General features: G+C 43.2%; 6 protein-coding genes and 1 long non-coding RNA gene across 12 annotated transcripts; 2 read left to right on the top strand and 5 right to left on the bottom strand.

Annotated features, from left to right (window-relative positions):
* Window positions 1–74,047: 74,047 nt before the first annotated feature.
* Window positions 74,048–94,473, bottom strand: FAS (Fas cell surface death receptor). Of its 2 annotated transcripts, XM_081861967.1 has the most exons (9): window positions 94,323–94,473; window positions 92,119–92,293; window positions 91,284–91,424; window positions 90,196–90,307; window positions 88,653–88,717; window positions 88,159–88,242; window positions 87,143–87,198; window positions 80,765–80,801; window positions 74,048–75,155 (listed from the first exon to the last, which is right to left on the bottom strand). In XM_081861967.1, the coding sequence occupies exons 1-9, from the start codon at window positions 94,380–94,382 to the stop codon at window positions 74,872–74,874; spliced, it is 1,014 nt and encodes a 337-aa protein (XP_081718093.1). In that variant the 5' UTR covers window positions 94,383–94,473; the 3' UTR covers window positions 74,048–74,871. The 2 variants fall into 2 exon arrangements, with proteins under 2 accessions (XP_081718093.1, XP_081718094.1); XM_081861968.1 differs by lacking the exon at window positions 88,159–88,242.
* Window positions 80,810–86,320, bottom strand: LOC309341993. Its single transcript, XR_014156642.1, has 3 exons — window positions 86,144–86,320; window positions 85,440–85,814; window positions 80,810–81,573 (listed from the first exon to the last, which is right to left on the bottom strand). It is a non-coding gene; the product is annotated as an uncharacterized lncRNA (long non-coding RNA).
* Window positions 94,474–100,725: 6,252 nt separating the features above from the next.
* On the top strand, window positions 100,726–117,043 carry ACTA2 (actin alpha 2, smooth muscle). The gene is made up of 9 exons (XM_081861936.1): window positions 100,726–100,877; window positions 108,374–108,544; window positions 110,444–110,572; window positions 112,070–112,180; window positions 112,843–112,927; window positions 113,020–113,181; window positions 113,692–113,883; window positions 115,782–115,963; window positions 116,696–117,043. Exons 2-9 carry the CDS (start codon window positions 108,416–108,418, stop codon window positions 116,837–116,839), a joined length of 1,134 nt encoding a protein of 377 aa, XP_081718062.1. The 5' UTR covers window positions 100,726–100,877; window positions 108,374–108,415; the 3' UTR covers window positions 116,840–117,043.
* Window positions 117,044–117,165: 122 nt separating this feature from the next.
* On the bottom strand, window positions 117,166–143,336 carry STAMBPL1 (STAM binding protein like 1). 2 transcript variants are annotated; one of them, XM_081861888.1, is made up of 11 exons: window positions 143,080–143,336; window positions 131,334–131,414; window positions 129,721–129,938; window positions 126,925–127,000; window positions 126,336–126,431; window positions 124,816–125,149; window positions 123,934–124,058; window positions 122,545–122,682; window positions 120,254–120,366; window positions 118,558–118,657; window positions 117,166–117,490 (listed from the first exon to the last, which is right to left on the bottom strand). In XM_081861888.1, exons 1-11 carry the CDS (start codon window positions 143,080–143,082, stop codon window positions 117,434–117,436), a joined length of 1,341 nt encoding a protein of 446 aa, XP_081718014.1. In that variant the 5' UTR covers window positions 143,083–143,336; the 3' UTR covers window positions 117,166–117,433. The 2 variants fall into 2 exon arrangements, with proteins under 2 accessions (XP_081718014.1, XP_081718015.1); XM_081861889.1 differs by having other exon boundaries at window positions 131,346–131,414.
* A 10,707-nt stretch (window positions 143,337–154,043) lies between these two features.
* Window positions 154,044–169,353, top strand: ANKRD22 (ankyrin repeat domain 22). Of its 2 annotated transcripts, none has more exons than XM_081862001.1 (6): window positions 154,044–154,263; window positions 162,476–162,667; window positions 164,289–164,396; window positions 166,433–166,510; window positions 167,228–167,326; window positions 168,921–169,353. In XM_081862001.1, the coding sequence occupies exons 1-6, from the start codon at window positions 154,243–154,245 to the stop codon at window positions 168,996–168,998; spliced, it is 576 nt and encodes a 191-aa protein (XP_081718127.1). In that variant the 5' UTR covers window positions 154,044–154,242; the 3' UTR covers window positions 168,999–169,353. The 2 variants fall into 2 exon arrangements, with proteins under 2 accessions (XP_081718127.1, XP_081718126.1); XM_081862000.1 differs by having other exon boundaries at window positions 154,048–154,263; window positions 162,476–162,671; window positions 164,293–164,396.
* A 964-nt stretch (window positions 169,354–170,317) lies between these two features.
* LOC309341925 (lysosomal acid lipase/cholesteryl ester hydrolase-like) lies at window positions 170,318–192,047 on the bottom strand. Of its 3 annotated transcripts, none has more exons than XM_081861900.1 (10): window positions 191,782–192,047; window positions 190,615–190,836; window positions 185,474–185,591; window positions 179,399–179,597; window positions 179,134–179,243; window positions 177,801–177,937; window positions 176,013–176,153; window positions 174,473–174,544; window positions 171,833–171,904; window positions 170,318–170,860 (listed from the first exon to the last, which is right to left on the bottom strand). In XM_081861900.1, the coding sequence occupies exons 2-10, from the start codon at window positions 190,825–190,827 to the stop codon at window positions 170,627–170,629; spliced, it is 1,296 nt and encodes a 431-aa protein (XP_081718026.1). In that variant the 5' UTR covers window positions 190,828–190,836; window positions 191,782–192,047; the 3' UTR covers window positions 170,318–170,626. The 3 variants fall into 3 exon arrangements, with proteins under 3 accessions (XP_081718026.1, XP_081718027.1, XP_081718028.1); XM_081861901.1 differs by having other exon boundaries at window positions 190,615–190,756; window positions 191,782–192,046; XM_081861902.1 differs by having other exon boundaries at window positions 190,615–190,741; window positions 191,782–192,045.
* Window positions 192,048–206,800: 14,753 nt separating this feature from the next.
* Window positions 206,801–279,665, bottom strand: LOC309342765 (uncharacterized protein). The gene is made up of 33 exons (XM_081863592.1): window positions 279,539–279,665; window positions 278,033–278,150; window positions 276,934–277,132; window positions 274,608–274,717; window positions 273,117–273,256; window positions 271,929–272,078; window positions 267,949–268,020; window positions 266,583–266,648; window positions 264,802–265,031; window positions 252,279–252,315; window positions 251,078–251,185; window positions 244,610–244,727; window positions 243,893–244,091; window positions 242,278–242,387; window positions 240,701–240,840; window positions 237,622–237,768; window positions 234,768–234,839; window positions 234,273–234,338; window positions 233,275–233,504; window positions 231,857–232,013; window positions 230,342–230,419; window positions 229,155–229,346; window positions 226,711–226,813; window positions 223,615–223,681; window positions 222,221–222,329; window positions 219,615–219,732; window positions 218,377–218,578; window positions 216,208–216,317; window positions 213,626–213,765; window positions 211,918–212,064; window positions 210,398–210,469; window positions 209,537–209,602; window positions 206,801–207,976 (listed from the first exon to the last, which is right to left on the bottom strand). The coding sequence occupies exons 1-33, from the start codon at window positions 279,641–279,643 to the stop codon at window positions 207,743–207,745; spliced, it is 4,212 nt and encodes a 1,403-aa protein (XP_081719718.1). The 5' UTR covers window positions 279,644–279,665; the 3' UTR covers window positions 206,801–207,742.
* Between the last annotated feature and the right edge of the window lie 8,693 nt (window positions 279,666–288,358).

The raw sequence follows: 288,358 nt of genomic DNA, 5'->3' as shown, positions 1-288,358 counted from the left end.
CAGTGACATCAGGCACAGATGGTGGGTGACAACACTTCCTCCAGGTAACAATGGTGATTACATTCGACTTGAGGGAACTCAGCAGGGAAGGGGGAAATATCTCAGCTGCTGCTTTTCTCTGCAAGATTCTTTTAATAGTATGGATGTCCATAAAGGAGGAAATGCAACAAGACAAAGAAGATGAGATGCTAGCTTTTGTGCGTGCATCAGTCACAAGTGTCTGATTTTGTAGGTCCATTATAGGAGCATGCCTGAGTGTACAGGTGGGTCTCAGTTTAGAGAAGTGGAGGCTGGTCCATTTGGGGAAATGAGCCTGGATAGCTCAGTTGGTTAGACCATGGTGCTGATAACACCAAGGTTGCAGGTTTGATCCCTGTATGGACCAGCTGCATATTCCTGCATTGCAGGGGGTTGGACTAGATGATCCTCAGGGTCCCTTCCAACTCTACAGTGCTATGCTATGCTATGCTATGCTATGCGGGCACTGCCCCACCAACCTCAGTCAGCCCTGCCTGCCTGCCTGCCTGCATACAGACAGCCCAGGACTTGACAACACCTGTCAACTTCCCCTTCGTCCTTAGTCTCAGTGTTGCCCATGTAGAATTCAGCAGCGAGGAGGAGGATGGCGGCAAAACTAGAATTAGTTGTCTCTGCTTGCTATTGGCTCTGGTTCTACCTCCTGTTTTCTGCCCTACCAGTCACAATGGGCATCAGCCACTAGTTCAGAATATCTAAATGCATCTATCTAAAGGCACAAGCAGAACTGTGAATGAGCCCTAACTCCCATCCCTGGCTACCTCTAAGGGCTCATCTAGATTTCCTTTTGTGCTGCACATGTCTGAGTGTTTCTTTCCTGGCACTCACAGAAAATCCAATTGTCATTTGCTCCAATTCAGCAGCAAAGCATAGGGTTTCTCGGGGAAAGCTCTGGGACAAACAACAACAACAATCACTGCCCAGAAGCGGAGTTTTGAAGCCCAGACCTGTGCCTAGAAACATGGCAAAAAAAGGAAGTCTGGGTGAGCCCTAAATCTTATAGGAAGGTTGAATAAAGTGCAAAAGCAAATGCTCTTGTGATCTACGACTCTCAAAATTTTCTGAAGCCTTTAATTATGAACTCCAGTTATCGCTTGATCTTTGCACCCTAAAGGTTTCTTCTAATAGTGCCTGCTGCTTGTGTTCACTTCCTCTTGCCATATAAGGGCTGCAAGAATATTGTAATGTGATCCTGAGGCAGAAAGGTGCAGCTGGCGGGGAGACAAGTCTCTCTAAGCAAAAATGTGGGAGTTTCTACAGAACCAACCAGCAACAAAAGAAAACTTCCTGTGCCGGCATTCATCTTTGAGGAAATTGGCACCCTTTCATATGACCTTTCAAAGACTCAGGAAGGAAGAAGAAAAAATACTGAACGCCTAGTTGTATCAAACTAGGACTTGGGAGTTCAATTTCCCACTCTACCATGAAGCTCACTAGGTGACCTTGAGCCACTCTCTATCTCACAGCCTAACCAACCAAAGACAGTTGTTGTGAGGATAAAATGGAGAGCAGGGGGAACCAAGTGTGGCACCTTGAGGTCCTTGGAGGAAAGGGAATGAGCCTCCATCAAGGTAATACATTTTAAAACATAATCATACTACTTTAAACAGGCATGCCTTCCCCCAAAGAACCCTGGGAACTGAAGTTTGTTGACATTGATTGCCAAACCACTCTGCTAATTGTAGATGTGTGAGGGGACTAGAGCTCTCCTAGCATCTCTTAGCACTCTTAACAAACTACACTTCCCATGATTCTTCGGGGGAAGTCATGATTGTTCAAAGTGCTCAGAAACTGTGTTAAATGTATAGTGCAGATGTGGCCTGAATTTACATAAAGGGGTCTTTAAGACATATCTTAAATGAGAGAGTGGCCAATGATGATTTCTTAGTTGAACATTGAACCAGAAGATGAGGAAGAAGAAGAAGAAGAAGAAGAAGAAGAAGAAGAAGAAGAAGAAGAAGAAGAAGAAGAATTTATACCCTGCCCATCTGGCTGGGTTTCCCCAGCCACTCTGGGCGGCTCCCAACAGAATATTAAAAACACGATAAAAGATCAAACATTAAAAACTTCCCTAAACAGAGTTGCCTTCAGATGTCTTCTAAAAGTCAAATGGTTGTTTCTTTCCTTGACATCTGATGCTATGGTGTTGCACAGGGCGGGCGCCACTACCAAGAAGACACTCTGCCTAGTTCCCTGTAACCTCGCAGTGAGGGAACTGCCAGAAAGCCCTTGGCACTGGACCTCAGTGTCCAGGCTGAACAATGTGGGTGGAGACGCTCCTTCAGGTATACTGGGCCGAGGCTGTTTAGGGCTTTAAAGGTCAGCACCAACACTTTGAATTGTGCTCGGCTCGAAAACGTACTGGGAGCCAATGTTGCTCTTTCAGGACCTGTGTCATATGGTCTCAGTGGCCACTCCCAGTCACAAATCTGGATTAATTGTAGTTTCCGGGTCACCTTCAAAGACAGCCCCACGTAGAGTGCATTGCAGTAGTCCAAGTGGGAGATAACTAGAATATGCACCACTCTGGAAATACATAAATATATAAAATCCTGAAAAGTAAATGGTCTATTGAGGTGGTATTCTCACACAGTTCATTCTGTTCCTGGATGACTGCTGAAACACACAGGGCTCATCCAGACTTCTTTTTGTGCCTCCTTTCTAGGCAGAGGGCTGGGATTTAAAGCTTCATGTCTGAGCCTTGATTGATTGATTGATTGATTGATTGTCCTGGCACTTTCTCCAGGAGTACCCACATTTAACTGCTATATCAGAGCAAACAGCAGCCAGGTTTTCTGCTGATTGCCATTTGCTCCAATTCAGTGGTAAAACATGGGTTTCCCCTGGAAAAGTGCTATGCCCAACACACACACACACACACACACACACACACACACACAACTCAAGACACAGAGCTTTAAACCTCAGTCCTGTGCCTGGGGGACACAGTGCAATAGGAAGTCTGGATGAGCCTATAGGCAATTTGTGATCATTTCTCAAAACAAGTGTCTTTGTATCTTAACTCTTCCTCAATTTGTCCTGATATAACAATGTCACTCATCGTTTGTACAAGAGCAAAGAGTGAAGTTATGAAGTGCAGCGGATCCGGGTGCCATAAAATGTGCTCAAAGAAATGTGTTCAGCAAACCCGAGGGCTCAAACTTGAAGTCAAGGTGTTGACAGAGATGGGTGTTGCTTTCATTTAGGACATTTGGATGCAGCAGGAAATAGGAGTGGCTGTGAAGTAATTGACTGTACCTTCCAAACAAGGAGTGATGTAACTCTGGGTGGCTCAGCCTCACTCCCACCTCTGAAGCTATGTGGACCCTTGGGCATGAGAGCATTCAGGTCATCGCCCTAGGCTGTTCATATCATAGTGGGACATGGATCACTCTTGGCGAATGCATAAGCACACGAAGCAACAGGATGTGCAAGCATCCTGGGGACATGGAGCTGAAACAGCCACAACCTAAGAGGAAAAGGGTTTGATGAGCTGTAGAGCTTTGCATTTAGCAGGACCAAAGTACAAGACCAGATTTGAACATAATGCCATCATGAGAAAAAATGCTTTCCTCTTGGGTTGAAACAGTAGAGGCATTTTAGCTGAGGAATTCACGTTTATAAGATATGTTCTTCAGAGCAGGTTGTTATACGGTTTTAATGATGATGGCTCTTTACCCATTGCTGAGTTTCTTGCATTTCTTAGGAATGAGTCTTGGTTAGGTGGACAACCACTGTGACTGAATTTGCACGCTTATTTTTTTATCTGCTGCGCTTTCCTCAGTTTGCCTATGGCATATTTACTTATTCACCATGTTTGTGGCTGACATCCCAAACCTCAGTCCTTTCTGAGGCTGTGCCAAATAGGCTGTTTATTTTGTATACTGACTAATGCAACGAATGAACCACATGTGTGGCTGGTGGCAAAAACCAAGCTACAAGGAGCTGGGGGTTTCCCACCCAAAATTTTCTGGCATCTTCTTCCTCTGCAAGGCATCTGGACTCAATAAAAAGCTCTGAGGGGGCTTCAATTTAGGGCTCTGTCTGGCCATAGGCAGCTGCTTTATTCTCTTCAAAGTTCAGAGAAATTCTATAGGAGTACAGTATTGCTACACTGAGCACGCAACTTATTACGTAACTAATTCCCCTGTCTTTGCTCCTCATAATTTGTAGCTGCTGGTGAGCATTGGGAAACTTGGTGAGCAAGATTTTTGTGGTTTATTCTGCTTAACAATACAGCAAAGAGAAGAAGTTCAACACTGACACCAGCTTAACGTTTGGGAACTACAGATAACCAGCTTCTAAGTTAGCCAGCAACCAGGCATATTTCCTGCTCATTTTACCTACTTGTAGTGAGGGAGAAATGTGCAGTATCTCTAGACAGTTTGGCTTTGTACTTTAATACAGTGTGTGTGTGTGTGTGGATTTGACTGAAGCATGGGTGTGGAAGAGGTGCTTAATCCTTTCTCTGTAGATCATTTTTCTGATCAACATTTGCTCGCTGTCCTTGTTTTCCTGCTTATAAGGAGAAAAATACTGGGGCCCGTCTACATTTTCTCCAGTGAGGACAAAAAGAGCTGGGCGGGAGCAGTTCTAATCAGAAAACTATCTTGGGAAAGCCTTAAAAACCTGTTATGTACTGAGTTGAATAGGATCCAAACTGCAGCAGTCTGATTGGTCCTAGAACAATAGGCTCCAAAAGGCAGCAGTCTGATTGGTCCTAGAACAATAGGATTCAGAATGCAGCAGTCTGATTGGTCCTAGAACAATGCAGCAGTATGATTGGTTAGCAGGAACCACCCAATCATGCTCCAGATAGAAGTGAATCCACAACCTGATTGGCCTACAGTAGAATCCTGGAATTAGCCAATCATGTGCAGCCCATTGTGTAAATAATGTATATAAAGCAGATACTTTGAGGGGACATTCTCTCATTCCTCCTCACCACTATGAGCTGAATAAAGAGCATGAAATCACTTTGCGACTCTGAGTATATTTCACTGGCGACGAGGATGGGATCCCGCTGAGCTGACTGCCACACACAGCACCGCAGCACCGCCACCTGCCGCACCGCTGCCTCGCACCGTGTATCCAGGCTTCAGCTCCGGGACACAAGGAACTCAGAATGGCAACTGACAGCAGCTTCTCGCCATTCAACCCAGCATCTGGAGACTGGGAAGCGTACGCCTCCCGTTTCACCTTCCTCCTAGAAGCCAAAGGGGTCACCGATGAAGAAGACGCCAAGAAGAGGGCAATATTCTTCAGCGTCTGCGGAGAGGAGACATTTGAAATCGCCCGGGCTCTCCTTGCGCCTGAAGACGTCGCTACTGTTCCATACAAAACAATAATGGAACAGCTGAAGGGGCACTTTTCGCCACAGCCCTCAGTGGTGGCTCGTCGAAATGCCTTCTACGCAAAGCGGCAAGCCCCTGGGGAAACCATAACTGGGTTTGTGACCTCTCTCCGCCAAGCTGCCCGGTTCTGCAACTTCTCAGAGCTGGAGAACATGCTTCGTGACCGCCTCGTCGGTGGCCTGAAGGATGAGAAGCTACAACGACGCCTCTACGCTAAGAAGAACCTAACGTTCCAGGTCGCTCTGGAGGAGGCCCTGGCAACGGAAGCTGCTGAGAGGTCGACGCAAGAGGCACGGCTGAGCCAGCCGTCCCAACCGAGGGTCCACCACGAAGACCTCACCAACGACTCGGGATCCGACAGGGAGGAGGTGCACCGAGTACAGCAGCGCACTCAAGCAGCCCACATACCACAGCTGCCTCGACGAGAAGGAGGGAACTGCGCAAGCTGTGGAGAAAGTCACGAGAGGAGGACCTGCCGTTTCCGCAACGCAGAGTGCAGGCAGTGCAGAAAATTGGGAGACATCGCCCGGGTGTGTCGGGCTCGGCCCACCCGAAGCCAGGCATCAGATGACCAATCCAAGAGCCCCAGGTCCCGGGGCCCAACGCACCAAGGCAACTCGACGGAGCTCTCAGACTTCCAGGTATACCAGTTGCCCCACCCCAACGTAGAGAAAATTTATGTAGAGGTACAGATAGAGGGGGCCCCATGCCGCATGGAGCTTGACACGGGTTCAACTCTATCCATAATCTCGGCAAGGACCTTAAGGAAACTGTGTCCTACTGGGGGTCCCAAACTCAGGCCGGCCCCATTCACCCTCCGGGACTTCCAGAAACGTAAGGTCCCCACAATGGGGGTGGGGACCTTCAGGGTGCAATACCGAGGGCGGACGCGGCAACTGGACTTGCTTGTGGTCAAGGGCCCCTACATTAGCTTACTGGGGTTGGCATGGTTTGGACCACTGGGACTAGCCATCACCGGGGTGAACCACATGAGCTTACAAGTGGATGTGGACGCCATATGCAAGGAGTTTCCGGGGGTTTTCGATGGGAAATTGGGACAGTATACGGGCCCCCCCATTGCTCTACAGCTTGACCCCGCAGTACGACCAGTCAGGCTCAAGGCCCGCCGGGTCCCATTCGCCCTGAAACCCCGTATAGACGAGGAATTGGACCGACTCGTGGAGCAAGGAGTGCTGGAGCCGGTGCCTAATGCCCCCTGGGAAACCCCAATCGTCACACCCGTCAAGCCTAATGGTTCGGTCCGCATCTGCGCAGACTACAAATGTACCATAAACAAGGCCCTCATGGCCCATGCATACCCAGTGCCAGTGGTCAGCCATGTCCTTGCCACCCTGGCTGGGTCGAAAATTTTTGGCAAGCTGGACTTGGCCCAAGCATATCAACAGCTGCCAGTAGATGAGGCCACAGCAGAGGCACAGACGATTGTGACGCACAGAGGAGCGTTCAGGGTAAAGCGGCTGCAATTCGGGGTCAGCGTGGCACCAGGCATATTCCAGAATCTAATGGACTCTCTCCTTAAAGGGATTCCTGGTGTCACCCCCTTCTTCGATGATGTGTTGATTGCCGGGCCCACACCAGAGGAGTTTGAGGACCGCCTCCGCACTGTTCTGCACCGTTTCCAGATGGCGGGTCTCAAGGTGAAGCGGGAAAAATGTCTACTAGGAGTGCCTCAAGTGGACTTTCTGGGATTTATGGTGGATGCAGAAGGGGTTCACCCGACTGGGGACAAGGTACGGGCCATTTGTGATGCCCCAGCGCCCAAGAACAAGACTGAACTTCAGGCCTTCTTGGGATTATTGAACTTTTACCATTCCTTCCTTCCCCACAAGGCGGCGGTAGCGGAGCCCCTACACAGACTCCTGGACAAGCGGGCCCCTTGGGTGTGGGGCCAGCGCCAGGAGGCCGCATTCCAGGCAGTCAAGGACTTGCTTGTCTCAAACTCGGTCTTGGCACACTTCGACGAGAGGCTGCCGGTGGTGCTAGCATGCGACGCCTCACCCTATGGCATCGGCGCTGTCCTGGGACACCAACTCCCGGATGGAAGAGAGGTACCGGTAGCATACTTTTCCCAGACACTCAACGAAACCGAGCGGAACTACTCGCAAATCGACAAGGAGGGTCTGGCAATCGTGAAGGGAGTAAAAAAATTCCATGATTTCTTGTACGGGCGGCCCTTCACCGTGGTGACTGACCACAAGCCGTTGCTTGGCTTGTTTGCCCCCGAAAAGCAGACCCCCCAAGTGCTGTCTCCTCGCGTCCTCAGGTGGTCAATTTTCCTTGCCAGCTACCAGTATGCACTGATTCACCGCCCTGGAAAGGCGATGGGCCATGCAGACGCCCTCAGCAGGCTACCACTACCGGAAACAGGCCCCGATCCAGCACCTGCACAAGAGGTTATGAGCCTGGAGCTGCTTCCTGACCGCCCCATTCAGGCACAAGAAGTTGCACACCATTCCAAGAAAGATAGGGTCATCTCCCGGGTCCTGGACTGGGTGTGGAGGGGATGGCCCAGCCGCAGCCCCGGGCCAGAATTCGCCGGCTACACAACCCGCAAACATGAACTGTCAGCCCACAAGGGGTGCCTGTTATGGGGAAGCAGGGTCGTTGTTCCCCAGCCCCTCCGCAAAAGGGTCCTCACAGCCCTACACGAGACACACCCAGGGGTAGTAAGAATGAAGGCCCTTGCCAGGAGTTATGTGTGGTGGCCGGGGATCGACGGAGAGATAGAGGCCTGGGTCAAACACTGCCAGGCCTGCCAGGAATCCCGCCCAGATCCCCCAAGGGCCCCAGTCCAGTCCTGGGAGTCCGCCCGAGCACCATGGTCACGCCTGCATGTGGACTTCGCTGGCCCCTTTCAGGGGAAAACATTCTTCATAGTGGTGGACTCCTACACCAAATGGCTGGAAGTCACACTGGTACCGTCCACTTCTACGTCCGCAGCCATCCGGGTACTACGCAGGCTGTTTGCAACCCACGGGCTCCCTGACACTCTCGTCTCAGACAACGGGACTGCATTTACATCAGGAGAATTTCAAACCTTCACAGTGCAGAACGCCATCCGCCACATCCGTTCGGCGCCATTCCACCCTGCCACCAATGGCCAAGCAGAACGCATGGTGCGGACCACCAAGGACACCCTTCGCCGCATGACGCAAGGGGATTGGGAGTACCGCCTTGCCACATTCCTTCTAGCACAGCACAGCACCCCCAGCTCAACGACTGGCCGGAGCCCCGCTGAACTACTAATGGGTCGGCGCCTTGCAATCAGATTGGACCGCCTTCACCCCGATAGAGCTCAGGATGAGGTAGTGGTGGGGGAAGGCAGGAACCCCCGGACCTTCGAGGCCCAGGACCCAGTGTACGCAAAGAATTTTGGGGCAGGCCCTGCATGGGTACCTGCCACAGTCACCAGGGTCACGGGCCCCGTGTCGTACGAGGTGCTAACAGATGGGGGGCAATGCTGGCGCCGCCACTGCGACCAGATACGGCGACGATTCCCGGGAGAAAACCAGGAGGAGGAGGACAGGTCAGAGGAGTCCCAAGGGAACAGTGGGGCAGTGAGGCCCATAGAGCAGCAGGGGCAAGCAGGAGAGGCAGAATCAGTAAATACAGAGAGGACCCGCGAGGCCGAAAGGACACCGGAACCAGAACCACGACTGAGCGAGCCGGTTGCGCCAGACCAAACAGCCCCATCCTTGGAACACGAGCCAGAACCTGAACCCCGGACCAGGGAACACCCCAGGCCGCAACGCACACGTAGGCCACCGGCGTACCTTGAGGACTATGAATGCGACCTTCCGGGCAGGACTGGAACTTAGAGGGGAGGGGTGTTATGTACTGAGTTGAATAGGATCCAAACTGCAGCAGTCTGATTGGTCCTAGAACAATAGGCTCCAAAAGGCAGCAGTCTGATTGGTCCTAGAACAATAGGATTCAGAATGCAGCAGTCTGATTGGTCCTAGAACAATGCAGCAGTATGATTGGTTAGCAGGAACCACCCAATCATGCTCCAGATAGAAGTGAATCCACAACCTGATTGGCCTACAGTAGAATCCTGGAATTAGCCAATCATGTGCAGCCCATTGTGTAAATAATGTATATAAAGCAGATACTTTGAGGGGACATTCTCTCATTCCTCCTCACCACTATGAGCTGAATAAAGAGCATGAAATCACTTTGCGACTCTGAGTATATTTCAAAACCCTTCCCCTTGGATCTGCTCAGATCAGATTCAAAGCCTTGCTTGAAACAAAAGTTTAAAATGTGAGGAGACAGCGCACAATCTTCATGCTTCGCTTTGCCTTTAGCATCAATAATTTTGCTGAATACTTTTAATCGGGGTGAGTTCAGTAAACTGTTTCCACATTTAACCACACACACTGACCTACTGGCTTCAATCCATCATTTGACTCACCAAATTATTCCATACCACAACTCTCCCTTGCCAAAAGTTACCTGGTTCAGCCCTGCCCTTTGGTTTGCCCATATTGTTACAGTTGCTATAAGGGCAGAGGGAAATGTTCAAGTGCCTAGTACTGCAGAAAGTCTGACTCTTTTACAACCACTTGGCAGTTCACCTTGATGGCTATGTTCTACCTCTCTAGCTGGAGGCAATAAGCTTCTGAAATCTAGTTACTGGAAAACCATATGAAGACAGAGCACTGTTGCTCTAAGGTCCTGCTTGCAGGCTTCACATAGACATCTCGTTGGCTACTATGACGGCCCAGTGCCAGACTAGATGGGTCACTGGCCTGATCCAGCAGGGTTAATCTTACATTCTTATTCCAGAATCCATTGCTCCCATAGCAAACAATTCAGAAGGAGGAGGGGGCCTTTGTTAGTATAGCTGAATGCACCAAGGCAACCCCAAAATCCAGAGGCCTGAACAATCAGTATTCCAGATTCTGGATACAGATAGGTAGCCGTGTTGGTCTGCCATAGTCAAAACAAAATAAAAAAATTCCTTCCAGTAGCACCTTAAAGACCAACTAAGTTTCTCCAGATTCTGGAGAAACTTTTGAGTGCATAGAACTATGTGAGTAAGGAGTTTGTGTGTGAGGGTGTAATGTCAGGGAGAGCACCGCTCTGCTCCTTTCAACTCACCAGCTGACAATACCTGAGCAGGGCTTCTGTGGTGCCTTATCACCTTAAAACCAGCCCACTGCTGACATTAATCTTAATTTATTTCTGAGATAACAGAACTACATTGATAGTCAAAGGAAATCTGGGTAAGATTGTCAATTTTTGTTTTTTCTGTTTCTCAGTTTTCCATCTTAAATTCAGGTCTCCACATCAATTTACATTGTTTTTTTAAAGAAAAGTCATTCTGAAGGTTTATCAGCAATTTAGTGCAAATTTCGAATACATACTTCTTAAATGCTGTTTGACCCAATATACCCATTTGTGCAAAAGAATTTTAATAAATAAAAATAAAATAGTAATAATAATTTCCCCTAATATAACACATGTTTTTATGCTGTTTTTCACTGATATGTGCACTTTCATGCACTCATAACCCTAGTATATACATCTTTGTACACGTTACTTGGTTGCATTGCAAAATTCCCATAAGTGCGGATTTTGAAGGATGGCTGTACTTTGGTTTGTGTATTGTTTTGGGAAGTGCAAATTTGGTAGGTTTTCCTTTAAATAAGAGAATAATTTAATTTCTCCCCTATCCCTTGTTATGTGCAATATTATTTTAAAACCCAGGAATTGCCCAGGAAATTATAAGCACATTATTTTGGGGCACTTTATAAAACCAAATAAAGATTCCAGGCAATAATGCGCCTGAACATAGAGTCATGTAATCGTCTGGCCCTGGTTTACTTTAGCAATGTTTCATTGTAATATACTTCATTTGATTTTGGGGTGTTTTATGGCCTTGGGAGCTTTCAAAGTATAGACTCAGAATGTCTCTACTTATAAGTGAATCATGTTTTCATTGGAACATACATGATAAGTGAATTGTGTTTTCATTGGAATATGTATAAAAGTTTTTCCAACATTAATTCTGGGAAAAACAATGGATGTAACTAGTGAATTTTTCATTGCTTTTGACTAACACTTTGCTTGTTCGGTCCTGTTACCCCTGGCAATTGAATGCTTCCAGAGAAATGTGGGTTTCAGTATGTAGATTGATTGTGAAAGGTCACAGTTCTTTCCATAGAAATAACAGCAATGAAGTTACTGGCGTAAATATCTACTACTTGTATATAATTAGCAGCAATTCAAACTGACCAGCATTCATTCTTCCCTGATAAAAAACTTCATCATACTCCAGCATCCCTTACTTGCAGAATGTTAGTCTGGAAGGCAGATGCTAGAAGTAGTTCACAACTTGATAAAGTATAGAAAAAGGAGACATTTGAGCCGGGCAGAAACGGCTTCTGCAAATTCTCCATCCTATTTGGGGAGGTGTCAAAACTGACACAGGGCATTTCATTAAATATTCCTCAGCTGTGTAGGATTTTTAAAGTAATCTGTGTTTGTATGTGGTGAGGTAAATTAAGATATTTCCCAGAAAATTCATCATACTGGATGAAACTATATTGTTAACTTATATTAATGGTGAAAAATGTTGCAGATGACTGGAAGAAAGAGGGACCACACCAGGGTTCTGGGAGAAATTATGTAAAATCAGTTTGCATTTACAACTGAACCTAATAAATTGGCCCTTTGTGAAACAATAAATGGACAAAATTTTGAAATTTGAAATTCTAAGAATTTTGCAGTACACTTATGCAGCCAAGTAATGTGTATATAAATGCATGGGTCAGGGGAAATGTATGCATAAAAATGCATATTTTAGTGAAAACTGCTTTGTAAAAATGAGCACTTTTGCGAAAACTGCATACAAGCATGTGTATATGAGGAGAAATGCACACTGAAATGCTAACAAAGTTACTTGAGGACTTTTTTCTTTGTAAAAAATAATCGCAAACAGATGTGGAAAGTGGAGAACTGAACATAAGGGTGGGGAAAGTAGAGAAACCAAAATGGACAAATTTCTACATCGCTAGCCCAGGTCCTTTTCTTTCTTTCTTTCAGCTATATTATAAACAGATCTATGCTTAGCTCCACTTTATTCATCAGCTCTAAAGCTGTCTTGGGATGGGGAGAAGGGCTGAAGTCTTTAGTCACACTATGAAAGGGATGCCACCGGATTCTCACTCAGAGATCCCTTTTGAAGCACATCTGCCAAGTGAAGAGAAGGGAATGATTTTGAAGAATGGTTTGCTAGACAGGTATTTTGCCTTTGTTAACAATAAAGATTTTTGTGACATCTTCCCACCAGCTCTTTCCCAAATATGGGACAGAATCAGGGTCCCAGCAGCAGTAAACCAAGAATACACTCAGTTAACAAATAATCTTTGTACAGCAAGCACCACAATTATGTAGACCTGGTTATTTGTTTGTTAATTAATTAAAGGCATTTCTAAACCATTTAGTATTTTTTTAAAAAACCTCAAAATAGCATTCAAACACAAAACAGTAAAATAGCATGATAAAATCCAGAACAGGAGCAATTGTGTTGTGTTCAAAAGTTATGTTTTCTATGTATTATTGGTTATAAAATAACCTTTTGGGATTGTTGCTGCAGTTCATTTTAGAAATTGGGTTCCATACCTAACCGTATATAGAAGAAAGAGATGCAGTAGACTGCTACCTAACGGTCAAGAAAGAGCAACAACAGTAATTTCTTAGTATCCTACCATCAAAATTGCCATCTCAAGGTTTTAGGAGATGGATGACTATAGGATTGCAATAGTCTACCTTTAAAATAAAAATAAAAATGCTAGCAGTATTTGAGATGCTAGAATGTGTTTTTGCACTTACAAGGTTGCCCATGCTGCTTGCTTCTCCTTGATCCCCATAGCTTGGAGCCTGCATCGTTGTTCAGTGTATCCAGGTAGAACCGGAAATGGGTGACAACTAATGATCCTAAAATGGGGATGGAGACTGAATGGCCCTCCAGAGGTTACTGAACTCCAGCTCCCAGGAGCTTCAGCCAGTATGAACAATTGCCAAGGATGATGGGAGCTGTAACTGAGCAACAGCTGGAAAGCCACAGACTTCCCATCCCTGTCCTAAAATATGGCCCTAGAAACCAGACAATATTTGAATAGGAAGCCACATGCTTCTGAATACCAGTAGCTGGAAATGGCAGGAGAGGATTGTGCTGTTGTGCTTAGGTCCTGCTTGTAGGGTTGCGATACACATCTGGTTTGTCACTGTGAGAATAGATGCTGGACTATATGGGCCATTGGCATGATGCAGTAGGACTGTTCCTATATTATTATGTACTTATATCTGTGTAGAATACATTAATACTAGGAAAACTAGAGAGGGTGACATAAATGTTCCATTGATTGTGAAAGAAAACTGCAGTGCTGTCTAACTTCTCCCTTTCATTTTTCTTAATTTTTTCCATCACCACAGACCCTCAAGACAGCTTACAATTTTTTTAAAAAATCTACTGCGAAATTTCATTGAACCACAACTGTCAGAGCTGCCTCTAGGTCCCAGCTCACAGAGGACCAACGCCAGGCTGATGTTATGTACAAAAGTCTTTATTGAAGTTTAATTTCCATTTCAAAGCCAGAGCGTGCAGCCCTACGTCTAAACTCTAGATCGGCGAAGTCCCGTCTGAGTCTCCGCCCCTTCCACACCAGTTTAAGATCCTAGCCCTGCTCCACCTCCTGCGCTGCTCTCTTCTCCTCTGGGTCCTCCTGCCCTCTGGGGCATTGCTCTTTCTGGACTCTTCCGACGCTGAGTCGCTTAGCTCCTCCCCCTGCCTCCGGCGTGCTTTAGGACCCGGTTCCCAATCCTCACTCTCTGCTGTCCCGCGCTCCTGTACATTTGAACTTGCTTCTCGCGCCAACCCAGTGACCTTTCTCCTAACCGTTACACTACTTCTATCACTGCTTCCCTCTTCCGTGACACTGGCCGGATCTGACCTCCCTTCCGTTGTCCGACTCTCCGAGGAAGGCGTGGTAGGCTCTGCCTCGTCTCCTCTCCCTGGTGGGGAAAGCACTGGCCCCGATGCCTGGGACTCTTCCCCCCCACTCTGCTCTGGTGGGGAAGCTGGTCCTGATTTCCAACTACTGCTCTGGGAGTCCCTGCTGCCCCCTTGCTCCTGGGGCGTTCCCCTTGGGACCCCCCTGCCCCTGGCCACTGGCGCTCCCCTCTGTGAATCTTCCGATTCGCTGGAGAGGCTCATGGAATCCCTCGGACCACTGTCCCCTCCTACGCTCCCTTCGGATTCCTCCCCCTCGCTCTCCATCTCCCATCTTCCCTGTGCCTCAGCTCCTGAGCCCCTGACAACAACTAAAACAACTCAACGCACCCCCAGAGAGTTGTGATCATCGCACTATTTCCTTCTATATATCCTGTTTGCTAACCTTACAATAGTTCCCTCTACTGTATAGCTTAAAATATAGCAACAAGCCTAGATCTGAAATGTCTGCATCCATTTATCATCTTTGTGGTTGGCTGTCATCACGGCTTATTTACCCACAGCATTGCAAAACTTTGATTGCTAGCCATGATCCTTACAAGAAAATGGTCTTTAATGGGTTGACAGCATTACGATGTATATTGCACAATTTGATGTGGTTTTGTGAGTGGAGCCAACTGGAAAGCCTTCACTTCTTGGCCCCATGTCACTTGTCCAAACAATTTTTGGCATTTTTTCTCTACGTTCATGTTGTGCTTTTAAAAATCTTGATTATTTGGGTCTAATATTTCAGGCAAGCCTTCTTTAGTTGAATGACTATGTGGCTTTCCATTGTGAGAGTGTCCCATGGTGAGCCTAGGATTCACATGCTCCTTTTCCAGCTTCGAGAAAACTGCAGTTTCTGTTTACAACTTTGGTTTGTTGGACTACCAAAACTAGGATATGAAACCATGGTTTGAGACTACTGGTACTCGTTCTGAACTTCCTCTCCCCATGCACAAAGGAGGAAGGGAATAGAGTTACAGTGGGAAATAATTCTCCTAGCACATTTGAGCTAAATTGCCGCCAGCCAGTTGTGTTCTAGAAGGGCTAATTCCCTGAACCTGAAGAAGTACTTTGCAGGTGTGTATTCATGTACATGTCCCAAGCCAGTGTGGTAACAGAGTGAGAAGCTTGGTTGTTCTTTGGGGAAGGGCCATAGCTCAGTGGTAGATCACCAGTTTTGCATGCAGACATTTTCAAGTTCAATTCCTGGCATCTCCTGGTAGGGCTGGGAAAGATTCCCTCTACCCTGGAGAGACTTTGTGAGTCAGTGTAGACAATATTGAACTAGATGGAGCAAGGATCTGATTCAGTGAAGAAGAAGAAGAAGAAGAAGAAGAAGAAGAAGAAGAAGAAGAAGAAGAAGAGTAGTAGTTTGGATTTGATATCGCGCTTTATCACTATCTGAAGGAGTCTCAAAGCAGCTAACATTCTCCTTTCCCTTCCTCCCCCACAACAAACACCCTGTGAGGTGAGTGGGGCTGAGAGATTTCAAAGAAGTGTGACTGGCCCAAGGTCACCCAGCAGCTGCAAGTGGAGGAGTGTGGTGTAGTGGTTAAGAGTCTACCGCTCTTAACCACTACACCACACTGTAAAATAGCTTCCTATGTTTCCTTTATGACTGAACTTAGTCAATGTGTATTTCACTTTTAAATTCATTTGTTTTTATTTTAGTGATTTGTATACTTCTTAATCACAGTCATCTCTAAGTGTTGCACATGAGACTCGACACAATGAAACTTGAAATGAATTAAGACAATAAAATCAGAATTCAGCTGAAAGCCTGTTGGAATAAGAATAATAAGAATACATTTGAAGCAAATGCCGGATGTTCAGCAGGGAAGGTGCTTTGAAGTAAATCAATTGGCAGAACCAAAATGCCTGGCAATTCATGACTCAGGAGTAGAAATATATTTTGTTTGTTTCTCAGCCTGAGTCGGCTCATGATATTTGTCGCACTGAGCCTTGTTCCAGCATTCTCTTTGATAGGAATGGGGAAACTGGGGCTCTCCAGAAATTATTTTTAACTCCCAGCCAGCATGGTCAGTGGTCAGGAATGATGGATGTTGAAGTCCAACAACATATGGAGAACCATAGGTTCTCTGTCCCTGCTCACTGACATCACAAGGGATCTGGTTCCAGTATCTTCTCTGACATTACTGAGGATTCCTAGAGTGCCCACCTCATCTTTGGTTCCTATAAAAACTTTCCCAAAGCAACTGGTTGGGCGGCTTATGCAGTTTAGTTAATTTTGGTCTCAGATTACTATTTGCCCTGTCTTTTGGTTTCCTGAGTACCCATTACTTCTGATAATGATAAAAAGTAATTATTTAGGCTGAAAGTATTGCATAAACAATACCTTGAAGTCAGAACTTATTTCTCTGCGGCATTTTCTTGGTATAGCAAGCAACATTTCAGCTGATGTCAGATTACGAATCTAGTTGGAGTTACAGATAGGTAGCCGTGTTGGTCTGCCATAGTCAAAACAAAACAAATTCCTTCCAGTAGCACCTTAAAGACCAACTAAGTCAGTTCTTGGTATGAGCTTTCGTGTGCATGCACACTTCTTCAGATACACAGAAGAAAGACCAACTAAGTCAGTTCTTAAAGACCAACTAAGTCAGTTCTTGGTATGAGCTTTCGTGTGCATGCACACTTCTTCAGATACACAGAAGAAGTGTATCTGAAGAAGTGTGCATGCACACGAAAGCTCATACCAAGAACTGACTTAGTTGGTCTTTAAGGTGCTACTGGAAGGAATTTGTTTTGTTTTGAATCTAGTTGGCTCTCTCTTTCTCGGTTCAGCTCATTACGAATGTTTTCCATTATATTCATAAAATAAGCTCTTCACTTCTGAGCTGCTAAGCCAAATCAAGTTAATTATTTCCAGTGGTTTACTTTTGTCTCTCAACATCCCACACCTCCTGAATTTTGTTTCCTACTCTCACCATTTGAGCCTTCCTTTATGAATCATTGTCGTGTGATACCTGTGGAATAAAACACCTTCGTCAGCAAGAGCTGGTGTCTACTGTATTTGAGCGCATGGGATCATACAATGAAAAGACCTGCTCAAACAGATATTTTAAATGTATTGGTCCACAATGTATTAGATGCATGGACATAGCAGACAGAATTTCCTGTTCCAGAACAGGAACAGAACAGTGGGAATTGGAACAGTGTCTGAAGCAGCCCTCAACAATCTTGTGCCCTTCAGCCCCAGGGGATTGTGGGGGTTGTAGCCCAAAACATCTGCAGGACACTTGAATTGAATATGAGTGCTAGGATTTATAGCTCCATCAGGGGTAAACTTTGGTCACCAGAATTATTTGGCCGGGGGAATTGCTTTATGCAGCCCCAGTTGCCTTCACTGATTTACCTTAAATCACAGGGTGTCAAGGCTCAGCCAAGGCTTCAGGAAAGATACTCCTCCCTGGTTGCAGCAAGAGCAGAGAAAACAAGTAGAGTCCTTTTTAATGAGTTTTATTCAATCCTAATAGTGAGAGACAAAAGAACACAACAAGCCTTAGCATGGCTTTGCACTAAACAGGGCTCCTCCTCCCTCCTCCCTAGCAACAGCATCTTGCCTTACGGTGGCCACTTGTGATCAAATGTCTTTGAGTCCTTTGTCCCTGGACTCTTAACGAACACCACGCTTTGGGAGAAGGGGGATCAGTGACAACATGTCATCTGGCTGCCCTGCCACAGTCCCCCCTAACCCCGTCCCTTCTTCTAACACTTCCCAACTTTTCTGTTCGTCTCTCTCTGAGCTGTGATTTTCCTCAAACCCCTCAAAGCCTTGCTGTAAATCAAGGCTGTCTCCCTCTTCTCCTGCAGCGTCATGAGAAGGGTGTATGTGACCACCATTCCTCCTCCTCTATCTCACCCTCTAGAGTCCCATCCCTGACATAGGGTTGTAGCAAGGACATTTTGAGTTAATAACATATTGTAACACAAGCTATTTCTTTGGGATCAGATGAGTAACACACAAACAAACAAAATCCACCTTCCTGACATACACACTTTATTCCATGAGCGTCCTCCCCACTTCATAGCCTCATTCTGAAAGCTGTCTGGAAACGAAATCAACTCCAGAAAATGATGACTGATGCTGAGTTTGCATGCTGATTTAATGGTTGCATGGGTGAACGTTAGTTGTTTGTCTTCAACTGAAGATGAAAAGTCCCAGCAGAGTAAAGATGGGCTGAGAGACACTGCTGCCCTCGGCACAACCTCGTCAGGGTTGTGACAAGGTCATTCAATGTACTGACAGCAATTGGAATCCTGGTATGTTTTCATCTCAGCATGTAATAGCTAAGCATTTTTAAAACCATATATATACAAAACACCAGTTATCAAGTCACTCAGGGCTCGTCCACAGTTATCTTTCACCCAGCCCTTTCTAGGCACAGGTCACACTTTCAACCTCTATTGTGTGAAAGCTTCTGGTTTCTTAACAAAAGTTATTTTAAGCATTTTTTTTCAGTAGCTTCTTACTAGGAATTACAGGTACCGATATTCCAAAGGAGCACAAAAGACTCTTTATGTATGGAACAACAGCTGCTCGGATGCTATTAGCCCAGAGCTGGAAAGAAGACAAAATCTGCACCAGAGAAGAATGGCAAATCAAGCTGATGGACTATGCTGAGAGGGCAAAGCTGACGGGAAAACTCAGAAACCAAGAGGAGAAAAAAATTATAAAAGAATGGGAAAAATTTAAAAGTTACCCAGGAGACCACTGCAAGCAGATGGAAACAAGAACAGGATTTTGACTCACTTGTGGTGGAAAAAATACTATGGGCAATATGGTTTAATATAAAAATTGGAATATGGATGAATATGCAGCTGTAGAAGCTTAAAATAAGACTCCAAGAAAGGAATGGGGGGGGGGGGGAGTCTCAAGATTCAAGGAATCTCTTTTTATAGATATGTTTTTTACTAGTTTGTGTTTATTTGTATTTTGCATTTGTAAAACCAATAAAAATTATTTTAAAAATAAAATAAAACAAACCTCTATTGTTTTTAATTTTTTGCCCTGTTTCTTTCACCAGCTTCAGTGATAAACAGCAGGTTTTTGTGTCGGGGCAGAGCAGAAAAAAAAAGATCACATACATATTTTTTAAAATGCTGACCTGTGCCTAGAAACATGGCACAAAAGGAAGTATGGAAGAGCCGTTAGTGAGGCCAATACAGCTTCTCATTGCAGTTATGCTCCATACCCATAGCTATGGGAGTCAATGGGACACCAGCCCCTCTCAGAATATACATCTCTCCTGACATTTATTTTTTTTTTAATGTTGAGATTAGCCCCTTCACTAAGGTAAATTATTCAAGCAGTATTCCGTCCATTTGTCCTGCAAAGGACATGGAAGGGAATTGGCAAGATGGCTCTGGTTCCTGAATCAGTTAACCCCTACCGACCCGAACACATGCTTTTATGTGCTGTTCAGGGAGCTGCTCTTGCGTGCTGCTGTCCTCCACAGTGGAGCCACTTCTGGTTAGCAGGCCTGGTATAAATATTCCATACAAACAAACAAACAAACAAACAAACAAACAAACAAACAGTGGCCTGGTGGAAGCCATGAATAATTTCCATATGAACCTCCTCCAAATTAAAGGTTTATGAACCAATCTGGGTTTCCTCTTCCAATCTGCGTGGAAGAAACTGGGTCTTTTAGCCATGGCGGCAGAGGTTTTGTTGTTTATCCTCTTCCCTTGTGACATTCTGGAGGAAAGATAAAACCTGCTGCATTTTGGGGAGCTAATTCCTTTGGGTTGTTTCTCATTTGCTTTGATCATTAGGATTATTTTGTCACAATTTTATTGATTTTTTTTAAGAACAGTTTTTAATGTGTACACTCCTTTGGATATTTATGGCAGCCCCTAAATCTTGGCAAATAAACTCTCTAAAGGACTTAGGGCATTAATGTGAAAGAATAGCAATAAGTTGGAAAGTGGTGTGTTGAACTATATGGTTGGGGTTGGCATCTGCCAACTTTTGAGTGCCCTTGGAGCCATTGGCCTCTGCTTACTCAGCCTGTGGAGGAGTAGACAGCAGATGGGAAGCATTGCAATTGCCACCAGGAAATGCATGCTCTTCTCGGGAAGCAAGCTGTTGCTGTCTTCCATGGAAATTTACACACATTCTTTGCATGTGAGGTGTAGTAGGCCTAAAATAAGTCATTACGTGATATCATTATGTGGTTGATGACCGTCACACAAACAACCTTTGGGCTGTTAACTCTGGTTTTAAGAATGCATCCCAAGGAGCTCCTTTAGACTAAACCAGACTGTCTAGCTCAGCATAGTCTACCCTGACTTGATGAAACTTCACAGTTTCTCTTCAGGTTTTTCTGATGGGGTCTCTCCCTGTCTTACCTGGAGATTCCTGGCATTCAGCCTGTGACCTTCTGCTTGCAAAGCAGGTGTCCTGTCACTAAAGCACCTCATTAAAATCCCACTTCCCCAAACTGGAAGTTTGGAGATTCCCCCCCCCATTTTTTTCCCAATTGCAGAGTTTTTCCGTGTGAAACCATACACTACTGTATCCTCCAGTGTTTCATAAAAATAGGGAAACACTTGTATTGCCCCCATTTCTAACTAAAGCCTCCATTCCTTTCTGCAAAGTGCTATTTTTTGTGATGGCACAAAGTATTGACACCTCCTATTTTTTTGCTGACACACGGCTTTTTTATCAAGAGTACCGGCACCTCCTTTTTTTTACCAAAAAGATAAAGCACTGCTTATACAATATTTAACTACTATGTGTGGTATCCTTTTGTTCCCCAATATCCCACCCTCTGCCAGAAGCTAAGAGCAGGGCTGGTCCAAGACATTTTGCCAGGACAAAATGGCACCCCACCCTCATTCCACATACAAAGGTTGTCTGGACTGATATTTAAGCTTGACTCCAACACGGGTGGTTGAACAGAGCTTGACTCCAACAGCTTGACTCCAACACTGGTGGTTGAACAGATCAGCGTTGAACAGATCAGGTAGTTGAACAGATCAGAGGACAGCAGCATAGCTTACAGGGCTCGGGGCAGTCTGCAAGGCACGCACAGTGTTGTACTCTACCTGAAGAAAAGAGCTTTGGGCAGTGGCTTCAGGAGGAATGACTGGCTGCTGCCACAGCTGCAGGATTTCGAGAGGACATTTGCACAAAGTCCTACCTAAACTGGCACTAAAGTCTACTGGGAAGATAACTTTGCCAATATGAGAAGTAAAGCAGTGCCAATGCTTCTCCAAGCCAATGCTTTTCTCATATGTATTTTATTTCTATTGTTCAGTAAACAAGTCCCAGGGCCAAAACATAAAGTCATTTTTATAGTGATTTTTCTGACAGCAAATCCAGTATTTTAGTGCCGCAAGGACTTTCTGAACAATGTATTTTTAAAAAGTTTGCGACAGCTTACTGATTGCAACCTGGGTGGTGTCCAGGTTCCCACTCATGGCCGTGGCCAGATCAGACAAGAACAGGATTTATGTGCAAACAGCCCAATGACATAAAGACTTTTATTGCAGATAAGCGGTTTATTGAGGAAGTTTACATGTTAGGACAAACCCTACTGATGTTGCATACATGAAATAATGGCGGAAAAGGGAAGAATTTATGATGTGGAATAATTCAAAGTAGCTGAATAAAAAAGGGAGGACTATAAAGAGGTGACCATTCATGTGGAGCATGTGACCATCATGATCCAAGCAACCTTTTCTTTTATAACATGGGTGGGGAACCTTTATCAGAGGAGCATGTTTCCTTCTGGGCAAGCTTCCAGGGGACACATTGGTATAAGTGGGAAGAATAACAAATGTCAACTAGACCTTTCTACAGTAGGCTAGTTTTACCACCCTCTATCCTTAATCCAGGCAAGGGTCATGGTCAGAGTTCAAGGACAAAAACACTCAATGGAGGAACAAAGGAGGGCTGGTGAGCAATGTGGCCTAGGAAGGAGAAGGGTGGCTGAAGAGGAGGTGTAATCTGGGGCAAATCCTAAGGGCTAGACAAGGGCATAGAGGGCTGTGTTTGGCCTCCACACCTGAGGTTTCCAACCTCTGTTCTATAAGTGGCCTTAAGTCACTAAAAAAACTTTCATATCCTTGGTCTTCTGAACAAATTCATGGGTTGAATAAAGAAAGCAGGATATTTTGGCTGGAAGATGCTATGGCAAACCCCATGCTGGTGAGCTCTGTGGAGCTTGTCAGCTTTAGAAAGGCTAAGCAAATCAATCTCTTAAGAGTATTCTTTATGAAATTGAATATCAATACACATATCAAGGCTTTGAGATTAGACCACTGAAGAAGCCCGGAAAACTACCTTGGGAGTGTGCTACCTGCAAGCCCCAGTAGAAGGGCCCCATCAGGGGTGAACAGCAGCCTTACTTGGACTGCCAGGGTGAAACAGGTGCAAAACGCCAGCACCCTGTCTACAACTTCATTAACATCCATCTACAACTTCACTAGCATCTCTCAGTATTGTGAACAACATCAAACTTACCATTTGTTGGTATCTTTATGAACTTACCTAAAAATATAAAGAAAACAAGAGACTGAGTTAAGCATTTGAAAAATCCATCAAAACCAGACATTATAAGTTCATCTTAAGTTGGGTTGTTCCTAAGTCTCTGTGGCTTTACACAAGGTTTTGTATTTTTCTCAAAAGATTGATAAAGAATGTATAATTATTTTTGTAATTATTGTATGTATATTAGTCACCAATGTGTTGCATGAGTCGTACCATTTCTATCAGCAGCACAGGTTGCATTTTTCTAGCATTGGAAAGGCCATCTGGCAGTCTGCTGGCCAGGGGTGGAGCAAGGTGGGGGCGGATCGCCCTGGGTGTCATCACTGAGGGGGGTGACATTTGGCTCGCCGCCTGCCTGCGACTCCCACCTACCCCAAGTCATCTTGGGAAGGGTGGGAGCTGCAGCGCTTTGCTGACGGCTTTCCCCCCTTCTGCCTTCGTTTTGACAGCCCCACATTCCCAGGCTGCTGGAGGAGGCAGGCAGGCAGGCAGGCAGGCAGGGAGAGGATGGGAAGGAGGCAGGAGAGCAAACAAACAAGCGGAGGGTGGAGTGAAGGAGAGAAACAGAAGCTTCCTCAACTCAGGACCCAAACCCTGTAACCCCCCAAAAGCTCAATAACTTTGGTCAATCCTTCCCTTTAAAAAGCTGAACAACTCCTGGCAATGACAATGGTTGGATCACAGCCAGTATGTGAGTAGTTCGCAGTCTCTTGGGAGTCCAACTAGATTTCAATGTGTGTGTGGGGGGGGGGTTACAATAAATTTTCTGCACCAGGTACCACCTGACCTTGCTACACCACTGCTGCTGGTACTCGATTGTTGGATTTAGCAAGTTGAAACTGAGATGAGCAGATAATGGGAGAGGTGCCCCTTCAAATACTTTGCCCCTGAGATGTTTAGTACTTTATAAAGTGAGCACCTAACACCAGATCTGGTATTGCCAATAGCAGCTTCTTAAGGATTGCTGACATACAATCCCAACTTGCAGCACCAATCAGTAACCTGGCAGTCACATTCTGCTCCAGCTGCAGCTTCCAAACAGTTTTCAAGGTCAGCCCCAGATAGAGTGCATTGCGGTAGTCTAGATGTAGCTACCACGGCATGCACTACTGTAGCTAAGTTAGAGAGGGCCACGCCTGGCAAGCTCCTTGCCAGTGGGGTTACCTGAATCTCAGGTGACAATGATGGCCCTAGAAAGCTATGAACATTTTCCTTCAGGAGGAATGCAACTCCATCCAGAGCAGGCCATCTACTGGCCTCCTGGACCTGGAAATGGCCCACTATCAGTGACTCTGTCTAATTAAGATTCAGGTTATTGGCTCCCACCCATTGCTGCTTCCAGACAGCAGAGCAGCCTCTCCTGATTTTGGTGGAAAGGAGATATAGAGTTGGGTGTCAAAATGAAGAAAACAAAACAGAAGCTGAAAAATTGGGAAGAAACAAGCCACCACTCATTTTTCTGTTCCCTGCCCAGGCCCTTACATCTTTAAACCAGTATAAATGCTAAGCAGATGAACAGAAGTCTTCAGTGCAACTGTCTGGAATCTGTGCTGCAAATAGGAATTAAACCACTGTGATATGGTGCCTCTAGTTCCAGAACTTCTGAGCTGATCAAAAAGAGCCAACAGGTCACATTCCCCCCCCCCCCATATCTCCCCAGAAAAAGAAGAGAGCAACAGCATTGTCATGAGGGCACTATCTCCCCCACTGCTGAGTAGGACATTGTTGAACTGATTTTGATGGCCTTGTCCCAAAGTTTGGTGGTAGCAAGCGGATGACTTCTCCATTTCTTCACCCAGCAAGTGTGAACATGCACAGAAGTATGTTATATTGCAAAACTCGGGGGGGGGGGGAGCTCTTTCCTCATCTAGGAACTTCCCCTGTATCCTCAGCTTACCTCACACATTGGGAACAACAGGCTTTAATTAATTGCTTGCTATTGTTGGTTAAAAGCTTTCAAGCACCTCTCAGAATTTAAAAAGTCAATCATTACAGCTTAGACAGATTTTTGTCCTGGAGTTTTTCTGCTTCTGAAATGACTCACAGTTATCATCAGCCCTCAACACGGTCGCTGTCTATATTGCCTGTCTTTGATTAGATCCAAACTTTAAACCTATTTGTGGTTGCGCCAGCTTGTTAAAACCATTTGGCTCCATTCTTGTGAAGCAGCCTGAATAATACTCTTTGGAGGCAGCGAGATATTAGCCAAAAGTAATTTTAAGGGCAAAAGAGAGGGAATGTACAAGCAGAATTCCAGCGGGAAATGAGTGGTAGGCTCAACAGAGACTTACTGGAAGAAACAGACTGGCAGTCCCTGTGGGAAAACAGCTGAAAACTGGCTGATTCCCAGTGAACTTTGTTTTCTCCATAAATGGACAGATACCAAGAAACAAAAAAACTCTCACTTATCATATTCTTTTTTCCATGTTCAGTCCTTATTGGACTCCCCCACCCCCGGTTGCATCTCCCCATTATGTTGGTGTGGGTGGTTGCATACCCTCCAATATTTATCCAATGAAAATAGGGATGTCCTATTCAATCATCATCATCATCATCATCATCATCATCATCATCATCATCATCATCTTATATTAAAAACATAATAAAACATTATGAAACTTCCCTGTACAGGGCTGCCTTCAGATGTCTTCTAAAGGTTGTAAAGTTACTTATCTCCTTGGTTTGGGGGCCGCATAACTCCATACCCTCCAACATTTGAAATAGGGACATTCTAAGGAAAAGTGGGACATTCTGGGATCAAATAAGAAACCAGGATGACCTCTGTAAATACAGGACTGTCCATGGAAAATAAGGACACTTGGAGGGTCTGTGCGTGTTTTGTTGTTGTTGTTTGGTACTCCCAGCCACCTTCTTTTTTTTAATTAAAATTTATATATAAATATAAATATACAAATATTGCTATAATACAATAATAAGGGGTTAAGAGTAGTAAGGAAAAGAGGGGATGAAACAAAAAGGAATAGTAACATTGTGATAGAAAATTAAATTAATGTGGCAGAGGTATTTCATCTGGTCATTCCACAACTGAATACACAGGGTCCATCATTCAATAATTTGGTATTTAGGATACATGACATTCCCATTATATATTAGCTTTATCAGCAGGGCCACCTGCCATGTTTTCTTCAGCCATTCTGCAGCAAAGGTTCTCCCTTCAACACAACTTTTGAAAGGTACAGGAGTTCCATCCTCTCCTGTATCAGGTCACCTCAAGTCAAAGAGGGGGAACCTGAGGCCCTTCAGAAGTAGTAGGACTCTTAACTATAAATTGTCAAGCATAAGGTGAGTGACAGGTGCCCTTCCCAAGGCCTAGGTGCAGCAAATTTACTCAAGAAACCTTGGACTGCTTGCAGTTAGAAAAGTGACAGGAAAATGCACTGTGTGAAATGAACAAATAATTAATGGGTAGGTGTATAAAGACCCCAGAAACAAATCAGGATGAATGCAGGATATATGCTTATTGTTATATAGTCACCCCTGCAAACAAATCAGAATGAAGGCTCAGTAAAGACCAGATGCAGTCTAATCTTTGCATAATATTTGTGTAACAAATCAGGATGAATGCTCAATAAACAGGATGTTGAGAGGAGCACTTCTGAGATCAGAGTGTAAGATTTGGCTTGAAAATCTTATTTTTAATCTTCTAGAGATGGCAATATCCTAAAGTGGTATAACTGATTGCAAAGATATTAACTACCAAGTTGTCATATAGAAGTCTCCCAAAAACCTATTTTGAGCCAAAGCTCTTTGTCAGGGACAATGTAGTGATAAAAAGTCCATTTTTTTATTTTTTTTATTGAAAAATATTTAAATTAGGAAGTAAGAAAAATTACCTGTTTGTTTATTTAGTCATTAAGAAGCAGTAAAATGTAGGCATCATTAGTATATCTCAGTGGGAATGATCCAGCCCAGTCTGAGCACTTTTGTTTTCATGGGTCTGAATGTCAGTTACACATGTGAGTTACATAACTGACCTCCTGAAATCACCTCCATGTGTGTAGTGTGTCTGTACATGACTGCAGTGCTGAGAGAGAACATGGAGATAACACTGACCATTCGTGCAAATAAGTTTCACTTTTAGAGCAAGAAATGGATGCATCTAACAGCTCTCCTCTTGATTGTGCAGGCAAAAACTACAGGCATAAACTGGTCCAAAGTTATGATATAAAGACGGCCCACGGTAGAGTAGAATGAACTAGATGCAGAGCATGTTAGAATTCCTGTTCCATGATTTCAGTCATGGGATTGTTGTCTACCACATGACGGTATATGTTTTGACTTCACAGAGTGGGAAGTGACGGAGACAGGATGTTTGTGTTACTGTGTTCCGTGACGTGGGACTATTGTCCTTTGTTCTTTTTTCTCTTTGCTGTCTCATGCTAGAGAGAGAGGGAGCCATGTTGCAGTGCTCCATGTGTGTTTATATGTAAATAAAGTAGATTAGCCAAAATGCTGAGTTGCTGAAGTCTGTTATGCATGATGTGCAAACTGTGCGGATCCCTAAGTGTTCCGGTGTCTGTTGGCATTGGTCACTGTGATATTTGGACTGAAGAAGCTCCTGAGCAATCAACCAAGAGGGAGAAAACATGCTAGTCGGGCATGTGTCTCTGCCAGGGTCCTACTCGAGTGTAGGCTGAACTCCTGACAGAGCACCTCCTCCTCATTTGTAAAAGGGGATCATTGGAACCTCTTACCCTCAAGCCCTTGGCCAGCAAATGTGCACTCTGTCAGCCAGCCAGGCATTAGGGGCTGTGAAGGAACCTTCCAACTACCACCCAAACTTCTGCTGGTCACTTATACTTGGAATAGGACAACCACTTCTGCATTAGGCAGAAAGAGGAAATGTATCACACACGGGGGGGGGGGGCACTGGTTTGCATTACATTTCCACATACTAATTTATTTGTAGAGTTGCAAATTTAGAAATGATTACTATAATTTCACTGCTGAGACAGCCCTCTCTAAAGCAGGGCACATGACCCAACTGCATGCACAGAAGGGGTGATCAGGTTTATATATTCAGTTCTCTTGGATGAACAGCTGCATCCCAGTGCCTTTCAGTTCATATAAACAGAATGTCTTGGATAAAAAACAAACAGGAAATTACTTGTGCATGTTATAACACACATGACATTGGATTGTTCCTCTTCTCCAGCCCATCTGCCTCATGTTGTTAGAAGCAAATTACATAGCCCACTTCCATTTCCTTTTAAAAGAGGAAAGAACATCGAGGGTTTTTCATAAAGCCAAGGCTAAATGGTGCTATTTAGTCAATGCCTGTTTTTATTCAGGCAGCCCGTCTCTTTTATTCTGGATTCCCGTGGTTGCTGATTTTGTTACTCTTGAATGGAGATAGAGACAGCCACTGACGTCTTGAAGGATGAAGCACAATTCTAAATCGTCAGCGCAGTTCACTGGGCACAACAACACGAGTGGGTGGTGCTTGGTAGAATTTAATTGTGCTAGATGGTGTTGTCCTGTTCCTTTGAGTTAACAATTACTCACCCACTGTAAGTTCCAGGAATGTAAGTGCTATTGTGTTCTTTCATATTTTTTGTGTGTGCAAGTATCTTAAAATTTGCTCATTCCCCTCTCCCTTTCAAATATATTACAGGTGTATTTAGTTCATCAGACCCAAATTAGCCACATTCATTTTTATCCTGTAAGGTAAAAAATGCATTTTGAAAGAAAACAGACATGCTTTTAGCTGAGATGAAATATTGCCCAGTTCCTTAGGATACCATAAACAATACCTGTGTTATACTGTCAAATATGACTGCCTGTTCTTGAAAAATTATACATTTAGTACTCTGTCACACAGACTACTTAAAACAATGAGCTTCTTTTTAAAGTATTTTAGCTGCAGTGAATACATTAATATTGCCCAAAGAGCCCTGCAAGTAGCTTCACTGTCTATTTTAAAAGCCAATTCATTTTTTATATGTGTCTGCATGTGCACTTGTGAGGGAATTTAGAATACTATTATATTTATAAATGTGGTGGAATCATCCACCAGACCCCATACGAAACCTTTTGCCCCTTCGAGCAAAATTAAATATGTACCTATAGCAAGTTCCACTCCTTGTATAAAACCACAAACTTGCAGTACTGCTGCAGTGGCTGGGCTATTATAGTTGAAAATGAGGCGGTTTGCTCAGAAATAACTTTTTCGGCTGCTGAGGTTTTAATATCTCAAAATAGACACAGCAACAACGACTTAAGATGTAATGGTTTAAACTACGTGCGAAGAAAAACCCAGGGTTTGTTGTAAGACTCACTCTTTCCTCTGGTTAAACCAAGGCTGATTTAATCTGTGCCCCATTTTACAGTGTTTGTTATGCAGACAGCCTCTCTGCTAAAAACCTGGACTCAGGAATCCTGTTTACAAATATGTCCCAACTAGAGGGACAGTGAGCAGCTCTTTGGGAGAGAGGTGTGAATTTTGCTCTATTCCCTCCTGACAACTGCTTCTGTTCATGTATAAGTATATAGTTATGAGTTTGGGGAGTGGGGTGGGCTATATGCTGAGACCCTTCTAATTCCTGAATAGAGCAAGTGTTAAAATCTAATCAAGGATTCAAATTGTTGAAATAGTTTCTTGAAGTATAGGCCATTAAGGAAACAAAGGAAGTTTGGCTATGGGAGAACCAAGACCCTCTTGCGGTGTTGATGCGGTCAACCCCTCCATTATAGGCTCAAGTTGTATAGATGTGTAAATAAACCATATACCCTAAAGACACTGCAGTCTCTGCTATCCATTCAGAAGGGAACATGAATCCTGGGTAAGCGTCCTGAACTCCTGGAATCTTGCACCGCTTGGAGATTGGGGTGGCATGCAACAAAATTTGCATATGTTGGCTGTTTTTCTCTATTTGCACACTCTGGTCAACAACATGGTGCCCACTTGGGAGCCAGTGTGGTGTAGTGGTTAAGAGTGGTAGTCTCCTAATCTGGGGAACCGGGTTCGCGTCTCCGCTCCTCCACATGCAGCTGCTGGGTGACCTTGGGCCAGTCACACTTCTCTGAAGTCTCTCAGCCCCACTCACCTCACAGAGTGTTTGTTGTGGGGGAGGAAGGGAAAGGAGAATGTTAGCCGCTTTGAGACTCCTTAAAGGGAGTGAAAGGCGGGATATCAAATCCAAACTCTTCTTCTTCTTCTTCTTCTACTTGTCCACAAGGAAATCCTTTTCCATTGGTTAAAGGCTGGAACTCCCCCACCCCCCACAAGGACTTACTGGTTTCCCAAACTTCCCCTTCTATAAAACCCTGTGCTAAGTGCACAATATAGCAATTTCCTGGGAATGTTGCCTGCAGTTTTTGAATTTAGGACTGCTCTTCTTCACATAGATTCTGAGAGTATAAAATCCCACTAGTGTGATTACCAAGTATATGGAAAGATTATAGAAACCATTTTATTTTTATGTTATTCTTATTATGTCTGTCTTGAACGCCTCTCCCTTCAGCTGCACAGAACATCCCAATAGATTTAATTTAATGCATGCAATTCAATGTGTTTTATTTGGGTTAAATCTAGATTTTGAGAAAAAAAATTTGATGACTGTAAAACATTATTTGGGCATTTGTCTTCTTAGCAAATTATTTTTCATGATTTATTGTATGATTCCATCCCCCATATATGGATGTATTTTTATATGTATATTAATTTTGTAATCTCTCTCTCTCTCACACACACACACACACACATTCATATGTGTGTGTGCATGTGCGTGTGCAAGAAAATTATTGCTGAATTTGGATTTATGTTATAACTGGTAAGTAGCTGTGTAGAAAGCTCCCATTTCTCACTTAGTTTCTCACTTTCACTATGGGAATGAGCATTAAAGAGGAACACAAGCTCAGGCTGAAGACTCAGAGGGAACTGAAAAAAGGGGCTGTCTTGCCCCTAAAGACACCTCTTCTCATCTAAGCTAGCTCCATTCTTCACAGTGAACAGGAAAATATAGGGCTGGTTACAGCCTGTGAAAAAAGTAATACACCGCATTATCAAATAAAAGTCATTCCATTTAGATACTTGAGGTTCAACTGGAAATTAAGGACTTTCATGCAGTCCATCAACAGTGTCATGAATTCAAGCTTCATCATTATTTATAACCCACCCTTTCTCTGAGGAGCTGAAGGCAACGTTTGTGATTTTACCCTCACAACAGCCCTGAGAGGTAGGTTAAGCTGAGATTGGTCCAAGGTAAGCCGGTGAGCTCTATAGCCAAAGTGGAGTTTGGTACTTGGATCTCGCTAGTTCTAACCCAATATTCAAACCACTTCACCAAATTCTATAAGTAGAACATGCAGCAGCAGGAGCTGGGTGGAAACAACACTGAAAGTAAAGTGATGTGTTCCACTGAAATGCCATGGCCTGTTTGCGTACCATAGAAACATGGCTCTGCATTTTGGGCGCCTGTTTCATCACCCCAAATTGGCACCTTTTTATGGTGAAAAAATGAATGGCTAGGCATTTGTTACAGTTCTATTGTATACACAGTCTTTCAGCTTTTTTTTAAAAAAAGGCAGCTCAGTTACAAACTCACTGCAATCTATTTGAAACAGAAATAAAACAAATGTAAGGATGGGCGGTGAGGGCCAGGTTAAGGACAATAGCTAGTTGGCAACAGCCCATTTAATCATACTGGAAAAATGTCATTTTAGGAGCCAAGTTTTAGCTATATTCAAGTAGACAAGCAGGGAGGCTAACTCTCTTTGGGGAGTACATTCCAGTGTAGTCATTGTAGTGGAAGAAGACCTGTTATCAGTGCTGGATTTATGTATAGGCTAAGAAGGCTGAAGCCTAGGGCCTCTAAATCTAGGGGGCCTCGCCAGCCTGCCCACTCTCCAGCAGGCAACCTCCCCTCTCCCAAAATTGCAAACCCAAGACTTCATGCAAGGACAGGACAACTCAGGCCCAGCAACTATGAGACTCAGGGCTAGCTAGTGGGACCCAATTTGAAGCAGTGGGGCACAATTTGATTTATTGATTTTTGTAGGGCCCCAGTTCACAGCCAAAGTCTGCAAAATCTTATAGATATAAATAAAATCCATCTAGATTTCCCTGGTGCGGGGGCCCCCATGGGGTCCAATTTGGCCAAATTTCTCCAATTGCTTTAAGGTCAGCCCTGATTAGACTGTGCAGGGGTTGGACTGAAAACCCTGCACCTTCTAGGTCCCTGGTGTCACTATTCAGAGTACAGACTCAAGGACTTGCTATGGAAATAAAAGGCGGGACACTTATTGGAAAACAGTTTTGTCACCTCTTCCCCCCCCCCCCTCAAACCCCAGGATGATGAGCCCAGCCACCTTTTATTCACAGTCACATAAGCACTACACTACAGCATGGCCATAAACCTGTACGTTCAACCGCTGAAATACACACCCAATATGTAGCAATGGAGATTTATGTTACTGCTTTATGAATGAACACTGTGTTTTATTAATGAACTCTGTATTTTTGGAAGTACCTAAGAGCCTAAGAGACATGGAATGCTCTCTATTGGAGTTTCCAGGTCCAATATAAAGACCATAAGAAGGGAAAGCAGGGACCTTCAAGTTTCCAACAGCTGTTAAGCAAGCAAGCAAGCAAGCAAGCAAGCAAGCAAGCAAGCAAGCACACAGGTCACCTTTGTCACAAGATGCCTATGTCCTGGCCAGGCCAGCACCCAATCTTGTTTTGGTACAATCTTGTTTGTTCTCAGTAACCAAAATTATATTATCAACATATACAAGCAGAAAAGTTGTTTTCTTTCATTTGCAAGGAATCATACAAAACAAAGTGGCACTACTAAAGAAAAGTTCCAGGGTCGCAACAGAAAGCAAACTAAAAATGCTTTTGCAGTTCATCAGAACTATCCAGCAATATCAAGTTATAGGAAAACTGGTGCTATCAACAGTAACTCTTCTAGCTGGTTAATTGATTTGGCAACTTCCATGCACATGGCGTCTGATGCTAATCCCCCCCCTCCCGAAAAGAGTTAAATGCAGTTGCAAATGGAAACAATATATCTGTGAAAGGAAGAGGAGCAGGTTTGCTCAGGTGTGTTGCAGGTAGAAATACTGTTTGTAATGAAGTGAGAGTAGTTTACTTGCTTGAATTAACAAATAAGAAAGTTTTGAGAATTTAAATTCTAGGTTAAAAATGATTACTTAATTGAGAAGCGGATTGTAACAAAAGACTGGGGCCTAATTTGAATAGTAGAGTGCCTGGTATCTGGTGGGCAATCTCATCCTTTATTTCCACATTGCGGCTGCAGACCAAATAACTCATCAGGCTATGAGCCATGAGATTCAGGTGTGGGTCAGATACCTTGTCAATACCAGTAGGTATATAACAGGAAGACCCGGCCTGCGGCCTGCCCCAAAATGTTTACAAAGTTCAGCTATTGCAAAAGTTTTTCAGTGTTAATTTTATGCATTTTTTAAAATCACCATGGTATTTAACAATAACATCTTAGGTCCTTTAGAGGAGAAATTGTGAATTGCAGAATTTTAAATACCCATCGTCATCCTTGGCTTCACTCAGTTTTGTTTATAACACTTCCATTTTCTTCTAGTCCTGAGGGTGAGGGGGTAGGGAGGGGCCTCACAAATGGAGGAGCCCAGGGCCTCTCTAGGGCCCTGCCTGTTATATATCAACAGTCACCTAATGAAAGACAGCAAGGGGGTCATCAATGGCGTTTCAATGGGATAGAGGTCCAGATGAAATTCTCTTGAGCTCAGGCTCAAAGAACTTCCCAGGCTCATAAAGCTGGCCCAAATGAGAGGTGAACTTTTACAGCCCTTGGAATTTATTCCCTGCCTAAATCAAATACTGAGCTACAGAATAATTCCAGGCTTCCTTCCCCTCAGCCCATCCATGCCCTCTAAACCCCCTGCTGCTGTGGGACCACCAGCAGCAATGCATGGAGAGAGGAGGTCATGTGTATTGTCCTCCTCCACTTTCATTTTTCTGGTGCACTGATTAACAGCACACTGGGGTGCAAAGCCCTGAGGCCTCTGAGAGATGTAGTTCTCCTAAGACCGACTGTAATTGCTAGCCCTTGGCATCCTAGAGGATCATCACCATCCTGCTCCTTCCAAACACCTCCCTCTTCCTTCATCTATCAAGTAGTGGTCAGGAACAGCAGCACATAGAGAGGAGAGGTATGTTCCCCTGCTTCCTCTTTGTCTTTGTGGGACATTGCAGTGTATTTCTTACAAGGGTTATTGTAATTGTCAGTCCTCCCCACCTTTTAATACAATAGCCCTTAAGGAAACTACATTTCTCATGACCCTCTCAGCTTTGTGTCCTGGATCACAGCTAATCTGTGCCCTAGAGAGATGAATTGTGGGAGAAAGAATCAGAAAACCTGGCAGCGTGAAACAACAGCATTGCTACTCACTGAAAAGTGATGGATAAGAAGTGGAGCTGGGAAGTTATCTGAAGCCACTTTTCCACTCAGTTGCCTTGCAGTCTTCTATGCTCCCCTTAACTTTCTTCTCACCCGCTTTTCATATTGTGCTTCATATTGTGTGCACACATAGGGAGAAAAGCAAAATTGCATATATAAAGTGGAGAAACTTGCGCAACACTGCTGACCAACCCCCCCCCCCCACAAACTGATGTAGAAATGTGGAGAATGAACATGTGATTGGAAAAAACGAGAAACCATAATTGTCACATTCACCTATTTCTAGTCATGGCATTAATTGGCAACAGGCCACCATATCTATTGGATATCCTTTCCCAAAATGCTTGCAAATTTGCATGACATACATTTTTCTACACTCCCTTTGACCCCTACTCCTACTTTTAAAGGGAAAGGAGAAATAATGAGATATGCAGTTGTTGCCAGTGGAAAGTCAGCCCCATTACCCTACAAAGGGTGTTGGTTCCCAACTCTGACAATGGTTCAGAAATAAGTTGTGGTATGGTTCCACCAGCTACCAAGGGGATCCCAAAGGGTCTGATAAGATTCTGCAATCTGGTGTGTTCTACTCTGCAGTGACCGACTTTTAAATGCTAGAAATCTTTTGAAGATGCTATTAGTCATAGCCACCTCTGTAGCTATGAAGCTCCATAACCATGAAGCAAAGGATCACATGACTCAGATCCCTGACATTTCATGCATTAGAAACAATGTTGTTTGATTGTGCACTTTTATTGCTTAATCATAAACTCTTCACAAGTCTGCACTAAGTACACTTGATGCAATTTCTTGGAAATACCCTAAATGTTTCTGTGAAATCTAAAGTAGGTGTTTGTAAAAAAAAAAAAATCTCAGACAATTAGACGGACGAACTCAATTCCTTAGAAAAGCAGGGGTCTTTTTTAATCATCCAAGGCAAACAAGGAAATAGTAAATCAATAAATCATGAAATGGTTGGTGGAACTGGTGGTGACAAAGTACAATTTGTCAAGAAGCATATGCAACAGAGAGAACATTATGTGCTCCTCCTACCACCATCTTCTCTCTCAGAGTTTGTAGGATGAACTTTCAGCTGATAAATCGGCCAGTCACTGAGCTCAGTGTTTTGTCAAGCCAGCCTTGGTGGATTACCAACACAAGTATGAAAATCTGATTGATAATACTAGCCATTCTTTTCCCAACTTGCTGCTTCCACAGAAGCTGTGATGGATGTAGCCCTAAGTGCAAGAGAGATGTAGATAAATAGCCAGGCATTGGTCATAGCCAACATCGCAGCTGTTGCAACCTTGCGAGGGAGCCGTGTGTGAAACAACACACAGAACTGCTTTGCCTGGGGGAGCTGTTCTTGGTGAGACTCCAAAGAAAGCCTATTGCGATATGCTGCACACTTCCCTAAGCAATGAGAAGTCCCAAAGGCAGGGTTTTGAAGGAGGGATTGCTGGAGAAACTACTGGTGTTTTTGAAAGATTTGCTTTAGTTATAATATGCAGACAGGCAGCCTGTAAACTCCTCTTGGGCAGAAGATCCCTTACCCTGGGGGTGGGAAACCCTTTTCAAGCCAAGGGTCGACTCCCAGGGGTCACAGATCAGTGCTGTGCAAGCAAAAGAGGGCAGAGCAATGTTACCTATGTACCTATGTTACCTATGTACCTATGTACAAGAGGTTCGTTTCTATGCGCACTTGTACATCCCTCCCTCCAGGGCAGAAGAGGCATTAGCAGAGTTCAGGGACACATTCCAGTCAGGAAAAACACCCAAGGAAGGTGCAAAAAGCAGGACCTGTAGAAGTTATTTTTGGGAAGGTGGTGTGATTTTGGAGAGTCCCAAGGGTCAGAATGAGAGGCTTGGGAGTTGTTTGGAGTGATGAATTGGGACCACTGGGCTTAACATTCCCATCCATCTATTACTCCATGCCAGTTTCCAGAAAGAGGCACAAGATTCCTTAAGATGCTTTGAGCTCTGTCGTTTTTACAGGTCCTGCAATTTCTCATTTTCCCAATCTTGAATTCAATTCTTCACATCTCGTGGCAATTTGTGATTGATTTATTTAGAAGAATCCACATGGAAATTCGCCATCATTTTAGTAGGAATCTCTCATAATATACATTTTTTCTATGCAGTTTTGACAGATATGCACACTTTTCCCCAAGCTATTTTCCATTATAGAATGCTTTTAGTGTGTTATACCAAAGCATTCTTTATATGCATTGCTTGGCTGGAGAACTGCGCTGCAAAATTCAGAGAAATGTGAATTTCAAAGAATGGTTGTGTTTCAGTTTGTGGATTCAGCCACATTATTAAAAATGAGACGTTATAATTGAATTGTAACACTGTGGCATCAGATGGCGCTGTAGAGCTGAAATCGGAACTCTATGAAATTTTCCATTGTGAGGTTTAAAATGCTCCCCCCCCCCCGAGCATTTTCAGAGCATTTTTAATAGCAATGTAGATGCAGCCTGTGTATTGTTTCGGAGGGTGCAAATTAGGCAAGTTCTTTAAAAGTGAGCTGAATCAAATTTCTTCTCCACCCCTACTTCACAGGCATGCATGCCTTCATCAGTGGAAGGAAGATCATATTTTCAAAGTTCTGGTGGCTGACACTCAGGAGAAATTGTCACCTATTAGCTCCCACTCTCCAACCATTCTGAGCAAGTAACATGCAATCTGCCTGACAAAAGGAACAGCTGGTCAGAGGCCATAACACTATTCCTAAAGGCCCTTTAGTGCCTTTTCAGAAGGTGGGTGGGGGTTTCTCTCACTCTCCCACATTTCAGACCACACACCTATATCTTCAAGCCAACTCTGTGGTTCTCATGCTGAGCAACTTAATAGTATAAGCTATTAAATAGGTTTATGTCCTTGGTGTGCATGCCAAGGACCACACATGGTGACTGTTTGACCTGTGTTACTGAGATCATTGATGCATTTAGTGGAAGTGCAACCATACATTTGAGTTTAATCTTGTATATATCCAAAAGGGGATATATGGATATATTTCCTGGGACACTTCCTCCACCCCCCTGCAACCCCTATCCTTCAGCCCTGAAATCTGAAATTGCACCCTTCTGATTCGTACCTTCAAACAGGAGGGAATGACTAAAGTAGAATCAATGGTCTTCAACCTTTTCAGGCCTGAGGGCCATGTATGTAGCTGAGTAGGAGAGCAAGTGACTTGCATGCAGAAGATCCCTGAATGAATCTCCAGCATCTCCTGGTGGGCCAGGGAAAGACCTGCTGTCTGATACCCTGGAGAGCCACTGCTCATTGGTGTAGAAAATGGACTCAGTATAAAGCAGATTCACATGTTCCTAAGGGGGAATAGTTGTGTGGACCACCTGGATCGTCTCTGAATTTCATGGCCCTAGTAAAACTTGAAAATTAACCATACCAGCTGTAACATTTTCATAGCCCCCATGAATCCCTCAGCGATCCCATTAGTTTCCAAGAGTGGATCACTCTAATACAGCAGATGGTTAACCACTTATCCTGGTCCTGATCTGGTATCACAATTAAATCTTCCAGACCCCTCCAAGACTCCATCAGTTTTGGTGTCAGCAGCAATCATCAACAACGACAACAAAACCCCACAACACAAAGAGACACACAGCACTGTGGTGGGTGATCTCTACCTAATGAAGCCAAATATCATGAAACACCCCACTTCAGATCACAATCCTCCTGCCTGGTTTAGGAAACCCAGTTCTAAAAGTCTTTTGTCACATGTTTTGGGATGGTTACAAGCCCCAAGGGTTGTGATGGTGACCATGAAACCCTGAGCAGCCCTAACAAGAATTTTGAAGCCTTATGGTTGGGGATGGGCAGATTTGTCCATTTTGGTTTCCCAACCTTTAGTTCAGTTCTCCACGTCTGTTTCATGTTTGTGTATATATACTTAAAAACTGATGAAGATTCATCAGCATTTTAGCTCACATTTCTTCCAATACATACTTTTCTGTGTGCAGTTTTGCCTCGGTTTGGTTTTGACACTAGAAAGAAACTGAAAAGCTGACCCTAGAGAAACAGAAACTAGAAATAACCAACTTCTTCATTTGGTTCCTGTATAGACATGCCGAAGACATACTCTTTAGTTCCCAAGTTTTGAGAATCCGTCTCTAACCCAATTTCACATCCAGTATTAGTCATACTCTTTTGATCTGCCTTGCTGGAAATTTCATTTTGCTTTCATGGGACAGAGCACAGTGCACCTAAGAGGATTATTTCATATTGCAGCGAGAGAGCGTATGAAGGTATTAGGTGAAATCCCTGATCTTCAATTTGAGCTGAGTAGGGATGCCTGAGTCATTTGTTCCTGGAAAATTATGAGGTGAACTCAAATAATTCACATGTCCCACACTTGTGAAGATAGCAATGTAATTGTATGTCCTGCACAAGGTGACTAACTCCCAGGAGCAGAACTAAGGTAGAATGAGAACCAAAGATGCGTTAAAATAGGCCACAGCGTTAGTGATTACAGCAAGAATGTGGGGTTACCTAGGCATAAGACATAGACAGGTTAGGTTACACCTGAGCCTGTCTGCTGAGGCCACGTCCTGGGAGTTGCCAGCACAATGGTCTCCACTGTGTCACAGGCCAAGCATCTAGATTCCAGTGGGCAACTAGGGCTGAGTGATGTAAGGCCTGTGCAGCCTCCAAGATTCTATAATGGGGTCCCCCTTTGTTAATGATCCAGCCCAATACCTTATCTCACCAAAGCTGTGGCAGGAATAGCAAAATACTTATCAGTACAAACTGGAGCACTGCTGCAGTCACCATAGTCTCTAGGTAAGCCCACTAGAGACCACCAGTAGAGGGGACCCGTTGGAAGGCATGTTGGCCTTTCAATAGGTAGTGTGTCCTGGGGAAAAAATGCACTGATTGCTTTCTTCTTAAGTAGTGCAGTGCAAAGCAGCAGCACGTGGTGAGGTCCAGTGCTCTTTTTTTCTTCCAGGCTGTCCTCCCCCCTGCCTTTTATCTTTTGATGTCCAGTGCATGGCTTGTCTCTAAAACATCAGGTATTCTGACTACATGGGCTGTGTGCATGTACGGAAAGGGCACTTTCATTCATTATGGTCCCCAGGTTGCTGGTGGTGGTCCAGGAGGGAGAGCAGCTGTTTCCTGGCTGTATCCCATCCTCGAGGTGGCAGGTAGGGAGAGAAGGATGAATGGAGGAGCAGCAAGAGAGTGACCAGGCACCCCTCTAAACACGGAGACAGGGCAGCAAAGAAGAAGGAGAAGGTATTGTTGTTATAGTGGAGCTTAGAGTGAGTAGATGCTACAGCCAGGTCTAGCCTTTCTTGTCTCTTGCATATACAGGCCAGTTAGGAGCATCTTACATGTGTTGAAAAACAAACAAAACCAAATTATATTGGCAATGTGAGTGAGGCAAAGAAATCATGTTATTTACTCCATGATGAGGGAGGAGTCTGGAAGAGAAGGCTAGGAAGCCTAAAAATGGGTACAGTGGTACCTTGGGTTACAAACGCTTCAGGTTACAAACGCTTCAGGTTACAGACTCCGCTAACCTGGAAGTAGTACCTCGGGTTAAGAACTTTACCGCAGGATGAGAACAGAAATCATGCGGTGGCGGCACAGCGGCAGCGGGGGGCCCCATTAGCTAAAGTAGTACCTCAGGTTAAGAATGGTTACAACAAGCTTTTGCTCTGGCACAAAAAAATTGCAAGCACTTCTATCTCCCCACCCCACCCCAAAACACACACACAAAAGAGAAGAGAAGAGAAGAGAAGAGAAGAGAAAAGAAAAGAAAAGAAAAGAAAAGAAAAGAAAAGAAAAGAAAAGAAAAGAAAAGAAAAGAAAAGAAAAGAGAGAACAAGGGAGAAATTACAGGATTTGGAAGTAGGTTCTCCTTAACTTTGGCAAAATGCAGCAGCTTCTGCATTCTAGGAGAGGCAGGGAGAGAGTTATGCTGAGACTGGCATGAACTGTTGTATCTTTCCTTTTTTTAAAATGTGGATGTGGATGAAGCATGTGATGCTTTGTTTTTAAAGAAAAGGCTTATGGCTACAATCCAAAGAGCTTCACAGCAGTTCCCAGAACTCTGGGCCTAAGGGGCTATACTTCAGTTATAAACTCTGTTTCTTTTGGAAAGGGCAGAGCACAGTAGGGTTATGTTACTTTTGTCAAAATCCCTTCATTAACAATATATCCGTGTTTCAGGTTTTATAAGGGTGCTGTAGCAAGCACAAATTCAGCGCCGTTTCTGAAGCAGCTGTGTTTGGGGCAGTTGTGTCATCTGGGTAGGATACTGGGAGAGAAGTCATGGCCCCACTCAACAGAAAGAAAAGGAGGGCTGTCCTTGTCTCTCTTTGGTCCACCCCCTTCATTTCTCTGTTCTGGGAAACATGGGAGCTGGCTGCAGCAGGAGAGGGAGACTCTCTGGAATCTTCAGCAGCTGCCCTCCGCTCTGCCTCTTGACCCCACTCTGCTTCTGCCTCTGATTCTGGACTGCTCTCTGCCACAGCCTCTTCTTGCTCACTAAACCCTGTTGCCTCCTCAGTTTCCAACACCTCCTCCCCCAGTATTTCCCCTCTGACCACTCATTGTCATCCCACCACCAGTCTCCAGACTACGAGCCTTCTTCCCTTGGAGATTCCCCAGATAGTGCCTCCCACCACTCCTCTGTACCCAGCCAGTCCATGACAATTGCCAAGTACCAAGAGGGAGAACAGCAAGGCTGCGGGGAGCTCTGTGCAGTGCAGGTGCAGCAGTGGTGTTCCTCCTGTTGCCGTATCTACGCTGTGCCAAAATTGCTTGCCACTTTGCCCCTCTCCTTGATTACTGGCAGCACATCAGCCACACTACTGTATCAACTGCTACTGCTTTGATAGTTCTGATGATCTGTCACACTCTGCTGTGCCCAAGAGCAATTTCCCACATCTTGCACAAAAAGGAAATCATGCCATGCCTATTGGCATATTGTACAGTCTTGCATGAAATGTCCTGTTCAAGGGATAGCCAATGTAGAGCCCTCCAGATATTGTTGACTACAACTACCATCATTGCCAGGCACCCAAATACCTGAAGGGCACCATGTTGCCTACCCCTGCTTTATTTGGATAGAGCTATAAATGATAGGCTAGTTTGATTCATGAAAGCCCATCATGGCCACAGCATGCAGAAGCAAGCAAGGAAATGACTTGGTGTCTGTTTCAGTTCCTTCCCCTCATCACATCTACCCAGGCTTTCTTTAGAAATGTGATCAGATGGCTAAAAACAATAAAAAGCAGAAACTAAATGAAGGTTCTGCTTCAGTCAGTAATTTCAGCTGCCGTTGAAGAAGTTGGCAATTTTCAATGGCATTACTGTCAGTACGAAGGGAAGAGTTAGAAATGTGCTGCCCCAGTATTTTAATTTTTAAAACTGCTCATTTTAATACAGCTTTTTACTCAGGATTCTGGGCACAGTTTTTACAGAGGAAAAAGATCCATTTAATGGCCACCAGGTGTGAACATCTGATGCAAGATTGTGTCAAGGTCACTCTGCAGAAATTCACTGAGTAGTGGCAAGTTTTTCCAACATGTACACCCTCTAGTGCTAGGGAAACATGCATCTAGGCCCTCTCTGAAGGAAAATCTACCCCTTTTTTATCCATGCCCTTTTGTATCTAAACTGGTCTCTGATCTGGGTCTAATGGAAGCCAGTGTGGCACAATGGTTAGAGAGCAGGGTCTGAATCCCCAGTCAGCCCTGAAGCTCACTGAGTGACCTTGGACCAGTCACCATCTCTTAGCCCAACCTACCTCATGTTGTGAGGATGAAATGAGGAGGAGAACCATGTACACCATCTTGAGAGCCTTGGCAGATAAAGGTGGTATAATAATAATAATAATAATAATAATAATAATAATAATAATAGGAGCATGAATTGCAGCACCCACGTTTGCTGGTGGGGGGCCTGTGACTCTAATGGTTGATATTAGGGTGAGGCAAATTAGCTTTGTTTCGTTCTATACTGAAATTCTTGAAGGTGTCTTTACACTGATAGCCTTTCTTAACTGTCTTTTCTTGGTAAAGGGTTTCTGTGCTTGCAATAGAACCTCCTTAATAAAGTGCTCGATTGTTTTCACCCAAGCTCTGGTGAGTAGGTAAGTGCCCCTTCTTTCTGCTGTTTTAACCTTTATTAGTTGTAGAAGTAGTTTGTGATTTGATATTGCATTGATTTTTAAACTGTGTCACTTCTGAGCACCTTAAAGTATGATTCAGATATTGCATATAAATAGACAGATCAATCTGGTAGGGTTTGTACAGGTGGATTGCGGCAAAGCAAAATAATATGAATGACCAAGCAGAATGTAGTCAGCACTCAGGATGGGGAAATCCCCAGCTGATTTCACAGGGACAGAAAGCACTCTGTGTCTCTGTGGTGCCATGGGAAATCCCAGCGGCGTGAAAATTCCCTTCCTCTGATTGTTATGCAGAGTCAAAAGCCATGTCTAAAAAGGTGGATTGTGAAATGAAACTGTACAAACAGCTTTGAGTGGCAAGTTTGGGGGTTTGTTTTTAGCCCACTGAAAATCAAGAGTGAGTGGTTAATAATAACACTGAGAGAATATCCTGCACCTTTGCCAAGCTAACACTTGCTGAAATCCTTTCTTTTACACAACTGTTAAAGTTGCAGGAGCCCCCACCCTTTTTTTCACCTGACCGCTCCATATGTATTGCAATATTAATATGCCCATCAACTGTCCCAGAGAAAAGGAACATACCATTTTTTTCTTGTGGTGGGAGGTGGCCAAATTTTGGGCCACACTCTTGCCCTGAAAAAAGCCCTATATTACACCGCACCCCTAATCAAACATTTTTGGGCACCATGCTGGAAAAAGTGGTGGGGGTTTTGGAGGGGGACACGCTCTTGCGTGAGTTATGTGACTCACACTAGAGTGCAGCCCTGGAAGTTGGTGTCCCAGTTTGGAGTCACTTTGTATTGGAGGAGATGCACTAAGGTTATAATCACAAGACTGCAAAATTATTGTAAAGGTGAAATAGGGAGAGAGAGTACAGAAATGAGAAAAGGAAAGCTAGTGCTGTGTCAAAATCTATCCTCCACTTTCTAGAATCCACATCCCCACCTTTCTCTACAAAAGAAAAGAAAAGAAGAAGTTTCCATTTTTTCTGCCTCATTCTTTGGTGCTTTAGAAATTGGTGCAGCCAAGACATTTTGGTCTACAATTTTCCTGCTGGCTGGGGCTGATACGAGTTATAGTCCAAAAAATCTGGTGGGCCTTATGTAGGTGAGGGCTGAGTTAGAGCAAGGAGGGGAAATGTTATTCTGAGTTGCAGAACAACTTATCCCAGGATGAGTGTAAGAAAGCATTAAAAACACACAACAAAGCAGCTCAACTTCAGTCAAAAGTTGAAAAGCATCAATCCCCATAGATTTCCCTGGGCAGGTCTGTGATGCTTTTAAGAGTTGCGTGTGAAGCATCAAAACAGCATGTGAAACTTCTGCTCCCACCACTGTATCTCCATGCTGGAAAGACTCTTGCCTTGCACGCCAGCACAGCAGTTAAAAGTCTGCAGAGAAAGTCTATTTAAAAGACTTGGCAAATTGACCTTCTTGGTATGCTCTCCCTGGTTAGCCCAAATCCAGGAACAATGTAAAAATCATATCCTGCTTCTGCAAGATACTTTAGAATTCTCCCTCCACCCAGCAATACACACACAGGTTCAGTGAATGTGTGAAAAGTGAAGGGGGAATGTAGTCACTGGAGTCTGTGCAATGCACAAAGGAGCCTCTGCATCCTTACAGCAGAACACATATAGGCTTCCCACCTGCTCAAGAACACTGACTTGAGTCTTTTGGAAAGCCACTGATGAATCACTGGCTATTTTCCACCTGAGGCAAAAAAGCAACGAGGGAACAAGGGGGGAAAGTCAAGCCACTCTGCCTCATCTCAACAAGACAATGTGATCATTGGCCTACAGTTCCCATCCCTCCCAGACTGCTAGCCACACTTGCTGGAGCTTGTGGAAGCTGGAGCCCAGTAACAGGAATGACTTATCAGAGGACAGAGCACATGATCTGCATGTAAAAATCCCCACTTCAGTCCCTGGCATCAGCCAGATTCCTCCTTCATGTCTGTGGGGAAAAACCCTGGAGAGCTGCCACTAGCCACAGTAGAACAGGCTGTCTTGGATAAGGCGACCTTATACTTAGAAGTCCCACTTCTACCGAATGCATTGAAAGAAGGCATATAATGATAGATGCTCTCTCTGCTTCCCCTTTTGTACTTCTCAGTGCAACATTTTTTACAAATGAGCAGAATAGTTAGCTAGTTCACCCTCAGATCTCCCTCAGTTTGTTCTGCTATTTATGTCCTGAAAAGCTTGCTTCAGTCACTTAACAACTGTTGTGTTTGTGGTTCTTTCCCCCCTTCCTTGCAATCATGGGTTACTAATCTCTGTTATCAGGTCTGTATGGTAGGGGTGGGGACCTGTGGCTTGCAGGTGGTGGACTCCAACTCCCACAAGCCCCTGTCAGCATGGCCAGAAGTGAGGGAGGATGAGAGCCACAGTCCACCAACATCTGGAAGATAACAGTTTCCCCATTCATGCTCTAGATCAGTGTTTCCCAACCTTGGGCCTCCAGCTGTTTTTGGACTACAGCTCCCATCATCCCTTGCTAGCAAGACCAATGGTCAGGGATGATGGGAATTGTAGTCCAACAGCAGCTGGAGACCCAAGGTTGGGAAACACTGCTCTAGATGATATGATATATGATTAAGCATTAAGTCATAATACTTATGTGATAAGATACATGTAGTAGTAATCAATCATCATCATCATCATCATCATCTAATGAATGAACATTTCACCCTTTTGATTCAGCCACTTATTTACCTTTGAACTTGATTATCACTTTTAGGTGATAATCAAGGGCAAAAGTCTCCATATGAGCCCATGGAAGCCACTGTCAATCAACAGGCTAGATGGACCATGGTCTGATACAGCCTCCCCCCACCTGTTGTTTAATAAAATCTTTAGCTTTCACCCCATTTGTGTGTCCATTGTATTTGGAATCCAAAATGGCAGTGCATGGGCCCGCTGGCATTGCAGAGGTTCTGCAGCTGCCCCAGACTTGGAGCAAGAGCACTGATTCTCCCTTGATTGTCATCTGAAAGAGTTTCATGTCTGTCTCTAGTCTATTTTTGGACTCTCCTAGATTTGGATCCAAATCTGTCTGTGGAGATACTCTTGCATAATAGTTCAGCTTGGAGGTGAAAGGGAGTACATTGTTTGCTCAACCAGAACAGAGTAAGCACATTGATTACTGAAGTTCAGGCAGGGTCTGATTATGGCGCGCGCTCTCTCTCTCTCTCTCTCTCTCTCTTGTTCATTATCTGCTATTTTATTTTTATTTATTAAAAGATTTTCACAAAACTCACTGAAGTGGTGTACAACAATTTAAAAAAATATAACCACACAATATACAATACAGTGGTACCTCGGGTTAAGTACTTAATTCGTTCTGGAGGTCCGTTCTTAACCTGAAACCGTTCTTAACCTGAAGCACCACTTTAGCTAATAGGGCCTCCTGCTGCTGCCACACCGCCGGAGCACAATTTCTGTTCTCATCCTGAAGCAAAGTTCTTAACCCAAGGTACTATTTCTGGGCTAGCAGAGTCTGTAACCTGAAGCGTCTGTAACCTGAAGCGTCTGTAACCCAAGGTACCACTGTTGCAATATACACATCACACAGTAGGCCAAGAATAAACCACAAAGAATAAGTGAGATGATGATGATCAAGGGCCTGCAAGTGCTCTGGTAGACAAGAATGATTTTAATTGTTGGCAGAGACACATCACTATTGAATGTTCTACAGCAGGGGTGGCCAACTTCCAAGAGACTGCAATCTACTCACACAATTAAAAACTGGCAATGATCTACCCATATTTTGGGGGGGGGGATTTCAGGTCAAATTTGTTGAGCATTTTTAGGGAGGGAAATCCTGTTGCGGGGGGCGGGGATCAGGATGAAGGGATAGATAAAAAAGTAACTCACCAAGAGATCGCTAATGAAACAGTCAGCCTCGCAGCAAAAGCTCTGTGTTCCGGTATAGCGATCTAGATAGCGGGGCCAGAAGGAGAAGCCAGCAATTGTCCTCAATCTACCAAAACCTCCCAGGGATTGACCAGTAAGTAGATCACGATCGACCTGTTGGACATCCCTGTTCTACAGTGACTAACAGGATCAGCTGGAAAGTCTCTTCCAAGCGACGGGTTTACTTAAGGCTTAAGGCACAAAGTTACTAGATAGTCTTAGGCAAGACGCTGTCCTCAGGTGTCACTTTTGTTCCCATTCTTCTACCACGATGTGCAAGTTCTCCTCACTGACTCAGCTGATGCAGGTAACAGTTCAGTAGTGGGGAAAGGGGGGGAGGTTCAGTCCTGCTACAGCTGCAGTGGCCCATGGAGAAAGCGAGGACTGATGACATCCACGGAAAGCTCTTTGCATTTCCATTATGTGTGCTGACAAAGAGAGTACCATTCTGACCACACGGTATGGAAATCAAGCCATTTGCTAATCCACTGCTACATCATTCCTGATAGGCAGCCATTCAGTCTTGGTCCTGAAACCTCTACAAAAAAGAGTCTGTCTTCTACTGTTCAGTTTAGCAAGTGTTGCTTTATGGGCATATAACCATGTAAGGCATGAGCACCCTGTCTTCTATGTAATGAGAAGAACACTAGGACACATCTGGCACCCAATAAGAAATTCGAGCAAGGCAGAGATTGGTAGAATTGGTAGAATACGCCCCATCAGTTTGTCTAACACTCTTTTAAAGCCATCCAAGTTGGTGGCTGTCACTACATTGAGTGGGAGTGAATTCTGTGGCTTAACTGTGTGCTGTGTAAATAAGTACTTTTTTTGGTCTGTCTTGAATCTTCCAACGTGTGTGCGTGATCGTCTATATTATATTTATTTGCCAGACACGAACATTCTCCAGGCAGCTTACTGTTATAATGAAATAATGCAATGATTAATCAGTAGATTGAAAGAATTAAAAAATAGATATATGAGATCTTTGGAAGTCTTAAAAGGCCTGGGAAAATAAGACAGGTCTGTTCCTGGCATTGATAATACCCCAGAGAAAGAGCCAGGATATAACTCGATCCATGTGCTCCTAAAGGAATGCATTTCTTGGCCATTCTTACTCTACAAATCTACATTGTTTTAACAATCTCCTGCCACCCAGCCTCTTCAATGACCCTGGGAACTATAGTTCCAAATTATGGTTCCTGGGATTATTGGTGGGGCCAGAGAGTCATGATGGTGAGAAGCAACATACGTTTGTGGTGTAGATAAACACTGTGGGTGGCATTCCACAGTTAATTCTGCTCGGATTGGAAAATAATGGTTGTGGCTAATTTAGATCCACTCTTAATTTAGTTGGACACAAGCCAATGTATTCACCCATCAAGGCAGGGTGCTGAGTATCTTTAAAGCTGTGTTTATGGAAGACAATCTTCCTCAGCTACGAGTGATCACCAGAGAGAAGAGAGAGACCCTGAACATACACGGCTGCATTGTCCTTCAGCCGGTGAGTTGAGTTGCAGACATGGGCTACATTCTGAGCTAAGTAAGCACCAGTAGGAACACTGCAACATTATTTTGAAAAAAAGAAAGCACTTCACATGGCACACAAACGATGGAATTTGCTACCACAAAAGGTAATGTTGTCCGCCAGCTTGGAAAGGATTAAAAGAGGATTTGACAAATTCATGGGGAATAAGGCTATCGGTATCCAGAAGGGCTATTTTCCACCTCCAAGATCAGAGACAGGGTTCTTCTCAAACTGTCGCTGTTCTGTGGGAGGCCAATTAAGCTCTGTGTGATTGAAGTGGATTAAAGTGCTCTGTCGGCCAAAGGGCAGCTAATTCACTTCAAACGAAGAGATGGACTTTTTGCCGTTAGGGAAGTGCCAGGGAAATGCATCAAAGAGTATGGGATGAACAAATGACTAATGGGAAGACATATGAGCACAAATAAACAGAGCAAGATGAATGTGGGATGAAAACGTAACAACTTAAGAAAAATACCCAAAGAAATACAAGATATAACATCTGTGTAGGCTTTGTGCTAGCAACTCGGGATGATTGCTCAACAAGTAGGCCATCTCAAGGAGCTCCCAGTAGCCCATGGAATACCAGTTGTTGGGGAATATGAACAGGAGAGAGTGCTATTGCACTCACATCCTCCATGTGGGCTTCTCATAAGCATCTGGTAGCATATTGTGTTCTTATGGAAAAGAAACACAGAGAGGGGCACACAGAGTCCAAAGCAAAAGGAAGATCAGGTTCCTGTACCTTTAATGGTTGTAGCAGAAAAAAGAATTTCATTGATGGTGGATTTTCTCAGCTATGCATAGCTAGCTACATCTACTAAAAGTGTACGTGTTTCGTAGTTATTTTGTAGGTATGCAGCAACCCTCTCTTCCCTTCTATCTGGGTAGGGCACTCTAGAGCAGTGTTTCCCAACCTTGGGCCTCCAGCTGTTTTTGAACTACAATTCCCATCATCCCTGACCACTGGTCTTGCTAGCTAGGGATGATGGGAGTTGTAGGCCAAAAACATCTGGAGGCCCAAGGTTGGGAAACACTGCTCTAGAGAAGTCTTTTTAAAAGAAATAAGTCAAGGGTTTGTCCCAAGTTGTAGTTAATCTTGGATCCTCAGTAGGAAAAGGTTAACATCTACTGCATTAGAACTTGGCATTTAACAACAGTCTCTCCTCCTCTCTTTCTCCTGCTGGGAAATCAGAATTCCATGCTTCCTATTTCCTGATTTGAAATCCAGGCCTGCAGATAGGACTCTTTTGAGTGGGCGGTTTAAACATGATTGCTCATATGCCAATTCCTGTTCTTGTGCTGCAATCCGAGGGAAAGTCCTCTGACATTGTGTCTTGATGGTGAATGGAAGCTAGAATGGGGTGTGGTGTGGAAGCCCAAAGTGGGTGGGAATAGAAGAAAGTACAATAGCATTACTCTGACCTGAAACTTGTGGCATGTTTGATCATGAAATAGAAAACAAACTGTATAACAGGAAAGTGTGTGCATACGTGCATGTGATGTGCTCCTTCTCTCTAATATCTGGGGACAGAAGAAAATCACTAGGCCTTTCACAGCTAGTGAAGAAAGAAGGCCATGTTTGAGCAACAAACACCTACCTGTCTCTAGACCAAAGATTCTAGGCATGTGAGAATTTTTGCACCCGTAAAAGAATTACACCAGTCTGCCCTTTGCAAGTTCTTGTGCGCAAATATGCTGGAATCGAAGGTTGCTTAATAATAGAACTAACATGGACACCATATCTGTAATTCCTACTGTGGGCAGCATATTTTATGGGAGAATGCGTTGGATGGTTGTCAATAATAATAATAATAATAATAATAATAATAATAATAATAATAAATTACAGCCCTTGTACTTTGTACAGTTTGTAGCTCTTTTACTCTGAGTCTATACTGTTTCTTGCTTTAGAACTGGTGCCCCAACCAGGTGCAATTTACCATATGGCCCTTTCCTCTGTAGCAGTAGCATGGATAGTAGCAGAATGTGACCCTTTCCTTCCTCTTCTTTCTCCTTTTGTCTAAGACAGGGGTTGCTAACATTGTGCTTGCGAGCAAAATGGTGTCCATGAGGTCTTCCCCTGGCACAAATAGAGCTTCTGAGCCCCTCATTTAGTTATGAAGTAGTGAGGGTGGTTATCGATTTTCTCCCTTGGAAAATACAAAAGGGTCAAAGGAAGAAGTTGGAAGAGTGATGCTCTTTTCCACTTCCTCTTTCTGCTTGACATGTTTTTCAAGACTCAGCTTAATCCTATTGGACCCAATTTTTACCCAGATTCCTTGGGAAAGTGAGATGGCTGTACTTTGGCTAGCATAGATCATAAACTCTGTTCCCATGAAAGAATTAAAGTAAGCTTTGCTCTTCACTGCCATTTAACCATCAAGTACTAAGGGCAAAATCTGCGCAAAACAGTTCTTGCTTTTTTTGAAAGCATGGTTAAACAAGGGACTTTAACTATGAAGACCAAGAAGCCACAGGACAATGATTTGGAATGTTCAACCTATATAGAAAAGAGCCACATATGAGCTTTCTGTCAGCTCTCTCTCTCTCTCTCATTACTCTTTGGCCAACAAGGTGCTGTTTGTGCTAATCAGCAGCTTTGGGGGATAAATAATAGCTGAGGGGGGGAGTTAGCTGGAAGCTGGTGGGGTGCCTTGAGCCATATCAATATCACATTGTGAATTGGTAGCTGCTTTCAAAATAAAGGTGGCCCATTTAAGAACTTTTAAAAACAACTTGTATAGTGTGCATTTGGATAGTAAATGGAAGAAAAAGGGTCTAATCTTTGGGAAGTGAGCTGAGAATACACGCTCAAGCATTTGTAATTATACAATGATTTCCAGTGCATTCTGTCAGGCTACACAGATGTTTGTTTGTTTTTTTAAAAAAATAAATTTTATTAAAGATTTTCATGAACCACAAAAGAACATGCAATCTCTCTCTCTCTCTTTATGTTCAGGTTGTGTTTATAAGTAAAAAAAAAATCACTCAGTCTAAACTATTATTTGGAGAGTATCTACAGGATCACATTGTCAATCTCTACTGGCAAATGCATTTATGTTGCAACCCCACACATGCTTAGCTGGTAGAAAGTCTCACTGAACTCAGTATGATTAATCATGAGAAGACATGTGTCAAATGCTGTTGCTTCAGATACTATTGGGGGTGTGTGTTCTTTTTAAACTAACTACATGCACATGTCATTCTTTTACCTTCTGTCCTTTGTTAGCCTAAATATGTGGTTGGGCAAGATGAGAACAGTGTCAAAGGAGTAAGTTGGCCTTCCAGTAACTATTTTAAATACATGGGCATGCTCCAGATAGGTTTTCTGTTAAAATAAAAAGGACTCAAATCAAGCAGGCAACTGGGTGCTTAAATCCTATCTTTTGCAATGTGATTTAAACATGCCTCCTTAAGAAGACAGAGTGTTCTGCAAAATGCTAAATTCTACCACGATGACTTATAAGCAAATAACTTTATTTTTTATGTAGTGGCATGCGTAGGCCCTATGAGCATTTCAAAAAAAGTTGATCTCATGTTACTTTTGCTTTGTGATTGGTTTCCATTTCCCATTTGCCTCTCCTTGTTGTTGCTCTGTTCAGATGTTTTTTATTATTTCACTCTCTACTCAGCCTCATCTCTAGATTGTATGGGGGTGGGGAAGGAAAAATGTTTAAAAGCACAAGAGAATACATGCAGAATGGAACACAACGTGATTAAATGTGACAAACATACAAACAGCATTACAGTTACTTCACACCACCCCAGTTAACACCCATCTCCAAACGGCAGCCCAAATAATGCTGTTTTGCTGAGCTTTCTGAAAGTTCTGCATCTCAGGTTTGGAATCTGGAAAATCTCAAGGGGAAGAGTGTCTCAAAGCTGGGAGGATAACTTTTCCAGTTGTTTGAAATGATGGGCAGTGCAGCCAAGACGATTAACTTGGTTCAGCTTAAATGTAATAATAGAATATAGGGGAGACATGTGGCCCTCCAGATGTTGTTGAACTGCAACTCCCATCAGCCTCAGCCAGTCTGGCCAGTGGTCAAGGATGGTTAGAGCTGTAGTACAACAACATCTGGATGGCCATGTGTCAGTGTTGGATATAGGAGCCAGCTGTCTGTCATCTAGCCTGTATGCCAGCTGTCTGTCATCTATCCCTCCCTTCTGAACTGTATTTAAGCCAGGTTCCATGGAGTGAGGCCAGAGCAGCATCAGAAACCTTATTATCGGTTAACTCTTATTTTGCTATGGAGTTAAAGACTAGGTTGTTTTGTAATATTGAATTTGTTTGATGTTTGTAAAATTCTTTTTGTCACATAGCATGTTCTCTGTTTGGGTATATTTTGGATTTCTAGTGCTGTGGCATTTTGATGTTTTGAATGATTGCTATAGGATGCTTTGGGCAGAGCTCATGGTGGGGAAAGTGGCTTGTAAGTGAAGCAATCCATCAATTTCCCAACCTTGCGAGTTACATAGGCTCCAAGCCATTCAAGGAAGGTTTTTTTTAATATACTATATCCCACACCAATTACAGCTTCAATACAACCAAAAGAGTCTTTAAGAGAGAGTATTATTGTAGTCCAGCCTCAATATTGCAAAAGCATTAATGAATGCCCCCAGGACTTGATCATATAGAAGGCATCCTCACCTGGGAATGCGAGTGCCACTCTAGCTTATATTTCTTCTTTTTAAAATTTTCACTTATTGATTGTGATAACTGAATGCCAAGACTTGTACATATTTCAGATAAAGCATTCCTGGATTGAAGATAGATGGGTGTGTGCAAGTGTCAGTAGAAACTGGCCCACTGTATAAAGGCGAAGTTCATATTAGTTCCTTTGCTCACTTTTGCCTCTGTTTCCATCTACCATGCACATGTGGGCTGCAGCCCTTGCACTCTCTACCCTTGGAGCTACGAAGGGCAGTCCTTGGCCACTGCTACTTTAAAAAAAAATAGGTGTTAGGAATTCCATTCCACCCTTTGCTGCAGATATGTGGATTGTTACATATCAGGCTGCTGCCGCTTTGCCAGTGAGTCTTGGGGAGGACCGCTCCCCCTGCAAGCCCATTCTCCACCTTGGACCTGGGGGCGGGCCCCATACTCCACCTCAGCCTATAAGGCTCCAAGGAGGCCTCGGTACATTGCTGCTGCCGTTCTGCCGTGAGTTTGTGGGGAGGACCGCTCCCCCTGCAAGGCCATTCTCCACCGGGCCTAGGGGGTGGGGCCCACACTCACCACCGCCACAACTTTAAGGACACTGGTGCTGCTGCAGCAAATGTTTAAAATGTTTTTATATATTTTAAAGTGTTTTAAAAGTGTTTTTACTTTTTACTTTGTTGTACCACCATAAACGGTGGTTTTTATCCATGTATTTTTATTTTGTTTTGTTTTATTTTGGGTTGGGGTGGGATGGTTGGTGAGGGGGGTGGGGATTGGTTTTGTTTTGGTGTAATTGTTTTTTGTTTGTTTGCTTTTATATTTTGTAAATGGAGGCGAGTATGAGGCTTGGGATTCCTACTGTGGAGGGGCGAGGGAGTTATGGTGGTGGGGGCAGATGTCATAGGTGAAGGGGATCGAGATACAGATATGCTCATACCCCTTCCAATCTGTGCCCCATCCTGAGAGACGAGGGTAGGGTGAGCAAGGATTACTCACCTCCGTCACTGGTGTTGTGCAATGCCAGGTCTATAGGCAACAAAACCGCCACCCTGCGAGATTTCTTCATCTCGCAGGGGGTCGACCTGGCTTGTGTGACGGAGACCTGGGTGCGCGAAGGGGATACTGTTACCTTACAAGAGATGGCGCCCCTGGGTTTCTCCGTCCTCCACCAGTCGCGGACTGTGGGCCGGGGGGAGGGGTGGCATTATGAATCCGGGGAGATTGTTCTTTCAGGGCTCTACCATCGCCATTGATCCCCGGCATTGAATGTGTTGGCCTAGTGTGGGGCTCCGAGGTGAGCTTGGCTGTCTGGCTGGTGTACCGGCCACCTAGCGCACCAGCAGCCACCCTGTCAGGCCTGCTGGAGGCAGTGGCTGGCTGGGCCTTGGAGTTCCCTAACCTATTGGTATTGGGGGACTTCAATATCCATGCTGATGCCACTCCCTCCTCACAGGCTCTGGACCTGGTGTCTTCCATGGCGACACTAGGGCTCTCCCAGTTTGTTTCGGGCCCCACACATCAGGCAGGCCACACGCTGGATTTGATCTTTGGCGTCGGTATAGATGTGATCATATTTCCTTCGATGAAGGTGCCATGGTCTGATCACTATGCTCTGAAAGCCAGGATTGACGTTCCACCCCCACCCTGCTTAAGTGGCGAGCCGATTTGGGCTCGCTCACAGAGGCTGATGGACCCTGATAGATTTCGTCAAGCCTTGCGGGACCTTTCTCCCCCTGGCGACTCATTGACTGAGCTTGTTGAGGGCTGGAATACCCAGCTCCTGGCAGCCATCAATGAGATTGCACCTAAGCGACCCCGCAGAAACCGGGCTCCCTGGTTTACCGAGGAGCTCCGGAAAATGAAGCAGGACCTCAGACGGCTAGAGTGAGTATGGCAGGGTGCCCGTGATGGAGCTTCAAGAACATCTTATAGGGTTTTTATGAAAACCTACGAGATGGCAGTGAAGGCCGCTAAGAAGTCCTACTTCTCGGCCTCCATTGCATCCGCTAGCTCTCGCCCGGCGCAATTATTTAGTATAATTTGGTCTTTAACGTCCCTCGAAGGACAGCCAAATTTAAATAACAATTTGACACACAGCTGTGAGGCATTTGCGAGCTTTTTTGTGGAGAAGGTCCTGTTGCTCCGCCATGACCTCCCTGCCAATTTGGATACAATAAAGGAACTGGAGGCCCCTCGACTGCCCTCGGGTCCAGTATTGGACCACTTTGACCAGATATCCCCAGCCGATGTGGACAGACTCCTCCGAGCTGGAAAGCCCACCACTTGTCCTCTCGACCCGTGCCCGTCCTGGCTGATTAGAGCGTGTCCAGACGAGGTGCGGGCCCCCCTGGGGGATATCATCAATTTATCCCTTGGCACCGGGACATTCCCAGGGGAACTGAAGGAGGCAGTGGTGCGCCCGCTTTTAAAGAAAACATCATTAGATCCCTTAGATCTATCCAATTACCGCCCGGTTTTGAATCTTCCATTACTGGGTAAGGTGATTGAGAGAGCGGTTGCTGAACAGCTTGGTAGGTTTCTGGATGAAACATCGGCTCTGGATCCATTCCAGTCTGGCTTCCGCGCTGGTCATGGGACCGAGACGGCTCTGGTCGCCCTAACAGATGATCTCCGCAGGCAGCTGGATCGAGGTGGGTCGGGGCTGCTGATTCTTCTAGACCTGTCAGCAGCCTTCGACATGGTCGATCACAAACTCCTGGACCACCGCCTTGCCGATGTGGGGATCCAGGGCACAGTCCTTCAATGGCTGCGCTCATTTCTCTCTGGTCAGGGACAGAGGGTGGCGCTTGGGGGGGGGAATTGCCATCCTGCCACTCCTTGGTGTGTGGAGTGCCCCAGGGTGCGATACTCTCCCCGATGCTTTTTAACATCTTTATGCGCCCCCTCGCCCAGCTTGTCTGGAGTTTTGGGCTGGGCTGCCATCAGTATGCTGATGACACCCAACTCTATCTGTTGATGGATGGCCATCCTGACTCGGCCCCAGACACACTGATCAGATGCTTGGAAGCTGTGGCTGGATGGTTATGTGGGAGCCGGTTGAAGTTAAATCCTTCAAAGACAGAGGTCCTCTGGCTGGGACGGGATGATATGGGATTGAGGGGGCAACTCCCATCTCTTGCGGGGGTACAGTTAGTGCCAGCACCGTCCGTTAAGAGTTTGGGTGTAATCTTCGATACCTCCCTCTCCATGGAGGCGCAGATTGCAGCTATAACAAAGGCGGCATATTTTCATCTCTGCCAAGCTAAGCAGTTGGCTCCTTACCTCTTTCGCCCTGACCTAGCCACTGTGATCCACGCGACGGTCACCTCCAAACTGGATTATTGTAACTCGCTCTACATGGGGCTGCCCTTGAGACTGACCCAGAAACTCTAGCGGGTGCAGAATGCTGCAGTGAGACTTCCTACGGGGTCTTCACTGCGAGATCACATTCATCTGGTGCTATACCAGCTGCACTGGCTCCCGGTGGAGTACAGGACCAGGTTTAAGGTGCTGGTTTTAACTTTCAAAGCCCTATACAGCCTAGGACCCTCGTACCTACAGGACTGCCTCTTCTGGTATGCCCTACAGAGGAACTTATGGTCTTCAAATAAAAACATCTTGAAGGTCCCAGGCCACAGAGAGGTTAGGCTGGCCAGGGCTTTTTCGGCTGCGGCTCCAACCTGGTGGAACGCTCTGTCACAAGAGACAAGGGCCCTGCAGGACTTGACATCTTTCTGCAGGGCCTGCAAGACAGAGCTGTTCCACCAGGCCTTTGGTCAGGGTGCAGCCTGACTCCCTCCTTGGCAATCTTTACGAAACTTTAGTTTATGGTTGCCATCAATTTTGATTTTAATTAATTTTTATAATGTTTTTATAATGTTGCACTGTTTTAGTGTTGTTAGCCGCCCTGAGCCCGGCTTCGGCTGGGGAGGGCGGGATATAAATAAAATTTATTATTATTATTATTAGTTATTAGTTATTATTATTAGTTACAACACAGATTGCTGGCATGAGCGGAACTTCCGCTCTGTATTGTTTTTGTTTTCTGTGTCTCTCTGAGACAAACGGCAAGGAGAGAAGCCATGTTTTCTTTGTCCTGATATATGTATAATAAATGCGTAGCTTAGTATCGTGTCCATGCCTCAAGCCTCATCTGTTGTGCAGTTTACACTGCTGAGTAATGTGTGCTCAAGCCTGCTCTGCTGCTTGAGTCACAGATGCACATCGGAGGAGAAGAGGTCGATGGATCTCCACAGCGGCAAGGCTGAGAGGGGAGATGCTCCAGCTGGGGCCGAGCCAGCTGGCTTTTCGTCCCCCGATTCCGATACCAGGTATAGACCAAAGCTGTCGTCTAAAGAGACTAGGAGATCAACTTCTATTCTATCCAGAGCAGATGGAGGCAAAGGCAGTTTGCAGGCTCTTTATACTTAGGGGAAGTTGGAGTAAAAAGAGCACCAGAACAAACTGTTTTTACTCCAACTTCCCCTAAGTAAAAAGAGCCTGCAAACTGCCTTTGCCTCCATCTGCTCTGGATAGAATAGCAATTGATTCACCCATAACCTGTGAGTGTCCTGCTGTAGCCAAACATGCCTTTCTTCTAATGCAAGTGACAGTCTGTGCTTTAAAAAAAATAGAATCTAATTGATTCAAGATTTTCAGCCTGAAACCATTCCTTCCAATGACCTTATTGTTTTCCTCTAACCACCACCTACTCTAGTGACTGGTCTTTATAGATTTGTTACTTAATATGCACCCACTGCTTCCAAGCAATCAGAGGTTCATTGTGTACATATCCCCTGCTTCCCAGATTTCTCCTCCTGACTACTAGTACATGACTTTATTGCTAGATCTTTTCCCTCCATCTGCTAACAATTTGAGAAAATGCAGTAAGAGACAATCATGTAATATTTTTTTTGTCCAAGAAAGACAATATTGTGCAAGTGCAGCTTGTTTGTTGGTCTCAACCAAGTCTCTGTTTGTAAACAGTTCCTAAATGAAGCATTGTTTGTTAGCTGGAGAAAAACAATAGTCATCATTGTTTAAAGAGATTTGATGGTGGCATAATGGAGAGTACCAATAATGTTCACTTACTTTTCTTTTGCCTCACTGTCATTTTTGCTTATATACTTTTCTAGGGCAGGGAAAGGAATTTGAGTTGCTCCGAAGAACTGCATTATGTGTTTGATTGCAGCTGATAGATGTAGAACAAGAATTAGTGTGCCCATACATTGCATAAGCAACAATGGCTCTCTTGACTATGTTTCTCCCAGCAGGAACACGAATGCTCAGTAAACAATGTGTGAAATCTGACAAAAACAGTAACAGGAGCAGAAATGTTCCCTTATTCCAGAAGAGAAATCAACCCAGCAAATACAATTGGTATTTGCTGCTGCTGTTGCTCCCAATCTGTAAAGGATATGTAATTGGTTACTCCCCCTATCCCACAGTTGCATTGTGTTTCCTTTGTAATTAAATGAATGGGGTGGAGTAACAATGCAAATTACATAAATGCAGGGCTTTTTTCAGCCAGAACTCAGTTCTGGCACCTCTTTTTCTAGAAAAATAGCACTGCATAAATGTCACAATTTCACCATAGCAGGCAGCAAGATGATTAATATATATTTTTGGCTGAAGATGAACTACAACAGAATGGAAACAGTGCTGCATGCAACAAATACAAGGTTGATCAGAAAACAATGCCTTTTTATACCCCTTGTTATATCCACATTCTCACATGCTGGATATGATTGCTAGATTGACAGCTGGCACTGGGTGGATTGACCATTTTATGTTTGTGTTTTGTTCTGGTTATCTCCTCCCATTTGTACCTAATTGGACCCTGAGATGAAGTTCAGTGGGTGGCGACTAGGGAAGCGACCTTTTTAGTGGTAGCACCTTGGTTGTGGAATCTCTCCCAAAGAAGCTTATTTTGCACCTACTCTGGAGTCATTTTGATGTGAGGCAAAGAGCCTTTGCTTTTTCCAGGCCTTTTGAAGGTCTTGCTGATAATATTTAAAATTCTGTTTAAATCTGCTTGTTTTGTTTTGTTTTAACATTATTTATATTTTAACATTTTAGTGATGCTGTGAGCTGCCCAAAGAACAATGTTATCAGGTGCCAGTCATCAAATGCAAAGAAGCCAAGTAATGCATGTGCAAAATAGGCCCAAGCGGTCGCCGAGACCATATAACACCGGTCTTGAAAGACCTACATTGGCTCCCAGTACGTTTCCGAGCACAATTCAAAGTGTTGGTGCTGACCTTTAAAGCCCTAAACGGCCTCGGTCCAGTATACCTGAAGGAGCGTCTCCACCCCCATCATTCTGCCCGGATGCTGAGGTCCAGCGCCGAGGGCCTTCTGGCGGTTCCCTCATTGCGAGAAGCAAAGCTACAGGGAACCAGGCAGAGGGCCTTCTCGGTAGTGGCGCCCGCCCTGTGGAACGCCCTTCCAGCAGATGTCAAAGCGATTAACAACTACCTGACATTCAGAAGACATCTTAAGGCAGCCCTGTTCAGGGAAGTTTTTAACGTGTGATATTTTACTGTATTTTTGGTTTCTATGGAAGCCGCCCAGAGTGGCTGGGGAGGCCCAGCCAGATGGGTGGGGTATAAATAATAAATTATTATTATTATTATTATTATTATTATTATTATTATTATTATTGCCTAAATAAATACTGGCCCATTCCAGTGTCTCGGAATCATAGAGTTGGGGTTTTGTAGGCTCTGTAGTATAACTTCCTTCTCAATGCAGGAAATCCAGAGCTAGAGCATCTTCAACGGATGACATAACGGTCTCTCCTTGAAGAACTCCAGTGAGGAGTCCACCACCCATCTAAGTTATTGGTTCCATGGTCAAACCATGAAGAAATGTCTCCTAATCTTCAACCACATTTTACCATCCTTAAACCTCTGATCCTGCTCTCTGGGACATGGTCTTCCTATGACTTGTTCTCTTTTACGTGACCGTTCCTCAAGTATCTGCACAGTGCTATCTTGCCCCCACAAATTGCTTTTTCTCCAGGCTAAAGATACTCAGTTCTTTCAGCCTTTCATTTTTTCCCATGCTGCTATCTTCTGAACCCACTCCAGTCTGTCTTCATCTTCTTTAAAGCCAGGAACATGGAATGAACACACAACCCCAGGTGAGGTCAAACTATGTCAGAATGAAGTAGAGCTATTATTTCTAGGAAATGATGCTACTATTGATACAACCTAAAATCACACGAGCCTTTGAGCTTAGTCTTGGCTTTCTTTTTCTTCCGCACTCTTTTGTGTAAACACAATCTTCCTTCTCCGGCTTCATGTTATGTCTGTAGCTTAAGTCGTCATTTGTATAAACACATGCCTCTCTTCTTATTGCTTGCTTGTTTGTTCTTTTCTCGGTAAGTAGTCAGGAATGTGTTGTAGCAGGAAATCCACGCCATCCAGGTCCTCGTTATTCCTTGCACTTCTCTATTATCCTGAAGTTGTGCTCCTTGCAAAGAAGTAACTGAAGCTGTGCCAGGCAGAAAAACCCCCAAAACATTATCTTCCGGCCAATCTCTAGATAGGCCACACAATGGGTGTCTGACTTCCCCTCTATGGTAAAAAGGATGTGTTGATGTCTGAAAATGTTTAGAAAACTGTGTTTAGCTTACCAGGAAGCTATTGGCTGACATTCAGTGTCATTTGGGAAGCTGGAAGAACAAAAAGGCAACAAGTGTTTCTGACATCTCCAGGAGATCAGTAAGTCATTTCCGTCAGCTACTCCACTGAGTCCAGGCTTTCCTTAAAATCAACCATCTACTGACTTACAAAGAGCAGTGGGTCCCCCCCCCCACTTTACATTCCTACTTGAGTACATCCATGTGGAGACATGTGGAGTAACCAAAGACCAGAGCACAGACAGTTAAAGCATCAACATGTGAATAATTAGCAAACATAACATCCAGAATAAGTGGCTATTCTGATGCCCCCAAAACTGGCTGTCCTTTTACTCTCCATCCAATCACATCCCCTCATTTTCTCTTTAGCATCTCTCTCCTTAACTACCTCCAGCTGTCAATCCCAACAGAGACACTCTCTTATCTGTCACTCACTCTACCTCTACCCAGCATTTCATCACATTCCTGTCCTCACTCCTCCATTATGGTACACCAGGGACAGAAACCTTTTTCAGCTCAGGGGCATGCGGACCTTCTGAGAGCCGCATGGCTGTCATTGACCTGGTCAGAGGCAAAAGTGAAGTTTTGTCAGTGTGATTTTGCACATAAAGCTACATTCTAGCCAGCCATACCCACTATACATCTCTCCATCTCGGGCAGCAAAAGGCATAATCACAAAAGGCATTGCCAAAAGAATACATTCCAGCCAGACAAGAGTACAGGGCTGGGTCAGTGACATTTGTCTCCTGGCAGAGCCAGGCCTAATATTCTGACACAATGACTTGCTTCCAAAAAAAGTTTCCTAACTGGCAGGTCTTAAGAGCTCTGTCTTCCCACACTTCTGAAAGCAACTTCCCATGTCACTCCACACACAAATCATTTCCAAATTGTAAGGCAACATCAGGAGGACCATCTGATGAGTGGTGGTGAAATAAGCCAGGGTGCATATGGAAGTTCTTGACATATGTGGAAAGGGCCCTTTGGGTTCCAGCTAAAGTTTGGCACTCAGGGCTTTCATAAAATACTTGAATAATACTTAATAAATTGAATCTGGAAGCAAGAGTTTTCTGTTTTAAGCAGAAGCAGAAGCAACATCTTACAAAAGAGTTATTGGGGAGAGGGGAAGAATTCTTAGTGATGTGCACTATATATTTTGTATGTTGTAAATGCAATAAGATCCTGTATCAGTTTTGATCTGTCCATCTGTTACAAATAAAAGAATATATGGTCAAAATGATTCCAAAGTAGGTGCAAAATGAGCTTCTTTAAGAGAGATTCCACAACCAGGCTGCCACAATTAAGAGGTCCCTTCCCTAGCTGCCACCCACTGAATCCCTGGCAGGTGGCCATCCAACCTCTGCCTAAAATCATCCAAGGAAGGAGAGTCCACCACCTTCCAAAGTAGTCCATTCCACTATTGAACAGCTCTTACCATCAGAAAGTTCTACCTAACGTTTAGTCAGAATCTCCTTTCGTGCAATTTGAGTCCACTGGTTTTTAAGTACTTCAGTTTATTGATTTTTTTTTCTTTGTGAAGCAGCCACATCTGCTGGCATAAAACAGGACCAACCCTACCATAGCAGAGGGAGGGAGGAATGTGGGGGAGGTCAACATCCCTCCCATTCCTCTAGAGAATTTTAAGCTAGCCTGCCTTGTGCTCCCAAAGCTGGGCTTCTGCTCCCAGATGCAGGGGAGGGTGCTGCTGACAGCACTAGTGCTGAATAAGAGGAATTATACTGTCAGACCAACTGGATTCTATACTCAAAATGGGTGGGGGCTCCAGGAAGCAGCATGTCTTGGCACGGCCCTGGACTAACATGATAGAAAAAAAATAAAAAAATTCCTTCCAGTAGCACCTTAAAGACCAACTGAGTTAGTTCTAGGTATGAGCTTTCGTGTGCATGCACACTTCTTCAGATACACTGAAACAGAAGTCACCGGACCTTTCTATATAGTGAGAAGGTGGGGAGGGGTATTACTCAGAAGGGTGGTGGGAATGGGTGATTGGCAGATAGCTGCGATGAGCCTGTTGACGACTCTTATCGACTGCAATAGGTCTAACAGGAAAAAGCAAGGGGTGAGAAGGTGAAAAATGGCTTTGTCATGTATAATGAGATAAGAATCCAATGTCTTTGTTCAAACCAGGTCTCTCCATAGTTTTAAGTTTGGTGATAAGTTGCAATTCAGCAGCTTCTCTTTCCAGTCTATTTCTGAAATTCCTTTGTAATAGAACAGCTACTTTGAGATCTTGTATAGAATGTCCTGGGAGATTGAAGTGTTCTCCTACTGGTTGAAGTTAGACAACAGATCAACAGATGAAGTTAGACAACAGATCAACAGAGCCAGACTGATACCCAGAGAGAACTTGCTGCAAGACAGACCCAAAAAAGAAAATAACAGAACACCTCTAGTCATCACATACAGCTCCCAAGTTAAAACAGTACAACGCATCATCAGAGATCTACAACCTCTCCTGGACAATGACAGTTCTCTTTCTCAAGCTCTGGGAGGAAGACCTTTCATTGCCTACAGACAGCCACCCAGTCTTAAACAACTCCTAACCCACAATAATACTACAACCAGACCTAACACGGACACTGGCACCAGAGCCTGCAATAAACCCAGATGCCAACTTTGCTGCCACATACACCCGGACAACACCATTACTGGCCCCAACAACATCACACATACCATCTCGGGACTATTTAATTGCTCATCGTCTAACATTGTGTATGCCATAAAATGCCAACAGTGTCCTTCAGCTCTCTATATTGGACAAACAGGCCAGACCTTACGCCAAAGAATAAACGGACATAAATCCGACATCAGGAACCACAAGACAGAAAAACCAGTAGGAGAACACTTCAATCTCCCAGGACATTCTATACAAGATCTCAAAGTAGCTGTTCTATTACAAAGGAATTTCAGAAATAGACTGGAAAGAGAAGCTGCTGAATTGCAACTTATCACCAAACTTAAAACTATGGAGAGACCTGGTTTGAACAAAGACATTGGATTCTTATCTCATTATACATGACAAAGCCATTTTTCACCTTCTCACCCCTTGCTTTTTCCTGTTAGACCTATTGCAGTCGTTAAGAGTCGTCAACAGGCTCATCGCAGCTATCTGCCAATCACCCATTCCCACCACCCTTCTGAGTAATACCCCTCCCCACCTTCTCACTATATAGAAAGGTCCGGTGACTTCTGTTTCAGTGTATCTGAAGAAGTGTGCATGCACACGAAAGCTCATACCTAGAACTAACTCAGTTGGTCTTTAAGGTGCTACTGGAAGGAATTTTTTTATTTTGTTTTGACCATGGCAGACCAACACGGCTACCTATCTGTAACATGATAGAAAACGTTCCCACGCATATGGATGAAAACCATGATTGTGTGGAAAGGCTTGAGTTTTCCCTGCCTCTGTGTTCCACCATTCAGCAACTTTGTCAGTCTGGTTGCCATATGGTGATGTCTAGTCTACTTGCCTTGGAATGGTTCACTGTCTGATGTTGCAGTGCAGAGCTGCACATCTGATAGATGAAAGCCAGAGTTTTTAGGGTGGTATGCTGTGATTTTGGACCAAATCAAAGCTATCCAGTAGGCTTGCCCTTCGGAACAGCTGCTGAAATGTAAAGGCAAAATATTGTTTTGGACCAAATCTGGTGCCTTCCTGATGCTGTTGGGGGCTTCAGTTCCCACCACCCCTGCTCATGGGCTGTGGTAGCTTAAGGGAGTCAAACAACATCTCTGCAGAGCATCAAGCTGGCTATTCTTGTGCACATTTACCAAATGGGCATACCAAGCACATTTAACATTGTGGCCCTGTTTCCTGTGCATCACTGCCTTCGGAGAAGTCAGCTGGTGAAGACACAGCCTAACTGGAAAAGTTTCCTGTTTCTCCATTTCAGAAACATGCTGACTATTTAAGAAGGCAAAGTGCATCCCTCGTGTGTGCCAGAAATCTCTTCAACTGTTTACTCTTTGAATAAAAAGAGAAGCTACTTCATGAGGTTTTTTATTATCTTAGATTAGAGAAAACCAGTAAACTATACAATAGTTGTTGAATCCCTCTTCCTGGCTTCCTTTCATTTCCCCAAAATGACATTAACGCGGGAAACTATTATTCATTCTCTTCTTTAATAAGTGCTCAAGGTTTGCATATAGTTTTTCCACTGTACACATGGGTTCATGCAAAGCTGCAACACCTTTAACATCCCATCAAACACGGTAGGCTATGTGATGGTTATTAGAACCATCACATACGTATTTACAATAGCATCATTAAGTCTACTCCACCTCCACTGCTGTCCCTCCCCTTTGCAATAGTATTTTCAAGACCAGAAAACATTGGGCCCCAAACTTCTTGGTGCACCATTTGTGTGTGTGTGTGTGTGTGTGTGTGTGTGTGTGTGTGTGTGTGTGTATTAAAAAATCACCAATCCCTTGATGCTTTATAAAATGATCATACATATCCCAAATGAGATAGAATATTTTTAACTTTGAGGATGCATTTTCCTAGAATATCACTTTGTTCTGTGCTTACTGTACACAGTCATGCCATTTCCTTTTGTGAATTTACAACAGGTCCATGGCATTCCAAAGCTGTGTCCACAGCCAGGCTGTTTCTTGACCTCTGACCAAATGTTCCACCTCTGTTTCAATTAAAAGAATACATGCAGTGCAAAACAGTTATTATTCCACCCCCCAACAGTTCCGTCTTGAGACTGATGTAGAAAAAGCCAGCAAATTTACCGGCAAAGGACAATAGGTGTTGGGTCCAGTAAAACAGTAGTATGAAGCTGCAACCCTTTTTAATAGAAGTTTGCATCAGAAAATTGATTGGAATAACTTATTGCATAGGCACTGTTAACATATTCAAGACAGAGATGGGATGTATTGTTATCATTATTATTACTGCATTCTTATAATTTTATTTAGCGACCTACCCTTTGGCCAACCTAGCAGTTCGAAAGCACGTCAAAGTGCAAGTAGATACCTTCCTCTGGCGGGAAGGTAAACGCTGTTTCCGTGCGCTGCTCTGGTTCGCCAGAAGCGGCTTAGTCATGCTGGCCACATGACCCGGAAGCTGTACACCGGCTTCCTCGGCCAGTAAAGCGAGATGAGCGCCGCAACCCCAGAGTCGTCCGTGACTGGACCTAATGGTCAGGGGCCCCTTTACCTTTACCCTTTGGCTAGCATAGCTTCCGTAGCAGTTTCATAATAAAAGCAAAAATCAGCAAAAATAAAATGAATATCAGGTGGCATTTCAATAAAGCAGGGCACGCACAGAATATAAAAAGCTTGGACAAATTTATTTTTATTGTTGTTTTTTCCACAGAGGAAGGTCTTTGTTCCAAGACTGGTTCTACCATGTAATAAATCAGTTTCAGTTTCAGGCAAGTTGTTCTCTCTCACTTAAGCATCTATAGTATGGAGATAATAGTTACCTACTGTATTTACTAAATCTTTGCTCATTTATTTATGTATTTCATAACCCACACTTTCACGCACACAAATGTCAAGGCGGTGTATAACATGTAAAAATAAAATTGACACAAAATATCAATGAAAACACCATTAAAGGAAATCAATAAATTTTGAGAACATTCATACTGCAAAGGCTTATCCAAAAAAAATATAATTTTCAAATATGTCTAAAATAAGGGAGGGATGGTTTCTACTGAACCTCTACTGGGAGGCAGCAGGACTTCCACACTAAAAGCTCACTTAAGGCTTTGTAAATCAACACAACTTACACAAGATGAATGACAAATAAAACAGTCCCACCCTGACAAATGGGCACCAGAGAGTGTTGCTGTAATGGTGACACTGGTGGAGACAGATATTGAGTTCTGCTCAGCAGCTCTGCTACAGACTGACAAGCATGACATTTCCATGCACTCTGGTTTCCATCACGGTGTTCTATTGCACCAGAAGCAGTTTAGTCGTTCTGGCCACATGACTCGGAAAGCTGTCTGTGGACAAACGCCGACTCCCTCGCCCTGAAAGCGGGATGAATGCCGCAACCCCATAGTCACCTTTGACTGGACTTAACCTTCCAGGAGTCCTTTACCTTGACATATCTTGTGAACCTGTAGGTGATGGGGAATGGACAAAGAGCACCAAAATTTGGAGCTGGGCCTGCCTTTAAGCTTCCTTAAGGGACCACTGCCTATTCTGCCTGCAATTCTATAGCTGCTTACCTGGGAGTAAGCCCCATTGAACTCAGTGAGACTTACTTCTGAGCAGACATGCAGAGGATTGTACACATTTGGATGCTCTATAGAAATGTGAAGGATTAATCAATGGGATTTTTCTCTGAGCACCACATACAAACATGTATCAGCCAACTGCTGGGACACCAGCTCCCCTTGCACTGTCCTCTCCCTGAATTGTTTCCAGTGCAAATGTAGTTTTAAGAACTGGCGCCAGAGTTTGCTTGGTTTGTTTCTACACACACCCGGGCCCATCTTGCAATTAGGACAGTAAATCCGCTGGAGGGACTGTTTTATTTGTCATTCATCTTGTGTAAGCTGTTCTGCGGGTGTGGTCAGCTGAAGATAAAGCTAATGCTTAAAAATAAATAAATATGTAAGAGAGTCTAGAACAGTGGTTTTTAAAGTGTGTTCCAAGTAACACTCTGCTTCTTGGAATTGTATGAAGAGAAGGGATGGAGGAGTTTGGTTTTGGTTTGTGTCACTTAAACAAGCTTTTAGTCATCAGTCCAGTCTGTCCCATTTCTGCACTAATATGCAGGGTTTCTTTTTTGGGGGGAGGGGGAACCCTCTCCATCTACATATACATATTTGAATATGTATTTATATGTGTGTTTTCTATCAAAATATGTATCTCCGTCCACATTTTACATTTTTAAACTGCTGAGAACTACACTCTGACATTCAAAACACTGCAAGATCTGTTGGATAACTAAGTTCTTATCAGGATGTTAGTCTGAGAGGTGGAAATTCACATATGAAGTCACAAAAACTGAATGCCTCAGGCATTGCTAATCAGGAGTTCCTATCTGAAGAGCCAGATTGTATATGTCACTTCCTCATGCAGGGATCTGGGGTGGGGCAACCCAGAGTTACTGGGTTGTTATTATTATTATTATTCTGTGGCCTAGAGGTAGACTGCATATACTGCATTTTCACAATTCACATACAGTGGTACCTCGGGTTACATACGCTTCAGGTTACATATGATTCAGGTTACAGACTCCGCTAACTCAGAAATATTACCTCAGGTTAAGAACTTTGCTTCAGGATGAGAACAGAAATCGTGCTCCGGCGGCGTGGCAGCAGCAGGAGGCCTCATTAGCTAAAGTGGTGTTTCAGGTTAAGAACAGTTTCAGGTTAAGAACGGACCTTTGGAACAAATTAAGTACTTAACCTGAGGTACCACTGTACTGCATTTTCCACAACTACATTGTGCTCAAAGCAGTCCAGAGAATAGACAATTTAAGCGCAATGGCCATTAACAAATAAAAATGTGCTACAGTGTATCATTGGTATTTCAACAGATACCTCAGATGTGACGACTAGACGTGATCCAGGTGGTGTGGATGCCTGCACAGTTACAAACTGTTTACCTGTTCAGCATCATACTTAAACTAGGCTGGTGGGTATAGCCAGTATCCTTCGCAATACATATGCAAATACATTATCTAGGAGATGGACACATGTAGAAAGGGTTTCCTAAGGCTGCAGTCCTAAAACTTATCAAACATCTGGCATGGGGGGAGGAACATACTTGTGAGTCCCTTCCTTTGGGAACATCAGTCTTAGGCTGGTGCGATTTAGAAATTGCAAATTAGGGAGGTTCACCTTGGAACGTGAAATGAATCCATTTCTTCCTCATTCCTAGGGGGAATCAAATATTCCCCAATTAATTGCACTCTGCTGGCTTCAGAGATGTATTCATCTTTTCTTCAGGATTTCTTCAAGGAGGAAAGGTTTTGAGGAGGGCGGTGATGGAGCAACTTCAGGTGTTCCTGGATTACACTAATTATCTAGGAAGAAGGCGGCTGTGAGTAGGTGGAGCCTGTGTCCAGAATATAGGCTGGTAGCCTGTTATTCAAGGGGTTTCACTCCCTCTAAAAGAACAGTTATATAGCTTGGGGAAACTGTGGGATAGCCTTTTTATTAGAGGTCCACATGACCTCGGTGGTTAGGGATGCCTATCACCAGCATTGTCTTTTATGCCTACTATGTCCCTATTGGGATTGGGATCACTTGACCACTGTACTCCATGCACTGGTAACATTGAGAATGGATTACTGTAACGTTCTCTATGTGGGACTACACTTGGACCTGGGCCAGAAGCTCCAGCTGTTGCAGAATGCAGTGCCTAGACCACTGAGGGGTGGGGAAAGATGGTGGACATCTCTGCTAAAATATCTACATTGGTGCCCATATGCCACCAGGCCAGGATCAAGATTCTCGTGATGATATACAAAGCCCTGAATAACTTGGTTTCCATGATACCTTAAGAACTGCCTGAGCAGTTGTTAGTTGTCTCCCATGTTACAAGAGGGGGCCCCACTGGCCTCCCCTAGAAGTTGGGCATTTTATGCCAATGTCGCATGTCTTGGAATCATAGAATTATAGAGTTGGAAGGGACCACCAGGGTCATCTAGTCCAGCTCTCTGCAAGGCAGTGGGAATATTCTGACCAACATGGGGCACAAACCCACAACCCTGAGATGACGAGTCTCGTGCTCTACCTACTGAGCTACTTGGGCTGGCCTTGACTTTCAAGCATCTGTTGAAGCCCTTTTCATGTGGACTGATGTCTGCAGCTGTTTAAATTGCAGGCACTTTAATGATTACTGTATAGTTTGCGTTTTATGTTTTACTGTTGTACACTGTGCCAATACAGTGGTACCTCAGGTTAAGAACTTTGCCCCAGGATGAGAACAGAAATCGGGTGACGGCGGCATGGTGGCAGAGGGAGGCCCCATTAGCTAAAGTGGTACTTCAGGTTAAGAACAGTTTCAGGTTAAGAATGGACCTCCAGAATGAATCAAGCTTGTAACCAGAGGTACCACTGCACTTTTATACAAAATAACTAACTAAATTTGTGTACTTTCTCTTTTTTCAAGTGAAGAAGAAGAAGAAGAAGAAAAGCAATCCTGTGCTTCAACAAGCAGGTGAGATTTGAAATGTCTCAAGGTAAACAGACTCAAGTGGAGTAGAGGGCTTACTATACAATCTGAACAAGTACAATGAAGAGGCCATTTCTGTCACATGTTTTGAGTCACGTAGCTCATAGGAGCAGCATGCAAGAAAGTCAGACCTTTGGGCTAAAACATAAATACATTGGTGGCAATTACAAGTATTATTTATGAACCCCAAAGCCACTTCCCCAAGTGCAACTGAGATGTTGTGCTTGCTCACTGCTCTCCTACCAGCAATTAAAATTGAGGCTAGCAAACCATGCTTATCCGCTTCATGCAATCTGTGGTTGATGAGAAACAGTTTATTCCAGTTTATGCAGAACCTCTGGCACCAAATGATTTCCGTTTGTGGCTACTCGTAACCACCACTCAGTCCCATGGCTGCCGGTGAAGCTTTCGCCCTCCTGCTTTGGAAAACAGATTCCTTGGTACAATGCAATGACAAACAAACTTCTAAATAAAAAGGTAAAGGTAAAGGACCCCTGACAGTTAAGTCCAGTTGCAGACGACTCTGGGGTTGCAGCGCTCATGTTGCTTTCAGGAGGGAGCCGGTGTTTGTCTGCAGACAGTTTTTCTGGGTCATGTAGCCAGCATGACTAAGCCGCTTCTGGTGAAACCAGAGCAGTGCACAGAAACGCTGTTTACCTTCCCGCCAGAGCAGTACCTATTTATCTACTTGTACTTTGGGGCGTGCTTTTGAACTGCTAGGTTGGCAGGAGCAGGGACTGAGCAACGGGAGCTCACCCCGTTGCGGGGATTCGAACCACCAACCTTCTGATCCACAAGGTCAAGAGGCTCAGTGGTTTAGACCACAGCGCCACCCATGTCCCAAACTTCTAAATAGCATGGATCAATTGGTTTCCAGTAATACAAAGAAGAGAAAAGTCTGCATTGCTGCTTCTACAAAAGTTCTAATTTCAATTTTGGATCAACCTGTCATATTTTAAAATATATGCTCCCTCCATTCTTGATAATATGATCTTGGAGTTTACTATAATCAACAGGTGTGCAGCAGCAGAGTTTAAGTAGAGCTGTTCTTGCATTTAAAAATCTGCCGGCTGCAATGCTATGGCCACTTGGGAGTAAGTTCGTTTTAATTCTGAGTAGGCATGGTTGGGGTTGAAAAAGTCAAGTAATCGGCTCTCACCAATGGAGGCAAAAGCAGTGAAAAAGCTTAATATGGAGTCTATATGGCCGAAATATTGGGAAATTTTAGAACAGGAGGGTAATAATTTAAAACTGCAGAGTTTTGAGAAATTAAAGGATAAAGTGCGAGATTGGCTCCATTATTACCAAATACTGGAGGTTTACAAGATGGATAAGAAAATTGGCTTCCAGGTGGAGAAATCCAAATTGGAAACAGAACTGCTAGAATTCAATACTAAGAATTTGTCAAAAATGTATAACTTGCTACTGAAATGGAACACGCAGGATGAAATAGTTAAATCAGCTATGATTAAGTGGGCGCAAGATATTGGTCATAACATTATGTTTGCTGACTGGGAAAGGTTGTGGACCACTGGTATGAAATTTACGGCGTGTAACGCCTTGAGAGAAAGTGGAAGAAGATTGGAAGAAATTTAAGGACTATCTTAATAAATACTATAAGATTAATGAATGCTAGATTGATATGGGTTTAAAAACAATGTGGTTTTCAGAGATGTGGAGTAAGAAAAGGAATGGAATTAGTATAAAAACTTTTGGGAAATAAGGGAATGGATTTGCTGATTGGATAATGAAATTAGAATACAAAACGGGGAGGTATGAGGAAGTCGGGGAAATTAGGTTGAGAAAATAAGGTTTGAAATTATACTTGTTGTCCTTTGTTTGTGTTTGTTCTTATTGTTGTTGTTTGTATTTGTATGTTTTTATTGGAAATGTTAATAAATATCATTAAAAAAGAAAAAAGAAAAAGTCAAGTAATCACATGGGCATAGCTTGCAGTCATTCTCACCTGTGTGGGAGAGATTGGGGGGGAGCCTTTAAAAAGTAATAATGCTTGCCACCTGCAGCTTTTATAAATATTTGTATTAAAAGCAGTTCTTTTAAAACTGCTTGACAATTAATTGGGGCACTTTTATGGTCCACCGGTAGATTTCAGAGAGATTAACCTAACCAATAAATTAGTTAAAGCTGCAAGTTTCAGTGTAACTGAAACTTGAGCAACATAACTTGCACAGATCATTTTATAGCTATATATATTTTAATAATGCTAAAATAATTGTGGCAGGCTGTGTGAAAGGCAGTAATTTCCAAAAATGAATTTGGCAGTTTTGTTTGTTTTTAGCAATCCAATTCATTCATTTCCCTCCTGGGCGGGGGGAAACGGCTGCCAGCACCATGGCAGGCCTTGCAGACTGACTCATTCTTTGTAATAGTGGTTGTTTGGCTCCACGCTCTGGAAGATCTTAGGGCAGTCAGCATAGAGGACTTCCAACACCAATAGTTCTGTAACTGGCAGACAAGAATTGGGTGCTGGAAGGATTTTGGGGTTCAATCTCATTTTTAAAAAAAGTAAAAAGAAATGTTAAAAAATTGGAACTCAGTTTTCTTTACTGGGGAAAAAAAAAAAGACTTCCTGAATTTATTTCTTATTAGAATGCTGCCATCTGGTGGATGCTTCCACAAAGGGAAAACACATTCAGTTGATTGATTATGTTAAGGATGTTTGACTTTCTCCCCATCATACAAGTATCACATAACAGCTCAGGAAACCTCTTTTCCTGCTGAGGACTGCATTAACTTGGAGAACAGGAGTACAGTGGTACCTTGGATCTGTTCTTAACCTGAAACTGTTCTTAACCTGAGGTACCACTTTAGCTAATGGGGCCTCCCGCTGCCGCTGCACAATTTCTGTTCTCATCCTGAAGCAAAATTCTTAACCCGAAGTACTATTTCTGGGTTAGTGGACTCTGTAACCTGAAGAAACTGTAACCTGAAGCATCTGTAACCCAAGGTACCACTGTACTCTCAGAGACCACAGATTGGCAGTCAGTGAAGCCAGTATGGAAAAAGAGTTCAGATTTAAGGCATGTGGAATAACAGACTGCCCTGATGGGGTCTGCTTAGACGTAAGCCCGGCTGGTTTCAATGAGAATACTCTCAAAAGCCATGGAAGGACCTGTCAATGTGTGATTTTCTCCTAATAAACACATGCATTGCTGTTATTTGTGCAAATGTTTTAATTTCTCTTCCTTCCTCCTTCTGGTGTTTTTTACTTTTGGGGGGAGAATTGGAATGACTTTTGCCTCTTGAATTATGGAGAAAAGGTTGAAACCACTGTTACAGCCCTCATTTAATATATAGGCCACGCCTACACATTTCTCTTGGGAGAGAATGACTCATTCCTGAGGTGCTTTTCTTAAAATAAAAATAAAAAAGAGGAAGAGAAGAAAGGTTTGAATAGCCACAGCTGCTGGGGAAATTCCATTCTATCTAAAGTTCGCCACCAGACGGAAATGCAAGGTCTGTGCACCTTTTAGGAAGGAAAGGGTATAATCTACATCAGCTTCATGTCTCCTTTGTGAGCAGGAGAGCTTGGTCTGGCTCCTGAAATATTTGAGTCATTTTCTCCTCCTCCCCCCATTTCTTTTTTTCTGCTTGACCCAACACATCCAGTCTTAGAGCCTGTAGTTTGGGAGTTAGAGACCCCCCATCCGCAGGGCCCTTTCTAGAAAGCAATGGCAGGGAACTTCTGTTTGGCCCCATAGTAGGGATGGGGGAGAAATTCAATTCAGTTAGCATTTGTGCTTTCTGAAACATGCAGTCCTCACTCAAAACTCATGCTTCTCCAAATTTTGCATTGTAGTTCTCCAGCCATAGAATGGGTACAAAAATGAATAAAGGTAAAGGTAAAGGGACCCCTGACCATTAGGTCCAGTCATGGCCAACTCTGGGGTTGCAGCGCTCATCTCGCTTTACTGGCCGAGGGGGCCAGCGTACAGCTTCCGGGTCATGTGGCCAGCATGACTAAGCCACTTCTGGTGAACCAGAGCAGCTCACGGAAACGCCGTTTACCTTCCTGCTGGAGCGGTACCTATTTATCTACTTGGACTTTGACGTGCTTTCGAACTGCTAGGTTGGCAGGAGCAGGGACTGAGCAACGGGAGCTCACCCCGTCACGGGGATTCGAACCGCCGACCTTCTGATCAGCAAGTCCTAGGCTCTGTGGTTTAACCCACAGTGCCACCCGCGCCCCACATACACTAGGGTAAAACGTACTATTTGCACTGTTAGGGGGAGAAATGTATATATGTAGATCTCTCGCTTGCTCTCCTCTTAATGGGGCAAAATATACTTGGGGGGTTGCAATTTCCATTTTGGAAGTAAAGCAGTAAAGCGACAGTGTTCTTGCATCATGTCCTAATACAGACCACACACACACAGCTTTTATTTGCAAACATGTAAAAATGGGTGAGTTGCATTCAAACATCTCTGTTGCCAGGCCTAATTGGCCTTTGGAGGATGTTCAGAATGGGTATATAGAAATTTGTATGTGGGTTTCAGATGAAGGTGCTGGAAGAAATCATAATATTCTTTGAATGGTAAGAAATTTCACAGGCAATTTATATAGGGATTTTTCATGAGGAGAGAATACTGGAGAATAGTGATACCTTCTTAAATAAACTGTTTATTTACATATTTACAGGCTGAACCAATTTTATAGGTTGCAACAGCATTCTCGAGTGTCTTACAAGGAGAAATAAAACCACGTGAAATTCAATAACAATAAAAACAAATAAGTATCAACGCAGTCACAGAAAGCAAAAGTAGCTTAAAGCTAAAACAGATTAAAAGGCCTAGAAAATAATATTAAGGTTTTTGACTAGCACTAAATTCACTCCAAGGCAGGTACCAACCAGCCAAGCCACTCTGGGCAGGGCATTACACAGCCAGGGTGCCACCACTGAAAAGACCCACTCTCTTGCAGTGATAAACAAACACATAAACAGTGCTGGTCTGCAAGCAGTATTGTTTCAGCACTTTAGAAAGAGAGCTGTGCTAAATATTCCTGAATTTTGAATTTGGGGTTGACAAATCAATTTTCTTTTTCTGCCAGCAAAAGAAGAAAGATTTCATGATTATTTGCTTTGTTTTCCTGAATTAGTGTGATCCCATTCATTGAAGAATTAACTCAATCTTTTTTTAATCCCTGCCTCCTTTTCTCTGCTATACAAATCTCATGCTCCTCTTCAAACGAGGCTCCTTTATTTCATTTGAACTTCTAAAGAATTTAAATATCATGGAAGCACTCATACCCTCCTTCCCTTTAGATCCTCATGCACCCCTCATTGAGAAACACTGGATTAAGAGAACAGAATGAAGTCATACACTTTGTAGCCAATCTGCTATTTGATGACACCAACGAAAGCATGAGGTGAGCAGAAGATCAACTGAATGTATATAAACCAGTGATCAGGAAGGAGTCTGATTGCTATTTTCTTGCACCATTTATTTTTTGTTCAATCTTATCAGCAGTGGCACGAAAGCGAAGGTCTCTCAGTGTGGTGATCAAAGTCTTATAAGCATCTTTCATCCCATGTTCTTGGTACCAACATTCCAACAGCTTTATTTTCTGCTCAGCACCATCGTTTGGATTATCCTTCATGATCACATCTATGCGATTGGACGTCACATTCAGTCTCCGAACAAAAGTCATGACTTCCGAGTGCCGCATCTCCTCTGCAATAACAGGAATGTGAGGGAGCAGATCAATATCTAGAAAGGGAAAATGGGGGAAATGTTACACACCATCCAAATCTCCAAGCAGAGAGAGAATCGAGGGGTTCCAGGTGCTTCCCAGGGTTGGCTTCCCTGGAATGAAGGTCAGGTGTCTTTAGGATATATGGTTTTATTTATGCATATATACAACCTTGTCATAATATGGAGGGGCTCACAGCATTATTGACCCCAAAGGTCTTCCTTCTTCATTCATCACAGATTTGGATCCAGCACAGAGCAAGCATGTTCCAGCTCCCAGCCTGCTTCTAGCTTAGCTCACACCCAACTGTCCCCCTATCTCTCTCCTACATAGCAGCTAGGTGAGGAGGGTGGAAAAAAGGCTTGTGCATTAGTCAGGAGGGCACCACAACATTTTTTGTTCTTGCAACCTAGCTCATTCTTTTGGGTTGCTGTTGAAAAGATTTAATTGGCCAGAGAAGCTCATTGTCTTGCAAAGAACCTTGTCCAATGAGTTCAGCAACAGATTTTGGCCTTCACTGTGTGTGGGGACCTGAGAATTAGAAGGTACTCGGGTAACACTCAGACTGACCCCCTAAACCCACAACAACATATTATCTGCATAAACAAGTAACTTGCAGCTTATGCACATTTAACTTGCACTCATTCATCTTTAAGTGTTTACCCAAAAAATTGTGTTTGTTTGTTTGCTTTTTTTGAAAAAAAAAGTAGGGAGAAAGGGGGCAGGTTCTGGGGGAAAAGACTTTGTCAATCCCACCTGCCATTGAACCTAATGTGTTTTGACTATACTTGATTTTGGCTTTACATGCTATCCCCAGAATGTAACCCCCACATAAATTGAGAGTTGCCTGTTTAATATTTTCCCCAATTTTACTGTCATTTACATATATGACGCCTATGTAAAGCCATAAATATGTCATTCCAAGGAGGTACTGTCTTCTCATGTGACTGCTCCACCTCCATTTTTACACAGCTTGGTAGTGAGTTAAAGTTAAAGGGACCCCTGAATGTTAGGTCCAGTCATGGACGACTCTGGAGTTGCGGCGCTCATCTCGCTTTATTGGCCGAGGGAGCCGGCGTACAGCTTCCAGGTCATGTGGCCAGCATGACTAAGCCGCTTCTGGCGAACCAGAGCAGCACACGGAAATGCTGTTTACCTTCCTGCCAGAGTGGTATCTATTTATCTACTTGCACTTTAGACGTGCTTTCGAACTGCTAGGTTAGCAGGAGCAGGGACCGAGCAACGGGAGCTCATCCCATCGCGGGGATTCGAACCTTCTCAGCGGCAAGCCCTGGGCTCTGTGGTTAAGACCACAGTGCCACCCATGTCGTATAGTGAGTTACACTTGCTTAAAAGTGTCCCTATAACAAGAATGCTTTCTCCAAGGCGATACATTTTTTCCCTCTTGCGGAAGTGTGTGCTTTCAAAGCAAACATCTACCTTTCTAAAACCTGGGTTGATTCAGCAATGCTATTCATCCCCTCCCCCCCAAAGAAAGAAAGAAAGAAAGAAAGAAAGAAAGAAGGGGGAGGGAGATGGTTACATATGTCTACCATACGACATCTAGCTCACTTATTAAAATTTTACATGACTTTTATTATTAATTTAATCAAAGTGAGATGAGAGAAAAGCTGACAAGGGTCCTATAGAAAATTTCATAGAAGCTCCCTAGACAGCTTTACAAATGAAAAAGAAAGCAATCAAGTGACCAAAAAATAGCAAGACATGTAAACCTGTCTCACTAGAATCCATATCTAAATATGTAATACTAAATCCTGGCCGACAGTGAGTGGGCTTCATAGAGAAGGGAAGCCAGTGCTGCATCAACAGCCCTGGCACTTGTGCTGATCGGTTGGAAAAATGTTGTTGGCTACCCCAGTTCCCAGATTGGGCCACTTCCTATCATGTGATGGCAACAGAGTCCAGACAGGGTCCATTGCTGGCCCTATTGCACTCCACCCATCAGGCTTCAGCGAATCCGATCTCTCCCCCTTCTACAGACTGCCAGTAATAGATAGATAATAAGTTCTTACCAATGTCTTTGATTCATTGTTCACAAAGAGAAGCTTAGAAATGTTGCCTCTTGGGGTAATGGCATTGCTCCAAATAATCTCCTCCCCCCTTCCCTTCTTAATCGTCAACAGCACCACACCCTTTATGGTGGCTGCTTAAGGCCATTTGCCTCTTAGCTTTCTTTTTTAAAAAAATGATATTTATTACTTTTAAAGCTTACATGAAAGGAAAAGAAGAAAGAAAAGACAAAAGAGAAAAACAAAAGAAAAAAACAATACCATACAAAATATAAACAATACAAAACACAACCTAACTAAACACATTAAACTAAACAAAACCCTACCCCTAACCCTACCCCTAAACAAAACAAAAACAAAAACAATTTAAAAACATACATCACACCTTTCCCATGCTCTATTTTTCATTCCCTTGTTTCATCGACCTCCTTTCACCTCCCTTTTTGTATTCCACTTCTATTAATTGTTTCAGCAAATCCTTTCCATCTTTCTCTATTTTCTGTCATACTATAAATATCTTAACATATTTTTAACCTTATTTTCCATTAAAACTAAAATACTTGTATATGCTTAACTCATAACATTTCTACTAAGGCCATAAAATTTCATTCCAACATTTTTCTATCACTCATTAATTTTACAGTATTTCTATAAATAAACTTTAAATTTCCCAATCTTTTCCCACCATCTCTTCTCCCTGGTCTCGGATTCTGCCAGTCCTTTCTGTCAATTCCATATAGTCCATCAACCTGGAGATCTTATGTCCAAGGTTCTTAACTCTTTTCCAAGTCCCTTCTGCAGATCTTCTTCATATTCTTTAATGCTAAAGAGCAGGTCTCGGGGAGACTCCAACCTAACAATGCTTTTATTCCTTCTCGACAGGTCAGCCAAATTTCCATAATTAAAGTTAAGATCCATAAAGTTTTTCAGGACATGTTTCAAGCTTCCTCCAAATCCAAAGGCCCCCAGAACTTCAATCTCCTCCTGACCCAAGTCCATATCCCAAAAGTCCGTTAATCCCTGCATAGAGGGATCTTTCCAACTTTCCTTCTCCAATCCAAGCCGGGCTCCGATCCTCAAAATCTGACTTTTTCTAGATTCAATCATAAAAGGCCTCAATTTATAGTCCTCAATTTGCTTCTGTGAGGCTGAGGATCCCACTTGTGTTACTTTAGGTTTGACAACAACAGCTTTCTACTTCTCCTCCACAGTTTGTCCTGCCAAAGTAGATTCCTGTACCAAGTCCTGAATAATTTCTGTGTTGGTGCTCACTTTTTGTCTCAAATTAATTGCTTTTTGTCCCAAGTTGTCAATTTTAGTAGTCATATCTCCATCTTTTTATGAAGCTGTTCCAGTGAATAGCTTATCTTACATAATGCAGTCACTATGGCTTCTCCTGTCAACATTTTTAAATGGTCCAAGATCAATCCCTGGTTCTCACAATTTCTTATCTTGCAGCTGGAGATTCCCCAGTTAGACTCCTGTAACAGTTTCAAAGCTCCCTCTAGAGGAAAACAGTCTCCACTTGTATCAATCCTTTCAAGCACAACTCAAGCAATAAAGATAGTTTCAATTTTCAGTTACTTTTCCTCCTTTTTAAACGCAGAAGAGGACAATGGAAACAGTATCTTTCTCTTATTTAGCTAGCTGTCAAATACGTTCTGTTCACAGTCAATGAACTCTCCCAAAACATCACTCTTTCTGGCAGCCCATTTCCAGGTTCAGAGCAGTGGTAATTTGATTTTTCACTCTCTCCTGCAGGCTCGCTAGGTCCAAAATTTCCCCCCTCTTCTCCTGCTTCCAAGGGGGGTTTGATAATTTTAACCAATGGAAATTTAATCCTTTGCCAAAGGCTTTCCGAGACTTTAGCTTGTAACGTCTTTGCTTCAATCTATTTACAAAAGAGGAAGGCGGACTTCCTGTTTAGAGCCTTCCCATTTTGGTGCCAAATTAAGGTATTTAAAGATCCAATTTTCCATTCTACTCACGGGTTGTTGTTTAAAGTCCAATTGTTCACAGGAAAAAGTCAGTGGTCTCCGGCAACAGCAATGTGGCTTCACTCCGTGAAAGAAGCAGTCAATTCGAAGCACCGCGCCACTCACCCCACATCACTCCGGATCCCCAAAACAGGGTTTCCCCGTGAGTAGGGGAGGCGCAAGAGGTGCCAGTTGAATCCCAAGTTCACAAGCTTCTCCCGCCTGTGATTTCAGTGGATCTCTGCCTTCGCTGTGGCGGTCAGACCCTGCTTTCCACGGAGCAAGTTCCTCCCGATTGGAGGAGCTCTGCCATTGCCGGAGGCGCCAACCCAGAAGTCCCATTTGCCTCTTAGCTTTCTTCTCTCCCACTTTCACTGCTCGCTGGGTTCTGGGAGAAGGTGGGTCTGGAATGCTTTCTAATGATAACGTGTCAGCCAGCTGCTCTGGCTCTGCTCCTCCCCTCCTCATTATTTCTCATCTTTGTCCCTCTTCTATCTCTGAGCGTGACCTTCTGCAAACCACTGTTGTAAATCAATACTGTCTTCCTCTTCTCTGGAAGGTTCTCTCAGAAGGAGAGGGAGGCGGTCTCCAGCATTCCTCCTCAGTCCAGTCCCTGACAACCACTGAACTGTCCAATTCCAAAAAGAATGGTCTTATCCATATAGTGGAAGACCATTAGAGAGCCCCTGCTTTCCTCTTCTCTCTGGAGTTCCATAAATGATGACTACCAATAAGGTCCTCTACCTAGTCCTGACAATGTAGATGAAACACATAGGAGGCCTTATTGCAGGTTTGCCTGTAAGGGGTCCTTCAGATAAACTTGTCCCAAATGATAAAGAGTTTAAAGATCACCGCAGCACTTTGAATTAGGTCCAGAAACAATTGGAAACCAGTGCAGTTCCTAACATGCTCCTAAGAAGGCAGCTCCAGTTTATAATTTAGCTGCCACATTCGGAACCAGCTGAAGTTTCCAGACTCTGCTAAAAGTAGAGCATACTGCAAAAGTCTGTGCTGTAACTAAGATGATACCATGGCCAAATCTGTGCTATACAGGCAGTGGCAGAGCAAGCCGATCGGGCACCTGGGGCTGCGTGTGCCCTGCACCCAGGGGCGAGGCCAGCCACCCACAAGACAGGATGAGCCAGGCCAGAGCACTCCGTGAGGCCTCCGGAATCTGCCTGCCTCTTCCCACATAGTCGCCCTACAGCTGGGAGGAAGGCAGCGGGCGGACCGTTTGGGACAGACAGAGCCAGCGGATGCCCAAGCTGCTGTGTCACTCCCTGGAGAGATGCTTGGCTCGGGCATGCTGCAGGCCCCGCGGTGAGTGCCACCCGGCGTTTTGTCACACCCCCTCAGTGGTGACACCCGGGGCATCCTGCCCGCACAGCACCCCCTTCCTCCACCCCTGTATACAGGCCAACATGCCTATGCCCTTTTAAAATGTGGTGGGGTTTTTTTGGGGGGGGTTATTGGGTTGTTTTTATTTTGATTATGTATTTTGTGCTTTTATATTTTGATTTTATTCTGTGAACCACTCTGAGACCTCCGGGTATAGGGCAGTATATAAATTCAATAAACAACAACAACAACAATGAAATCATCATATATATATTTCCATACCTGGATAACGGAGAGGCTCCATTTCCTCTAAGTGCAGCTTACAACATATATTAAAAAAAAAAACATCGAACATTAAAAACTGTTACAGCTAAAAATTGGCCGCTGTTTCTTTAATGCTAAAAGAACTAAGTCAGCATGTGTCAGCGGCCTACAATGACTCATGCAACCTTTCACCAAATTGTACTTGTGTATATAGAGTGGTCAATGTTAGTGTGGTGTTGGGTTGGTTGGATGGTAGAAAGCTGGTTGTGTTTGATGTGTGTAAAGCTGTCGATCGTGGTTGGAGGAGACTTTTTAAGAATAAAAACAGCATTCTGCAAAGTGCTCTTTCTTAAGGACTCTTTGTGCCAACTAAGGTCTGAACACTAGGCAAAAGAGTAAAAAGGAGGTCAGAATTTTTTATTTTTTCAAACACTGTCAAAAACAAAATATCCTATACAAGCAACAAACCAATAAATCAATAGAAACCACTAACTACAACAACAATAAACAGTGCTACTGGAAAGAATTCCCCCCAACCCAAATTAATGTAATTAATTTGGGTCGGGGGGAACTAAACATTTAACCAACACCAACCTGACAAAAACGAAACAGAGCAACCAAAATTAGAACTGTTTAAAACATTTTAAAACATTTTAGCCAGTTGTCCCAACCCAAGAATTGTTCCAGCAATGTCCCAGTGGCCTCCCAGGGGCCTCTTTTAGCTCTTCAAGGTGAGTCTGGGCCCCACCCCCTAGTCCAGGTGCAAGACCCCTTACAGCAGGGGCACAAGACCAAGCACCTTGTGTCTTATTGATACATCAGGAGGACTCCCCTGAGTGCCTGAGGGCCCTGCTCTTGCCACTTACCACCTGGCCCAGGGCGGGGCCTGAAGCCTCACAAGGACTGCTTGGTGCTTGCTGCCCCTGCCCAGGAGGACTCCCCTGAGTGAGTGCCTGAGGGCCCTGTTCCTTCCTGCCACTTACCACCTGGCCCAGGGTGGGGCCTGGAGCCTCACAAGGACTGCTTGGTGCTTGCTGCCTGCTGCCCAGGAAGACTCCCCTGAGTGAGTGCCTGAGGGCCCTGCTCCTTCCTGCCACTTACCATCTGGCCTGGGGTGGGGGCTGAAGCCTCACAAGGACTGCTTGGTGCTTGGTGCCGCTGCCCAGGAGGACTCCCCTGAGTGAGTGCCTGAGGGCCCTGCTCTTGCCACTTACCACCTGGCCCAGGGCGGGGCCTGACAGGTCTCACTAGGACAATTGCTGTTACTGCCAGAGGAGCACAGAGTGTTTTTAAAATGTTTTTTTAAAAAAATTCTTTTGGATTTTTTGTATGTGGGGGGTGGGGGTGGGATGGATGTTTGGTTGGGCTTGGGGAATTTTTTTTATTATTTTGATGTTTTTGTAATTTTTACATTTTTTTGTTTGTATTGTTTTATTGGTTTTGTTTGTTTATTTAAGGTGTTATTTTGTTCTTAGGAGGAGGGGTGAGGGCTGCCGGGGAGTGGGCCCCAGCCCACAAAATGGCTGGGGCATGTTCCACAGGGGGGGGGGATGCACTGGGACAACCGATCTCAGTGATCACGGGTAGGAGGAGGAGTTACGCTAAGACTAGACCATGTCATTACAGAGGAGGCAGGTTTAGTTGTTGTCTGAGGACTATTCCTGCCTCCGGGTCTGGTCCTGACCGGATGGATACTAGAATCACCAAGGGATACCCACATGACCTGAAGGTGCTGCTGTGCAATGCCAGGTCAATGATTCATAAGACCACTGCCATCCATGACTTGATCATGGAAGGAGGACTTGACCTGGCATGTGTAACAGAGACTTGGTTGGATGAAGCAGATGGGCCTGTCCTTGCCGCTGCTTGCCCACCAGGTTTCTCTTACGCACAGCAACCCAGGTCATGTGGGCGGGGAGGGGGGGCTGCAGTGATTTTTAGGAAGTCATTAGTTTGCACCAGGCGTCCTATTGGGAAGACCCAGTTTTCCGAGTGCATGTTCTGGAAGTTGGGCAATAGGGGCAGTACAGGATTCCTTTTGGTGTACCGACCTCCCCGCTGCACCAAGGATTCCCTGCCCGAACTGCTTCAGGTCGTGGCGGATGTTCTCCTGGAGACACCTAGCTTGGTCGTCCTAGGGGATTTTAACATCCATGCCGACACGGCCTTACAAGGGGCCGCTCGGGACTTCGTGGAAAGCATGGCCTCCATGGGGCTGTCCCTGAATAAGTCTGGCCCAACCCATAGCTGCGGACATGCCTTGGACCTAGTGCTTACCTCTATGGATGTTGGTGATCTGACACTAAGTAAAAAGCGAAACGAAAGAAGTGCCATGGTCAGATCACTTCCTGGTGCAACTGGACTTCTCTGCGACCCATCCCCTCTGCAGGGAGGTGGGACCAATTTGTGTGGTCCGCCCCTGCCACTTAATGGATCCAAATGGTTTCCAAAGAGTGGTAGGGGATGCTTTATCCCATGTTGATGGCCTTTCAGCTGATTTCCTGGTGGCCCGCTGGAATGTGGAGCTAACCAGGGCTATTGACTGTTTGGCTCCGAAGCGCCCTCTCCGATTGCATGGAGCCCGGACAGCCCCGTGGTTTTCCACGGATCTGAGGGCAATGAAACAATCGTTGAGACGGCTAGAGCGCCGGTGGCAGAAAACTCATTCCGAGCTCAACATCGAGCCTACCAAGTGGCGATAGCGATGGCGAAGAAGAATTTCTTCACCGCCTCTATTGCATCTGCAGAAAACAGCAGCAGGAGACTTTTTCAGGTGGTTCACAATTTAGCGGAACCACCTGCAACATCAGGGCCCAGTATGGGCCACATGTTCTCCTGCAATGATTTTGCAAAGTTTTTTGCAGATAAAATCGCTCAGATTCGGGAAGAAGTAGACTCCACCGTGGGAACAGGGCCAGGGCGGGAGAGTGCTAGAGTTCTGTCTAGTCAAGTTGTGTGGGATCAATTCCAATTTGTTACCTCCGAGGATGTGGACAGGCTGCTTGGACGAGTGAAACCAACCACCTGTCTCCTGGATCCTTGCCCATCCTGGCTTATAAAAGCTAGCTGGGAAGGACAGGGCGATGGGCTTCGTAGGGTGGTGAATGCTTCCCTCCGTGAGGGAGCCTTCCCAGACCCGCTGAAAGAGGCGGTTATTAAACCGCTTCTTAAAAAACCATCTTTAGATGCGGCCACAATGGCCAACTATCGCCCAGTCTCAAATCTTCCATTCTTGGGCAAAGTGATTGAGCGAGCGGTGGCTAAACAACTCCAGGCACGCCTGGAAGAAGTAGACCATTTGGGTCCCTTCCAGTCGGGATTCAGGCCTCATCATGGGACTGAAACTGCCTTGGTCGCACTGGTTGATGATCTCCGGCGAGCTAGGGACAAAGGTGAGAGTTGTTTCCTAGTTCTGCTGGATCTCTCAGCGGCGTTTGATACCATCGGCCATAACATCCTTCTGGACCGTCTTGAGGGGCTGGGAGCTGGGGGCACTGTCATACAGTGGTTCCGCTCCTTCCTCCTGGGCCGTGTTCAGAAAGTGGGGGGGATGAGTGTTCAGACCCCTGGGCTCTCACTTGTGGGGTGCCTCAGGGTTCTGTCCTCTCCCCCATGCTTTTCAACATTTACATGCAGCCGCTGGGAGAGATCATCAGGAGGTTTGGGCTGGGTGTTCATCAGTATGTGGATGATACCCAGCTCTACCTCTCTTTTAAATCAGAACCAGTGAAGGCAGTGAAGGTCCTGTGTGAGTGTCTGGAGGCAGTTGGAGGCAGTTGGAGGCAGTCTGGAGGCAGTGTGAGTGTCTGGAGGCAGTTGGATGGCGGCTAACAGATTGAGGTTGAATCCTGACAAGACAGAAGTACTGTTTTGGGGGGACAGTAGGCGGGCAGGTGTGGAGGATTCCCTGGTCCTGAATGGGGTAACTGTGCCCCTGAAGGACCAGGTGCGCAGCCTGGGAGTCATTTTGGACTCACAGCCGTCCATGGAGGCACAGGTCAAATCTGTGTCTAGGGCAGCTGTTTACCAGCTCCATCTGGTACGTAGGCTGAGACCCTATCTGCCTGCGGACTGTCTCCCCAGAGTGGTGCATGCTCTGGTTATCTCCCGCTTGGACTACTGCAATGCACTCTACGTGGGGCTACCTTTGAAGGTGACTCGGAAACTACAACTAATCCAGAATGCGGCAGCTAGACTGGTGACTGGGGGCGGCCGCCGAGCTACATTGGCTCCCAGTACGTTTCCGAGCACAATTCAAAGTGTTGGTGCTGACCTTTAAAGCCCTAAACGGCCTCGGTCCAGTATACCTGAAGGAGCGTCTCCACCCCCATCATTCTGCCCGGACGCTGAGGTCCAGCGCCGAGGGCCTTCTGGCGGTTCCCTCATTGCGAGAAGCAAAGCTACAGGGAACCAGGCAGAGGGCCTTCTCGGTAGTGGCGCCCGCCCTGTGGAATGCCCTTCCAGCAGATGTCAAAGCGATTAACAACTACCTGACATTCAGAAGACATCTTAAGGCAGCCCTGTTCAGGGAAGTTTTTAACGTGTGATTTTACTGTATTTTTTGTTTCTATGGAAGCCGCCCAGAGTGGCTGGGGAGGCCCAGCCAGATGGGCGGGGTATAAATAATAAATAATTATTATTATTATTATTATTATTATTATTATTATTATTATTATTATCATCATCATCTAACACAGGAATAGCCAATGTAGTGCCCTCCTTTCAGCCCCAGCAAACACGACAAAATGGTCAGGGATGATGGGAATTGTAGTCCAGGAACATCTGGGGAACACCACATTGGCAAGCCCTCATCTAACTAACACAAGGTTACTCATGGCATTTAAATACCGTTGACTTCAATGTGATCTAAAGAAGCGTTTAAATACATCTATGGCCAAATGATGCACAGAGGTCCATCAAATTGTTCCATCTTCTGATTAGATTAATAGTCAGTTTGTGATGAGGTTTGCAAAAAGGCACACATGCTTATTGAGCCCAATAACAAGGATTATTATAGGACAAACTGTACCTGCCGTATTATGTAATATAGGTAAAGGTAAAGGTACCCCTGACTACAGTGGTGCCTCGCAAGACGAAATTAATCCGTTCCGTGAGGCTCTTCGTATAGCGGTTTTTTCGTCTTGCGAAGCAAGCCCATTGACAGCTTAGCGGATTAGCGCTATTAGCGGTTTAGCGGCTTTTAGCGGATCAGCTGATAAGCGGCTTAGCGGCTTAGGAAAAGGGGAAAAAAGGGGGGAAACCCGTAGGAACTCGCAAGACATTTCGTCTTGCGAAGCAAGCCTATAGGGAAATTTGTTTTGCGAAGCGCCTCCAAAATGGAAAACCCTTTCGTTTAGCGGGTTTTCCGTCTTGCGAGGCGTTCGTGTTGCGGGGCACCACTGTATTAGGTCCAGTCATGGACGACTCTGGGGTTGTGCACTCATCTCACTCTATAGGCCGAGGTAGCCAGCACTTGTCCGCAGACAGCTTCCGGGACAAGTGGCCAGCATGACTAAGCTGCTTCTGGCGAACCGGAGCAGCTCACGGAAACGCCATTTACCTTCCCGCCGGAGCGGTACCTATTTATCTACTTGCACTTTGACGTGCTTTCGAACTGCTAGGTTGACAGGAGCTGGGACTGAGCAATGGGAGCTAACCGCTGACCTTCTGATCAGCAAGCTCTAGGCTCTGTGGTTTAGACCACAGCGCCCCCTGCGTCCCTAGATTATGTAATATATGGTTGTGTTAATATCTTCCTTTATATTGACGTCAGCAGCTTTCAGACTCTCTCCATTTCAGTGCTTGTATGAACTTTACTATCATTATTTAGATCTGAACTATGCCTTCAGGTTGGGTAAAAGTGGGGGGAGCGATAATAATAATAATAATAATAATAATAATAATAATAATAATAATAATAATTTTATTTAAATGCCATCCAACTGACTGGGTCACCCCACCCACTCTGTGTGGCTTCCAATAAATTAAAACACAGTAAGACACAGTTCAGTTCATTATTTTTTTGTTTTCAATATGCAACTCAATGTACATTTTATTTTATTTTTTGCAACTAACTATAAAACTCAATTAAAATAAGAATGTGAAAAAGACATACACATATCTAGATCAAAGGACTTTGTTATGTGGCCAGCTGTAATGTGCTTTGAATTTACTATATAACCAGGGTTCTGACTTTGGTCTAGGCCGGTCTGGCTATTTCATCATTGCCAGCACAAAGATAAGCAAAACTATTTTTCATCTAAGGAAAAACATTGTCCCCTGTTTTCTTTCTTACAATATTCCTTGGGTTATGTTTATATATTTATTTCATAAAATTTATATACCATTTTATTGTAAATGTCATGCACTGTATTCAAAATAAGAAAGGATACTCACCATTCCATTTGGCTCCTCTTTGTTATTGTACTCTGCGGTTTTCTTCTTTTTACGCACTGCAGCCACACAGAAAAGAACTATGGTTTGTTTGTTTTACTACATTCATAAAACAACAGGAGTAGCAATAGGAAGGGACATAGAATTCTACATCACTGGCTAGAAGTACCCATCAGGGCTGTGAACCAGATTTGACCAAAGTCCATATCCCAAATTGTATCGGGCTTATTTGGGTGGATCAAGGTTTGGGCTGGATTGTGATGAGACAGTGCCAGATTGTCTCGAGTTGGGTTGGCCCACCTGCAGTGATCTGAGATGGTCAAAAGGTAGGGGGAGTGATGGATTACAGGGGGAAAGAAGGTGAGATAGGCAACCCCTGAAAACAACAGCATGAGGCTGTCTGCAAAAGGGCTTTCAAACAGCCCTGCACTGCGCTGTTCCCAATAGCCTGCTTCCATCAGGTGAACAGGTCCGTGCAGCCAAATTGAGCAGTACTGAACCCCCTGCTCACCAGATGAGTGGGTGGTTGGATCCTGATTGCTGCAGAGGTCTGTAGTTATGGGGGGACAGGGTGGGAGGTGAGGTGACACAGAACCTCCTTCTTGCACCCCCTCCTGACTGTATGTTTAATCAGGGGTTTAAAACCTCAATTAAACAAGTTGTTTAGAAACCCATTTCCTGAAGTACAAAGACTACATTTCCTGCTAGCCCCATCCACTCTTGGATTAAAGCTGGGGACAAAAAAACAGATTGAGGGAATACCAGCTCAGAATTAAACCATGTAAAATTTAATGGTGCTTACTCCCAGGTAAGAGGGGTTAGGCTTGCTACCTTAGTTCTGTAGAAGTACGTTCACATGAACCTTGAGACAATCTCTCAAACTTTTCTTAAACGTGGCTGGGCATGAAAAGACCCATGTCTATGTTACATAAGCCTTAAGTACAACCCTCAAGCATGCATTGCAGGTTGCGGAATATTTTAGAACATAAATAAGGTAGTTTAAAGGTGCATCAACTTACCATACCATATTACCCCAATGACAATCACCACCACAACGACTATGCTGACTACAACGGGTGCAACTGTTTTATCTTGTGCAATCACTGTTAAGTAGAACATTGCAAAGTTTCATACACAATATGCAGATACTTTTCACCAATAAGCATTTTAGACTTATATGGCTCACATGGCAGGTCTCTGCTTCATGAGGCTCAGCTTTGACACAAAGCCATTTTATGGGTAGAATGAACAAATGAAATCCAGCCCACCACGCTCAGTACAAAATGCAAACATCCCCTTAAATATAGTCAGATTGAAAACAACTGACAGCCCATTCACACAACTGTTTGTTTCACTCTGTGGTTGCTGAGTTTTTGAGTCAATCCATGCCAACTTTCACTTCCCACCCACCCCAAGGCTCAGTGGTGAGTGCTCTGAAAGCCAACACTTCTCTTGTAATCATTCCCTTGTTTAAGGTATATTTCAGAGCTAAGTCAAAAATCCCAACAGTTACCTGCTCTGTCACATCTGGTGTTATTGGTTTGGGTGCAACTTTCTAGAATTTTACCACCTCTACACCTGTGAATAAATTATTTGAAAACAATGGAAAGATTAGGTCATCTGTCAAGGGAACAGAGCAAAATAGTCAATTTCCTCAAGTTATTGCTTTTTGAGTTTCTGATTATGATATAGGAATTTTGAAGTTCCTTTTGGAGGAATGTATCCTCCAATGACATTGTCAAGCTGGACCCCCCAGAAGCTGCAATCTAGATCTTTTGACTTTCTAGCTCAGAGTCTCTGAAGTCAATGGCCAGAGCTGGAAGTTAGAGCCTTATGTGAAACAAATAGAAGGCACTGTTCCACAGGCTAGGCCAAGGATATGGAATCAGTAGCTGTCCAGCTGTTGTCGGGACTCCAACTCCCATCAGCCCCTGCCAGCATAGACAATAGCCAGGAACGATGGGAGTTGAAGTCCAACATCTGGAAAGCCACTGTTTCCCCATCCTTGGATTATGCAAAAGCAAAAGAGTGGGCTCTTGGTATTTATATACCATGCCTGGAGTGCCCAATACTTATTGCTGATGATGCACACCCTTATTCCATTCTGCTCCAGAAAACGACTTTGAAGCATAAGCACGTGCACTCCTCAGTAGCTTTCTAGGCTAGGTTCAGGTCCCTGTTTAGGTGAAACTTAGAGTCCATTATGGAGAAGCTGGAAAGTGTGGTCATGGTTGTACATCATCCCTCACCATTGGCCAAACTGGTGGGGAATGGTGGGAGATGTACTTAGGTTTCAATTTCATTGTTCTGCATGGGACAATGACAATAAAGATATCGTATATCGTACTTCAGATTATGCTCCACTCCAAAACACACCCAGAGAATGGTTGGAAATACATGGAAGAAGAGCAAAGATGCCACCTAGTGTTTGAAAATTATTGTGCATTCTCTTCCTTCTGGATTTACTTATTTTATGGTAGTCCATAATGAGTAGCCTGTGATTTGGACAAAGTTTCAAATCAGACCATCGAGGGTTGCATTCCTATGAATACAGAGCAGGGGTGCAAAATCTGTGGCTCCCTAGAGGTTGATGGTTGTGCATTCTTCAAATTCGGGGATCTGTATCTTTTATGGGGAAGTGCATACAAAAATGCAGATTTTATGGGGGAAATGCATAAAAACAACTATTTTGCAAGGGGAAATATGATGTGCAAAAGGTGTGTTTCAAGAGCAGTGCCTAGAAAATCATACAAAAATGCATATTTAAGGAGCAGAGTGTTGTAAACTGTACAAAATGTGCACTGCGTGGAATATCTCATACAAAACTCTGTTCAATTTAAAGGATTCATGCATCCCTAGTCAACCCTATCTCATCAAAGCAATAGGTGTTTAGAACTTTGGGGTGGATACTGTATATTTCCGAGACCACATATATTGGGAGCAGGTTCAGAGGTTCAAATGCAAGATCTACAATTCAAAAATGCTTTAGATCCTGTCTCCGGTCCCTGTTTTTCATTCAAATTGCCCTTTAGTCAGTAACTGTGCAGGAGACTTACTCATCACATGGATAACAGTGGCGGCATGGTTCAGAAGAATTGCAGAAGTAGCCAGACCTACATCTACATTTTATGTTCTGGTGGATGGTACAATTCTTTTCAACTTCAAAACCTAAAATAAATAGAAACATTTTGTTAAATTATATATATATATAGGAACTGGTTCTTTTTTATAGTGGGCAGGTTTTGAGGACTCAGATGAATTGGACTGGAATCTGAAGAGAAACAAAGCTGATTCCTGAAGGACTGTCACAAAAAAGAGGTCCATTGGGATTGTTGTGTTAGGTTTCCTGGTTATAATGCTAGTACTTCTTCCCCAGTTTCTAATGTTCTGTTTACACTGCATTACCTAGTGTGTTATGCCACCAAGGTGTGCTAAATTTCATTCACACCAGTGGACTTTATCAGACTTGCTGCTACCCTCCCATCTTTCATGTGCATGCGTGCTTCTGTTCCTCCATGGAAATGGCAGGGAATAGCTGCATGCTGGCCTACGGCCCAATGATTTTCTGGAAAACATTAGGAGACACTTCTTAATGGTAAGGACAAGTCAACAAAGCAACCAAGTACTGGTGGTCTTCAAGCAGAGGCTGGACAGCCATCTGTTAGGGGCTGCTGTAGCCTTGTATTCCCTGCAAAGAAACAGATGATTGGCAAGGCCCCTTCAGCTCTGTGATTCTAAGTGTTCTTGAAGTTCAATGAAAAGCCAAAGGCTTGATCATATATTTAAGAGTCTTCAGTTGATGAAAATCAGGATATAACTTCTATATTGCACCCATTGTGTTCTATTTTGTTCCATGTGTCTACATGTCTTCACCACAGCAGCACATAATGTTTGCTGTTTTAATAAATAAGAGTCCTCTTCTGTTATTTGGTTCCCATCCCCTAGAGGCCAGTGTGTGCAATGGCTGCCACCACCACCCTACCCAGCATGCAATCTGATGCATATACGGAGGAACATTTGTAGGGAGACAAGAAGCCTTTTCTCTGTGTTGCACATGCTAGGCTTTCTGCAAAGACATGCACTTAAAACATTTCTCTCTAATGCGATACACATCACAACCAATAGTTCTAGACTGCGAACATACCATGCTGCGTGTCACAGTGACCACATCGCAGACATTTGGAGAGATAATTGTAGTTATCCATATACTCTTCCCCATCTATGCATTTTTCACAAGAAGTTGTAGGATTGTCCTTTGTGCAACCTTTCCGTTTAGCAAAGGAACCTATTAAAAAAAAGAAAAAAGCAGTTTAAACATTAAGATGGTGTGATTCACTTGAATGTCTCAGATTTCCTGAATCACTTTGTCTTGTTCAGCACCACCTAAGTGCCAAATCATTGCAGGAACAATGCTAACCAGATAGTGATTAGGTTAAATAGGTATCCATTTCCAAACTATTTAATAATGTGACTTAAGTGGAGCTTGACAGAGTAATATTCAAACGCTTTCCTTTTAAGTAACCTTATGAGAATGACACATGAAATGTGATGGTGATGGCAACAGAGGCCAGAGTTAGCACACTTATCTCGGCTGTAATAATAATAATAATAATAATAATAATAATAATAATAATAGTTTTATACCCCACCCATCTGGCTGGGTTTCCCTAGCCACTCCCTCATGGGGGACTAGAATGCCTGCACAGGGCTTCAATGTGTTTCCCCATCTGTATTCTGCTCTAACTGGATGAGAGAGAGAGAAGGAGCATCAGTCTGGTTGCCTTGGCAATGAGAACCTAATTCATTTCCCTCTAACATTTACTGCCTTGTAATCAGGTTCATGCAAAAACAAAGTATAAAGCTGCCTGGGGAGGCTGAGTGTTCCATAGGGGTGAGCATGTTCCTAAAATGCACCCGTGTTTCAGCTCTCCACTATTGAAAATGGAAATGCTTCTCAGTTATCTTACAATCATACCTACCGGGCTTACAACTATCACAGCAAAAATCTTGAAACTGATATTGTGTATCATTCCGACACCCGATAACATTCCGCTTAAAAATACTTTTCACTGGCCCAGGTTTCTTATGTGCTCTGGGCGCCATAGACATAGAAACATTCTCATGCAATGGTCCAGGAGTAATAAAATCAAATGCCTATATGACGGAGAGAGAGAGAATATATAAATATTGCATTTCAATGCATTATGGCGTTTTCCGAAAAGACAGTAGTTCTCTTTGGATTCTGATAGGCAATAAAGACAGCCAAATTGCTCCTTGTCAAGTTTTATTCATATGAAAATAAAGAACAAAGCAAGTAAAGGCATATATACTCTGATGACAGAAGGCTGCACAGAAGGGATTGGAAGTTCTGAGTTTGTGGGGGGAGGCTTCCTTGTGGGTAATTTTGAGAATCACTCTTGGCTACTGGTGTGACCCCAAAGAAGATGTAAGCACCCCAAGTGCATAGCTTAAGTTTTCCTTTCTGTGAGGAAAAATAGAAGAAGAAGTTGTTGGGATGTTGCAGGCCCTTCCCCATCTGGAAACCAGAGTACACTCTGCTGTGGCTCCTTTGGTGTTTTAAAGGGCATGCTGTGTCTTAAATTTTATTTTATATCATAGTAACCTGTCTGGTATCATATTGAGTGTCCTTGCTTTGCACATTGATGTTGCCATTTCATTAAAAATCTATCTCCCATCAGCCCCAGGCAACATGACCAATGACCAAGGGAGTTCTCCCCTCCTGAGCAGAGTAGTGAAGGAAGCAAAGGAATCCTGCACCTTTTACAATCATCCCTGATTATGCAGTTAAGAAGCCAGGAATTTCCATTCCAGCCTGTCCTTGTCACAATCAGTGCAGCTTCTGTGCCACTGCAGTTTAAATTCTGCCAGATACAGTGTTAGAAATTGAGTGCACCTGACATGCTTCCATATCTCCCCCAAAACAAGATTTCCTGTTTCTGTTATCTTTTGAGCTTATCTGTTGCAAAACTACTACATAATGCTTACTACAATAATAAGAAACTGATAATAATATGCTGCATTGTACTAAGGTGAGTGAAACAACAGAATTTCTGATCTTCATCATGTTCAGGGCAAATTCACATGATAAAGTCCAGCTGAGACTACCCTCCTTCAAATTGCTAAAGATGAGAAATTTGCATCTTTAAACGGTTCCTCAAGTGAAATGTGTCCACGTGTCTAGAAAGTTGACAGGAAGATCTAGAATCTTGTCCCTAATGCGCTAGTTGTTGGGGGGTTTTTTTGTTTGTTTGTTTTTTAAAGACAGGGACTTTTTCTACAGAACAGAGCACACAAAAATACCATATCTAGCATGAGGTGGTGGTCCACAGGATGGAAAATTCTGTTATATTATTCTATTACATGAATACAATAACACTTAATGACTCATAGGTACTTTCTTACTGACTTGAGCTCAACGGTATATGTCCAGACTTGACAGTTACCACGTATCATCTCCCTCTTTCCTTCAAGTTTTTCTTGGGACTTCCCTATGATTAATTTGTAAAGTAAAATAACTCAGTCAACCATAGATATTAAAGTGCACTGTGCTAAGAGTGAGAGATTTGTTGCTTCTCTGAAATATATTTGTGAATAATACATTCAGGAAGAAAGCTGAAGTCCTGACCGGTTGACAACAATGACTAACTTCCTATTGACACAACTCAGCATTGTGTTATAATGAACGAAGTATGCAAAGATTTTAAGTTACCTAACCCAGTCGTTTGAGGGAAGGAAAAAACCACCTTTTTGTGCTGGTGATAGTTGCATAGCCAGATAAGAAAAGGAATTTACTGTGCAGGCTGCGTCCAATAGTTTATGAATTAATGCTTTTAATTTGTGGTTTTTTTAAAAAAGGCTTTAATAATCTTTATTGAGGTACAAGCTTCTCAAAGTACATTCTTTTCCCCTACACAAGAAAGAAACAAACTGTTTCTGGGTCAGCTAACCACACTGTTCAAAACACTAAACTAACCATTTGGGATACCGTTTCAAACCCTGCCACTCTCTGACTACCGTTTCTCATGCAGCCTTCCTTCAGAACTGTTGGCAAAAACTCTCAAAACAACAGACTGACAGAATGCTTCTGAATAAGAATGTTGTGGCTAGTAACAGGTATTTCAATGATTACAGGCAGGTGATATGTGGGAAAAAAATTACTTACCAGACATAGGGTTAAGAGGCAGAGAACAAGTTTCTTGGCCATGTTGTTTCGCTGGCGCATGTAAAAAGAAAATGAAAGGAGAGTACTTCTGAGAAACTCCCTCCCCTTTATAGTCAGCAATGTAAACACGGCTTGAAGGGCCAGTGACACACTCTGCTTTGGAGAGCTTGTGCTATTTCACGATAAGGAAACAACCTTCTGTGAACAGCTCAAGTCAAACGGACTTTGTCATGTCATTCTTGCAGTGAGCCAAAGGAATCTTTAAAGCATTTGCTGTTACTTGTGTCTTTGCCACTAGGTGTCCTGACACCTCAACTGTCAAACAAGTGACGATTATGGTAGAAAGAACAAGGCTTTTTGAAAGCTCCTTTGTTCTGGGCGTGCGGTTTCACTGTGCGCAAGGTGCACAAAATAGTGTCTCCAGCTTGCAAATGCGTACAAAGGCCCTCAAAGGTTTCCTGTTTAGGAATAAGAATTTGTACAGCTCCAGATGCAGCACACACTTCAGAATGCAAAATATTGTTATGAGTTTGGGGGAGTGGTCAGTCTGGATGATTCCTTATACCCTTCCAAACCTGTGATCCTATGCGTGTTTGGGGTGGCTTCAAATTATTGGAATAGCCAGGCCAGCCTTCTGATGAGGTGAGAACCAAGGTGATGAGCCATTAAGGGGGCTTAAGAGGCTTGGTGAAAGACGTCAAATGGGTGGGGGGCTCTCCCTCAACAGATAAATCCAGAAAGTTGAGTTTGTAGTGATGTGACTTAGAAGTAAAGCCACAAGCTAGAAAGCAACATTTGAGAGGATGTTTAGTGACTGTTTGATTCTAAGGTTGTGGCTATGGGAGAAACAAGAACTGAGAAGTTTTTGGGGTGTTAATGCTGTGTACCCCTCCATCACAGGCTCAGGTTGTATACATGTGTAAATAAACCATATTGTGATGTGGGGGAAACTGTGAAGTCGGTCATCGCTTCTCTCGTGATTTCTGCCACCCCAGTTGCTCTGTGCTATAAAATAACAGTTGTAACAACATGTTAAAGGTAAGTAAAAATGTATCAGCTTTAGCCCCCTAAGTCAGGCATCCCCAAACTCGGCCCTCCAGATGTTTTGGGACTACAACTCCTATCATCCCTAGCTAACAGGACCAGTGGTCAGGGATGATGGGAATTGTAGTCCCAAAACATCTGGAGGGCCGAGTTTGGGGGTGCCTGCCCTAGGTAGTAGCAGTTGCCAGAACATTACCCAGTTCACCTCTATATAGTTCCATCCTTATTTCAGATATTGTGATACATCGGAGTACAGTGGTACCTCAGGTTACATACACTTCAAGTTACATATGCTTCAGGTTACAGACTCTGCTAACCCAGAAATATTACCTCGGGTTAAGAACTTTGCTTCAGGATGAGAACAGAAATTGTGCTCCGGCGGCGCGGCAGCAGCAGGAGGCCCCATTAGCTAAAGTGGTGCTTCAGGTTAAGAACAGTTTCAGGTTAAGAACAGACCTCTGGAACGAATTAAGTACTTAACCTGAGGTACCACTGTATTGCAATGTTTAGCTGGTGATATATCACAACACTGAAAACCAGACGTTGCTCAGCCCTAGACACCACCCAAAGTCTGTAAGGTAAGCTGGGCTTCAGCTCCAATCTCTTCCTGTAATCTGAAGCCACTCAGTTTGAGTACCCAAGCAGCCAGTGCAGTTGAGAAACCACAAAAACCATTTTGCCCTTAAATGGTTCCTTTGGGAGGTAAGTAGTAGGTGATTAGGTCGAAAGACTCCTGCTCATGATGACACTGCAGCAGCTGGAGAGAAACTAAATGGAATATGTGTTTCACATATTATTATGTATCTTGTTTTAGCCATAAAACCATATGTTGAAAATTGTCATTGCATTGTTCACAGTAGAACCAGCATTTCCCCTCAAATAGCCCAAGCATTCCCTTAGACTGGAAAAACAACAACAATTTGGCTTGATGCCTTAGTGTGCTCACAGCCAATCACTGCAACGTTAGCCTTAAATGTAAATGCCTTTCCATCTCAGAGTCTTTATTTTAGCCACAAGGCTCTCATGAATGTTCAGCTTTACAGAAAGAATCCCCTCCTGGTTTTCCCTAGTGTGAGCTTTGTATTACACCGTTGTCAGTTCTGAGGTAATTTTCTATCAGAAATGTAATGTTTTATATGTTGTTTATTTACTTATTTGAAACATCATCATCATCATCATCATCATTAATTTCCCCACCCTTCATCCTTAAACTCCAGGGTAGATTACAAGAATTAAAGCACAATAGTTCAAAACAGTTTTTTTTAAAAAAAATTACAATCACAGAAATAAGGTGGATCTTGAAGATATACAGCTCAAATGTCGAAAGCAGGGTAAAGAGGTATTTTTTTAAAATGAGAGCTATTTAAGAAGATGCCAGACGCACTGTTGTGGAGAGGGAGTTCCACAACTTAGGGGCTGCCCCAGAGAATGCTGTGTCCTTGGCCACCATCATGCTGAGCTTCTGAGGGCTGTGGAACAACCAGCAGGGCTCCCTATGCCGATCTTGGCATCTGAGGGGCGTCTGTAAGGAAGGAGTGGGATTTATCGGGTATTATCAGGAGTCTCAGTCATTTAGGGCTTTAAACACTAGTGTTAGCTTTGAATTGGACCCTGGGAGAAACTGGCAACCAGTGCAGCTGCTTTGAAACAGGGTTTATGTGAGATCTGAAAGACATACATAATTAGAAAACACAAACAGTTTTCATCTGTTCTTAGTCTATTGTTATTTTAGCATTCTGAAAATTTTAAATTAGTCTTGTTAATTTTTCCTAGTGATAATGTTATTGTTTTATCTTTTTTTGTAAACCACTTTGAGGTGTTCTTTCTTTCTTTCTATCAGTCAGGAGGTGTTAATTTTTCCTAGTGATAATTTTATTGTTTTATCTTTTTTTGTAAACCACTTTGAGGTGTTTTTTTCTTTCTTTCTTTCAATCAATCAGGAGGTATAAAGTTTATGAAATAAATAGATAAGATAAAGTAGAGGGATATAATAAGAGGACATTTAGGAACATAGGACCCTGCCTTGTACGGAGTCAGACTACTGGCCTATCTAGCTCATTGTTGTCTACAGTGATGGGCAGTGACCCTTTAGGGTGTCAGGCAGAGGGGCTCTCCCCACCCTACTTGGAGATTTAACATGGGGCTTCCTGCACGCAAAGCAGATGACCGACTTCTGAGCTAGCTCAGGCCAGTGTGATCGTCCCTTGCTGGTTCTTGCTTTTTATCCTATGTGACACGAGGGGAATATTCATCCTAGACATCTGACTGATCTAGATTGCCAAATGGCTCACATCCCATCATTTAGAAGGCATCATAATACACTGGTATGTATCCTTTACCACTTTCATGAACTTGGCAAACCACAGTTTTTAGAAGATGGCAGCTGGGAGTAATAAAATGGCGGCCAGTGTCACTATCTATAGCCGGCAGATGTGTGCAGTTATTGTCTGAGAGTAGTATTTCAAAATCCAACTGCTGTTCTCCACATGACTGAACTACGTAGGTGCTGAGTTTTGAAATCATGCTCTTGTTTTTCTAATTCATCACAGGATGTGCAGTTGGGAGGGGAGAAGAAATGCACAAAGTTCTAAAAAAAAAAAAAAAGCAGATACTGCTAGCAAGTTGTGGTGACTGAGAAGCTAGTATTGCTTCTCGTGTACAATATTACAGCCTAACAATAACAGCAAAGGAACATTTCCTTTTTCTGCTTTTTCAACCCTCCATTAATCCTTGGGGTAGTTTGCATCATTTGTTAAAGCACAACATCAAAAACACCAAAACAAAACAAAAAAAGCCTAACGGCACAGTCCTATGTATGTCTACTCAGCAAGACTTATTGAATTCAATGGGACTTGCTCCCAAGTAAGTGTGCATAGGACTGCAGCCTAAATCTCCAAAAATGAGCCAGGCCTTCTGTATTATCTCTTATGAGATATTAATAGATTCAGGTAGGTAGTCTTCATTTCTTCTTCAGGTATCTGAAGAAGTGTGCATGCACACAAAAGCTTATACCGAGAACTAACTTGGACTCTAAGGTGCTACTGGACAATTTTTAATTTATTTATTTCATCTGCGTCAGACCAACACGACTACCTACTGGACAATTTTTTTGATTTTGAGATATTAATAAATAACTATACCAAGCCCTTCAAAAAATACACCCAAGAGCTAGGATTGCTCATGACTTCAGTGGCAGTTTGATCAGCAGATGCTAGCTGGTGATAAATGTCAGAAGAAATTTCATCTTCTGATTTCTGTAGACTGCAAGATAAGGAGGCAGTGAGGTCTGTGGAGCCCTAGGTTGGCACTGGCAGAGTTGGCACCGCTGATGTCCGAGAGCTTCCCCCAACCCCACTACTGCCTTGCTCTGCCCCATCAAGAGGAGCACAGCGTTGCCACCACTGGGAAAATGCCACTGTTGGCATGGTTTGTGCTCTCTTTGTAGCACCTAATAGGGAAAAACAACTGAAAAGTATCCCCTCCCAGTTGCTATAAAGGAAGAGCATTTACTGTATGTGAAATGCAGACGCTCCAAGTGTCCCTATTTTCCAGGGATGTCCCTGATTTAGAGAAGCAGTCCCAGTTTCTAATTTGATCCCAGAATGTTTCCTTAGGACGTCCCTATTTTTATTGGAGAAATGTTGGAGGGTATGGAGTTATCCAGCTCTTAAGCTGTCTGAAGGAAATCCTGTATAGGGAAGTTTTTTTTAATGTTTAATGTATTATTATGTTTTTTATATATGTTGGAGGCTGCTCAGAGTGCTGGGGCAACCCAATAAGATGTGTGGAGTAGAAATAGTGAAATTATCATTATGGAATGGGACGTCCCTATTTTCATCAGAGAAATGTTGGAGGCTACGGGAGTGAGGAAGTCTGAGACAAACTTCTGTTTGTCTCTCTCCCTCCCTCCCCGCACCTTCCTCTGGATGTGTATCTAGTCTGCAGTGTAGCTTGGGCTTCCTTCCTTTTTGTCAGAGAGTCTACGTTTCCGTTTATACTCCTTGCATTTGTGCTTTGCAGACACGCTAAACTATACGACAATTGCAATAAATCAAGCTGTTAGGAGAGTCTCTTCCTCCCTCCCTCTCCCTCCCAAACTGTTCTGTGTCTCTTCTAGCCGTGTTTTAATAAGAACCTTGGTGACTTATGGTGTGGCAGCTGCATTTGGAAATCCTGTCAGCTAGCAAAATGACACGACACTTTCTAAATCAGAAGGGAGACAAATACATTTTTAACAGGACCACCCAATTTCAGCACAAAAATGATCCTTGCATGCACACAGCTGGCTTCCTTGCCTTATAAAGCTAAAGCATGTGCGTATTTTCCTTTGGAGGAGTGCAGCTGTTTTTGCTTCATAAAGCTGTGCGCCATTTTTTTTTTTAAAAAAAGTTTTATTTACTACAGAAGCCTATTATTTTAGCCATGTAAAGTGCTGCAGTATGATGATGATGATGAATGATATAATAACACTGCACACTGGGCTGTGTGGGGTGTTGGGGGATGGGTATCAACTCTGATGGGGAACACATTTTGCTCCTTCTGGGATAGATTGCTCACCTTTGGTTCCCCACCCTTTACTCAGTTTTCACCTGAGGCTAAAAGAAGATGTCAGCAGGTGACATCTAGTATAGAAATACAACTCTGGGGGAAGCTTCACCAGTTCATATTCAGTCTGGAAGTAATTTTATGACATTGTGGTGGAAGAGGGCACGCATTTGCATTTGATGAAGCATTTAAAGAAATTGGAGTGGGGGTATTTCCTTGGCTTTGTGCATGTTTATTTCTCTCTACACGGTTTGTGGACACTGAGTACTTTCCCATCCTCACCTTACCTTCTATCTTTGCAACAACCCTGTGAGGTAGGAGAGATTGAGTAATTAATATGCGTGCAGCTAAGCAGCATTTGGTAGCTGCAGTTCGTGTAACGTTAGACATGCAGACCCTGAAATGCTGAAATATATTCTTTTTGGGGTGCAGTCCTATACACTCAGCTTCTTCAAGCTGAGAATTTCTTGATCCAAATCCCATGACAAAAGGGAACTCGGCAGGGCGTTTTCCTGTCCAGGCTAGAGGCAGCTCTCCTCACGCCCTGTTTGTCAGCTGCCTGCTTTCTAACAAGGACGCTGTGGGGTGCATGACTCAAACATGCACTCCTTGCCAGAAGCTGCCTGTCACTTGTGTGCTACCCCAGTAGTCTTTCAGCGGCTATCCTGAAATTTAGCTGTGTTTATATTACCGTGCTGCTGAAACCTCCCTCCTGCTTTGCGAACAGCAGAAAGGAATGCAGACTGGAGGAGACCAAGGGCCCTGCGAGGCCACCCAGATCAGAGAGTTTTGTGCAGAAGCCCCTATATGGCTCTGTTTGACAGAGAGATGGAGATGGAGCTCTGCTCTGCTCCTTGTTTGGGAAGCTGGTGGGAGGGGAACAGGCCAAGGAGCTATATAAGCCGAAAAGGTTCACTTTGCCAGTGCACCACCCCAGAACAGCTCTCCCCAGTCAAGCGCTGACAGGTAAGAGGCAGGGAACCAAAGAAGTGATTTCAGGATTTGCCTGATGAGTTTAGATAAAGAGAGAAAAGGGGGGGGGGAGAGAGAGAGAGAGACTCTTTTTTGCTGTTTCAATCCAGTATATTGGTGGTGCCTAGGAGAGCTCATCACACAATAAATGAGTAAATGTGCAATAATCCATGCCCACTGAGCTTAATTGGTGTTTGCTATTTTACTTCAGTGGGATGTTCCATGTACCCTTAGGTTGTGCTCCTGCTGTCTGATGCACTGCACATTTACTTGGAAGTAAGTCAGTCTGAACTTAGTGGAGTTTAATCCTAAGTAACTGTGCTGCAATTCTAAGGAAACATTCTTGGATGTGGGACTTATTTCTGAGTAAACAAGCACTGGATTGTGCTGTTTGTCCTGATCCAGTTAAGTGTTTATTTTTATGAGAGGATTTAAGCACATGCTTTACTTTTCCAGTGTTATTGGTGGGGCTTAAAGATACTATAATTTTGTCTCGATTGTGCCATTGCCTTATTCTCTGACCCTCACTTTTGCATTTCCACTTCTAAGATGAAGCTGGTATGATGTTTATAAGCAATGTCATTTGTAGCCAAGCCCCTGTAAGCCTTTCTGCCAGAGTATTTATTTCTCCTGCTGCATTGCTCTTTAAGCACCATCCTTGCTGGGAAAGGGTCTCTCTCTCTCTCTCAGTTATGATTCATATTTGTTCCTAGCGTGTTCTTGCTCTTTGGAAGCTGTGTGGATATTAGATCACAATCTGCACACTGTGAACCTGAAAAGGATTTCCCACTTCAGGCTTTTGACAGGTTCTTTTCACACCCTCACTGGGATTCTCAAGCTTGGAACGAACTGGTGGATTGAGACCTAATTGAGTATGTGTGTGTGTGTGCATTTTCACATGGAACCCCTTCGGGGGTTTTTGCCAAATGGAAATCATATGCATTCACTTCTAGTCATGGCCTTAAGTTTGGAGCAAGAGGAGATATGTAGCAGAAACTTGTGTTTTGCTTATGTCGTGGTGTAAAGTGCCATGTATATACATTGATAGTGCTGCATAAATAAAATTACTATTACTACTTCACGTGCTGCTATTACTCCTAAGCAGTGCCTTTAGTGAGTCATAACTTCACTCTGTCCCTTGTTCTGTGTAAGTGTTGATGTTAACTAACAAGGGTAAATTAAATTATAGAGTGCATATTCTACAAAAAAAGCATAATCTAGATGGCTAGATGCAAAAGAGGACATGGTTCTGCAAGTTGCATAGAAGTGGGATACTCAACAGGTGTGGCTTGTCATGCAATAAACAACTGCTGAAATCCTATCTTCTTTCTGTTCATTGTCCCATTTTGCATCTTATTCTCCTAATAATAGCTGCAGGCTAGGTTCTCATGGATGCCCTGTACCCAGTTGGGGCTTGTGGGTAGTCCAATGCTCATATGTAGACCTGTGCCAGTGGAGGGTACATGCACTAGAATCCCTCCAGTCACACTGGCTCTGAGCATGGTCCTCTCCATCACCTTTTAGCATAAATGCAAAGGAAACCCCCTTACCTACCCACTCCCACAGAAGGAGCAAATAGATGCATATTAAGCTCAGCTCCACTATATCACCATGCCTCCAAACTGGAGTGGACAGCATTTGTTGACATACCACAATATTTACTGTAGCATTTCCTTAGTATACAGTTGCCATTCTTCTCATGTATATAATGTACTTGCTGAACTCTGCCTATGATAATATATTTGGACATTTAACTATTAGAACACACACACACACACACACACACCACTCACTCACTGACTGGGGGAAGCCCATTTTTTGCTTTTCCTGCATGGGTTTTTTGTCAGTGTCTGACACCCCCACGCCTGAGCTTTGCCTGCATTGAGGCTGCAGGTCATCAGGGCAGGACAGCTGCTTGTGCCCTTTCCACCTGCAGTCCAGTGCTTGTATGTGAGGAGAGGGAGGGGGAGAGAAGAGCGCAAGGCCCAGGGCCTTCTCCATCGTGACACCATCCCTGCAGAAATCCCTTCCAAAAGAGCTTCATATGGCCCACTCCTTCCATGGTTTTCTAGAGGGCAACTCTTCTCTTTATAGCCCAGCCTAGCACCTGCAAAGGACAGCAATAGTAAATCTTTACTCAGAGTTGTGTTGTTTAAATTCTCCTTGTGTTGATTTCTGTCATTTCAGCTTATAAATACTGTAGATATTCACTTGCACAGCTTTGACATATTGTGAGTCTGTTTGTTTGGAAAGTGGGGAAAAATAGAAGGATACTCTTCCTTCTCCTAATATCTAAATAAGCCACAATATGCAGACAGTATATTTCAATGAGATTTGCCTTTCCTGTAGCACACCTGGTATGCTGGGATGCCTTTTAGCTCTGTCCAGAAGCAAGAAATAGCAGACAATTGCACATCTTAGGACAGCTTTGCCCAAAGTGCTACTGCCCTCCAGATGTTGTTGGAATACAAATCCCATCGCCCCACTTAGCATCACCAACGGTCAGGGATGATGGGAGTTGTAGTCCAACAGCAGCTGGATAGCACCAGGTTGGGGAAGGCAACCTCAGGCTGGTCATGTTTTTGCTGGCAGGCAGTCCCTTTGAACTCAGCAGGGCTTACTTCTCAATAGACATCCATAGGATTAAACTATTAAAAGACAATCCTATGTATAAACCCCATTAGATGTACTGGGGTTTAATTTCTTAGTAAACATGCATAGGATTGCTCATGAGAGATGCACACAATCAGTTTGTTGCAGGTTTCTGGGTTACATTAGCAGCTGCAGTTATCACCTTAGCACTCTGGAGCATCCCAGGGGCTTTAGAGCACTGCTTGCTTCTCTGTCACTAGAAGACACATGTTAAAATCTGCTTGAATTTATCCTAGTTACTAAATATGGTTTTCATTTAGAGTTCACCCTGCTCGGGCAGAAATGCAGCATTCCGCCTTCCCCCCTCCCTCTTAGGATTTTTGGCTCAGTTGGCTTGAGTTTGAGCAAACCACCCTTGACCTCTCCAGCTCTGTTCCAAAAACAGACATTTGAAAGACTTTGTTTCCTAATTAGGAAATCGTTTGTTCCAAACAGGCTAGCTAGAGACACTCAAGTTAGGTAAGGTTTCCTCTGTGCTTTGGAGTAAAATGGTCAAGTATATACAGCCACTAGCTCCCCAAAATATGTGCTATTATACATTTCTTTTCAGTAAAACTAAATATAAAAAGTCTTCTTCTACTTGTTGTTTTAAATTTAATGTTTAATTTCCACCCCTCCCTGAGCATTTCAGATGAACTATATTATACCCTCATCCACTTTTTATGTGAAGTAACCTGGACTGATGAGACAAAGAGTGATTTGACACATCACGTTCTTTGAGGTGGACCTTTAAAAATGCAAAATGTAAATGTGACAGATATAGATTTGCAAATGTGGGTTTATTACCACCCAGGGAAGAGCTGAGGTTAGTAGGAGCTCTTTGCTGAGCTCACTCAATTTGGGACAACCCCAGGTTTCCCCTGTGTGATGTGTATAGAAGTGGACTCTTTCTGTATTTGTATTTTGGTATAAACATTTCCTTAAAGATCTCTTATCCCAGGTTGAGAAGACATTTGAATTCGGTTCCCTCTCACACCCAAAGCAAAGGCTCACTGGCTCACAAAGCATTTCCTTTGAACACTGCCTCACAGTTCCCATTCCTGAGTCCCAGGGTGTGTTCTGAGGGCACCATCTTGTATGTTTGGGACTGGATGGGAGGCCACCTGAGAATCCCAAATGCTTCACCTTGAGTCCACATTGGAAGAAAATGAACTAAATATTAGTGACAGCAGATACCAATGGAAAGGCACAGGAAATGCCATTCTTTTTTCTTAGAGGCATTTAGAGCCTATGTTCTTTGTATTCATGCTAGACATCTCATTTTTACCTTCACCAGTTTGAGCTTTCATGTTGCTGCTCTCATGATGAGAACATCAAGTGCTTCTAGTTTCTTAATTAAGCCTGCAGTGCTTGATCTTATCTGCCTTGATAAAATCCAGCACCGCAGGCCTTAATTAAGAATGATGGGATAAAAATGTAAGTAAGAATTATATTGTCTCTATTACGATAAGAAACATTAGTTTTTAAGAAAAGTAAGCTCAGATTCTTAGGAGGGTGAATTCTGTACCTAACAGCCACATTCTGTGGCTTTATCTTCACTCCCACTGCATGATGGGGGAGTGGGGGGGGGGGAAATAGTAAAGGTAAAGGACTCCTGGATGGTTAAATCCAGTCAAAGGCGACTATGGGGTTGTGGCGTTCATCTTGCTTCAAGCCGAGGGACCTGGCGTTTGTTCACAGACAGACTAAACCACTTCTGGCTCAGTGGGCAGGGGTGTAAGAAGTGGGGGGCGGAAGGGGCGGGTCGCCCTGGGTGCCACTCTGGGGGGGGGGAGGTGACAAGATGGCCCCTGCCTCCCCCCAGCTGTAGAGTGGCTGAGGGTGCACGCAGTCAGTATGGGCGCCACTCAAACAGCATCCGTACGAGCTGCTGCTCTCATGCACCGTCCATACGGGCATCCGTATGGACTGCCTCTCGCACAGTGACTGTATGGGCTGCCACATGTGTGCAGTCCATACGGGATGCCGCACATGCGCACTCTGTACAGACATCATGCATGCATCACCAGACGTTGCCCTGCCCCTCGGCACCCCACCCAGGGTACTGGAGAGGGTTCCTCCACCACTGAAAACAGGAGACCGTGACAGAAGCTAGACTGCACAGAAATGCTATTTACAGGGGGGGGGGGACCACAAGTCTATAGATTAGTTATATATGCTGTGTTTCTCCACACTCAGACAGGTACCGAACACCTTTCTGGGTGTTGGCAAAAGAACTAACATTTAAGTGCACCCATGAATACCTGAAACTGGTTTAAGTTCTGTGTATTTAAATGGATGCACCCAAACCTCCTTTCAGCCTTTGTTGATCCAAAGACCAAACAGAGGACAATAGCTGATAATCTGATATTAGACCCTTACATACACTGTAAATCACCATTTTGGCTCAGTCTACAGCTCAGAACTGAAGGCTGTCCTTCTCTATTGCAAGTTTGGATTAATTAAAGGATTACTGACTCTCGAGTCCTGCTATTATCTTTCAAGGACTTACAAGCTAAATACAAATTGCCTAACAACCTGTTAATGTTATAATCCATTTAAATACCTGTATTTACATCGTTGAGCCTGCAATTTAATAGAGAGTGAGGCTCCCGATCAGGATTCTATATGCCTAGCATGGAAACAAAATGGAGCAACAAATGTATGCTTAGATCAGTATGTGGGGAGGGAGCTCTTAATATAATAGTGTCCATGATATTGGACTCAGGCCAGTATAGCAATAAGTATTATGGTAAATTCATTAGTCAAACAAGAATGGATGCCTTTTTCGGACTATTTAGAGAAATACTATAGTATGATGAGCTCATGAGCAGGATTTGAGCTATGAGCAACAGAAGTAATTAGATTATAATATTGTGGTTATGATTTGATAGATAGAAGATAGGGTGCAGCAGAAGGAAAGAAGCAGCAACTCCATGGGGAAAAAGAGGTGGGAACAGTGGCGTAGCGTGGGGGGTGCAGGGGGGGCCGGCCGCACCGGGCGCAACATCTGGGGTTAGGGCAAATCCACGGGTTAGGGGGCGCAAATCCACGGGTTAGGGGGCGCAAATTACTTGCCTTGCCCCGGGTGCTGACAACCCACGCTACGCCACTGGGTGGGAAGTCAACAAAAATAACAGAAAAGTCAAAATTGTGTTTTGACTGTATATGTTAAAAATGTTTAAACTTAATAAAATATAATTGGAAAAATATTCATTGGTCAAACTAAACATTACACTTAACCACATTGCTAGGTGTTGGTATGGGAAGTGAGGTGTAATGTTGTCACATGTGTTGTTTGCTCTAAACCAGGGATGGGAAACCTGTGGCCCTCCAGATATTCTTGGGACTCCAACTCCTATCATCCCTGACCATTGCCCATGCTGATGGGAGCTGGAGTCCAACCACAGGTTCCCTGCCCCTGCTGTAAATGAGTTTTTGTGTGTGTGTGTGTGTGTGGCATTTCCTCCCTGCCACCCCAGAAGCTGCACAATGTGTGTGTGTAAACATTGGTAGTACTGAAAAATAGGTTTTGCCATCTGCTTCGGTAGTGTATGCCCTTAAGTAATATGGCTGCTCTGCTTGCATGGCCTAATGACTCCCTCCCTTTGTGCCAGTACTTTCACATTCAACTGTAAGAAAAGAAAGGGCTAGATTGTATCTGCAGGACAGTCTACATAAGTATCGTGAAATTTATGAGGTGGAATGCAAAAACAGCAACACATTCCAAAAGACAAGCATAGACCAAATAAGAACTCCAAAATCATCAGGTGAATATAACATTTGGAAGTGATCCATATCTATTCTGAAGCCTCTGCCTGTTGGGAATGTGGAGAGTTGAAGGCTAGACTACTACACATGTACTTGGGCTGGTTTACAAGAAGATTTCAATGACCATTGTATACTGTGTTGTGTTTGCAATTTTTCTTGTTCCCTTGGTTATGTTCTATCTGGACCCTAAATAAGGCGCGCAGTTTGGCCTGGAATTGCCACCTTGGTTGCTAATGAACCATTTAAAAAGCAAGCTCTTGATTAGGTAGTAAAACCTGGATGGGAAAAAACAACAACAGAGGACTTTGCATTCCAGAAGCATGTGGTACTTATATGAAGGAATGTTTTACATTAATTTAGTGGCACATAGGCTAAGTTTTTGTGCAGGATTTTGGTGACAGTTATATTGCTCTAAAACCAGCCATTGTGACTGAATATCTTTTTTGACTGCACCCCATTGGTGCACAACTTCTCTGACATCCTCCTCCTCTTCCTTCTTCCTTTATTTATTCTCTTTTCGCTCCTTATTTGCTTTCTAGCAATCCTGAGTTCACTCAGAAGTGACCAAGGAATGGATTTTGAGGGTTCTTAAGCCTCAAACAAGAGAAAAATGTTCCCGCTGTTCTCCAGCTCAGGTCAAAATCCATGTCCCCATATCCCTACCGAGCCTCTTTGTCTCCAAAAGCGCCTTTCCTTTCTCACTGTCAAGGATGGAGATGGTAGCAGAGAGGATTAGAGTATCTCCCTCCTTCTCACCCCTTTGTCATCCAGAAGCATTGCAGGGTAGAAGAGTGTTGGCCATTGGGGCTACTTTCAAGGCAATTACAGTACAATGGCCATGGCCCTTCGGAAGCCCACAAGTCCCAAAGGCCACCACTTTTTAAGTCATGAATTGCTGCTCTGCTACATGTCAGGACAACTGAGAGAGGTGACAGGGATTCCCTTTTTGCTACTGTTACTAAGTCTCTTCTAATTGGAGCCAGACTCCGTTAACTCTCAAAGCTAGCTTTCCCCTGCCCCCAACCACCACCACCGCTCCTGGGAATGTTTTCTTTTATTACATTGAGACTTCTCTGTTCTCTTTATAGGTCTGTACTTGTGTGGAAGGTCTGAGAAAGTTGCTCTAGAAGATGTGTGAGGAAGAGGACAGCACCGCACTGGTTTGTGACAATGGCTCAGGACTGTGTAAGGCTGGCTTTGCTGGGGATGATGCTCCGAGAGCAGTTTTTCCATCCATCGTGGGACGTCCCAGGCACCAGGTGAATAACTGGTTCAGCTACTGAAACACTGCTTGGTACAGAAGCCACAGGATTCATTAGCAATAATAACATGGACCTCGAAAGGAAAAGTTTTGTTTCCCCCACACACTCCCTTTACAATGCCACAGTCCTTATACAATTTCTTTTAGATCAGTCCTGTTGATGTCAATAGAGTTTTGCCATGTAGCATGTTGTGGTCCAATTTAAAATGCAGTTTAAACTCTTGAACAGCCATATTGGAAGAGAGTAAACTTTCACCAGAGGCTGACAACCCTATTTCCTCAGCCAGTTTCTATAATTTGGAAAAAGAATAATTACATTCTTTCAACATGTGCATTCAACAGTGCTTTTTGGTTTTGGTTTTGTGTTTGCTGAGGTAGAATGGAAGAACCTTGATCAACAAGTAGAATTGACTAATAAAATTGACTAATTAGTTGACTAATTTAGAACATCTTGTAGGTTGGTAGACTAACCATAGATTGCTATAGAGATGAGTTTTAAGAAAGTTGGGGTGGGGACAAATATCAAGTAATCATAGCAAATCAAATATCACTAGTCAGATACCTCTTACTAAGGGCCCCTCAGGATGTCATTTTTATTGCACATTCATGATGATTTGTGCTCATGATTTTATCAGGGCAATAATATACAGTCCTGCTTTTAATACTGTTTATAGCTTTACATGCTTTGGGGTAGCCACACTTCTTCCTTTTTAGTCAGTGCATATCCCACAACTTCCTGCTGAAATCTAGTAACTTTTTTATAACACAAATGTTCTGGTTTCTTTTGTTTCACAGCAATAATGTGATAGCACTGGGGAAGCATCACAGAACAAGCTAAACAGAATACATCCATCAGTAATGCACTTTAAATAGCCATGTCATTAAACTTCAGATTCACAGCCTAAAATGATCCTGAAACTGTTGAGATATCCATAAGCTATAGACCTGAGTTGGGAGGCCCTTGTGTGTCCAGTCTCTGCATGTCAGATAAATGGAACTGTGGCTTGTATCAAATAATCATTGTGACCCAACAAGAATGGAAAATGCACGTATTCAAGTCCATCAAGATAGCTATTGTAACACACTTCTAAAAAATGACTCTTTTTCTTCCCCTGTCAAAGCTGCAATACTATTTATCTGGAAGCAAATCCAACTGAAATACCTGAGGCTTACTTCCAAGTAAACATGGTTGAGGATCAGGCTGTAAATGTGAGCCATGGAAGTGGAGCACTTGAGAAGAGTGTGCTGTCCAATATTTGCCACTAGATGGCTGTTCACTCATATTTATAGCATGTACCAGGAGTAAAGATGGCCATCAACTTGGATGACTTCAAAAGAAGATTAGACCAATTCATGGAGGATAAGGCTACCAGTAGCTGCTAGCCACAATGCCTATGTTCTGCCTCTACTGTCAGAGGTGGTATGTCCCTGAATACTGGTTGCTGAAAATCACAAGAGGGAAGAGTGCTGTTAAGCTTGGGTCCTGCTTATAGGCTTCCCATAGATATCTTGTTCGCCACAGTGAGAACAAGATGCAGAACTAGAGTGCAGAAGGTCCAGTCTCTGGATGCAAGGGTTTGAGGAAGCACTATTATTGGGTCAGATCCCTGCCCAAGACTCTGGCAAGCTGCACTCCATCTGTGTAGGTGATGCCGAGCCAAAGGGACCAATGATCTGAGTCAAAATAAAACAGCTTTCCTATGTTTCTATTCCATTGGCCACTTCTTCTTCCTATTACGTTTGTTATAGTTATGCTCGGTGGGGAAACAATGAAGGCTGTTTCCTCAACCTTTTATTTAAAAGTAAGATAGAAGGTATGGGTCATCTTGTTTGCTTTGTTTCATTGCTTTCTTATGAGCCTGTTGTCATCGTCACCTTTTCTCCCTCTCTTACTTAGGGTGTGATGGTAGGGATGGGCCAGAAAGATAGCTATGTAGGAGACGAAGCCCAAAGCAAGAGGGGGATCCTGACCTTGAAATATCCAATAGAGCATGGAATCATCACAAACTGGGATGATATGGAGAAGGTATTTAAACCACAAATTAAAATAGAATATAATGTAAAATGAATGATAAGCAGAAGCAGGGATTTTTGCTGTCTTTTTTTCAGAGGGGGGGTGGAAGGTTGTGTTTTGCCTGTGTCTTTTTAGTGAGAACAATCTGCATATCTTCTGTTATTGGGATTTTAATTTTTCCCCCAATAAGGTCATGGTGTTTGGTGTTCCAGTAAGGACTTCCCAAGAATGCATATTTGCTGCTATGATTTGGAACTACATAAAGACTAATTAAGAAATCACAGAAAGAAAATGCAATTAACAAGTTCTGGAAAGTGGTGGCTAGGGCTTCCTTTATCTGGAGTGGGCGTGGGTGCTTCTCCACCACTGCTGGTAATGTATACATCTTCTGCCCGTGGAGGTTATCCTTACTCACATTGTGCTTATTGGGAGCTGTTTCTCCTCATTGCTCTCAGTCATTGCAGCTGCAATGAATATTGCATTCACATAGGTGACACCACCCCCTCTCATAGTTCTGAATCAGACATTGCTAGTTTGGGACAGAATTATGCAGTCCACTTAGCCACATGGGCAGAAGATATAGATCAAGAGTGGGCAGAGGAGTAGATTGGGATTTGCAATGGTTTGAAAATTGTGACAATTAAAGTGTTTTCCCCACCTCCTGTATTAGGCTGCTGAAAGCTTGGGGGGGGGGCAGGATTATTTGTGTGAGAACAGATTTGTGTGCAAGCTCCAGTTTTGTTACCGAAAGCATGTGCCTGTGGCATTTGTACAGAGCCCCCAGTCGTTTCATGGACTATTGACCTGTACACCACTGCTTTATTCTTCTGCTGCCACCAACCAGGTTTCTTCTGGTGAAATACTGAGTCTCAGTCAGGTTGTAAGGTCAACATGAAGATTAAAGTTTATTGAAGAACAAACAAGTTTTAAATATGTTCAGAACAGTTTCTCAAATGCGCGCCCTTAACTAGATGTGGCACTATCTCACACTGTCACACTCTTCTCTCTCAGTTCTATCCCTGTCTCTCACTCTGTCACAACCGCTATATTCATCTTTTACTCGCTCTGTCTGACTCTGACTCTCCTATCTTCCAATGGTAAAGCCCCTGGGCTGAGCCTCAAAAACAGGTAGGCTCCACCTCTGAGCTTTCTCATTGGTCAATCTACATTAACCATTCCCATCCCCCTGTACAAACATAATCACAAGGAATGGGCAAATGCCACAGTGCTCAGGAACACTGTGCTATGTCTGCCTTCTTGAGCCACGAGGGTCCAGTAAATTATCCAAGCCTAAAATCTGCCTACCCTTGATGTAGAAGAGGTTACCTGGGCTGACATGGGTGAAACTATGGAGATATAGCACTTGCAGTCTAAAACATTCAGTTCTAATGTCTCATAAGTGTTCTGTAGCTACTGGAGCTTCAGAAATATTGTCAAGGTGGGTTGGTGGCCTGTGGCTGTTTATTATAATATTATAATAAAAATTCACTTTGCTTTTTATTAATACAGATTTGGCACCACTCTTTCTACAATGAGCTGCGCGTTGCCCCCGAAGAACATCCAACTCTGCTTACAGAGGCACCTTTGAACCCCAAAGCTAACCGAGAGAAAATGACACAGGTAAACAGCCTCTTCTTATCATTAAGGTCCTTGAATTACTATATATTTATGTATTTCTCCATTAAAGTTCTATACGGTGTAGATGCCAGCTGTATTTTTGATTGTTGATGTAGGTTATACACTGGTTTTGCTGGTTCTTTCTTCTGAGTTTGTAGGTGACCTTTATCTGTATTGGACTCTGTACTTCAGGACAATAAAAGGATTAACTCTTACTTTTCATTGAATGGTTGGGATTTCAGTTCATGTTGTTAATATTTCATGGCACCACATATATATTGGTGTGAAACCCATTTCAACTACCCTGGTTTCCTGAGAATTGTAATTTTCTGAGGAATGGAAGTGACTATTAATCCCGCTTAGGTTTGTAAACATCCCCTAGCTGCATAGTACTGATTTTTATTTCCTTAGAAAAGATGTCATGTTATACATTAACCCTCTCTAAATTAACGGAAACTTCTGCTGTTAGTCATGAGTTGTATTGATCCAGTTAGTGGAACCTGCTGTAGTTGCAGGTTCTGGATGCATTGATTAGGATTGTGGAAATCATTTAAATTATGTGCTGTTGGTAATTAATCGTTACGACCCTATTGCACAGAGTAACAAAGACGATAGCACAAACCCGATACTTTCATTTTGTTTTTTTGTGTTTAATTACTTTTCAGATTATGTTTGAGACTTTCAACGTCCCAGCTATGTATGTTGCTATTCAGGCAGTTTTGTCCCTCTATGCTTCTGGGCGTACAACAGGTAAGAAAGTGATGGGAGTTTTTGGATTTGTGAAAAGGAAGAAGAGTACATAGATATCAGGATAAATTCTGCCCGTTTTGTGTTGTATCTAGGGATTGTGCTTGATTCTGGGGATGGTGTCACCCACAATGTGCCAATCTATGAAGGCTATGCACTGCCTCATGCCATCATGCGCCTGGACTTAGCCGGCCGTGACCTTACCGACTACCTCATGAAAATCCTGACAGAACGTGGCTACTCATTCGTTACTACTGGTAAGAGAAATACTTAGGATTGAGATTCGCTGAACATACTTTTAGGAGCTTTACAGACACGTGGTTGCTTTCAGTAATGGTGAACAAGTTTTTCTATTAACACATCTTGCCTAGCACTGTCTCCTGACCCCCTGGATGTGATGTGGAGACAGATGGGAGGCGGGTGAAAGCCCTATTCTGCTAGTGCTGGCTCCCGCTAGTTCAATCTGGCCCAAAATGTTTTGCAAATTCGTAACATTTGGGGGCTTCCTGCTGGGATGTGTATTTATTTATTTTGAATGCAGAACATTGCAATTTTAAAAGCAAAGCAAGAGTCCTGTTTCATTATCATGAATAATACTGAACTAAAGATAAGCAATGCAGTTCCTTTCTTTGATTGCCACAATTCTTTGGCGATCACTCGTAGCCGAGTAAGATCAATCAATCATTCTTTGATTGCTGAAATAGTGTGATTTACACAGTACGGTTTGTAATTTAAACACAAATCTTTGCTTTGAATCCCATCTGCAGCTGAACGTGAAATTGTCCGTGACATCAAGGAGAAGCTTTGCTATGTTGCCCTGGACTTTGAAAATGAGATGGCCACGGCTGCTTCTTCATCATCCTTGGAAAAAAGCTATGAGCTGCCTGATGGTCAGGTGATCACAATAGGGAACGAACGTTTCCGCTGCCCAGAGACACTCTTCCAGCCCTCTTTCATTGGTAAGATAACTTACACTGTTTATTGGCCAATTATATTATTATACACCTGCAAGAAATTCAGTCACCTCGCTCTAAATGGCTACACCTACTTGGTTAATAAAAATGGAGAACAAGTGGTCCTCAGGATGTCATTAGACTACAACTCCCATCATCCCTGGTAATGATAATGGATGCTGAGCTGATGAAAGTTGGAGTCCAACTTCCTCTCGGGGGCTATAGGTTTCCATAACTGCTTCTATGCCAACACAACCAATCATCCTTGAACACCCATCCCTCAGTTCACTTCACTTTCTGATTTGCTTTATATGCTAGAGGTGATGTGGGGCATTTCACCCATGGTGTGGTAAAAACCTGGACATGTTTTGTCAGGAGCTGGCTCCCTGACAAGTGTACAAAAATAGCATAAACTAAGGCTTAAGACAGCGAAGTGAACTTGCTGCCTTAGGGTAAATGAATGTTATTGTTGGCAGCTGTAACATTTGGGAAGAGTTGTTTGAGAATTAAATTTGGATATAGTAGCAGCATTCCTTGCCAGGGAGATGGTCCAAGCAGTTACATACCTGTGAATTCTAGATTCAGGTAGGTAGCCGTGTTGGTCTGTCACAGTAGAAATAAATTAAAAAATTGTCCAGTAGCAGCTTAAGAAACCAACTAAGTTTGTTCTGGATACTGTATAAGCTTTCGTGTGCATACACACTTCTTGAGATGCACTGAAACAGAAGTCACCCGACCCTTATATATAGTGGGAGGGTGGGATGGGGTTTTTTCCAGAAGGGTAGTAGGGGATGGGTGACTGACTCAATGGTAAAGCTGTTGACGACTGTTAATAACTGCAATTAGTCCTAAAGGAAAAGGCAAGGGATAGTATGCAGATGACCAAAAATAGCTTTAGCGTGTGTAATGAGACAAGAATCCAATATCTCTATTCAGACCAGGTCTCTGAATGTCAATTCATATATCTATGAATTGGCATGTTTTGAAAAGCCCAACTCTAGCTGGATATGTAAATGTTGAATAACTGTATTAGGAATTCTTAGCCTGCACTGAAAATTGTAAAGGTGCCTCTATTCTTCTTTCAGCTCTGTCATTCCCTTTATAAGAAACATTTTAAGAAACCAATTATTGCACTTCAAATAACTTTTGCCTGACTTCAACCTGCCACAAGATATTGGGTTTTTTTTTCTAGTTAAGTGTTCACACAGTTAATTGACTTCTGTATGGTAGGCTTTGAGTAACAATTTCTCTCAGCCTTGAATTAGTTTAAGGCTACAGTGGTACCTTGGTTTTCAAACGTAATCTGTTCTGGAAGATCGTTCAACTTCTGAAACGTTCGAAAACTGAAAGCGGAAGCCTCAATTCAATAGGGAAACTCAAAATGGAAGCTGTGTAGTATGTTTGGCTTCCAAAAATTATTCGAAAATCGAAGCAGTTACTTCCGGGTTTTCAGCGTTAAGGTTCCAAAACGTTCGTCAATGGAGACATTCAAGAACCGAGGTTCTACTGTATTTCATTAAGGTTCATTCTAACATCTTGTCCACACCTTCACAGGTTGGTGGCTACTGGGTTCAGTCTTCTCAGTTGTGGCACCCACAATTCTACTATCCTAAGGCATGGTTAGAATTTTAGGATCCATCTGCCACTTAACATATATGGCACCAATTTAAAACTATTTCATTCTCCGAGACCTTGACAGCGGGTGCATTTTGAATTTATGATTTTGTTGTTGCATGTATTTAAGTTTATCAATTGTTTCTGGTTCTGTTTTCTTTCTGATTTCCATTTTCCTAATTATTATAATGGATGTATTTTAACACTTGACTATAATCCACACTTGGAGCTCCAAAGTTGGAAAGCCAAGGCAAATATATTTTAAATAAATAATTTCTCAACCATCACAGGCATGGAATCTGCTGGCATTCATGAAACCACCTATAACAGCATCATGAAGTGTGACATTGATATCAGAAAAGACCTCTATGCAAACAATGTACTATCTGGTGGAACCACTATGTACCCTGGCATTGCAGACCGAATGCAAAAGGAGATCACTGCCCTGGCACCCAGCACTATGAAAATCAAGGTACTGCATTATTTGATTATTATCTAATTTATAGTGGCAAAGTAGGCCAGAATATTTTAAGGTGACTAGCTAGCTGAACATAGTTTAATGTAACCAAGATAAGCCAGAAAGGGATATGTAAAGCCCTTAATAAAATCTTGATGCAGAAAAGATTAAAGCTAACTAAACAACTTATCCCACTCCCAAGCCAATATAGGGAAAGAAAGGAACTAAAGAAAGTAGAAGACCAAGCAGAGGGGATTCCCAGCAGCACAGTGATTCTAGGGCAAGTTTACACCATTAAAAAAAAATTCTTGCAAGAAAACGTAATTAGATTATTTCCTGATGATACCATGGTTAAGCTCCTGTAAGTACTCTGGTGATCTTCCCCAAGGTTTTGCAGGAAATCACCCACTCAATTTAAACTGCCTTTAAAAACAGGGCAAAATATAAATCTGATCACGTAAGAGTGCTTTGGCAAGAATACTGAATTGCCCCAGGTGAACGAAACCCAGTGTTTACTTTTCTCCTGTCAAAAACAATTGCATAAGCACTCATTTAGATAGGAAGACTTTAGAAGCAGTTCTTACCTGCTTGTATCAGATACACAAGTATGGACAGATAAAACTCTTTTGTTTACCCATTATTGCCATAGGAATGGCTTGCATCACTCCACTGAATTAAATTTCTTCATGCAGTTCATTTTATCATTGCATACAGCATTTTAGCTACATCCATTTCTCTTTTGTACAGATTATTGCTCCCCCTGAACGCAAGTACTCCGTTTGGATTGGTGGTTCTATCCTTGCCTCTCTTTCCACCTTCCAGCAAATGTGGATCAGCAAACAAGAATATGATGAAGCTGGTCCATCTATTGTTCACCGCAAATGCTTTTAAACTGCTTCTCTCTTTCCTATTTTTTTTTCTCTCTCTCCTTTCCTCTCTCCCCGAGCACATTACTGTGAATATATTCAGGAATAGCAATGTTTTTATAACTCCATTCCACTTATCTTAATAACAATGGCTCTAGCTATGTTTCCAATTAGATTCTGTGTATTTTGGGGGGTGGGGGTGGGGATAGAATAAATTGTAAACATGCTACCAGTTGGGTGCTTGCAATTTTTCTTAATAAAAACACCTCCAGTTGTTCTTACTCAGCTGAAAAACTGCAGTTCACAAAAGTCATGGAATCCAAGACAGAAAATTCAGATGCGCTGCAAATGTTCCATCACTGTCACTGTTTCAAGTCCACTTTATTTTCATAGTATTTCAGCATAATAACATATCCTGATTGAATGCCACCATGAACTCTATCATGACAGAACAACAAAATAACCTCAAAATGGGAAAGGGCAATAAATATCAAATTATTAAATCTAAAATGTACAAATATAAAATGTCAGTAACTTTTGGAAAACACTGTAGGAAAATCTGGCAGCCATGTTCTCCTTTGGGCAGCTGTTTTTGAGGTGGTTTGTTTTCCCATCCACATCACCTCAGGTCCAATACAGTTATTTTTACATCTTTCCCAACGACATGTTTACATATCTGCAAAAGAAGTCGCCAAAATCAATCACGGATATACGTCAGTGAGGAATCTGCTGCAAGAGGCAAATTGCCTCTGAAGTCAATCAAGAACATGCTGTTTAAGAGACAGCAGATCATGAAAGTGTTTCTGTTTGAAAATATGGTACTTCTCCTGGAGGTTAGTGCTGGTTCAGAGGAAAAGAACCATGGTGCCCATAAAGCAGCATTCTCCCTCCTCATCCTTGCCTTGCCATCTCTTGTAACTCACACATCAAATTGGAGGCAGTAGTTCCCCAGTCTCAGGCTGCCTACATTCCATACATTTAAAGCACATGACTTCCCCCAAAGCATTCTGGGAACTGTAGTTTAACCTTCACAACGCACAATGCCTAGCACCCTTAAATAACTACAGTTTCCAGGATGCTTTTTTGTGGGGGGAGAGGGGACATTTTATATGCTTTGAATGCTGTGCATACAGCCTAAATCACATCTTGGTCAATGTAAGACCAGCCACAATTTTTTCCTGCAGCCTTATGAAAGTGGATGTTTGGTGTCTGTGATGTTGGAAAATTAGTGCTTTAATTGTGACCAAAAAGCAGGAACAATGGGGTGAAATGGAAGAGAGTACACTTTAACTTAGTTAAATTTAAAATTAGTGTCTTTTAGTTCAGAGCAGCTGGGCTGCATATATAAACCTATGCAGTTTACGCTTCTTCCTCACCAGGCAAAAATAAACATTTCCAGTGAAGGGGAAGGAGAATTCACATTTCCTCTCTCCCACTTTCTAGATGAGTTCTGCGTACTCCAGAAACAAACAAAGAGAACACCCAGAATGACAGAGCACAACTCTCTTTTGAGGAAAGGTTACAGAACTGGGGGCTTGTTAAATTGGAAAAAGAGTTACAGGGGCATGATAAGAGAGAGTGGATGGGGAGAAGCTTCTCTCCCTCTTGGAGATTCAAGGAAGACGAAAAGGAAGTGCTTCCTCACACAATTATGGAATTCACTCCTGCAAGACATTGTGCTGGACAAACAAACACACAGACAGACAGACATACTCAGCCAAACTGTTGAGAAGTAATGCTTACATTAAATAGTCTAGGATCCTTGGTATGGGGATGAAAGCCCTTCTTTTTACAAGCAGAAACTTCCAACATGCCAGCATTAGTAAGTCTGAAGACTCCCGTGCTAGAAAGCAAAGAAAGTATTATGTCCAAGGAAGCAAACAGAACAGAGCAAAAAATAAAATAAAAATGTACGTCTCAATAATGTGTGAAAAATCAGATGCATGAGGGAGTTTGCCAGAGGAGCATTTCAATTTCCTGAGGACTAAGACACGGACAGCTCAATTCTATGCAGCACCAGTAGCAGAAGAGGTACGTATATACAGCAACTGTAACAGCTTCCTATGAAAGAAAAGTTGCTTAAGATTAATCCAGCTCTGCCCAACTGTATTTATAAATGATGCACCAGAAGGAGAACGGGTTCCTTCACCAGAGAAGAGGATACTTCCTCTCTCCTAGTGATGAAATGGGTCATTTCTGTAGCACATTTGCATCACATATGTAGGATTGTAACTGCTGCCTCACGTATTGGACACACATGATGCAAATGATGCCACACTGCATCCAGTGTGACATCATGAGCAGAGTAATATCCAAAAAGTAGATCCTGCTGTGGAAAATTCTGAACTTGCCTAAACCAGACTAAAATAATTGCAGTTGATTAAGCATTTAATTTTTAATTTAATCCATAAAGGTTGACTGCACCTGCACATTACATGTTAAAAAGACTCAGATTTAATCTCCAACCAGAAGGATATCAAGTAACAAAGCTGGCAGAGATGCTTGCTTTGGAACCTATCCCTGGAGAAGCCACTGCCAACCACACGAGATCACACTGGGCTACATGGTCCAATGCCGTATTTTGTATGTTCAAGTTTTATGCTCAACACTTGAAATAAAGTTCATCTCCTTATTTCCCTTTTTCCATTCCCCACGACAGTAAAGCAAAATTGCACCAAAAAATAAATATGCCTACAAATTAACATTCCCACCAAATAAACTGAGTTAAAAAAACAAATGCCTATAGCACAAAATTACCCAACGCAGTAACTTGCCTCCAGTGAGGAGTGGATGAGGATATGCATGCATGTGGACCTCTATGGACTTGAGTATAAGCAGACCCGAATATAAACCGAGGCACCTAATTTTACCACAAAAAACTGGGAAAACTTATTGACTCGAGTATAAGCCTAGGGTGGGAAATGCCGACAGCGGCAAAGGCGGCGGAGGAGGAAGGAGCAGCCCCAAAGGGCTGCTTTCAGGCTGCTTGTTCCTCTTCCTCTGCCAGTAACAGCCTTTGCCGCTCGCAAGGGAAAGCACAGGAGCCACGCTTGGCAGAGCGGCGGTGGCACTAGCAGCGGCAGCAAACAGTAAGTGGGACCCAAGTATAAGCTGAGGGGGGGCTTTTTCAGCATTAAAAATGTGCTGAAAAAGTCAGCTTATACACGAGTATATACAGTAATCAAAATCTTTAAAAGAAAACAGGGACCCTGAAATTAAATTGCCACTTAAAATTGCCAATATGAATTAACAATAAGAATTAAGTCTAATTTACAGTCCAAGTTACAATACAGTTCCAGTCCAACCCTGTACTTCAAACCTGTACTTCAATCCTTCACTTTGTCTGTAGTTCTGTAGTTTGCTGATTACAGAGACATCTTTCTGAACATTGCTGATGGATGGAGTCAGAGAGAGAGAGAGAGAGAGAGAAATAACTTACTCGTTATGTTTTGGTGAACAAACAATTGCAATAGCCTCTGGTAGCATTAGCTGATAAGAACAATGTGTATGAAGATCAACACTGGATAAGAATGCCGTCTGTGTTGGATGTGTCTACAAAGAAAGAAAGGAAAATGTCTACTTAGTGGATGGATTATTATTATTTTTTTAACAGATCAAGGTCAAATACAATCAAGGAGAAATCATAGTTAGTCTGAAGGCTTGTTGTATGATTTTCTAGCAACCGTTTATGTTATTTCCTTCACCCAAACAGACAGCATGACAATTCTCATCAGCAAAGAGGGTGCTTCAAAGTCATAGCAAAGGTACCTGTTGTAAGTTACTCACTGCACCATAGGTGGGCTGGTAAGGAAAGGGAAATTACTGAAAGGAACAGAAAACTAAAGCCTTTGACCATGAAACTATATCAAAGAAATAGGGGCAGAAAATGACAAACTACTACATGGAAAATTTAATTAAATTGGCAGGTATAGGTATATAATTTGCATTGTTTTGGTCAGACATACAAACGATTGATGTACAGGAGGCGGGGATGTAATCTGTCTTTCTTGTTTGTAGCTGAAAAAACAGTGCACAGTGCTAATTGCCTGACTCCTGTGACAATCACAAAACAGCCTCCCCAGAGGAATTTCCCCCTTGACTGACTGAAGTTTAAACTTCACCCCCAAAATGGGATGGGAAGTCCCCAAGCAAATGTTTTCTTGCAAGGCACTTGGGGGATGTGGGAGGCAATGCCTGGCACGTACTGAAGTGATTATTTAATTGCTTTGGCACATGTCCAACTGGCAAGCTCACCTGAGCCACTGTTCAGGACATTTCTTTGGCTTTGAGGTTGAACGTGGCATGAGCTGAACATATTTCAGCAGTCACCGTTCGATTTCTGCATGTGCTCTGTTCTGTATGGATCCCTTCAGGCAGCACACAGCACTCAAATATAGGCCTAACATTTGCCAGGAACACTAAGGGCAGGTATGAACACTGATAGCATGATAAAAAAAACCCCCCAAAATGCTGAGCAACAGGTCTGGGAGCATGTGCGCCCACCTCTACTCAAAGGAAAGTGAGACATATGGAATGGGAATGCACATTGAAAGTATATGCCAGTTAGTCGTATTTACCAGGGCCAATTGGGGGCGGGGGTACATTTGCAAAATAACACCAGCATTTTAATCAGGAACGCTGTGTTGGGGGAAAAGTTGTCTTCTCTCCCTACAGTCCTGGTCACTGTTTCCCTGTGACTGCTATTTAAATTTTGAAAAGATCAGTGTCTATACCTACCTAGAGTTGTATATATTCTTGCAATGCCTTTTTTTTTTTTTTTTTTTGTATGGCTGCAGCATTTAATGACTTATTTGTTAATTTGCCTATTTGTTAATTTGCCTATTTAACAACAGTTGCATACCACTTATTTATAATAAAACATCTAAACGGTTTCAAGGTACATCAGTAAATCAGTTTAAAATAATGACAATTAACAGTAAGAAAGATTAAAACACATAACCATCTCTGTGTCTGGATAGAGTTGCCTAAGCAAAAATATTTTAAACAAATGTTTTAATTAATTGAATTAAAGCTCAAAACGTGTCCTGGTTAATGGTATCCTAATTAAACTGGTAGAATATATATTTTTAATGTATCATTATCATTATTAGTAGCAGTAGAAGCAGTAGTACTTATAATGTCTCCTAAAGGATGCATCTGCCTCTTTCTGTCACACAAGAATTTTTTTGTTAAAAAAATGGGATGACAATATGCCCTGCTATCATAAGCACTTCTGTGTAGGCATAACAAATCTGAAGATCTAGTCAACAAAAGTAGACAGACCTGTTGAAAGATTTGCAGTGCCCTAAGGGGCTACAGAACACTTGGTACATGTGGGTAGCAGGAAGGTTAAGGAGGAATAGTCTAGGGATAGTGCTTTCATTTTGAAAACAAACTGAATGCACTACCTTTCACTTTCCATTACGACAAGCATAAAACAATAACGAATGTGAAAAACAAATGTCAGTGCATGTGCCATGTTACAGGCAGTAGCAGACAAGATGGGTCTCCACTGAAATCCATGGAAAAATTAAACCAGAGTAAAATGGAAATAAACCAATGCAACTAAAATGAAGATAAAGCAAAAAGGACGTCGGCTTAAAAACAAATCCAATCCCCCCCCCCCATTGCACACCCTTAGAATAGTTTACCAAAAATATTGTTTCTGTAAGGAATGTCTTCTGCCTATTTCTTCACTGAGATCCACAGCATATTTATGTATATACGTACATGGATCCAGCCCAGAGTGAGGAGATCGTGTTGGTCTTGAACACTGAACAACTCTTCCACATTCTCCATGTCGCAATAATCTGGCCCCGCAGACTGTTTTGGCACTATCACATGAGTAATAGTGAATTCGTTATGGGTCTGTAAAATAAAAGCGTGGCAAGATAGCTTTGGGAACAAGCACCGAACGTCGACCCCCAGAACCATCACCATTACCAACCGGATCAGTTTTTAGTGCTCTTATCATAGTTGCTGTGCTGATTTACACCAAGCGATACTCAGGTTCATCACAGTAACAGACAAAGCAGCAATGACGGAGGTCAACATTGATATTAAAATATTATATACCTGGACAAGCATTTAAAGGGAAGATTGAAAGTTGCCATATTAACTGAGTCAAAGGTTTAGTCCATCTAGCTCGGCATTTTCTACACTGACTGGAAGCATAGCTGTCAACGTTTCCCTTTTTAAAAGGGAAATTCCCTTATTCCGAATAGGATTCCTCGCAAGAAAAGGGAAAAGTTTACAGCTATGACTGGAAGTGACTCCAAGGATACAGATAGCACTTTTCCACAACCCTTACCTGCAAATGCCTGGTACTGAACATGGAACCTTCTGCATTAAAAGCACTGAGCTACAGCCAGTGTGCGCCATGCTTATGTAAAGATACGGCAGGAAATGCTACCTTTTCTTAGTATGTAATCTTATTCACACTCACTTGCGAATGGAATTTACTTCTCAGTAAACATAGATAGGGTTGGGTTTCACAATGCAGTATTTTTTTTTAATCTTCTTACTAGCCAGAATATATATTATTTTAATATCTGTGTATGTTTTCCCCTGTGTGCCAGGTTGAGTACTTTCTATATCTGCCGTATTTCAGATACCATTTCGCAGTTAACTATTGGTGTAAAGTGAACATTAGGCAACAGTGTGCATTATTTATCTAGGAAGCAAAATCCAAGCAATAATAGCTAAGTGATATTTGCTATAATTTCTCTCCACTCATACATACACACAAAATCTGATATACAGAATCTGATATGCCACAGCATTAGCTCCCACTATATTTAATATTGGTTTTCCTGCAAAAAATTCTCATTTGTGTTTCATGAAAACCATTACAAAAAATCCTTTCGTGGAGGTCTAACTTCACAGCAGAATGATTTAATAGCATTACATGCTTCCCATTGCCTAAGATCAATGATTTATGCTCCTCCCCCAAAAGGCAAACAGCAGACCACAGTTCAGTAAGAATTTCTGAGAAGTAAAGTCAATTATGTAGCACACTTACACTCCACATCTGCTTTTGCTCTGATATCAGTTCATTACAGGAAAATACAGTACTATCAAAAGTGCCTTCCCCATACAAATGTGAAGGTTCAACTGTACCAGTTTTCCACAGAGAATTCCACATGTCTCTATTCCTCTTACTGTATTTGCCTCTGCTAGCAGCAGAAATTTGTGGCAAAGATCCTTGGGCAGAACCACACTTCGCAGCCCTTCAGCTACATTGTCTAAAAAGAGAGAGAGAGTTAGAGTGTCATTTATGCAGGGATAAAGGTAAGGTAAGGGATGCGGGTGGCACTGTGGTCTAAACCACTGAGCCTCTTGGGCTTCCTGATCGGAAGGTCGGTGGTTCGAATCCCCACGATGGGGTGAGCTCCTGTTGCTCAGTCCCAGCTCCTGCCAACCTAGCAGTTTCTGTCACGGTGTTCCATTGCACCAGAAGCAGTTTAGTCATGCTGGCCACATGACCTGGAAAGCTGTCTATGGACAAACATCCCTCGGCATGAAAGTGAGATTAGTGCTGCAACCCCATAGTCGTCTTTGACTGGACTTAACCGTCCAGGGGTCCTTTACCTTTTTACATTTATGCAGAAGTCTACAGTATTAAAATGCTCTTATACAATACAATTTAAAAAGCGCTTGACTGACTTGAATACATGTACAAATTCGGAGGCTATTTTTTTAATAATTTATTTTGCATTTATTCATTTATTTTGGAAATTTATACACTACCTAGCTACAGTCAGAATTCAGAGTAGATATAAAGACACTGCAAGTGACTGTCCCATTTCTAGCAGTGATTTTCTTCTGCGCCTGTTTTTGTTGCCCTCTACTTATGGCAAATGGCTTATGCAACAAAGAGAGGCTGTATTCCGATTTATATTGGATGCCACCTGTTGTGAACCTTAGCCACACAGTTGGCTATAGAGTCTAACAGTGCAATAACACAGGAAGAAGACAAGAACAACAAAATTGCTCTCTTACTCTGAACAGCACTTAGAGTAGCAGCTGGCTTTAAGGCCCGACTTATGGGAGGAGACTGTCCATCACTCTTGTTTGCAATTGTTGTGGGGAAAGAATTATTCAGATGTGTTGCAGTGCATGACGATAACGTGCTCCCATCAGTCTGCTCAGATGTAATTGAATTATCCTTAGTTTTCTCATCACGGGCTCTTTCTTGCTTCTTCAGTTGATCTTCAAAGAACTGAAACTGTTCTGTTTCCAGCTGCTGTTGACGAATCTGTGCAATCCGCTTCTTCTCTGCTTCTATCAGTTTCTGTTGCTCTAGCTTCTTGAGTAATTCAGCTTTGCATTTGCCCTGAAAAATATATTACATGAAAAAATCCAATGTACCGCCCACAGTGGTTCAAACCACATTAGACATGGCAGATCCAATTGTTTAAATACTTGTCCCATTCACATATAAAGTGGAGTACAGTGGTACCTCGGGTTACATACGCTGTAGCTTACATATGCTTCAGGCTGCAGACTCCGCTAACCCAGAAATAGTACCTTAGGTTAATAACTTTGCTTCAGGATGAGAACAGAAACTGTGCTCCGGCGGCGTGATGGCAGCAAGAGGCCCCATTAGCTAAAGTGATGCTTCAGGTTAAGAACAGTTTCAGGTTAAGAACGGACCTCCGGAACGAATTAAGTACTTAATTAAGTACTTAATTAAGTACTTAACCCGAGGTACCACTGTACTATTTAAAGGCCAGGAGTGTATGGGGATGGGGAGAATGCTGAACAAACCTTCAGCCTGTAGCTTACTTCTGGTACTGGACCTTAAGAAACAGACTTCTGGGTAAACTGTCCAATACCCTGCTCCTGACTGCATAGCTCTCTGACCCTTTCAGTTGCACCACCCACACTTGTTTTGCAAGTGAAAATGAGAACTTTTCATTTAATAGGTCTGCCACCATCATGCATATTTTGGGCCTCGGAAAGGATCCTTTCCTCTATGATCACAAGCATAGGAAGTGAATAATGGCAAAAATAAATAATGTCAAGGAACTGACACACGTTTATAGCTGGCTATGATTATTGGCCAAACATTTTGGCAAGGAATAGTACAGTGCAGAATATGGATGCATTGCCTGTGGGCCGTACAGTTCTTGGCACCCATGTTGTTTGGGCATGGCTGCCTACTTGTGTGTGTCTGTGTTGCCAGGGGATGGAGGAAAGGTTTGCATCAATCCGGTGGAACACTTCCATGGATCAAGAGGTAACAAATGACTTTGATTTCTCAATAGATAGCTGATATGTTAGTGTTCAGTTTCACTTTTTGTTCATTTTTAACATTATTATTATTATCATCAATAGTAACAGTGTTACTTACCACCACTACCACAAAATGTTTAAAAGCTAAATAAATTATGTCATTCACCTATAGGGTTCCTTACTAAAGGTTTATATATTTGCCAGCTTTGTTATACAGAATATTGATGATGGGGTACACATATAATTAAAAACACATACAATATAAATGTTCTGGTGGAATTTACCTTGTCTTGCATATATTCCCGATATTCTGCATTATATTTCTTTAACAACTCCTTCTTCAATTCATCAGTTCTTGGAAAGGCTATGTCCTTCAGTTTCTTTGTTAGAGAGAATTAAAATAAAGAAATAAATAAGTGCATGCATGCATATAAATACTTGCCTTCCTCCCATTCCAGATCACCATCTTGATCTCATAACCAATTTGTCTATTGGTATAAAATTAAAATTAAATACAAAAAATTTAAGGCTCAGAGCTATGAACCAGCCTCTATTGACATGGCTGTTCAGTGGCCTTAACTGCCTTTATGTTTGCTACTGATAGATTTCAAAGGTCATGATGGCACTGCTGCCTTGGTAAAATGGCTAACATAATTTAATCACGAGAAAATGTATCAAGTCTGGTCTCCATAGGAGAACATGGCTTCCAAACCCAGAGTTCATACTGTAGCCCTCAGCACCGATGGAAACATCAGCTTTTAGAGCCCAAATGCCTTAGTAGAGCTGGTGGTGCTGTTGTTATTGGTTCATGAAAAGAAAAAGAAGTCCTCTGAAATGCCCGATATTTTTATTTTTTTAAAAAAGCAACTCTACCTTCATGATATCCTGTTTTTCTGGAACTGCACATTGCTGGTAGTCTCGATGACAGGGCAGCTTTTCTACAAACAAACTAGAAAACGAGACACACACATTTTCCACCTTGCATGTCTGAGAAATATCCACAACACCATTGTTTTCCTGCAGAGACAAAAGCTGGCTGCATAAATCGTATGAGGCTGGACCTAGTGTTCCTTTTTTGATTCACAGCAGCTTTCTATACCTTTGGATTTTAAATTACAACACTGCAGTTCTACAGTCGGTTCTCAGTGCACAATTGGTTTACTATTTATTATGCTGTAGTGCCACTCATTCTCACGCAGCTCTTTCAGAAAAATAATGCTTTTCAATTGCAGTCAATGCTATGCTTAGAACTATAGATAATGAATAAAACAAAGCACTAGAACTATCCTTTGGTGTACCTACTTTCTTTGTTTGTTGTAACTGACAATGCAATTTTTCAATCCTTCTCTTCCCTCCATTTCAATTCTTCTTGCCTCTTTCCTCGGGAGTACTAGCCCAGCACTATTTCAATACTTCAACTGAAAACAACTTCTCAAAACTTAGGCAGGTGTCCCAGTCTGAATAGTTGTGAACATTTAGACTGAAGGACTGAGGCTGGGACCTTCTGAGTGAAAAGCTTATGACCCACTACTGAGCTTCAATATTCTCCCATTTAACTTCTCACATGGCTTTCCCCAGAACACATAGCTGCTGTAAGACTTCTGTTTCCTTTTCTCAGATGTGAGTGTGGGGGTGGGTGAATGAGAAGGCAGCATGGAAAGCAGCTTGTCTGCATCCATAATGCAGCCTATTGTGTTAAAGTATGTCTGGGAACAAAGCTGGGCTTGGGGAAGGGAAAAAGACTCTGCCAAGAGAGTGCCAGAAGCAGGCACAGGTGCACAAAAGGAATTCAAAAATGGCACAGCGAGCTTCCACTCACTCACTCGCAGGTTAGGGGATGGAATAGTGACTCAGCAACAGAAGCAGGTCTGACAGCCTAGTTTATTGACTCTATAGGAAACACTGGCAGGGCTCCCTATCCCCATTTACTGGCAAAATACTGCAGTTTCAAGTTGATGGAGGTTGCTTGCTAGAATGAAATTAGTCGTTGGCATGGCGATAGTGGCCATTGAAATTACTGGCTGCTTATTAAGGTATGCATTGGTTATTTGTACTGAAGATGCATGACAAGAGTTAAATAAAAAGCTGCTCTGTGTGTGTGTGTGTGTGTGTGTGTGTGTGTGTGTGTGTGTTTGTGGAGGGGGGGAACACAGCTGTATTCAAAATGCAACATGAAAGATTAAATCACCCAGTAGAAATCCCTCATCTCAGTTTGAGCCCTAGCTTTGTGATGATGCAACAGCAGCCACATAGTTCATATGTACCTCATGTCTGCACTTTCCCTGAGTTTTTACAACCATCAGTTCTAGCAAAATACTAGCTGAAGGCAGGAGTCAACTCCAGCAATGCATGGCGCAGCCAAAGCTCACACATTCTGATGAGTGGTGGCCTACTGTCCTGCCTGATGAGCCTGTCTCATCTCAATTAAAGGAAAGTCTGTCAGACTCTTCTGCATTTGAAAAGGTCTGGAAGGTTGCAGACTGATTCCTTTAATTTTGACTGTGAAACTGGGATGTATGTCAAACATGAGGCAACCCATGAAAACAGCATCCTGTGTCTTGTTTCTTCCCTATCCCCTTTCTCAAATGCCAGATAGCCAACACTGTGCCCTCCAGATGTTCTCAGGCTATAAGTTCCAACATCCCAGCCTGCATGTGATATTCCATGCATAATATTATATCATGTCTCTCTGTATCCATGCAGATCATTGTCAAGGAAGCTTACAGAGTAATGAAATTCTTCTGTATGTTGAATATTCTTTATCATTATGGACAGGAGAAGGGACACAAAGCTGATGTTTAAGATGGTGGCCTCAAGTTTGCTGTAACATCTAACTCCTGATTTTTGAGTGCTCCATCTTTAAACATTAAAAAAAGGAAAACTCTCTGTCCCATAAATTAACACAATGGTAGAGGCATCAGGTAAGGATGAAAGGATGTCTATTTCCAGTTCATGTAACTTTTGCATCGAGTCTATTCAGTCCAATTTCTGCGTGATTCTGCAATTTCGTTTTTTTAAAAATCATAAGAAAATGTGCATTTTCTGTACACATTTTACTGTAAAATACAATTTCAATAGGTTTTTTTTTTTACCTAAAATACACATTTTAGCCTAAAAGAGGCAGTTGAATACACATCTGAGCTAACAGCTATATCAAAAAATGGAGGGAAGTGTGAAAACGTAAAAATAACTGTGTTCTGATCTGCATATTAATCCAAGAAGTGTGAATCAGGTTGGATCACTTAAAAACATGGAGTGAACAAAAACTGTGAAAATCCCTAGCACCAGGTGAGGGTTGTGTTGTTTATCACTACTAATGTTAACATACATTTTCTACCAGGCTCTTTGGCACTAGTGCAGTTGCATTGCATGCAGCGTTCACCTCACAACTGACACGCTAGCTGGGAGAAAGATGTATTTTCCAGGTATAAAAGTAATTACTGTTCACATGCTTGGAAAACACAGAATTTTGGAAGCAGAAGTTAGGAAAGCCTTCTGGGTGCCCTGTAACAAATGAGGGCATATTTGATGAGCTCTAAAGTCATTGCCTAACAAGACCCCTTTTTCAGACACATTTGGAATCATTTGCTTAGCATTCCACTGGCTTAAAATTGCCGTTTCTAAAAATTAAGATCAGGTTGATATCCATAACTTCAGACCAATCCTTACGTTATAAACTTATTATAGAGAACAAAGGCATTTTCAAGATTTCCTTCTTCCAGATATACAGATGCCATGCGCTCCATCTCCACTCCAGATCTGAAGTAGCGCCGTGGAGTAATGTCTTCATTTATTGTGATGTTACAACCAAGTTTGCTTAAGGCACGTACACGCTCCTCTGGGCTCAGTGAAACATCTGTGTGGTCAGGTATAGCTGCTAGCCTTTTCTGTTAAAACAGACAGCACAAATTGCATTTCACTTTGGTTACTGAACTTATCCAAGGAACTCGAGCTGAAATCTTGAGCCACAATTAGCAGTTGCAACCTATGGTTTCAGCATGGTTCGATTTTGCTCCATCAGAGCTGTTGCAAAATAGTAGAGGGGAAATCCTATTAAACCAACCCCCAGCTACTCCATGCACATGCACACAACCACATTTTCAAAACCAAATCATTTTGCTTAATGATGCAAGAGATGTGCACTTTATGCCCATTATGATATATTTTTCACAGCTGCTGTTGTTCTGAAATGTTGTCTTTCACATTTGCATATACGCAAGTCAGAATCATAAAGCTTTCAGTCACCACTTTTTAAACCAACCGGAGCCACTCTGTTCGGCCTCTTTCATAAACAGAATGCAGGTGGCGCTGTGGTGTAAACCACTGAGCCTTGGTCAGCGGTCCCAGCTCCTGCCAACCTAGCAGTTCGAAAGCACACAGTGCAAGTAGATAAACAGGTACCACTCTGGCAGGAAGATAAACAGCGTTTCCATGCGCTGCTCTGGTCTGCCAGAAACGGCTTAGTCATGCTGGTCACATGACCCGGAAGCTGTATGCCGGCTCCCTCGGCCAATAAAGCGAGATGAGCGCCGCAACCCCAGAGTCATTCGTGACTGGACTTAATTGTCAGAGGTCCCTTTACCTTTAGCCACTCTGTTCAGCCTCTTTCATAAACAGGAATGTAATATGGGAAGTTTGAGACATGATTCAGGCTTAAGCAAAGGCATAGTGAGAAAGGAAGACTGCTGAAGAAAACAGCAGTCCTGCATCTCTGCCTCGTCCTCGCAATTTAAGCACATGGCATCAGGCCACCATGCTGAGAGTTTCCCTGTGTCCCCAAGTGGCAACCACTTAAATGTAGCAAAGATATTCTCTCACTGTGACAGTGTCTCACCATACATTATGTATTAGTAGACATTATGGAGGAGGGGGAAAAGAGGAGAGGATGGTCCTATTTTTAGCAGCAGCCCCACATCTTCTGTCATGTCTACCGCAAGCCTTAAAAGTTGTGATTTTTAATTATGTCTGGGCCTAGCAAGGCTTTAAAGGAGTGGTTTAGGATAACTTATCAACAATGATATGATTATCAGAGGAGTTCAGTAAAAGTAAAAAGTTATGGACCAGATGGAGGGTAAGAAGTAGCATTCATAAACTTTTTTTATTTTATGCCAACTCAATACATTTTTGAAAGATGGACAACATGTTCCAAGGTGTATTTTGAGCTTGAGTGGGATGCTTGCTTCACAAAAAAACAGGCTCAAGCCAATAGCCACACCATTCAAGCAGACATGTCTGATAAGCAGCTTTCCATGCATCATGAAGCATCAGCCCTTAGCACTTACCAATGAACTTACAGTGAATGGTTGTTCCATGTTACTTTGTGCTTGCAATCCAAGCTTACTGTTCCTCTCCAGTCCTTCCATCTAGCCACAAAAATAGAATGGGAAAAGATACAGTGCTCAACAGCAGTCTCATCCAACATCTCACGCCAATGACAAAGTTCCAAGGAAATATACTGACGATGCTGTAACCAACCAGCATTTGTCTCTTGAAATATGAATCATGAATCATGAATCCATAGATTGGTACTTAAAGCACCATGGCTTTGCTGACCTGTATTTCAAAGGTAGCCATATCTTCTGGATATATACCTACCAACTGCCCTGGAAAAATTGGGACATCACATTGTTTCATGTGAGATCATGGTGGCCATTTTGAGTGCCGCACTCTCACACTGCGCTATTGCCCTCTAAAAAGTGCTTGGGGGGGTGTCGTGATCTCAAGCTTTCCCTGCTTTGGGGGCACATCAGGGGACTAGGATAGTTTTAAATCCAAGCCATTTCCTGGTCCTCCCCTAGCACAGCCCCAAGCCCTCCCAGGGGTCATAAGATTGCACCCTAAACAAAGAAAACAACTATACTTTCATGGTAGGCTCCTTCCTAGCAATATATCATATGTGACAATGCACTACAGCAAGAGCCAAGTTCTCTGTTTTACTGCACAAAGTAAATATGTAAAGTGTAAGAAAGCATTTGTTCCTTCACTACTTTTTTCCAGGCAAGACATACACTGTTAGTTATCATGCATTGGTAGACAGTCTTTAATACACCATACCTTAGGTCTGTTGATATATCCCTTTCACCATATAAATAACAGTAGGACTAACTACTTTTGGGGGAGCAATTCGCAGCTCTACTGAAATATACCTGTACCTGATTCACATAACCTTAACTCAGCAGAAAAGCCCTTGAGATCTCTCTTCATATAAACCAAGGTCATTATCTCAGAATGTCAAGCATGGAAATGTCAAGCATGTTGGAGCTTGATTCTGCAAAAAAAAAGCCCTGTGAGCTCAGCAACAACACCCCCCCAGCCGCATAAACCCTTTGAAGACAAAGAAACAAAACACAGGGTTTGAAAAAGGAACAACGTGATTAGTAACATCAACAGGCAAGTTTGCAAGCCTCATTGGTTCTTCCACCTGCACCCTGGTAGATTTAGAGAAGTGACAAAACCAGACATCGGAAATGCTATCTATAGATACCTTAGCCAGTAAAAATAAGCATATGCAAAATGCTAACTCAGATTTACTAGGACTGTGAGCTACATGCTGATATTGTTCCATATTCTTTAAGAGGTGAAAAGTTCCAGGAAAATCACCTCCCAGGTTTTGCTTTCCTTTGGGGAAGAGATTTTTATAATGTTTGGCTTATGTACAAATATGCAAGCAGAGCATACATGAAAGCAGTGGTTGTCCTAAGAGGCAATATCTACTATGCCACACCAGATCCCTGGAAAGGCACTGGCACTTCAAAATGCTTCCAGCCTTTCATTCACAGCTTCTCTCTTTGTATCCTGCCCTGTTCCAAAAGTGGTTTCTTTTTCTCTCTTCACATGCACACACAGCAGCACATACCCCTCTTGCATCAGTTGTCTTCCCCCTTAGCAGGGCTGGTGTAATGCTCCCAGCTCTGCTAACTCTTAGTCAAAACACTCAGCATTCTCTAACTACTTCCTAACAATTAGCTCCCATTAATGAAAAATCTATCAACCGTTCTGGACCATTAAGCAGTAATTTCACCTTGCAGCCATAAACAGCATTATCACTTGATTATCCCAAGATGAAAGTAAGGTTTATTCCAACTTTAGCAATTCATATGCACTTCAATAATCTTCCCAAAATTTTGGAGGGTGGGCTTGAAAATTATTTTGCTTTGTTGTATGCAGTGGTGCTTACTGGTTGTTATCAGCACAGTGCTATCAAGCTGCTGTACTATCATGTTTTGGAATTCTTGTGATGCAATCTCAGTGCCATGCTCTTCACTCTGAGGAGCCACAGAAATCGTGGCACATGAACCTATATTCTTATTTTCCAAAATAGCATCTGACAGGATCAGGCTAAGGTGGAACTGTAGACCGTGTAAAAATAGCTCTGCAAAGTTTCTGAAAAATCTTTTTAATAAGCATTCATCTTCTATCATCTTTTAATAGAACTGGAGTATCTAACTCCAGCACTCAGCCCCCTTCATTTCAACAAAACTTGCTCTGACTGCCTAACTGGCTTTGGCAAACTGAGTTGAAGGATAGGCTATTTATAGGTTGTTCAACAATACTTTCAGTAGAATGTATTTACATCATCTCTCTCTCCTAAACAGAAGACATCTGTGTCTATAAATCGACACATTATTTTCAAAACCAAATAACAATTCAAGTCATTCTGCTATCACAACGCTGACATTATCCAATTATCTCACCGTGTGCCATCTTCCTCCAAAATAATAAAAACACTGTCCAAATAATCTGATAGCAGAGAAAAAGCTGAGTTGGTAAAGAGTGCCCCCAAAGATCTCTCATAATTATTTCATCACCTATTCTGAAAACCGAAGTTCTCTCAGAGCCTACAGAGCCTGCAGGAGGCTGACTATATTGCTGACTGTTTCAGAGCACTTGATAAAACATCACCACATCAAATGCAATGGATTTAGTGATAGTCCACTGATAAACGGGAACTTGTGACTTATGTGAAATTGCTTGTGTGTGTTGCTCCCTATTGAACTGTAAACCTGTACTGTTCAGAGCTGGCAGTGCAGCATCTAGGTAGTAGGAGAAGCTAGGATGGGGTGGCTAACTGTCCCTTTGGCATTCTAATCCAGGTCCTCTAAGAAAACGTTTCTGATCCCCCCCCCCCCATACTCTACTGATTTTGGCGACTGTGGCAAAAAAAATGGGGGTGGATGGAGGCCACCTCATCATCAGACTGCATGGATCAGCTGAGGAGGGAGGCAGTGTGCCTTTGGATGTGCATACAAGTGTGTGGAGCAGCAATACCTGTTCCAGAGGATTGGTCAAGAGTGAATGTGGCCCTTGACTGAAAAAAATAAAAATGGTTAGCCACCCTTGAGCTAGGTCATGTGGTTAATAGGAAGGTAAGAGCGTGGAATGCATTTAGAAGGAATTACAGGGTAAGTTGTAACTTAGCATTTGCAGGGCTCAGAAATAGAGCCTTTATTCTCTGTCATTGTTACAAAACAATCTCATAGTATACAATAAAAAGGTAGGCATTATTTTCATGCATGAAGTAACTGATTGAAGTTAACTGACTGCTCAACAGGCACTGTTTGATCAGTCAATTGTCCCCCACGCCTGTCCTAAGCAGAATACACAAATTAGCTTTGGCATTCTGGTTTGGGAGAGTTCCCTTGGCAGTGGACAAATTTACTGTCCCAGCATATTATTTTTCTCAGCTGTCTTTATTGAAGCTGATTGTCCCCTGCACTCTTGGCCCTGTTTCTATTACCTTCTCCAGTTTTATTCTGCTTTGCACCATTGCAAATTTTGCCTGCAACAGCTGTCATTACTCAGAGTGGCCATTTTATCTTCCTAGTCCGTCTGATTTATGCATAGAGGAAGCCCAGACATCCCAAGCACCACAAATCTGACGAGCCTTGCTTACTTATAGAATTGCCACTTGGGTCAATTGACTGATCAAATATTGTCAACTAACTATCCATTATTAGATGCAGTCAACTGGGAAACACTGGCCTGCGAGCGCTCCAATTGGAGAACAGCCTTTACCAAAGGTGTCATGGGTTTTGAAGATGCTTGAACTCAGGACAAAAGGGAGAAAAGTGCTAAGAGGAAGGCACGCTTGGCAAACCCTCACCATGATCAACTCCTGCCCAGAAACCTACTGTATGTCCCCACTGTGGAAAGACCTGTGGATCCAGAAATGGCCTCCACAGTCACATAGAGACTCACTTTTAAAACCGTGTTTATAGAAGACAATCTTACTCGGCTGCAAGTGATCACCAAAGAAGCAAAAGATGCAGTCAAATATGATCAAAGATTCCATGAAGTCAGGGATGCCACCACACAGGTGTCAGCTTAATGCCATAATGAAATTAAAGAGGTTATAGAAATTGCAGGAATGGAGATTCTTCCTCCTGGCCCTGCAGCAATTAGGGGCAAACTTGAAGGAAAGGAAAGTTTTTTCCAGCTGGCCACGTAGAGTAATTGTGGGTGGTTTTCCACCTTTTTGAGTCCACAGTTCCCTTGACCAACTACATTCTTTTTGTGGCACCCCTGTGGAGCTCAAGAGCCCAGTTATGTCTGCCCTTGCCTGCAGAGCTGGCAGCCTCTCACCCTTTTTCGAACACCCTACCTTGTGGAGTGTTCCCTCAGCATCCTCTCCCTCTTCCTTCTCCCCTCTCCTTGGGAGTCCTCCAGGCAGCAGCTGCTGCCCCAAGGAGAGGTGACTCCTCACACTGCCCCACAGGGGCCTGGGAAGCACCCCCTAACCAGCCCCAGAGGCACCATTTGCCTGGGGAGCTTGTAGGCAGGGATGCTGCAACAAACAGCTGTGCAAGCCTTTGGGAGGTAAAGATGTGTGAAGGCATTAGAGGAAGGAAGGGAAGGAAAAAGGAACAAAGACCAGTGTTGCCCCTGGCATCCCTGACCATCACTCAAGGCACCCCAGGGTGCCATGGAAGATTGGTTGAAAACCACTGGTGTATCTGAACAGGAAAGCAGTCAGTTATCAGTGGCAAAGACCACTGCCAAAGAATACCTATTATTCTATCTTGCTTGCTGCAGGAATGAGAATTACCTCTGTGATATCTGTTGTTAATTTATTTTATTTTAAATAAATAAAGGCTGGCCCTGATGCTCCAGGATAAAAGTAAAAGAAGAACTATTTGCAGAATAGTTAGCATTTATAGCAGAGCTTTCCAAACCGTGTGTCGCAACACATTAATGTGCCGCATGAACACTCCCTATGCTCCTCCCAGAGCTGGAAAGGGGTTAGTTTAACCTAGGCATAGGCAAACTTGGCCCTCCAGATGTTTTAGGACTACAACTCCCATCATCCCTGACCACTGGGACTGTTAGCTAGGGATGATGGGAGTTGTAGTCCCAAAACATCTAGAGGGCCGAGTTTGCCTATGCCTGGTTTAACCTCTGGTTTGCTAGTAAAACTGAACTACTGTGTCGCGAAATGATGCACATCTAAAAAGTGTGTCACCAACATGAAATGTTTGGAAAGCTCTGGTTTATAGAAACCCTACCTAGCACTGTTTAAATTTATAGCAAGTTGTCTAATGACTCCAGGCATGATTTGAGGGCACATGAGACAGCTGCCTTGGTTGTGCTACGCAGGTCTGTGCCTGGTCAGTGTCTACCTGGGAAGCCCATGTATGCTGCCTTGAGTTCCATCACAGAGAAAAAGAGGGATATAAACGTACGGAATAAATAAATATTTTTTTAAGTGAATTTAATTGTATCATAATGTTAACTAATTTGTTTTTGTAATTAGTATAAGTTTCCTATCTGCTCATGACTTTATTGTTTTAACAGTTAATGTATCTTAACATAATTAATATATTTGATCAAGTGCCTATCCCTCATCTTCCAACCTATATTGTGGAAATTTGTTTGTCTGATTGCTATGAATGTTATAAGCAAATTTTGCATGATGGTTCCTGCAATCAAGTAGCAGGCTTTTATCTGTGTTTGGATACAAATGGATGCCATTTTGGCAGACTGAACCTTTGAAAACTGCACCAATTTGTTAGTTTCTTAGAATTCCTGAGCAATGTCAACTAGGTGGCTACAGGTTATCTATATAAGTAACTATATAAGTATCCATATAAGTTGTTCAGAACTGGGGATACTTTTTTACTTTTTCACTGTTGCAGCTTTTGAGTTTGTAAATAGTCCCACTGATGACTAGGCAAATGACTAACAGAGATAATTATTTCCTTTTATGCTGCCAGGGCACACCGAATTTCTGATACAGTGCATGTGTAGGAAGGTTGGCTAATAATAATAACAAAAACAGCAACTTAGTAACTGAAGAAAGTAGACTACATGTCAAGCCAAATCAATAACACAAAGCAAACAGAGGCACGCAAACATTCAACTGATACATATTCACATCAAATTATGCAGAAATGTCAAACATTAAAATGGCAGCAAACTGCATTTGAATGTACAAAGTGAGCTCTAAGATTAGCTCCATGAAAGCTTAAGCAGTTACATTATAGATGACAACATGATTAAGATATATAACCACTTCTGTCAGTTGAAAGTACTGTAAAATCTTATTACAATCATTTAATATGTCTGCTTTCTAACAACAGTTTAGTTGATTTTACAATGCAGTGCTCTGCATACTTATTCAGAAGTGACTATGAGCTGTCTGTGTGTGTGTGTGTGTGTGGCAAAATCATAATAAAACAGATCATGTAGAGGGAACTACTTCAAGAGGGAAGTAGTTAGATCTCAGGTTACCCTGGTTGTTTATTGTGTGTAGAAAAGATACTGACGAATGCTGCCTCTGTATCAAGGTAAACCATTCCATTGATTTTTAAACTTGACTCAGAGCAAAGGTATCAAAAGAAGGTGACCTTCAGCTCATGGAGAAGAGTTCATTCCATATGCTTGTTTGCTACAAACTTCTTTAAGGTCAACTGGCATGATTATTCTAAGCATCCCATTACTTCAATACGCTCCTAATCCGCTCATAGCTAGCAGACTGGTGTATCCTCTAATAACACTCATGTGAGCAATGGGATTTTAACCAATGGCCTGTTGGTAGGCAATACCCTTATTATAACACAAAAGTAACATGTCGTTTGGGAGGAGGGGGAAGTTCCCCCCATTTTTAAAAGGAACAGCTTATATGCAGTTCTAGTTTGTGAAACAAATATATATATGCAGTAGATACTAGTCCATAAAAAAAAATCTAATTTATTTATTAGATTGTATTCCATCCTTCTTCTAAGGAGCCCAAGGCAACATGCCCAAGACTTAACTGATATCACCCTCACAAACAACCTTGTGATGTAGGTTAGATGGAGCTCAAGGTCACCTACTGAACTGCATGGGTCAGCAGAAAATTGAACCCAGAAATTTTCCTGATCAAAATCTAACATTCTGATACACCGGCTGTCAACAGTTACTGACATTTGGGGCACATCAGGACATCACGTGAAAACAGGGACCACCAATGTTGTGCCCATGGGTGCCCATGCAGCCATAAAGGCCTTCCCTGGTGTCCACCAGGTCCTATCCCTTCTCCACACAGATTTCTCTCTTGTAGCCAATAGAATAGGCTGTGGTGTATGCTTGGATGCACCGTGTGTGTGTGTGTGCGCGCGTGTGTGTGTTTCTCTAGCTTGCAAATGTGCTCACAGCCCCTAAAAGGTTGGCAGCCTTGGTGTTAGATTACAGGTTAGAATTATGCATGCACTCCATAATGAGCTGCCTCAAACTCTGGGCTCACATACTCTTCTGCTCCCATCTCATGCACCCAAGAGAAGAAGTTCCAAAGTGCTTGCTTTTGCTTTACCAGAGGTTGCATTTGCAGTCTGGAACTGAGACTGGTTTTTTTTTTTGCTCTTAGCTAAAAACTTAGTCTAACATTCAGCAATGACTGTGTGAAATCAGCCTTTTTGAAACTTACAATAGTGTTTGTTAGGTATTTAAGAGCTACTGAAAGTAAAATGGACATTAGTCATGTATGCCACAACAGCAGCAAGAATCTTAATAGCACAAAACTGGAAGACTGGAGAAATACCATCAAAAGAACAACGGCAATAAAAGTTGACGAACTATGCAGAGTTGGCAAAGTTAACGGCCAAATTGCGTGAAAAGGACAATAGTGATTTCGAAAAAGAATGGGAACCTTTTACAACATACAGTATTTGCAGAAACGAAAAAACAAACAGACATGGACTCCCTGGCAGGTTTTAAATAAACATTTACAATTTTATTTACAGAGAACAAGAAATTTAACAATGTGACAACATTATACTATATACAAACAGCAGGATGTAACGTTTGACAGAATAAACCAGAAATGGAAGCTGAGGGAAGTCAATAGGGAGGGGAGAAATTGGAAAATGAATGTTATTGATATTGGATATTTGTTATGAGGGAAAAAAATTAATAAAAATATTTTTTTAAAAAGAAACTAACAATAGTGTTAACCATTTTGCTGGTCTGAACTACATGACAAAAGCACTTACAGAATAATAGAATTGTAGAGTTGGAAGGGACCCTGAGGATCAACTACTTCAACCCCCTGCAATGCAGGACTATAAAGCTGTCCCATATGGGGATCGAACCTGCAACCTTGGTGTTATCAGCACAAAGCTAAGGTATGAAGTAGAAACAATGAGGGGTGTGGCCTGGCCAGAAAGAAGAGCCTGATGAGCTACATTTGGTCTGCAGACCTGAGCTTCAGCACCCTGGTTTAGTGTGCCATGCAAACACAGACGACAGAGGACGAGATATTTGGACAGTATTCTCGAAGCTACCAGCATGAGTTTGACCAAACTGCGGGAGGCAGTGGAAGACAGGAGTGCCTGGCATGCTCTTGTCCATGGGGTCACGAAGAGTCGGACACCACTAAACGACTAAACAACAACAAAACCACCCAACAGATGGCCACTTTGCAAAGCCTGACAGCTCAGATCACCTGCTCGGGTTTGGAGGGGAGAGCTAAATTACAGATCCTCTTCTTCGGTAACACAGGAAGTAGCAAATGAATTATGTTCACTTCCTCCAAATGAATGTTAAGTGCTTTGTACAGTAACCAGTCCCATACCTGGAATTACACAGAATCTAAACAGAAGAATCCAAAGCCAGACAACATGCCCACTGTATACTTTTGAGCACATAATTTCAACCCATGCAAGGGATGTGTACATGAGGTTTCCTTCTGTACATGCACCACCCTTGTTAAATTGAAAATATATGCAATTACTTTCTTGGGCTCCATGAACACTGCAGATGGTGACAGCACTCATGAAATTAAAAGGCACCTGCTTCTTGGGAGAAAAGCAATGACAAACCTAGACAGCATCTTAAAAAGCAGAGACATCACCTTGCCAACAAAGGTCCGTGTAGTTAAAGCCATGGTTTTCCCAGTAGTGATGTATGGAAGTGAGAGCTGATCACCAAAGAATTGATGCTTTTGAATTATGATGCTAGAGGAGACTCTTGAGAGTTCCATGGACTGCAAGAAGATCAAACCTATCCATTCTTAAGGAAATCAGCCCTTAGTGCTCACTGGAAGGACAGATCGTGAATCTGAGGCTCCAGTACTTTGGCCACTTCATGAGAAGAGAAGACTCCCTGGAAAAGACCCTGATGTTGGGAGGGCACAAGGAGAAGGGGATGACAGAGGATGAGATGGTTGGATGGTTGTTCTCGAAGCTACAAACATGAGTCTGACCAAACTGCGGGAGGCAGTGGAAGACAGGAGTTCCTGGCGCGCTCTGGTCCATGGGGTCACGAAGAGTCGGACACGACTAAACGACAACAACTGCTTAATAGAATAAAAACTTTCTACTTCCAATTAGAAAACAGACAGAGCTAGCTGCATTAAGTACCACTTAGAAACAAGAGGACAAGTTACTAGGCCAGGGGGAGAAACATGACTGCTACCAACTCTCTAAAATGACTGTGCCAAACTCAGCGCTTGCCAGCAGCAGTCACACTGCTCTCCCAAGTCAACTCATTGTTGGCCGAGTATTCTCTGGGGATGGTAACATGCTGAGAGGGTTGTGTGACTCAACTTTAAGTCACATTCAAAACCGCATCAGAATTCACTAAACTCATGATTTCATTGCACTGATTCACTATGTAAACTGCTCCTAGGCTCTACTGAGATAGGTCATTTTTGAGTGAGCACATTTAGCAATGGAATATAATTTGTTATGATCTTAAAATGTTTCCTAACACTGAACATTAGCATAGCTGCTAAAAATAAGCAAATATTGGCAAACCTTTCAGCTTTATATAGTCCAAACACCAACAGCCCCAACAACGAAAACTCCAAATTCAGATACAGTATATGTTTTCTTAAAAAAGAAAAAGAAAAAAAAGCTTCTATCACTAGAATCCCAGTTTATGACATCTGTAACTGTGGCTGTCTAGTCACATTCTTAGCAATTTAGAATTTGACAGCACTTTTCAACTTGGATTTCTGAATTTCTCAAGACCTAATCTATTCTTACAGTTGTATCAGTCCTATTAATTGCTAATCTTATGAATTATCCTTTGTCTGGAGAGCCAGTCCAGAAATGTGACATCATTATGCAATATTTTAAAATACAATCAATTTTACATCTAGTTGGCCTACTAAAATACATTACAGCAAGCTAGGTTAGGGTTATGCCAAGCCTTTATCTATTGAAAGGCAATACAAGATTCTAGACAGCGCAATTTCACACAGTTGTTGCTCCTTTCTCACTTTCTTAAGACATTTATTTTTCATATTCTGGCAATGCTATTTACGGGCAATATTTCAACACATCCCTGGAGAAAATGCCTGTTAGAACAAGAGCAATTACCAGGCCAAAAACCTGGTAGAGTGCTAATTGCTGTTCAATTTACAGTTGAACCCAAGTATGAACAGAATCTTGTGTTAATCCTGACATTAGTAACTCTAATATATATGTAATGGCGTGATAAGTTATAAAGGTCATATACTGTACTCACTATAAAAAGGGGAAAGGAAAGAAGGAAAGCCATTTATGATAGAGAGAGGGTGAAAATTCTCCCTGAGCATCTTCTCAGTTCCACCTTATTGTCTTGATTGCTTTCTTCTCCCCATGGCCAGAAGGTATTTGTATTGCATTCAAGGCCATCTTGATGCAACCTGCAAGTCCTTGGGGAATCAATAACATAGCAGCGAAAGTGCTGAGGGCAGGCAAAGAGAAAACTGCAGCTCTTAAGTGAAGAATGAGTCTGAGGTACAGATGCAATAAAATCCCTAGGGCAAACGCCACTTACCAGGAAAGAGGGGTGCTTGGAGGTGGGGATGGGGTAGCAAATCCTTATGTGGATTTGCAAATCCCAGTGGGCCTGTTAAGGGATTTGTGGAGTCTGTTTTTAAAAAGAGAAGAGTGGGGGAGAGGGAGGGAGGGAGGGAGGGAGGGAGAGAGAGAGAGAGATCTATAATGTTGTTTCTGAAATGTGCACTCCCTTCCAAGTGTCCCTTTAAAAACAAATGGCATCTGGAAACGACTGAAGCTGCTTCATTTCGGTCACATTTCAAAGGGGGCGGGAACTGCCGCCCGCCCCGTTGTCCAGATCAACTCCACCCCGATCATGCAACCAAAGAGCACCTTTCCAGCCCAGCGTGTTCGCGAGCGGCGATGCTCTAGGGAAACGCGGTACTGTATATAATAATGGCCAGGGAAAGGGATCTGTCAGATCAGCCTCAGCCACAGAGCCCGTCTTCCCGATGCCCTAAGCTCGAGATTCCTCGCCGGCTGTGGCAGCAAGAGGCGGAGCTAGGAGGACAAGGGCTTCGAGCCTTCCCCCGCCCCTCGAGGCACACAGGTTGGTCGGGCGGAGGCTCGGCGCCTTGTCAACGCCTCAGAGCGGCCCTTTCGGAACGGGGCCGCAAGGTGCCTGCAGCCCAGCCCTGCGCCTCCGGGAGGGGTCGGCCAGATGCGCGCCCCCCCCTCCGGCTGCCTTCCCGCAGCCCCCCGTCGCCGCCCTCCATCTCTCTGCAGCAAAGCCATCCCCGTTTCGGGGATACCTCTCCTTCGAAGAGGAGAAAGCGCGCCAGCTTACCATAAAGCCATGGCTGCCAGGAGAGTCGCGTCAAGTCCGCCTCGCCTGAGGGCTTCGGCTAGAGAGAAGGGGCGGCAGCTGCCGGTCGCCGCCGCCACAATGGCCCAACAATGAGCGAGGCCGAGCCCAGCCGCCGCCGCCGCCCGCTGCTCGGCTCGCCTAATCCGTGACACGCGCCGGGGGCGGAGCGCGCCCCAATCTCTCGCCGCGAGCGCCGCTCTCGAGCGCAATGCCGCCAGCAGGGCTCCTGCTGCCGTGGCTGAGCCGAGGGCCCCTTGCTCCCCTCAGCGGAGACAGCCGGCTGGCGCCACGCACGCGCGCGCGCGCGCTCACACGCGGACCGCGGTTGGGCGGGGCGCAAAGCAAAGGCGCGGGAAAGCCGAGCGGCAGGCAGCCCGCGAAAGAGCGAGGCCCGCGGCTCGCCGTCCCCGACTTCGCTTAGCTCTCTCGAGTCTGCCTCAGGCAGGAATGGGAATAGTTGAGAGGCGGGTTGGTAGTCTGAGGCTGGACTGACACCTGCACAGTTGTTGTTTTTAAAAAAGATGTAGAATCGTAGAGTTGGAAGGGACCCTGAGCGTCATCCAGCGGTTCTCAACCTGTGGGTCCCCAGACGTTGTTGGACTACAACTCCCATCATCCCTGACCTCTGGCCTTGCTAGCAAGGGGTGATGGGAGTTGTAGTTCAACAACATCTGGGGACCCACAGGTTGAGAAAGGCTGATAGTCCAACCACCTGCAATGCAGGAATATGCAGCTGCCCTATATGGAATCGAACCCGCAGCCTTGGCGTTATCAGCACCAACTGAGCTATCCAACCGATGCATGTGTTTCTATTGTTATTTTCAAGGAACAGAGCGATTAGTTTGCAACCGTGTCGATTCACAATAACAGCAGTAATGAAAAAGAAAGTTTAGGGTTAACAGCAGGAGAGTCTTAATCTCAGGGTCGTGCGTTCCAAACCCATGAAAGATTCCTGAAGTGCAGGTGGGTTGGGCTACATGACCCTCATAGTACCTTCCAACTCTGCAATTCTATGATTGTGTTTCTAATGTGGCTCAGAAGTCAGAGGAGGAAGTAGGGGAGGGCAGAACCTCGTAATTCATGTGTCATGGCAGGTGCAAGAACTACCATGGAAATTATTGTTGGCTACAGTCACAGTAAACCAAAGCTGAAGCAGTGAAGAGTCTGACTCATATGTATGGGTGCACTGAACGACCTTTTTTTGATCACATGTTGTTTGCCTTCAGCACACTTCTTCCGCTCGCTCCTGTGAAACCTTTACCAGGTCTGTGTTCTGAACAGTAGAATATTATTGCTGGTTAAGTTCCCTTGATGTTTGCACAGTTAAGGTACATACCTTACCCAAGTCTATTTCCCATTGCTGTGAGGAAAAGCCATTCACCCTCTCCTCACCGACTGTAATATAATGGTGGGTAGAATATTGTGTCCCCCAGTGGTGCTGCTCTGGCAAGAGTGTGGGGAAACGGGAAAATTAACTCTTTACAGCTGTAGTACATACAGTTCGCAGGAACAAATTAGTACCCCTTTGTGAATTCAGTAATAAATGACATGCATGATTATGTATAAGTCAGGTATGATTGGCGAAAAGCAGATTACAGTATCCATTCATCTATTCTTTCTTTCTTTCTTTTTTAAAGTAGCTTCCATGATAATGTCCTTCCACAAGTATCACCACGGTTGTGGTGCTGATGGAAGAAGCCAACAGATAACAAGTTTATTTTCTATTTAGAAGCATGTGTAAAATCACTTTAATACCTTAAAAAAATTTCAAAGTGGTTGCCATCTATAAAATTATTAGGTGTACTTATATACAATGGAAATAAATAAGTAAATAATTTTGTCCAGGAGCACCTTAGAGACCAACTAAGTTTGTTCTGGGTATAAGCTTTCGTGTGCATGCACACTTCTTCAGATACACACTTATATGCAATGCATTGCGGTTAAGTCTGAAAACCACTCCAAATCTGCAACTCCAGAATCACTTGTTCCATGTTTAACTTACATTAAGTAGGAGTACTATGGACTCAGGTCTGCAATTGTTCATGCTGTTGTACGCACCGATGCTCCCACAGTGATCTATACAAGGTAAATGGGAATACATTAGCTTGCTATGCTGAACAAATTGAAACAATTGAGAACAATGTCCAGGGCTGTGCAGATGTCTCTATCATAAACCTCAACAACCCTGAAGTGTATCAGCTTTTAGAGTGCTTATCATGGGGGTGTGATGTTTCAGTTTTTAAAGTCCCTTTCTGGATACTTTGCTGAACAAAGGAGACCAGACTAGAAGGGAATTTATGTACACTCATACTATTGCAATCTATTGAATTTTTATTTTTTAAAAAACACTAGACCAATAAAAGTCAAAACTAACCACTCATATAAGTGAATATTCCAGGCTTTGAGGAACAGAACCTAAGCCGAGGGCATTTACTTCTGCTTTTCAGCTTTCTCTGTTCTTCCAGCTCCTCTGAAGAAGGTCAACTAAACAACCAGCAGCTGAACCATACAAAGCCAACGTGGGCACAATCTGGTTTGCAAAATACAGCCAGAGGCAACCTAGATACATACAAACAAGTATACATTTCTTTGTATGACTCAACAGTAAATATCGAAATGGCCTAAACCCTGTACATTTCAGATCTAGCATAAAATGGAACCACCAAAGGCAAGTATAGATTTTCCTGATCCTGTGTTAGTTGGGCAGCTAGGTTACATAGCAGAATGTGCAAAGGAACATGTGGCTGGACAGCTCCAGGTAACCTACAAATCCTATGCTGAAGCAAAGCATCACTCAAAACAATATACTATATATGTTTGCAGTCAAATTACAATGGGATCAGGTGGAGGAGACTATGTGACTCACTAGCCTGTTTCCAGGCTTCATTTTATAATTGACTGGCTCAGTCTTTTGGTCACATTTAGATTCTGATGAATCAGACATGGCTCCTTGAAATGTATCCCATGCAGATGTTTCAGGTAGACAGAAGCTACTTGATAGAAATGTTCCGTGCTTTTTTTCTGGGTGCACAGTACCAGCACCTTTTTTTTTCTAGAAGAAAAGCACTGGCAAATGTTGAAGACAGTTCTCAATTGGTTTTTCATGCTGCATATAAAACCACTTTAATGCACTATGAACAGTGAGAGAAAGAAGCTTATGGCCCCATATGCACAGTCTTAATTGGTTCAGTACCCATACAATTGCTTCTAATATGAAAAATGTTGTTTAACGAGACTTTTGCCAATATATCTGTGAAAACTAAAGCAACTGCTTCTGGATATCTAGTTGCATATCTCACAATGGCCAGTATAAACTCTTTCTGCTTCGTAGTGAGTTTGGGGAAGAACATCTATATAAATATATCTAGATAATGTGTATGCCTCTATTCGATAGATTGGTGTCCTATAAACGTCAACAAGTTTAGAGGAGCATTCATATTTTTTTTTGGTTATTATTCCCTTTAACAGATTATCCTTCCTCTAAAGTATATGACACATCTGTGGGTTATTTTGGTTTGATAATAACTAACCTTGGGGATGCGGGTGGCACTGTGGGTAAAACCTCAGTGCCTAGGGCTTTCCGATCACATGGTCGGCAGTTCGAATCCCTGCGGCGGGGTGAGCTCCCGTCTTTCGGTCCCAGCTCCTGCCCACCTAGCAGTTCGAAAGCACCCTTAAGTGCAAGTAGATAAATAGGTACCGCTTTATAGCGGGAAGGTAAACGGCGTTTCCGTGTGCTGCGCTGGTGCTGGCTCGCCAGAGCAGCTTCGTCACGCAGGCCACGTGACACAGAAGTGTCTCCGGACAGCGCTGGCCCCCGGCCTCTTAAGTGGGATGGGCGCACAACCCTAGAGTCAGACACGACTGGCCCGTACGGGCAGGGGTACCTTTACCTTTACCTTTAACCTTTCCTCCCAGAAATGACTGTTTGGTTCCTTCAGAACTTGTTATTTCTATATTGTTTTCTCTCTCTTTGTTTTTCAAGCTTTAATAAAATTAGCTTAATAAAAAAGAACTTGATGTTTCTGAATCAGCAGCATCTTGTCTGGGATAACGTGAACCAAAATCTTTTAAAAACTTTTGTTGGTACTTTAAAAACCCCAACCAAAATCAAAACCCTGTTCTAGTTCCAGTTCACCTTGATGGTTTTTAACTTCTGCTTTCCCATATTCATTTCCTACCATTTCTTTTTCTTTCCCATGAGTTAAAATTTAACTGCCCTCTTTTTTCCTTTCACTGTGGAAGTACTGGGTTTATTGAAATGTTGGTTTTTTACTTAGTTCCTTGTAGTCATGTTTATTTAGCCGTTAAACCTCATGATGTATCTTTATACGGAAAAGAACAACATGACCTTCTATCATACCATCTTCATAAAACTTTGTCTCAACAAATAATGACACTGCTGACCATACCTATGTGACATTTTCTCCCTCTTTTAAGAAATCTCTATTTCTGTGGAGAAAAAGCTGGGTTGTATGTCAACAGATACATATTATGTTTTAATATATGTTGCTTTGGGTCACTTTTGTAAGGAAAGCAACTAATGAATATAATAGATCGATCAATTTAATAGTAATAGTACACTCTGTTGAATAGCTCAGATGGTTAGGGTGTGGTGCTGATAATGCCAAGGTTGCAGGTTTGATCCCATTAAGGGACAAATGCATATTTCTACATTTGATGTTCCTAGATGATCCTCAGGGTCCCTTCCCACTCTGCAGAAGTTGGTGCTGAACTATCAAAAGGACATCCACCCCGAAGCTGAAACCACTTCTCTTCCAAATAACCGAGTCAAACCTCTGCTCTTACGTAACTTAACATGTTTCTCCACAGCCTCAAACATTACAATTTTTGTTTGCAAGGGGTTGCTCCAGCCTACCGATCATTTTGGTTGCTGTTTTCTGCACCATCTCTTTACAGATGCAATAACCAGACTAGTACATAGCATTGTAGGTGTAGTCACACAGTAAATTCAAAGGAAGGCAGGGAAATCATGGCAGTTTTATTCTCTTTAAGATCTGTAACATAGAACTCAACATTTCTTTTTTATAGCTGCCACACAGTTGGTCAGCATTTTCAATGTGCTATATCCAACGCAGCCTCATGATCCCTTTTGTTGTCTGTCACCACCAATTCAGACCCCATCATTGTATGTGTGAAGTTACATTTTGCCCTCATGTGCATTACTCTTACATTTAACTGCACCTGCCATTTTAATTCCCATTCTCCCAAGATGGAGCTCTGCAATCCTCTTTCATCTTTACCACCCTGAATAATTGGGAGCCATCAACAAACCTGGCCAACTCATTGGTCATTCTTAACTCCAGATCATTCATGAGTTTGTTGCATGGCAAAAGGACACACCACATATGCCCATATCCATCCCTTGGGGGGGGGGGAGATGGGGTGGTATGCTTTCCATTCCTATTTCAAATCTAAACATCCCCAAATGACAAATTGTCATTTCTCAGCTTCACACCAGGTGGTGGTGTTCAACCTTTCTCCACTTGAAACTAAGAGAAGGGTTGGAGAATGCTTTGCCTGCTGTCTCCCTTCCTGCTTGTGACACCACAGACAAGAAAAGGGAAATAAGGTTTTTTTGGGTTTGGTTTTGGTTTTTGGAAAAAAGATGCATTTTGTGCAGTTGTGCTACATTTGCAAAGGAGGGGAGGGTGACTTCTCCCTGCGAAAATGCTGTGATAGGTCTCAGTTCCTTTGGGAGCTCCTCTTTGTGTAAGACGCTAGTGTGTTTGGACCAAGAAATCTGATAGTGGGACCCACACACCTCAATCTATGTGCTTCCAGTCCAGCCCACAGGTTCCTGTTCACAGGATCCCAAGCATTGCTACACTGCAGTGCTACCCTGATGAAAGAAGACTAGCTAGGTTAATATAACAGCCGTCCTCCAGGTTGGCTTGCCAGTCTGAGCAATTTGGCAGTCAGAAGAGCCGACTAATGATGCATGAAGCTCTGCCCTTATTCTCTTCATTTAGATGATTTACCATATTTTTTGCTCTATAAGACACACCTAGTTTTTAGGGGAGGAAAACAAGAAATAAGAAGCCTCCTGAGCGAAGAGGGAGCGCTCCTCCCTCTTTGCTCAGGAGGCTTTGTGGGGCTATCCCTGAAGCCAGGAAAGCAAGTGGGATTGGTGCTCTCCTGGCTTCAGCGAAAGCAAGCCTCCTGGCTTTCCCCCGACCTCCCGCAAGAGCCGCACGCTCTTTAAAGGGAGCGCGGCTCTTGGGGACTTTTGTGGGATAGCTGCGTGAAGCCTCTGCAGGACAGCGGGATGAAGGCTCCCCTCTCACTGTTCTGGCTTCTGGGATAGCCCGTGAAGCCTGCATTCGCACACACATTTCCCCTTACTTTTTAGGAGGGGGAAAGTGCGTCTTGTAGAGCGAAAAATACGGTATATACCATTCTTTGCACAACCCACAGGGTGGTTTACAACAGATTAAAAAAGAAAACCCCCACCATCCTTTAAAACACAGAACAGATAACTAAAGGACAATTACTAAATAGCAGCAGCAGCTTTTATTTCCCAGCATTGCTGCCTTTCCAAACCTTGCTGCCTACCTGTAAAATTTTATGTCACCTGCCTCTGGGCCTTTGCTTCCTTCCTTTGGAGCTTCACTTCATGCTTGTCCTGCGGCCCCTTTTATGCCCTAAGTCTTCTCTTCAGCTTGGATTCACACCCAGCACCCCTAGACACACCTTGAAAATGGACCACTTGGGACCTGGCCCTGCTGGGCCTTCACACTTCGGTTGTAGTTCATACTCTGATTATGTCAGCAGCCCAGACCATTAAAGTGTAGCTAAAACCCTTCCCTAAGCTACCGTACTGAGGTGCCCAGGGAGGCATGTTCTTCTTCTGCTGCTGCTGCACCCCCTTAATGCCTGATCTACTTGTACACTTTTAAATAAACAGATTCATACAAAGAAACCTTTATCAGTGTCATCCTATACATGTCTATTCAGAAGTAAGCCCCATTAAGCTTCCTGGAATCTTCTCCCATGAACGTATGCCCAGGGCTGCAGCCTAAGCCTACAGACCTCTTTTCAAAAGTCTTCCCAACAGTATTATATGATGTGAATTTCAGTAGCTTTACTATATGTTTTGGGACCTGCCTCTAATATCTTTGTGTGCACACTAATCTCTGAAAAGTGAGAGACTCCAGGAGTGCCAGCACTTGCCCAGGGTTCACTTTCTTTGGACACTGGGGACTGCAGTGTCTTTAGGATATATGGTTTTACTTAGACATCTATACAACCTGAGCAAAAGATAGAAAGGCTCACAGTATTAACACTCCAACAGATCTCGCTTCCCCATTAGGTTTCTAGGAGGGTCCCAAACTCATAGCTTTTGATTCAGCACAGAGAACAAGTCAAACCTCTGTCTCTTTTCAGCTCCCAGCTTCAAACCAGACTAACGTAAAACAAAACAAAACAAAACCTAGATCTTTAATGTTTTCCCACCCATAAGATGATATGACATCCAGCCAGGTGAAGAGGGAGGATGCTTACCCACTCCTGAAAGAGCATCAAAGGAAGCTTTGATTTTGCTTCTGATTCAGTGACAACTCTAGAGATGATTTGCTGTATGCTTTTGGTAATGTTACAGGGAGCTAGCAATTGCTATATTTTACTCACATGCCTTGAGTCTCACCTTCCTGGAACCCAAGAGGAAATTCCATTCTGAAATCCTGCAGGATGATAACCACCTATTTCCAGAAGCCCTTTCTGCCAACAGCAGCCCCATCATGTTCCATCTTGTTCTCCATGTCAGACAAAATGAAATAATGCATATTGACCTTGTGATACAATTATGGGGACAACAAGTATGTAAGACAGATTGCCCATTTGCAGCACAACCAGACTCTCTAGGTCTGCTGAACAAAAATATAAGTTTTTTACAGCATTGCAGGACAGCATTTTTGAGCCATTCATCATCTTATTTGCAGTGTTGGTGAAAATAAAATGATATACTATGAGCTCAGTCACTTGAAACCTCACATGACCCTTGTGGTCCCTTCCAACTCTACAATTCTATGATTCTATGAAACTATTAAGTATTGCATTGTATTTTTCGACATTAGGAAAAAATACAATGCAACGAATGCTTATGGGTTAGCAGAACCTAGATCAAACGCCTAGAACATATGCATAGGAAAACTAGATAGCTGACATTTTACAGCCCTGCATGCTAGCATACCCTACTTTTATAGAATTCAATTATCCAAATCAGTGAATATAAAATTATTTATTGCATGTTTATGCCCCTTCTGCTGATAAGCAGAAATTGCTATGAGTCTACACATACTACACATACCTACAAATACCTTGGGTGTTGCCCGTCTTTCGAGGAAAATATGATTGCTGACTTTCAAAACTCCACATGCCACCGTCACTTGTCCATAGAGCCTTTTGTTCTCCACACTGGAGAAAAAGGCGAATAAACCTGATTTAACTAGCTTTCCTCAAACTTCCTGTGGCATCAAGTACTGTATTGTGGGCAGGCTTCTAAATAAATGGTGAGGCAGATGTTTGTCAGTTGCAAACATTAAAGATCCTTAGCAACACTCTTTAAATCTAAAGAGAAACAGATGTCAACAGACTGCTATAGATGTGGAATAAATTGAGTCAGAAGTAAAATGCACCACTTATAGTTACCGTACTTTGCCAGTCACTATGTTCCAAGCATGTAAAGAAGGATCTTTGCTTAGGTATGTAGCTTTCTGGATGGCATTAAAAGAGTGTGGCACATGTAAATCGCCAACCAAAATGAACAGCCAAAAAAGAAAGCTGGAATTATTGGAGTCAGTAATATTAGAGAGGGAGGCTGGCTCTGGTTTCCCTAGACTGCAGGCAGCTTCCATTAAAGGACAATGTGTGAGCAGTTGTTATTTTTATATTTGCACACATCTGGACTGAGGCCAGTGATTTCAGCCACATGTTCTGCAGCTGAAGAGCTGATCCTAGTCACCTTTTAAACAATAAAGCTGCATGAATAGATCTACATTTTGCTGGTAGGTGGAGCTGAAATGCACATAAGTCTGTATTAGATCGGGGTGTTATTTAGAATCACAGAATTGTATTGCCAACAAAAGTTGGAAGGGACCCCATGGGTCATCTAGTCCAACCCCCTGCAATGCAGGAATCTCAACTCACACATTCATGGCAGATGACCGTCCAATCTCCAAGGAAAGAAAGTCCATCATTTTTGGGATAGCAAGTCACCTTAGCAGCAGTGAAATTTATTACAGAATAAACCTGGTTAGGAATATGCTGCCAGCCTAAGAATATTTATTACATGTTTATGGGTCTGAAATCAATAGGATGAACTACTAAGAAAATTTACATAAGGCCATACAGCTAAAGTTTGAAATGTGCTTTCAAAGTTCCAAAGCAATAAATGGAACTGAAGCCAGAACTACTTGCTATCTGTCAATCTTGTGTACTAAACAAAGGACATAATTGTAGACTGGCTTGGTTAGACTGGAGGTGTCAGTTCTCACCTTCCATATACCGTAAGCAGCAGCAGCAACCAATTCCTTTTTTGCTATGCTGAAAAACCCCACCAAGTTTCCCCTCCCAATCTGAGTGATGACTGAGACCTTTTTAGTTCCATATAGTAGTTCGCTAGGAGAAGGTGGAAAGGCCTTTGATCAGTGCAGCCTTGGGGCAGATCAGTTCCTCCTCACTGGGCTCACACTCAAGAGATGATCTTGTAAATATAAATATGCAAGAGTACCAGGGTGGGACTGCTGAACTTGTTTTGCAAGATCTAAGAGTGCTTTCTTGTAGCATTGATGGATCCGTGCTCACTCCACAGTGAAAATGAGCAACCAGAACCTTTGCCAAACTCACCAAGAAATCATCACATCATTGAATTGTAGAGTTGGAAGCAACCCCAACTGTCATCTAGCCCAACTCCCTGCAATGCAGAAATATCAAGCTGAAGTTACTTTCAGAAAGTATAGCCAGGATGGTACCCTCTAGATGTAGACTACAACTCCCATAATTCCCAACCATCATCAATGTTGGATGGGGCTGATGGATTAGCTCAGTTGGTTAGACCATGGTGCAGATAACACCAAGGTTGCAGGTTCGATCCCTGTATGGACCAGCTGCATATTTCTGCATTGCAGGGGGTTGGACTAGATGATCCTCAGGGTCCCTTCCAACTCTACAGTTCTATGATTCTATGATTCTATGAAATCTTCTGGATTTGTATTCCAGCAACACCTGGAGGGAACGACTGTATATTGGCTATTCCTGACCTACAATATTTAGAGGATGCAGGTGGCTAAAGTTAGCACAGTACATTGAATACCATATTTTTCCGTCTATAAGACGCCCCCATGTATAAGATGCCCCCTATTTTGGGGGACTCAGATTTAAGAAAATGGGGAGAGATGTATCCGTGTATAAGACCCCCCCCCCTAATTTTTGACATTATTTTTTAGGAAAAAACCCTAGTTTTATACACAGGAAAATATGGTAATTCTTGTGCAGAAGTCACAATTTTGGAATGAGTACCTGGGCAGGTGTGTGTGTGTGTGTGTAGATATAGATATATTTGTGTTTGGCATTCATGTGCATTACGTTTTGTCTGCAGCTGCTTGTATCTCCTCAAATAACAATGTAATCATTCTGCCATTTCTGGTTTTACAGTTTCATTCTCTTTTGCTAGTTTGGTCCTCTTTAAAGACACATTGTATGAACTGAAAGAGCTTTTAATGTTTCTGTTGCTTTTATTTCAACAGCTTCCTTTAAGGAAACCTCTAATTTATGTTGCCAAACTGACAAGAGTGAGCCAACTCTCTTTCTGTTGTAACTTGTACTACGGAGATGTGGGAGTCTTTCTGCAAAGCAATACTCACCTCTGCCTCACTGGGCAGGGCCTCTAAGCACACCATTGGCTCTCGGTGTGACTGATTAAGAAAGCCAACTTGCAGCCAACAGTAGGAAGCGCTTGGGAGTTGAGTACAATACTTGAGCCTGTTTGCTGCTCAGAGTGCTCGGCTGAAGGACTTTGCAGGTTACATTTTCATCAAATCGAAGGACAATACAAAGTCAAGAGCCTGCTAATCCACGAAGGAGCAGAGAATTCCAGCCAGAATCCCAATATACAAAAAAGCCATGGGGATATTATACTCACAGGTATGTAAGGCGTTTCCTTATCTGCTAGAATACAACAGAAGTCTAGCAGGTCTGTTTCAAAGGATTTATAAAATCTTATTTAAGTACTTCCTCAAGTGTAACTTTAAAAGTGACCTGAGGATCTAAGGCATAATCATAGCAAGTGTAATAACCAGTTTTTCATACAGTGAATTAGATTACAAATAGCAAGGGCAGGTATTTGAAAGATTATTGTGGTTTATGGCAGCTAAACAGCATGAACTGGGCATTCTTTCCTAGAGTCCTCAATATGGATATTTCTGTAGATCTTTGTTAATGAGAGGGGCAAAAAATGGTGAAAAGCAATGCTTTTTCTCATGTGCACCTCACATTAGACCCATCCTGTAGCTTAGTTCAAGTCCTGGCCTGTGAACCTTAATGAAACAAGCCACACACACACAAAATTGCCCTTATTTAAAAAAGAAGAAAAAACTGTAATAAACGATAGTTATTTTATTTTATAAAATGTATAGAATGCTTGGGGGGGGGGATCCAGTGTTGTTGTTTTTAAAAAACCAAACTATATGAACAATTGTGTAATTTTGCGTCAACTATCTGTATACATTTGTAAAAATGTTTCCCCCTATTAATGAACTTAGACAGTTGTGTGCTGATAGACAGGGAGTCATTAAGGAACAGCAGATGGTGTATCAGCATTCTTTGGAGAACCCCAAAATATGCAGAGACATTAGAAAGCTCAGTGATAGGGATTGAGTAAACTCAGTGACATCCAGGAGCCTTGGAATGTTGAGTATCATTTGGAAAAGAAAACCAGAAAACTGGGGACAGCAGCAATGAATGGGCTTGCTTGAACCTATTTCAGCTTGTAATATCCTGGAGGAGAGCATGCCTGTCTGCCTGGGACCCTGAACAGAAGCATTCCTGTGAGAGGGCGTGAGAATACCGAATACACTTAATCCCAGATTTAGAGAAAAACTTATTGGTGTTTGTGATTTTGGGGTGTAGCACTACTGCACTGCTCAAGAAAAACCTGTTTCTACATTTTAAAGGATCATTATCTAAATGTACAGCATGTGGAGAAAATGTGAATGCTTGTTAAATGTGAATGGGAAGAAGACATTTCTGACGTACACATAGATGAACCAGTTGTCATGTCTGGTTGGATAGCATTCCATTTCAGGGAATGATCTGGGTCTTTTGCATCTAGCCTCTGTGTTCTTTGTTTTACTCACACATTTTATTGCAATGCAAAAGGCAGAGGGCCAGGTTTGTTTGCTTTTACTGGAGGTGCATAACGCATGCATTCCTGTATAAGGCATTACTGCCTTACTTCCTTGTGGGTCATAACTGCCTTCAGAACCCCAGCATGTGTCTCTTATGTTCAGGACCAACTGGTGAGGTTAGAGCTCTTCTGATCAGTAGATCCACTCTTATTGTTTGTTTGTCTGCTCCCAACTTTACAAACCTCCTTCTTCCCATATCTGTTTCCTCCATCTTTAATAATGCTTACCCTTCACTTTTATTCAGCTACAATCTTGCCCCTCTTAACATTGCAGCTGATGCTATTTCTCCTTATTCATGCTTTTAGTCAAATCCTTGGGCCTGTCTCTTGTTAATTTTCTAGGGTTGTTGGTGTTTGTTGTTTTGCCTCTGCTTGTCACTCCACCTTTTCCATTTCACACTCTTTCACACATACGCATTCCCTTTCTGTCCTCCATTCCTCCACTTTTGCACTCTCGTATTCATTCTCTCCTTCATGTCAGACTACCACTCTACCCAGAGACATACCTAGGGATTGGTGAAATTGGTCCCTGCTGGGGGCACAGGCCCAGTAAGGGTGCAAAAATCACCCCAGAAATCTGTCTCCAGTTGTCTGTGCAAGGTTGTAAGTTTAGAGAAGAGCTGGGAGCTAAGTGGTAAGTGAAATGGCAAGGTAGACCACTGGAGACTATGGAGTGTTTGACATATAGGAGTTTGGTGATGTGCTGCCACTGTTGCGGTGAGATCAAACACAAGAGAAGTTTCCCATCCTCCTTGCACCATGGCCCAAAGGCATGCGAATGTTTTCACTCTTCCTCCTTGCCTGTCTCTTACTCTGGATGCCTTGCGTACTTGGGCCATGTAAAATGTAGGAATTTCTAATGTGGCTATTGTGGTAAAGTGATTCTCTCCCCCCCCCCTCCCAGGGGACTGTGCCAATACAGTTGCTTGCCAAGGGTGCAAGGGACCCTATGTATGCCTCTGACCCTACCTTCACACTAGGGATGTGAGAAGGCCGCAGTTTCCATTCTGACCTGTATTTGTCACAATCAGCACCGTCTCCTTTCTACTGCAGTTCAGCTTCCACAAAATACTACATTATTCATCTCACAGTGTGCATGGAGTGTTAGGGGAGGGGTAGTACCTCTGATGAGGGGCATGTCCTGCTCCTTCTTAGGTAGTTTGTCCACCTTTGGTTCCCACTCTGAACTCAGCTCTCACCTGTGACTCCCAGACATCTGAAGGCAACCCTATCAGGAAGTTTTTAATGTTTGATGCTTTAGTATGTTTTATATATTCTGTACGCCACCAGAGTGGCTGGGGAAACCCAGTCAGATGGGCAGGGTATGATTAATAAAATTATTATTATTATTATTATTATTATTATTATTATTATTATTATTATTGAAGCTGTCAGCATGCGACAGCATCTCCTCCCTAGGAAACTGCTTTGACTGGCCAGCTAAACCAGGTGAGGGTAGCCAATGGGTCTCAAACACTCAGTGAGTTAGAGACTTCCCCTGCATGCGAAGACAAGCTCTGGCAGATTGAGTGGCCAAGACTAACAACCAAGAAGGCAGTTTCTGCATGTGCTGGAGAGGGAAGTGATGGGCAGATGGGGCTCCTGAACCTGGGAAGGTAGCCCATCTAGGAGAAGGAAAGTTCTGATTCTAAATCTCTGCTGCCTTGCCAGATATCTTCGGGAGAAGAAAAAGCTGAGGAGTAAAACCTATACAAATGTTATGTACTGAGTTGAATAGGATCCAAATTGCAGCAGTCTGATTGGTCCTAGAACAAAAGGATTCAGAATGCAGGAGTTTGATTGGTCCGCAGGAGCCACCCAATCCAACTCCAGGTGGAAGTGAATCCGCAACCTGATTGGCCTACAGGAGAATCCCAGAATTAGCCAATCACATGGGGCCCATTGTGTAAATAATGTATATAAAGCAGACAGTTCGGGGAAAATCCCATTCCTCACTACTATGAGCTGAATAAAGAGCATGAAATCCACACTCGACACTGAGTATATTTCAACAAATCTGGAGTGGAGTCCTAACAGAGTTGGATGGGACCTTCTACACTTCCATCTGGCGACTCCTGCAGCCAAACTGGTGCCTAATGTATTGCTCTGCTTTCCTTTGGACCACATCAGCAAGCCTGAGGGGGGGAGGGTCTTGTCATTTGGGAAGCCCAGGATCTCTACACACACTGCCCAGGCTTGTGTCACAGGGAGGCCACTTTGGTGCTGCTATATAACACAGTGGTTTGACTTCACCCCTGGAGGTACACTCCATTGTCTCTCGAGACAGACGGATGCCAGCAACAACATCTTGCCATCCGCTATTCAATGTAAGTTACATAACCTCTTATGTAAGTTACCTTGATTTCAATGTAAAGGAAATGTCAAAACAGTGTGTAAAAGAATTACATCTCCTAAAAATAATTTGTTTGGCTGATTTCCATTCATGACCACAGATGAACATGCAAACTGCAGCAATTTCAGCTCCCTTTTCCATTTTCACCAGAATGGTCTGACTTCCCTACTTCATTCACATGCTGCCTTTTGCTTTTCTTCTCTCTCATGAGCTTCCATTCATCCTCATTCTTTCTGCTGCCGACTCTTTTGCTGACTCATCCTTGCCTGTATTTTGGTTCACCACTTTCCCCTTTTCTTCCTTGGTAGTTGGGACATACACCCGTTGTGTTTTTCACCCCCCCTTTTTTAATAAATAATTTTTATTTGATTTTACAAATTCATTCACACTCAAAATAAAAAATAATAAAAATTACACAAGATTCTTTCAAATCTCTAGACTTCCCTCTGCCCCTTTGTGGGTTCTTTAGTTAACTTTTTCAACTGCATACTATAAGCCCTCCTAATTTTCCAGTCCTCCATTATGTCCAAAGTCTATGTAACATTACAAGAGTTATTTAATACCTGCCAAAGAGTTCAAGTGTTTACAGTGGTCTGTCAAATATAATATAAATTTCTCCCATTCTTTGCTGAAGTTCTGGTCCTCCTGGTTTCTGATTTTCCCAGTCATTCTTGCCATCTTGCATAATCCACCCCACCTTTATCCTTTATCAGGCTGAGTAGTGGCCCATCCCCAGTGCCCCACAATGTTACATTCAAATGGACTGCCAGCGCCACACTGCCATTTAGGGAAACCTCTGTAGGGGCATCCCCACATAAAGTGTTTAAATCATTACTATAGCATATAAAATAGTGACCATGACAAATGTTCATAAGAATGCCCTTTTTGTATTTTAATCTTAAACCTATGCAAGAGCAGAATATTGAAGCTTGCTGGCAGCTAAATGATTTCAAGTGAGCAACAAATCAGCTCTCATATCCTCCAACATTTTTTTCAATGAAAATAGGTACACCCCATTCCATAGTAATAATAATAATTTTATTATTTATACCCCATTTATCTGACTAGGTAGTCCCAGCCATTCAGGGTGGTTTCCAACATATATTAAAACATTTTATATATATAGTACACACACACACACACACACACACACACACACACTTCCCCCAAACAGGACTGACTTCAGATGTCTTCTAAAGGTTGTACAGTTACTTATCTCCTTGGCTCGGGGTTCGCATAGCCATATACCCTCCAACAATTCTCCAATGAAAATAGGGATGTCCCAAGAAAAAGTGGGACATTCCAGGATCAGTAAGAAACTGGGACAGTTTCTGTAAATCTGGGACTGTCCCTGGAAAAAGGGACACTTTGAGGGTCTGAGCTCTGACTAGTGTAATAAATATCCTTTAAAAATGCTCTTTTAGTAAATTCCCTTCAACTAAGATTGAAGACAGATGACTCCATAGTTTGTCAGTGACCAGTAGTGAAGCCTGTTGAGTTGCCTAAGGTCTTGTACTACTTTTGGTTCACTGGCCTTACTGCTTCTCTGATGCAACCCTGCTGCCCTTCCAGATTTGGACATGAGTGTAATATGTATTACACATGTAAGGAAAGAGGGTGTCCTGCTGCTGTTGCTGTTACTGAACAGCATGAACAGCACTGAACAGACATGAGGGGTGATCGGGGAATCTGATCTTTGCAAATTCTGAAAGGAAGCCTGAGTCTCAGCTCGCACCCATTTGGAACATCTGGGATCTGCGAAAGCCAGTGTATAACTGACTTTCAGTTGATTCCAGTCTGGGACAGTGTAGTGCTCTGCTGCTGTCTTGGAACTTCAGCTCCCATTGGGGCCGGAAGCCCCAATGATAAGACATGATGGGAGTTATAGTTCACTACATTTGGAGGGGCAGTACATTGGCTACCCTTGTCCTAGACTAATGTGCCAGGAATGGCTCCCCCCCCCCACGAGGTTCTGGAATTCCCAAATGTCTCCCAAAGAGTTTTCATCTCAAAATTTCTTTTGAAATGCATGTTTCAAAACTATCCTAAAGCTATCCTATCTTTAAAAGACATCTGAAGGCAGCCTTGTTTAGGGACATTTTTAATATTTAATGCTGTGCTGTTTTTAACATTTGATTGGGAGCTGCCCAGAGTGGCTGGGGAAACTCAGCCAGATGGATGGGGTATAAATAATAAAGTATTATTATTATTATTATTATTATTATTATTATTATTATTATTATTATAAAAGACATTTGCAAATGGACAATGATTTAAATAAACACTTTAATGTATTTTAAAAAATATGTCACAGCTTAATACAGGGCATGGCAGAGGATAGATGTGAAAGCGAGAGAGACAAAAAATAGACTGATGCTACTTCAGCCCCCGTTCCCTGAGCTACTCTAAATTCTTCTTTCTCCAGACTTCCATATGTATGGTTTTTGTGCTTGCATGGTGAGCTCAGGTGGCTTTTGAATCCAGTCCATCTGAATATGTAGTATGCATTCTCTCACTACTTTCTCAGTCTTCTTACTGCTTGTGAAAGTTAATGATAAACTAGTTTGTCTGTAAGATGCCACAGCACTCCTCCTCTTCCCTCTGCTACATAGAAAGGTCTGTTTCAGGTGCCACATGGGTGCCAGAATTCTTGTATGTGAGATGAACAAGGAAGCACGCGGGATGTTTTAGCGGCAGGTGTTTCAGCTGTGACTCTTGCAGGTTTCCTTTGGATTGAGCCAATGGTGACTAATCTGCTAGCACCACTCTGTGGATTTAAACTGTGACTGCAGTTTTGAATGCCACATGACTCTTTCTTTAGCTTCTCCTCACTTAGAAACATTAGGCAGGGTGGGAGGCTTTTGCTGTATATTTTGCTTTATAGGAGTTGAGTATACAGTATCATCTGATTTCATGCCACTCAGAATATTCTGCACTCCCTCCATCAAAACTCAGGTGTAAATACATGTAAATGTGGGGTCTTTCACAAAGACACCACAGACTCCTCCATAAGCAACAAGAACAAAGGGTTGGGGCTCCAGATAAATATTACTGTGTACCTCATGTGGAATGCCCTCCCACCAGATGTCAAGGAGATAAAGAACTACATGACTTTTAGAAGACATCCGAAGGCACTCCTGTATTGGGACATTTTTGATGCTTGGTGTTTTATTATGTTTTTATATATGAGGGAAGCTGCCCAGAGTGGCTGGGAAAAACCCAGCCAGATGGAGGGGGTATAAATAACAAAATAGTTGTTGTTGTTTATTACTATTAACTGTTGAGGATTATGCCTAAAGACCAGAGAATGTACAAAATCTGCTGATATATGCACATTCACTAGCACATGTGCTTTAAATGTACAGTGTACAGCCTTGGCAGACACAAAAAAGAACAACAGAACTCTTTGTTTTTGGGGTAGGCATTGCTGTTGAAACAGGAATTCAGAAGGAAGCAAGTCTGACACATATCCCCCAAATCCCCAAATGAGACTATGTCAGTTTTCCTTTGAACGGAGGCTATAAAGAGTAATCTGCTAGCCCCACTCTGTGGATTTCAATTGCAACTGCAAGTTAAACTGTGTGGGCAGATCTAGCCCAAACATTTCTATCAAGAAGTTGTGGTAGTGGGGTTGCATTTGTGTTTTTGCTTTACTTGCATTGATTATGCAATCTAAGGTAGCAGTTTCTCATCTGGTTTTGCTCTCTACTCCGCAATATTTAAGTTTTCTTGCATTCCCAAAACTTGTGTGGTGGTAAGGGTGTATGCTCTGTAACAATTTTCTTTCATGTGGGGCAGTTCACACTGTGGCGCTGTGGTCTAAGCCACTGAGCCTAGGGCTTGCTGATCAAAAGGTCGGCGGTTGGAATCCCTGTGACAAGGTGCGCTCCCGTTGCTCGGTCCCAGCTCCTGCTAACCTAGCAGTTCTAAAGTATGCCAGTGCAAGTAGACAAATAGGTATCACTGCAGCGGGAACGTAAACGGCATTTCCGTGCGCTCTGGCTTCCGTCAAGGTGTTCCATTGCACCAGAAGTGGTTAAGCTAGGCTGGCCACATGACCCAGAAAATTGTCTCCGGACAAACGCTGGCTCCCTTGGCCTGAAAGCGAGATGAGTGCTGCACCCTACAGTCGCCTTTGACTGAACTTAACCACCCAGGGGTCTTTTACCTTTACCTTTTTTTATCACACTGTAGTGAAGGTGAGTTTCAGCTGCCAGTGAAGTGTTCATTTGTCTACTCTGCTGCACACCCAGACTCCTCTTAAGCTTGGCCATGTTGGAAATCTTACACAGCTACATTCATGGTGATGGACTCTCCTTCCTTGGATGTTTTTAAGAAGAGGCTGGATGATCATTTGTCATGTGTGATCTAGTTGAGATTCCTGCATTGCAGGGAGTTGGACTAGTTGGTTCCTTCCAACACTTCAATTCTATGAAGGATCTAGATGTGCGGTTTTGTAGTAATCTGGTTAGAGTAGATGGAAAGCTCTCTGCATGCTCATGTCTAGTCAGCAAAACACCACAAGTCTAAGTCTAAGTTTGTTAACCTAAGACACTTTGTTGAACTGTCTTCATTTCCCACCTCTTATTCTTCTGCAGCCCATTTGTCAGGCAGCTTATAATAATGACTTCAATCAACTGCAGCTCCTTCTGGAAGAAGACAGTAATTATTTGAATGTCCAGGACAGCTTTGGAGGAGACACACCATTGATTTGTGCCTGCAAAAAGGGGCACAACAGAATTGTCAGTTATCTTCTGAAAATGAATGCTGATGTAAACATAAAAAATAAGGCAAGTCTCAGCAAACGTATACCCAATGAGGTCTTCCTTTATGTTACTTATAACATAATGTGATCTATACTTATGTCATAATGTGATCTATACTTTGAAGTGGAGGGGGTAAGTTTCTCACTCATTATTTGATTAGCTTAAAATCCTCAGATATCCAGAAAAAGATAGATGCTGTTATTCACTTTTCCCATACATAAAAATTTTATGCTCAGACACAGCTTAGACATTTAGAAGGTATGTCTCAGCAAAATCTTTCTCACATGCACAGTTCTTATAAAATCAAACTATAAAACCACAAAATATATAATCAAAATAACAACAACAACCCAATAACGACCCCCCCAAAGAGCCACATTTTAAAAGGGCATAGGATGTCAATCAAATCAACCAAAGGCCTGGTGCCTAAAGGTGTATAATGAAGGCGCCAGGCAAACTTCCCTGGGGAGAGCATTCCACAGATAAGGAGCCACTGCAGAGAAGGCCCATTCTCATGTTGCCACCCTCCAGACCTCTCAAGGGGGAGGCACATGAAGAAGGGTCTCAGAAGACGACCTCAGAGTCCAGGTAGGTTCATATGGAAAGAGGCAGTCCTTGAAGTATTGCAGTCCTGAACCCTTTAAGGCTTTATAGGTCAAAACCAGCACTTTGAATTGGGCCCGGAAACTAATTGGTAGCCAGTGCAATCAGACCAGGATCCGTGTAATATGTTCAAACCATCTTGCTCTGGTGAGCAACCTGGCCTCTGAATTCTGCACTAGCTGAAGCTTCTGAACTGTCTTCAGAGGCAGTCCCACATATAATGCATTGCAGTAATCTAACCTTGAGGTTACCAGAGCATAGACAACAGTATTTAGGCTATCCCTGGCCAGATAGGGTCATAGCTGGGTCACCAGCTGAAGCTGATGGAAGGCACTCCAGGCCACTGAGGCCACCTGAGCCTCGAGCAATAGCAAAAGATCCAGGAGTACCCCCAAGCTAAGAACATGCACCTTCAGAGGAAGTGTAATCCCTTCAAGAGCAGGTTAAATCCCACCCAGCTTGTCTAGGGGACCACTTATCTGGATTGAGTTTCAGTTTGTTGGCTCTCATTCAGTCCATTACTGAGGCATATTTCTCATAGAGAAAAAGAAGGAAAATGTGCCCCAAATATGTCAAACATAAAGGTAAAGGTAAAGGTAAAGGTACCCCTGCCCGTATGGGCCAATCGTGACCGACTCTGGGGTTGCGTTCTCATCTCACTTAAGAGGCCGGGAGCCAGCGCTGTCCAAAGACACTTCCGGGTCACGTGACCAGCATGACGAAGCTGCTCTGGTGAACCAGCACCAGCACAGCGCACAGAAATGCCATTTACCTTCCCCCTATAAAGCGGTACCTATTTATCTACTTGCACTTAAGGGTGCTTTCGAACTGCTAGGTGGCCAGGAGCTGGGACCGAGCGACGGGAGCTCACCCCGCCGCGGGGATTCGAACCGCCGACCATACGATCGGCAAGTCCTAGGCACTGAGGTTTTACCCACAGCGCCACCCACGTCCCAACATGTCTAACATACTCTGTGTATAAAATGGAAGGGAATTGGAGCTATTTGCCTAATATAATGCGAGTTCTTCTGCTTCTCTCTAGAAAGAACGAACATGTTTACATTACGCTGTCAAAAAACGGTTCAGCTTCCTTGACTACCTGCTCATTATCATCTTAATGCCTGTTATGCTTCTTGGGTATCTGCTCATGGTAAGTTCAGCAAAAGAATGAAAATAGCATCTTTATATACCAGCCTTCACAAAGCTTCACCAACCTGGTGACATTCAAACAGCATGGCCACCTTGTCTGGGAATGATGAGAGTTGTAGTCCAAAATATCTAGAGGACAGCAGGTTGGTGAAATCTGTAAGATATTAGCAGATCTAGGGAAGCATGATGGGTTTGGTCGCACCAGGCACAGAACTTCTGGGCTGCCACAATTATGACATCCAATAGAAGGCGAGAAGCAGAATGCTGGATTTTGGCATTGCACATGGAGCCACTGAAACTTGAGGTGCCAAGGTTCCTCACTGGCCCCACACCCCATTTTCTGGACATATTTTCTCTCACAACATACTTTATGGGCCCAACTATTACTTGTGCTCCCTTGCTCTAAATGGTAAATCAACTCAACTGGGTAATCCCATTGTCTCACTCTCAGAACAGAAAGTACAGTGGTACCTCGGGTTACATACGCTTCAGGTTACATACGCTTCAGGTTACAGACTCCGCTAACCCAGAAATAGTGCTTCAGGTTAAGAACTTTGCTTCAGGATAAGAACAGAAATTGTGCTCTGGCAGCACAGCAGCAGCAGGAGGCCCCATTAGCTAAAGTGGTGCTTCAGGTTAAGAACAGTTTCAGGTTAAGAACGGACCTTCAGAACAAATTAAGTACTTAACCCGAGGTACCACTGTATACATATATTGGTTGTAGCCATTAGATATCAACCTTGGCTTGTGTGCCAAAGATAGCAACCTTGACCTAAGTGACCCTCATCCTTTGCATACCAGGGCCCGTTCAAATATTTCCAAAAGCCAGTGTGCACCCATAGGCCTTGAGTGATTGTCACATGTAGAAGAAGAAGAAGAAGAGTTTGGATTTGATATCCCGCCTTTCACTCCCTTTAAGGAGTCTCAAAGCGGCTAACATTCTCCTTTCTCTTCCTCCCCAACAACAAACACTCTGTGAGGTGAGTGGGGCTGAGAGACTTCAGAGAAGTGTGACTGGCCCAAGGTCACCCAGCAGCTGCATGTGGAGGAGCGGAGACGCGAACCCGGTTCCCCAGATTATGAGACTACAGCTCTTAACCACTACACCACACTGGCACCACACCACACATGTGACAATAGAACTTGTTTTCTATGGTTAACTATGCATACTAGAAAGCCACAAAGCAAATTACAGCTTCCTAGCAAATAGGCATGCACATGACTTTTTTTTTTTAAAAAAAGTGCATGCTTCTCACACAGAATTTATATAACATGATGTAGTGCATTCTTGTAACTGCAAGTACAATGCACAGAAATGAATGGAGCCCACTTCACAGTATACCTGTGTCAGGAAACTGCCATCAGAGCCAAGGGTGAAGGTAAGGCTCCCCAATGACGCTGGAGAGGGAACCAGCAAGGAGAGAGGGGGAGCCTCCGCTGGGGAAGGAAATAGGCGTGACGCTAGGAAGAAAGGGGAGGCTGAGGGAGCTTCGGAGGGAGGGCTCCGAGACTGTTCCAGCGAGACCAGCGGGGAGAGCACAGAACCTCCGCTTGGGACGCCCACTCTGCGCAGAAAGCTTCCGCGCAGGGAGGCTAGGCGGAGACTTGGTGTCAAAGAACTTTTATGTTGGAAAAAGTTCAGGAAACGCCCACTGACGGATTCTGCCAGTGATTAAGACAGCCACGGAGTAGAGGCTGTCCAGCCGGGGGAAAGTTTTAACCAAACAACTCAGCTTGGAGCAGTTTGCGGCTTACGCACAAGCAACCCCAACCCCCATTACACCTGCATAGGATGGTGACATTGCATATTAAACTTTGATCACTACAGACTTCATTCACTAAGTAACTGATTATTTCAGTGGTGAAGGCTAGGGGGAAACAAACATTTTGATACAATCTTGCCGATAAAATGTTTAAAAAGTTCCACATCATGAATAGAAGTAAGTTTTCTTTGTTGTACAACCCAGTATGAGAGTTTTCTCATTGTGAATATAAACTGTCATTCTAACAATGCCCCATTGCCCATCTGTGGAACAGGTATCCAGAAGTAAGCAGAATGAAAATCTTATCAAGATGCTACTTAGAGCTGGTGTCGATGTTAATGTTACAGATGATGTAAGTGGACATATATATCCTTGGAGGGTTCTAGGACAATGATATAGTGGAATCCCCAGCTCTTTGCATTGGGGGTGATCAAAAAGTCATCTTCTTTTTTGGCAATCACTTGTAGCTGAGTAAGATTGTCTTCCATGGATATGGTCTTAACGGTGTGTCTGTAAGCAGCTGTGGAGGCCAAAAGTATAACCATACCCAAAGAAGAGAGGAATGTGTGTGGAAATATCCGGAGCAGGAAAAAACACATGTGGGGCATCCTCTGCAAATGTGTAGTTTGGACTCACAGAGGCCATTAATTTAAATCATTTGTTTTCTATAGCATTTGTGGCACCCTACTCTGTTTCAGCAGCCTTCACTTGCTAGTTGTAGGACAGTAACATGCATTCCTAATCATCACCACCATTCCATCAGGGTGCAAGTTGTTTTAGAAAGTGTAAGAGGACAGGTCCACGTCTTATGAAAGCTGAAGGATAAACTTTGACACAGGGAAAACTGCAGAGGTTGGAGTAAACCGTTAGGGGTTTATTGTGTGTGTGGGGGGGGGAGAGACACCAAATCATTAGAAGCATAACACAGCTACAAAGTTACAAGGCTCACAGCTCTCCTTTCCTCTAGAAATAAAGGATGCATTAACAGAGAAGCATTAGGACATGACTGAAACGTCTGCTTCTATAATAATGCATATCTTTCCAAGGGTAATTGTTTGGTTCTTTTCAGTCAGGAAGGACAGCTCTCCACTATGCCTGTGAAATGAAGAACCCATCCATTGTTCCTCTGCTTGTAGGAGCAGGTTCTGATCTCTCTATAAAGGACAAGGTAAGAAAGTCAGAGCTTAATACAGCTATAGTTTTGACTGACTTTGACTAGGCTTCTGGTTCATCCTCTCTTCTGGATGGTACCAACTATTGTTGAGGGAGAACCTGCTGTCCCAAGTAGTTGTCCATTTCTAGAATGAAGGCCAGCACTGCTTTGTCCCTCTGGAAGACCCAGGCTGTTCATCATTTGTTTCTCATGTAATTGATTGAGGAAAGCCTTGATGTTTGTATAGTTCCCCATATATCAGGTATGTCACTAGTTGTTGGACTCCCATCACCCCTGAGTCCTATCTACTGGTTATGCAGCTTGAAGTCCAACAATATCTGGAGAGCTTTATGTTTCTCATCCCTAATTTACATCTTGCAAACAATCTCAACCCTTGGGCATTCTAATTTAATTTTTACCATCTAAAAACATTCCACTGTAAACTGAAATGTGCAGCTGATTATGGGAGAGATGTAAGAGCTGGACCATGCAGGATTATACTATTCATTTTGAATGATTTTTTTTTCCACACACTGTATCTGCTCTCAAGAGCACCTGCACCAGCTGAATTGGAGCCCTCAGAAATCCTTTTGTAAATTCACATAAAAATGACCATTCTCTCTTGGCCATGAATAATCTCAAATCTTCTGCAAGGTGAGCAATATTGCATTGCAGTATGAAGACACCAAATATGCTTTTTCCATGTTCAGAGACCCACAATACTAAGCTGTGCCTTTGTTGAAGAAAAGTATTTGACTTGTTTCCTTTTTGTGTGTGTTGTTTCTGTCACTAGCTTTTGTAACAGCGGCAGTATTTTATTCCTTTGCACAAAGAATTAAGTGTTCATATTAGCAAGACTGGGAATATTTTGGTCAAAATTGCTTCCTCCAGTGGCAATTCTTTTGTACTGATCTCAAAATGGATAAACAATTGGGAATTATTAAGAGAAATCCCATTAATTTCAGTGGAGAAATTCTCCTTCACTCTAGAACCCACAGCTGGCAACAGCTGGCACAATCTGAAGTAGGAATAGGGGAGAAGATTGATTCTGTTCATTATTAAAGGTAAATCTATCCAATCTGCACTTTCTGAAAAAATGTGAGAGCTGAAATACAGCCACCCTTCAAAATTCTCACTAATCCATCTTTCATTATTTCATTCTCCATTATTTACAGAGATGCATATATTAGGGGAAAGTGTATCTAAAAGTGTACCTAAAAGTTAATACAAGTGAAAATAACATACAAAAAGGAATTATATTAGGAGAAATTGCTGGCAAAAATATGCATATTAAGTCAAAGCTGCATACAAACAAGTGTTTATGAGGAGAGATTCGTACTGAAATGCTGGTGGAGTTTCATGAAGATTTTCCAAATAAATGTACAAATTGCCAAGCAATGTGGAGAACTGAATACTCAAAAACTTGAGAGAACTGAAGCAGGGAAATCTTTCCATCCCTAATCTGAAGGAATTGCATTTCACACAAGAAGCCATAAGTTTAGCCCTGTTGCCCAGCAATATCTATTAATACACACACACACACACACACACACACACACACACACATCAAAATACAAATCATTGCTTATTTTATCTCTTTTTTTCCCAGGAAGGAGAGACTCCACTTGACATAGCAAGAAGATTAAAGTTCACCAACATAGAAAACATGTTAAGGAAGGATACTTAGCCCATAATGTGATGTTGTCAAGCCCGAGTCAGGGGAGGAATCTATGAGGGCAATAATAAGTCCCACAGCACTGACATGTTATAGTAACCTCATGTTTACAGCAGCTACCAAGTTTATACAGCATAGATGGACTGTGTTAAAATCTGCCGCTCCATATGAATAGCTGATGTGACTTGACCAGAAGCACACGGTTAACATTATGAACATTAAGAGCTATTCATTATTTTCATTCCCCCTGTACCAAAGAATGTTTGTAAAGAGTATGAACAATACTATTTATTTGATGTATACTATCTGTAACAGTTGCAACTGGAAACAGATTAATCAGTAAAGATCTATTTTGTATTTTTTTTTTTTTTACACAAGGTGTACATTCTCAACTACATAGAATTAGAAAGAGCTGCCAATTTATGACATGGGTATCATAAATGGCAGAACAAAGGGCTGTGTGGGCATGCCTCAGTAGGAGCAGAAAGTTTGGGAAGCTGAATATCTGTCTCTTCTACTTTGTGCTGTTCCCACTCCCAGTAGAAGCAAAACCGCACTAAGGACCTGGGAAGTAGGGTGATAAAGGAAGAGGGAATTCAGACAGGGTGGTTGACAGGTTGAAAGTAGACAGAAGACTTAACAGCAGAGATCTACAAAATGATAATAGGAGATATCATTTTCTTTTCAATATTTATTAAAAGATAATCTGGGAAGTATTTGCTGCTAGCTGTGTTCACAGGCCATTCTTTTCTTCGGAAGACTGAAGGAGCCAATAAGTGAGCAATTTTAGATGCCCAGAGATTATTTAGATTGTGCTGTTTGGATTTTTCTCTCTCTCCCTGTGCATTTCAAATGTCAAACAGATACATCTTCCCATCTAGAGCTGTACTACAACTCCCATTATCCCTAGCTAGCAGAACCAGTAGTCAGGGATGAGGGGAACTGTAGTCCAAAAAACAGCAGGCAACCCAAGTTTGGGAAGAAACCCAGGAAACAGCTAATTAAGTTTGTTTTCTTCTCTGACCAACACCACAATAATAAAGTAGAAAGCAGTGGGTTCCCCTCTTGGGGGTACTCAAGGGTATGTAGTACCAGCACTAATAAAAAGAAATCCCAAGATTATTTATGTCAGTGTTTCCCAAACTTGGGTCTCCAGCTGTTTTGGACTACAACTCCCATCATCCCTAGCTAGCAGAACCCAGTGGTCAGGGATGAGGGGAACTGTAGTCCAAAAAACAGCAGGCAACCGAAATTTGGGAAGCACTGTGCTGTTTTGCCATATATGTAACTTGTTACAACAACATAGTTGCATCAAGGGAAAACTAACTAAATATCTCTCAGCTCACACCTTGTTAAACACTTGCCAAATTACAAAGGTATTGCAAAGAAAAGAGGTTGCGAAAGAGGGATTAATTTCTTCATCTCCAAAGCAGCATTGAGTGTAGTATATAGATTTTTCTTCATCATCATCATCTCAGTTATTTCTATGTACAGTTGCATCAAAGATTATGGATATCCCCTGAACAAGAATATGAATATTCTCAGTGGTCAACTCAATTACAGCAGTTCTAATTGCTTTATCCGTGATCTCTGTGTACATGTCCTCCTTCCCTAAGACTTCCGAACATCAGTGACCAGCACTATGGATACTTCTTCATTATCTCTATGATCTCCATATACATGCGCTCAGTTGCATCAATTCCCCAGATCAAATCTAGGTGGTTCCATTCAGGAATATGCTTTTCATAAATGAGGTTAGTAATCCGTGGGCGTAATAGTTTTACATCATTTGGGTGTGCAAACAAGTCTTGCCCTCCAGTCCATATTGCGATTGGTATTTGAATATCTTCTATCCTGTATACAGGAGGCGTTGTCTGGGGATAAAACAACAACAGTAACGACCACTAAAAACTTCCTTCCAAGCAGATGATGTAAAAAACAAGGCAACCTATAAAACAAAATAGGACTATACACAGGTTGCTCGTAACTTCCCTCTGGCCAGGAATCTTGAAGCAATATAGTAGAGGTCAGCAAACTTTTGCAGCAGGGGGCCGGTCTACTGTCCCTCGGACCTTTTTTGGGGGGTGGACTATATTTTTTGGGGAAAATAATGAACGAATTCCTATGCCCCACAAATAACCAAGAGATGCATTTTAAATAAAAGGACATATTCTACTCATGTAAAAACACGCTGATTCCCGGACTGTCCGCGGGCCAGATTGATAAGGTGATTGGGCCTGATCTGGCCTCAGGGCCTTAGTTTGCCTACGCATGCAATATAGTAAAATATATCCAGAGGCAAGATTATTGGGGTATTATATATGTAACTGAACCATTTTCACAACCAAAATCCATTTGTCAGTGGCATATAAACTGTGTCTCAGCACACTGTATTTCTGAAAACATATATAGTTTTTCATAATCTACCTCTCAATTATTACACTTGTAAATTACAATTCCAGCCAGACGTTATTCCACATTATGTATAGTAATGTAAAAACTAGGAAAATGAAACCTATTTTAAACTACATTAAAAAACATTCAGTCAACTAGCAAGCGAACTACAAAAAACCCTGTAAAATACCTCCAAATTGCACATAACAGAATGTTTACTAAAATAGTGTGTAAATTTGAACACACCCAAGATAATAAAATGGACTTTAGATAACAGCAAAAAATATGTGAGGATGGGGGCTGAGCTTAGCTCCCTGACATAGGCATGCCTTTGAACATAAATCTAATGTGGTCCCCCTCTAATCTGTATTAAGTGGGAAATGGTATCAAAAAAGTTTCCATGTGCAATATACCTATCAGAGATGTTATTCTGATTTCAAACACTGCCCTACCTGATTGTACTTCTCCATATTCTTTTCCTCTGAACCATGGTCATATCCTTCAAATTGTTTTCTCAGACGCAGCTAGAAATAAATTGTGCATTTTTGTAAAATGTATAATTTCCAAAGATGCAAAAAGTGTCATATGTAGGATTTCAGCAATCTTGACAACAGCCCTGTAAGATAGGCTGCTGTTATTTATCCCTGTTCTTTGGATAGATTGCTATAATGGTCTCATTATGAATATCCATCTATAATCATTTAATAGTTCCAGAAAACATTTTTAAAATCAACTACAGTGGTACCTCAGGTTACGTACGCTTCAGGTTACATACGCTTCAGGTTACAGACTCCGCTAACCCAGAAATATTACCTTGGGTTAAGAACTTTGCTTCAGAATGAGTACAGAAATCGTGCTCTGGCAGTGTGGCATCAGGAGGCCCCATTACCTAAAGTGGTGCTTCAGGTTAAGAACAGTTTCAGGTTAAGAACAAACCTCCAGAACGAATTAAGTTCTTAACCCGAGGTACCACTGTATGGATTAATACACTGCTTCTTTAAAATGTTGCTTTATTTCCACATGAGTACATGGATGGAATCCCATTGCATTCTTTTCTGGGAAGTACTAGATAGAGTCAGATTTCATGTGCCGCATGATCCTTTCCCTGATTCCAAACATTGGAGGAAGCTGCTTCCAGCCATTCTGTAGATAGCTACAAAATCTGCAGACACAAATAATAAACATCCTGCTGTGACAGAAGAGCTAGAATGATTGGCAGCAGGGAAGTGGAATAGGATGTTCGGCACAGTTTAAAGCAAGTAGAAAGCATGGGTTGAAAAATGACAGAGATAAGAGACTCTAGTTGTGTGTGGGAAAGTCAGAGCCCAAGGGAAAGTGAGATGGGAGAAATACAGAAAGTGAATGGGGAAGAGTTGGGTTAACTGTTTCGAAACATAGAATAGAAAAGTTAGATAAGAAAACCAGACTTCAAAGAACTGACCTGCCAAATTAGCTACCAGGCTAAGTTCAAGGTGCTGGTTTGGTGCATAAGACCCTATACAGCCTTCTCCAAAATGTTGCAAAAGACAATCAGATAAAGAAAATGCCATGGTGGGAGGAGGGGATCTGGACTTGGCTGATTCAGAGCTGCAGGGCTAGAATCTCAGCAACACTCTCCAGTTGCAGGGCTCACACTGTTTCTTAGAAAAAGTTGGTCCAGCTTCTGTTTTGTCCAACCTTTGATTTCTCTCTCTCTCCTCCCCCATTCCCAATTAATCCCAGATTCCTGTGTCTGTGTGTATGTGAACTTTGATGTGTGTGTCTTAGCCTTATGGTTACATAGGTGGTGTCACACTTCCCTTATGACTATCCCTCATTTTGGTCCTACTTTTTAAGGTAAGGTTTATTTATAGCTGCATTCTGCTTCATGTACTTCTCCTTATTAGTACTTCTATCTTGTATGCATGCATGAGCAGCGGTGTAGCTAGCCGCTCGGGTGCCTGGTGAGGGGTGTGTGTCCTGCAGCCGGGGGTGGGGCGATCCACCCATAAGGGCAGGGCGAGCCTCTCCACCGCATGGAGCCTCTCCGCCGCCTCCCCCTCAGCTGTAGGGCAGCTGAGGGAGAGGCGGTAGGCAGAAGCAAGTCCCACACTGCCATTTCAGGCAGCGTGGAACCTGCAGGCACCTAAGCCACCATGTCACTCCTAAAAAGTTTCGTGAGGCCATTTTTAAAAACAAAAAAGCCCTCATTTTGTCACACACACCCTCAGTAATGACACCCGGGGTGGTGTGCACACACTCCGCACCCCCTTCCTCCACCACTGTGCATGTGTGAGTAAATCTTGTGAGCAAACTACACACAGTCCAATACATATACAGAACAGAACAGGGGTGCAGGTGGCACTGTGATCTAAACCACTGTGCCTCCTTGGGCTTGCCAATCAGAAGGTTGGTGGTTCAAATCTCCACAACGGAGTGAGCTCCTCTTGCTCTGTCCCAGCTCCTGCCAACCTAGCAGTTTGAAAGCACATCAAAGTGCAAGGAGATAAATGGGTACTGCTGCAGCGGGAAGCCAAATGGCCTTTCCGTGCCCTCTGGCTTCCATCACGGTCTCCCGTTGTGCCAGAAGCAGTTTAGTCATGCTGACCACATGACTCGGAAAACTGTCTGTGGATAAATGCTGGCTCCCTTGGCCTGAAAGCAAGATAAGTGCTGCAAGCCCATAGTTGTGTGTGTGTGTGTGTGTGTGTGTGTGTGTGTGTGTGTGCGCGCATGCTCTTCAGTCATTATATATCTTTTTTTGGGTGGGGGGAGGGAATTGTAAAGCTGGCTAGCATGAAAGTCCTTGCATGGAGCTACCTTTCTGAAATTTCAATTACACATGGGGAGGAAACCCCCAAACAGGGGTATTTCTCCCCTGCATGCCTCCCCCTTCCTCTCAAGTTGGCTCAGGGTGTGTGTGTGTGTGTGTGTGTGTGTGTGTCAAGAGGACCCATGGAACAGCTTGGGGGGAGGAGGAGAGTGGGGATCATTTTGTCTGGTAAACCAAAATGCTTGTCTTGCCAGATCAATTGACATAGCACTATGATGAATTTCTTCAATGGCATTTTAATAAATATTGAATAAACATAATATTTGAAAATTCACTATACCTGTTTCCAATGAAACACATTTTGCACAGATGTTCCAGCAGGAGAATGGCTTGCATACACGTCCATTCGGCTCTGAAATAGAACAGTCTACATGGCTTACGCTACTATGATGCTCTCTTCTGGAAGCCTCACCTGATATTTACACTTTTCCCTTTTCAACAGCATGCAAAGACCTTTCTTTTTCCCAGAGAAATGAATATACAACAGTCATGATGTCTGAAGATGAGGTACAGATAGAGTCCAACAACAACTAGAGGACCACAGGTTTGCCAGCCCAGTCTGACTGTAGGACTAGAATTCAAAGGGAATCTGTGGTTCAGACATGCTTCAGGAAGCTCACAGTCCATTAGGGCTTCCTGCCTATCCATTTCAGCTTCTCATCCATAGTGCAAGAGTGCATGTGTGCCTACAGGAAGCCTCTTGGATTGACAGGGGTCAACAAAATTGCCATGCTGGATTAGATGCATTTGCATGACTTCCCCATGAATGCATAGCAATATATAACAATACTTTGTGCACAGAATTAGAGGGAAAGTGATGCAGATCTGTGTTCCTTCCTGAGAACTTGTGTGATGAAACAAATGTTCATCATAAAGGTGGAATGGGAATTCTTTGCTACCCCTAGACAGAGGAGAGAAATGGTAATCCATTTCCACATTTCAATAATTTCAACCTGGAAGCTTTTACATAACAAAGCTTAAGCACTCATTAAGCTTACATATAATATATCCTCAACTCCAGCAACCCCAAACAATCTATATGTCATAGATGTTTTTAATTATTTACAATATGCTTTTAATTTATTTTAAATTCTATTGTTCTACCATTGATGTGCTCCCTCTAGGGAGGAAGGATGAGGTAGGAAATTTTTATTTATTTATTTATTTGTTTGTTGCTGTTGTTGTTTCTAATCCAACAACAGGAAGTACCTCAAAGTCACATGTGCCCAAGCTTAAGCCTATGCATGTTTGCTCATCATAAACTCACCTGGGATTGCAGGGCTAGTTTTCAAGAGAAAGAATCACCCTTCAGGGGCAGAAGGTCTTGCCCTGCCCTTGCCACTTGGACTGCAACTCACTTCAGGGGATTGGGTGTGTAACATATAAGCAATGGCAACAATATCGTGACTGTGCATAAAGCTCCAGAACCAGATCCACATTGTCTGTCTGGTATCTACCCAGCTCACTGCGAACCCATTTTAGTGGTTAGTGGGTGGTAGTGCCACGTTTGAATGGGAGCCAAGCTCTGCCCCCACCCCCAGTGGCCACCTGCCATTTTGATTTACCTAAAATTTAATTCCCATAAATCTATGAAATTGCTTTGTGTGTGTTCTGGGGACCATCAATAACACTGAGCCAAGAGCACCCTGAAATCTGGTGCTGTCCCTGCCCGCAACTCTTTTGTTGTTGTTTTTGGTATGTGTCATGGTTCCAGCTTGACTTCCAGGGTCATCAGTCTCTTTCCCTTATACCTAACCTACTTAAACACAAGCTCCCCTAAAATTTCCATTAAGTGTTACAAAGACAAGAATATAACTTACCAGGTTGAAATTGGGAGTGTTATATCCAGCCACAAAGGAAATAACTTTGGCACAATATTTAGGCTGATAAGTGCAAAACCTAGAGACTGGCGTTTTCCAACGTATAGCGTAATCAAAAATATTTTTCTGGCCAAATATTGCCTGAAAAATAATATATTTGAAATTAGCTACCACTAAACCAAATAAAGACCCTATTCCCACAGACTCCCACTGTTGTGGAATGTGTATGGAGGCAGGAGGGAAGGAAGTCTATAGTGGTTTCTCAGGCTGCTACTGGGTTGCCAGTAGATGCCCATTTTGCAACTGGCACTGCCAGGATGTGGAAGAGGAGTCAGCCAAGCTGCATCATTCCATAGCACTTAAGTGCCTTTCCTGCTTCCTATGCCATTATGTAGCATAGCTCATTTCCTATTTTCTATTAGCATCATTTTCAAATAGACAGAGGGCTGCTTAAAGTCCTGATGCCACAAGTCCAGCCCTGCTGCCAATGAGCAGAGGGAGGGAGGGAGGGAGGCAGCTCCAAAGCTCTCGAAGGAGAGCCCAGATGTGCTTCAAGCACCTCCTGCTCTCCAGCTCAGGTTCCTCTCAGGGCATTTCCGCTGCTTCCAGATGACACCTCAGCTGGAGCTGCTTCACAATTCCCTCAGTGGTACTGTGCTTGGGAGGAAGAGCATTTGCTATACAAACTTTCCTGCCCACACTGGATAGGGGAGAGCTCCCAACCTGCAACACAAACCAGGCTACAGATAGGTAGCCGTGTTGGTCTGCCATAGTCAAAACAAAATAAAAAAATTCCTTCCAGTAGCACCAGGTCTCTCCATGGTTTTAAGTTTGGTAATAAGTTGCAATTCAGCAGCTTCTCTTTCCAGTCTATTTCTGAAATTCCTTTGTAATTCTGAAATTCCTTTGTAATAGAACAGCTACTTTGAGATCTTGTATAGAATGTCCTGGGAGATTGAAGTGTTCTCCTACTGGTTTCTCTGTCTTGTGATTCCTGATGTCAGATTTATGTCCATGGAGAGACCTGGTCTGAACAAAGACATTGGATTCTTATCTCATTATACATGACAAAGCCATTTTTCACCTTCTCACCCCTTGCTTTTTCCTGTAAGACCTATTGCAGTCGTTAAGAGTCGTCAACAGGCTCATCACAGCTATCTGCCAATCACCCATTCCCACCACCCTTCTGAGTAATACCCCTCCCCACCTTCTCACTATATAGAAGGGTCTGGTGACTTCTGTTTCAGTGTATCTGAAGAAGTGTGCATGCACACGAAAGCTCATACCAAGAACTAACTTAGTTGGTCTTTAAGGTGCTACTGGAAGGAATTTTTTTATTTTGTTTTGACAAACCAGGCTGCATGCCTTTTCCTTCATTGCAAATGTCAATGAGACTGCAGTAGGACCAGCAAATATGGCAGGTTGGGTTGGACAGGAGAAAAACTGCTGTGGCTGGGGATAGTGGCCAGAGTGCTGAAGGGGCCCAAGAGATCCCTCATACCTGACAGTGCCACTTCCTGCTTTGCCTCCCCCCACCATAGATCTAATGGGACACTCCTTAGTAAATTATAAGAAACTGTTACAGCACTCTTACAGCCTTAGGGAAGAATAGCGGGGCACGCTGAGTTTGGCAAACAAATGAGAGCAGGGTGATGGCATTAGCATATACGTGTGTGTGTGTGTGCGCGCGCGCACGCACACACACACACATATGGACTATGAATATAGATCTTTACTCAACTCTGTGCCTAATATGTGCTCATATAAATAGTGCCCAGAAAGACTTACGTGCATGATCATCTCAGGAATACGCGCTAGGTTTGTGAGTGGGGTTGTGCAAAATGTCACTGTGGTTACAGGTGCCAAAGCAAAAAATACTTTGATTCTTTCAGCCAGTTTTGGCCGAGTAGAAAATCCTATGAAACCTGAGAAAATAAAATTTATCCTAAATCAGCAAGCTGTCAATTTCTTCACCTTTCTAGAATACTTATAGTCCTTGCAGTTGATAAAAATGTAATTGTCTTCCTTCATGTTGAGTGACTTTAGCTTTATATTCCATTCCTGTTGGGCCTTTTAATGGCTAGTTGGTGTCTTGGGGGGTTGGAATGGTCATGTTAGTTTATGCTGGTTTTCATAATATTTTGTACTGTCTAAAATGGAATTCAATGCCTGTTTTTAATCTGGTTTTTAAAATGTATTATGATTTATTTGTGTTCATTTTGTAAGTCACTTTGGGAAGCATTTTGATTAAAAAGCAAAATATAAATCTTTTAAATAACGAAGGGAGCCTTGCTGAATGCAAGGGGGTGGATAGCTCAGTTCCACTTGCTGCTCTGCCCTTTTTAACTAGGATGATGTACATTGGTCCATGTGAGGGCTGTCTGAGATACCTGTCCAAGGATGTGGAGAGAAGCTCCTATCCAGTGTAGATTGGGGATAGGGAACCTGTTGCCTTCTAGAACATGTTGGACCCCCAGCCTGGATGACTAATGGTCAAGTATCATGGGAGTGACAGTGTAACAACAAACATTCCACAGGTTCTCCATCCCTAGTGTGAACAGTACTGAGCTATGTGCATCCACGGTTTGTATCAGGCAATTTCCTACTGAACCAGGGGTGGGAAAGTGGATTCTGCTGACAAGTTAGAGACTCAACATTCTCACTCCCCAATACGGCACATTTGATGCCAGTGATGTCCAGTTGAAACCTGCAGCTGCAAAGGAAGAATCAGGAGCACAGATTTCCCCTTTCTTCCTCTACAGCCCTGCATTTAAACCAAGCCATGGCTGTAGGGGACGATTCTCTCTTTGCAGCCACAATTTGAAATCAAGTTGTGGCCCTGGCTTCAAAGAACAAACTGGGAGTTCCTTCCAAGCGCAGTGGTTCTTCTATCCCAGGACTGCGCTTTTTGAATCTGGCACCTTTTTGGCCTCAGAAAAAGGCACCCAATTCAAAAAACAAACAAACACCCAAATCATAGCAGAAGCTGGCTGTATGCTGTGCTTCCCCCTGACAGCTTTGTTTCTTTCTAGACCTGGTTTTTCTCAGTGTGTCATTGGAACAATATCTCCACATCCCATTGTGATGCTCATGTGAAAACAGCCTGCATTCTGTAACATACCACTTGTGGAGCCTTCAGAATGGCCTATGTAATATAGTTGTTCCTGCCCGGTTTTATTCAGAATGAAGTGTATAACAGCTGGAAGGTCATAGTATCCCATCTCATGAAAACTAGAGAGAGAAATGCACACAATAATGCATGAGCAAGCACTGGTGATGTATTAGCATTAGTAATGGATAAACAAGAGGCAAGGATTAGCACAAACCAAAGAAAAATATCTACATGGATAATGTGATGACATAATCCACCATCTTTGTTTTCTTACCTAAACTCCCAGAATTTCTTTTCATTTCTTCTCATTGTTTTATGATTTGAAGACCAAAGATTTCCTCTGCTGTTTCCAAGCCAAACATCATACCCAGTGTCTGCCAATATGAAACCCAAACTGTTGCTGGGCAAGTTCGAAATCCAGTGGGTAGCATCTCCAAGGAAAGCGTGTTGCAAAAACACACTGGGCCGTGGACCTGTAAAATAGTAAGAGATGCTTTGTTAATGGCCTGTTATATTCTATATAAGGGACTCCAATTTTCAGTGTGGGAAGGAAACAATTTGATGTATTCTTATTAACTTATTTATTTATACCCCACTTTTTCCCATGATGGGTCTCAAGGCAACTTACAGATAAAAACAAGAACTGCTTAAAACATAGAAAAATCAACCATTACTATACAATTAAATATTGATAGAATTATAAACTATATACATATATAAAATCTGTTTAAAATATACCAGCAATTACAAGAAAAACGGCACAGCACCAGCCCTTTCATTAAAAGCAGCCAATTCCCAATTGCCTGTTGGAACAAGATTAACTTCACCGGCTGGCAGAAGGACAGCAAGGATGGAGCCAGTCTAGCTTCCCTAGGGAGTTCCGAGTCTGGGAGCAGTCACCAAGAAGGCCCTCTCCCAGGTCACCACCAAACATGCCTGTCAGGGTGGTGGGATGGAGAGAAAGTGCTCTCCAAAAAATTTCAAAACCTGGGCACGTTAATATGAGGGAATACCATTTTTTTCAGATAGCTTGGACCTAAGCTGTGTAGGGCTTTATAGGTCATATACAGTACATTGCATTGCTGTCCTTCTGCTAGCGTGTGTCACTGAGGCCAAATCAGATGTCTCAAGGAATGGGCACACTTGGTGCACTAGCTTTAACTGTGCAAATGCACTCCTGGCCACCACAGAGACCTGAGCATCCATGCTTCCAGGAGCATTCCCAAATTGAGAATCTGTCTTCACAGGTTGAATCCCTATTCCCTGTTCTGCCTTCTGACTGACTAAAAGTACCCCTGTTTTGTCTGGATTAAGTTTCAGTTTGTTCACCCTCATCTATTACTGATGACAGACACTGGTTTAGAACCAAGATTACTTCCTTGGATTTAGGTGGAAAGTCAAAATAGAGCTGGGTGTCATCAGCATACTGGTAACACTTGTTGGCTATTTGCAGTATGGTAGCGCTGCAGAGAGCTTGCTGGGGAGACCATGCATTAAAAAGAAAGGGACTCAAAAATAACTTAAACAAGGTTTTAATTACAAAAAACAAAAACTCCTTATTCACTAAATACATTAACAACAAACCAGACCCAACCACCAACCCAACCCCCAGGGTAATGGGAGAGCTAGGTGCTGCTCCTTATATACTACATGCAAATGCTGACACACCTTAATCAATGCAACTCGGCAGCACCTGCTATGTTTCACAGCTGTAAAGCTGGGTCTCGTTATCTTGCTCTGGCCCTTGCTCTGGCCCCTTAAAGACATACACATTAGGTGGAACAATGATGAACCTTTACATTTAAAGAAACCATTCAACATTTCCCCTGCGGTTCATCATTGTGGAACAAAAACAAAGCATACTTTGTACATGTTTTTCATGTGTAACCTTTGGAAGTGCTTTTGTAAAAATGTCCGCAATTTGATTATCACCTGGGACATATTCATTTTTAGTTTTTGTAGAAATTAACACGTCATCTACATACATATCTTTGTTACAGAGTTTGCCCTTTCCTTTATAAACACACAATTGTCTGCCTTTCCTTGTTTAGCAATTCTTTTGCTAAAGTTTGGTGCCAATTCCTTCCACTTTGGTGCAGACCATAAAGGGATTTATTTAATTTGCATACCAAACCTTCAGCAGCGTCTATGCCTTCAGGAACACGCATAAAAATTTGTTCTTTTAAATCTGCAAACAAATATGCAGTTTTTATATCTAGGTGATAAACAGAATGTCCACGTTGTGATGCATCTTTTAACAAAAGTTTAACTGTTTCATATGTTACACTTGGTGAATAACACAAATCATAATCTTCGCCTGGAATTTGTTGAAAACCCCTAGCAACTAATCTTGCCTTGTACCTTACAACTTCATTTTTGTCATTCATTTTAACTCTATAAACCCATTTTGAATCAATAAGTCTCATATCTGGGGTTTGTGGTACAAGAGACCAAGTGTTATGCTCTTTTAAAGAAGCTATCTCAGAGTTCATAGCTTTATACCAATTTGCAGCTTGGTGCTTAGGTAAATTCTGAACGTCACTGTAGCTTTTTGGCTCAAAAACCACCTTATTGGCATACACAGTATTAAAATGTTCATCTGCAAATCGTTGTGGCTTCTGCCTCTTTCTATCTGAACGTCTTAGTCTAGAAGGAGAGTCAGACTCCTCAGACTTAATGGGACTAAGTAAATTACTAGTTTCAGGTTGTAAATCATCACTGTCAGATTGAAGAGGTGCCTGTAGGCTAAGCTCACGATCAGAAAACTCAAGAGAATCTAACCTCCCCTCGGGTGCCTGTGACTTTAAATCATCAAACAAATTATCAGATTCAACAGGCTTTTTGTCTTTTTCCATTAATTCAGAAGCACCATTATTCCCTGCTGCTGAAGCTTCTTCCTCAGTATTATCTATACCATCAGTATCTTGGAAAACAGCAACTCCATTCCAATTTACAGTTTGCATCATGCTTCTGGTAATATGAAATTTGCCAGTTGCTGGTATGTAAATTCTGTACGCCCCCTGCTGGTAGCCCATTAATTTTCCCTGAACACTACGCTCACCCAATTTCTGCTTAGCGGGATAATGCATAATTACATCTGAACCCCAAATGCGTAGGTATTTCAGATTAGGGCGTTTTTTAAACAGCTTCTCATAGGGGGTGACATCTAAACCAGAATGATAACTGCGATTTCTGACATAACAAAACGCATTAAGCGCTTCAGCCCAAAAGTCTTTGGGCAGATTAGCATCGTGCAGATACGTTTTAACCCCTGCCTGCAGGTCACGCTGCACAACTTCAACAAGCCCATTTTGCCAGGAACTTCGGGGGCAAGATAACTCATGAGTAGTCCCCTGCGCTTCCAGGAATTTCTCAAAATCCTCAGAAACAAATTCCCCGCCCCGGTCAGAAAACAGGTTCTTAATTGGTTTGTTAAAGTGCATTTTTACCCAGTTGTAAAAAACTTTGTACTTCTCAAATGCTTGTGACTTTTCAGCTATTGCATAAGTCCAACAGTATCTACTATACTGGTCTATCAGGGTAAGCCAGTACTTAGAACCTCCTAATGATGGTGGGAGTGGCCCAACTAAATCACAATGTACACGCTCAAATGGCTCAGTTACTTTCCTATCTGAGCACCTACCCTTGCGTGCAACCTTAATCTTATTCTTGCAACAGGATAAACATTGCATAAAGAATTTACATGGCTTTAAGTTGAGGCCATTAACAATATTCTTCGTCCTAATTACATCAGCAAAATTCAAGTGTCCCAGAATTCTGTGCGCCTCGTGGAGACACCCGGAATGAGGCCTTGCATTCCTCAACCCCTGGCTTGACTGTGCTGCTCTGCAATTTATAGGCAATTTGGAGTAGGTGCGAAAATATAGTCTATATAAACCATCAGAGTCCTGGGCATACAATAGACGTTTGTTCCCCTCAAAAAACTCACACATTGAATTTAAGAAACGCACACTTATGCCTTGACGAGCAAAACACCTTACTGATAATAAGTTGTCCACTGATGGGCAGTAAATGCAGTTCGCTATTGTAATGTTTAAAGAGTCAAGTTTAACAGTACCTCTGCCAAGTGACTGCAAGACTTGTGAATTGGCTAAATGTACATTACCAATTTCCTCTTCGAAAGAAATAAACAAGCTTTGATTGTTGCAAACGTGGTAAGAAGCTCCTGAGTCCACAATAAAAGAATTCCACTTGGCACCTTTAATTCTTTTATGATCTGCAGTCCGAGCGTGAAAAGCTCGCGGCTCGTTTCTGTCTTTACGGTGTGATGTTGGCTGCTGAGATGACAACCGTGACTGAAGATCAGAAACAGGCTTGGGAGTACTTTGCTTTCTTTTGACTCTGCAGTCCTTTGCAAAATGTCCTTGCTTATTGCAGAACCAACAATGCTTTGCAGCTTTAAATGCAGTCGCATCACCACAAGTTTGCATATGGCGTTCCTCATTACTTCTGGAAATAGGAGTGCTTATGGCACAAGCCTCCCTTCTATCCAACTCGCCCATTAATCTTGCCGTCACCCCTTCCACAGTTAATTGTGCTGGTGGGACGGCAGATATCTGGCTAGCTATACCATCAAAGTCCTCGTTAAGAGAACAAAGAATGATAAAAACATACTGAATATCAGGTATGTCCATGTCCCTTCGAATTAATTCGCCGCGTATTGCCTCCAGACGTCTCAAGTGTGCTGCCAAATCACCACCAGGCTGCAACTTCGTCTGGTACAGCTGCTTGAAAAACGTCAATGCAGACGCTGACTCTTTTATAACATGCACTGCTGCAAGACTGTCCCACATTTCTTTGGCAGTTTTCTTATTCCTTATATAGACTACTTGCTGGTCGCTGACTGCCAAATTAATTATCGCCCTGGCTTTTGCATCTCCTTTCAACCAAGCATTAGTTACAGGGTCAGGAGGGTCTTCAGTTACATAGGTCCATACTTCCCTAGAGGTCAAAAGCGCCTCCACCCGAAAGGACCATAAACTATAGTTCTCATCTGTTAGCTGTGGGAAGACCAGAGCCTTCTTAGCTTCAGGAACCCGGTCAACCATTCTGGAAATCTTCCAGACCCACAAAAACTACACTAACAGGAGAAGGAGTTTTCAAACCTTTCTCAGAGTCCAAAAATATGCAGTCATCCACTCAGCAGCTGGGCCCATAACCAAAGATGTTGGCTATTTGCAGTATGGTAGCGCTGCAGAGAGCTTGCTGGGGAGACCATGCATTAAAAAGAAAGGGACTCAAAAATAACTTAAACAAGGTTTTAATTACAAAAAACAAAAACTCCTTATTCACTAAATACATTAACAACAAACCAGACCCAACCACCAACCCAACCCCCAGGGTAATGGGAGAGCTAGGTGCTGCTCCTTATATACTACATGCAAATGCTGACACACCTTAATCAATGCAACTCGGCAGCACCTGCTATGTTTCACAGCTGTAAAGCTGGGTCTCGTTATCTTGCTCTGGCCCTTGCTCTGGCCCCTTAAAGACATACACATTAGGTGGAACAATGATGAACCTTTACATTTAAAGAAACCATTCAACAACACTGAGCCCCCAAATGCCGGACACCCTCTCCTGGCAGTTTCATGTAAATGTTTCAATAGCATGGGGGACAGAAGAAAACCCTGAGGGACACTGAAGGCCAATGGCCATCGTGTCAAACAGGAGTCCCCAGACCATCTCTTGGGTTTGCCCCTTCAGGAAGGAACAGAGCCATTGTAAAACATTGCCTCCCAATCTCATCCTTGCAAAGCAACCAAGAAGGATATCATGGTCAGTGGGACTGAAAGGCACTGAGAGGTCCAGCAGAACCAACAGGGACACATTACCTTTGTCCAGTTCCTGGTGTAAGTCATCTACTAAGATGACCAAAGCTGTTTTTGTCCCATAACCAGGCCTGAAACCAGATTGAAATGGATCTGGATCATCCAATTAACTGTCAATGGAAGTTAGTCCAGTTCACATCTTTACTTGTTCTGCCCAAGACACTTCATTTGAAATGTGTAGATCACAATGTTCAAGAGGCTTTGCTTCACATATGGCACGACAATGCATTTTTCCTGTGTTTCCAGTGCATACCAATGTCCATTATTAACTTGTTTGCAAATGTTAACATTACTCTAGCAATGAGCTGCAAACCTTCACTTACCAGATAATCAATGAAGGGACTAATTAATGGACTCAACACTTAATTCCTATTTAATTAAACAGTGCTTAATTACACACAGTTGGGATTAGGATTATAGCCAAAATTTGCAAAATTGAGGGTGGGATGGGGTAGGGCTTGTCAGTGTTATGGTGTTACCCTTTCCCACAGAATTACCTTTGTCTGCATCACAGTATCTTCCACAAGGTATTCTGTTGACTGTAAGTATATATCCGTCTTCTGTCTCAACATGGTGTTCCTCACTTGGGTATCCATGATAATGGATAATCTCACTCTGGGGAGAAAACAGAATGGGTTTGCTTGAAGGCATCTCCTTTGTAATTAAGTGCTGTCCATCCATCCGTCCATCCTTCCTTCTGCCCACCTGTCTCTGTTAGCAAGCAGGTGCACCATCAGTAGGGAAATTCACCACAGCTGAGTTTCCAGCTTCACCCAAGCAGATAGAAAGCAGCTACAAGGAGCTCCGCCATGAGCTAGAGGGAGCCCTGGCCGGCAAAGCATCAAGGGAAGTTTTAGCCTCAATCATGACATACGCTCCCACATTTCTCCAATTAAAATAGATATCCTATTTATTATTTATATTTATATTTATATTTATATTTATATTTATATTTATATTTATATCACACCCATCTGACTGGGTTGCCCCAGTCACTCTGGGCAGCTTCCAACCTATATAAAAACGTAATAAAACATTAATAGTTCATCAAATTAATAGTCAAATTCATCCTCCAGGGATCCACTGCCATCCCCACTTAACTCACCAGCAGGAACAGGAACAGGCAGGAGCCCAAGGTGTTGGGGGACATATGGGCAGAGGAAGCAAGTGGGGAGGAGAAGGAGGATCCAAGAGAAGGGGCCAGTGAGTTGTGGGGTGCTGTGCCCCTCGTGGTGGAGGAAGAGGGGAGTCAGAAGGAAGAGACCTCTAGGTCAGGCTTCCTCAACCTCGGCCCTCCAGATGTTTTGAGACTACAGTTCCCAGCATCCCTGACCACTGGTCCTGCTAGCTAGGGATCATGGGAGGGAGTTGTAGGCCAAAAACATCTGGAGGGCCGAGGTTGAGGAAGCCTGCTCTAGGTTCTCTCCTCTGCTGTCTCCATCCTCAAGGAAGGTGCTTGAGGACTGGAAACAGCAAGAGCTGCTACTGAGGAGGTGATTGAGCAAGCTATAGCAGGCAAGGTGGGAAGGAAGCATGCAGTAGTAGGTGTCATGACAGCTGTATAGCAGGGAGTGTTTTTGAATGTTAGTAGCTGAGGTAACCAAGTGCTTTGCCAATGAAGAACTAAAGATCCTGTTGCTCATCCTCATAGAATCTTAGAGCTGGAAGTGATTTATTTTCAAATTCAAAATTCTTTTGCCTCAATCCTTTTATTTTCCTCTCTATTTAATTTCTTGTAATATAATGTTACAAGTGATTAAATTACGACAAACACAATAGAATATTGTGTTTGTAGTAATTTAATTTTTTGTAATATTTCTTTTTTTGAACTATGGTGCTAGAGGAGACTCTTGAGAGTCCCATGGACTGTAAGAAGATCAAACCTATCCATTCTGAAGGAAAGCAGCCCTGAGTGCTCACTGGAAGGACAGATCGTGAAGCTGAGGCTCCAATACTTTGGCCACCTCATGAGGAGAGAAGACTCCCTGGAAAAGACCCTGATGTTGGGAAAGATGGAGGGCTCAAGGAGAAGGGGACGACAGAGGACGAGATGGTTGGACAGTATTCTCGAAGCTACCAGCATGAGTTTGACTAAACTGCGGGAGGCATTGGAAGACAGAAGTGCCTGGTGTGCTCTGGTCCATGGGGTCACGAAGAGTCAGACACGACTAAACGACTAAACAACAACAACAACACAATATTTCTTTATTTATAGGTTTTTGTAATAAATCTTTTTCTTTCCTTACTAACTCATTTACTTTTTCCAGTTTTTTAATTTCATTTGAATTTTTCAAATATGCATTTTGCTTTATTAGGTAGCTGCTTAGGACTGCCTGACTTGTGTCCCAGACCCTCTTTGAAGTAGAAGAAAGAGAAGAAGGTGAAGAAGTAGATAGGTAAAGATGGAGAGGAGCAAGAAGGAAAGGAGGAGGAGGGAAGAAAGGAAGGAAAGGGAAAGAGAAGATTTAAGGGGGGGGGGAGGTTTAAAAGTTGACATTCTACTAGTTCTCCAAAGTCTTTTTTATATTTTCTCACAAATGATGTGACTTTCATTACTTCCACACATTGTTGTTTCTTTCCCTTGTATGTAAAGAGAATTCCCTCTGGATGTTCCCACTGGAATGAAAGAGCTTCTGTCAAGAATTTGTGTTCACTCCTTTTTTAAAAAGAATCTTATCGGGATTTCATTCAAGTTGATAATTCTTTGTTCCTCAATTATTGTTCCTCAGTTACCAGTCCTTTCTGAAAGTGCGCCTGCAGTACATTATTTTTGAAGCTTCTGGAGTTGAATACCACTAAACAGCTGGTGATTTCTTACTTTTAGCATAGGGTGATTCACTCTGAAAATCATGTGGCAACTGTAGTACTGCCGATTCCACCAATCAAAGTGATTGAGTGGGCACATCTAGTAGGTAAACTGTTCCCAAGTTCTGTTGGGATTTATATACTAATTGTAACACCTTGAACTTGGCCCAGTAGCAAATTGATGACTAGTGCAGATTTCTGAGCACAGGTGTTATATGCTCAGCGCAAGTGCAAGGCAAGCCCCACTTAGCATGCACTGCAGTAATCCAGTATTGAAGTAACCATTGCATGAACCACTGTGGCAAGGCTTTCCCAGCCCAGGAATGGCCACAGCTGTCAAACCAGTTGCAGCTGGTGAAAAGCAGTTCTAGCCACTGAGGCTACCTGAGCCTCCAGTGACAGAGCTGGATCCAGAAGCATCCCCAAACAGTGAACCTGCTCCTTCAGGGTGAGTGCAGCCTCATTCACAGTAGGCAACTGGTTAAATTTTCAGACATGGGAGCTTCTTACCCATGGTGCCTCCTTCTTGCCATGATTCAAGTTCAGCTTGTTTTTCTCTCATCCATTTCACCTCTCCCAATGGCTTCATGTAGATAGCCACCAGCGGGCTGAAAGGCCCTCTCCCAATGCTACTGTCTGGACTTGGTCATGAAGGTAGGATTGGAACCACTGTAATGCAGTGCCCCAAATTTGAGTTCCTTGGAGCTGGTCCACGAGTATACCATAATCAATGGTATCAAGTGCCAACAAGAGATCAAAAATGAGCAAGGTCACATTCCTCCATCCCACTCTCTGCAAAGGTCATACATCAGGGTGACCAAGGCCAGTCCTGAACTCACCTGTGTCCTCCAAGAATGTCTTCAGTTGCTCCACCACTTTTCCCCAAAAGGGGATATTGACCACTGACTGGTAGCTGTTCTAATCCAAAGCATCTAGACCATTTCTCCTTAGGAGAAGTCACACTACTACCTTTTTCAATACAGCAAGGACTTCCCTCTCATGCTGTGAAGCATTAACCACACTCTCGACCCAACCAGCCAATTAGCCCCCCTCTGCTAGATTTAGGAGGGACAGGGGGCAAGGGGGCATGTGGTTGGATGCAACTGCCCTGAGATCTAAGAATAATTTCACCTGCATCAGGTGAAACTGATCCCACAAAACAGGAGTTGCAACAAGTGCCGAGTCAACATTACTCTGGAGTTGAGAAACCTGATGCTCAAAGTGCATAAGCCAGTTGATCACAGTGGGTCTTTGAGGGCTCCAGAGGTCCCTCCCTCACACTGGGTCTCAGTAAGCCCCAGATCATACAAAATAACTCCAATACAAGGGTGAAAAAGGAGCGTGCAAAATGAGCATAGTAGGCAGGATTATGTGTTCTTTTTGGCAGCAGAGCAAGAATTGTGCTACTTTAGTTTCTGTCTGGCTAGTTTCATAGCTTGGAGCTCCCCGGAGTACTAAGGAGCTGCTCGGGCTCTAAACTGCTGGAGAGGACACTCAGGAGCCTAACCTGTCAACTGCCTGTTTTATCTCCTGGTTCCATAGGAAGATCAGGGCTTCAAAGCTGGATCACCAGCTTTTTTCCCTGGAAAGTATCCCACAGCATCCAGGAACATTTCAGGTTCCACTCACTCTCTGACAGCAGGTCATCTGAGCTGAAGATTTCTGAGTATGCATGTTAAACATTTTTTTTCATGGGTTTAACTGAAAAGCAAATAAGCAACCAAGCAAATATAACTAAGTGGCAAAGGGTGGTTGACAAATTTACAAAAACAAAAAAACAAAAAACCAAGGTTTCCTTTTCATTGGAAAAATATGAGAATAGCAGTTTTGGGCCAGAAGTTCAACTGTAACTTCTAATGATCCATTGCTGTGCTGCTAGAGATTCTGGAAGCTGTGATGGGACTGTGGGGAGTTACTGTACAGAAGCAGGAGGAAAAAGGATTTTGAGATTACTGTAGTAGATTGTGTGCATGTGTGGCAGACCAGCTGAGGATTTGGCAACCAAAAAGGCAACCTGGGCTACTCTCCCCACCCCCATTTTAAAAACTTGGACATAAGTCTATACTGCAGCAATCTAGGCACTGATTGCATAATTTTGGCAGCTCCCTAAGGGGCATTATGTACCCAACAGAGGCATTATCTTAAATCCTTGACAAATTTCCTTGTTGCTTGGCAGAAAATCCTACTGCTTAAGACAGAACTAGTCATTTCCCCCAAAATCTCAGTATGTGTATTCTCCCAGCACAGAATCATCTCCTATCCGAAAACCTCTCCTTTGACATGGATTTGGTGAGAACAAAGTGTATTTAAGAGCTGAGTTTTAGACAGAAAGATGGTGTTCCAACCAGGTACCTATGCTCCTAATGATTCAAGTCTGGATTTGGACCACAGGCCTGAAGGGAGTTTCTGTTGCTTCAGGGTAAAAGCAGGTATTGCCTTCCTGCTTTTTGGTCAGAGTTCCTTTACAGATGCAGCTGTATTTCTCACACCACTCTTGGAGAGTCTCATGATCTACTGACTGAGCCATCCCTTATTTGATGCCCAATACCCCTGGACCTGTGTCCCCAAAGCCCTGGATGGTGTCTCCTCTGTTACTAAGCCTTTCCTCAGAACCTACCTAGGTTAATCCCCTAATTTCTATGCACTACCTTTGTAAACAAGCCTGTGCCAATGTGCCTGATGGCATCACCCTTCCCTGTTTATTACTACCCATAGATACTTACTAGTAGTAACTGAAACAGCCCCTAGTACTTTGGCACAAGCACTGGTGATTCCTTTTTATCTCTCTTAGTTTAATGACAAAGAAATAGCAGTCAAAATATGTCTTACTTACAACATTCATAAAACATTCAGGATCCACTGTATGTGCAGTCACAGGTTTTTCTGAAGCTTTGAATTCTTCTGAACTGTAAATTCCTTGGCACAAACATGCTACTATAATAAAGCCCAACATCTTCAACCTGTATGGAACAATGCTGTTGCATAACAATAACAACAACAGTAGTAGTAGTAGTAGTAGTAGTAGTTGTAGTAGTAGTAGTATCATATGTGGTTCCTGCAGATTTAAAGCAGGAATGATGTGCCCAAAACTTTTGGTTAACATGAAAGAAAATTCTGAAACCAATGTAATTCCCTGGTGGATCCTTTTTGACATAAAAGAGGAGATGTAAGAATGTGTTGGGAATGGGGGTGGGGATGTAAAACAGATAGGAAAACTATGACCTTGGATAACATGTGATCAGAGCATCATTTAAAGCATTTCTCTCTCTCTGAGATTCATGCTGAAATAATTAAAAAATAAATATCAGTTGGACTCTTATGTTGTTTCCCAGCATTTTCTTTCCTTGCTCAAATTTGGGAACAATGGGGAAAACCACACCAGTTCCTGGTAGCTTTATCTGTGGTTAGGGGGATGTGTTGAGGGACTGGTAAAGTTTTGGATCCGTCGGATCCAAGTCTTCCTCTGGTTTGCCCTCAGCATGTTGCAAATCTCTCACCAGGCACCAGCTCCCTCTTCTTTTAAGGTCCTTCTGATACTACAGCTCCAAAATTTGTAGTCCAAGGGCCATGGAAGTTTCTGTGGTGGTGTGTAGGAGAGCTACAGCATCTGATCTCGCTCTTCTAGATCAACTATCTCTATCTCTCTCTGCTCTTGGGGAGGGAGATCCAGTGATTCCTAAGTCCCCTGGGATTTCAGGGATGTAGCACTACAAGTCTCTGTTTTCAAGACCTGTGTGGTTCCACTAACAAAACTTCCCAGTCATCTTCATGCATTGTGTGCATACAGTGGTTCTGTAAAATGCACCCCCCCAATGGGGGAGAAGTCTTCTGTTCACCATTCCCAGAGCACTGCCTCATCATCTAAAATATTTCAAAAGCCTGAACTATTATTTTTGTTGATCAGAGTAGCTTCCTTTCTCCAAGCCTAGAACTATATTTCCTGGAGTTAACATCCCCCCCCCCATGGAAGGAAATCTATATATACAAACAGACTACTCACCTAAAGCAGGATTCTCACCCTTCTTTGTTACAGTTGCAATTTTTTATTTTGTGCTAGATTTCCTAAAGTGCAATTGCTAACGTTATTTGGACAGCTTAAGTTATTAGGCGAGTTTGTCGTCCTCTCTCAAAAGAAGTGCAGAGACCCGACTGAGCTTCGCAGAAGCGTTTATAAAACGGGAGTGTGCTAAAAGTTCTGGATGAATAGCAGTCCTCCAGAAGGTACATCGGAGGGTTGCTCTCTTACGCCGGGCAGCGTCGCCGCCCACTCTCCTGTTTTCCGGATTGGGCGTGACTCGGGAGCGGAGCTGCAAGCTGGTACGCTCCTTCTGGCGCGGAGCCCGGCTCAGTTGAAGGAGCCTGCTGTGACGCCACCACAAAATTGCGGCCGGGGCCACGCCACCCCCGCTATCATCGCAGCCTTTTGAAGAGACCAACAGCAGTTCTTCAAATCCCAGCTAGCGACTCATTATTACCTCCTTCATTACTGTTTGTAAAGAGTTCGGTACAGCCCACAGAAACTGCGTGCGAATGTCGATACATGGCTGCGAGAGCCTTAAGTGGATTTCATGATGTCCGTCTAAAAATACAACATGCGTTTGATCGCAGCCGGCAAGCAGGACAAAGCGAAGCAAATGGAAAGGCTGCCTCTCCCCTTTGCGCCTCACGATGCTAATATCACTTGAAACTGTTGAATGACGTAAACTATCTCTTCCGCTTTGTGTTGGCATCCATCTGCCTCCAGGGGTTAAGTCAAGCCACTGCGTTAGCAGCACCGAAGTAAGGCGCAGGCCTGGAGAATGTGTGTGGAAGCCCTGGGCTGCCCAGACCACAAGACCCAACTCTCAGTCTCTCACGGATGTGGTCCAAAGGAAAGCAGAGCAACCCAACCCATTAGACACCAACTTGGCTGCAGGTGTTGCCAGATGGAAGCGTAGAAGGTGCCATCCAACCGCCTTAGGGACTCCACTCTTGTGTAGGGTTTGCTCCTTAGCCTTTTCTTCTCCCCAAGAAATCTTGCAAGGCAGCAGAGCTTTAGGACCAGAGTTTTCCTTCTCCTAGATGGGGGGCAGATGGGGCTCAGGCTGGTGAACCCCATCTGCCCCTCTTTTCCCTCTACAGCACATACAGCAGTCGAGAGGCTCCGGAGATCCCTTTCTGTACTTCCTAGAATTGACCTGTTCTCCCTGCCCCATCCCCACCCCCCACCCCTCACTAGCAGGCTTGAGATCTGTCAGGCTCGACAAGAACCTTCACAGAAGTGACGCAAATCAGTGCGGCCTTTACAGAATGCTGAGGGAGCTATTCTGTAAAGGATGTGGCTTTAGATTCATGCTCATTATTCAATAATAATTAATTCTGCGGAGGAATTGAGGACACCTGGTAGCAGATTTGTTTGCGATGACTCAAAAATAAACTGAGTCAATGCTGACACATTTGGGCACTGGGTTAAGCATGTTGCTTCATCAGATTAAATATTTCATTATACATCCATTGACGTGGATCCAAGCCCCAGATGAAATCCAGAGGAGACCACCCGGGAATGAATTGGGGAGAAACAAGGTTCTTGGTTTGACTGTCAGGTCTGAGAGCAGGTTTTTTCCTCCAGACCAAACTGCAGTTGGCACAGACATATCTTCCCCTTACATAAAGGAGGGGTAAACTAGAAGGTGGAGGAAGGTGAATGAACTGGCTCCCCTCTGTCATCCCATTTCAGTGACAGAAAGTGGTGTCTTGTCTAACAAGAGACCCTAAAAGAACTATGACTTTCATAGTTCTGTTGTGTGTCAAAATTTTGTTGTTGCCAAAATTGGTGAAGTAGTTCAGAAAACACATTTAGTAGTTCTTTCCTGCATACTTTTAATGGACAAACAAACAAACCCCAGTGTTGCAAAATATGACTCAGCAATATCGAAAGCAACACGATGGCCAGAAACAATTACAGTACAGAAAACTTTATGGAATAATGCAAAACATCAAAACTATCAAACTGAAGTCTCTGAAAGTCCTTGAATAAGTCACGGTGCCAGACTTTACCTGGCGGAGATCAAGCTTGTAAAGATTTGTATAATCGGCAAATGTTCAATTCTGATGTCCAACTCTGAACTCTGCTGAACAGTGTTTCTGGATAGCAACTACTGTTTTATTCAGTTCTTCATCAGTCAATTAGCAGTGACTGCATAATCTCATGAGCACTATTCCAGAGCATTTTTCATTCTCATGTATATTATATCAATTCAAAAAAAGATTGGTTAATGAAGAAATTACACATCTTTCTACTTACGAGTGCTTGTTGAACTAATTGGCTGATGAAGAACTGAATGAAACAGTAGTTGGACTTTCAGAGACTTTCCTGCATTTTCAGGCATACTGTAGATCCCCTCCTTCCTGTTTCTGCATTAATCTGTCACTTTTTCCAAAACCCTCACCATAATTTGCATTTAAATCTGAACTTTCCTCTCAAAAATACATATTTCTAATTGCATTTTGTCTCAGAATGCAATTTAATTGCATATACCTTTCAGCCACAAACTGTGTTGAAACATCCTGGAATAGTGAAAAACATTAGTTCTTGCCTGTAGATGAGTCTTGAAGGCACAGATTTGGTTATAATCTATTAGAATTCACAAAAAAACAGTTTTGCAGGTGAACAAGGAAGCAAGTGGACTGACTGAGTTTTGCCCATGCACATGATCTTTCTTAATTTCTTAAACTTCTTCATATACATGAAAAATGTATATGAAAAAATGGCTATTTTTTCCTTTTCATATGAGAAAGAATAATAAAAAGACATGCCAGAACTACAGTCTTAAATCTTATTATCAACTTTTTGGATGGCACTTGCCATATTTATATTTTCTGTACTATATCCACTGAAAAAGAAGAAGACATTTCCACAAACGCTATTAAGGAGTCTCCAGCTACAGAAGGTACTAACTACCCATTCCAGGCAAGAAATTGCCTTTTGTCAAGTATACCCTGTAAAATACACCAAGAATGGTCTGTTGAAATATTTGACTTTTGGCTTATTAATGTCTTCTCCAAGTTCTGTAGCTATACTGATGAAGCAGATCACAGTCCTTTACATAGAGTACTTTCCCCTACATTACCTCAGTAACCTTTAAGTGCCCTATGTCACAGCCAGTCAGATGTCTACATCTGTACTCTGTACAGCTCACAGAGATTAGCAAGCTTTATTCATGATCCAGGGGATGAGCAGGTACTGGAAGGAAGAGACAAGACATACCGTGAGGAGTCTTGCTGGAAGGTGAAGCAATTTTATTGCAGGGCTTTTGGAATACTTAATTCTAGTCACAGGAGCTAAGGCAAAAACCTTTTGATCTTTTGAGCCAACTCTGGCATTGTCAAAAATGCTACAAAGGCTGAGAGAAATCAAAGAAACAAAGTCAAAGACAAATAGAGGTTAAAGAAAGTCAGTGGTATAGAACAGAAGTCTCATCTGCCTATAAACTAGGGTGAATCCTAAATCCTGAACCAGGCATAGGCAAACTCGGCCCTCCAGATGTTTTGGGACTACAACTCCCATCATCCTTAGCTAACAGGACCAGTGGCATATTGATATGGGTCACAAAAATGGCTTTGTTATATATGAGTCCATAACCCAAGTAACATACCAGCTGCAGCACCCTGCGAATAGCCAACATAATACAACTGCTGTTGTCCAGTTTTATTCAGAATGAAGTTGAGCACAGCTAGAAGATTATATTTGGCCATCTCATCAAAACTAGAATGGGGAAAAAGTCAAGCACACAGAATGATCACAACATACAAAGTGGCAACATACAAAACTGTATATCGGGCGTAGGGCATGTGTGTGTGCATGTGCAGATGCCAGGCATAGATGGAGCATGCTTTCTCAATCATTGCTGCCACAGGGCAGGGTGTGGAGGGTGCTGTTCACTGTCTACTCTCACCAAGCCCACGCTGCCAGAGCCAGGCGGGGTGTGGGGATCTCTACTGGGGGCGGGGCATTCCTGGTTCATGCCCCCCAAGAGTTTGCACCCAGGGCCATGCCTCCCCAGCCCCCTATGCTATGCCACTGCTTTATATCACAAATAAAACTGAGTACAGTAGTGTCTTTTTTATTATTGAATTTATAGTTGTTTAGTGTCTTAAAAAAAAATAGCAAAAACTAAGAGTCGGGGTCCAGGAAAGCTTGGGTAAACATATACTTTTAGATATGTATTTAAAGATCATTCTTGTGTTTGCCTCATAAATGACCCGAGAGGGGGCTTTCTTGATGGTGGGTGCAAAAGTAGATTTAGAAATTTATGGGGTTTATGTACGCAAGTGAAATTTTTGAGGCACAGTGGCAGCATCTGTTTTTGATCTATCTATCTATCTATCTATCTATCTATCTATCTATCTATCATCTATCTATCTATCACTCACAAATTAAGCAGCTGAGAGCTTGAGTCAGTGGCCAGATGAGGTGCAATGTTCTCCCAGAAAGCCATCTTTAGAGAGACAGGTGTATTGTCACAGATGGGAATATGGTGGTCCCCTCACAGAGAGATTCCTCCTGTTTGCCCCTCCCTCCTCCACATACACAGGCATATACCAAGTGCAACAGCAGTTGTCGTATATGGAGGTGAGTGGCAGAAAGGAGTTCTCCTCTGGCTCAGATTAGAATCCAAGCCAGGTGAGAACTATCAGGTCTCACATTCAGAAGTACCAAATTCACATTCTGAATTACGTAATTACCAAGATTTGGTAGCCTTACCGCTTTCCATCAGATGCGAAATCTTTTAACTATCAGCTTGGGAAAAGTTCAACGGGTCTTTCTTCCTGGGAAAACATAGCCAACCTCCGTAAGATTATGATGAAGGGTTGTATATAAAACTAATAAATAAAACTAATAAATAATAGTCACCTTCAGCCTATACAGATAAAGGGTGTACCTCTGCCCCCCACAAATTGTGGCGCTGTTGATATTTTGACAGATGTCATAGACTGGCTGGATTATTTTTTTAACTGACCTATAAGCTACACTGAGAACCTTTCTATCTGAAAAGTTGGGTAAATAGGCTTTAAACACACACACACACACACACACACACACACACACGCCTGAAAGCCCACATTTTTTTTTTGTCTGACAGTCAGATTTTGGTGCCTTGTGGATCGTGTGCTTCCTCTGCTGTTTCCAATCCAACCATCATAGCTAGCATCCACAACGATGAAGCCCAGACTGTTGTGGGCAAAATGAGTGACCCAGTTGCTTCCATCTCCCAACAAAACATGCTGGCGAAACACCACAGGTTTCAAAACTAGAGAAGGAACAGAATGCTTTTCTTAGTCATTAAGCATTAAGCATTAAGCATAGCATGTTGTAATAATATGCTACAGCTAGAATTATTTGTAGTCTAGGATAAGCATAATGAAGGGGTGAAGTAGCACCCGCCCCTTTGAAGCAGAGGCACTGCAGTGGAAATGGAGAGAGCTAAGGAGGCAGCAAGCTTGGGGAAATGTGGGTTAGTGGCAGCCTGTAGGTGCACATGCAGTTGCTGGGATACTGCAATCACCAAGCCAAGTGGATTTCACCACTGCTTTGTCCTGCTTTAACTCAGCAATTACAGCAACACCATTCCTGGGAGGGTGGTTTTAATCTACCCCGTTTCTGCACCACTGCTGGTGTACTCTACAGACAGGGCGATCTCAACCAAAATCCTTCAGATTTTGAGAATTTTATTTCAAAATATATGTAATAACTCCACTCCCTCCTACCACAACATAGTTGTGTAACATTATTCAAATTAATGTAATAAAATGTGGGTTTCATCACTCACACATCCTTAAAACAAGCATCAAATGTCATTATGAAATCTGCCTCATATTTTGAGTCTTCCTCCTTGATGAGGCATTGAAATACATTCTTCATTTTGAAGCAGGCAGAAAATCAGTATTTAATTTGGAACTGAAGTAAAACTAAAAATTCTGGGCTATCCAGACTCTTGCACTTAAAGAAATGAAGATTTATGGTGTGATTCGAACCATGTCTCCTCAGAAGAAAGTCCCACTCAGTTCAGCATGATTTACTCCCAGATAAGTGGGATTAGGATGCAGCCTGAAACACTTTAATTTGACAGGGGTGTGCCTTTTGATTTTGCATATGGAAAGAGTACTTATTGATATAAAATGTTTTGCAGTTTGAAAGTGCAGTGCTTTTTGGATTTATGTGACAAGTCCTCCCACCCAGGATCATGTATTGAACTGGCCAGCTGACCTCCCTTCAGAGAAAAGTGATTATTCCAGCACTCTCAAGAACACGGTGAAGTTAGAATTGCATTTAGGGTTTCATTTCATCTCTGTTATGCAACCCACCATGGTGAACTTCATCTAGTTATTTAAATATGCCCCAATTTGGCAGTTCACGGCATGTTCACAACACCTGGAGCTCATCTTCACAATTCAGCTGACAGATAAGGATGCCAACCAATAAAATCCTGGTTGAAGGCCATCAAGTCTTGCACTTTCCCATCAACTCCCTTCTCTGTTTTCTCCTTGGGAAAGCTTAACAATGCACCATGCAGCTGGATGTCTCAAGCAAATGTCACGCTAGCTTTTCTTAGTGATTGAGAGAGGAGGTGAGAAGGCGGAAATAAGAGTAGGAGAGAGAAGGGAGTGGGTGGAAAGAAAATGGAGTGGGTGGAAAGAAAATGGAGTGTCCTTTGTTACACACCCTGCTAGATTGGTGGGGTGAGCAGCAGTGGGTGGCTATTTACATTTCCTGGAATGCCTTGCAGCAGAATAGAGGAAGAATCAATTTTAAATAGGCTGGTGTTTCCAACCTGATCAAACCTTGCTCACATCTATCACCCACTTATATCAAAGTTGCTCCTATAACTCTTGCTTCTCATCAAGATTAAGGAGGGAGTCAGGAATTTAGTAGGAAGCTTGCTATAGAGATTTGCATCCTTGGCGGTAACAATATATTTAATTACTGTGGGAAATTTTAAGAGTGGATCAAATCAATATTGATCACGTCAGGTGTAAGCATTGGAAGGCCTTGCCTAGTAATTGCCCAAGAGTGTCAAGTGTTGGCATTGCCCTAGAAAGTGCCAAAGGTGTTTGGTTTCAACCAGCATTAGATTTGCTGGCATGCTTGTTTATCAAGTCAGTTGTGACTGCAGACTTGCAATGTGGCTGAAGAAGGTGCATTGAATTCACTTTTTACATTACAACTGACGTTTCCCATATCCCACAGCATACAAATTAATCATACCTGAATTCCGCTGACTCTCAATGCCAGATGGTATTCTGTTTATGCTCAGAATATAGCCATCTTCTGTCACCTTCTGTAGCCTTTGTGGATGATAAGTTCATTCTTCAAGGGAGAAGATGTGAGTGGGATTTTAGCCCCTCCTTGAAGGATTTATATTGTAACGCATCTTATCTGGATTTCTGAAGTGATATCTTCCTTTTCAAGTTGGACTGGGTAGATAAATAAACTAGACTAGAAGCAGGGATGGGGAGAAGCATGAGTTAAAGAAGACAGGGGAAAGCAGGGTACATCTGTCAGGAATTTATTTAATATGCTTTGATTTTTAAAGGCAGATCCTTGTACACTCTGGCCAGGTTTTCAACTTGCTCATGAGATGGATAGTTGGTAGTTAGTTTGGATGTCCTAGGACATGGGTCGTCAAACTAAGGCCCATGGGCTGAATCAGGCCTAATTACCTTCTAGATCCGGCCTGCAGATGGTCCGGGAATCTCCGCATGGATCGCCAGCGCATGTGTTCTTTCCCTCTCTCATCGATGGCGGGAGTCGGCTCGCCTGCCTGCCCACTTCAGCAAGGTGGTGCTGTGAAGGGGGTGTGTGACACTGGCTGCTGCTGCATTTTTCTCCTGCTCCCCCCCCCCGCCTTAGTCTGCCCTTCCTTCCTTCCTTCTCGGCACCCCTTTTCCGAGCCGCTTTCTCGTGTGCTTTCTTCACTGCCATCTGCCTGCCTGCCTCCCTCCCTCCTTCATTCCTCCCATAGCATTCAGGCAGGTTGTTGCGGTGGCCACGGCCACTGCTTGTGGGCTGGCGGGCGGCTCTGTCTTCTCCGCAGTGCCTCTCGGGAAGCAGCACCAGCAGCAGGTGGTGGGTAAAAACTCCAGCAATGCCCCAGTTCCCCTACCTCCATCCATGGCTCCTCTGCCGGGGCTGCTGCTTCTGTCTTTGCTGGCCAACGCAGCCTCCTACCCCACCACAGTGCCTGGCTGGCTGGAGAAGCCCAACTGTGGCTATTGGGAAGACAACTGGGACAGGTAAAGCGAAGCATCTTCAGGCCTCTTTGCAGGCAGGCAAAAATTGTTCATTCCCCACCTTCAAAATATAGTCTGGCCCCCCACAAGGTCTGAGGGACAGTGGACCGGATGTAGTTTCTGTTTTGCTACTGAGCAGCTGCTTAGAGTCACAAGGCTCTGTTTATATTCCAGAGACAGTCCAGGCTTCTGGAAGTCTCACAGGAGATGGGAGAGGGATGTGACGTTAGTGGTTTCCTGTTCCTTTGTTCCTTTGTTGTTCAGTTGCTCTCTGCTTTCATAGAGAAAGGATGTATTTTTCTTTGCTGTCTGCGTAGTGAGAAATAAAACTCTTTAGCCATGTAGCCATAAATCTCATCACTTCCGCATGCTGCTTTGATTCTCTGCTGGATGGGAATGTGCCTGAGGCCTCATCAAAGGCTCAGGTCGTTAATTATCATCAGGGGCGATTCCGGAGGAAAATGAGCTTTATCAGCTTGGCCGAGCAGAGATCTCGACACCGGCCCCCTGCTGAAAAAGTTTGCTGATCCCTGTTCTAGGAGATATAATGAATGTAGAAGGGGACTTTAAAAGGATGGTTTTTGTGTTTTTTTACTTGAGGAAGTATGCTAGTGACAATGATGATGTATCCTATTAATTGTGAACAATTATCACTAGGCAACTTACAGTATTCATGAATGCTTCAGGATCCACAGCTTTCTTTTTTCTCACTTGTTCTTTTGAATGTGCAAGTCCTTGGGACAGGCATATAAAAACGATAAATGGCCACATCCTGCTCCTAGGTAACAATAAGAGCATAGATTCATGAATAGTGGTGCTCTGTATTAGTCAGTTGGTACTGAGAAGAATGATTCTAGTGGGTACAGAAATCCTTTTAAAGGCCCTGAGAATGAAAGACACATTGGAGGAAATGCAAATAGCACCTACTGGTATAGTCACTATGCTTGTGTCCCTGTAATATACTCAGATCTGAGTATGGGCTTTTGCATATATTTATTTAAAATATGTATAAATTGGTGTTCCTCCAAAGGATCCCACAGGAGGCAGCACAGATGACTTGTTCTCAAAACAGAATTGCAAGTTAATACTGATGTCCATACCTGTGGAAATGAACCCATAAAATAGTAAACTTCTTGCCACAGTACAGAAATCCAAGCTATTCAGTCATGCTTTGATTTCAGTGGACCTAAAAAGTGACTTATTTCCTGTAGATCCAACTTATAAATACACACCTTAGAATAGATTTCTATGCTCAAGCTATACATAAACACACATCACATTCTGTTCTAAGCTGTTATTAAGGTTATTCTGAATCCAAAGCACATGCCATTCTAAAGCCCTTCTCATTCTTTTCTCACATTACTTTAAAGATGAATAAGGGGGGGGGACAAGTTATAACATTTCTCAATTTGTTTATCTCAGTTTGTTCATCTTGAAACTTCACACAAGCATTCATCTCCACATGTGGCCCCATGCAGCTCTAAAACAAATAAAATAAAGTTGTCACACTAACCTTTCGCAGAAGTCACTTGCTCTGCTGAAAAGTTCAAATACTTTGATGATGGACATTCTTGGCTCCTCTTTTATACCAGAAACATAAGGTAAAGAAGATAGATAAGTGACGCCAGTCACATACGACCTTTTCCTTGTAATCATTAGCTGCATGGGCAGTGAACATCCCCTTAGCTACCACTTACCTGTAACCTGAGGAATGTCTTTTGCTTGACAGTTATCTCTGCTATTGTACATTACAAGGGAAATAGTCTGTGTCATAAGACTCGTAGCATGTAATCCAGAGATAAAGGATCATTGCTAAAAGATCTGAAAGGCCCAAAGGATTCTGTTGTCGGAAGGCATCTGAAACACATTCCCATTTATGTTTGGAGTCAAAGAAAGGCTGTATATCAGTTTTGATAATTTGGCTAAGATGCCCTGATGAGTTTCAGGGAAATATATCAATTATCACGATTGCTTGGCTAGCATATAAGGACACAAAAAGAGCTTGCTGGACCAGGCTGCTGGTCCTTCTACTCTAGCATCCTGTTCTCACAGTGGCCATCCAGATGCTTGTCAGAAGCCTGCAAACAGGACATAGGCACAACTGTACTCTGCCCACCTGAGATTTCCAGTTACCGAAGGCACTTTTTATCATATGTGGTGGACACGTAAAGTAGTAAAAGAATTTTGGGAAATGATATCTAACGAATTGAAAAAAAAAAATTAAAATAGGGGTCGGCAAACTACAGCCCATGGGCTGGATCAGGACCCCCACCTGGGTCCTAAATCTGGCTTGTTCCACAAAGCCGGAACTCGCCACAAAGCTGGGATGGCGACAGGAGAAAGAGGCCAAGTGGCGGTGGTTCTGCCAATCAAATGCCGCATTTATGGATTATGCCAAATTGTCAAAAAATGACCAGAAGAATCAGAAATCAGGAAGACCAAAATTTTAATACATAACCAAAATACATAATTTATCTTAAAAACCATTGTAAACAGCTAGAATCATTAGTAGGATTGGAATAACACCTGTAGTTTATTGTTGAATTTGCATATAATGGAGATGATAGTTGCTGATAGCTTTCAAATGCAAAGCAAAAGTGGGGAGAATCTAAGCTCACTCTATGGATTAAAGCAAACTACAGTTCAATGATCTTTATGAATTGAGGAAAGTCTCTTTATCTTTAAGAAATGACTTGAATGTTTCAAGGAATTTAGCTTGAAATGTGATGTATCCAAATGCCTTGGCTCCCAAAGAGGTGCAGGTTCAAGCCAGTTTTGTTCTCTCTAGGGAATATGAATTCTAATGGCAAAGAATACATTGTTAAAAGAAATAGATAAGTCTATATAGATATGTCTACAGGCATATTATTCTCACTTAGACCTGGAACATTCCCTCTTGGAAGTAGTTTGCCCTGACAAGCCTCCATTGTCTTCTAAGGCTTGAATTAAGCTCTCCTTGAATTTCTCACTGACACAACCCCCCCCCCCCAAATTCCTATTGCAATTTCTTTATGAAGAACAAGCAACTCTAGTGACAAGGTTGTGCTTGACTCATGACAGTTTTATTTTATAGTGTGTCAATGAATCTTGATTGCTGTTTTTAGCATTGAAACTTTTGGATAAGACATGGAAAATTGGAATGTCCGCTGATATCACCTGACCTTTGCCAAACAAACGACAGTTGTACCTCGGAAGTTGAACAGGATCTGTTCCAGAAGTCCTTTTGACTTCCAAAATGTTTGGAAACTAAGGCGCGACTTCCAATTGGAATGTCCGTGTTGGACATTCGGGTTACAAAGAATGTTTGCAAACTGGAACACTCACTTTTGTGGCGTTCGGGAGCCAAAATGTTTGAGTTGCAAGGCATTCGACTTCCAATTTGTTTTGCTATTATCTTTCATACCTCATATGATGTTTTGTTTTGAAATCTTTAAGATAATGCTTCAGTTTTCCTGTTGATTACATTGCTTTGAATGTATCCTTTTTGTTCAATTTTCTTCAGTAATGTTTTATTATGGATTGTTTTGTTTGATGTTTTAATGTGTTGCAAATGGCTCTGAGATTTTTTTTCTGAAAAATATAAAGTGGTATAGAAATGAAATGAAAATTTAAAAAGAATTATATGAAAGAAATAAAATACTTAAGCTTCTTAATGAAAAGGTAGTCATCACAATTTGTTAGCTCCTAAGGTGTATTCTAAACTTCTAGTAAGATTTTAAAAAACACTTTGGACCAAAATAAGAGGCAAACTTCAGTGCCATTTTTGTTCATTTAGAAAAATGAAAGACAGGAGAATGACTTAAGGAAGCTGGTTTTTGTGATCTTTAGTACTGAAAAATGCCTGTCAGGATTGAGACTGTGTTGTATTTTGGGGGAGAATTAGAACTGTATGGGTTTCAATTGTTACCCCACTTAGAGCAGTGTTTCCCAACCGGTGTTCCGCGGCACACTACTGTGCCGCGAGACGTTGCCTAGTATGCCGTGGGAGGGAGGCGGGCGAGTCGCACGGCGTCTCGGCGTCGGGCGGCAGCGAGCCCAGGAAGCGGCCCAGCCGGCCGGGGTCGCCCGCCTGCAGCAGCGCCTCGCACCCGCACGAGACCTGCTCCGCCGAGAAGCGGGCGAGCGCGGAGGATCGGGCGCGGCGGAGGCCAGCCCCGCGCTTGGAGAGGACGCAGCAGCCGTCGCCAAACCCGATCCTCCTCCTCCTGCTCCGCCGCCGTCCTCTGGCTCTCGGCCGGGAGGAGCCTGCGGCAACGGGGCGGGCGCCGAAGTTGGCAGAAGTTGGCGCGCCTCCTCGGCAGCGCCTTCGTCCTCCTCCTCCTGCCTCTGCTCTCCTCCGGCGGCGGGGGCGCGCCGCCCTCCCCGGCCGGGGGGCTCGGCGGGGCCCGCGGGGAAGGAGGCCATGTTCGCGGCGCGCGGGATCGCGGCCCCCCTCACCCGCCTCCGGCCCGCTCCCCTCCCCCTGCGCGCTGCCCTAGCCGTGCGGGTCTCCTCCCCCTGCGCCGCCGTCCCCTTTCCACATCCTAGGAGCCGCGGTCCGCCTACCGCCCCCGGGCCGCGGCGCGGCTCCCAGCCCGGGCTGGCCTCCGCCTCCTGGGACGCGCGCCCACCCCCGCGGCGCCCCAAACTTCGGAGCAACTCTCCAGACGCTTCTCCCCCGCCTCGGTCTCCCTCCTTTCCATTTCTCTTCCCCCCTTCCTTCCCTCTTTCTTTCTCTTTCTCTCCCACCCGCCTTTCCTTCTATTAACTTTCCTTTCCCCTCCCTTCGTCCTTCCTACTTTTACTCCTGGGCTCCTCCCCCCTTTGCGCAGCCACAAATCAATCTCTCTCTCTTTTTTCCCCTCTCTCTCTTCTTTGCTCAGACGCAAAAAAGCGCCGCTTTTTGGAAATCCGGACTGCTGTCCCCGCTGAAACGATACTTTAAAAAAGGTAGAACCCACTGGCTCTTATTTCTGTTTAAAGCAGTAGATCCCGAACTCTTTTGGCCCACTGCCCCCTTGGTTCCACATCCCCCAGTGTCCCCTATGCTTACTCTATAGAAAGCATTACAGGGGTTAACGCGGCTCGCTAAGGAAGATATTAATAGAATTCTGCATTTGGGGGGAGACCCTAACAGTCATCTACCATTACCTTCTATGCTGTTACTATTTTTTTATTTTTTTTTACATAAGTAAAAAGTGACCTTTCCCCATCTGGCATGGTGGTGTGCCTCGAGATTTTTTTCATGACACAAGTGTGCCTTTGCCCAAAAAAGGTTGGGAAACACTGACTTAGAGTAACAGTTAAAAGTAGACCTGTTGTGATGGCCTATGACATAGATCAATTACTGGCTGGCCCTTGCTAGCTTGTTATACAGTATTTGTCTTTTTCGGCCATCCTCCATTTTCTCCTGCCCCCCCCCCACTTTTGAAAGTAGGGTTGCCATATTTTAGAAAGTGAAAATCCAGATATGAAAGTTGTTGAGCTCCCACCCACCCCTGAGATGGGTTGCCATACCTCCAGAGTTTCCCATACATCTCAGGGATTTATGGCCAGACACTATTTCCGATGGCCAAATCCCAGCTATGTCCAGGACCTATGGCAACCCTATGAAAATAAATATTTTATTATTGGTCACAGAAATTGCTGGTGTGCCTAGAAGTTTAGAACCAATCTGTATTCAGTTGAAGCAAACTCCCACTATGAGTCACAGTATGGCAGCTTGTATTCTTCCAGCCCATCAGGCTTCAGTGAGACTTCCTCCAGCACTCATGCTTTATATGGTCATAGTTCCAGACATAGCTGACGAACACATTGGCAGTTATCACCTTTTCTTCACATCAATGTACTTCTTGACAAATCTGTTATAGTCTCCCCAGACAAATATAACAAGCCCAACTGGGGTGCCATCTCGCATTGCTAACCAGGTTGGCAACTGTCCCACTTTTATATCCAGCAGCCTCATATCTTTTACTGCAACAGGTTGGTTTGCCATCTTGAAGCTGCTGGTATCCCTCTCCCTCATGTTCTTTTCAATCATAGTGAGTTGAAGGTTCGTTGTTGCAGATGGTCCTCAAAATGTGTAATATCACTCTTCAAAGCTCACCAAAGCACACTGAAATGTCCAGAATACTATGTTGTACTGTTGAAGCACTCAAAGGAAACAACTGTTGACCATTTGCGCTAAATTAGATTTCAAACGAGTCCATCAGAGGATGTGGGTGGGTGCACGGAGCCTTTAAAATGTATGTTTTAAAGAAAAGAAAAGTAAGTAAAAACCTCCAGCTATAATATTTCTCCCTGAATTTGATGCAGGTATGTTTATCCCTTTGAGGACATGAAAGATGCCAAATGTCAGAAAGATATATTTAATGGGAAATAGAAATCACCCTAGGGTGGGTTTTTTTTTGGGGGGGGTGATCTTGAAGACTGGGGACACTGGAGTGAGGTGCCCATGGGTAATACGCCTGCCAACGTTCAGACAACGTTCAGTCCAGGAGCTATTGTAGTATGTAATTTTATTTTGTTATAAAAAGATAGAAAGTCACAGTTTTTTCTTCACTGCCCCTCTGTTCCTGGATGTTGTGGGTAATGTGACCAATTTTGTAGATGTGCTAATAGATAAAACTCCCCTTGCTATCCCTAGGAGAGCTCTAGAATCAACTATTTGTAGTAGTGATGGTCAAGATAGCAACAAGGTTTGTATTTCTGTGAAGGCTGCCCAGTGCCTACTCATTCCCTACCCTGAAGTTCAAAGTATAAGGAGTCACTTCTGGAACAAAATTCAATGTTTATTTAATTACATTCTCTGAAGGTTTAAAGCATGATGATTTCAACTGTGAGACACAAAACTAAAGTTTAAGACATAACCTTTTCGCAGATAATTTTACGCTCTTTTCTAAACCGAGTCTCAGGGAGACTTTGCTCACCTAGAATGGCTGTCACTGTTCCTTACCAGAAACACCCACTCAATATCTTCTATTTAGTTTTACTCTCAGGGAATCAAAACTGAATTGCCCCGCCTAGTGCATCCCACTCAGATAGTCCAGGCCTTAACTGCCCACCCTGGCAGCCACATTCATTCAGCACCATACATTTTAAACACTCTGGAAGTGTAGTATGCAGGGAATCAGTTGTGTGGTGAGGTGGTAATTCTTTTATCACATTTGTATCCTGGCCTTTTTCCTGGGGTCTGATGCAGCAAGACAATTCTTATATTCTTAATCATGTGGTTAAGGATACACAAACCAGTGGTGAGGAAACTGATAACACTTAAAATAAAATAAAAAGCACTCTTAAAACACTAAGTCATGAATTACTCCAAATAATTCTGGGAACTGTAGTTTATTAAGGATGCAGAGAGCTGTTAGAAGACCACTATTCCCTTCAGAGAGCTATAAGTAGAGGGATGATTGTTAAACCACTCTGAAATTGTAGCTCTGTGAGTTCCCAGGAAGTCATGACTGTGAAAGTGGTATAAGAGTGCTTTAAACATATGTCAATGGACTTTTAAATACTGTGGATTTCAGTGGCCTACATGGCTGTCAATGCAAGTATAGTGTTTGTTGTGGACTGGTGTAAAAGGAAAGAAATGAAATCTATCATAGGAATGTATTACTTTACAGAGACATTCTCATGGAATCATAGAATTGTAGAGCTGGAATGCAGGAATCTCAGCTAAAGCAACCATGACTCAGCTAAGGCATCCCATCTCAGCTAAAGCATCTCATCAACTTAATGATTTTGTAGTACATGAGCTCAGGGGCACTGAGGCCCCAGATGAAATCCCAGTGGTTCCAGTATGTCATATTTTTGTGGTAAACTAGGTTAGTGATACGAGGAAGTAAGACGGCTACATCTCTGGGGCTTGCAATCAGGTCATTTCCGCCAGTCCACAGTGCAGTTGGCACAGTCATGTCCTCTATTTTATACAAAGGGGGAAAGCTCTGGAAAGTAAATGACAACGAATCATTATTTTTTTTAAAAAAATGTTGTTAGTGACAGCATCTTTACACAATTCAGACCAACTGTGGACAGTCCACAGGCTTGTATAGATGGGTGATTTTTCCTTCTTTCTACCTAGAACACTTATAGTCTGCTAACATGATTTAAATATGGTTGGGTAGATCCTCTGCGGTTCTCCACAGATTTGCTCCTGGTTTTTCAAAGTTTTGCACTACAAGCCCAGGAACTGTAGGCACTGATTTAGTGCTTTCTGGAGTTTGTATTTTTTTGTATTCTATCTTATTTCTTTTTAGCTTGTTGTACACTACTTTGATGGCCTCAGCCCATGAAGTGGCCTACACATTTACAAAACAAACAAACAATGGAGCAGGGGGCAGGGAGAACCCAAGGCAACCTGACTGACAATTGGAAGCTTCCCTGAAAGAGCTACACTCTCTGTAATTCATCACACAGATAACATGATGATGTGGGAAGAAGATGGGAGTTCTCCCCACATTTCTTTGCTGCCAATGCCATTGTTCCTGCAAGGAAAGTGGGGAGTGGTTTGGGTGGTGGGAATGGCTTTGAGGACCCTCCAACTATTTGCTGCTTGGTCTGAGGAAAAGGAGATTGGGAGCCAGGAGATTCACACCACATTTAAGGAGGTGGAAAAGAACCTGCTTTGAATGCAGAAGGTCCCATATTAAATCCCTGGCAGGGGTACGAGAAATCCCTGGAGACAAGCTGGACACATCTAGGCTCCTCCTCCAGATTTTGTCAAATGTGTGGTCTGAGGTTGGATCTAATGTACATAGCCATGTTCCACTCACCCACCACACATTCTCTGAGCATGTGGAGGCAAACACTTGATGAGATCACATTCACATTAACTGTGAACTAGTGTGGTATACTGGTTAGATTGTTAATTAGTACTTGGAGATCCATGTTTACATTCCCCCTTAACCATGAAGTTCACTGACTGACCCTGGATCAATCACAATCATTCTAGACTACCTCACAGGGTTGTTATGTGGATAAAATGAGGGGACAATGACCCATTGCAGCTTGAACTGCATGGATGAATGGTGGGAGGTACATAGGGCTACAATACCTCCCGGAATTGGACTGTCAAAATGGGGTCTGGGCAAATTTTCACCGAATTGGCACAATGTATGGGAAAACCTAGATGTATGGCAACAAGGGCATTTTTAAAAAGAAAAATATGTTTAAAAAATCCAATCCCCCCCCCAAAAAAAACTCAACAACTTTGACAAAAAACAAAACAAAACCCAACTTTGTCCTGATTTGGAAATATGTCGATATATATCGATATATGTTGATATATATATATAAGCTTGTGTCACCAAATCACTTTTGCAAATCCATGTTAAGAACATCAGAAAATTAGACGAATTCTAAACTCTTATATTGACACTGATGAGAACTCCAAGCAGTTAATATCAACTGGGTTGTGCTGATAGTCAGAACCATTGTAAATGCATGTCCTTATTGCAGATTTCTATTTTCACCATATTTACTGAACAAAAATTGTTCGCTCTTACCTGGTTATATCTTGCCTGATTCTCATTCCCGTAGTCAAAATATCTGAATAATCCTGAATCTCTTATCTATCAAAATAATAGGAAAGCCATAGCATTGGATATTAGCATTAGATATTATGTGATACATATTACAAATAATAAAATTACTATTTTTGATCCAACCTATTCTTTTCTGTAAAATCCTTGTTTGACTAATTATGAACGTTGCGTGTTCCTTTTGGAATTTATCTCTATGGCAGTAAATATCCCTTGGGGTAAAATATATTTTATGTGAGGAATCCCTTTCTGAAATGATGGGATTTGCAGAACACTTGGTGTTCATGTGCCCATTTTTTCATAAGACGAAAAGAGCTCCCTACTCTGCCTAAATAAACAAAACTAGGTTTTAGCCATGTCAGTTCAGAAAGCTCATATTAGAACAATAGCACCAACTTAAATTGGCTTAAAAAATTGTCCAGTAGCACCATAGAGACCAACTAAGTTTGTTCTGGGTATAAGCTTTTGTGTGCATGCACACTTCTTCAGATACACTGAAAAAGAAGTCACTGGACCACTGTTTCAGATGTATCTGAAGAAGTGTGCATACACACAAAAGCTTATACCCAGAACAAACTTAGTTGGTCTCTAAGGTGCTACTGGACAGGCTTTTTTATTTATTTTGACTGTGTCAGACCAACAGGGCTACCTAACTGAATCTTAAATTGGCTTAATTATTGTAGTGGCTTCCCAGGGAAAGTTAAGTACACTAATAGTTGCAGGATTCTTTGGTGGAGGCTCAGAAAGTTTGTAATTTTTGAGTGAGCATATAAGCATGGAACTCTCTTGACCATCACAGCTGCTAAAAAGTATACAACACTCTACCTGTTTCCAGTGTACAATAGATTTAGCTGATGTTCCATCCATAAAGCGAGCTCCATACACATCCATTCGACTCTGCAAGAAAAGTTTGGAAAATAAACAACAATCTGAAAAATCAGTGAAATTAAAACAAAAAAACCCCCAGAAACTCCCCTACAAGTAAAGGCTATTTTGTTTAGAAAAGGGATGAGGAAAATACTATATAATTGTAAATGGGATGAAAAGAGTGCATTTGTATGGGGGGGGAGAGAGAGAGAAATTTCTCCCTTTCACATCAAAAGAACCTGAGGCCACCAAAGCTGGAAGATTCGGGAAAGTTCAAGCAAATAATTTTGTCACACAGTGTATATAGCTCAGCTGGGGAATTCACTTTTGCAAGATGTGATAGTGGTTTTGAAGTGGGTTGAGACAAATTCATAGATGATAGCTCTATCAGTGGCTATTAGTCATGAAGGCTCTGCAGTACCTCCAGTATCAGAGACAATATCTTTCTGAATAGCAGCTGCTGGGAGACAGGAATGGGGTAACTGAGGTTGTGCTCAGGCTCCGCTTGTGTATTTCCTGTAGGAATTTGATTGGCCACTATGAAAACAGGATGCTGGACGCCATAGGCCTTTGGTTTCCAATGTTTCTTGAACGTGGGTCCCCAGCTGTTGTTGGACTACAACTCCCATCATCCCTGGCCACTGGTCTTGCTATCTAGGGATGATGGGAGTTGTAGTCCAGCAATGCTAGGGGACCCAAATATGAGAAACCCAGGGCTTTTCTTATGTTGCTAAATTCCAGCTTTTTAGTAGCAACAATTGTTAAGGCAACAAGGTGCATTAAAGATGATGCTTTGAGATGAGTTGGCCACATCCTGCTTATCGCTCGGCAGGCAGTGCATGCATTCTGTCTTTAAGGTCATAGGCTGGACAGAACCAACATTCTAAAATTCTTCAGGAGACATGTCTCCGATGCCAGCTGCACCCTAACTTTAAAGCAGTATCACATCACTTAAAACAGGCATGGCTTCCCACAAAGAATCCTGGGGGCTGTAGTTTGATAGGGGTGCTGAAAGTTGTTTGGTGACTCCTATAATTCCCCTCACAGGCTCTTATTATTTCTCACACACTGATTGTTAACCACTCTGAGGGAAGCCATGACTAAACATGACTAAGTGGTAAGTTGCTGTATAGTGCAGATGGAGACTCACTTTCTGGCACCTAAACCCATTTTCCTGGGAGTAAGTCCCATTCAACTCTATAAGAATTGTTTCTGACTAGACATATATAGGAATGTGCTGTTATAGTGCAACCATAGGCCTATCTACTCACAAGTAAGCCATATTCTGTTCAATGAGAATTATTTAAAGTTTGTACAAGATTCCCATCTTATTCTGAGTCTTCATTTTTTTGCAGGGCTTTTTGCACCCTTTGGGTGCCCAGCTTTTGTTGCAAAAATGAAGTTTTGTGAAGATTCAGAACATGTAGCAAACCAATAATAGTAGCAAACTACTATGTTTTCTTTACACATCTACACACCATATTTAGATTTGTTGCATTAAATCCACCTGTTGAGAATATGAGTTGAGCACAGAATTGCTGCATCAATGTAATGCTGCACAATTTCTTGAAAAAGTCTGCCACGGGTCTGCGAAACAGTACAAATTCTCCTCTGACAAAGTAGCTCTGGGAAGATACAAAAGGTGTTACAATTTAACCTTAAAAAAATATTTGCAGGATTAGCTATGTTCCTCTAGAATTATTTTGTGGCTGGTTGCAGCTTCTTAAAGCAGGCTTCTTCAACGTTGGCCCTCCAGATGTTTTTGGCTTACAACTCCCATGATCCCTAGCTAGCAAGACCAGTGGTCAGGGATGATGGGAATTGTAGTCTCAAAACATCTGGAGGGCCGAGTTTGAGGAAGCCTGTCTTAAAGGTTTCAGTTGGAGAGTGGGAACAGAGACCCATATGCTGATCGTACCCTCAGTGCAGGTGCCAGGTGTACCTGGTCCACCTTCCTGTGGGAAAGTCTGAAAGGGATTTAGAAGGGCATCCAGCTGGTCATACTTACAAGCCTCTTCTCAATCAGGAACAATGATAACACCCAGTTCCAATTAGAGGGAGGCTTGTAACCATGCTCCACCAAATCTATTCATAAGACCCCTTCAGATCTTCCAACTCAGGTGGAATCTCGACACATACAAATGTGTCTCTGAAAATGCTTTAGAAATATATTGAATCTGCCATAAGCTCAACATCACCACTTAGTGTCACAGCTGTATAATGCACTTAAAATGATATATTTGCAGCTGGATAGCTGAGTCCTCAGTGTAGGAAGGTTGGAGTGCGAATTAGTGAATCTGTTGATTCTATTTCTCTCAGTTTTTCATATTCCACTCTTAAGTCCAATTCTCCACATTTCTAAATCAGTTTGCATTTTTTTTAGGCACAAGTCTACTTGAAATTTCTTCAGTGTGAATTTTTTTCTAATATATACATTTTTGGTACATTTTTGCCTAGCACACACATTTTTGCAAATAAATTTCCCCTAATATAACCATTTTTGTCTGCTATTTTTGCTAACATGTGGATTGATATACACATTTAACCCTAGTATATGCATTTTTGTATTCATAACCTGCCTGGAGAACCAAATTTTAGAGATGCGTCACTTTTGAATGGCAGCTGAGCTTCTTTTTGTGTGCATTGTGCAAATGAGGTAGGTTCTCCTACAGTGCAAACTGATTTTTTAAACAACAACAACAACAACAACAACAACAACAACAATGTATTCCTAGTTGGATGTGGACCAAAAACACAAAGTACACATGCATTTCTCCCCTAGATTGAAATATTTAATTCTTAGGGCTTTTTTCTTTGTTTATTCTCTTTATGTTGTTCAGCACTGTAAGAGCAATCCACAGCTCACTGAAATGTATAATAAAGCCTGTGTTGGTTCTTCAAAACTTTTTTTTTAAAAAAACACACCGCATAGGTTGTATTTCTTATATTTCTAAACAGCCCTTCATCCAGTACGCTCTCAGAGCAACACTACAGTTATGTAAAATGTGAACCTGTTATATAGAATCATACAGTTTATAGAATTTTTCTTTTATAGCATTATCTCTATGAGGGTGACAGGTACAATTGTCTATCTTAGTTATGAAGTTAAGGGAAAGGTTACTCTTAAATTCCTGCTGGCCTCGTATTTTTTGATTTCCTGGTAACAAAATAGAGATTAATATGTACCTTGGATGAGTAGTCAGGAAGTAGGAAGGAAAATTTGGAAGCAGGGCTTGTCACATGCTTAAGAGAAATCACAGGAGCCAAGGCGGTAAATAGTTTGATTTTTTGAGACAGCTCTGGTATGGCTGAAAATGCTATGAAGCCTAAGGAGAAAAACACAGTGAGCATTTAGGACTGCTCATAGTACGAAATTCATTTGCCAATTTACCAAAGGCCTACTAGACTCTAAAGCAGAGATGGGGATTCTGTGGCCCTCCTGATATGGCTGGACCACAACTCCCACTATCGCTGTTCATTTGCCATGCTGGCTGGGGCTGATGGGAGTTGGAGTCCAAGCACATCTGTAGGGCCACAGGTTCCGTATATCTGCCCTATGTGATCAATGGATCGCAAATTGAGGCTAAGCAATAGATCTGCCATGAGTGGCAAAACCTGACGATCTCCCCTCTCTACTTATCAAGTTAAAACCTGTTGCCAGTAAAGTAAGGCAGTGTTTCCCAACCTTTTTTGGGCAAAGGCACACTTGTTTCATGAAAAAAATCTCGAGGCACACCACCATTAGAAAATGTTTAAAAAATTAACTCTGTGCCTATATTGACTATATATAAAGTAACTCTCTTTAATAGGAATCAAATAAACACAAAGAAAGTATTTTATAATTACTTTATTATGAAATAGTAAGTACCGTATTTTTCGTCCCATAGGACGCTCCGTCCCATAGGACGCACCTACTTTTTTGAGGGGGGAAATAAAGGAAAAATTTTTTTCCTTTATTTCCCCCCCAAAAAACTAGGTCGGGGAACAGTGGGATGGCGGTGCTGCGCCTCCCCGCTGTCCCCCGAGCTTGTGGGGCTGGCCCATGTCTGCCTGGCGCGAGGGGCGCTCTGCTTCAGGGCGCCCCGCGCGTCCGGCGGCAGGCTACAGTCCGCAGCATGGGGAACCCTCTGTTTCAGGGCGCCCCATGCGCCCCCCGGGTGCGCAAGGCTTGCCAACACGAGCGCGGAGCACGGGGCGTCCTCCGAAGGGCGCCCCGTGCTCCGCGCTGCCAGCTGCCGCCCGCAAGCCTTGCGCTCCTGGGGGGAGATCCCCCGGGTGCGCAAGGCTGGCCAACACCAGCGCGGAGCACGGGGCGTCCTCCGAAGGGTGCCCCGTGCTCCGCGCTGCAAGCTGCCGCCCGCAAGCCTTGCGCTCCCGGGGGGAGATCCCCCGGGTGCGCAAGGCTGGCCAACACCAGCGCGGAGCACGGGGCGTCCTCTGGAGGGCGCCCCGTGCTCCGCGCTGCAGGCTGCTGCCCGCAAGCCTTGCGCTCCCGGGGGGAGATCCCCCGGTGCGCAAGACTTGCCAACACCAGCGCGGAGCACGGGGTGGCCTCCGAAGGGCGCCCCGTGCTCCGCGCTGCCAGCTGACGCCCGCAAGCCTTGCACTCCCGGGGAGAGATCCCCCGGGTGCGCAAGGCTTGCGGACACCTGCGTGGAGCACGGGGCGTCCTCCGGAGGGCGCCCCGTGCTCCGCGCTGCAGGCTGCTGCCCGCAAGCCTTGCGCTCCCGGGGGGAGATCCCCCGGGTGCGCAAGGCTTGCGGACACCTGCGTGGAGCACGGGGCGTCCTCCGGAGGGCGCCCCGTGCTCCGCGCTGCCAGCTGACGCCCGCAAGCCTTGCGCTCCCGGGGGGAGATCCCCCGGGTGCGCAAGGCTTGCGGACACCTGCGTGGAGCACGGGGCGTCCTCCGGAGGGCGCCCCGTGCTCCGCGCTGCAGGCTGCTGCCCGCAAGCCTTGCGCTCCCGGGGGGAGATCCCCCGGGTGCGCAAGGCTTGCGGACACCTGCGTGGAGCACGGGGCGTCCTCCGGAGGGCGCCCCGTGCTCCGCGCTGCAGGCTGCTGCCCGCAAGACTTGCGCTCCCGGGGGGAGATCCCCCGGGTGCGCAAGGCTTGCGGACACCAGCGCGGAGCACGGGGCGATGGGATGTGGGAGGGAGCTCGCTCCCCGCCCCGCATGTGCTCGCCGCCGCCGCCCCGCCTCTCGCCGCCCGACTCGCCCGCCTCCCTCCCACGGCACACCAGCCGACGTCCCGCGGCACACTAGTGTGCCGCGGAACACCGGTTGGGAAACACTGAAGTAAGGCAATTGAGGTTATTCTGTTATTCTTGTAATGATTTTCTCTTTTAAATTTAAACTGCTGATTGGAGGTGGGCAGAGGACCAGTTGAAACTGGGTGTGGGGTGCATCTGGCCTAAGGGCTGGCAATTTCTGGCCCATGGGCTGGTCAACAGGACACCTCACCACTTTCTCCACCCTTACAACTATCTTCTCATTTCCCCCCTGAAAACTCCTGTGTACCCTCACAGGGACATAGCATAGTCACAAAGGGAATGCAGGCCCATAGATACTGACTGGTTCACAATTCAGCACCAGTGTTGGGGCAAGGCTGACTCCCAACACAAAGGGATGAGCAGTATAAAGTCAAACTGGAATCTTTACAGCTGGCTCTAGGATCCAGAATAGCAGAACATTAACCAATTTTTTTTCTTAGAAAGAGAGAAAGAACAAGAGAGTCAAAAAACATGGGTTAGTCCACTTTAGCATACCAATGGTTGTGCCTTGAGAGTAGCCTACATAATACAGTTGCTTTTGCCCAGTTTTCTTCAGAATGAAGTTGATCATTGCTGGAAGGTCATACAGAGCCATTTCATGGAAACTGAAGGAAATATTTAAATGTTATGGCAAAATTAGTGAAACCTCTTCATCTGAACTCCCAGAGTTGCCTTCTGGAAGCTTTTGCTTGAAATGTGGGTGCAGAACCAGGTGATGGAGCCACCATCTCTATTCTCCACTTTAATTTTGTAGCGATGGCTTCCAGCAACAGAACATCACTAAACATCTCTCTCTCTCTCTCTCTCTCTCTCTCTCTCTCTCTCTCACACACACACACACATAAACATTTTTTCATTTCATACATGAATCTCATGAAGAACCATCACACATAAAAGCAGGCTGTAGGATGTGAAGATGCTCAGTGTGTGGACTTCTACTTCTTTCCACACATTCTGGAATTGTGCAGGTCACAGTACATATGCGGAAATTCAACATGCATAGAGATCTATAGCTTTTAGTTACCGTCCTGCTCAGTGTAACCACTCAGTGTATGATGAGGGAAGGGGGGGAATTTGATTCAGTTTGCATTGAAACCTAAATTTTTCAAATTCGCACTTTCTAAAACAAAATGACAACTGAAACACAGTCGTCCTTCGAAATTCATATTAATCCATATGTTGTGATGCCATCCTCCAACCAATCAAGAGTTTACAAAAATAAATATATTATGCAAACTGTGAATAAAAATGAGTGAAAATGACATGATAAAATGTGCGCACCAAAATATATCAAGAGAAATTTGCACTAAAGCACTGAAGAAGTTCCATGAAGACTTGTCAAGCAAAAGTTTTTCAAATTGATGCAGATATGTGGAGAACCAGATTTAAGTTTGGGGGGAAATGACAGACTGTGAGAACCAAAACCGACAGATCCTTCCATCCCTAACTAGGAGTAATAGGTTCACCCAGCCACAATGCCCCTTCCCCTCACATATGAATCAGGGGAAGGGGCATTGTGAAGAATAAAAATGTTGCCTTTTCAAAAGGCCACAAGGCTATTATAACAGCTAGATGACTGCAGACAGCAGAACCTTGCTTACACATATCTTGTTGTTAGGAGGCTTATAGATAGGGCTGTTTGCAGCCGTTATGCAATTTATCTGTACTCAGTTACACCCACTAGTGGTTGGGATGTGGCTTTATTGCTTGAGTCAATGTGTAAAAACATAAGAAACATGGACCAAATAAGGAGAAAGGTAAACAGGAGTAGTGGTTGTTGGAACTAGAGTAATGAGAGATGTCAACAAAGGTGGGGATTTTAGTATGTTAACTAGGTGGTCATGATAGGCTACAAACCTTGCATGTATCCAGCCAATGAGGAAACAAGGGAAACCTGTGCTTCAGGTATAAAGAATATAAACTTGCGCCTTGCCAATTTGGGGTGTGCCTACTTTGGACACCTGCTCTTGCAAGAATGTATTGTACTCAATAAACTCTTTGCTGCTTCACCAATTTTGTTCAGAATTTATTTTGAGGGTCTTGGGACCCACGTTTTACTTCTAACAGGCATCAGACATAGAAAATCACACATAGGGCTGTAGGATGCAAAAAAACCCTGCGTGTAGACTTCTGCTTTTTCTCACACATTCTGGAATCGTGCAGGGATCCAAAATTTTGTAGTCCCTATTTCAAAGGGTTATGTTTCTACAGTTCATTTCTTAGGATAGCTACATGCATAGAAGCCTATAGATTGTAGCCATAGTCTTGCTCAGAGCCAATCTATTGACATAAAGGGATATGAATAGGGATAGGGAGAAATTCAATTCAGTCTACATTTAAAGCTGAATTTATCAAATTTGTTGATATGAGAACCAAAACTCAGTCATCCTTAAAATTTTTGAGTGATTAAGTTCAGCAACCACTCAGTGTTTACAAAAATGTGTATATTCGGTAAAATTGTGCATAAAATGTATATTATTAGTGAAAATAACATTTAAAATGTACCATATTGGGAGATACTACTTGCAAAAATGTGTACATTAGTCAAAACTGCATACAAAAATGTGCTGATCTGGAGAAATTTGCACTAAAATGCTGAAGATCAGCAGAGATAATGTGTGAAATAATATTGTTTATTGCTGTTTATTCTACAGTTCAAAATACCTGAAATCCCAAAATTCATCTTGGTCAGTTGACAAATTCTGGTGTCTCCGAGACCACCTTGATCCTCTGTTGTTCCCCAGCCAAACATCATAGCCAGCATCCGCTAATATAAATCCAAAACTGTTGTTTGCCAGATTTTCAACCCAGAAGCTAGCTTCCGCAAATATCCCATGCTGCAGCAACACAACAGGCCTGGGACCTGGTTTAAAAAACAAACCATTATAACAAAGCAGGTGAGAATCTCTGTGCCATGATAACAAATATGTTTTTGACAAATATCCCTTGTTTATATTATTAGATTATAGTTTATATTACAGTACATTATCTCAGTATGTTTGTTAGGCTCTAGTCCCGGGGTCAGCAAGGTTTATCTTGCCTGGGTCGGATTGGTCCCATAGAGATCCCTTCGTGGGCTGGATCTCTCTCTCACGTGAGCGCATGCGCCTGTGATTTCCGGTATCTGTGCATGCGCAGATGCGATTTCCAGCACCACGGAAGCGAGTCCCCGTGCTGCGCTGCACTGGTTTAGAGCAGCATGTGAGCTGGTGGCTCGTGGGCCAGTCAAACGATCTCCGCGGGCCCCTTCCAGCCCATGGGCCTTAGGTTGGTGACCCCCGCTCTAGTCTCATTCAGTGGCATGGATCTGAACTTTGACTGTAGAGGAGGCTTGTCAACAAAGCCATATTCAAGAATTCAGAAAAATCTGTGGGCACTGAAACTGGGGAAGGGGAATAGGCAGGCACATGCCAAACCATGCTCCCAAGGCCCTGATATGAAGTGGACTTGTCCATCCCATCATTGATCTTCCTGGGAGGTCTGAAGGGAATTTATAAGGATGCTTTCTCAAGACATTTCCATGTGCTTCCATGAGGACATCAACATGTGATCCTGATAAGGCCGGGCTCTCATTTGAGGAGAGACTTTTTAGGGTGTTCAGTCTCTTTCTGACCTTCCTGCTCAATACAAGACAGTTGAGGAATGAAGCTGTTGTACCTGTCCCTTCACCCATCCAGTTTAAGGCTGTATATGCTCTTCTGAACACTTCAGTGGGGCTCCAGAGGGTCATGCAACAACCTTCTGGGCTGAGTCGCTTTGGGTCTTGACTGAGGGTCTGATATCTTTATGTAAAGCTCTAGTAATTACATAATTCTGCACTGTATTAAGGCTTTTAATATACAACTGTGATAGGCCAACAATTTGTTTTGAACTATAAATAAGGAAAAAATATTTTCAGATACCTCCAGGGGTAAGATTTTCTCTTCCAAAGGGAATTCGGTTTACTGTCAAATAATAGCCATCATCTGTTAAGACTTCATACTCTTCACTGGGATATCCTTTGTAGCGAATCACCTCACTCTAAAAGAAGAAGAAATAAACTCCTGAGATGTTTGAATTCAGAATGTTTTAATCTGTCACAGAGGAGCTAACAACTGTACATTGATAGTGTCAGTATATAGGTCAGTCACTATATGGCAATGGAAGCAGTTGTTTCTATGTGAAGTGAAGCCCTTCCTGTGTCTGCTCTGTGTTTGTTTAAAAGACACCATAAACAGATGTCACCACAAGTGTACATTCCATATATTTGCATACACCAATAGTTGAGCAGCACAATCATAGTGTTATTCACATGTAATGTTCAACAAGTTTACAACCTGAGTACAAAGCAGTTGAGCTGTGTAGACACTTTCAACAAGTGTAGACTCTGTCACACAAGACCCTTTCACTCTTTGCTTTAAAATTAGTTTGCAATAAGCTCCTGTTCAGTATGAAATGAAGCTGTACCAACACATCACCACCACCATCTAATTTCATTGCATTTGTATACTGTCTTTCTGCAAAGGCACCCAAAACAGTTTACTGTTTTAAAGTACTAAGACAAATGATAAAACATCTAAAAGCAGGGAGGAAGTCTGACTGGAGAAGGTTGTGATGTTGTCTGTGCCTGCCTCCTTCATACTCACTTACTCAACCTACACTCAGAATTGAGAAATGTTCCTGAACTGCTTTCAGTATTATGGAACAGCAGTCCTGGCTCTCACTCTTGGACACCATACTCAGATTCTCAGCCAGATTGTTACCAAACATTTAATCCCACAATTCACCACATAGATTATGTTACAATGAGTCCATTGTACAATGAGTCCATTAATGCTGAGCTCCAAGGAGCATGGGGTAGGTGTAAGCAAGGCTTTCTTTCTGCCGGAACTCACCAACTCAGTTCCGGCACCTCTCAGGTGGGCTCCATTGCCATTCTAAGGGAATGAGGGAGGTGTTTGTGCTGGTGTCCCATCCTTAGAGAAGGAGGCTCACTGTCTGATTCACACTCAGGCACATCCCCAGAGATGGGGAGTGTTTTGCTGGCAGAAGGAGTCACCTGGGTCAAATCAGCAGCCCTCCCTTGGTGCTTGGGACATCCAATAGTACTGAGGTGGGGCTTTCTCCCGCCAACCAGCATCCAGCACAGCACCTCACAGGCCACTGAGTCCCTCCCCAGGATCAAACTCCCCACTCTCATCCCATTCCTCCTCCCTGCTCTGGCCAGCTCTGCCAAGAAGTCTTTACATAATCTATGTGGTGAATTGTGGGATTAAATGTTTGGTAACAATCTGGCTGAGAATCTGAGTACCTCTGGTTACGTACTTAATTCATTCTGGAGGTCCGTTCTTAACTTGAAACTGTTCTTAACCTGAAGCACCACTTTAGCTAATGGGGCCTCCTGCTGCCACCGCACCGCACCGCCAGAGCACAATTTCTGTTCTCATCCTGAAGCAAAGTTCTTAACCCGAGGTACTATTTCTCAGTTAGCTGAGTCTGTAACCTGAACCGTATGTAACCTGAACCGTATGTAACCCGAGGTACCACTGTATTGGGTTCACTACACTAAGAGGCAGTGCTTTTTTTCTGGGGGAGATGCGGGGGGGACGCATACACCTAAACTTTCTGTTAATCTAAGTTTTGCCACATTGAGGGGCAGTATTTCAATATGAGTAGGAAAATAAGAGTACCACTAAACATTTTCAAAGAAAAAAAGCACTGCTAAGAGGGAAACAGAAAGTGCTGTTGTTCGTCTTTCCTTGCTGTTCTACATACTCCTCTGTATCACCAGAAATAAGTTTTGCATTTCCCCATGGCTTGTTTGTCATCACTCCCAATTGCATATCCCCACCCCATTAACCAATAGTTATGCTTTTGATGTTCCAGACCTGGGATTGCCAACACGGCGCCCCTGCAGATGTTATTGGGCTAGAACTCCCATTAGGTAAAGGTAAAGGGACCCCTGACCATTAGGTCCAGTCATGGCCGACTCTGGGGTTGTGGTGCTCATCTCGTTTTATTGGCCGAGGGAGCCGGCGTACAGCTTCCGGGTCATGTGGTCAGCATGACTAAGCCGCTTCTGGCAAACCAGAGCAGCACACGGAAACACCGTTTACCTTCCCGCCGGAGCGGTACCTATTTATCTACTTGCACTTTGATGTGCTTTCAAACTGCTAGGTGGGCAGGAGCTGGGACCGAGCAACAGGAGCTCACCCCGTCACGGGGATTTGAACTGCCGACCTTCTGATCGGCAAGTCCTAGGCTCTGTGGTTTAACCCACAGCGCCACCCGTGTCCCTTGGGCTAGAACTCCCATTAGGCCCTGATAAATGGTCATGCAGTCTGGGGCTCATGGGAACTGGAGCAGCATAACAGCAGCTTGAGGGCACCTTGTTGGCTACCCTTGTTCTAGACTGGAAGAAGGAAGACAGAAGGAACAAAAGCTGCTCTTCAGCTCCCTCAGATTTGAATTCTAGGCCCATCTCAGGCCTGCCACTGCCGTAAGATTTATAAAGGAGTACATAGCTTACAACATTCATGTGAACTTCAGGATTTGAACCTCTGCTCCCACTCAGTTCTTCTGCACTCCCAGTTGCTTGTATTAGACAAGCGATGGCAAGAAACCACCACATCTTCTTTCTATATATGAATTTTTAAAAAAAGAAAAAAGTGGGGTGGAAGAAGAGGAGGGGAAAAGTGGGGTATTCTACATCAATTACTTCATAAACAATGCAGACATAATATATACATTTTAATCAAATATTCCAGAATGTCTGAAATCCAAATTCAATACATGAGTAGCATACAAAAATAAACTATCAAACCTAATAGAAAACATAAAATTGTGTTAAATGCATGAAGTCCAAGCTGCATAAACCAAGTAAACTAATTGGGGAAGAAAAGAAGAGTTTTCAACCATGCCAGGGCTTGCTTTCCTTCTAGGAGAAGAGAATATCAGGGAACTGGGGCTGCATGCCAAAAACACCTGCTTGAGTCACAGCATGTTATACTCACAGGGGCAGATGAAAAAAAATCTTTCTCTACAAATCTTCATTCTGTTCTGTTTTTAAAATTCTGTTTTAAAAATTCCAGGCTACACTGTACCTTGCCTTCCCCCTTATTTTTTGCTTATCAATACCCCATGCCCCTCAAAATGCAGACAAATATATACAAAAAAGCCCAGAGTAAATGAAAATATTACCACTCAGAGTCCTCTTGCTGTGTTTAGGCAGGAACAGAATTTCCAAATGATGCCTCCTCCAACATTGCCAGCATTATCTATTACCATAGAAATTCCTTTTCCATGTTTCACAAGACATTTGTTTTTACAATTGCCAGTTCCTTCTAATCGGTTCTCTTTCTTCTTGATACCAAAGTATCTGCAGCATAGCAGTAATACTGTGGGCGGCTTCCTTAGTTATATGACTTCAATGGCACAACATTCTTGGTTAGTTCCATCGGGAACAGCTAATTAAAACTGGTGACCAGTGTAAAGGAAATAAATGCACGTGACTGATGATCTGTAGCAGTGCACTTGACCTGACCACTCACAATCACTGCAAAACACATGCACAGCTCTGTTTTGGAAATTGGGGCATTTTTTGCCCTGAGAATCTATTCTCCCTTAAATTACTAACAAGGGATATGATGCACAAATATGCAGAAAGAGTGGAATCAAGGTTATGGAAATGAATCCTGAATAGGCGACCCATGACTAAAGTGATGTACTTAATAAACCTTTTATTTTCATGCCTATGCCATTCATTTTAAAGCCACCCTACATTTTAGTGCACAGTTCCTTTTGCATTCCTGCATGTAGGCATGTGACATAAGATACCTGTGCTTCCTTCTAGGCTCCTATTTAATATAATAGGTTTATGGTACATTCATAGAGACAGCATCAATTAAATCAATTTCATCCTACCTGTATGAATGACTTTCTGGCAGCACCACTGTCATATGCGCGAGTGCCCAGGTCTGTAGGTTTAGCGCTGACCAGGAAAGGTGTTATGCTCAAATATTTTGGTTACTCCACCACTGCAGAGGCAACAAGGCCATTTTTTTCCCTCCATTGTAAATACATACCCTGTGACATTCTACAATTATATCCAGTGCCGCAGTTTCCATACTGTGTTCTCCTTCTGACTCCTCCTACGTACACACAGTAAAACATATACCACTCTCTGTGTTCCCCTTCTCACCTCTTAACTGTCATTACATATCACGGGATGCTCTTCATCATTTATAAACTCTTGCAAAAACTGTCCTAACTGGTTTCTGAACAAGATGTTTCAGTAGACTGACAAGATCCATGTGTGCAAGGGTATCTGTGTATGAGTGCCATTTGAAAGAATCTCATCCTAGATTCAGTTTAATCTCGCTTATTTGTGAGCAATGCAATCACTTTTGGATGGAGCCCCTCAGGGACCCAAGCCTCTTCTATTTCTACATAGTTCATTCATCAAATCCATTGGTTTTCATTTCATCACCAGCCGTATCCTGGTGACACCCAGCTTTACTTTTCTACCCTGGAGATCTTTATCTCCATCCAGTCTTGCGACTCTCGCTGCCTGCAACAACATTCCTGCTTGGATGGTCACCATTTAAAACTCAGCACAACAGAGAGCAAACTTCTCATCTCTCCTTCCAAATCCTCACCTCCTCATAGATGATGTGCTAACACAGAGATGCACTTTTTCACTGCTGGTGCCAGTGTTGTGGAATGCCCTCCCTGCTAAAATACAAGACGTCCAATCTGTGTTGGGTTTCTGCTGGCTTCTGAAAACACACCTGTTTAGGCAAGCATTCTCCTGCGCTGAACTCCTGGTGTGTTATTGTTTTTGTTTGTGTGCTTTTAATTATATATTTATTACTGTGCATTATAATTAAGGGTGCCTCAATGTCCCAGTGGATTGTTTGTTTTAATTATGCATTGATTTTATGATTGCAAACCACTTGCTAAATAAATAAATAAACTGCTGCCCATTTTCATTCATAGACAAGGGTCCCAATGTAACTTGTTGATAAGGCTCAAAGTCTGAATATTTTGATGGATCTTGCCTTCTTCTTCTTTTTTTTTTGGTTTCCATATTTCATCCATTACCAAATTGTGTGACAACTCTGCTTCACACGTTTGTGTGCACGTGTGCACAATCATTTACTTTTGACTACAGTAACCCCTTCCTCCTCTGCCCTCTTTCTCATTCCTTAGGCCTCTTCCTTGAATGTTACAACTAAAACCATCTGTGTCACATGACTCAGAGACCGTGACAGCCATTCTTTGTTCCTTACATGAACTTCCTGTTTGCTCATATTCCTGAGCCCTTTCCAGGCATTCCTATGACACATGAGACAGAGATGCCCCCAACATTGCCACAAGAGCAGATGCTACAGGGCAAGAGGGCAGGTAATATAGGAGCAAGAGTAAGGCAGCTGGAAGCTCACAAGTGAGAGGGAACATAGCTCATCGCAATCCTGGTTGAGCACATATCAGGATCCACATTGCCTCAGAAAAAATCCTGAGCCATAAAGGATTCTTTTATACTGCTATAGATTTGTTATTGCTTGAGCGCATGCCAGGGGCCAAATTGAATAAATAGAACAAACCTGAGCCCCAAAAGTGGACCTTACTGCCCATCTACAAATATCCCCTTTGGGGGCAAAGTGCTTGAGGCAGGGATGGCTGTGTAGCTTCAGCTGTACAGTGGAACCTTGGTTCTTAAACTTAATCCATTCTGGAAGTCCATTCAACTCTGAAACAATTTGAAAATTGAAAATTTGAAAAAGCCAAGGCATGGCTTCCAATTAACTGCAGGAGCTTCTTGCACTCAAGCAGAAGCCACATCAGACGTTCGGCTTCCAAAAAACATTTGACAACCAGAACACTTACTTCAGGGTTTTCGGTGTTCGGGAGCAGATTTGTTCGTCAACTAAGCTGTTCTAAACCAAGGTTCCACTGTACTTGCATGAAACAGACTACAGTGGTTCCCTGGTTTATGAACTTAATCTGTTCCTGAAATCCATTCTTAAAACAAATCTGTTCTTAAACCAATGAATGCTTTCCCTAATGAGGCCTCCCATCACCAGTGCCCTTCCACAGTTAGGCTTCCGTTTGTAGAGTGAGGTAAAGTTCGCAAACTGGAACACTACTTCCAATTTTGCAGATTTCATAAACTGAATAGTTTGTTAACAGGGCTGTTTGTAAACCGAGGTACCACTGTATCTTGACCCATTTCTAATTGACTTCAGATCTGATTTCGGTGCGAAAGCAGATTTCGCGTAATGAAAAGAAGCATCAATAAATTCAATGAACTCAAATCCATCACGGCAAAATATTGATTTATAGAGAATTCCCCATCAACTCCACAATTTTTTGGATAACCTGTGCTATTTTTCTAAAAGAAGAGGTTCTGGAACTTACCATGAATGTCTCCCTTGTTCTCTTAGAATGGCAATGTCTCCAGAATGGTGCCAGAATTGAGTTCCGGAAAGTTCTGGCTGGAAAAAAGCCCTGGGGCTAATCCACGTAGCCCTGTTCATCATCCATGCATTCTCTGAGTTTATGGAAGCAAACACTAGGTGGTCTCTCTCCGCCCCACAGTAGGCAGAACACACACTCCGAGCTGTTTAACCCTATAAGCTCAGGTTTTCCTCACAGGGGTCACATTCACTTTAACTGGTAATGCAGGTAAGTCCGAATTCTCAAGTGCAGGAAGACTTTTTAGAGCGTTCAACTGAATGTACTTTGAAGTCCTCTTCTGACCTTCTTGCTCAACCCAAGACAGTTGAGGAGTGGAGCATATGTGCTGCCCTTCACCCACCCAGTTTAAACCCATATTTGTTATTCTTAATGCTTTAATGGGGCTCTAGGTGTCAACCAATAACCTTCTGGGTCCAGTCGCTTCAAGCATGTATATAACTCTGTGCTGGCATAGCTATTATTATACCACCTTGACAGGCTAGGGATTTGTTTTGGACTTATTTTTGAAAAGAAATTATGAGAAACCTCCAACTGCAATACCTTTTCTTCCAGAGGGTATTCTGTTTATTGTCAAATAATAACCATCATCTGTTAACACTTCATACTCTTCACTGGGGTATCCTTTGTAGCAAATCACCTCACTCTGAAAGAACAGAAAACAGATATTTTAATTCATAATATTTTAATCTATCTGCTGGAGAGTAGACCTTTAAGCAGCCACTTTTAACAGTATGTTGGTAAGGTCATTATATGGTTTAGTCACTAGATGGCCCTGGAGATAGTTTTATCTGGGCGAAGTCAGGAATTTCCTGTGCCTCCTATGTTCTTGTTTAAACGGCACAATAAGGGTGTTCACACATTACATTCACAAATAATCTAGCTGTATATTCAAAGTGTTATTCACAGGTAATGTTCAATGAGCGTACAGTCTGTGTACACAGTAGTTGAACTGTAAATAGAAGTTAAGGACTTCTTCACACAAACACTTACAAATGTGAAAGAGACAGCTTTTACCTGTGTTCATTGTGTGAAGAAGCCTATGAATGATCTTGTATAGTTTTATCACTGGTGTACCATCTAAGCCATTTGCGTGGACAGGCGGAGTCCCCAGATCCCGTGCGTCCCCCCCGTCATGTGGAATAACAACTCAAGACAATGTGCTATGGGATTAAATTGGCCCCAACTTTATTAAATTTCAAATGTGGGTAGACCTTGGCTCAGGCATTGGGCGTTCTCCCTCCCCAGTCCCCAGCCGGGGACCTAGGGAGCTTCAGGGTTATCCAGTGTGTGGGGGGGGATGGGCCGGCTGTGGAGAACATATGTTCAAGCAGAGATAGCCGCCCCCGTTATGTCGCCGCTGCAGGGGAGAGCAATGACGACCTTTCGGCGTACGGTCAAAGCCTCCCTTCAGAAACCCCTTTAATGGGGAACCCTGGTATCGCCGCCGCAAAGAGGAAGATGGACTAAAGGATTCAGCCCAAGGCCTGATACCGCCAAAGTTGTGACGTTTTGCTACGGAAAAGGCGAAACCTGCCAATGCAGGGAGATTCCTTTCTGGCCCTTTAACAGCAACCTTAACGTAGCAGCGCCCGCATACCTGTGAAGATAAGTTAACCTGCAAAACCTATGAAGAAAAATTAACCTGCAAAAGAAGACATTAACTGAGGGTAGGTAGGGTGGGAGAAGCTCTGGAGCCAAGTGAGGATTCCCATGTAAGATCCTCCCTCTATTGTGTGGGCAGGTAATCCCTCCCCTACCTGGCCTGGTCTCCTTGGCAACGCTTCCCCCAGGTGGGATTGGACAACTGACTGAGGTAGGCGGAGACCTCCAGGTATTCCACCTGAGGGAAGGCAAAACCAAGCCTATGCTGATGGGCCCCTGCATATCTAGGGCTGTGCACATCCACGCAAAGGGCGCCCCCCGTTTTAAGCGGGGAGCGGTCATTATGAAAAATGGCTCTTATCTTGTCATTTCTTTCCTTTAATATTTGGTTTGTAAAGGTAAAGGGACCCCTGACTATTAGGTCCAGTCGTGACCAACTCTGGGGTTGCGGCGCTCATCTCACTTTATTGGCTGAGGGAGCCGGCGTACAGCTTCCGGGTCATGTGGCCGGCATGACTAAGCCACTTCTGGCGAACCAGAACAGCACACAGAAACGCCGTTTACCTTTCTGCTGGAGCGGTACCTATTTATCTACTTGCACTTTGATGTGCTTTCAAACGGCTAGGTTGGCAGGAGCAGGGACGGAGCAACGGGAGCTCACCCCGTCGTGGGGATTCAAACTGCCAGAGACAGCTCAAGAGTGGATTATTTACACTAGTGCAAATAGGAACTGGCTTTCTGTAGAAGGTTCTGAATGAGTAGGTCATGCATTTATAAAGACCATGACACAAGGTGAAAATTCTCCCATGGAAGAAAACAGCAGACCATATTTTACGTGTTTGTAACCTGCCTGGAAACCATATGGTGATAACTAGGCTATAAATGCATATAAATATAGTAAGAGTTATTTCCCTCAAGATCACATGTCAAACCAGTTAGACCTTGTTAGCATATGCATAGTACTAATTATGTTGCAAACTATACAATATAGACAATGTCTGCATCTATTTTTTACATTGTTAAAAAACAACCCTGAAAATTCCAGTCCTCCACAGGATTCTTATCTTCATAGTTCCTTACAAAACATAAAGATATATGGAAGACTGTGGAAGCAGACAAGAAGTGTGAATAGACGAAGCACAACTCACACTATCTGCATTGTTTATAGTTTCTAGAGCTATCTTCACCTTGTCAGAGATGGTTAAGTGTTAGCTCTCTACTGCTGGTTTCCACTGGTTCCCACCATTGCTGGTTCCCACCATTGGCCATGCTGGCTGGGGCTGATGGGAGCCAGAGTCCAACAACATCCAGATGACCACAGGTTGCCCACTGCTTTAAGATATATATATATGTATTTAAATGCTAGCCACAGCATATTTTACTTGTCTTCTATTACTTTCTGAGCTCTGAGCACAGTACAGAGAAGCCAAGTTAACGTAGCCTTCCTGCATTCCATTTAATTCTGTCTCCTTTGGGTATAGCAAGGAAAGACCAACATCAAACATATTAACTGTTTCTTGGAACTGATGAATAATTCCTTTACTGTCAAGGCTATGAACATCTTTGATGAGAGCCTAATATATTGAAGACAAGAGTTTTGCTTACTGATATCCTGAACCCCTAAAACATAGAATAAGTAAATATATTACCTTCCAGAGTCATCTTGCTCTGTTTAGACAGGAGCAGGATCTTCAGATGATGCCTCCGTAAACAACACCACCACTACCAATTGCCACAGAGATTCCTTTTGTGTGTTTCACAAGAGACTATTTGATTCCACGATTGTTTTGTTTATTGTAAAGACTCGCGTAGCACTAATATTGTAGGCAGCTTCTTGATTCATAGGTCTTGAATGGAACTTGGTTTATAGGCCTTGAGTGGCTTCGGAAACCCAGCCAGATGGGAGGAGTATAATTAATAAATTATTATTAAAAATTATTATGTTTTAATAAGTTCCACGGGAAACACCCAGTGAATACAGACAATGCACCCACAGGGCTTTTTGGGAAATTGTGATCATTCCATCCCATGGGAAAGTGTGCAATTTGCTTTTTCTTCCCTGAAAAGGACTTGATGCACATCTATGTTCTCCCAATTTACTAATGAGGGATATCATGCACAAATATTCAGAAACAGTGGAGTTAATGTTATGGAAATGAATCCTGAATAGACGATCCATGACCTTAAAGTGATTTGCTTAATAAACTTTATTATGCAATGCCTATGCCAATAGTTTTTAAGCCACCCTTCATTTTACTGTGCAGTTCCTTTTAACATTCCTGCAACAATATATATAAAAAATAAGCTATAATATAAAAAATACAAAATATTTTTAAAATGAAAACCATACCTACAAACCCTAAAAACTATTAAAACCATTCAAACGGGTGTAAATTAATGTACTTTTTATTGGGCTTTGGGTGGAAAATGGTCACTTATGTGGACAGCGCTTGTGGCCCTGTGAAAAAGCCCCTCCCTTCCTCCCCCAAGAGCGTGAAATGACTTCATCATGGTGGCTGGCCACTGGAACATCTTCCTGACTGGCCACCTTCATGAAGTTTGAAATTACCCTATCAGGATCAAGCTGAGGGGTGGAGCCAGGATGGGGATAAAGTCCAACTGCACCCAAGCTGGGCGCCACAGTCAGCTGGAGGGCAATGAAGATAAAAGTAGTGGTGGGAGTCAAGCAGAGAAGACTCAACAGCAGCATATGGGAAGGGAGAAGTCCAGCAGCAGAGAGTGGAGTGGTGAGAGTTAACTTTGCAGCACACGGAGACAAAAGCATAAAAAAGAGAGAAGCTGGAATCCTTGCAGGAGCTAATCTGAGGAGAGCCTCAGAGGATTCACTACCCCTAGCTAAAGCCTCTTAGCGAACCACAAGTCTTCTAGTTAAAAAGAAGGGGGAAAACACCCTCCATATAAGCCTGCGAAAAGCCCCTAGATGGTCTAAATTGTGTCAAGGTGCTGTCGTTAAGAACAATGTGTAGTATTCCCCCCCCAAAAAAATATGATTCACTGTCTTTTATTTTCTAGGAATTTCTTCCTTCATATAAACTATGACGTTACATGTAATGCTCATAAAACACTTACCATCCCACCCTTTTCGTTTTAAATTTTGTTATTTTAAAAGTTTAAGTTTTAAAATTGAGATGTGTTTTTAACGGAACTTGGTTGCACCCATCACTGTGCAGCCTGCATTCCTGAGGGAGTGATTTGCCATTCCCCTCTTCTTCCTGTGAACCCTCAAAATCTCCACCCAACCTTCTGCAGCAGATTTGTAGGGTACATAGGTTGGGGCTGCAGGAAAGATGATATTTCCTGGGTCCTGCTCAGTAATATTCAAAAGTGACTAGCCGGCCTCAAACTGCCTTCATCACCCTCCATTCCTACCTATTTGCCCTCTCACCTTGTGGCATCTGCTCTTGTGGCAATGACAGGGGCACATCTGATTCATGCTTCATAGGAATGCCTGAAAAGGGCTTAGGAGTATGAGCAAACAGGAAGTTCACATTAGGATCTAAGGGTGTCTGTCACATTCTCTGATGATCATGGCATTGATGGTTTTAATGGCCGTAGTCAGGATAGAGGCCTGAGCCATAACAGAAGGACAGGAAAGAGAGGTTGCTGTAGTCAAAGTCGTAAGATGACTACTAGGCTCACCTGTGCAGAAACATGTGAACCAGAGTTGTCAAACAATTTGTTTCAGGATCAAATATGGCAAGAAAAAGAGAAGGAAGGATGCATCACAATGCTCCTAATTCAATAAGGTGGATGGAGACACTGTCCATGAATGAAAATGAGCAATATTTTATTTGTTTATTTAGCAAATAGTTTCTAAGTGGTTTGCAACTGCAAAATCAGTGCATAATTAAACGAAACAATGGGCAATCCATTGGGGCATTAAGGCACCCTTAATTAGAATATATATATATATACACACACTCACATAGCATAAAACTAATACAATAAAATCAGGAGTTCATTTCAGGAGAATGCCTGCCTTAACAGGTGTGTTTACATGATCCAATGGAATACCAACACAGATTGGGCCTCTTGTATTTTAGCCAGGAGGGAATTCCACAACACTGGCACCAGCAGTGAAAAAGCCCATTTCTGTGTTACCATGTCTTCTGTGAGGAGGCAAAGATTTGGAAGGATAGATGAGAAGTTTGCTCTGTGTTGTGCTGAGTTTTAAATGGTGATGAAACATCCAAGCCGAATGTTGCTGCAGGCAGCAGGAGCTGCAAGACCGGATGGAGATGAAGATTTCTGAAGAGAAAGCTGGGTGCCACCAGGATATGGATCCTACTGAAATGGAAACTAGTGAGAGAGGCTTGGAAATGGATCCCTGAGGAACTCCATCCAAAAGTGATGGTGTTGCTCATAAGTGAGATTAAACCAAACCTAGGATGAGATTCATTTGAGTGTCGTTCATACACAGACACTGTCACATACATGTTGTTGTTGTTGTTTAGTCGTGTCCCACTCTTCGTGACCCCATGGACCAGAGCACGCCAGGCACTCCTGTCTTCCACTGCCTCCCGCAGTTTGGTCAAACTCATGTTGGTAGCTTCGAGAACACTATCCAACCATCTCGTCCTCTGTCGTCCCCTTCTCCTTGTGCCCTCCATCTTTCCCAACATCAGGGTCTTTTCCAGGGAGTCTTCTCTTCTCATGAGGTGGCCAAAGTGTCGGAGTCTCAGCTTCAGGATCTGTCCTTCCAGTGAGCACTCAGGGCTGATTTCCTTAAGAATGGATAGGTTTGATCTTCTTGCAGTCCATGGGACTCTCAAGAGTCTCCTCCAGCACCATAATTCAAAAGCATCAATTCTTCAGCGATCAGCCTTCTTTATGGTCCAGCTCTCACTTCCATACATCACTACTGGGAAAACCATGGCTTTAACTATACGGACCTACAGAACTTCTCAATTCACTAAAACACCTTGCTTGAGAAACCAGTTAGGACAGGTTTTGCAAGTGTGCATGAATGCAAGAAAGCTTTAACATATCCGCCAACATTTCTTCAATGAAATGCTATTACATGATAATTATAATAAAAATTTTATTATTTATACCCCACCCATCTGATTGTGTTGCCCCAGGCACTCTGGGCATCTTCCAACATATATAAAAACATAATAACACATTAAACTTTCCCTGGGAAGAGGGATTGATTGTTAAGCTACTCTGACAACTGTAGCTCTGTGAGAGGAACAGGGCTTTCTTAGCAACTCTCAGCACCCTTAAGAAACTACACTTCCCAGCATTCTTTGGGGAAATGATAACTGTTAAAACGGTATCATAGTGCTTCAAATGTATGGGGCAAATGTGACCAAAACAATGGACATGATCCAGGGGAAAAAATGAAGCACCTTTAAATACTAGAAAGGCTTTCCACACCAGCATAGCTTACTGCACAGGGTTTGTTGTGACAGGTGTTAAAGAAAGATGTGTCAATAAAGGAAATGAAGTTGAATCCATCTTAGCAAAGTATTTATTTACAGAGACTTCCCCATCAACTCTATGATTTTGCTGTACAGGAGCCTGGGGGCACTGAGGCCCCAGAGAAAATCCCAGTGGTTCCAGTGTGATATATTTTCATAGTAAATCAGGTTAGTGATACGAGGAAGTAAGAAGTCTATATCTCCTGGGGTTGCAATTATGTCATTCCCCCCAAACCACACTGCAGTTGGCACAGTCATGTCCTCTATTTTATATTCAGGAGGAAAGCTCTGGAAAGTAAAAGACAGAGGATCATTAAACACCCATAAACACACAAGTGCTCTTAGTGACAGCATCTTGACACAATTCAGACTGCCTGTGGCCTGTTCACAGGATTATATGAAGGATGGGTTTTTCTTGATTCTGACTGGAACACTCATGGTCTTCTAACATGCTTTGAATAGGGTTGGAGCTCACATATTTCTAAGCTTCTAGGCATGTGACAGAAACCACAATCACACAACTACATACATCCAGGCCCTCCCTTCAGACTTTGGCCAAATGTGTGGTCTGAGGTTGGATCCAGCAGAAGGGTGGGGTTGAAGGAGGGGCCAATACACACATTCCTGTGCCCACCATGCTCTCAGCTTGTGGAGGAAAGCACCTTTAGGGATCATATTCACATTAACTCAGAGCTATTGCATTATTGTGGTTAGATTGTTGAACTAGGACTTGGAGACCAAAGTTTACATCTCCACTCATTCATGATGTTCATGGAGTGACCCTGGATCAGTCACAATCACTCTAGGCTTCCACATAGGGGAATAATGGGGAGGAGAAGAACCATGTGTGCTGCCTTGAACTCTGCCGAGAAAAGGTGGGATGTATATCAATAAATGAATAAAATAATTGAGCTTTCACCTGGGAAGAAATCTAAATGGTTAATATTATCTGGGTTGTGCTGGTACACAACAAGTCTCATTTCAGACCCAATCTAAATAAGTGTCCTTGATGCAGAGTTCTATTTTCACTGTTAAAAAAAAATTGCTCTCTCTTACCTGGTTATATATTGCCTGATTCTCATGCCCGTAGTCAAAACACCTGAATATTCCCGATTCTCTTACCTATCAAAATAATAGGAAAGCCATAGATATTATATGATACATATTACTGAGGATTGTGAAAACCCTGCCATTGAGAAAACTAAATCTACAATATTGTGGAAATTAAGGCAGCTTACAAAGAGGTTTACAGGGATATATATATATATATATATATATATATATATATATATATCCTCATTAGCAAAGACTTGTCAGCTCTGTCTACATAAAGAAAACCAGGATTTAAACTCCTATTAGAACAACAGTACAAACATAAAATGGCTTAATTTTTGTAGCGACTTCCCAGGGAATGTTAAGTGTACTAACTCTTCCGTAATTCTTAGGTGTGAGCTTTGAAAGTTTAGTGTTATATGAAACCTATATGAATTTGTGATTTTGAGTGTACATGCAAGCATAGAACTCTATTCTTCAAAGTGTAAAACTCTCTACCTGTTTCCAGTGTACAATGTTTTTAGATGATGTTCGATCTGGAAAGTGAGTTGCATATACATCCAGTCGACTCTGCAAGTAAAGTTTGAAAAACAACACTTTTTTAAAAGAAAGAAAGAAAAGAAAACAGAAAAGCTAGTGGAAAGAAGAAGAAAAACATCAGTTACCCTACAAATTAGTGCTACAACAATTGCTGGGGCAGCTTAGTTGAGAAAAAGGGTGAGCTAGAAAGTATACAAATATGCATACATTGCAAAGAATGGAGAGAAGAGGGACATTATGCTCCCCCTTGCATTACAAGAACAAGATTGGCTTTAAAAGGGGTTAATACAAATTCATGGGTGACATAACTACATGGCTATGTAATGTCTCTAGTGACAGAGGCAATATACCTCTGAGTAGCAGTTGCTGGGGAAAAGGACTAGGGAGATTGAGACCCTGCTTGCGGATTTCCTATAGGAATCAGGTTGGCCACTATGAAAACAGGATGCAGGCATGCCAACTCCATGAGGAATCCCAAAGTAAGTAGAACAAAATTGGGGTGAAACACACCAGACGTGCATGGCTTCAAATGTATGCGATCACTCCATGTTTGTTTTCTTTGCAGTTGTTGGCATCTGTTTGTCTTGAGAAGCGGGTAGAGTGCACCTCCGCAGTGCATTAGCTACTGCTAAAGTCACCTCCTTGGAGTGCAAGTCTGGCCATTGTGCATAGAGGCTGCCCAAATAACAAGACCCCTCTCTCGGCCTGGCTGATGTGGTCCAAAGGAAAGCAGAGCAATGCATTTGGCACCAGTTTGGCTGCAGGAGTTGCTGGAAGGAGGTGTACAAGGCACCATCCAAACAGTCTTCGGATTTGTGTAGGGCTTACTCAGCCTTTTCTTCTTCTGAAGATATCCCACATGGCAACAGCAGTTTAGGATCAGAGTCTTCCTTTTCTTAGAGGGGCTACTTTCCCAAGTTGATGAGCCCCATCTGCCCCTCACTTCTCTCTAGAGCATGTGCAAAAAAACACCTTCTTGACTGTTGGACCCACTATTGGTCCGCTCACATGCAGGGGAAGCCCCTAACCCACTGAGAGTTTGAGACCCATCAACTACCTTCAGCTGGTTTAACCAGCCAGTCGAAGCTGTTCCTGGAGTGTGGCCACTGGCAAAGCTGACAGCTTCTAGGAGCCACAAATAAGAGCTGAGTGCAGGGTGGGGGGGGAGGGACAAAGGTGGACAAACTACCCCAGAAGGAACATGACATGTCCCCCATCAAAGGTACTACCCCTCCCTATACACCCCACACACCCCTCTTTGCAGTACAGAACATTTCTACTTTTATTTATGCTAATTTCCCGGGTCTTGTTTCACAGGAAATATCAGTTGGCAGCTGCTCCATCTACTTCTCTTGCGTGCCAATGACCGCTCCCCACTTAAAAAACGGGGGGCACCCTTTGCGTGGACGCGTGCAGCCCTGGATCTGGAGTGGCCCCATCAACATAGGCTTTGCCTTCCCTCAGGTGGGATACCTGGAGGTCCCCGCCTACCCCAGTGAGCTGTCCAATCCCACCTGGGGGAAGTGTTGCCAGGGAAACCAGGCCAGGTAGGGGGAGGGATTACCTGCCCACACAATAGAGGGTGGATCTTAATTGGTAATCCTCACTTGGCTCCAGAGCTTCTCCCACCCTACCCACCCTCAGTTAATGTCTTCTTTTGCAGGTTAACTTTTCTTCATAGGTTTTGCAGGTTAACCTGTCTCCACAGGTATGCGGGCGCTGCTACGATAAGGTCGCTGTTAAAGGGCCGGAAAGGAATTTCCCTGCATTGGCAGGTTTCGCCTTTCCCATAGCAAAACGTCACAACTTTGGCGGTATCAGGCCTTGGGCGGAATCCTTTAGTCCATCTTCCTCTTTGCGGCGGCGATACCAGGGTTCCCTGTTAAAGGGGTTTTTGAAGGGAGGCTTTGGCCGTACGCCGAAAGGTCGTCATTGCTCTCCCCTGCGGCGGCGTAACGGGGGCGGCTATCTCTGCTTGAACATATGTTCTCCAGAGCCGGCCCATCCCCCCCCCACACACACACTGGATAACCCTGATGCTCCCTAGGTCCCCGGCTGGGGACTGGGGAGGGAAAACGCCCAATGCCTGAGCCAAGGTCTACCCACATTTGAAATTTAATAAAGTTGTGGCCAATTTAATCCCATAGCACGTTGTCTAGAGTCGTTATTCCACATGACGGGGGGGGGGACCACTCAGGATCTGGGGACTCCGCCTGTCCATGCAAAGACAGAAATAAGCACCTGGGATAGCACCACTTTGTGGTGGTAGTGGGGAACTAGGAAGATACATCTGATTGAAAAAGGGACCAGAATAAGAACTTGAGCCGTTTTACAAAGTGAAATTTGGGCAAGCGATTCCAGAAAACATTGGAAGTATAGTAGAAATGAAGGCATATTTGTTTTGGTTGGTTGGTTGGTTGGTTGGTTTTTTTAAAAAAACACTTTCTGATGTGAAATCAGATCATATCAGGGCTCCAGACATGTGCATCCCCAACCCCCAAACCAGTAAAAGTCAGTGGCGGCAATGCTACACCCATTTCCATGACAATAAATCCCATTGAACTGAATGAGACTTGCATCTGAATAGACATGTGTAGGAGTGTGCTGTAATAGGGCAATGCTAGGCACATCTACTCAGAAGTAAGTTCTCTTCTGCTCAGTGAGACTTGCTTTCCATGCATACCTGACTTCAGTCTTCCTCTAAGTGACCTTGCAATTTTCCATGGGGCTTTTCACCCCTGAAAAATGGAACCTCATGAAAATTCAGCAAACCAGTAATTAGCTACTGTGACTTCTTCACACGTCTACATACCATATTTATATTTGTAAAATTGATTCCACCCGGAAGGAAAATGGTATATGCACAGCCTGTATGCAGTAGTGAAACACTGCATATTGTGTTGATGAAGTATTTCCAAGCCTTGTAAGGCAGGTAAAATTCTCCTCTGACAAGCAGCCCCTGCAAAGATATAAAAGGTGTTACTTATATTGAACTTTAATTGTTTTTGTCTGACTGCCCTGCACATCCTCAGCCCCTGTAGGGTATGAGAGGGATCCCTTCCAAGGCCTAAGCCAAGGTTCCTACATCTGAAATTCAATAAAGTTGTGGCCTAATTTTAAACCCATACACTGTTGTCATGTCTCATTTTTTTTTTGGGGGGGGGTAGGCTCCAGGGACAGGGTTTAGCACGTGGGCTCGCAAAATGTGTTGCTTATATTGAACTTCAATTGTTTTTGTTTGCAGAATTAGCTGTGTCTCTAGAGATTTCCTTGTTGCTGTTTGCAACAAGGTTAAAATTGGAGAGTGAGAGGGGGCACCTATATTGTGACCCCAATGTCCCCGCATGCACCAGGGGCACCTATTCCATCTCCAACCCTGCTACATTCAGTGAGAAAGCTGAAAGGGGATTGTAAGACCATTCAGCTGAACATGCCTGGTTCTAATTGCAGGGAAGCTTGCAAGGATAATCTGACTGATCTACTTAGCAAAGGAAGGTTGAGATAATAATAATAATAATAATAATAATAATAATAATAATAATAATAATAATAATAATAATTTATTTATTTATACCCCGCCCATCTGGCTGGGTTTCCCCAGCCACTCTGGGCAGTTTCCAACAAAATATTAAAATACAATAGTCTGTTAAACATTAAAAGCTTCCCTAAATGTCTTCAGATGTCTTCTAAAAGTCTGGTAGTTGTTTTTCTCTTTGACATCTGGTGGCAGGGCATTCCACAGGGTGGGTGCCACCACCGAGAAGGCCCTCTGCCTGGTTCCCTGTTACTTGGCTTCTTGCAGAGAGGGAACCACCAGAAGGCCCTCGGCGCTGGACCTCAGTGTATGGGCAGAACAATGGGGGTGGAGACGCTCCTTCAGATATACTGGACCGAGGCCATTTAGGGCTTTAAAGTTCAGCACCAATACTTTGAATTGTGCTCGGAAACGTGTGGATGGATGAATCTGACAATTACATTTCTCTCGGTTTCTCATTTTCCCACACTTAACTTCAGTTTTTCACATTTCCACATTGGTTTGCAATTTTTATTTTTAAAAAGTCCACATGAAAATTGTCATTGTCCATTTCCCAGATACACACATTTTTGTATGTAAGTTTGCCTAGTACACACAATTTTTAAATAGCATTTCTCCCTTTATAATGCATTCCAGAAGCTATTTTAATTAATGTACGCATTTATTTGCACATTTTACTTCAGATTAGGAATTTTTGAGAAATGAGCAATTGCGTGCCAAGGCACCTGAGCCACAAAGTGCCCAGGAGAACAATAAAGCACACTGAAACGAAATATATTGGTTTATGGGTTCAAATAGGTCACAACTTAATTGGTTACAGATGTGAGTGGTTTGGCTTAGGGCCTGGGGTGAAACCAGGCTATATCTTGATTCCTGCCCACCTACAGGGAGTCCACTTAAGGGTAAACCACCATTAGGGGCACCGCGAGGGCAGGGGCATCGCAAGGTGAGTGCAGTGGGTGTCACCACTGAGGGGGGTTACAAACTGGCGTGCAGGGTCTCTGAGATGCGTGGCTCAGCGTGCTGCAGGCCCCACAGTGAGTGCCACCCAGCAGTTTGTCACCCCCCTCAGTGGAAAAAGACTGGGAGAGACCCTGTGGCTTGGGCGCCCGCCCGCCACCTCCCCTCTCAGCTGTAGGGTGGTTGAGGGGGAGGATGTAGTCAGACTCCTTGGAGGCCCCACAGAGTGTCCTGCCCCTGCTGGCTCCGCCCCCACGCGAGCCACCTCAGGCACCCAATCAGCTTGCTCCGCTGCTGCCCGAGGGGTCCCTGTAAGGGCTGTGACATGGCCCTAGCCCACACCCAGGCTTTGAACAGGATTCACACCCTGGATCCCTTTAACATGATAACCTTACTGAGGGGGGCAGGTGAAGGCTACAACCTCCCTTCCATCCAAACAAATGCTCACCCAATGCCTAACCTCAGAAAACTTGTGACGATTGCTACTCGGTGGGCGAAAACCAATTGGCTGGTGCCAACTTGCCAAGTGAAAAAATTCCTACCCAGCCCCAACAATATAGCAACCGACAATTGTCCATCGCAAGGTCATATCTGAGTCTAGCATGAAAAGAGGGTGAGTGGGTCAGGTGATCCAGCGATGGAGCGAGAGACAGGGTAACGGCTGGCTGCGCCGTGGTCAACTCGCCCACAGCCACACTCATACTGATTGGCTGGTGCTGTCCCATGAGGGCAGAACCCCAGCAACAACAATGCAGCCGGCATGATGTAGGTAAGAGGTGGCAACCTTCCACCCCCTAAGCGACTGTTGTGACCCGGGATGCTGAATTTGATTGTATATTGTTTTTGAAAGTGCATATTTGGTACATTTGCTTATAAATGCAAATTGTATTCAATTTCTCCTCCATCCGTTTCTGGGTGTGCAGCAGACACACCTGACAGATGCATATCCCCCCCCCAAGAGCTGATCTATTTAAACTTTAGTTTCTTTCTATTTTAGTTTACTTTCTTCGTTTCATTGACAGTGCAATCGACAGCTCACTGAAATTAATAGTAAAGCCAATTGATGTGATTGGTTCTCAAACACATTTTTTGTAGATGAAATTTTGCAGTGCATGAATTGCATGTGTACCAAATTTACCTTATATCTAGCATATTTCTAACTTGCCCTGCATTCAGAATAATCTCAGGGGAACACAACATTTCTGCAAAAATTGTAGTCTGCTATATTCTTCTATAGATACATGCAGTTTATAGAATCTTTATTTTCTTGCACACAGTAACCTAGATGAGTAACTAGAAATATTTGTCACGGATTTATGGTAGAAGTGACTTTTAGGGACCCATTAGCTTTGCATTTCTTGATTTCATCAGTCATGAAATAGTGATTGACCAGTACCTTGGATGAATATTCAGGAAGGAAGACACCAAGTTCGAAAGGAAGACTTGTTGCATACCTAAGAGAAATCACAGGAGCCAGGGCAAAGAATGTTTTGATTTTTTGAGACAGCTCTGGTATGGCTGAAAATGCTATGAGGCCTAAGGAGAAAGAGGGAGGGAGAAAAAACACAGTGAGCATTTAGAATCATGTTAAGTGATTCTCCAGTTAACCAAAAGGGTATTCCTTGACCTGAAAGCAGAGATGCAAAGCCTGTGGCTAGCCTCATATTATTGACTGGGGCTGATGGAAGTTGGAGTCTGACAGCAATCTGGAGGGCTACAGATTCCCCATATGTATTCTAAATGATCACTGGAGCTGCTGGGAGGAAATTGAGGGATAACAATAGATCTACCAAGGATGGAGAAACCCAAGTGCCACCTCTACCACTGCAACTTTGAAGCCACTTGCCAGGAAAGAAAGGCAGTGGATGTGATTATTCTGTTCTTGAAATAAGTTTCCCTCTTAATTATATGCTCATCAGGTGAATGAGCAGATGAACTCTGCCCTGCGAGCTACCAAAAACTACATAGTCATAGCCGTTCTAGACTCTGTACTCAGATCCTGTAGGTCTTTCTTGATTTAAGAACTGGCACCACTGTACCGCAATGGAAAGATAGTCTAAGGTAAATGGTGCAAGCACATTTTCTTGTTACCGAAAAGCCTTTAAATCAATCTCACTCTGAGAAATTGTGAACTCTAGGTGTACGTAAGCAGCAGGGCCAGAGCTCTTATGGTAGATGATGGGGCACGTTTTAAGGTTCCATCACCTAACTTCAGAACCTCTTTCCTCCCCTCTTTTGAAGCTGATGAGTGGTGGAGACAAGAGGACTAGTTGAAGACAGGTCATTGGATGTATCTTATGTTCAGGCTGGTGATTTCTGTCCCCTATCTATATCTACCATCTCTATCATCTATCTATCTATATCTATATCTATATCTATATCTATATCTATATCTATATCTATATCTATATCTATATCTATATCTATATCTATATCTATATCTATATCTATATCTATATCTATATCTATATCTATATCTCTATATCTCTATCTATCTATCATCTATCTATCTATCTATCATCTTTCTTTCTTTCTTTCTTTCTTTCTTTCTTTCTTTCTTTCTTTCTTTCTTTCTTTCTTTCTTTCTTTCTATCTATCTTTCTATCTATCTATCATCCATCTATCTATCTATCTATCTATCTATCTATCTATCTATCTATCTATCATCTATCTATCTATCTACCTATCTATCATCTACCTATCTATCATCTATCTGTCTTCTCACTTTTCCTGAAAAGCCCTATGTACTCCATAGTGGAGTCAAGCAAGGTCACAAAGGGAATGCAGACACAACAGTGCCAGGGTTGGCGCAAGATTGACTCCCAACACAGAAAAAGGGGATGAGCAGCTTATAGTGGAACAGCTTCCTCTAGAATCCAAAACAGCAAAACACAGGACAAAGTGAGCAACAGAGAGAGGGGGGAGAGAAGGGAGAAAGAGAGAAAGAGATGGGATTGTTCAATTTTAACATACCAATGCTAGCACCTTCAGAGTAGCCTACATAATACAGTTGCTTCTGCCCAGTTTTCTTCAAAATAAAGTTGATCACTGCTGGAAGGTCATACATGCCCATTTCATGGAAACTGAAATAGTAATTGGGAAATAAGATTGGGCTTTTTAAATTTTATTGCAAAATTAGTGACTCCTATGAGCTCACAAATATTTCACATTTGGGCCGGTCCACTCATGAAGTGAGGTGAAGCAGCTGCCTCAGGTGGTGGAAGCCCCTGAGGCAGCAGCCTTGCAAGTACCCCTCACACCTTGCCACCTCCACCACTGGTGGAGAAGTGGTGTCAGCATTGGCACCCATTTATGGTAAGATCTCATGGAGCATGAGAGATCTGGCGAGATTGCACCATAAACCAGTGCCAATGCCGCTTCTCCTCCAGTGGTGAAGAGAGTGTGGAGGGTGGGCAGAGGTGGTGCCAGTGGAAGTGGGCGCATGGTGGTGGTGCCAATGGAAGTGGGTACATAGTGGGGCACCACTTCCCATTTCAAGTGATGAAATGGGATGCACCACCCCTGATTTCCCTACAGTTGCCTTCTGGGAAGTTTTGTTTGAAATGTGTGTGTGTGGAATGAGATGATGGAGCCACCATCTCTACTCTCCGCTTTAATTTTTTTAGCTATGGGTTCCAGCAACAGAACATCACTAAAAATCACACACACACACACACACACGAAAATCTCATGAAGGGGAATCACACATAGAAAAAGGCAGTAGAGTGTGAAGATCCCCAGTCACTGCCAGTCAGTGTAGACAATACTCAGGTAAATGAACCATGTTTGCTTGAACCATGAACCATGCCATCAGAATAAATACATTCCAACAATGTAATCCATTCCAGAAGCCCGTTCGGCTTCCTAAATGTTTTACAACCGAGGCGCGGCTTCAGATTGACTGCAGGAGCTTCTTGCACTCAAGCAGAAGCCGCCTCGGATGTTTGGCTTATGAAAAAGTTCAAAAACCAGAACGCTTACTTTCAGGTTTTCGGTGTTCAGGAGCCAAAATGTTCCAAAACGGAGGTGTTTGGAAATCGAGATTTGACTATGCTTGGAAATTTCATTAATATTACCTACCTTCATAATTGGGATGTGGGTGGCGCTGTGGTCTAAACCACAGAGCCTAGGGCTTGCCGATCAGAAGGTGGCGGTTCAAATCCCTGCGACAGGGTGAGCTCCCGTGTTCAGTCCCAGCTCCTGCCAACCTAGCAGTTCAAAAGCACTTCAAAGTGCAAGTAGATAAATAGGTACCACCCCGGCGGGAAGGTAAATTGTGTTTCCGTGCGCTGCTCTGGTTTGCCAGAAGCGGCTTAGTCATGCTGGCCGCATGACCCGGAACCTGTCTGCAGAAAAACGCCAGCTCCCTCGGCCTATAGAACAAGATGAGTGCACAACCCCAGAGTTGTTCGCGACTGGACCTAACGGTCAGGGGTACCTTTACCTTTTTACCTTCATAATTTGGTATTGTATCACAGCTGATTGGCTAATAACCTATGTCCCAACAGTGACAAATCGGTCAGCATAGTTGAAGTGGGAGATAACATTGTCAATGGCTGTAAAGCTGTTCCTTTTTTGTTCAAACTACCTGAAATCCCAAAATTCATCCTGGTCAGTTGACAGGTTCTGGTGTCTCTGAGACCAGCTTGACCCTCTGCTGTTCCCCAGCCAAACATCATAGCCAGCATCCGCTAATATGAATCCAAAGCTGTTGTTGGCCAAATTTTCAACCCAGTAGCTAGCTTCTGTAATCAATCCATGTTGCAACAACACAACAGCCTTGGGACCTGTTTTGAAAACAAAGTCTTTGTTTTAACAAAGCAGACAAGAATTTCTGTACCCTGGTAACAAAGATGTTTTTGATGAATCTCCCATATTCCTAAAACATTCTTTATATTACAGTACATTACATCCATAAGTTGGTTAGGCTGCGGTCTCATCCAATGGCATGGATTTGAGCCTTGATTGTAGAGGAGGCTTGTTAGCAAAGCGCTATTCAAGCATTCAAAATATTTGTGAGGGATTAAAATGGGAATGGGGGATAGGCAGGCACCCACCAGCTGTGCTCCCAAGGCCCCAGTCAACACTGGGTGTGTCTGCCCTCTCACTCTCTTTCCCAAAAAGTCTCATGGGAGCTTGGAAGCATGCCCTGCTCAATGTGCTTCCATGGGGATGCCTCCATGTGGTCCTGGAAAGTCAGGGTTCTCACTTATGGGGAGGACTATACGGTAAGTATGTTCAGCTGATAGACTACGGATTTTGTTGTTGCTGCTGCTGTTGTTGTTAAACACACATAACAAGATACCTCCCACTGGAAGATTTTTTTGCCCAAAGGGTATTCTGTTAATTGTCAAATAATAGCCATCATCCGTTAACACTTCGTACTCTTCGCTGGGGTATCCATTGTAGGAAATCACCTCACTCTGAAAATAAAAAATAAAAAATAAAATGCTGAGAGCTTTTGATTCGGAATGGTTTAATCTATCTGCCAGGAAGGAGACATTTAAGCAGTATGTGAACAGTGTCATTATACGGTTTAGTCACCAGATGGCACAGGAGATGGTTGAGTTTCTGCTGTTTGTTCTCTTCTTGTTTAAGAGCTACAGATATCTTCATACACTACATTCAACAAGTGTACCATCTGTGCATTTTTGTACACAAATTGTTGAGTTGTACATAGTGATATTCACATGTAAATTTCATCAAAGGTGTGCCTTTGTTTACAGCAGTTGAGATGTGGGTTGATGCTGCTAATTTTGGTTTACTGTCAGATTTAGACTCAGGTCTTAGCCACACTTCTTCTTGTCCCACCACTTCTCCCTGTTGAAAACAGCTCTTTAGCACTCAATAAGAGCAGACGGCAATTCAGATTTTATCCAGATTGACGTTTGCTCCAATTTAGGGCTAAAGTTGATTTTCCATGGGAAAGGAGCGAGGCAAGGGGAAAATCCATTGGACCCATTCCTAGAAGGTTAGGGCCAAGCAGAAAACCACTCAGACCCATGTTTTCAAGGCACAGGACAAGCAGAAGTGTGGATGAGCCCTCATGCATGACCTCAGAGGCAGGTAGTGCTTCGCTGGCAGGAGGCAGCGCTGAGGCCAAGTCAGACAGCTCTTCTTTGGCATTTGGGATGTCTTGTCAGGACAGAGGCAGGACAGAGGCTTGGGCCCTCCCTCATTCCAGGCCTCACAGGCAGTGGCATAGCAAGGACAGGTGGTACCCAGTGCGGAAAATTATTTGTCACCCCCCCCCAAAGGACTTCCTCCCAAATTTTGGGTTCCTTCAAGCCTACTGACATCTCCCTCTTTATGCATGGATGGTACTGTTTTAGCTACAATAAGAATCACCACTCGGCTAAAAAGTATAGAACAGGGGTGGCCAACTCTCAAGACACTGTGATCTACTCATCGTTATCATTTATACTCCAGCCATTGTGGGCAGCTTCCAGCAAAATATTAAAATACAATAGTCTGTTAAACATTAAAAGCTTCGCTAAACAGGGCTGCCTTCAGATGTCTTCTAAAAGTCTGGTAGTTGTTTTTCTCTTTGACATCTGGTGGGAGGGCGTTCCACAGGGTGGGTGCCACCACCGAGAAGGCCCTCTGCCTGGTTCCCTGTTACTTTGCTTCTCGCAGCGAGGGAACCGCCAAAAGGCCCTCGGCTCTGGACCTCAGTGTCCAGGCAGAACGATGGGGGTGGAGACGTTCCTTCAGGTATAGTGGACCGAGACCATTTAGGGCTTTAAAGGACAGCACCTTTAAAGGTGCTTCAGAGGGAAATGACGGGCAGAATCCGAGACCTCAGAGAGGAACTGGTGGAGGAGGAGTGGAAGAAATTTAAGGACTATTTACAAAAATACTGTAAATTGTACGAATGTTAAGAAAGATGTAAGATTCGTAACAATATGGCTCCAATAAATTAGTAACAAGGAATATAAATTTAAATGTAATTGAAAGATAAGACAAATTTTGGATAAAAAATATCCTAGAATTAACTTTTAAAGAATAAGAGTTATTTAAACTCTAAAATTTGAGATTCAATATTGGACAATTATATAATATAAATTGAACTAAGTAAATAATTTGCTAGAAAAATTTATGTGTTCAGAGTGCAGGAACAAGAGATGTGAGGAAGTCCAAAGATGAGAATGAAATGTGGTTAATGAAAAAGAACATGTTTTTATGTATGTTGTTTATTGTTTAAAAATTTAATAAAAATTATTATTAAAAAAAATAAAATAAAGGTGCTTCAGAGGAAGTAGCCATAAAATCAGTGGACTATGCTTATTTGTCTTACATTTTCTGCTATTTTTATTCAGGTTTGACAGAAAATAAATACACTGTATAAATACATAAGCCAGGGCATATGAACTATATAAGTCTTGGTACAAATGTGGGTGGTACGGGATGTGGGTGCCGCTGTGATCTAAACCACAGAGCCCAGGGCTTGCCGATCGGAAGGTCAGTGGTTCGAATCCCTGCAACGGGGTGAGCTCCCAACAAGTGCCAAAAAGTGCAAGTAGATCAACAGGTACCGCTCCGGCGGGAAGGTAAATGGCGCTTCTGTGTGCTGCTCTGGTGTTGGTGTTCCATTGTGCCAGAAGCAGCTTTGTCATGCTGGCCGCATGACCTGGAAAAACTGTTTGCAGAGCGGACCAACGCTGGCTCCCTTGGCCTGTAAAGCGAGAGGAGCGCCGCAACCCCAGAGTCATTCACAACTGGACTTAACTGTCAGGGGTCCCTTTACCTTTACCTTTACCTGAACTACTTTAAACATGCAGTTTATGTACTTATGCATGTGTGTTTACCTTGTGCAATTATCAACATTTATTATGTATTTAAGACCCTAGAATTCCTGTCACAATATGAAACACACAAAATATCTCATGAGGAGCAAGGTGAAGTGTCAGAGCAAACACACCACAACTAAAAGCAGAAGCTGGAAATACCATATGGGAAGCCTCCAACTTGGGGACATTCTTCTCACATTGTATTATGTGTATGCTGTTGTGTATTGAGTCAAAGGATTTTATATCTGTATTATTATTGTCTGTATTTGCATTAGGGTAAAGTGACTGCCTTTTGGTTCCAGAGGGTACAGCTACTATTGGTTCATTTAAGCTGCTGTATTTGGATCCTCTGTCTTATTGGTTGCCTCCAAAAGTCAGGACTGTGATTGCCTGATATTGTTCCCTCCAAAATGTATCCTTTCTAGCTAGTTCCCTGTCCCTATAAATGTAGCTCTCCCCTCCTCAAGTCTTAGTCTTGTTGCGTTAATAAAGAAGTGTTACTAGAGAACTGTCTCCAGCATATTATGTCAAGAGAGCTGAAATCACAGACCCCACGTCACAACATATGCATCCCTTTATTCTGGCTTTGGAAAAACACTGATGATGCAGTCCAAGTAACAGTATGCAGCTTTCTGTCTCTGATGAAGCTCCTGCATTTTTAGAGAACTTTATGACCAGCTGAAATCCAGCAAATGACACTTTTCTCTACCTTGCATCTTCATGCTGGTATGTAGACAACGCTGATCAAGTGGTGCCATTTTTGTTCAACAGCGTGTTTTCTCTCTACTATGACCTAATGCTGTGTGCTATTGAATTTCCCAAAATACATCCATGCTTCCCTTGGGCAGAGGTAAGGTGTAGGAGTTGATGACTAATAAGGGTATTATAGATAAGAATCGATTCACCTTACTTGGTTAAGAAAAAGGAACAACATTGTGTCAGCAGTGCAAATATCCTCTCATCAAATGAGCCAATATAATTTGATTAGTTAAATAAATAACCAGCTATGTCCAGACATATAGGTCACCTACTTGCAAATTAGATTACTCTGCTTACTTACAGGCGGCACACTGATTAGTAAACACTTAGGTTCCTTTTCCTTTCCTTTTCCGCATCTTCTATCCTGCCTGGCTATTAAGGCAGAACTTCTAATTTGTAAAGGTAAAGGACCCCTGACAGTTAAGTCCAGTTGTGAATGACCCTGGGGTTGCGGCGCTCATCTCGCTTTCAGGCCGAGGGAGCCGGCGTTTGTCCGCTTCCACAGACAGTTTTTCCAGGTCATGTGGCCAGCATGACTAAGCTGCTTCTGGCAAAACCAGAGCAGCGTACGAAAATGCCATTTACCTTCCTGCTGGAGTGGTACCTATTTATCTACAGTCATACCTCGGTATAAATACGTTTCAGGATAAGTATTTTTGGGTTGTGCTCCGCAGTCACCCGGAAGTAACGGAGCATGTTACATCCAGGTTTCGCTGCTCGCACATGCGCAGATGGTCAAAATGATGTCACGTGCATGTGCAGAAGCGGCGAAACACGACCCATGCACACGCAGATGCGCTGTCATGTCTTACGTTCTGTTCAGGATAAGAAGGGGGCACCGGAATGGATCCCATTCACATCCCGAGGTGCCACTGTACTTGCACTTTGACGTGCTTTCGAACTGCTAGGTTGGCAGGAGCTGGACCGAGCAATGGGATCTCACCACGTCACGGGGATTTGAACCGCCAACCTTTTGATCGGCAAGTCCAAGGCTCAGTGGTTTAGACCACAGCGCCACTCGCAACCCAAAAACCATTTTGGCTCTTCTAAAGATTTCCTCTGCCTCCTTAATCCCCCTTGCCTGAGAACAGGTAGGCAGAAAGCAATCAGGGGAAGTTATTGAAGGGATTCCTCTCCTATATCTATGAACCTCCTTTGTATTAATTGTTTGCCCAGATGCTCTGCATTGAGTGGCATGGGCATAGCCAGGATTTATGTTGGGGGGTCAGAACTGAGTTGTCTGCAATGCAATTGGTCGGGTTGTTAAGTATTTTTATTTATTTACTTGATTGTGGGGGGCAGCTACACCCCCTGGCTACGCCCATGGTGAGTGGGGAGAAAATCCTTTGTATCCTTGCAGGATACTGGTGCAAGGCAGGATGAAGGTTTCCTCCCCACAACAGAGAGTTGGAATTTGGGGTAGGAGGGGGCACACCCTCCTAACATAAAGGCTAGCCCCCCCCCAAATAAAGCCTGGCTATGCCCATGGAAGGGGGGGAGTATCTCTGAGTGCAAAGATAAGGAGGGGATGGGTGAAAAGCTGTGCAATCTTCATCCATCATAGAACAGGGAAAGAAGGGAGGATGGAAAGGATTTGGGGGGGGGGACAGAATGAAGGGAAAGCAGGAAGAGTCTTCTCCCCCCCACCCCATCCTACCTTCTCACTCACAAGGAGCTGCAGTGAGAGCTGCTCTGCCTGAAGCCCATACAGTCAAATGACTGGCAGGTTAGTGATACCTGGATGTTGTAACCAGTGGAGGGGGGAAGGGGGGGCAGCGTTGTAGAGAAGCACCTTTGCAAAATAAAAATAAAAAAATCCTGGGGGCCCGATCCTGCCTTCCCTTGCTTTTCTGCTCCCTGATCTCCAGGGAGGTATGATTTTTGGGGAGGGGTCATCCGATCTCCGTGGGTCTCCACGTGCCAGAGATAACCAGGGAGCTCTGCGAAGTTGGCCGGGAAGTTGGTGGCGAGGAGAAGGAGGTCTGAAGAAGAGGGGACTGAGTGATTGGAAAGCTGCCTGCTTCTGAGACTGGAAGCTATTCTCCTTTTCAGTGCCTGCTTTGGAGAAGAGAGGTCCTTCACAGAAGATGATTTTCCTAAACCCTTCTGTTCAGTTTGAGCTCACCTCACAGTTTTTCTCTTTGCATCTGCTTTCATTCTCTTTTCTTCCCCTTTCCCTTCTTTTCTTTTTTAAAAAACTTTCTCACAGATCACTCACTATGCTGGCATTTTGCTGGTCTCCCACCCCTGCCTTGATTGGAGGGATGGAATAAATTTTATGTCACATCGCTTCATAAATTGAGTAAGAACAGGAAGAGCTGTTTGACAGTGGAACGATAGCTGGGGTGGGGCACGCTTGCCGTGGCTGGAGAGGGAAAGGCAAAGCTGGGCGGGGACAGAGGCTGACGAGGGAGCGAGGGCTTGGAGAGGAAAGGGAGCTGGGAGCGAAAGGGAGGCAGGCGGGCAGGAGGGACACAGCTGGCAAGGCGGTTGCCTGTGAGAGGGGCGCTTCCCGAGTGAGGGTGGTGCATGGACAGGCAGGGAGAGCAGGGCCTGGTCAACTTGCGCATGCATCCGGCCACAGAGGTGGGAAGGGGACGCATCAGCATCACAATGAAACTCAACCCCACTCGGTTCCACTATACAGGCAGCATCGAGTTCAGCTGGCATTTTGTCACCCCCATCATGATGGCACCTGGTGCAATCCGCCCCCCCACCCCTTCCTCCGCCACTGCTCACAGGCCACTGGCCCAGGATCAAACTCCCCCCCCCCTGTTATCCCTCCCTCCTCCCTCCTGGCCAGCCCTGTCAAGAAGTCTCCACAAGGCTCATGATACTAGGAAGGAAAATGGAAGCACTGCTGGTACTCTTTGCTTCCTGTTTTCCAGGCTCATCGGTATCACTTCAAGGAAGAGTTTTGCATTACCCTTTAGCTTGTATGTCATCACTCCCAATTGCATCTCCCCACCCCATGATGTTCTTGACCTGGGATTGCCAACACGCTGCCCTGTGGATGTTGTTGGACTAGAACTCCCATTAAGCCCTGACCATTGGTCCTGCAGGCTGAGGTTCATGGGAATTGGAGCCCCATAACAGTTGCTTGAGGGGACCTTGTTGGCTACCCCTGGGGAGGAAAGACAGAAGGAACAAATGCTGCTCTTCTGCATTTCAGGCCTATCTCAGGCCTGCCTCTAATAAGATTAATAAAAGATTACGTAGCTTACGACATTCATGTGAACTTCAGGATTTGCAACTCTTCCTCTCCTACTCAAGTCTTCTAGGATACCAAATAGGCAAGCAAGTGCAAGAAACCACAACTTCTTTCCATAAATCTATTTTATAAATGGGGTGGAAGAGGAGACAACAAAGTAAGGGGGGAGGATCTTACATCAATCAATTATGCTAGCAAAATATATACACTTTATTCATATATTCCAAAATGTATAAACTGCTCTACATTCAAAGAATACCTGAGTAGCATACAAAAATACACTATATAGATGGTCATTTTAAACCTAGTACAAATCATGAAACAAGCTTAAAAACATGATGCCAAAGCTGCAAAAACCAAGGAGGCTAATTTGGGAAGAAAAGTTTTCAACCAACATCAAAATATAGAACTTGCTTCCTTTCTAGGGCAGGAAATTCCAGGGAACTGGAGCAGCAGTGCTTCAGAACACATACTCAAGTTACAACATGCTCTATGAACAGGTGCATGTGTCACCATGAACAAATCTTTATCCACAGATCTCAGCGACTGAGGTAGGCTGCACTGGGAGAGACGGCTTCCCGGACCTCTTAGTACATAAATGTCTACGAGTTTATACAAAAGTAGTCAAACCTTGAATCTAGCTAAGTAGCAAACTGGCAGACAGTGCAATGCTTTCAATCAAAGGTTTTCCTAAATAACTTTTTTTTTGTACTAGTCACAGCCGCATATAAAGCACGTTACAGAAATCAAGGTTAGAAGTTATTCTGTGGCTTACTGTTGGCAAGCTCTCTCTATCAAGGAACAGTAGCAGCTGGCATTTCAGTCAAAGATGGGAAAGGGACTCCTAGACTGACCAGAGGGTCATTCGCACATGCACCAATAGTACCTGACCATTGGTTGGGAGTGATGGAAACTGGAGTCCAACAACATCTGGATGGTCACAGCTTCCACACTCCTGCTTTAAAAAAGTTGCTAGCTACACCATACGTTGTTTGACCACTGTTGCCTTTTAAACTCTGACCCCAATAAGCCCACTTGCTGTTCTCACTTTCCATTTAAGTCTGCCTCCTTTGAGAGCACTAAGGAAGGACCAACATCAAACTTCTTAGCCATTTATAGGAGATGCTGACTGTCAAAGCTATGAACATCTTTGATGAGAGCCAAACATAGTAAGAATAAAGATTTGCCAGACATAGAATAAATGACCATATTACCATTCTGAGTCCTCTTGCTGTGCTTTGACAGGAGCAGGATTTTCAAATAATGCTTCCTTCTACAGCACCAACGTTAGTAACCACTAGAAATACGCCTTCTTCATGTTGCACAAGAAGGGATTTGTTTATCTGCTAGCCAGTTCTTCAGCATCCATTCTCAGCCTCCGCAACATGGCAGTAATGCTGTGGCAACTATTTTAGCTATTAGATATCTTCATGGAAAACAATGGCTCAGTGTTCTTAGTAGAGAATTACATACCTCTTAACTCCCGATTCATACACACCTCAGAAATTCCACTAATGAGGTCAAGTGGGCGGCAAGGGAGAATGCTTTGTGTGGATCCCCATGGTTTCTTTTGATACTTATTTGTAATGTTGTGACATTTTAAAATGTTATTTGCTCGGCAGTAGTCACTGCCACGTAAAGGTCATGGCCTCTTCTCAGCTGGTGGGGCAAGGCCACGGTTGAGGTCCAACACAGATTCCCGTGGTGGGCACAGATCCGGCTTGTGCGTGATCATGGAAGGCTGGCCATTTTGCAGCCATAGCAGGTGACCTTGTAGACATGGCTTGGGGGGTGGACTGGAAAGAAGACTGAGGGTGGAGGTTGTTCCTCTGGTCCACTCCTGGGCATAAAAGCCAGCTGCACGCAGGCCCCAACCTGGACTCTGGTGAAGACAGGCGTTGCTGGAGGCTCTTGAAAAAGCTGAAAAGCTTTGAAGATCCTGGGCCATGGAAGCAGATGAAATGGAGATTTAAAGGGCCTCTGAAATGGCCAAAGAGAGCTACTGAAGAGCAGCAGTGGCAGGTCATGGTGGCAAGCAGAGGCCAGGCACTGGAGTGAGGGCTGTAGACATGGGATCTACCCTTCTTCCCTCCTTTTTTTTTTTTTTTTTTTTGGCCTATGCTGAACCTTTTATTTGTCCTAGCTAGAGGCCTTTCTGTATCAGGCTTATGCTATACCCAGTTCTAAACCTCTTCCACATATATTGCATATATTGCTTCGCCAAATCACACGGCTTTAATTTCAACAGCACCCAAATCCAGCTTTACCTCTTGCACTCTGATTAATTTTTTTTAAAAAAATGTTTTATTATGCTTCTAATTATTTTCTGGTGTAGCTTAATTAAGGATTATCTAATGCCCTAATGTATTTGCTATTCTATGTGCACATGCCAGGGTTCTGATTTGGATCAGAAAGAATAAACCTGAGCCAGAAAAAGACTTTACTGCCCAGTCACAAATATCCCATTTGGGTGCAAGGTTCTTGTGGCAGTGATGGTTGTGTAGCATCAGCTGCACTTTCATGAAACAGACTATCTAGACTCATGGTTCCCAGAGGGGCAATTTGATTTTTAAGGGGGGAGTTGGAGAATGAGTTATTAATAGTTAATGGCCCTTTAGGCTTCCTCCACATGAATAGTTCACTTTTTGAATAATAAGAATTGTAAGTCATGGGGGGGGGGGAAGGATCAGGATTTTAGAGATGCTTAGGTGCAGCATGGCCAAAAAATGCTTGGGACCCACTGATCTGGATGCATTTCCATTTGACTTCAGAATGGCGGCGCGTGCAAACGCTGCGGCTGAGAGCTCCCAGGAGGGGAGTCAGGGTTTGTTAGGACAAATTATTTATAGTCGATACGAAATGCTGTTGTACAGAGACAGAAGTAGCAGCAGATACAGATGTAGAAACTGTGCTGTGTGGGAGCAGCTACGGGCGTGCGAGATTCCAGAAATTGTAAATCACTGGTGTTGGAGGAGGAGGAGGAGGAGGAGGAGAGAGCAGAAGCAGAAGAGAGGCTGCAGAGGACAAGGTCAAATGAAAGAGAGAACAAAGGCAAGGAAGATAAGGAAACAACGATGCAAACTACCTCTTCCAAGTATCTTTTACGCTAATGTGAGATCATTGGCAAATAAACTTGATGAATGGAGGCTTCGGGTAGGAGTGGAGGAAAACATCTGGGATTGTTGTGTGCTGATACTCACAGAGACATGGTTAAATTCAGCTATTCCAGACACAGCTGTTGAATTACAAGGTTTTACAACGTACTGGTGGGACAGGACACAGGATTCTGGCAAGAAACAAGGTGGGGTGTGTGTGTATTTTTGTAAATCAAAACTGGTGTACGGACTCTATCAAGTTGGATACCTACTGTTCTCCGGATGTGGAAATTCTGACAATTAAATGCAGACCTTTCTATCTTCCCCGGGAATTTACAACAGTGGTGTTAACAGTGGTGTACATAGCACCAATTGCAAATGCATGCAGGGCCATGAGCAGTATGCATGAAAACATCAATGCTAAATTGAGCAGATACCCGGAGGCTGTGCCCATTATTGTGGGGGACTTCAATCACACAGATGTGAGGGCAGTACTCCCAAAATTCCATCAGCACATTGAGTGTGCAACAAGGGGAGAAAATACTCTTGACAAGGTGTATACGAACATTAGATGGGCATATGAGGTCAAGACCTTGGCGCACCTCGGTGGTTCAGATCATGTGTCCCTGCTTCTGACACCAGTATACACACCCCTCAGGAAACAAGGCCAGATACAAACACGGATGGTTATGGTGTGGCCTGAGGGAGCCTCTCAGCAACTGCAGGACTGTTTCCAGGAGACCGACTGGAATATCTTCGACCATGAAGATCTAGAAACTTATACATCAACGGTCCTGGATTATATTAGATTCTGCACAGCAAATGTCACCAGGGAGAAGTATGTTAAGTTGTATCCGAATAGGAAGCCCTGGGTGACAGGAGAGGTTAGGAGATTATTGAAGGCCAGAAATTCTGCTTTTAGAACTGGGGACCAGGTATTGTATGGCATAGAAAGAGCGAACTTGAAGAGGGGTATCAGGAAAGCAAAAGCGGAGTACAAAGGAAAAATTGAGGACCATCTGAGAAATCATGATACTAGACAAATGTGGCAGGGAGTCCAATATCTGACTGGTTATAAATCAAGGAATTCATCAGTGGTAGAGAGTACTGCTTCCTTGGTGGGAGAGTTGAATACCTTCTTTGCCCGATTTGAAGTGACACCAACAGTGACTCCAACAGGGATGCCAGAGCTATTGGCGTCACTACCTACAGGAAATGCTGCCAGGGTGGAAGAGGGAGAAGTGAGGCGAATATTAAAGGAGGTAAACACGAGGAAGGCTATGGGCCTGGATGGGGTGGCTGGCAGGGTGCTAAGAGATTGTTCAGACCAACTGGCAGGAATCTTTACGAAGATTTTTAACCAGTCTCTGGCCCAAGCCACTGTTCCACCCTGTCTGAAATCTGCTACCATTATACCCCTGCCAAAAACATCAAAGATAGACAGTGTGAATGATTTTCGCCCTGTGGTGCTGACACCCATTATAATGAAATGTTTCAAAAACTGGTGAGGAAGCGCATCTTATCTTGTCTGCCAGTGGGACTTGACCCTTACCAGTTTGCGTACAAGGCAAAGAGATCCGCAGAGGATGCTGTGGCAATGGCTTTACATGCTGTCCTGACTCATTTGGAGAAGCAAGGGAACTACGCGAGATTGTTATTTGTAGACTTTAGTTCTGCATTTAATACTATTCTTCCGCATAGATTGGTGCCCAAATTATACGACCTGGGACTTCCACCATGTTTGTGCAGGTGGATATTAGACTTTCTATCAAACCGTTCCCAAAGGGTCAGGTTGGGTTCCCACGTCTCTGCGGATCTCATCATGAATACGGGGACGCCGCAGGGGTGCGTGTTGAGCCCGCTTTTATACATGCTCTATACAGCTGACTGTGCCCCCAAATACCCCAGTAATAAGATCATTAAGTTTGCAGGTGATACAACGGTGGTTGGTTTAATTACGGCTGGAGAGGGGGAGACGGCCTATAGGAAGGAAGTTGAGCAGTTGGGGGAGTGGTGCAGGAAAAACAACTTACTGCTTAACTTAAAGAAAACAAAAGAGATCATTGTGGACTTTAGGAAATGTAAATTGAATATTCAGCCACTTATTATTGAGGGGAAGTGCGTGGAACAGGTCTCAGTGTTTCGATTTCTGGGAATGGAGTTGAGAGACAACCTAACCTGGGGAGAGAACAGCAAAGACCTGGTGAAGAGAGCACAGCAGAGGTTATATTTTCTGAGAATCCTCCAGAAAAACAATCTCTCAAAGGACCTGTTGATGGCATTCTACCATTGCACTGTGGAGAGCGTACTAACTTATGGTCTGTGCGTGTGGTTTGGGAGCTGCACGGCCAGGGAAAAAACAATGCTATCCAGGGTTGTAAAGACTGCAGAGAGAATTATTGGGTGCACTCTTCCCACCTTAGATCAAATCTATGCTGCCAGGTGCCATAAGAAAGCGGCAGAGATAGCACATGATAGTGTGCACCCCGGAAATGATCTCTTTCAGCTTCTGCCTTCTGGAAGAAGGTATAGGGTTATAAAGGCCAGGACACGCCGCCTGAAAAACAGTTTCTACGCTAATGCAATTCTGGTTCTAAACGCAGCATAAGGGGTCTCTGTAGTATAGTGTATTTTAAAATGGGGTTTTAGAGTTTTTTAGGGGTTTTTGAATGTTTTATGTAGTTTTATGTAGTTTTGTGGTAGTTTTATGTAGTTTTTCAATTTCATTGTTCCGCAAGGGACAATGACAATAAAGATATCGTATCGTATCGTATCGTAATGGATTTTGGTGCCAAAGCAGCTTTGGTCACCTGGATCAAAGACCTGTATTGGGAGGACGGGGAAGTGTAATCCTTAATCCCTTAAAGGCTTTTGATACAGTGGTACCTCGGGTTAAGAACTTTATTGATTCCAGAGGTCTGTTCTTAACCTGAAACTGTTCTTAACCTGAAGCACCACTTTAAATAATGGGGCCTCCCGCTGCTGTTCTCATCCTGAAGCAAAGTTCTTAACCCGAGGTACTATTTCTGAGTTAGTGGAATCTGTAACCTGAAGCGTCTGTAACCTGAAGTGCCTGTAACCCGAGGTACCACTGTACTGTTGGTTATAGTATGCTCCTGGACCAGTTCTGCAAGGTGGGAGTGGGACACACTCAAATGCTGCAGTGCTTCCACACCTACCTGAAGGACTGGTTCCAGAAAAAAGCAGTGGGAGTCTTGTGTTTGGCAGCATGGCGGTTATGCTGTGATGTACCTTAGGTTTCCCATGCTTTATAATATCTCTACGAAGCTATTGCTAAGTTGAAATCTGGGGTTACAGGGTAATGTGTCATCAATACACAGATGAAACCCAACCCTATTTCTCAATCACTCCAACATCAAGTTGTGCAAATGTTGGAGTGATTTCTAGGGTTGCAATGCATTGGATGATGGCTTCATCAGAATCTTGACAAGACATACTTTATGATTGCATAACCACGTCAGATGCAACTTATTCCAATCTAAAGGAGGCTTCACTATCCCTTATCACACATGGTGGGGCAGAGCCACCCTCCCAACCAGCTGCTTTCTTGGACCAGGCTGGGGTGAGGTAGCAGTGAGGTTTGGGCCCAAGCACCAGCCTAGTATAAGTAAGCAGCAGTGATATCAGTATTAGCTGGGTGGTTCCACAGTTCAGCTCCACCACATGCAACACCACTACTGATCACTTCTGTGCATTACTCCCTTTGTAAGAGGAATTTATTTTATTTTCTCAGGAAGAAGGAGGAGAGATTCATAGGGACAGGAGGGGAATCAAAATTTGTGACCTATTTTTGATAATGCAGTAGGGGAGGGAAAGTATGTTTTATGAGCAATCCTTGCAGAAACTGTATTTTTAATTAAAAACAAACAAACTCTTGCGATCTTGCTAAGCACTTGCAAGGAATGTTTGCAATACCCAGCTGAGTTTTGGAGAGGCAGGACGGTGCTTAACCATTAATACGCTCCTATAGACCTCTTTCTGCATCTTCTTATAAATTGCACCAAAGAGAATGTCTCGTTATGGAAATATGGCAAGCAACTGGATTTCATTCATCATTACCCCAATCATAAGTTACCATATTTGAGTTGAGGGCAGTTCCATGTTGAAGCAATGTAGGAACCACGCTTCTAGTCCCACTCCAGCATCACATCTCCTTACCCAACATCAATGCATCTTTCTTAAGAAGTATCTCCTGAGTTTTCAAAACAATGTGCGTACAAGATAAACAATGAAGAAACATAGAATAAGAATTGTGTGGAGCACGTTATTGCAATTAGGATGAAATAGACAACAGTACACTGTTGCAGATATCACGATGAAATAGATCCTGCAAAGGGACACTTTATAAATAAGAGTCACATAACAATAAGTTAACTCCGCCGCATAGAGGACACTGAGGACATATGCAGTGTATAAAGCATATAAATGGAGACCATACAACATCTAAATGGTCTTGTTTCATAACCCCTCTTAGAACAGAGCAACAAATATCAAAAACTGTCCCTAGCAGTTGCAGTGCTCTGTGGGAATCCTCATAAGGGAGATGGTCCTGGAGGAAGAACTGTGAGGGGAGAGACTTCATCAGGCAAGGCCTCCTTCTACCTGCCTTGCTCCACCCTCTAGTCTCTGCTTCTCAATTTGTATTGTATTATTTTATGTGCTGTGGCTTGCCGTTGTTTTAGTGATTATAGTTTAGAAATTATTTATTGTAAGCTAGAAAGATGGTATACATTATACACAAGGGCCACAGAAAGAGACTGATATAGACCAATTTTTGAAAACTAATGGATTACAAAAAATCTCACAAGAAAATAAATTATCACTGAATCATAAAATAACTGAACAAGAGGTGGAAGCTGCCATTCAGAACATGCAGTTGGGTAAATCTCCAGGGTCGGATGGCTTAACCTCTAAATACTATAGATCTTTGAAAGATTGGTTAATTCAACCACTAAATGAGGTTTGTAATGAAATTTTGGAGGGGGAAAAGGCGCCAGAGTCGTGGAAAGAAGCTTATATTACGCTTATACCGAAAACTGAGTCTGAAAAGACACAACTCAAGAATTACCGGCCCATATCCCTGCTTAATGTGGATTATAAAAATTTTGCAGACATTTTGGCTAAAAGACTAAAAAAAGTATTAGTGGAGGTGATACATAAAGACCAAGTTGGCTTTCTCCCTGGCAGACATTTGTCTGACAATACGAGGAATGTAATTAACATATTAGAAAAGCTACAAGTGAATATTAATACAAAAGCAGTCTTGATATTATTTTTTTTATAAGATGTTTATTAAAGTTTTACAAAAAGAAACACATTCATACATACAACAACAAAAATAAAGGACAAACATAGTCAAAAATACAGAAAAAATACACATAAAAAAGAAAATACAGAAAAAAGAATTTAAGAAAAAACAACCTAAAAAAAGAAAAAGAAAAAAAATCCAACTTTTGACTTCATACTTAATTAACCTTTCTTGACTTCCTCACGCCTCCCTTTTTTGTGTTCCTCTGTACCCAACCAAATACAGCAAATCCTTACCCTCTTTCAAGACTCATTAATAATTATATAATTCAATCTATTATGTCTCCGATCTTTCCACCTTATAACTTAAACACCTTTATCATATTATTTAATTTTGACATAATATATCTCTGGTCTTTCACCCTTTTTCTAATTCATTTTTGCATATTCTTTCAAACTTTATCACTAATGCCATATTATTTTTATATCCAACATCATTTTAACATTCATAAACTTTGCAGTGTTTCTGCAGATAGTCTTTAAACATCTTCCAGTCCTCTTCCACCGACTCTTCTCCCAGGTCTCGGATTCTGCCAGTCATTTCTGCCATCTCCATATAGTCTATTACTTGCATCTGCCATTCTTCCAAGGTGGGCAAATCTTGTGTCTTCCAATGCTTTGCGATGAGTATTCTTGCTGCTGTTGTTGCATACATAAAAAGCGTTCTGTCTTTCTTTGGCACCAATTGGCCGACTATGCCCAGGAGAAAGGCCTCTGGTTTCTTAAGGGAGGTATATTTAAATACCTTTTTCAGTTCATTATAGATCATCTCCCAGAAAGCCTTAATCTTTGGGCACGTCCACCAAAGGTGAAAGAATGTACCCTCAGTTTCTTTACATTTCCAACATTTGTTATCAGGCAGGTGATAAATTTTTGCAAGCTTGACTGGGGTCATGTACCACCTATAAATCATTTTCATAATATTCTCTCTTAAGGCATTACATGCCGTAAATTTCATACCGGTGGTCCACAACTTTTCCCAGTCAGCAAACATAATGTTATGACCAATGTCTTGTGCCCATTTAATCATAGCTGATTTAACTGTTTCATCCTGTGTATTCCATTTTAACAGCAAGTTATACATTCTTGATAGTATCTTAGTTTTAGGTTCTAACAATTCTGTTTCCAATTTCGATTTTTCCACCTGGAAGCCCATTTTTTTATCCAGATTATAGGCCTCTCTTATTTGATGATAATGAAGCCAATCTCGCACTTTATCTTTTAATTTCTCAAAACTCTGCAGTTTCAATTTGTCTCCTTCTTGTTCTAATATCTCCCAATATTTCGGCCATTTGGCCTCCATATTGAGTCTTTTCAGAGCCTTTGCTTCCATAGGTGACAACCACCTTGGGGTCTTATTTTCCAATAAATCTTTGTATCTTGTCCAGACATTAAACAGTGCTTTCCTGACAATATGGTTTTTAAATGTTTTATGCGCTTTAACCTTGTCGTACCACAAATATGCATGCCATCGAAAAACATTGTTGAAACCTTCTAAATCCAAAATGTCAGTGTTCTCAAGAAGCAGCCAGTCTTTTAACCAGCAGAATGCTGCTGATTCATAGTAAAGTTTAAAGTCTGGCAGGGCAACCCCCCCCCCTCTTTCCTTTGCATCAGTTAATATTTTAAATTTTATTCTGGGCTTTTCACCCTGCCAGACAAATCTAGAGATATCTCTCTGCCACTTCTTGAAACAATCCATCTTGTCCACAATCTGGAAAGTTTGAAACAGAAATAACATTTTTGGCAATACATTCATCTTTATAACTGCAATTCGACCCAACAAGGAAAGCTTCAGATTAGACCATATTTCAAAATCTTTTTTAACTTCTAACCAACATTTCTCATAATAATCTTTAAATAGATTCAAATTTTTGGCTGTCATATTGATCCCCAAATATTTCACTTTCTTAACTAAGGTCAAACCAGTCTCATTCTGAAACCTTTCTTTTTCAATCGGTGTTAAATTTTTCTCTAAAACCTTAGTTTTTGACTTGTTCAGTTTAAATCCTGCCACATGACCAAATTCTTGGATCAGTTCTAATACCCTTTTCGTACTAGATTCTGGCTCCTGTAATGTCACAAAAGCAGTCTTGATATTTGTAGACGCAGAGAAAGCTTTCGACAACATTTCTTGGAACTTCATGAAGAAAAACCTTCAGGGGATGGGGGTTGGTCAAGGTTTTGAAAATGGTATAGGTGCAATTTACTCAGAACAAAAGGCTAAATTGATAGTTAATAACGTGGTGACAGAAGAATTTAAGATGGAGAAAGGGACACGACAAGGCTGCCAATTCCCCCACTGATTTTTATTTCGGGCCTGGAGGTCCTGTTAAATATGATTAGAAGGGACCATCTGATTCAAGGTATTCAGGTTGGAGCCAAACAGTACAAACTGAAAGCTTTTGCAGATGACTTAGTATTGACATAACAGGAGCCAGAAGTGAGTACTAAAAGGGTACTGGAATTAATCCAGGAATTTGGTCAAGTGGCAGGATTTAAGTTAAAAACTAAGGTTCTTGAGAAAAATTTAACACCGATTGAGAAAGAGAGGTTTCAGAAGGAGACAGGTTTAACACTGGTAAAGAAAGTAAAATATTTGGGGGTGAATATAACTGCTAAGAACGTGAATTTGTTTAAAGATAACTGTCAGGGAACTGCCATCGGAGCGCAGGGTGGTGGAGAGGCTCTCGGACGCTGGGGAGGGAACCAGCAGGGAAAGAGGGAGAGCTTCCACTGAGGAAGAAGGGAAGGAGGAGGAGGAGGAGGGAAGGCGCAGGGACGCTTCCAGCGAGACCAGTGGAGAGAGCTCAGGACCTCCCCTGGGGATGCCCACTCTGCGCAAAAAGCTGTCGCGCAGGGAATCCAGGCGGAGACTTTCTGTCAAGGAGCTCTTATGTTGGAAGAAGTTCAGGAAACGCCCACTGACGGATTCTGCCAGTGATTAAGGCAGCCATGAAGTAAGGGCTGTCCGGTCAGGGAAAGTTTTAGCCAACTACTCAGCTTACGCACAAGCAACCCCCAATCCCTTTACAATAACTATGAGAAATGTTGGTCAGAAGTGAAAAAAGATTTTGAAATATGGTCAAGCCTGAAGCTTTCCTTGCTTGGCTGAATTGCTGTTATAAAAATGAATGTATTGCCAAGAATGTTGTTCTTGTTTCAATCACTGCAAATTTTGGACAAAACGGACTGTTTCAAGAAGTGGCAGAGAGATATTTCTAGATTTGTCTGGCAGGGCAAGAAGCCTAGAATAAAATTTAAGATACTTACGGATGCAAAGGATAGAGGTGGATTTGCCCTGCCAGACCTTAAATTGTACTATGAATCAGCAGCATTTTGATGGCTGAAAGAATGGCTGCTTCTTGAGAACACAGACATTTTGGAGAAGAGTTGGTGGAAGAAGACTGGAAGAAATTTAAAATCTATTTACAGAAACATTGCAAAATTATTGAATGCTAATGACGTTGGAATGAAACGAAGTGGTTCTAGTAATTACCGGTAGGTAACAAGTTTGTGTAAGAATGGATTAATATTAGATGAAAATTTGAAGTCAAATTAGGGGAGGACAAACAATTAAGGGTAAACAAAGAGGGTATGAATTTGCTGAACAAATTTTTAAATAGAATACAAAAATGGGAGGTGTGAGGAAGTCAGGAAAATAAGTAAACGAGCGGTATGATACTAGAACGAGGGATTTTTATATTTTTCTTTTTTTTAATTGTGTGTATCTTTTTTGCTTTTTTCTTTCTATGCTGTTTTTGTATTTTTTGTATATTCTGTTTATTGTTATGTAATTCTCTTTTTCTTCTGTCAAAAAACTTAATAAATATTACTTTTTTAAAAAAAAGAAAGAAAGAAAGATGGTATACAAATTAAAAATGATGATGTTGATGAAGTGGTCCTTAAGTGTCTCGTTGCTCAGCCCTGGTGCCCCTAAATTCTTCTGGTGAAAATTCACAATTTGTTTTTTTTCTGTTTAGAAAAAAAGATTGCAGGATAGGCCTCAGCTCTTTCTTTGGGGTGTGCAGGTTCCTTGTCCTCCCTTCTCCAACCCTCCTTGTCTCAGTTGCCAAAGAGAGTTTCTAGATGGTCTGTTTCAGAATCATTCCAGGCCTTTGATTGGTCTGGCCAGTCTGAAAGTCCTGACAATGAAAGGGAGGTGTCTGCTGAGCAAAGTCAAAATCTATTACTAAATCAGTGGGATTTCTCTGGACTAGAGAATATATCACTGGATATCCTCTGCCTCTCATGCTATGTCTTTACAGTGATAATTCAATGGTAGTTGTCTCTGTTTAGCGAAATGTCACAAGACAGGCCCCAGCTCCTATTCACCGCAGTTATGTGGGCAGAGGGATTGATTCTCTGTGTAATAATTTTATTAGTTTTCAATTACAATAACCCAATAAAAGCCTCATTGCCAATACCAAATTATAATACAATTATTAATGCCAAATGTTCAGATGCCAAATGATATTATTTTGTTGGCTCCCGGCATGCCAGAATTGATGATTTGATAATTTACTTAAACTCTGCATTCCAAAAACTTATAAATTCCAATGACACACCAGTCATAATAACAAACCCTTATACCGCAGCTGCAATTTTAATGACTTCCATTTGCATTAACACATCAAATAATTTACAGTCCTTCAAGTGAAGCCTTCAAACTCTCTTTTTGCTCTTCTTGTGTGTGGCTATTATTCTGTCCTTTATTATGTCTATCTTTTGTCATTTGTTGCTGTTATCCATCATACCTTGGGCGGAGCTAGTATTCCATTGCTGTTTCTTACGTTCTCCATTGCACAGTTCCAAGCTTCATTGTTTTGCAACTCAAGCAAACTGTGGGTTTCAGTGGCCTAGAAGGGCTCTCCATGTTAGCAGGGCACAGGGTTTGTTGTGACAGGTGTAAAAGAAAGAATGGTTTGTGGGAGTCATAAGGCTTGTAATACCACAGGGTGCCTCCTGACCTGTTGACCAGCACTCTGTGCCTGGCAGTGTATAGAATGTATTGACCTTATAGGGAGTTGTGTTTCCTCTGGGCAGTGATTACCTTATATGGTGATGGGTATAGTAAAAGCCATGACCGGATGAGGTAACGTGAGACATTGGCAGATGGCCATGCAGGAGAGGAGAACAAAGGATAATAAAATCGGAGGAGAGTGGTCGAAGGAGCTGCTCATACCATCCTGAGAATATTGCTGCCTCTCTGTGTCTTTTTTCTATGCTAAGCACCATTTAATGACGGCTGGTCTTCCGTCAATGGTTAATAAAGATAGTGAATTAAATATATTATAGCAAAATATTGATTTACAGAGACTTCCCCATCCACTCTATGATTTTGCAGCACACCAGTTTGGGGGCATTGAGGCCCCAGATGAAATCCCAGTGGTTCCAGTATGATATATTTTTGTAGTAAACTAGGTTAGAGATGCGAGAAACTAAGATGGCTGTATCTCCTGGGCTTGCAATGATGTCATTCCCACCAGACCACACTGCAGTTGGGACACTCATGTCTTCTACTTTATACAAAGGCGGAACGCTCTGGAGAGTAAAAGACAGAGGATCAATAAACACCCATAAACACACAAGTGTTCTTCGTGATAGCACCTTGACACAATTCAGACTACCTATGGGCTGTTCACAGGTTTATATGGACGATAGATTTTCCTTCTTCCTAACTAGAACACTCATGGACTGCTAGCATGATTTAAATTGGGATGAGTGAATCCACTGAGGCTCTCCTCGGATTAGCTGCTCTCTCCCCCCCCCCCATTTTGCAACCAAAACCCATATAAAAATACAGTAATTGTAGCTCTGTCCTCTGTAGAAATGATTTAAACCACTTTTAGAATTTGTGGTTTATAAAATTGCAAAAAAGTGAATTTAAAAAAACCCCAAACCAATGGTGGGGGGAAACCCTGAGGCAATCTGAGTGGCAGTACAACCTCCCCTGAAGAGCTACCCCTGTGGTCTGTGGCCCATCATGCAGCTAGAATGATGATGAGAGGAGAAAGACGAGAGTTCTTCTCATTTCTTTGCTGCAAGCACCATGTCCCCTTCATGGGAATGGCAGAGTGTTTGAGGTGATGGAAATGGCTCTAGGACCCCCTCCAAGCACACGGAGCTTGATCTGAGTGAGGAAAAGGAGTTTGGGAGTTGGGAGACTCACCCCACATTTTGAGGAGGTGATAGAGTGCCTGCTTTGCATGCAGAAACCCCTGTCTGAAATCATGGAGAGCTGCTGCCTTGGTGTGACACAACTCTGAGCTAGATGGACCAGCGGTCTGAATCACTGTAAGGCCACTTCCTCTGGGGGCCTCTCTTACTGCAGAGTTTGTTTCCAAGCCAGGCATCTGCATCACCCCTGCTTATATTAAAAATAAAAATAGGACTCAGGATCGGAACTGTCGCATTTGGACTAACTAAGAGTATTGGAGCTGAACGAAATAAGAATATCATTCCCTGAAATCTAGAGCATGGATTGTTTAATTTGGTATTGGATAATTGGCTTTTTTAATTGTATTATAATTTGGTATTGTATTAATGTGGCTTGTATTGGATTGTTATAAATGAAAATTAATTAAAAATTGTTTTGTTTTGTTTTTTAAAAAGAACATATTGTGGAATGTGGCGTAATTAATTTCTAGTCTATGGTAAGTGATACTGAGTTTGCACTCTTCTTTAAGGGCTTAAGAACTTGTCTCCCACATCACATTCATTTAGTCTAGGATTCTTGACCCCACAATGGCCAACTGGTTATCCCCACAAACTGTAATGATCACCGGCTGCTGTGGTCTCTCCATAGTAACTATGTAATCAGAGACATTCTGCTTCTGCTTACATGGAGAGTTGTAGACAAGCTAGTCCTAATCTGAGTAAACCTATTGAAGCTATACATGGCTAACTCAAGTCCATCCATTTCAATGGGTCTACGCTGAATAGATCTAAGTTGGACACAACCCATTTGAGGGTTGTTATGAGAAACATAACAGGGAGGAGGAGAACCACGTATGAGCTCCATGGAGGAAAAATGGAATACATATAAATTAGTGAAGAAACTTATTTTTTCACCTAAAAATTGTTCTCTCTTACCTGGTTATATCTTGCCTCATTCTTGTTCCCATAGTCAAAATACCTGAATAACCCTGAATCTCTTATCTATCAAAATAATAGGAGAGCCATAGAATTAGATAATGCATTATACATATTACTGAACATTGTGAAAACTCTGCCACTGCTGGTATTATCAGCAGACAGCTTGAAGCAGAACAATAGTACCAACTTAAAATGGTTTAATTGTGGTTAAGGGCTTCCCAGGGAATGTTACACACACTAACAATTCCAGTATTCTTTGGTGGAAGCTCTAACAGTTAAGTGTTATATCGGGTCCTCCCTTAAAGAGGGCATGTATTGCAGTGAGACCTGGACAATCGACTCCCTGTGTTGTGGGTAGGTATGATTGGTCAGCCACAACACCCTATTGGTAGGTCCCTCGTAGCTGGGTGCAATCTGGCCAATGGGACGCAGTCCAAACGGTTCAAGGGACCTATTTATACCCATGCAAGCTTCCCCTTTTGGCGCGTTCATTCGGAACACCAGTCCACCTCTCCCTACTTTTAGGGCTTTGTTCTTGACCTTGCTATCCTGTTGTGTGTCGTCTGTCATTGGGATAGGGGCACGGCAGGAGTTTTTCCCACTTGGCTGATTGGCTGTTGCCATTTGGGTTTCGCCTGCCACTTAGCAAATCATCACAATTTGTAAGGTTGCGGATAGGCTCTGGTTCAAGTGATAGGGATGGGAGAACGCTCTCGCCATCCCTATGTAAGGGTATTCCATTAAAGGAATCCAGGGACTCAATGGTTTGGTCAGCCCCTGAGAGGGGGTTGTGCCTGTGCCTGATTCCAGCGGGACATTTGGGTGGCGGAGATAGCTTGTTGAAAGCTTTCCGCTTATCCAGGTGTTCACCCTTGGCTGACCTATGCTGGAACCCTGGGTCAGTGCTAATAGTGCTAAACAACTATTTTACTTTTAAAAGACAACTGAAAGCAGCCCTCTTTAGGGAAGTTTGAATGTCTGATGCTGTACCATTTTTAATATTCAGTTGGAAGCCTCCCAGAGTGGCTGGGGAAACCCAGCCAGATGGGCGGGGTATAAATAATAAATTATTATTATTATTATTATTATTATTATTATTATTATTATTATTATACCTGCATGGCAGGGAGCTAGTTGAACCAGAACCTATGCAACCATTAACTTTCTGTAATCAATAAAGTTGTGGCCTTAATTCTGCCAAAAACCAAAACCAAAATTTGAGGCCAGTGTGAATTTATTTAGGGGGGAGGTTTCTGGGTCTGAACACACAAATGCAGTCAATATGAGTTTGCAATTTTTGACAGACCATAGAACCATAGAACCCTCTTGACCACCACATCTGCTTAAAAGTGCACAACTCTACCTGTTTCCAGTGTAGAAGGTTTTTAGATGATGTTGCATCTGGAAAATGAGCTGCATACACATCTGCACGGCTCTGTGAGGAACATTTGATTTGAAAAGCAAACACATTTTTTAAATTTATTTTTTAAAATAATAATCTGAGGAACAGGCAAAGGAAACTACACCTGTAACTAGTCTAGGAATAAGGTGAGTAGGATAGCATACAACATGGGTAGGCAAACTAAGGCCCAGGGGCCGGATCCAGCCCTATCGCCTTCTAAATCCGGCCTGCAGATAGCCCGGGAATCAGCATGTTTTTACATGAGTAGAATGTGCCCTTTTATTTAAAATGCACCTCTGGGTTATATGTGGGGCTTGCCTGGTGTTTTTACGTGAGTTGAATGTGTGCTTTTATTTAAAATGCATCTCTGGGTTATTTGTGGGCATAGGAATTCGTTCATTCCCCCCCCCCCAATATATATATATATATATATATATATATATATATATATATATATATGCAGGTTTTGGTGTCCTCGGGTGTCTTCCCGTGTAAAAGTTGGGGTGTCTAGGTGACGTTTCAACGAGGTCTCACTCGTCATCTTCAGGCTGGTGCTTTCGGCTTCTTGTTACTGGAACAGAGCCTAGACACCCCAACTTTTACACGGGAAGACACCCGAGGACACCAAAACCTGCATTCCTGTACCCGTGAAAATCTACGAAAGCAAATATATATATATATATATATATATATATATATATAGTCCGGCCCCCCACAAGGTCTGAGGGGCAGTGGACCGGCCCCCTGCTGAAAACATTTGCTGACCCTTGGCATACAATTATGCATGGTGCAGAGGGAGAGGGTTTGGGGTTTCACCCTCTTGCATTTCAATAACCTGAAGCCACCCAGTGAAGCTTTTGGTTGGCAGATCCAGGACAGACAAAACAAACGATCTTTGCCACCCAGTGCATAGCTCAGCTGGGAATTGGCTTCTGCAAGATGCAATGCTGGCTTTGAAAGGCGTCGAGAAAAAAATCACAGAAGACAGATCAGTCAGTGGCTGCTTGTCAAGGTAATGTCCAACCCCAGTGCTGTGCTTTTGAAAGTATTAAAAGCAGTGCCATTTTTTCTAGAAAAAGAGGTCGCCTCCCTCTTTCTCTTAGAATGGCAACAGTGCCCACCTAAGAGGTGCCGGTGAGTTCCAGCTGAAAAAAGGCCCTGACTTAAAGTATTTTAAAAGCCCAGTCATACTGCTACTCCTTTGATTATATCTGAATTTCTTGTTGTATGATATTTTGTGTTTGCATAGTACTTAGGGGATTGGTTTACACGAAATGCTAAGCTAAAAACCTTGACTTAGTTCCAAGTGTGAAGATTCCTGGAAAGGAGTTTTGCTGTATTCCTCTCAGGGTCCTCCTGCTCTTGCCCTGCTGTGAGCTAAGCCATGGTTTGGCTTAGCTTGTCATGCAAACACAAGTTCATGGTTTGTTTCCAGTCTAGACAAACCCTGAGCTGTAAACCCAGGAACTCTAATCTCTCTGGGATCCCATTTGCTCACCTTTCATGTTTAGCAATGGTCACCCGAGCTGCTCCACATCTGCCTCTCTCAGGTTTCCAAGACTGAGATAGCACCACCTTGTGGTGGTAGTGGGGAATAGAGGGGATACATTGCAGTGAGAAAAGGACTGGAGCAGGAAGCTATGCAGTTTCAGTGAGAATGAGGAATTTGGGCAAACACCAGTGATTTCAGAAAACGTTTGAAGTGTAGTAGAAATGACTGGCTGACAGCTGTGTGTTTTTTCCCATCAGAGCCTTTTTGTGCAGATAAGGGAGGGAATATGGGAGTAATTAGCCTCCCCAAAACTCCTCCAGGGTTGTAGAGGAGGCAGATTCAGCCGCAGTTGCCCAATATCTGACACCCATCCCGAGGGATTGTGGGGGCAGAGGGCATTCAGTGGAAAACACACATGCCTAGGTAACTCTCCTAATGTCGTCATCATGAGCAGAGGGCCCCTGCTTATTTTTAAAGATAAAATTCGGACTTATTTAGCAGGCTTACTTTGAACTAGCAGAGAGAAAATAACTTGCAAATTTAACCAGCCACTGAGAAGGATTAGATCTGGAGAAAGACTTTTGCTACAACTTAAGACGCTGCTTGGGATATGTGAGTAGACTTTAAACCTAACAAATGAAAAGGATGGTGTGGAATCTGGACTATGAGTTAATTAAGAGGAGGATGAAAGGACGCCCCGGTTTGATTTATTGTATCAGCGTAGAAGCAACATTTCATTAACAGCTGGAGAGACGCCAAAGAACTTTGGGTGTTTGCCTGAGATTTATGGCAGAGTGGTGTGACGCAGTTTAAAATCTGCAAGCGGCCACAGAGAACTGAAAGTAACTTTGCTAAGTCTGACCAGCTTGTTGAATCAACATATGGATTACCGGTAATTATATAGTCCCAGGGGGAGGTAAGCCTTTAATGTTCTATTTCTTGATATCTGTATTCCCAGTTATATTTGGTAAAACCTCCCCCAGAAAGGCTACTACTTAAAAAACAGCTGGTTTGGAAAAGCATTTGGTAGCCGCTTTGATTTGTTTACATGGGGCCTGAGTGTGGACTTGGCAGCTACCTTCAGTGGGAAAAATCCTGGACTGAGTTGTTAAGATCTGGCAGAAATATCAGCTTGCAAAGAGATGCTGCGAACGCGCAGAGGGGAACCCAGGAGAGTTACCAAGGGCTGCTGGTGTCTCTTTGTTTGAAACTTGGAATATTATGGCCCTTGAGAGCAGAAATATAATATGGATTTCAACAAGGAAGATTCCACACAGATTTATAAAAGCAAAAGTTGAACAGACCAGTGGCTGAAGGAATAAAAATAAATAAAAGACAGAAGGATTAACATTGGAGTGGTTCACTGAAGAATTATGAAATGCAATGCGACATTGGTTGATCAGCACTCCGCGAACTTCAGAGCATGGGAAGACACTCAAAAAGATAGATAATTCAGCATTTGTATGTGGCTTTTTATGATTAATTGTAATTTGGAATGTTTTAATGTGGTTTTAATTGGTTTAAAATGGAAAATTTAATAAACATTATTTCGAAGAAGAAGAAGAAGAAGAAGAAGAAGAAGAAGGGGAAGAACAAAAAATGTGCACAGATTTGTTTCATTGAAAACACATTCTGATCTGAAATCATATCATGTGCAATCTGGACATATGCAAACATGCCAACCCACGAAGGCTGCAATGCTAGACACGTTTTCCAGAAAGTAAGTTCCATTGAAGTCAGTGAGACTTGGTTCTGAGTAGGCCTGCATAGGATTGTGGTGTAATGGTGCAATTTTAGGCATATGTACTCAGGAGTAAGTCCTCTTATGTTTCCAAGCACAATTCAAAGTGTTGGTGCTGATCTTTAAATCTCTAAATGGCCTCAGGCCAGTATACCTGAAAGAACGTCTCCACCACAATCGTTCTGCCTGGACATTGAGATCCAGCACTGAGGGCATTCTGGCGGTTCCCTCACTGCAAGAAGAGTAATTGCAGGGAACCAGGCAGAGGGCCTTCTCGGTAGTGGCGCCCGCCCTGTGGAACGCCCTCCCATCAGATGTCAAGGAAATAAAAAACTATCTGACTTTTAGAAGACTGCTGGTCAGCCTTGTTTAGGGAAGTTTTTAATGTTTGATGTTTTATTGTGTTTTTAATATCCTGTTGGAAGCCACCCAGAGTGGCTGGGGAGGCCCAGCCAGTTGGGCAGGGTATAAGTAATAAATTATTATTATTATTATTATTATTATTATTATTATTATTATTATTTCTGTTCAACAGGACTTTTCCAGCGTGTAAAGCATTTTCATCTGACTCTAAGCAAGATTTCAATTAGCCATGGAATTTTTGCTCCCTTTGGAAGCTCTTTGCCTCAAAAACGAAAGCTTGTGAAAAGTAGAACATATAGCTAAACCAATAATCAACTACTATGCCTTCTTCACACATCTACATACCATATTTAGATTTGTTGCATTGAATCCACCCGAAATAGTGAACATGAGGCGCACACATAATTTCTGCATAAAAGAAGCGCGGCAAAATTTCTGCATAAAGTCTCTCACAGGCTTGCGAGACAAAACAAATTCTCCTCTGGCAAGCATGCTCTGTAAAGATATAAAGAGCTTACATATAATGAAGCTTTCATAAAGTGGCAAAATAAGCTACACGCCTCTAGGGATTTCCATCTCCCTGGCTGCACCTCCTAAAAGGTTTAAATCGGAGACCAGGGTGAGGAAACCATGTGGTGACCATGTGCCCTCAGTGTGCCTGCATGTGCCAGCTGCATCTGCTCCATCTCCAACCTTCCCACATTCGCTGATAACACCCAGATCCAGTTACAAGGAGGGTTGTACGCCTGTCCAACCAAATCTACTTAGTCCCCTTCCAACCAAATCTACCAAGTCCCCTTCAGACCTTCCAGTTCAATGCAGGAAGGTTGGGGGTGTGGACAGTGACAAAGCTGCATGCTCCGGCACCAGGGATAGAGAGTAGGTGGGGGAGTGGCTGGCGCGCATTCCAGGGGAATGGCACGTCACTTGTGGGGGCATGGCGTGAGCCCGGGGGGGTGATGCACCGCCCGCAGGGGCATGGTGCGTGTCCAGTAGGCTTGACACATTGCTCACGGGGGCGTAGGCCCTGGCATGGTGGAGGGTGCGTGGCATGTGTCCGGGGGTGGCCACGATTGTAGCTCCCTCCTTGATGGTGCCTGGGCTGGTGCACTCTCCCCACGCCCCCCCTTCCTCTGCCAGTGGGTGTGGATAGGCTCATCTACTTCATTTTTCTCCGTCTCTCATTCTCCCATGCTTAAGTTCAGTTCTGCATAATTCCCACATCAAGTTTGTGATTAAAAACAACAACAAAAAAGTCTGCATGAAAATTTCTGAGCAATGCACATTTTTGTATGCAATGTTGCTGAGCACACATACTTTTTGCAGAGCAATTTTCCCTATTATAATGCATTTTGTATGTTATTTTCACTATTTACTGTATATGAATATTTTACCCTGGTTTATGCATTTTTTTGTACATATTACTTGGCCAGAGAACCATAATTTGGAGATGAGCAAATTTTGAAAGGGGGGTTGAGTTTCCATTTGCAAATTCTTGATTTCCGCAGTCATAAAATAGTGATTGACGGGTACCTTGGATGAATATTCAGGAAACATGGGGCTTATTTTCAACATAGGGCTTGTTGCATGCTGAAGAGAAATCACAGGAGCCAGGGCAAAAAACATGTTGACTTTCTGAGACAGTTCTGGTATGACTGAAAATGCGATGAAACCTGAAAGGGAGAGGAGGGCGAACGAGAAAAACACAGTGGGCGTTTGGAGCTGCTGATAACCATGTTAAGAAATTCATTCACCAGTTTAAAGGGTACTCCCTGCAGAGGCAGACTTAGGGTAGCACAACAGGCTTGGTCACACTAGGTGCAGATCCTTGGGGGCTCTGCTACTATAATTAAAGGCATTGAATTTTGGCATTTCACAGGGCACCACTGAAATGAGATCCACCTCTGCTCCCTGGCCCTATAGCAGAGGAGAACATGTGGTCCCCCTGATGTTGCTGCAACACAACTCCCATCATTCCTGGCTGGAGCTGATGGGAGTTGGAGTCCAACAGCATCTAGAAGGCCATGGGTTCCCTATATCTGCCTTATATGGACACTGGAGCTGCTGTTAGGAAACTGAGGGGCAGTGAAGAGTGGAAAAACCCAACCCTCACCCCTCTTCACTTTAGGTTGAAGCCAGTTGCCAGTAAAGTAATGTAGGTGATTCTTTAAAAGTTTCTCTTTTACAGATATACTCATTAGGTGAATGAACAGATTTACAATGAACTCTGCCCCTGGAACTACCCAAAACTACATAACAACATCCTTATATCCAGTGTTATTTTTCTGGGGGGAAAGGTGTCAGAAAGTGTCAGAACTCACCATGAGTTCTCTTACAATGGCAATGGCGCCCACCTGAGAGGTGCTGGAACTGAGTTCTGGTAAATTCTGGCTGAGAAAAGAGCCCTGCTGATACCTATTCTAGACTTCAGGTCATATAGGCATTTTTAAAAAGGTATCACTACACAGCAACTGTAATATAATCTAAGTTATATGGGACAAGCACTGAGCTCTGTTTGCCTTGTTACTGTAAAGCCCTAAAATGGACTTCACACTGGGAAGGTCTGGACCATAGCTCTGTGAGCAGCAGGGTCAGAGTTGTCACGATAACTGTGGGACTTATTGTAAGGTTTTATTCTGTAACATAACAGGTTATTTTCATTCCCACTGAATAGCTGATGGTTGCAGGGCGGGGGGACCCGGAAGGCCAATTGAAAACTGGATCTGGGATGCATCTAGCCTGGGGGGTGGTTATTTCTGATCCCTGGTCTACTAGAAACCATATCCACCCGATATTCCCTCGAGAGTCCAATGTAACCTATAGGTGAGTCAAGCGAGAGCATGAAGGGAATGCAGGCAAAACAGTGCTGACAGATTCACAAAATCATTGCCAGTGCTGGGGGCAAGACTTGAATCCTTACAGCTGGCTCCAGGATCCAGAAGGGCAGAACATAGGACATTTTTTTTTTTGAAAGAGAGAGAACAAGAGAAAGAGACAAAAATGGACCGGTCCACTTTAGCATACCAACGGTAGCGCCTTGAGAGTAGCCTATGTAATACAGTTGCTTCTGCCCAGTTTTCTTCAGAATGAAGTTGATCATTGCTGGAAGATCATAGATGGCCATTTCATGGAAACTGAAGAAAAGGTTTAAATGTTATGGCAAAATTAGTGACACCTCTTCATCTGAACTCCTAGATGTTCACCCAGAGTTGCCTTCTGGAAGGTTTTGCTTGAAATGTGGGTGCAGAACCAGGTGATGGTGCCACCATCCCTATTCTCCACTTTAATTTTGCAGCGATGGCTTCCAGCAACAGAACATCACTAAACATCACACCCACACCCCGTTTTTTCACTTCACACATGAATCTCATGAAGAACCATCACACATAAAAGCAGGCTGTAGGATGTGAAGATGTTCAGTATGTAGACTTCTACTTCTTTCCACACATTCTGGAATCGTGCAGGTCACAGTACGTATGTGGAAATCCAACATGCGTAGAGATCTATAGCTTTTAGTTACTGTCCTGCTCAGTGTAACCCTATGGAAATTAAGGGTATGATGAGGGAAGGGGAAGGGGTTTGATTCAGATTGCATTGAAACCTGAATTTTTCAAATTCGCACTTTCTAAGACAATATGACAACTGAAACACGGCCGTCTTTCAAAATTCATATTTATCCATATGTTGTGATGCCATCCTCCAACCAATCAAAAGTTTGCAAAAATACACATATTATGCAAAACTGTGAATAAAAATGAGTGAAAATGACATGATAAAATGTGCACACCAAAATATATCAAGAGAAATCTGCACTAAAGCACAGAAGAATTTTCCTGAAAACTTGTTAAAAAGAAATTTTTCAAATTGTTGCAGATATGTGGAGAACCAAATTTAAGTTTGGGAAAAAATGACAAACTGAGAGAACCAAAACCGACAGATCCTTCCATCCCTAACTAGGAGTAGCAGGTTCACCCAGCCACAATGGTGCCCTCACATATGAATCAGGGGAAAGGGGCATTGTGAGGAATAAAAATGTTGCCTTTTCAAAAGGCCACAAGGCTGCAACGGTTAGATGATCGCAGACAGCAGAAACTTGCTTACATGTATTTTTAGAACAGCTTGTGGTTAGGAGGCTTATAGATAGGGCTGTTTGCAGCCGTTATACGATTTATCTGTACGTTTCAACTAATATGGGACTCGGTTACACCCACTAGTGGTTGGGATGTGGATTTATTGCTTGAGTCAATGTGTAAAACCATAAGAAACATGGACCAAATAAGGAGAAAGGTAAACAGGAGTAGCAGTCGTTGGAACTAGAGTAATGGGAGATGTCAACAAAGGCGGGGATTTTAGTATTTTAATTAGGTAGTCATGATAGGCTGTAAACCCTGCATGTACCCTGCCAGTGGGGAAACAAGGGAGGAAACCTGTGCTTTGGGTATAAAGAATATAAGATTGTGCCTTGCCAATTTGGGCTGTTCCTACTTTGGACACCTGCTCTTGCATGAACGCATTGTACTCAATAGACTCTTTGCTGCTTCACCAATTTTGTTCAGAATTTATTTTGAGGGTCTTGGGATCCACGTTTTACTTCTAACAGGCATCAGACATAGAAAATCACACATAGATCTGTAGGATGTGAAAAACCTCCAGCTTGTAGACTTCTACAGACAGATCCTTCCATCCCTAACGAGGACTAACTATTATGATCAACAACAGCACTCTGATTTTGCTGGATATAAGTTTATGCTGTGCAGATCTCTCCCGCTAAAGCCCATGCCTAACATGTAGATGCTGCTGATAGGGGTGAGAAGAGAGAAGAGTTCCATGACTTTGTGGTCAAAAAGTCTTTCAAAAAGGCAGGGAATATCTTAATTGTTTCAGCAAAATTATATCATTGCACTGGTTAATAGCCACCACTACCCCAACACACACAAAATTCTTCTCACACATTGAGCATTACCTCTGGTATGTAGCCTACCTACCAGCATCTCTTTAGAGAAGATGATAGGTGCATAATCTGAAAGTTCATGGAATGTTTATCATCAGTTTGTGTATATCTGAATAACTGATGGCATGGGGCCTGTAGTGCAATAGTAGGAGTCCATTATTTACATGGATAAGGTTCCTAGTGTGATCTCTGACATCAGCCCTGGAGAGGCACTGCCAATCACTGTTGACATTACTCAGGTAGATGAGCCATGCTTGCTTTTGTAATGTGAATAATCTGAGTGAATAATAGGTGTTTGCAAATTTCATGAATATTTATTATCTTCATAATTTAATAGTTAATGTGCAAGATAATACTGTCAATTGCTATGATATTGTTACTTTTTTCTATCCAAACTACCTGAAATCCCAAAATTCATCTTGGTCAGTTGACAGATTCTGGTGTCTCTGAGACCAGCTCGTTCCTCTGCTGTTCCCCATCCAAACATCATAGCCGGCGTCTGCTAATATGAATCCGAAGCTGTTGTTGGCCATGTTTTCGACCCAGAAGCTAGCTTCTCCAAGTATTCCATGTTGCAGTAACACAACAGGCTTGGGACCTAGTTTATAAAAGAAAATTTTAAAACAAAGCAGATGAGAATTTCCGCGCCATGATAACAAAGATGATTTTAAGAAATATCTCTCATGTTCGGAAACCATCATTTATATTTCAGTCCATTATGTCAATAACTTTGCTAGGCACATGAATCGGAGCCTTGACTGTAGAAGAGGCTTCTTAGCAAAGCCCTATTCAAGCATTCAAAAGAACATGTGAACACTGAAACAGGCGTGTGTGCAGCCAACAGCCCTGCTCCCAAAGCCCCCACATGCACTAGGGATGCGCACCCCCACCACTGACTTTCCTGGAAGGTTTGAAGCGACCTTGAAAGCATGCTCTGCTCAATACCTTTCCATGTGCTTCTATGGGGATGCTTCCATGTGATTCTGACCAAGCGGGCTGCTTCTCACTTACAGAGAGGCTTGGAACTGCATTCAGCTGAAAGCACTTATAAGCCCCCTTCAGGCCTTCCTGCTCAACATAGGACAGTTGCAGTGGCAGATTTTGGACTTTTAAATTTCAGTGGTGCCTCCCACCTCTCACCTTCTGTTGTTCATCATAGCTGCAGCACTCCCGAAGCACCCTTTTGGCTTGGCACCCACTGCGGGCGAACCTGTGGCGCCCCCCTAAATCGGCTTTTGACACGAGGAGTGGAGCTGGTTTTCCTGCCCTTCCGACCCTTCAGTTTCAGCCCACCTGTGATTCTGAATGCTTTCGTGGGGCTCTAGGGGTCATGCAATGGCCTTCTGGGACCAGTCGCTTCTGGGCTTGACTGAGGCTTTGATAGCTTAAGTAAAGCTTTAGTATTTCCAAAACACAGCACTGGTTTAGTGATTAAGGCTTTTCTTATACCACTTTCATAGACTTAGGATTTGTTAAAATATAAATATATACCAGATACCTCTGACTGTAAGATTTTTTCTTCCAAAAGGTATTCTGTTTATTGTCAAATAATAGCCATCATCTGTTAAGACTTCATACTCTTCACTGGGGTATCCTTTGTAACAGATCAGCTCACTCTGAAAAACAAATAAAATAAATTGCTGAGATGTTTTAATTCATAATGTTTTAATCTGTCTGCCAGAGAGGAGACCACCTTGGGTGAATCCTGGTAGACCTACTCCATACCCCTCAAGTGTCCCAATTTAGCTGGGACATCCTGGATTGACAGAAGCCGCCCTAGGAATCGACATAGGCATATCTGCAGCCGCCACCCTGAGCTATGGAACTGGGTAAGTAAGTGGGCTGTGTCCGCTCACACTGCTTCAGCCACATCACATCCTGTCTGATTAAGACTCAGGCACGTCCCCAGAAGGGAGAAGTGCTTCAGTAGCAGGAAGCCAAGTCAGGCAGCTCTTCTTGGGCACTGACAGCGCTGAAGCAGGGCGTTCTCATGACTACCCACTCAGCCCTTCTCCCGCATCCAGCTCAGCACCTCCATACCCTCCAATGTTTCTCTGATGGAAATAGGGACACCTTATTCCATACCCTCCAACATTTCTCCAATGGAAACAGGAATGTCCTAAGTAAAAGTGAGGCATTCTGGGATCAATTCAAAAATTGGGACAGGTTCTGTAAATCCGGGACTGTTTCTGAAAAATAGGCAAAACAAAATAAAAAAAATCCTTCCAGTAGCACCTTAAAGACCAACTAAGTTAGTTCTAGGTATGAGCTTTCATGTGCATGCACACTTCTTCAGATACCTGAAGATACCTGGTATCGGAAGAAGTGTGCATGCACACAAAAGCTCATACCTAGAACTAACTTAGTTGGTCTTTAAGGTGCTACTGGAAGGAATTTTTTTATTTTGTTTTGACTATGGCAGACCAACACGGCTACCTATCTGTATCTGAAAAATAGGGACACTTGAAGGATCTGCACCTCTCAGGCCACTGGGCTACTCCCAAAGATCAACCCCCTCCCCACTCTCTTGTCCAGTTCTTCCTCCCCGCTTTGAGCCACTCTGCCAAGAGTTCATGACAGTAGGAGGGAAACTGGAAGCAGCATTGCTTCGTGTTTCCCAGGCTCCTCAGTATCACTTCAAGGAAAAGTTTCGCATTCCCCAATGGATTGTTTGTCATTGCTCCTAATTGCATATCCCCACCCCATTAATCAATAGTTATGCTTTTGATGTTCTAGATCTGGGATTTCCAACACCGTGCCCTGTGGATGTTGTTGGGCTAGAACTCCCATTAGGCCCTGACCTTTGGCCATGCAGGCTGAGGCTCATGGGAACTGGAGCGCCACAACAGCAGCTTGAGGCACCTTGTTGGCTATCCCTGTTCTAGACTGGGGGAAGGAAGAGAGAAAGAACAAGTGCTGCTTTTCGGCTCCCTTAGATCTGCATTCCAGGCCTATCTCAGGCCTGCATCTGTGATAACATTTATAAAAAGATTATGTAGCTTACGACATTCATGTGAACCTCAGGATTTGCATCTCTTCTCCTCCTACTCAATTCTTCTGAGCCTCCAGTTGCTTGTATTAAGCAAGCGATGGCAACAAGCCACCACATCTTCTGTCTATGTATTGTTTGTAAAGGTGGTGTGGAAGAGGAGAAAACAAGAAAGGGTGAGGAAAACTCACAGCTTTCACTTCACAAGTAATGCTGACAAAATATATACACTTTAATAATTTATTCCAAAATATATGAACTGCTCTACATTCAAAGAATACCTTAGTACCATACAAAAAAAACCCCCCAAAAACTTTTAAACCTTGTGCAAATGATAAAACAGTATTAAAAACACGAATCCAACATTGCAGAACCTGAGCAGACTAATTGGAGGATAAAAGTTTTCAGCCAACATCTAAATATATAGAAATGTTGACGCATGCTTCCATTCAAGGAGAAGATGACTCCAGGGATCTGGAGCCACAGTGCCTAAAGGCACCAGTTTATATGTTTTAAATTATGGTGTAATTTTGGGAGGATAATTTTATTTTTAGAAATATTTTTTAGCAAACCGTTTTGAAGTTTTTCTATATAAACAAGCAGTACTTAGATTTTATGAACTAACTAAATAAAACACATGCCTGAGTTGCAGCATGTTCTACCTACAGGGACTGGGCAGAGGCAGCAGTGTAGTTAGCCTCTCAGGTGCCCGGGGTGGCAGGCGCAGCCTGCAGCCAGGGCAGAGCAAGCCACCCATGGGTGCAGGGCAAGCTGCCATGGGGGCGGGGTGAGCCAAGATCCAGTGCCAAGGGCCTTCTGGCAGTTCCTTCATTGCGAGAAGTGAGGTTACAGGGAACCAGACAGAGGGCCTTCTCAGTAGCAGCACCCGCCCTGTGGAACACCCTTCCATCAGATGTGAAGGAAATAAGCAGCTATCTTATCTTTAGAAGACGTCTGAAGGCAGCCCTGTTTAGGGAAGTTTTTAATATTTAATGCTTTATTGTTTTTAACACTTGATTGGGAGCCACCCAGAGTGGCTGGGGAAACTCAGCCACATGGGCGGGGTATAAATAATTATTTATTTATTTTTACTGCATGGAGCCTCTCCGCAGCCTCCCCCACAGCTGTAGGGCAGCTGAGGCGGTGGGCAGACTCAAGCCCCCTGCTGCTCAAAAAAGATGTGCAGAGCTTGAAGGCAGTCAGCCTGCCGCTTCCCCCTCAGGAGAGTTGCGTGTCTCAGGCCCTGCAGTGTGAGGCAAGCTCTCTGCAGCGCAACTAGTCTGCAAATAGCCAACATCTTTGGTTATGGGCCCAGCTGCTGAGTGGATGACTGCACATTTTTGGACTTTGAGAAAGGTTTGAAAACTCCTTCTCCTGTTGGTGTGGTACTGTGGGTCTGGAAAAGTTCCAGAATGGTTGACCGGGTTCCAGAAGCTGAGAAAGCTCTGACCTTCCCATAGCTGACAGATGAGAACTACAGTTTATGGTCGTTTCGGGTGGAGGCACTTTTGACCTCTCGGGAAGTGTGGACCTATGTAACTGATGACCCTCCTGACCCTGTAACTAATGCTTGGTCAAAAGGAGATGCAAAAGCCAGGGCAATAATTAATTTGGCAGTCAGCGACCAGCAAGTAGTCTATATAAGGAATAAGAAAACTGCCAAAGAAATGTGGGACAGTCTTGCAGCAGTACATATTAGAAAAGAGTCCCTTGATGAGGACTTTGATGGTGTAGCTAGCCAGATATCTGCTGTTCCACCAGCACAATTAACTGTGGAAGGGGTAACGGCAAGATTAATGGGCGAGTTGGACAGAAGAGAGGCTTGCGCAATAAGCTCTCCTATTTCCAGAAATAATAAGGAACACCATATGCAAACTTGTGGTGATACGACTGCATTTGAAGTTGCCAAGCGTTGTTGGTTCTGCAATAAACAAGGACATTTTGCAAAGGATTGCAGATCCAAAAGGAAGCAAAGTACTCCTAAGTCTGTTTCTGTTCGTCAATCACGGTCGTCAGCCCTTCTTACACCACTGGGCAGAGGAGGAATAGTGGAGACCACCTCCCCAGCCTGATCCTTCCAGAGGAAGACAGTTTAGATTTACAACATGGGTTTGAGAGAGGTCACAGCTCAGAAGCAGATGAGGGGGAAAGTTGGGAAATAATGGAAGAGGAAGAGGCTGAGCCGGAGCAGCTGGCTGACACATGATCACTAGAAAGCATTCCAGACCCACCATCTCCCAGAACCCGGCGAGCCTTGAAAGTAGGGAGTTACTGGTAGCAGCTTGACAGGTAGATGGTACCCTGAACAAATTTAACAGACTGGGGGAGGCTGCAGGAGGAGAGGCTGTTTCTCAGATACCCTAGTCCACAACTATTTAGGGCTTTATAATAGTGTATAATCGTGAATCTAGCCTGGCAGTAAACTGGCAGCCAGAGCAATGCTTTCAGCAAAGGAATCACTTGTTGCCAATAGGCTGCCTCAAAGATCAACCATGCACTTATACTGTTTTGCAGCTTCTGCTCCAAAGTGAAGGGCAGCCCCAGGTAAAGCACACTGAAGAAATTCAATCTGGAAGTTATCAATCTGTGGCTCACTGTTGCCAACTTATCTCTCTCGAAGAGCAGCCACAGCTGGCATACTAGTCAAAGGTGGCAAAAGGGACCCCTAGACACTGGAGAAAACTGGCAGTGCATCATTCATACATGCACAATTACTAATTTTGTGTGGCTGGTTCTGAATGATTGGGTCATAGTTATAAAGAACGTGGCACAAGGTGAAAATTCTCTGGTAGAAGGGAAACAGCAGAGCAACATTTTGCCACATGAAGCCACACAGTGACAGGCTACAAATTCATATAAGCAGATTAATATTCATTTTCCTAAACATATTAAACCAGTTAGCTATTGTTTGTGTATACATAGTAAGAATTGCATTGCAAATTATACAATATAGTTAACAACTGCCAGCCCTACTGCATCCAGTTTTTGTTTTCATTTCTAGTTTCCATAGCTGCTTACAAAACATGAAAACATATGGGATTCTCTGCAAGATACAAGAAGTGAGAACAGAGTCAGCGCAGCTCACATTCTCTATGTGCACCTGTTTGTAATCTTTGGAGCTGCCTTTGTTTTAAGTCGGGGATGCTTAAGTTCCGTCTCTCTAGACAGTTCCCATCCTTACTGACCATTGGCCTTGGGTGGCCATGAATTCCCCACACCTGCTTAAACATTCTTTCAAAAAATATTAACAACTACACCATACCTTGCTATTCCTTACTGAAACCCTCCAAATGGAGCCAAACAAAAAGCAAAAATAGAGTCAAGGAACATATTACCAACCAGAGTCCTCTTGCTGTGTTTCAACAGGAGCAGGTTTTTTGAATGAGTTTCACAGCATATAATATTGTTGGTGCCTTCTTTAGCGATAAGACTCGACTGGCAGAGCCTTCTATATTTCACTGGGAACACCCAACTAATACTTGCATCAGATGTTAAGGAAATAAATTCACATGACAGGTGATGTGTAGTAATGCACTTGGCAACTCACAGTCATGGCAGAGGGAATGCATGCACAAGGCAACTTTGGAATCTGGGGTCACTCCATTACGTGGAGGATAGCGAGCAATGGGATTTTGTGCCTTGAAAACGACATGATGCAAATCTATGCTTCCCCGAATTACTAATATTCTGCACAAATGTTCATAAGCTGTAGAGCCCATGTTTTGGAAATGAATTCCCATGCCGTTAAAGTGATCTGCTTAATAAACGATTTCTTGTCATGCCTCTGCCATTAGCCTTTTAGCAACACTTAAGTTTTATGCCACAGTTCCTTTGTCATTACCACATGTACGCATGTCATTACTACATGTACCACATGTCGGATACATATGCTTCAGCCAGGGGCAAACTTTGGTCTTTTAAATTTCACTGGCACCCTGTGTGAGACCAAAATTTGGTACCCCTTGACCTTCCATTCTCTGTGTGTGCTACATCATAGTTGTGGCACCCTGCGGCACCCCTCTTGGTTCAGCACCCAGTTTGGGGGGAATTGGTCATGCTTCCCTAAATCTGCCTCTGCTTCAGCCTAAGCTCATGTTTAATGTGCCATATTTATGGTACATTCATGACAGCAGCATCATTTATTTGACAGCCAATTTTCTTTGCAAATCAAATCCCTGCCAGTTAAGTTGAATGCATCATACCTACATCTTCACACTTTCTGGCACCACCATTGTCACATGTGTGTGCGCCCATGTCTGCAGGCATAGCGCTGGTGTCAGGAGTGAACAGGTCATAAATCACACTGTGGAAGTTTGTTAGCAAAACACTATCCTCGCAGACTTACTGCACTGTCAGGCCTAATTAACACAGCAACTCATTCCTGGTAGGTCTTGCCTCCATGAAGCAGTTGCTGAGGCTGAAGGTCTCCTCCTCTCCAAGGCTTTACCCAAGCAATCAGAGACTGTATCTACATGGAACCTATCTCTCCTCCACCCTTTTCATGCCTCTTCTGATTCTGGGAGACCGGGGGGAAGGGGGCTTATGCAACAGGAGGAGGGGACACCCATGACTCTTCACCAGTCTCTGCCTCTTGGCCTCCCTCCTCTTGCATTAGCTTCTGCCTCTGATTCTGGACTTTTCTCTCCCCAGACTATCCCAGCTCACTAAGCCCTGTTACCCCTTATGACACCACCTCATCCCAGTCTTCTCCTTCTGACCACTCATCGTTGTCCCATCATCCCTCCTCAAGCCCTGAGTTTTCTTTCCTTGGTGGTTCCCCAGCTGGTTCTTCCCACCATTCTTCTGTATCTCACCAATCCGGGACAGCTGACCAGGTAAGGAGTTAGCTCAAATACTTCGGTTACTCCAACAGTGCAGAGGCAGCAAGGCCATTTTTCCCCACTGCTAATTTCACATCATGTAACATTCTACAATTATAAACAAGAACACTGTTGTGCATGCACAAAACTGCAAAGATTACTCTCTGTGCTCCCTTTCTGACCTCTTAACTGTCATACATATCACTTAAGGCCTTTCCCCATTCATGAACTCTTGTAAAACCTGTCCTAACTGGTTTCTGAAACAGTGTGTTTTAGTAAAATGAAGATCTCTGTGTGTTTGTATATGAGTGTCATGCAAAAGAATCTCATCCTAGATTGGCGCCCGCCCTGTGGAACACCCTCCCATCAGATGTCAAGGAAATAATCAACTATCTGACTTTTAGAAGACATCTGAAAGCAGCCCTGTTTAGGGAAGTTTTTAATGTTTTATGGTTTATTGTGTTTTTAATATCCTGTTGGAAGCCGCCCAGAGTGGCTGGGAAAACCTAGCCAGATGGGCGGGGTATAAATTATTATTATTATTATTATTATTATTATTATTATTATTATTATTAGTGAGCAGCACAATCACTTTGGGATGGAGTTCCTCCAGGATCCATTTCCAAGTCCTTTCTATTTCTAAATTGATCACTTCAACACATCTGATGGTTTTCATTTCAACACCCTCATATATTGGTAACACCCAGCTTTACCAAAACATCCTTTCTCCATTCTGTCCTGTGGCTCCTGCTGCTTGCAGCAACAGTACTGCTTGGAAGTTTCACCTGGTTGCACAGGTGAGCCTGGTCATTTACTACTTAAACTACAGAAACCTGTTCCTCCCTTCTGCTGTCATGCCTCAGGGTTCTATCTTGAATGCTACCACTAAAATCACCAGCGTCAGAGCATGTGAGAGCCATCCTTAGATTCTTATCTGAGCTTCCTGTTTGCTCATATGCCTTAGCCCTTTTCAGTCATTCCTCCTGCATGTGTGAGTCAAAAGTGCATGTTTTGGCCCTGCCCCCAACATCATCACAAGACCATAATAATAACCGTCAGGGACCCCTGACCATTAGGTCCAGTTGTGACTGACTCTGGGGTTGCGGCGCTCTTTATTGGCCGAAGGAGCCAGCGTACAGCTTCCGGGTCATGTGGCCAGCATGACTAAGCCACTTCTGGTGAACCAGAGCAGCGCACAGAAATGCCATTTACTTGGCGGGAGCCAGAGCAGTACTTATTTATCTACTTGCACTTTGACATGCTTTCGAACTACTAGGTTGGCAGGAGCAGGGACCGAGCAATGGGAGCTCACCCCGTCGCGGGGATTCAAACCGCCGACCTTCTGATCGGCAAGTCCTAGGCTCTGTGGTTTAACCCACAGCGCCACCCGCGTCCCAATAATAACCATGTTGACCAGCAAAACTTAACTGTCACCGTCCAGTAAGCAGGAACTAGGCCTCACACATAACAATAAAATCTCTATCAAGTTGCATTTATTATCCTTGTAGTACTAAGATAAAGATGTGGTCTTCCCCAAATGAAGGTTGTGCATTCTTTACTTCAAACGTACCTTACGAAACTGAATAGTAAACCAGAAGAAACAGACATTATCAGGGTCAACAAACAAGTCCTTTTCACCATGCCATATAGTTGTTGGTATGCACATTTTTTCTATGTCATACGAGGGAGGCTAAATCTTAAAAATGGGAAAGGAAATGGAGTATTTCCAAAGCAGACCCACTGAAATGAGTGACTATGGCTAAGTTACAGATAGGTAGCCGTGTTGGTCTGCCATAGTCAAAACAAAACAAATTCCTTCCAGTAGCACCTTAAAGACCAACTAAGTCAGTTCTTGGTATGAGCTTTCGTGTGCATGCACACTTCTTCAGAGGTATCTTTTGACAGAGGTATGTTTTGACTATGGCTAAGTTAGGGGCATTCAATGGTCTACTGCGAGCAAAATTTACTTGAATACAACCCCATGGAGAAATAGCATGGCCAGAACACTTTGGGCACATGAAGAGGGAAGATGCCCCACATTATTAGTAAAAAATATCTGAAGCAGTGGAAATATTTGCAGGATGGGTGGCCTCACATGTGCTGTGCATTTCTGTACGCCATGTCCTTGGTTTGCTGCAGGCACAGGAACTTTGGTTTCAGTCGTACCTTGACTATACAGTTGTACCTTGGCTTTTGAACAGCTTAGCTCATGAACAACTTGGAACTCGAACACCGCAAACCTGGAAGTAGATGTTCCAGTTTGCGAACTTTGCCTCGGAAGCCGGACATCTGGCGTGGCTTCCGCGGCTTCCTGCAGCCAATCGGAAGCCGCACCTCAGTTTCCTCACGTTTTGGAAGTTGAACAGACTTTCGGAACACATTCTGTTCGAAAACCAAGGTAGGACTGTAGTTCAGTGGTAGAGCACTTATTTTGGGGGCAGAGAGTCTCAGGTTCAGCCCTGAACCCTGATCGGTAAGATTGGGCCCAAAAAAGTCCCCTATTACTGCTAGTCCGTGTAGACCAGCAGTCTTCAACCTTTTCAGAGCCAAGACCCATTTGTAACCCAAACATGAATTTGAGGACTGATTTCTTTAACCATACATTGGCATGGTGGTAGTGTTCCCCTTGCGACCTACCTTGGACCAGGCCGCCAGTTGAAGACCAGGGGTGCAGACAATACTGAGCTAGGCGTGAGTTAATTTGGTTTCTCTCAGTTTCTCATTTTCACAAACTTCAGTTCAGTTCTCCACATTTCCACATCTGGTTTTGATATTTTTTTTAAAGGCCCTCGTGAAAATTCACCAGCATCTTAGTGCTCGTTTCTCCTAATGTATGCTTTTAAAATATACTGTGTAATATAACATTTTTGCAAAGTAATTTCCCCTCATAGAATGTGCTTGTGCACTATTTTCACTAACAGATGCATTTTTTTTTTTTACACATTACTTAATTGGAATTTACAAAATGGAATTTAGCTTTTAAAATGACACCTCCCTTGTTCTCTCATAATGGCAATAGCGCCCACTTCTTCTTATTTCTTCTTCTTATTTCTTCTTGTTGTTTTCTTATGTTTCTGGAAACCCCAAGGCACCTTTTTCTGTAAGCATGGAATGGAGGGGAAGCGGCCTATCATGCATCTAACCACTGTTATTTTTAAGAAAATAAGAAGAGCCTTGCTGGACTCAGCCAAGGGCACATCTAGTTCAGAAGCAGAAAGTGACAAAGAAAGAGATGGAAGTTTTATTTTATTTTTAAAATGCAGAAATGTAGATACAAGGCAAATCTTGGGGCCTGTGCACACTCCTACTATCCACACCATCTTGAACTCATTGGACGAAATGCAGAATATAAATGGACTAAATAAAATAACAACGAGCTGTATTTCAAAATCTGCATCTCCTACTTCTTCGTCCCGTTTTTTTCCCTTCTTCTTCAGAATATACAGCCTATGAGTCATGCTGGCAAACACGATCATCTGCCAGATTTTCATTCTATGTTGAAAAACGTCTCTCTCTTTTTGGCTATGTAAACCTATGCAATACAATTATTTCTCTTTATCTATTTTTAAAAAAACAAATCTGTCAAGAATGTATAATTTGCTGCTTAAATGGAATACACAGGAGGAAACGGTGAAATCAGCTATGATTAAATGGGCACAGGATATCGGTCATGACATTATGTTTGCTGACTGGGAACAGTTATGGACCACTGGTGTCAAGTTCACGGCATGTAATGCCTTAAAAGAGAATATAATGAAAATGATCTACAGGTGGTACATGACCCCAGTCAAGCTTGCAAAAATTTATCATTTGCCCAATAATAAATGTTGGAAATGTAATGAGAATGAAGGTACCTTCTATCACCTATGGTGGACCTGCCCGAGGGTGAAAGCATTCTGGGAAATGATCTATAATGAAATTAAGAAAGACCTTAAATGGACATTTACTAAGAAACCAGAGGCTTTTCTCCTGGGCATGGTTGGCCAATTGGTGCCAAAGAAGGATAGGATTTTCT

The sequence above is a fragment of the Podarcis erhardii genome, assembly GCF_964252035.2.
Source record: "Podarcis erhardii genome assembly, chromosome: 5".
In the NCBI taxonomy this organism is placed as follows: Eukaryota; Metazoa; Chordata; class Lepidosauria; order Squamata; family Lacertidae; genus Podarcis; species Podarcis erhardii.
This window is presented reverse-complemented; position numbering and strand designations above follow the sequence as displayed.

What these genes read in the sequence shown, in the direction of transcription:
- FAS (XM_081861967.1), bottom strand. Translation starts at nt 94,382, where the DNA reads ATGCGCCAGCGAAACAACATGGCCAAGAAACTTGTTCTCTGCCTCTTA. An exon ending in GCCTCTTAACCCTATGTCTG is followed by an intron (nt 92,294 to 94,322) that starts GTAAGTAATTTT and finishes TCCGTCATATAG; the next exon opens with GCATTTGATTTTATTACTCC. An exon ending in CACTGTTATCCATGTGATGA is followed by an intron (nt 88,718 to 90,195) that starts GTAAGTCTCCTG and finishes ATTTATTCACAG; the next exon opens with GTGTAGAGGTGGTAAAATTC.
- ACTA2 (XM_081861936.1), top strand. Translation starts at nt 108,416, where the DNA reads ATGTGTGAGGAAGAGGACAGCACCGCACTGGTTTGTGACAATGGCTCA. An exon ending in ACCGAGAGAAAATGACACAG is followed by an intron (nt 112,181 to 112,842) that starts GTAAACAGCCTC and finishes ATTACTTTTCAG; the next exon opens with ATTATGTTTGAGACTTTCAA. An exon ending in CTACTCATTCGTTACTACTG is followed by an intron (nt 113,182 to 113,691) that starts GTAAGAGAAATA and finishes TCCCATCTGCAG; the next exon opens with CTGAACGTGAAATTGTCCGT.
- STAMBPL1 (XM_081861888.1), bottom strand. An exon ending in CTCTATAATAAGTTTATAAC is followed by an intron (nt 127,001 to 129,720) that starts GTAAGGATTGGT and finishes CTCGTTTTCTAG; the next exon opens with TTTGTTTGTAGAAAAGCTGC. An exon ending in AGGATCCTAGACTATTTAAT is followed by an intron (nt 117,491 to 118,557) that starts GTAAGCATTACT and finishes CTTCTTTTGCAG; the next exon opens with ATATGTAAACATGTCGTTGG.
- ANKRD22 (XM_081862001.1), top strand. Translation starts at nt 154,243, where the DNA reads ATGGGGATATTATACTCACAG. An exon ending in TGGGGATATTATACTCACAG is followed by an intron (nt 154,264 to 162,475) that starts GTATGTAAGGCG and finishes ATTCTTCTGCAG; the next exon opens with CCCATTTGTCAGGCAGCTTA. An exon ending in ATCTCTCTATAAAGGACAAG is followed by an intron (nt 167,327 to 168,920) that starts GTAAGAAAGTCA and finishes TTTTTTTCCCAG; the next exon opens with GAAGGAGAGACTCCACTTGA.
- LOC309341925 (XM_081861900.1), bottom strand. Translation starts at nt 190,827, where the DNA reads ATGATACTACTACTACTACAACTACTACTACTACTACTACTACTACTG. An exon ending in CTGAATGTTTTATGAATGTT is followed by an intron (nt 185,592 to 190,614) that starts GTAAGTAAGACA and finishes TTTTCTCCCCAG; the next exon opens with AGTGAGATTATCCATTATCA. An exon ending in TTCTGAAGGCTCCACAAGTG is followed by an intron (nt 177,938 to 179,133) that starts GTATGTTACAGA and finishes TTATTTTCTCAG; the next exon opens with GTTTCATAGGATTTTCTACT.
- LOC309342765 (XM_081863592.1), bottom strand. Translation starts at nt 279,643, where the DNA reads ATGTGGTGGCTTGTTGCCATCGCTTGCTTAATACAAGCAACTGGAGGC. An exon ending in ATGCAACAAATCTAAATATG is followed by an intron (nt 268,021 to 271,928) that starts GTATGTAGATGT and finishes TGTTCCTCACAG; the next exon opens with AGCCGTGCAGATGTGTATGC. An exon ending in CCAGAAAGTCATTCATACAG is followed by an intron (nt 222,330 to 223,614) that starts GTAGGATGAAAT and finishes ATTCATATATAG; the next exon opens with AAAGAAGATGTGGTGGTTTC.